At 37.0% G+C, this 209,322-nt stretch overlaps 9 protein-coding genes across 22 annotated transcripts; 2 read left to right on the plus strand and 7 right to left on the minus strand.

Moving 5' to 3' along the window:
• Window positions 1-6,949: 6,949 nt before the first annotated feature.
• On the minus strand, window positions 6,950-40,138 carry LOC105221988 (neurofibromin). 4 transcript variants are annotated; one of them, XM_011199144.4, is made up of 28 exons: window positions 39,962-40,138; window positions 39,244-39,387; window positions 38,791-39,175; window positions 38,571-38,709; window positions 38,357-38,462; window positions 37,796-38,298; window positions 37,381-37,702; window positions 36,769-37,321; window positions 36,654-36,701; window positions 36,490-36,583; window positions 35,610-36,116; window positions 34,992-35,537; window positions 33,838-33,972; window positions 33,098-33,763; window positions 32,812-33,038; window positions 32,341-32,755; window positions 32,073-32,279; window positions 30,711-30,972; window positions 29,409-30,635; window positions 28,070-28,666; window positions 27,735-28,001; window positions 27,415-27,669; window positions 27,257-27,355; window positions 25,192-25,284; window positions 22,809-23,011; window positions 22,552-22,738; window positions 22,316-22,481; window positions 6,950-12,713 (listed from the first exon to the last, which is right to left on the minus strand). In XM_011199144.4, exons 1-28 carry the CDS (start codon window positions 40,019-40,021, stop codon window positions 12,706-12,708), a joined length of 8,421 nt encoding a protein of 2,806 aa, XP_011197446.1. In that variant the 5' UTR covers window positions 40,022-40,138; the 3' UTR covers window positions 6,950-12,705. The 4 variants fall into 4 exon arrangements, 3 of the variants coding, with proteins under 3 accessions (XP_011197446.1, XP_029404469.1, XP_049303188.1); XM_029548609.2 differs by lacking the exon at window positions 6,950-12,713 and adding an exon at window positions 17,398-19,576; XM_049447231.1 differs by lacking the exons at window positions 6,950-12,713; window positions 25,192-25,284 and adding an exon at window positions 17,398-19,576.
• Window positions 40,139-44,872: 4,734 nt separating this feature from the next.
• Window positions 44,873-60,907, plus strand: LOC105221985 (serine protease inhibitor 88Ea). 2 transcript variants are annotated; one of them, XM_011199136.4, is made up of 3 exons: window positions 44,873-45,192; window positions 58,038-59,037; window positions 59,979-60,907. In XM_011199136.4, exons 2-3 carry the CDS (start codon window positions 58,060-58,062, stop codon window positions 60,267-60,269), a joined length of 1,269 nt encoding a protein of 422 aa, XP_011197438.2. In that variant the 5' UTR covers window positions 44,873-45,192; window positions 58,038-58,059; the 3' UTR covers window positions 60,270-60,907. The 2 variants fall into 2 exon arrangements, with proteins under 2 accessions (XP_011197438.2, XP_011197436.2); XM_011199134.4 differs by having other exon boundaries at window positions 44,874-45,215.
• Window positions 60,896-75,476, minus strand: LOC105221986 (transmembrane protein 165). 5 transcript variants are annotated; one of them, XM_011199141.4, is made up of 7 exons: window positions 75,345-75,475; window positions 70,894-71,250; window positions 70,372-70,809; window positions 65,804-66,431; window positions 65,595-65,707; window positions 62,022-62,198; window positions 60,896-61,953 (listed from the first exon to the last, which is right to left on the minus strand). In XM_011199141.4, exons 2-7 carry the CDS (start codon window positions 71,071-71,073, stop codon window positions 61,774-61,776), a joined length of 1,716 nt encoding a protein of 571 aa, XP_011197443.2. In that variant the 5' UTR covers window positions 71,074-71,250; window positions 75,345-75,475; the 3' UTR covers window positions 60,896-61,773. The 5 variants fall into 5 exon arrangements, with proteins under 5 accessions (XP_011197443.2, XP_049305026.1, XP_011197439.2 ...); XM_049449069.1 differs by lacking the exon at window positions 65,595-65,707 and having other exon boundaries at window positions 75,345-75,476; XM_011199137.4 differs by having other exon boundaries at window positions 65,595-66,431.
• Window positions 75,477-75,745: 269 nt separating this feature from the next.
• On the minus strand, window positions 75,746-81,907 carry LOC105221984 (insulin receptor). Its single transcript, XM_011199133.4, has 10 exons — window positions 80,827-81,907; window positions 80,447-80,749; window positions 79,432-79,675; window positions 79,219-79,363; window positions 77,537-77,745; window positions 77,284-77,470; window positions 76,901-77,117; window positions 76,730-76,826; window positions 76,507-76,669; window positions 75,746-76,431 (listed from the first exon to the last, which is right to left on the minus strand). The coding sequence occupies exons 1-10, from the start codon at window positions 81,448-81,450 to the stop codon at window positions 75,810-75,812; spliced, it is 2,811 nt and encodes a 936-aa protein (XP_011197435.2). The 5' UTR covers window positions 81,451-81,907; the 3' UTR covers window positions 75,746-75,809.
• A 5,226-nt stretch (window positions 81,908-87,133) lies between these two features.
• LOC125776176 (RNA polymerase II elongation factor Ell-like) lies at window positions 87,134-89,181 on the minus strand. The gene is made up of 3 exons (XM_049447079.1): window positions 88,874-89,181; window positions 88,463-88,713; window positions 87,134-88,366 (listed from the first exon to the last, which is right to left on the minus strand). The coding sequence occupies exons 1-3, from the start codon at window positions 89,115-89,117 to the stop codon at window positions 87,134-87,136; spliced, it is 1,728 nt and encodes a 575-aa protein (XP_049303036.1). The 5' UTR covers window positions 89,118-89,181.
• A 4,949-nt stretch (window positions 89,182-94,130) lies between these two features.
• On the plus strand, window positions 94,131-175,745 carry LOC105221983 (dipeptidase 1). Of its 4 annotated transcripts, none has more exons than XM_049449071.1 (12): window positions 94,131-94,584; window positions 99,405-99,842; window positions 110,563-111,268; window positions 141,815-141,971; window positions 142,429-142,561; window positions 146,658-146,808; window positions 152,173-152,242; window positions 155,795-155,971; window positions 158,133-158,217; window positions 161,867-161,942; window positions 163,291-163,429; window positions 171,773-175,745. In XM_049449071.1, the coding sequence occupies exons 3-12, from the start codon at window positions 111,090-111,092 to the stop codon at window positions 171,878-171,880; spliced, it is 1,275 nt and encodes a 424-aa protein (XP_049305028.1). In that variant the 5' UTR covers window positions 94,131-94,584; window positions 99,405-99,842; window positions 110,563-111,089; the 3' UTR covers window positions 171,881-175,745. The 4 variants fall into 4 exon arrangements, with proteins under 4 accessions (XP_049305028.1, XP_011197434.1, XP_049305027.1 ...); XM_011199132.4 differs by having other exon boundaries at window positions 99,405-99,824; XM_049449070.1 differs by having other exon boundaries at window positions 99,626-99,824.
• LOC125776531 (RNA polymerase II elongation factor Ell-like) lies at window positions 115,820-119,239 on the minus strand. Its single transcript, XM_049449074.1, has 2 exons — window positions 117,712-119,239; window positions 115,820-117,558 (listed from the first exon to the last, which is right to left on the minus strand). Exons 1-2 carry the CDS (start codon window positions 118,181-118,183, stop codon window positions 115,820-115,822), a joined length of 2,211 nt encoding a protein of 736 aa, XP_049305031.1. The 5' UTR covers window positions 118,184-119,239.
• Window positions 119,383-129,210, minus strand: LOC105221982 (RNA polymerase II elongation factor Ell). 2 transcript variants are annotated; one of them, XM_049449073.1, is made up of 2 exons: window positions 128,299-129,210; window positions 119,383-120,243 (listed from the first exon to the last, which is right to left on the minus strand). In XM_049449073.1, exons 1-2 carry the CDS (start codon window positions 128,885-128,887, stop codon window positions 119,690-119,692), a joined length of 1,143 nt encoding a protein of 380 aa, XP_049305030.1. In that variant the 5' UTR covers window positions 128,888-129,210; the 3' UTR covers window positions 119,383-119,689. The 2 variants fall into 2 exon arrangements, with proteins under 2 accessions (XP_049305030.1, XP_029404470.2); XM_029548610.2 differs by lacking the exon at window positions 128,299-129,210 and adding an exon at window positions 120,892-122,077 and having other exon boundaries at window positions 119,383-120,772.
• Window positions 175,746-189,647: 13,902 nt separating the features above from the next.
• LOC105222003 (uncharacterized) lies at window positions 189,648-203,446 on the minus strand. Of its 2 annotated transcripts, XM_011199159.4 has the most exons (8): window positions 202,684-203,446; window positions 199,906-200,240; window positions 198,764-199,104; window positions 198,311-198,601; window positions 197,021-197,207; window positions 196,738-196,962; window positions 194,456-194,686; window positions 189,648-189,914 (listed from the first exon to the last, which is right to left on the minus strand). In XM_011199159.4, exons 1-8 carry the CDS (start codon window positions 203,367-203,369, stop codon window positions 189,733-189,735), a joined length of 2,478 nt encoding a protein of 825 aa, XP_011197461.3. In that variant the 5' UTR covers window positions 203,370-203,446; the 3' UTR covers window positions 189,648-189,732. The 2 variants fall into 2 exon arrangements, with proteins under 2 accessions (XP_011197461.3, XP_049303386.1); XM_049447429.1 differs by lacking the exon at window positions 194,456-194,686 and having other exon boundaries at window positions 189,786-189,914.
• Between the last annotated feature and the right edge of the window lie 5,876 nt (window positions 203,447-209,322).

The following is a 209,322-nucleotide window of genomic DNA, read 5'->3' on the forward strand; positions in this document are numbered from 1 at the left end:
AGCGGCGGCTTAATCTGGGCCGACATGCAGATTCTTTCGTATTCACTATGAGATTGTTTGCGCAGAATGCGAGTGCTGGCGCTGTTGCTGGTATTTGTGCTGATGGTGGTGGTGGTTGTGGCAGGTTCTCGAAGTGCCCTTGCGTGCGCGCACAGGTTCTCATCGATATTTCAGCGCCCTGTGATTTTTTTGGTCTGTTGTTCTTACATTTTTTTTGGCGATGTTGATCAACAGCTGTTGCACCTTACCATTTGTTGTTTACTCGTCTGTTGGTTGATTGATTTTTGTTTTGATGCGCTCGTTCGCTGACCATTCACTTTGTTCAGTGATTGACCGTTGCTTAATGGCGCTTTGTGTGTGCGTAACTAAGTGCCGAAAAGCCTCGGACACTTCATTCATAAGTTGCAACATGAATGGGGTTGCAAGTTTGCTCTAGTATTAATTACATTGTATAAAATTAAGCTGTACTACGAGCGGTGATTTCGGACATATGGTTATTTTGATTTAATTTTTTCTTGTAATGACATATTTTCCCACAAAGCAATGAATGAAATTCTTTGAAACTCTAAAAAATATCTATATTTTACTTGCTATACTTGCAAAATTCGTTTTTTTTTTGTAATTCGACATAGTTTTCTTCAAAGGTGATACAGTGTCTAGAGCGAACTTCCAACTTTTCGATATCATTTTTGTAGTTTGACGATTTGTCCTTTACTTTAAAATAGGAAAAAATTCTTCTCAGCGAGCATTCTTTTGGGATCCAAGATCAGGAAATAGTCGTATAGGACCAGATCAGGAGAGTAGGGTGAAGGCGAAAGCAATTCAAAGCCTAATTATGGATTTTGCCACCATTTTCACTGACGTGGTTCATTGTCTCGGTGAAACAGCACATTCTTTTGTTTCAAAAGCGGTCGCCTTTCGGCGATATCGTCCTTCTAATGGTCCAATAAAGTTATGTAATAGTCGCTGTTGATGTGCTTCCTCTTGCAAGGTAGTCAACTAAAATTATTCCATGCGCATCCCAAAATACAGACGCCATAACTTTGCCAGCCGACTATTGAATTTTTACACGCGAGCGTATTCATCGTGTGCTGTCTACTTGGATGACTGTCGATTGGACATCGGTGTGAAATGACGGAGTCCTGTTTCATTCATTGTCACATATCGACACAAAAACTCGGGTTCATTACGCTTAAACATCTCCAAACACTGCTCCGAATCATCAACTCGTTGTTTTTGGTAAAAAGTGAGCTCGCGCGGTACCCACTTTCTTTCTCTTACCCAAATCATGTGATGTACACGTTCAGTAGATATCTTTAGAGTTCCTGCTTTCTGGAACAACTTCAATTTACGGTAATTCAAAATTTGGACTTTTTTGTAGTTTTCGTAGGTAATAACATCTTTTGAGCGTCCACTGCATTCACCGTCTTTGGTGTTTATTTCACCAGGGCTCAACTTTGCTAATCCTTGATGGTTGATTTTCTTGGGGCAATGTTCGGAAACTCGTCATCATGCCAAATTTCTGTTTCAACTGTATTTTTCCTCTTCAAAAGAAAATCTTTTATCAATACGCGAAATTCGTTTCTATCCATTTTTTTCACAATAATAAAAGTTGCTTCAGTCAAAATGATATAGTTCACAAACAAATGATCCCACAAGTACCTTTTTAAGGTTAGAGCTAACTAAAAAATCATATGGATTTAATTTTAGTAGCGCTATGTGTCTATGTGTCGGGCCGGAAGACTTTTCTATTGACCTGTTATATGTGGAAAGACACATACTCCTTTTTTGCTCTACTACCATTCACCTTTACGGCGCCACTATCACTAAGTCATTAAAAGTTTTAAAATTCAACATCTTAGTCTACCCCACAACTAACTAATGCCACCAGCTAATAAAAAAAGTACCAGATGCAAGTTGACTTAAGTTCGGTACTTTTTTGATCTTTATAGCACAGCGAAGTAAGCGGCTTGATTAGCCAAATCCAACAGATCGCGAACTTTGTCAAAAACAATATGAATTAGAGAGTTTGTATTCATTCGGCTGAAACAAAATCAGACCTACTCCTTGAGGTGTACCAAAATTCTCGACAGATAGTAGAGATTATTTTCTTAAATATAGCTTTGCATTCTCATACATATGTCTGCTCTTCTTCTTGCTAACAGCTCGTACAATACTGACTATATGGTGTTCCTAGTCCTCTGGCATGTCTGCCAATTAGAAAGTGCTCTTTTAGCACTCCAGCTGGAGTTCTATCTTCACCAATTTTAACTATCATACAAACTTCAAAGTTCTTATGAAGTATATTTATTATTTCTGAAGGATATTACAGGGTTTATCCTGAAAATAATAGGACCGACTGTATTTGGTAGAGGGCGTTCCTAGCTAACGAACGAACTGCTGGTCAGTTTTCTCCGAGCATCTGGAGAGTCAGGACAAACACGCGTTTCTGTGAGTGGTGCAAGCCAAATATACAGCGTTCGTTAGAACAGAGATACGCGATCAAATTCTGTGTGAAACTCGGTAGATCTGCGACAGAGACGTTTGGTATGATCAAGTAGGCTTAACTAGATATTGCTTTGGCAAGAAGTGGTGTGTTTTGGTGGCACCAAGCCTTTACGGAGACCGGGAAGAGGTCGCTTGTAAAAGTCCGTTCTGGAGACCTGCGACTCCGACAAACACCGACTATGTGAGACTTGTGCGCAAAGTTTTGAACTCAGACCGTCGACTTAGTATTCGTTTAATTGGCCAAATGTTAAATTTATCAAAGTCTGTGGTTTATGACATTGAGACAGAGCACTTGAATATGACGAGTAATGGATCTTTGACTTTTTTTCGTTTCCTTGCCTAAAAAGGCCGTTGAAAGGCTATTTTCGCCTTCCGTGACGCCTTCAATGCTTGGAAATTTGGCAGCGCTGCATCGCTGTAGAAGGAGTCTATTTTGAAAATCTTTAAAGAATTGTAAAGATTGGCTCAATAAACCTTTTTTAAATCGACTCAGTCCTATTACTTTCCGAACAAACCCTGTAGTCAGTTATCATCGCGCGATAACGGTTGCCATTGACGGTTACGTTCTCTCCGTCATCATTTTTGAAGAAATATGGACAGATGCATCCACCTCCCCGCAAACTACACTAAACTGTTGTTTTTTTCTAGATGAAATGGCAGCTCTTCAATCTCTTCAGGTTTCTCTTCGTCCCAAATGCGGCAATTTTGCTTGTTTACATACCCATTGAGCCAGAAATGGGCCTCACGTTGAACAAAATTCGGCTCGCAAACGTCGAATCTATTCGAAACTTTACAAGTGCCCATAGAGCGAAGCGATGTCGCTTGTGAAGGTCGAGCGGAGTGTTATCTGTCCAAAAAAGGCTATTGAAAAAATACCTATAGCACATCAGTCTCAATTTTTTCCTTCATATTTGTTGTGTGGTGTTATTAGTATCATATTGAATAATTGTTATGCCACAAATCTTTGCTTACTAATTTCCACTTAATTTGTAAAGTGTTAGCTTCCAAATAAAACAAATTCTATTTTTTTTTCATTATACTTGAGGTACACTGCTGTTTTAAAACTTGAGTTTATTTCCAACATAATTTTGGTAGTTTGTCTGTAATTTTCGCTACATTAACTTTATACCCTAGCTGTACAATATCCGTTACAGTTACGCGCATAAATTTTTACTTTTTTTTTGCATTTCTTTTGCTCTCTTTATTTGCTCAGATAATCAAGCTAAGTGTGTTTTTTTTGTTTGTTAAGCTAATCCTTTTTCATTTGTTCGTTCTTGCTAGACGAACATGTAGGTACATACATCACATCGAATCCTGCCATCAAAAGCACATAATTTACTTGCACATATACAAACACACAGACGAGCACATACATACGTACAATTTGCTGCTGCCGAACTACTTATATATAAATGCAATAAAATATATGAATACAGTTATTTTTGCCAAACTTGTGGGTGCAGACGATTTGCAGTATATATTATGTAAGCAATTAGTTAGTAAATACAAATTACTACATACATAGATGCAGACTGTTGTAGTATATTTGTATGCCGCAACACTTTCGCTGTAATCCGGCAGCATTGCCTTTTGTTTCAACACATTTTTGTTGCAATTTACATTTCTTTCCAGTTTTTATTGCAAATTATTGGTATTATTTTCATTAACACACGCACTCATATATACCAACAAACATAAATTGGGTTTATAATTTCAACATTAGTATTGAAAAATAATAAAAATTTATTTTTCGCCTTCAAAAGTGCTCAAAGAGGAACTTAGTGTGATGTATTGTTGTGTATCACTCTGACTTAACCTCACTTTTCAGTTTCTAATAACCCAGTCTACGTTGGTATGTATGTGTGCATGTGATTTTCCTTTCATTTTCCATTTCTGCATGTTTTTAGAATAAAGTTGTTGTTATAAGTAGTTCGCTGAATGCTTGCTGTAATGTTGCTGCCTCAGTAGTACAGTGTTTTTTGCTTTTGAATTAAAAACAATAAATTGGTAAACTTAATTTGCGAGGATGTGCGTTTATTTTGGTGATTTTTGAGGTTAAGAAATGCAATTATAAGGGAAAGCCTACAAGATTTTGAAATTAAAAACAAAAAATTGAGGGGGAAAAGTAAAAAAAAAAACACCGAAGGCGAAGAAATACCACACAAGCTAATAAAATTAAGTAATGAAATTTAGCTATTAAGATTTTTTATTATTTTTTTGGAAACTAGTTTCCTTTTAATTTTGAAAAATAATTCTGTGATAGCTTTTTTAGAAAATATATATTTTTTATGGCTTGAAAAATAATTCAATAATTCTGTGTTTAACGTTTTTTTGGAAAATATATTGTTGTGTTAAATAATCATTATTATATTTTTTTAGCAATAAATATTAAAAAAAAAGCAAAAGTAAAATTAAATATGATTTAAAAAAAACTTAATTTTTTATATTTTGAAAAATAATTCTATGATTAATATTTTTTTTAGAAAATATATTTGGAAAAATAATGCTATTACACAGTTTTTTTTAATAAATATTGTAAAAAACCAAAAGTAAAATTAAATATGCTTTTTTACAAAAAAAATCTTATTTTGAAATATGTATATGTTGATCAATAATTTTTTAGAAAATATATACATATTATGCTTTAACAAATATTGCGGTGTTAAATAATCATAATCACAATTTTTTATTATAAAAAACCAAAAAATAATAAAAAATAAATAAAAAGTATAAAAACATTAGAATAAATAAAGGAATATAGAAAATAAATAAAAAAAAAGTGATAAAAATGTTAAAAAATAAAGGATATAGAGAAATGTTAGAACAGTTCAGGGTTGCAAAATTTTTTGATTAAAACTTAAATCATAATTTTTTAATGCAAGTTGTTTCGTATTAAAAATTTTAAATATTATTTTTTTTCTTTCAAATCAGCGAAAGAGAAGACAGAAAAAAAATAAAAAATAATAAAAATAAAAAATAATTAATTAATAAAAAAATAAATAAATAATAAAAAAAAATAAATAATAATAATAAAATAAAATAAAAAGTATAAAACAGATTATAAATGAAAAAGTTATAAATATGCTAAAAAAATAAAGGAAATGGAAAATGGATACTAGAATAGATCAGGGTTGCAAAATTTTCGATTAAAAAAATCTTCATTAGAAATTAAATTTAAATTTTTAAATCCAAGATGTTTCGTATTAAAACTTTAAAATATGCTGTTTGATTTGAATGAAGTACAAAAACTCGAAAAAAATTTTAATTCTAAAATAAAAATATATATTTTTTTAATTCCTAATTATACGCATGTGAATAAAATTTTGCTTTTTTATTATTCAATCCGTTAGTTGAGATTACAAAAAAAAATTATTTAAAATGTTAATTAAATTATTTTTAATGCATTATTTGCAATCCTTGAGAGGATTAATAAAAAATTAATTACAAAAAAAAAAAGTTGAAATAATAGTAATAAGCAATTACACCAAATAGCAAAACAAAAAATTATATATTTCTTTTATTTAACAAAAATAATTTTTATTTTCTTTATTTCTCAGTCCGGTAGTTGAGATTACAAAAAAAATTTAAAGCAAATGTTAACTCAAATATTTTTTAATGCAAAATTAACAACCCTGGATCGCACTATCAAATTATCTAAACCTAAATATTTAAATTTATTACTCCCAACTACCGAATAAAAATAAAAAAAAAACAACAAAAAAAAAAATTAATTAAAAATAATATTATATAAAATTTAACAATCTAAATAATAAAAAATAAACAAAAAGTAGTTGAAAATTATAGGAATAAAATATTAACATTAAATAGCAAAACAAAAACGACACAAATATAAATTTCAAAAATCTCCCACCTTTCATTTAGAATATTATACATTATATACAAATATATAAAATAAAAACAAAAGAATAGATTACTATTATAACAGTAGTTTTGCGCACACCCAAATAATAAAATAATAATAATTTTTAATGCAAATTGTTATTGCGTTTTGTATTTATTCTTGCTTTTTTATATATAAACATTTTTTTTTTTATAAATTACTGAAATTCCTGCTTTCATTTTGCTTGGTTTTGATTTTGGATTTTTTTGTGAGCTGTTCGCTTAACATTGTGGTTTCATTTACAGAAATTGTTAGTTTTAGTTATTTTGCTTGCTTTGTTTTATTTTTAAGTTTTTCAGTTTTATTTTTAAAAATTTTTAGCTTTAATGTTTTCAGTTTCATTTTATGTTTTTTTTTTTTTGTTTATTTTCTAATTTCTTTAGTTTAATTTTTTTAATTTTACGTAGCTACTAAATAAAACTTTTACACACATATACATTTAAATTTAATATTTTCAGTAATACATACATACATTTATAACTATATAATGCTCTCAATAATTTTTCAACAATTTATGCTAAGATTTTTTACAAGTTTTAATTTTTGACTTATGCTAGTTTTATGTAAAAGTGGACAAAATGTTTCATTGTTTTTGTTTTAATTAATATTTCACAATAATAATTCATATAATTTAGTCGCTTGTAATTATTACAATTGAATTTGGTGTTTTTGGTGTTTTCACTTAAAGAGTTTTTGTGAATTTCTTTAATTCCATTTTACGCTTAGTGCTACACTTCTCTAACTTTGTCATTTTGCCTATATGCTGTTATAAAAAAAACGCAAAAAATATGTAAGTAAGAGCAAACGATTGCCTAATTAGATTTCGCGTAGTGTTTTCACTTACGTAAGTGTTTAAAAAACGCTGTTTTTTAATTATTTTCAAATATATTTTGTTTTAAGTACAGCGTTAACATTTTAAAAATTTTAACAAATTCAACTTATATTTTCTTAATATTATAATAATTTATACACAACAAACAGAGAGGAAGACATGCATTAAATTTACAAAAAAAATCAAAAATATTATGTATATATGTATGTATATAAATATTACTTCAAAATAAATGCATAAATAATATTGTTCAAATAAATAGCTGTTAAATACTAAATTAGTTTGACTAAAATTTTAAATCCAGGCCGCAATGAGTGTCGAGCAAAAATAATAATAATAAATAAAAAATAATAATAATAAATAAAAAATAATAATAATAAATATGAAATGCATCAATAAAATAGTCCATAAACTTTGGTTGTTCGGGGCTGCTGAATCTAGCACCACACACTCCCATCCTTTCTTTTATTTAAACAAGTAAGGAAGGGCTAGGAGAATGGAGTCTTGAGTAGAAAATAACGCAAATGAGGAAAGTTCTCTGAGCGCCATGCCAAGCTCTTGGGAGTGGATAGAAACGATTCTTTTACATATGGCTCAAACAATTCCCAACTTCTGGTCTTAGACCAAGTATTCTCTGGGTAGCCAGAAAACATTCGTTTGAAGGCGAGCTAGAGTGCAAAGGCGAATAACTTCTTACCAGGGTTGTGGGCTGGGTTTGGGACCCACCTCGCACACTTGGTGAATGTGAAGGAGCGACGGCAGGCAACTGCATGCAAAATACGACGTATGCAGTGCGCACCATATACCGAGCTTGTTTGTGGGCTGTGACACTTATAGAGCCGCTGTATGGTGGAAAGCAGCCACGACAGTCTTGTCCACAAAACTCCTCTCAATATAGCGTTGTACGATGCTTGCCTGTTTCCCTGTATGTCATACCGTTTCATCGGATGCTATGCAGGTTCTGTTAGGTTAAATCTCTCTTAACCTGATTGTCATACAGCGGGCTGTTGCATTCAGGTTAAGCAGGAGCTTGAGTGTGTCATTGCTCCGAAGTATTGGTAGGTAGGTGGTAGAGGATTGGGTGCATGTAAGTGCAGAATGCCTGATGTACACGGACATTAAGGATTTGGGTGGTATGGGGATTATTAGCTGGACGTAAAGATGTTAGCGGTGTGATCTCCACTAGTCGCAATGCCTAATGGTTAGGGTCGTTTGCGCGTGAGTTGTTTAAACGCCAAAGGCTTTTAACAGAGAATTAGGGTTAGCTTCTTATGTGAATGGTGTATGTCTGTTATGTGCGTATGGGATCAAATCCCTGGCCACCAGCCCAGAGCAGTATAGAAGCTGAACTGCTAGTAGTTTCGGCTCCGAGGTCTAACCGGAGACTTAATTCTGGTACCACCACGGGGAGTAGGAGCCTTTGGAGTATCGTGGTGGTTGTGGTTAAAACCCGAATGCGGAAAGAACTGACACTTTGTCAGTTGAATGTGAAGTTGCATTGCAACCCGGTGCCGGACCCAAAGTACGTCAGAGGTTTTAGATGGGCCTGGAACCCTACCAAGGTAGTTAGTACGTCCATTCCACACTGCCAATTGGTACTGAAAATGCCATGCAGTAAAGAAGAGTTATCTTCACATTTTCCCGAAAGCATATATCATATGTATATATTATATGTATATGTATATGTGTATGTATATTATATAAGTATATTTGTGAATGACTTAAACCTTCTTATTTTCCAATTACTTTCAACAATATTTCTTGGAGAAAGTTTCAAAACAAACATTCTTTTGTGATGCTAGATTACAACCCCGTAAATTTTGGTAGAAATTACAACAAAAAATAAAGCATATAAAAATTTTAATAAATAAAACATATAACATCGTAGACAATTAAATTGTACGATTCGTAAAAAAATTATCGCAGAAGAATTATAATCATAATTAGTATAGTTTTTAGCTAGAGAAGCTGTTCAGTTTTAGTACTAAACATTATAAATAGGTACAAGTAATACGAGTATGTGTAAGTAGATATGGTGCAGGAACTTAACGACTTAGTAAAATTTGTGACGCGAGTTAAAATTTTTTTAATGCAAATTGTGCTAATATTTTTTTTAGATTTGTTACATTGTGTAAGCACATGCAGCCAAAGAAAATGAATGCAGATATATTAATGAATTTGAGTTTCCAACTGGAAGTTGCAGCTACCTACGGCCAAAGCCTGAATTGGTGGGCAGATTATTATTGATATTGTTTATCGATAAACCTCTAGATATAGATTAGCTATTTTTATTATATTCCAAAATGATTCTTGCGAACCCATAGACTGTTTTCACAACTTATGAAAGCTACTAGAAGTTATAAAGATTGCCCCGAGGAGAGCAGAAGTATGCTGATGTGCTGGAGTATGCCGTTCAGTAACATATTGAACCTCATCCTTTCTAAATAGTTACTGCTACAATGTTTTCGTAAAAATTGTTACCCACAGCAGGTAAACTCGAGAGCTAGCGTGAACCTTTCGCAGGTTTTTGCTGGTATTGATCACATTAAACGCCCACAAATCTACGCTTAATAGTGTGATACCCTTCTGCATTTCCAGAGAATTTATTTTGACAAAAAGTGTTAAAGAAGGCGCTACAACAACAACATGCGTAGTCAGTGCGATAGTTGAGAAAAACAATTATAAAGAAACACTGTTGGCTAGAGATTAGTACAGAGCTGCCAGCAAGCATGAAATTGGGATGGTAAAAAGTTTCAGAAGTTAAAACGAATGCCAATGAAAGCACGCATTATAGCTTTTTTTGTTTGAACAATTTTTGGGACTGAATCATTATCGCTATTAACGGTTGATCCAAGTACGGGTACTTTTTTCAACAGGATAATATTCGACCAAATAGACCACGTCCAGCACGCAGTGAAGAAAATATTAGGTTGTCAAATATCACCTTCCGCTTTTTTGCTCTTTATTCAATACTTTATAAAAAGTGTTACATTGATCGGATTTAGTTCAAACATGCGCCGTTTCGTTCGTTAATCTGTTTCCATCTAAACGGATACTTCAGAATACCCCCTCGTAGAAACCCAGCTCCTTATTTGTGAAGAACTGGGACAGCCACTTTTCACAAGCCTCTTTTAAGTTCATTCTTACACGAACAAGGGCGTTCGCCATGGACAGAAACAGGTGGTAATCACTTGGCGCTATATCCGGGCTATATGGTGGATGCGATAAAACCTCCCATACGAGCTCCCGTAGCTTTTAACGAGTCATCAACGAAGTGTGAGGTCTTGCGTTGGCCTAGTGGAACACTACACCCTTCCTGTTGGGCAATTCTGGACGCTTCTGGTTGTTCGCCTGCTTCAAGCGGTCTAGTTGGTCGCAGTAGATGGTAGAATTAAGCGTCTGCCCGTATGGGAGCAGCTTATAGTGGATGATTCCCTTCCAATGCCACCAAACACACAGAAAAACCTTTCTGGCCGTCAATCCCGGCTTGGCCACTGTTTGAGACGATTCACCGGTTTTCGGCCACGACCGTTTTTGCTTGATATTGTCGTATGCGATCCATTTTTCGTCGCCAGTCACCATCCGCTTCAAAAATGGGTCGAGTTCGTTTCGTTTCAGCAGCATATCGTAGGCGTTGATTCGGCCCAGAATGTTTTTTTGCGTCAAATCATGCTTTTTTGTGTATCCAGCCTTCTGCAGATGGTTTAAAATGGTTTGGTGACTAACTCCCATCTTCTGGGCGTTGTCACGAGATGCCACATGCCGGTCTAACTCGATGTTTTCCATGATTTGATCGGTACTCGTCGTCACAGGTATTCCGCCGGCTGGCTTATCAATGGTGTCGTTTTCACCCGCTCTGAATCCTCGAAACCATTCCTCCGCAGTTCGAAGTTATAGAGTACTATCACCCAAAACACCATTAATCTCACAGAACTCTCTAGGCGTTAGTGAACTCCATTTTTACACGTCTATAACTGTTGAAAGCAATATCCAAACTAATTATGCATAGCGTCGTTTTGTAGGTTATGTCAAGACGTATAGTATTGCCAGATACGAGCTCTGCAGCGCTTTATACACAGCTGCGAAATTCAAAAGACAAAAAGGCGGAAGGGAGATATTTGACAACCTAATATAGCCGCAGCTAAAAGGTAAACGAACCTCGTGGAGAGTCGGGAGGCGCCGGTCGTATCAAAAATTTTCGAAAAATAAAAGCCAAAGAATGTTCTTTCGAATAATAGTAATTAAAAGTAGGAAACCTTGAAATGCATCACCCTTTAAAACGCTACCAGACTGAGGACCGGAACTTTTAGCCGGAAATCTTCCGACAATATTAACTTGTGGACTTGCCAAACAGTACTAGTATCTAGCAAAGGAGAGCAGGTGGGGGTGGGGTCTATTTTACTCGAGCCCCGAGTTTTTAGGTGGAACCGGTACTCTGCAAAAAACTAAAATCTCTCGCGGTTCTCGCTTTTTAGCTCTGCTCGTACTTTAACTGTCACCTCTAAACTCAGAAATTTTACAAACATGCTTTCAAATTTACAATACACTTCCAGTTGGATTTTTTTTTTGAATTTTTTGTTTACATTTTTTTCTAATTTCCTATAAAACCCGATGAATTGATGACATCTAGTTGTGCTTATGTGTTAGGTTAGTGTGCATTAGTAAGACCACATGGATGATTTTTTACACTTAAGTAATTTCAATTAGTAACTTTAAAAGCTTACAAGTTAAATGTATAACAAAAACAAAAACATAGCGTTTGATACATTCAAAGCATGACACATGACGACGCACACATACAAGCGCACTTACTACACACACAGGCACACATATTAAAATATGCTCTTCTTTCTTTTTTTTTTTAATTATTTTTGGTTAGTTATTCTTCTCACACACAGACACACACACATTTGCTGGTAAGTGTTATGCATATGCACTTGTATTGTTATTATTATTTCTGTTTGTTTTTGGTTTTTTACTTTTAGTTTGTTTTTGCTTTTACTTTTGTTGTTTTATTACAGCTAAATTCGATGCTGGTGGTTAAGTTGTTCAATTACTTCGTTTGCCGGTCAAAATCCATCTACTCTAACCCTACATTTAAGCGAAAATCAAACTTCCAACACAGATACGCACATACATATATATATATATATATATGATGTAAATGCCACTGTAGGTCCTTGTCCTTGATACACTCATACTTGTCTCAATCCCTGCTGCACATAAGTTTTGTAGAATTCTTCATTTATGTCTTCTATGTGCTCTTTCTCCGTTCTCTCACTTGTTTATCAAATTAAAATCTGGACTTACTTTGTACGCCCCTTTTCTTACATTTGTTTTGGCTGCTTAGGTTCATCCCTTTAGTTTTCAGGTTCAGGTTTTAAAAACATTTTTTGAAGAAATTTAGAAAACGAAAGACTCGCGCGAATAATGTCGGATGTCGGCCGCGTTGGCTGGTTGTTATTCATGCAGCTGAAAAGAGGTGCGAGAAGAGTTAATCATTAGTATAGAGAAAGAAAATTTAAATTTTGGACTTAAAGCTTAAAATACATAGCGTTTTATATACATACATAGCAAGCAACACATATAAACACATAGAGACACGAAAAAGAATTTTCAAGCGCACAAATTGAAAATAAAAAACTATTGAAAGGATTAATTTAAAACAAATTTGCAATGGCGTTGCCACCCTAAATATATTATTTTATAAAATTGCGTTTACCAATAGTGAACTTAATTCTTAGAGAAACTAGCAAAGAGTAGAACTCGAATCAAAGATAGGTTTTGCATTTCGACAAGCAGATTTGCAGCACAATCGATTGAGAGTCAACTCAAAATATAGCAGCAAGGCCGTGGAGAGTTCATTCGGCGTCGTTCGCAACAACTCGGACTGACGTAAAGAAGGACTTGGCGCATTTTACGCCGAGATCTTAAGTTGAAAGCGTACAAAATACAGCTTGAGCAACCACTAAAGCCGCTCGAACTTCCCAAGTGATAACGCTTCGCTCCATGAGCTCTTGAAAAGTTCCATTTCAGCTGTTTTTTGTGGGCCCGTGGAATCATCGATCTATGTACATACATATATTTCTTCAAAAATTATGCCGATGGGAACGTAACCGTCAATGGCGACTGTTATCACACCATGATAACCGCCTATTTGATGCCTGAAACTGAGTTCGCAACATTGTGTTTCAACAAGATGAAGCCATTTACCACACATCGCCTCAATCAGTGGATTTATTGAGCAAACACTTCGGTGTTAGACTTTTTCCTGTGAAGATATGTAAAGTCTAAAGTATATGAGGACAATCCCGCTTCGATTCAGGCTTTGCAGCAAAGTTACCAATAGAAATAGTTGAACGAGTCATCGAAAATTGGACTTAATGGATGGATAATCTTAGATGTAGCCGTGGTTTACATTTGAACGAAATAATCCTCAAACAGTAAATGCCAAAGAATGTTCTTTCGAATGATAATAAGTAAGTTTGTGAAAACTGATATTACAAGATCGTCATGAGACCTACCGTGAGATAGAGACAACTATACACATTGGTGGGACCAGCTTACATTCAGTATTGAACGAATCAAACAATCGCTCAAAAAAAGTGGTAGAGAGAAATGTTAAAAAGATATGATAGCAATGCTTCGAAACATGGCTATGACACCCCATACATTGACTGAAACATTTGCATTTTTGAGCACTAAAAACATCGATTTGATGAGTCCTGCGTGCAGTCCTCACTTGGCATTTTGACTTATTTTTACTTTCGTACATAAAAAATAAACTAAGAGGTCGAAGTTTCTCGACACCTGAAGAGGCGGTTGAGGCGTTCAGAACACAGGATTTGCAGATACCTCAATCAGATTGGCAAAAGTGCTTCGACAATTGGTGCAAACGCATGCAAAAGTGCAATTGAAAAAACGCCCGCATACCGCAAATTAACAGAATGATGGACAATGTTATAGCTTCAGATGAGCAATAGAAAAGAAAAGTATAGACGGTGCAGAATTTCGGATATAGTGCGCTGAAGATTGTCTCCGAGCTCCTTACGTGTTGCTGCTTGATGGGCCTAAACGTTTGATTCGAAGATCCCTCAGAGCAAATAATTTAGATGCATGATTTTGGCGGCCATTTTACTGGGCCATTTGCTAGAAATTGACAATTCGCTTGGTTTTGCACGCAATGTGTCCATGTTTAAACGTGTAATATGAGGCGGCGCAACGTGTTGTTTGAAATATATGTAACTTATCCGCCTTGATTTCATCAAACTCTGAAAAAAAAGCCAGCTAACATCGTGTAATAACGCTCGCTATTGATGGAAACGGCATTTCCTGCCTCCTGTCTTAGACCAAGTATCCTTTGAGTAGCCAAAAAACATACGCTGTCTGGGTCATGTCGTCCGTATGGATCGAAAAACTCCAGCTCTGAAAGTATTAGACGCAGTACCCGCCGGGGAAAGCAGAGGAAGAGGGAAAGCAGAGGAGAGACCTCCACTGCGTTGGAGAGATCAGGTGAAGAAGGAACTGGTTGCACTTGGTATCTCGAATTGGCGCGAAAATGCGAAAAGAAGAAACGTAAGAATGTGGTTAACTCGACTACAAGCGCGTAAGCGGGGTCTACATCATTAAAGAAGAAGAATAATTACGTTTCTTGGACTACACGAATATTTGGCTCCCTCCAATAGGGACAATTTTGAAGAAGCCATTAAGCCAGAAATGGACTATATTTGAGAAGATGGTGTTTTGATGAACGAGAATTTGTACATTTTTCGGAGAACGTGAATTTGCATAATAATCTTGTGAAAGTGAAAAGTGACATGATGAATTGGCAAACCATACTAAACACACTGGTAAAATTTGAAAAAAAAAATCAGTAAACGAACATTGCCGCCACGAGCTGTCAAAATCACCGGTTCTTGAAAAGTTCCAAGAACATCCGACATTTTCGAGCCAAGCCGAAGAGCAAACTGAAGAGATTCAAAAGCTGCTATTTCATCAAGAAAAAGCAACGTTTTGGTGTTGTTTGTGAGCCGAAGGAATTATCGACATTTAAAAAGGTAGGAAACCTCGAAATTGATCACCCTTTATATTTTAAATTTTCGATAATTATTGGCAAAATATACAAAGTACTATTATATATGTCTAAATATTTATACATATGTATATGGTATATTTTTATTTCAGGCGCATGCTAAATTATAAAAAAACTAGATTAAAAAAGAGGTGGATGCTGAGAAAAATAAAATAAATTTACAAAAACTACAACAAATGCAGCACTGCATGCAAAAAGTAGCTCAACAACTCAATATACACACTTAGCATAGAAAAAAAAAACCAAAAAGAATTTTTTGAATTGCCAACCAATATTGAAAGAAAGAGTTAAAGCATTGTATGAGTATAGAGATGTAAGTCTTTTTGTAGAGTCATAGTTGCAGTGCAAGGCAAAAGAAGCACAAATATTTAGAAGAAAAAAGTAAGAAATCTTTATAGTACAGAGGTACTGAAGAAACACTTGAATTAATTGCATTATATTTTTGGTGCCGCTTACCAAACTTATCGCCCCCGCTATCACCGCCTCACTCTCTCTCTCTCTTTTTAGTTGATTGTATGAGCGCGTGCGTGTGTGCTTTTAATTATGAAATGTCTGATTTCTATTGTAGTTTGGCATCAGCTATTTTATATTTTGGCGAGCCTCACAGTGTATCGATTCAATTTGAAAGCAAATATTTGAAAATGTTTTTATGCACGCAGCATACTCGCGATTGGCCTCTATATGGACTTAAAATTTCAACTTAACTACATGCTAAATTCTTAATATAAAAGCTAAGAAATTTAGAGATTTTTTAACTAAATTCTTAATGTAATGTTTAAGTTTTGTATTTTGCGCTAAAAAGAGCTTAATAAATTCCAGAAAATTTGCCTTAATATAATACTTCAACCGTTAAGTGGTTACATAGGTTTACGGATTTCAAAAAATCGATTTTTTTACGTTCTAATTAAATTCTACAACACCTTAAGAATATTGTCCGAAATTTTCAAGTTGATCCGAGTAATAGTTTCGGGGATACAGTTTTGAGAACTTGTGCGCTCGAGGCTACCTTGGTTAAGTGTGCCGTCTTTAAACGCGTTTTTCTCGAAACTGTTTGTTTTGAAGTCTGTTGGCAAGATTTATCGAGAACTACTCAACCGACCTTCAAGAAATTTTATAAAGGCCAACACTTAAAGGCTTGGACGAAGGGTTTTTTTCGATTTTTTGAAAAAAATTTCGCGAAATTTTAATTTTTTTGTAAAAATGGTCGGCTGAGGAATTCGGCTACGGAATTCGGCTATGGTAACAAGGGATTTACAAATTTTAAAAAATTAATCGCCGATTATTATAACGGGTGATTTTTTTGAGGTTAGGATTTTCATGCATTAGTATTTGACAGATCACGTGGGATTTCAGACATGGTGTCAAAGAGAAAGATGCTCAGTATGCTTTGACATTTCATCATGAATAGACTTACTAACGAGCAACGCTTGCAAATCATTGAATTTTATTACCAAAATCAGTGTTCGGTTCGAAATGTGTTTCGCGCGCGTGTTTTGTTCAGCGATGAGGCTCATTTCTGGTTGAATGGCTACGTAAATAAGCAAAATTGCCGCATTTGGGGTGAAGAGCAACCAGAAGCCGTTCAAGAACTGCCCATGCATCCCGAAAAATGCACTGTTTGGTGTGGTTTGTACGCTGGTGGAATCATTGGACCGTATTTTTTCAAAGATGCTGTTGGACGCAACGTTACGGTGAATGGCGATCGCTATCGTTCGATGCTAACAAACTTTTTGTTGCCAAAAATGGAAGAACTGAACTTGGTTGACATGTGGTTTCAACAAGATGGCGCTACATGCCACACAGCTCGCGATTCTATGGCCATTTTGAGGGAAAACTTCGGACAACAATTCATCTTAAGAAATGGACCCGTAAGTTGGCCACCAAGATCATGCGATTTAACGCCTTTAGACTATTTTTTGTGGGGCTACGTCAAGTCTAAAGTCTACAGAAATAAGCCAGCAACTATTCCAGCTTTGGAAGACAACATTTCCGAAGAAATTCGGGCTATTCCGGCCGAAATGCTCGAAAAAGTTGCCCAAAATTGGAAAATCACCCTATAGTATATTATTTTTTACTTATTTATTAAGCAAAATGCCTCTTTAAAAAATCAGGAAAAACGCATATTTTCTGACTTGCCAGTCGTTATACATGAGGACAAAAAAGCACTCGGAAATTGCAATTAAATGCTGAAGTTGGTAGGACTGTCCTTAGTGTTTATGCCAAATATGAACGCCATCTGTCAACCAGTTTGTTTACAGCCGCCGCTTAAGTCGATACACCCCAGTACACCTTTTAGAATGAATAAAAATATCGAAGGAAGAATTTGTCTCATATTTAGCATTTCTAACCACATTTCGTGTGCCGAAATCGTTGCGAATATTGGAAAAGGCTTGCGGTGATTCAGAATTAGCAAAAACAAAGCTTTCAAAGACGGTTGCGGGAGAAATCGTTGAAGACATGTTCTGGACTCCCGTCGACCTTTATGAACTGATGAAAATATTTAAAAAGTGAAAAATATGGAGCTTGAAAATCGGAAATCAGGAAAGTATAAGAGAGATAGCAGAAAAGTTTGACATCTCTCGCGAGTCCGTTTGAACGATTTTGGTGGATATTTTGGGTATGAAACTTGTTCTTGTTCGACTCGTCCCGATAAAGCTGATTTATTTCAAAAAGAGTACTGTAAACAGGAGACCTGTTTGGACATGCTTGATCGTGTAAATTCCGATCCCACATTCATGGATTAAGAATTTGACATACAAACATCGAATTGGAGGGAAGAAAAACGAGCCGAAACCAAAAAAACAAACTACGGCAAAATTTCTCAAAAATCTTGCTGATGCTCATTGTTTTTTTCGATATTCTTGGTTTGGTGCATCATGAATTTGTTACAGATGGACAGACGATCAATAAGGAGTTCTATTTGTGTTTGCGTGAGAACATCCGTCGATAACGGCCGGAATTGAAGAACAATTCATGGATTTTACACAATTATAATGCACGATCGCATCGAGCCACCATTGTGACCGAATTTAAAGCCGAAAACGTAATGAATACCACCGTATCCACCAGATTTGGCTCCGCGTGCTGTTTTCTTGTTCCCCAAACTGCCACTCCACTCCGTGGAATCCGCTTTCCGTCGATCGAAGAGTTAAAACAAAATTCGCTGCAGGAAATGAAAACCATTCCAAAAAGTGCTTCGAGGACTGGAAAAATCATTGGCATAAGTGTATTATAACAGGTGGGGATTACTTTGAAGGCTACAAAATAAATATTGATGAAAAATTAAATATTTTGCGTTTTATTTGCAATTTCCGAGTACTTTTTTGTCACCAGTAAATCTTGATAAAAGGGTTATGTTTGTATTGTAAATATCTTTTAGTTATTGATGGGTTTCTAAATTATAGATTTTTTATTTCTCACCTAAGCGAGTGTTCTTTAGCCGCTCGCTGCATACGCTGGAGCTTAAATTATACACTATTCCAGCAGTGGCCTTTGCGCTGTTGCTCCCCAGCAACTATTAATCTCAAATTCAACAACTATTTTAGTTAATTATTACAATTATTTTGTTAAATATATATGTATGTATATGCCATTTGGCGACAGCAAAGCAATTATCGACTACAAATTTGAACTTCTTAATTGCAAAATGAATGCAAGGCGTGAGTGTCTCGTGTGTGTGAGGGAAGTTCGTGTATTTTTTTTAATTTTGTTTTAATTTTTCTTAGCTTTGCTATGCAACCTATTTTATAGGTTATGTTATTTATGTAAGTATGTGCTAATATTAAATAAAAAAAGTGAAGCTTGTGACAATTTGTTGGCAAATTAAAAGCTGGCATTAGTTGAATTTGCCTACAAGTTTTTCATATTACAAGTATAAATTAATGCAATTTGTCTACAGATTTTCAAAATTTGCCGCGCAAAATTACCAAAAATTTAATTTTTTAGGTTAAGTTCTGATTTTCATGAAATATTTAATATTTAATGCTTTTAAGTGTGCGTAGCTTTTGAGTGAAAATATATTATTATTTTTTTAATGTTTTTTTTTGTTTTTGATTTTTGTAATTTTTTCTTCTTTGGTTTTGCCTAACTGGTGCTGCTTTTTTGGTTTTTGGTTTTTATAATAACTAATGTGCTGGGCTATCGGTAATTCGATGTTTAACGCGTGCTTTGCTGCATGAAGCGCGGCGCAGAGAACTAACACTGCCGCCAAAAGTATCATGATCTAATGATTCCGATGAGAATGCTACGGATATTGAAAGAAAAACATTGGAGGGGAAAAATTCATAAGCAATTGCAACACATTTTTATTTACTCTCTATACATATGTACATATGTATATATATGTAAATATATGAGCTAATAAGTGTGATAATGTGGCGTGAGAGTGAACGTAAGGAGTTTTATCTGTAACAGTCAGATTATCAGAAATGTGGATGTAAATACATATGTATGTAGGTACTATTTTCAGAGGACGAAAATGAGAATTGTTCAGTTCGATGAATAAATAATAAGAAAAGAAGAAGACTAACTTCAGCTGCACCAAAAGTTTCTATGCAAAAGCGAACTTTGATTGTTTAGTTTTTTGAACCGATATCGGCGGTTTCGACAAATAAGCAGTAATTTATGAAGAAAACGGCATGTACAAAGTTTCATATCGATGTCCCGAAAGCTGAGAAATGTTAAAAACATCGGGGCGAATTTAATATACCCTGCTCAAGGTATAAACATATGAATTTCACATGATAAATAGATCGAAATTAATTAAGGATTTGCACTGTGACCTGTGCTCTATTGTGGTCACAAAGTTCCAGCATTCTGAACGATTCCAGGAGCTTACTGGGCGCTTTCACTCCGCCTTACTGCCGCGAGTAACTTTTAATCCTCTTTGTAACGCCATCCCTAGGAAGAAAAGCCATTGGTGTGTCTTTCCCTAAGGCATTCATTTGTTGACGACTATCCTCCCTTTGCCAACCCCTCTGCTGCTATGAGCAGCATGGTATGCTTCGATCACTAGAAGGAGTGGTGTGAGCTCCAACATGACTTCAAGTGCTGCGGTTGGACAAGTGCAAATTGCCCCTGAAGTGCAGACGCAAGCGAGTCTTTGCAGCTTCGATAGTTGAGAACCAAAGACTGCGTTGCCTTCGATGCCTAAGCAACTGCTCTATAAGTGACAATAGGCATTATGAAAATGGTATACTGCCACGTGATGATACCTGTTTTGCAGCCTTACAGTCTCCCGGCTAGGCGTCTGTTTGTCATGAGTGCTTTGGCGGCTCTGGACAGTGTTAATTCCTCATGCAGACTGACGTGAGGTTTAGAAATCTGACCTTATTCGACACCTCCAACTCATTGCAACCAGGCGTTAGGGGCTTCAGGTTTGGAAGAGGTCTTCGTTTAGTGACTACCTCCACATAAAAAACCGAGCTTATGATAAATCGTTTTTATTTTTGATTTACACTAATGTACGATATTATTGGTTTTACTTGCATTGACAACTGTTTCAAAATTATGCCATATACAATGGATATGGAAATTTTGCGATAATGATAGAACTTTAGTGACGTTGCTCGGAAAATCATCCTTTCAGGCGATGTCAGAAGTAATGTCATTACAAAGCAAAGTAAAATATTAAACTGTATTATTTAACAGTTTACTGTTGTCATGGTAGGTAGTAACTTTCAAATTTTGATGCCTGAATTATGATAAATGCTTAGAGAGCATTTTCGAGATGATGAAAACACTCCTTAATAAAACCATAAGTAACGGATTGATATATACGATTATTTTCGCTACCTATTGTAAATAAAATTCGGTAGAGAACTCAAAACCCAACCTATATAATACTAGAAGCTTTTTTGACTCAGCTTATTAAAGCTTTCTGGGTTCAGGCACTACAACCAGATGAGTCTTTACCGTTCTTCAGCAACAAATTTTAGAAACATCTGTCAAAATGTTTTGAAATCAACGAGCAAAGTCGCTAAAAGTAATAAAAAATAATTCAATACAGGCAATAAACTTGTTGAACGACGGTTGTGTTTACGGCAGTTTAGAATTCTTTCCGCAGGCTGTCCATTGCACAAACAAAGACTTATACCACAACAGACGAGTCTACGTAACCGAAAGGAACCCGAATTTTTATGCGGCTAAGCATTTTCAACTCGACAGCATTCCTCCAAATTACTTCAGGGAGCAGAAGAGAGCATCAGTTTCAGACCCAGAACTTAATAAGCACAATTGCTTAAGATTAGTACTCTAAGGCAAGGATTTGAAATTTTCAAAACATTCTAATCAAGGTTAGTACTTTAAGTATATTTCGGTTAGTTGAAAGACATTTCAGCCAGTAATTCGTTAAAAAATTCTTTGATATAAACAGATGTACGTACTGGTGTCTCAGGTGGAACAAATATGGGTGAATTAAAAAAAAATGCATGCAATTATGAAAGTATTAAAAAAAAATATATGAAGAACATGGTTGTACAAAAAAAAATATTCGTAAGAGTTTAATGTGAGTTTAAGTTTGAAACGATGATGTATTATTAAATATTCAACACTTTTAAGGTTATGTATCCTTTTTGGATATATGACTTTTTCTATTTTTGCTAAAAAAGTCACCATACCTGGCATACGTTGTAATGTTTGGCTTTGTAATTACGTGTTAATTTTTATATTGTGTATATTTTTATGCGTGTGTGTGTGAGTACAGTTGAAAAAAAACAAGTCGCTCAACTACTAAATATTTGCCGCGCAATGCAGTGTGTCTACGACGCATTCAATACTTTAGTGTTAGAAAAAGCTTTATAACTGTGTGCACCATTACTATGGCGTTAGTATCTAACAGAACTCAACTAAGTTACGCAACGGAGAATAGAGCAAAATATTCATATGAAAAACTATGTGTTATGTGCTGACTATATGCGAAATTGCAATCAATTATTTGCGACTCCTTTGCGAAGTCTTTGAGTTGTTGTGGTGTGGCATTTACCTTTATCAGTTGGTGAACCTAAAGTAAGACTGCTGAGGCTCGAACTCAAATTGTATGGACGTGGTGATGGCGGCACCGGCACAGTCTCATCACCTGGCAGGCATGTCTCAACCATGGCCTCCAAACAGTTCACAAATAATTCCGAAGATTCGCCCATCATGGTGTACTAGTGGGTGGTAAAAGTAGTTTTTTTATAAATAACTTATTTAATAAATAATTGAAATATGCGTCTGTACCTTTGTAAAAGGACCAGCGAACCGCCAGAGACCACCAAAGCCGCAACTTTGCAGGAAATGCAGTTGTTGTTGTGAAGGATCCTCGCTGGCGAGCATATTTTGTATGATGCTTTGCACTGAATTCAGCACGACTTGGTCGTGTGAGACTGAGAGTATGTTGTTAATCTTCTGGTCCAGCAGCGAGTGTCTGTTAAAGTAAAAAAAATGGTAGGAAAAAGCATTAATAAAAGTTTATATTTATTTGCAACGCTTCTTACATAACTGGAAACACTTTGGGAAATACGACCGAACCCTCGGCCAGGTACTGATAGAGCACGCGCGTCTCATTCTCGTCTGTCGAATATTTCACTAATGTGGCCAAAACCGTTAATACTAGCGCTTGCGTGGACAAATCGGAGAGCACTTCGGGATCCAATAGCACATTGGACTCATTGGAGACAGACGAACGCGAGCCACGTTCCTGTAGAAAGTATACAGTTTTATATTGTCTTTTGTTAGTTGTGGAAGTATTTTTTGCAAATAATTAATTTTGTTTTTTCAAGATGTTAGTTGAAAATTTTGGGTAATTAGAGTGCATACTTAGTTTTATAGACATGCGAAGCAAGCAATTAGGTTCGTGCCAAACAACGGTCAAAAGAAGCAATTGAAATAATTCACAATTTAAATAATAGAGACAGCTGATATAATCTAAAAAGGAAAGGTTATAAGATGAAATCAAGATGAAAAAATTTTAGAAAATGGAAAAAAATTATTACAATTATACAAAAATTATTACAAGCTAAAAAAATTAAAAAAAAAAAAATAAATAACCTTAATTTAGACCAGTTGGCCAGTTTGTATGACAGCTATATTCTATAGTGGACAGATCTAAACAATTGGGTTCTGAGTTTTTATCAATGGCTTTGACAATAATGCATGCTATATTTTGTGAAGTTATCTGGTCAAATAAAAAAGTTTTCTATACAAGAACTTGATTTTGATTGTTCAGTTTGTATGGCGGCAATATGCTATAGTGGTCCGATCAGAACAATTTGCTCGAAGATTTTAGCGATGGCTTGGACAATAACCGATGCGAAATTTCTTGAAGATATCTTGTCAAATAAAGAAGTTTCTCCTACAAGGACTTGATTCCGATTGTTCAATTTGTATAACGGCAATATGCTATAGTGGTTCGATTTGAACAATTTGTTCAGATATTGTGGCGCTGTCTTGGAAAATAATCCAGGCCAAATTTGGTGAAGATATCTTGTCAAATAAAAAAGTTTTTCAAACAAGGACTTGATTTTCACCGACTAGTTTGTATGACAAGAACATGCTATAGTGGTCCGATCTGAATAATTTGTTCAGATATTGTGGCGCTGTCTTTGGACAATAAGCTATGTCAAATTTCATGAAGATATCTTGTCGAATGAAAAAGTTTTCTATACAAGAACTGGATTTTGATTGTTCATTTTGTATGGCTCTATATGCTATAGTGATCCAATCTGAACAATTTGCTCGAAGTTTTTATCAATGGCTTTGACAATAATGCATGCTATATTTTGTGAAGTTATCTGGTCAAATAAAAAAGTTTTCTATACAAGAACTTGATTTTGATTGTTCAGTTTGTATGGCGGCAATATGCTATAGTGGTTTGATTTGAACAATTTGTTCAGATATTGTGGCGCTGTCTTGGAAAATAATCCAGGCCAAATTTAATGAAGATAACTTATCGAATAAAAAAGTTTTCCATACAAGAACTTGATTTTCATCGGTTAGTTTGTATGACAAGAGCATGCTATAGTGGATCGATCTGAATTATTTGTTAGTATATTGTGGCGCTGTCTTGGACAATAATCCAGGCCAAATTTCATGAAGATATCTTATCAAATAAAGAAGTTTTTCATACAAGGACTTCATTTGGATCGATCAAATCAAAAAATTCAAAAATCTATTTAAAATTTATACAAAAAAAAAAAACAAATTAATTTACTTAATTTATACGACTATTATTTAAAATTATTATTTTTTAAATCATAATAAAAACTAGTGCAACAAAAATACATTAATTACGAACGCAACAAATTTGTAATTACTTCTAAATATTATACAACTTAAACCAAAAGCAAACATTTTTACTAATAAAATATCGAAATAATTAACTCCAATAATGCATATTTTACGACACATGAATTTTAAATACACAAAAAAAAATTATTAATAACTAAAACACTAAGGTTTCTAATCAATGTCTTTGAGGGTGCCAAGCGAACGACAAAGTGGAGCTAGTAAGGACAACTGTGCGCTTGGAGAAATAATAAATAAGTTTGTGTTGTCGTTTATTTTAATACTGTTATAGTTTATTTTTTTCATGCCAAATATTTATTGTGTGTGTATATGCATAGCTATGTAGGAGAGTGGCGTTTAAGACGAAATCAAGTCAAGTGCTGTACAAAGAGTGTTTGTTGTGTTGTGCTGCTCAAACATTCATTAACATTTATGGAAAATATGAATATTTTGTACAAGGAAACAGTTAATTACAACTAAAAAAAGAGCTATGTATATAGAAGAGCAGGTCTCATTTGAGTATAAGAAAAGGAGGACGAGCAATAGCTAATAGAGCTAGTAGTAAGTAAGAGAAGAGAGCACAATAGCTAATACCTGGCGTTCTTCGATAGTGCTCGTATTATTCGGTTCTTTTGTTGTTGGCACCGAAAAAGAGCGCTGTGTTTTAAACAAAACTTTGGCATTCATCTAGATGATTTTTGTTTTTTTTTTTTTGTTTGTTTATTGTATTGATAAATTTTCAAATCCATATGCATGATAGTTTTCCAAATAAAAAACACGTGTATAACCCAAATACAGGCAGCCACCATAAAGTTACGAATAGAAATCATAAATCATCAACCACAAATAAATTCCAATAGCAAGTTCAAATGCCCATCGTCAATTGGGTGGCGGGCGGTTGTGTGAGAAAGAAAGGGAGTTGCATGCAGTTGGTTGGTTGTTGTTGGTGTGTTGGTTTAAAACAGCAATTTTAAAGTTAGTCAAAACAAAAGAAACAAAAGAGAATTAATATATTTGGTAGCAATTGTTGTCAGGATATATATATTTTTTTAATTAAATTAACGAAATTAAATTGATTTTTGTTGAAATAATAAGTAACAACACGTTGAACATATCAGCAATATGTTTTGAGTACACGATTTATTACGATTATGTAATGCAAGCACCAAATTATTAGCAGGCAATAGTTTAACATGTAGTTTTTGGTATCGATTACGTAACGCATATATATTTGTCAACACAAGAATAGAGAAAATATAGAAAATAGATTTCAATAAATTACTTTACGTGATTTATACTTGCTTTAATGCAATAAATACAGAAAATTATATTACTTTTACGTCTACAAAACGGAATAATAAGCAGGATGAACGCTGGCGATTAACTGGGTTCAAAACAAGAAAATACTTTAACTTCGGCCGCGACGAAGCTATAATAATACTAAAGCTGAATTTATAGCATAAAAAGTTATAACAAAGTCTTAATTCTAATTTTGAGAGACCAGTTTGTAAGGCAGCTATAAGCTATAGTCGTCCGATCTGAACAATTTGTTCGGAGATTGTAGTGCTGCCTTGGATAATAATCTGTGCCAAATATCGTGGAGATATCTTGTCAAATAAAGAAGTTTTTCATACAAGAACTTAATTTTTTTCATTAAATTTATATGGCAGCTATATGCTATAGTGATCCGATATCAACAATTTTCGCGGAGATTGTAGCGTTGCCTTTGATAATAATATGTGCCAATATCGTAAAGATATCTTGTCAAATGAAAAAGTTGTTCATACAAGCACTTGATTCCGATCGTACAATTTGTATGGCAGCTATATGCTATAGAGGTCCGATATGAACAATTTCTTCGGAAATTTTAGCAATGGCTTGGACAACAATATGTGCCAAGTTGCGTGAAAATAATTTGTACAATTAAAAAGTTTTCCATACAAGATCTTAATTTTGATCGTTCAGTTTGTGACAGCGGTACCGACAAATGAGCAGCTCCTAGGCAAGGAAAGTATGAGTGCAAAAATTTCAAAGCCTTAAAAATTGAGGGAACTTAATCCCGTATAAACAGACCGATAGACAAGACGTTACGTGGAATCGTCGTCAGGTCAAATTCTAACACCGGTGCCCTCAATATTGTGTCTTAGATTAGCTGTTGCGACAGCTGAAACATCGATGATTTCACTTATCAGAATTGTGTATTTTCAACGTGTTTACTAAACTTTTGAAAAGTAAACTGAAATAAAAGGGATTCGCGTTCATCTTGCATTAAAAACAGTGGTCGGCCTTATTGCTGAGTGCTACCTCTCTACCTCTTTCGAGAACTCTGTGAATTTAGGCATGGCAAATATTAGTTCACACCGACTCGATGGAGTCCGGTGGATGCCGTTCCCACGCCAGTCGGGTCTACGTAACCGGAAAGGACCGGTATTTTTATCCGACCAAAAACTGTCAACTCGGCAGAATTTTATCGATACAACAACAACACCATTGAACTGGCAGAATTGTTAAGATATGTCGACCACTGTTTCGAAAAAAAAACAAAATTATTTATAATAGTAGAGTAGTAGAGTTAGTAATAGCTTAAAAAAATGTACTTAGATCGAATAAATAAGAACTGCTGAAAATAAAAGCTAATACATATACAATAGTAGCTTACCTGATGTGCGGGTCCTTTGTGATGACGCGCAAACTGTAAAGCGGACTGATCAAGCATATCCCAGGACTTTTGCCGACGTGGTAGCGACATGCCGAGCGCCTGCAAAGTACATATAACGGTATTTCATTAAATTTAAACAATAAGTGTGCGACATTTACATTTTGATTGCCATAGAAGATCGTTTCGCCATTTTCCATAATGCTCAAGTCGGTGGTCCAACGCGGTATGGCATGCTTGACGTGGCAGCGTGAGCGCACTTCCTCGGAAACGGCTACCAAAGCCGTCAAATAGGCAACGCTGTCAGGTGTCACTTCGAATTTGTCGCGATGAAAAGGTTTGGCGACGAGACTCAGCAGCGTGCCGAGTATGCGGGATGTGCGAAACACCGTTGAAGGTGTGGGATGACGAAAGCCCTAGAAGGGGGGAACAAATTTAATAAAATTGTGTCACATATCAAAGCACAACAAATAAGTCTTACTTTTAGTAAGTGACCGACGAGTGCAAAGTGGAAATTGCTGCGAAACGATAAGCCAACTGCATGATCGAGTTGCTTGAAGTGCCACTCAAGTTTTTCGCGTGTACGCATCATGACGTCGGCTATGCTCTCGTGATCGAAGCAACCCTGACGTTCCAGCGTATGCAGATTTTGTTCGAGAAACGCCAAACCGGCGTCATACAACGATACTTCGTCCAGCTGCAGCACAGAGATAGCAACCCAGAATAGGGCGCGATGTATCGGCGATTCCTACACAACAAAAACAGTAAATATATTCGCCTTTGAGGTTAAAAATAAAACTATTATTATTAACTTACAGGTCTCAGTAGGGGTTGTATGCGCGTCAGACACAATACGATCGCCTCGATTAATGTGATGTCGTTGAATGATTCCAGTGCTTTTACTAAAATGCGCAAGAGTTGTTTCACTTCCTGATCGGTTATGCTTTTACTAATGCAACCGTAAACTATGAGCGCACGCGGTTCCAACGCAGGGTTGTAACAGAAGGCGAAACTGCGCGACAACGTCGTCCATGTCTCCAACCATTGGCAATCCGGCACATCGGGCATGCAAACCGACATGATCTCCGACAGCGAATCGACCACCTCTTCCAATGAGGGCAATGTGATGCGCTCCACATCGGCTGGTAACATTTGACAGACGCGTTCATTGCCCAACCATCTGTCGGATGGATGACGATAGCTGGAGCGGAAGGCTGTTACAGCGGCCGACTTGACTTTGCTGATACCGAAGAGCGCGTAGAATTTGTATAGTGAGAACTCTTCAAGTGCCAGCCGGAGCACACGCTTTGCATTGTCTGAGAAAGTCGGTTTAGTGCAAGTAGTCAGCGAGTGTATGATGTTGACGACGAGACCGTGTATGGAGGCGCGCATTGTCACCGAACCGGAGCAGATCTAATAAAATGGGAGAGTGGAGTGTTAATTAAAGTTCAAATTAAGAATATATGTATACATGTAAGCTTAAGTGAAAGAGTTGAAGTATGATACAAACGTTTCGAAATTTGAAAGTTAGGTTATTGTTCAAGAAGGGGAAAATATAAGCCTTTAAAGTTTTAATGAATGTTAGATTATCATCGAAATTGTCTAACGGATCCAATCCCAGGAAATGTGCTATTTCGACGGGATCGAACGATGGGGATAGCGGCAGAAAACATTCCTGAAAAAATGTCGAGGAACGGTGCCAAGTTGATAATTCTTGGCCGTATCAAAATTCGGGTCCGTTCCGGTTACTTAGACCCGACAGTCGTGGGAACGTTGTTGGATGAGTGGGGTTTGCCGCGCACACAAGGAGGTGGTAAGCAATTTCAAAACAGCCGGTTCTGCATTATTGAATTTGACCCCGACTGTTATTTCGGCGATCTAACGCTGTTTAGATCGGTGAGTTTTAGGTTAAGTGCCGTGGGTTAGATCTAAAATTCTCTAATCTCACTCTATAAAAATGATCTTGTAGTCGTCAACGATCCACCGTAATCGTAAAATCATTCATTTTACTCTAGAAACAAATGAATAACCCCCAATAATTTCATCATTTTACAAATAATTCACTCACAACAACAAAAGCAAATACTGCAGTCTGGTAACAATTTCAAAAATCAACACAAAATAAAATTATGTAACGCTGTAATTAACTACTCACCAAAAACGTGATAATATGAAATAGATATGGCAAATGTGTTACGACATCGAGGCAGTTATTGAAGGACAACATGAGCAGAAAACGCGTCAGTATTGCAATATCATCCCACATCATATGCTGCTCCAGAAACTGTGTTGGATTGGTGCAGGTCTTATCCAAGACGCGGCACATGCGCGTTATTATCTTCTTCGACACCAACAGCACATTGGCCGAAGCTAGCGCCACAGCCGTGTCGGCCATAATCTCCACGTGCGGCGAACCCAAACCGTAAGTAATCGATTTGTGTAGGAAATTATCCAACACCATATCGATAAGATCGGGTATGCGACCAATGGAGCCCCAAATTTTCGCCTGCACCGATGGATACATCTCCTTCTGTTCGATTGTAAGACAAATCAATTTATCTAAAATCTGTGCGACCTTTAACTTTTTGGCATCATCGTTCGATTTGCAAAATTTCAAAAGGTTATTCAGCCACGGTGTCATATATTCCAAGCATAAATGCTTCAATTCAATTGTGCTGCGCTGGAAACCCTGTATGCATTCCTCTAGAAATTCGAGCGTCAAATGTGGTTCATTGGTGGCTAATTTCTCGCTGATGGATTTAATGAAAATTGTGTTGTTTGATGGTATACACAAACCGTGCGCCTCCAAAAGTTGACCTTCGATTTTCAAATCAAAGGAGCATGTGAGCGAGCAGAGTAAATTATAGGCAGCTAAACGCAAGGTGGGATCTGAGGTGCCTAGATTAAGTAATGCCATATTTAAAAGTGTACCGGGCACATCTTTGGGACGTATTTTCTGGTGCACCGTCACCGATTCCGGTTGACTTAACTCCCAACGATTGCGTATATGTATGATGGCCTGTACAATGGTATCACAATCGTTGTGTATAAAGCTAAGCTGACCGCTTTCATTCGTTATGGAGAGCGTAAATTGATTATCATCCACCAGACAAACTTCCTCAATCTCGGAGGCATAATAGACATCGTTGAGCAGCACTGAATGGCCCAGCACTTTGGTTTTCTCCACGGCTGTCACTTGCAATGCAGTGGGTCCGACTTTTATAGCAACTTTGGTATCTTTATGGCTAAGCTTGAGCGCATTATTGAATACCTTGAGATCTTCGTCTAGCGATAATGTGGCGCCTGGCAGTTTCTGTTGTTCAGTGTCGATGTATTCATTGAGTTTATTGGACGAATCGATGAACACTAGCTTGCGATCACTCTGTGGATTAGTTATAATAATAGTTATAAAACCAGTTATTTTTTTGGTTTTTGCAAATTTTACAAATATAAGTACCTTTATCGGCGCTAGTACGCGTTCATGGAATTTTGTATATTCACGCACCCATGAATTACAGTTGTAAATGTAAATGGTGCATAAATTGTCATAGGTAACGGTTGGCAGCACACAAAACCATTTCTGCAAGAACTCGGTGCGAAAGCGATTGTCCGAGCAAGTGTGCGTGAAGTCTATGAGCAATTCGAAAGGTGAGTGGCATAATGCTTTGAGCGTGAGTATTACATGATAGAGCAGTAAGTCGCCATTCGTTTCGCCGATTCTGAAAGAAACAAAGAAGAAAAATAATTAGTTAAAATTAAAAATTAGAGAAAACCGGCTCAATGGATCCTCCAAAAAGAAGCCAAAGCGGATGACCTACAGACTTCAGGACTAACGGTGGAGAGGGGAAACGATGTCCAAACGGACGTGGAAATCGACTCCATTCCTTCAGACGTGGGGAGTGCTAAACTCGACTAAATACATAAAAAATTGGAGAAGAGGGTTTCAGCTTTCTTAACGGTGGTTCTACGGATCCTCCTAAAAGGCGGCAGAACGGATGGCCTACAGACTTGTTGTTGTTGTAGCAGTAGAAAACATTCCTTAAGTAATTTCGAGGCATGGTATCAAGTTGACAGTCCTGGGCCGGATAAAAATCCGGGTCCGTTCCGGTTACTTAGACCCGACTGTCGTGGGAACGACTTCAGACTTCATCGACTACAGACGTCATGACTAACGGTGGAGAGTGGAAACGACGGTCAAACAGATATGGAAATCGATTCTGATATCGCAAAACCGACTGTTGTGGGAATTGCTATTGCGGCTGTTCGAAGAAAACAGTGGCGGAACTCCCACTTCTGGAAAAGACTCTGGAGGATGTGTGTATTTCAGATTAATCTCCGCAAGAGCGGCCTCCGCCAAACTTGATCTTGGAAGAGACTGAAGCTACACATCTCTTGGTTAACCTGATGAAAATGAACTTAATGATTAGACGGTAGTCCCGAGAAACGGGGTGTTTCGACGGGATCGGACCAAAGGGAAAGAGTTGCCAGATGTCTAGGGTAGGGGTGCATTTAGAGAGGTGGTTAGTGTCATGCGGAGACACATTGCACGCAGGATATATAAGATATGTCGGCGTCTATTCTGGATTAGTAGGAGTTTAAACTGCTACAGAATACAGAGAGAAGCTGCGCAATGGTCACTCTCGTTTCTCGCGCCAACTCGAGCTCTTCGTCTGCAAAGGGTAATGGTTTGACTCCAAGTACGCCATTCACTGAGAAGGAGTCATTGAATGTTGAATGGTGAAGGAGACGATAAATGTCCTGGCAATGACTGTTAACTCAGCATACAACTATAAAACTTGTGCAAGCACACACTACTCACTTGTAACGCCTGGCAATGTAGTAGAACACGGGTAGTCCCGCTTTACTTGTGCCGGCTTGATAGAAGATATTCATGGATTTTATGCTTTTGAATTCCTCCTTTTCGTGCATTTGATGTTTCACCATAACATCTTCGAAGTTATTCGATGACATGTCAATAGAGCTCCAACGCGCATACGATGAGAACATCATGCTGCAGTGCATCGAACTAAAATGGATAATAAATAAAGAATTCTTTGTTGTTTTTTTAATCGTATTTCATTATTTACTGTGAGTCCACTGGTTTATGTTCTGGCGGCCCCAAATAAGCCAGCAATGTGGCCATTTTGTCGAAAGGACGTCTGCCAACAGCTTTGTGATCACGACTGCTAGAGAGATAATCTCCAATGCGCTCCTGATGCGTCCACAGCAAACGATGCAATGCCAAAACATTGGCATCTGAGATGAAGCTCATGCTGTGCGAAGCCTGATCCACCGTCTCGCAATCCGAGGCGATTTGTACGAAAAAGTGACGACCCTGTTCAAAACGTGCGCGTAGAAAATCATTGAATGACACCATATGCTGTTCCTTAGAGAACTCAATGTGATTGGCGATGTTTTGTAAGATTTTCGACATCAACATTAGACCACGCTTCACCGAAGCCGGTACTTGGCGATTAACAATGCCGAGTTCTTGGGGTGAGACTGGAAAGCAGCGAGTAAATATTTTTACTTCCTTCTTTTTGTGGAAAAATACTCACCAATAGCTGGATTTATGAAGCGTAGAAAGATCACAGTGCCCACTGCGCCAATATTGGTTTGCAAGACGGTGGGAAAGCGTTTGCTCAACACCTGATAGAGGCAGTGACACATTGAGCGCAACTGTGAGGGGAAACGATCCACTGAATTGAGTATCGCTTCAAAGAAGACTCTGGTGAGCGATATTAGGTTCTCTTTATTGCGTTCCAAGTCTTCACCGGGCTCGAGTCTGTGCGAATGAATTTGCAGACAATCAAAATATTTACTAAATTCAACAATATTACTCACCTAGCCGGATCCACCTCATAGCTAGTGGTCTGATCATCGAGCAACGGTCGTATTAGCGGCTCAAGCAAGTTTTGCAAATAGCTTGCACCGTAAATTTTAAAGCAAAATGCCATTATTTTACTGCCAAGCGAATTGCCGCGAAAGAGTGTCGACATGCATTCGGATATTTCGACTTCGCGATAGAACATGTTCCACAAGAGCGGTGAGAGCAGATGCTTGGCATCGAACAGTGTTACCAGCACACGTGCCAATTCATCCATTTGTGAAGTGGTCACCACATTGGCCAATGCCATCGCTATAGGCAGCTCACCCTTATCACTAATCATTGTAACCAGTTGGACCAGCTGCTCGAAACGATCGGCTAGCACAGTCTCGGCTAGCGTATCGAATTCAGTGCCTTGCTTCAAGATGCGCGTAAGCACTTCCATAAAGGAGGCGCGTGTTTGTAAATCGGGATTGTAGCCAAGATCGATGGAATGCGTCAGGCCCGAGTCGATGTTGGCTCCGAGTAAATTTGACATCGCCTGTATGGTGGTAAAGCGTAACATGCCCAATCGGCCATTAACAGCCGGATGCGGTGGGAGTAGTGGTGGATTACTTAGCTCTTTCTCTGCCTCAGTGCTATCAATGCAGTCGTTGAGGAGATTCATGAACAGCGTAAAGTATCTGAAATATGTAAAAATAAAACAAGTTGTGTAAATGTATGAAGGCAATGTGGATTCTGTGTGTTTGTGTCATACTTGAGGAATAGTGCGCTCTTCGCGTCCATCAAATCGCCACGATCGGATTCCTCGGGTTGCAAAGGTAGTCCACGTAGCAAAGCGGCAACAGCTTCCATACAAGCTATATCGAGTTCACGGAATATTTCAGCGGGACTAAAAATTAGGAAAAAGAAGTATGTAACAAGAAATAAAATCGTGTTTTTTGCTTGTAGCAAAAAAAAAATCTTATGAGTTCAAGTTGTTAGTTAACCTGGCGTCTAGTTATATGCCGTAAAGTTCACTTGAATCCTTACAATTTTCAAGCCAGAAAGAGTTTACTGCACCGAACGAGATATCTTCATGAAATTCAGCATGAATTATTGTCCAAGATAACGGTACAATCTTCGAAAAAATTGTGCTGATCGGGCCACCTTAGCAAATAGCTCCCACACAAATTGATCGATCAAAATGCAGTCCTAGTATGGGAAACTTTTTTATTTGACGAGATATTTTCTCGAAACTTGGCAAGAAATATTGTCCAAGGCTATTGTACAATTTACGGAGAAGTTCCTTAGATCGGACCATTATAGCATATAGCTCCCATACAAACTGATAGATCAGAATTCAGTCCTAGTATGGAAAGCTTCTTTATTACACGAGATATCTTCATGAAATTAAGCACGAATTATTGCTCAAGGCAACGGCAAAATCTCCGAAGAAACTGTTCAGATCGGACCACCGGACAAATAGCGGCCGCACAAGCTTCGATCAAAATTTAGTCCTAGTATGGAAAACTTTTTTATTTGACGTGATATCTTCAAGAAATTCGACATGAATTATTGTCCAAGGCAACGGTACAATCTCCGAAGATATTGCCCAGATGGGAACACTATAGTCTATAACTCCCACACAAACTGATCGATCGAAATTTAGTCTTAGTATGGGAAACTTTTTTATCTGACGAGATATCTTTACGAAATTCGTCAAAAATTATTGTCCAAGCCGACTACACAATTTCCGAAGAAGTTGCTCAGATCGGACCACTATAGCATATAACTGCCATACAAACTGATCGATCAAATTTTAGTCCTAGTATGAAAAACTTTTTGTTTAATGAGATATCTTCACGAAATTCGGCACTCTATTATGCCTTGTGTTTTCCGAAATAAAGTCTCAAATTAAATGCTACTTACTTTGTTGGCGGCGGTTCGTTGGCTGTCGGTACTATTTGGTGTGAGGTGCCCATAACCCAATCGCTTAAGTACTCTACTAATTTATTGCGAAATTTCATTTCTTGGCGAAAAGCCAAATCGTCGCGACGTTTTATCATTATCTCTACCAAATTACAAACGCGCACTTTGGCGCGTATCCCTGACACAGTCATTTCGCGATGACGCATATAACGCACAATGCCCAGCATCATGCCTTCAATGCTCGTCACGCTCAGGTACTCGGAAGCAGCGACTTGCTCATTATTCGGATCTTTTACGGGTCGTGGGCTCAATATCGAAATCATTATGTGTATAATGTGGTCGATGAAGGCGGTATTGATTTCGGAGACGTTCACTTGCCCCTGTTGATCGAAAAATTTCTCGACTATCGAACGTATTTGATCGAAAACTATGGGATAGAGTTGTGGTGTCATCTCTTCCGAAATTAAATCTTTCACATTTTTCTGTATATTCGAACCGATTTTTTCATTGTTGCACACCAACAAGCGCAACAACTGACCGATGAATCTGTGTGTGGCGAGTAAGGAAAAGTGATTAAATAATTTTTTTATACGAATTTGTTCAACAACGAATACTCACTGTGACACCGGACAATATTGTAAATCTTGCTGCGGCACCGGCACTATCGTAGTCAATGATATGGTGCTGGGATGCAGTAGAGAACCACGTCCGGAACTGGTGGAACAGGAGTAGAGCGAATAGAGCGAGACAGCTGGTATTGTGGAGATCGAAGTCAAACTGCCGGACGCTGCTAAAGTGTTCTGCGATTGCGCCAAACTGGTGTGCGACTGCAGGAGATTGCTCGTCGCGGGCATACCGCTACTGGAACCAGCCGTTGCGGTATTATTTTGTAACTGCATTTGCTTCCAACGCGAAGACAAACGCTTTTGCAGACACACGCCGCCAAGTGTTAGCAGAAACCATGTCATGTTGGCCCATTCGGTGATGTGTTCCTCCAAATCATGCTCCGAACTTTGATGACTTGCGCGACGCTTGCCAACGCCACGATGGAAGAGCTCGGCTTGCACATCGTCACTTTTATATTTGGGATATGTTTGTAATACTTTGCTGGTGAGTTCCCAATTTCTACGGTGAAAAGGAAAGAATCGATAAAGGAATTTAAATAACAATGAATTCGAATGATATTTGATTTTTTGAAACAAAAATATTTGAATTAAAAAAAATATTTGAAATTTTGTAAAACAAAAAACATTTGAATTTTGTAATAAAAAATACTCAAAATTTTGTAAAAAATTTGCCTTTTTAAAAACAATTCGAATTTTGTAAAAAAAATAATTAAAAGTATTGTAAAAAATGTAAAAATTAGAAAAAAATATAGGGCATTTGTAAAAAAAAATACTACTTAAAAATAAATTTATTTATTTTTACTAAAAAATTATGGCAAAATTAATTAAAAACTAAAATTAAAAATTTAAATATCTTAAAAAAATTACAATACCTAAAGGTTTCCTCCCACGCAGTTTGTACACCATCAACACAGTGCTCGATTTTGCGCAACAAATTCATCATACGTCGTTGTAGAGCCAGACGGTCTAGAAACATTAAAAAAAATTTTAAATAAAATCGAAAAGTGTTAAAATTATATTAAACTAGTGCACTCACTGTAAGCATTGCCATGATTAGTTTCATAAAAACATATGCGCGTGTCCGCTGTAATAAGCAGAAATAATTTATTTTCATTTTTACGTATTCATAAAAACATTATTGCAACACTCACAGCTTGCCAATTGCGTCAGCTCCTGATATATTTGATAATTCGCAACAGGTAACACAGTCGCCGAATCATCGGCCGTCAACAAAATATCCGACTCTTGGCATAAGAGACCAAAGCAGGAGAGCGACGTGAGCACTGCATCCAAATCGACTGACCACAAATACATGAAGAACACCACTTCCAGTTTAATGCGCGCCTGACGACAGATCTGCAGCTCATGACCGACCAATGCGTACTTCTTGTGCCGCTGCAGATAGTCATTGCGACAACTCAGTATGCCACGCATCCATTTCAGCACATCTGTATAGTTGGCAATCTGATGTTGTATAAGTTTTTGCGAAATCGAAAATAGCACTTGCGAACTGACATCCCAAAAGCAATTCATTGGCGCCTGTGGATTCCACAATTCGATTTTATCGTATGAGTGTAAAGCTAGTAATGCCTCCATAGCTTCCTGCGCTACATCGGGCATGGTGGGTTGGTGCACGAGACTCACTAGACCATTGATGAGCTCGAGCGAGGAACTTTGCATTTCATGCGCCACTTTGCCTTGTGTCTAGAAGTAACGAGAAATATATATAATAAAAATATACTGAAAAAAATGGATGCAACTACATTTAAAAGTAACATCGGGTCAGCGTGTATAAGTCGAACCAAGAGGAGCAGCAGCATTTTGTGTGCAGGTCCCTCTTCGGAACGCGTCAAGCCTTTCTGCGTATCTTTCGATTTCAGCGTCAGTGATGTTATCATACGCAGTGGCGTGTGCGCAATATAACCCTGAGTGGCCTTATTCAAGGTATCGGTGAAGAGTGCGCGCAATTCTGCAGAACGATAGTGTACAACATTGGTTTTGGCCCACCAAGATAGTATTGGCTGATGGATGGTGCGGAAACAGTTTTTATTTTGTAGACGAAAATCCACATGTATGTGTGTTAATCTGTAGAAAACATAAGAAATTATAGAAATTTTATAAAATATGTGTATTAGGGTGAGATAAAAATAAACATAATTTTTAATTAATATTATTTACCTCAACAAAGAGCAGACAATTACAAAGTGATACGCCTGCGGCGAAGACAAATTGAGGCAGACCTTCAATGTGTCGATATTATGTGGATTTATGCGAAATAGTGAAACCCAACAGTCGATCATAAGCTCAATATCAGCATAATTGTACGCCTGACCACGCGAAAATGGCTTGACCGGATTAAAGAGCAACGCTTTCAAATCATTAATGACATACTGCACTAATTTGAAGAGCACATTATTTGAATCGTTGTTATTGACATATGTTGAGGCTTTGCATAGCTTTACACAAGCAATAGCGGCATACTCCGTGACCTGCTTTGAGGGTGAGTGTGGCCCCAAGCCACGTTTAATACCCTCAATAAATTGCTTAGCAGATTGCTCTTTATCACGTGCTGTTTGTGCAGAGTTTTGCGTTAATGACGTTTTATCTTTATCTCTGTATTTTTCTTTATCCTTCTCCTTTTCAGATTGTTGTAATTCATTGACGGTGGCTTCTAAGCAGCTCTATATTGAGAAACAATTAGTTTATGTTGTTAAATGTCGACAGAAAATGCGAACTTACGGGATTTAGTATAAGCAAAAGCATTTGTAATGGCCAGACGGTTGTCTTGTTCTTCTTATTTTCTGCTTTATATGCTTCAACAAATTCCAGCAATGTTTCCCAGCAGCTGAAAATATAACAAAAGGTTAAGTGGAAACAAGAAAAAATATTAATACCACTTTCAAGTTTACTCTGTTCTGGGTATAAAAAGGTATATTTGACCACACTTTTGTACCTTGAAATATCTTTGGTGGCAATGCCGCGTTGCAAATCCTGAAATTCATGTGGATGATATTCAATCCAGTTCCAAATGGCTTTCTCCAACGAATGCAGTAAAATCAAAGGAGGTGCCTTCTTCGATCTTGACTTGGTCACTAAATGTTAAAAAATAGTTTAAAAAGTAGTGTGAAACGTGTAGTCATCAACATAAGAAAAATTAGCAAATTATTTTTCACCTTGCAAAAGTTTGGTTAATTTATTTATGTCCATGTCAATATGTTGTATTAATTCAATGTCACAACAGTCGGGATTCTCATCTGAGCATGTGATCAACTCTTGTATGCGCGCTGATATGCGATTAAATACAGCTGAAAAATGATTTTGTGACAGTCCGAAAAGCACTCTTGACGCAATAGCTTTCAGCTGCGCTGCATTTGGATTATTATCACTCTGTACATCGATGAATTGCGAAATTTCGCGTAAGAGTAGTTTAACATTCATTGCTTCCTCAAAACGTGCCGTATCCTTTGTCTGATTAGCCAAACAACGTTCCAGAGTTGTTAATATTATGACTAGTGATTCAAAATAACAACGCTCAGCGTCGTGACGACTTTGCATAGACTGTAAAGAAAATAAAATGAAATTATTACAATGAAATTTAAAAATATGTATTAATAATAGACATTTACCGCTTCGTTAACTCGTTGCAGCATTTTGGTGAGTCCAGATATAACTAGTGAGAAGCGATAACGAGAAATTTGTATGAGACAGGCGGTCAGCTGATCCTGACTCAAGCGCGCTTGGGTGCCATGCAAGCCAATTTTATTGGGCAGCTATATTATATAATTATATGAATAAAGTAATTATAATCATTAAATATTAACCGAATAGATATACATTCATTATTTATTTACATTTCATTGATAGTGAAAATAAAATAGATACCTATGAAATTATTGGAAACCAAAATAAAAAACAATCCAATACATTAGCAAATTTCCCACAGTTTGCGTACGCATTTACTAATTCACTAGTTCAGTGTAACGTAAAATCATTCATTTGTACTGCCATTCATGCGCTGCAACTAGTGGCGTTACGATAAAATTTCCCTACTTTCACTTTTCATTTACATTGGCAATTGCAATTCATTCATAAACTTTGTACGTATAATCCAATCTCATTCATAATCACCCCCAACCACTACGGCAGCCGGTGTAAACAAAACGTAAACAAATGAATTTCCCAAAACAATAACAAACGTCAACTATTTCATTCGCACGCACTTGCTGTCGCATTCGCACAGTGGGAAATTTTTCAATCGATAGGGACATTTTCTGACAGCTTTTTTGCATAGCTATACAGGAGCCCCTGGGCGAAACCGAGTGAAAATTCAACTTTTACGCTCACCTGGTCTTCGAAACGGGCTAAAAGTGAGTTCGCCCACTCGCCTGGCTTTTGGATCGCCATTTTTATATTGTTTCCGTTCTTAATTTACACTTTTTACTGCATTTTTTATTCCAATTAGCAGAGCTACACACTTTTTGCACAGTTTTCAGCTTCACAGATTTTTACTTTGTGAACTTAGTTGCGATTGCATATGGGTATTTCACTATAATACCAGTGGCATTGCCAATTCTTATCATTTTGAATTGTTTGCCATTGAAATAGCAAATTTTCAAATATTAATATAAGTAAAGTTCTTAATTTTCTATGTTTCTCTTTGGAATAATCTAACATTTATTGCTTAATTCCCATAGTATGTGGAGTTGTGGAACAGTAGTTGCTATTATAGAAATTTGCTTATAGTAGAAATGATAAGTTGTTTCCGCAAGGATCTTAGAACTGCTTTATGCGATGGTAGTGATAAAATTCTTCAATTTGATTTTCAACTATTTGAATATAATGTTTTTTATAACCATAGACGCTGATGAACTAATTGGAATTCGCTCATACATATGTTGCATATTCTTATATGAACTGGGTTGTGGAAGCGCAACGGCCACAAGGATTAATGTCGTTATTTAATGTACTGACTGGATATTGGGACGCTTCTGAATAATTGCACAGCGTTTAGATCAAGTCAACTTTTGGCGGTACAAGTTTATGTTTTCTGAAGGTACATGCTTTTATTCCAAAATAGTAGAATATGCATATTTGGTTACAATATTTTTAGTGTTTATAACTCTTCTCTACATCAGCCAATAATAAGGGTGCTTTAATAAATGCTATGTTGGTACAAATTACTATAAATAAAAATAGTTCTTGGTTGGAAATATAAAAAAGTATAGTAATATGTATATGTATACCTACATACGTATTTAAATACGTACTTGTATTTCACTAAAGAAGTTTATTTAGAGTAATTTTTTTTCAAAGGTACTTGAATCATTACTGCATTTCTATAAAGCAAGAATATAGTTTCCATTCGCCAATCGTTTATCAAAGTATGTAGTACGATTTGCTATCGGCTACCACAGGAACCTAAGTCGGTAGTCGCCATTGCCGATTGCTATACGATAGTATGTAGAAATGTCAAAATCAAGAAACCGTTTGAACGATTTTAAATTAGAATGAAACTGATTTTTTTCACTTATTTATTATTAATTTTACGATTTTTGCCACCAATTTGAACAATCCTTCCCAATACTTTAGACAGTGGTTGACAGAAATGTAAACTGAGGCTTGCTACCTGCGTTTTCAGGTATACTATACGAGTACTTGTTGCAGTAGCCATTTACAAAGAAAAATTCTGTTATAGATATCAGGAAAATATAAACGAATCTAAGATATAATAATTTAGTCACCACAGAAATCAAAAACTTGGCATCGGAAGCATGCTAGCAAGCTGCGTCTCTTTGTTTAACTTGTAATCGCCGCCATGTGTATAATGTGAGAGGTCGTGTCAATCCATCTTCACTCAATTATTCGAAAACAGGATGACACTACTGAGAGATATTAACACAGTACTGAAGAAACTCAGAATTACATCTTTATACATATGTACATATGTATATAAAATATAAACATAAACGGCTTCCTGCATAAAATTAAATGGAATTGTGTGGTTGTCAATTCAGTATAACTATTACTTGATAGTTATTCTTGACACTTTAGATCCACGTATCGTATTTTTTCGCAGAAGTCATCCATTTCAGTTTCAGCAAGACCAATAATCTCTCTTTGTTTGTTGTGGTTGATCGGTTGTATTCATTGCGTTTTTGGCTTTAAATTCGGACATAAATGGTGGCTCGATGCGGTGGTTCATTATTATCGTATAACATTCATTAATTGTTCTTCCACAATGATGCATAAAACCACATTTTTCAGCGGCTTTCGCGGGTTTTTTTTTTTTTTTGATCTCGAAAACAATTCAGCTTTATCGGGACGATTTTAGCAAAAACGCGTTTCATACCAAAAATATCCACCTACATCATTCGAACGGACTTGCGAGAGATAACTAGCTGGTTGACAGATCGGGCTTATATTTGGCATAGTAACTAAGGACAGTCCTACCAACTTAGAGAAATACAGTTTTTTTTTTTGAAATATCATTTACCCAGGGAATTTAAATTACAATTTCCGGCTACTATTTTGTCGCAATGTATGCGTGTGAATTCTGGCCATAATTGAAGCACATGCCAACTGGACTATGCTTGAATGTGAATCCCCTGTTCGTTAATTAATATGGGCTTCGGTACGAGTATAACCATGTTGGTATGCAAATTGAAATATTTTATTGAGAATTTGCTTGATCGGAAATTGAGAAAAATCTAAATATCGACACTTTTATGATGAATGACTTGGCTGGTTAAACAAATTGGGCAAAAAGTTAATCACAATTATGAAATTATAATTACATATAAACCACAAATTTCATGACTTCACACACAATAATTGCGTAATTTTTAAATTTAAAACTTGAGTAATATTATTCAGAAACAAAGTTATTAACCCAACTCCACATGTTGTTTGCAGTCATTTTATACTAGGATAAAAAGAAACTACAAACAAAATACCGAGGTGCAAAGTTGGGTTAGATTCAAAGGATCTGCACTAAAGAGGCGACTATTTCGAGACTTTGGTTTGAGGAAATGACCGAAATAATAAAATTTTTATAATATTTTCGACTTTTAACGATGTTAAATGAGTTTCCACGAACTCCTATTTCAAACTTTTTAATATTCGAAACATACATAAATTTTTTATGAAATTTTTGATGAAAAATATTTAGAAGTAGGGCATTACGACAACATGTCCGGCAGTTCCTCGGAAAAAAATGCCTCCTCGTTGATAGCAGAACTTCTTATAGAATCATCCGAAGTTAAAAGAAAAAAATATGTGTTTTAATAAAGACTATAAACTACTTATTGGAGGAAGGAACAAACAAAAAAGTTAAAATTATATTATTGGCTGACGTTTTTGCAAAAAATGCAAATACATATTGGTAACCATTTGTCGACGCTTTTTTTAATTAGTTGTCATTGAACAGAAAAATTATTCGCTCAAGACCTTGTGAGTTATACATATCTCGGAGACCTGTGTAAACTTTTCTTAAGATCGTGATTATTCTCGAACTCTCGACGAGTCACTCGATGACGATGCGTCGATGGTTGAGAATAGGAAACAAAGAATGGAAATATGTTAATTAAAGAAAAACACCAAGTTTTGTGTTTAATATAATATTTAAAACAACGTTTGGTTCTTTATTGAATATGAAGTTATTATATATTACCTCGTTTGTGATAATGGTGATGATGGTTATGATGGCCGGTGGACGTCGTCTTGCTTCTCTCAGGTCTTCAAAAAAAGTGAAAAAGGTGACTAGCAGAATCGCTTGCTAAATCATTGAGTGAAATCTAGCGGGAGTTTTTAACAAAACTATTGCCAGTTGAGTGAAAGTTATTAACAGTTAATTGGCAATAGTTTGTTATATACTCCCTAGGGTTGGTAAAAAGAAAATAGGCACTGGCCTAAACAGATGGCTTAAGTAGTTCACGAGAAATCTTGACCACCGACCAACAGTTTCAAGAAAAACGTATTAAATAAACAAGACAAAATATCGATTTTTTAAGCTGTGAACCCATGTAACTCTTTAAGCCACTCTGAATTGTAAATTAAATGTAAAAAATCCTTGCTTTTGAGATGTTTGAGATTGTCCTGGAGATGGGCTACGGGAAACCAGAATTTTTCGAAATGAATCTCTAATTATTAAAGTACATTATATTCATTTGTTTGTAAAATAAGATGTCTCTTCGATAACCCCTTAAGACATGGACGTCTGGAACTCCAATCAGAGCAGATTTCGGTTGCAAATTTTGATGAATATAAAAGGTTCTGTTATAGTCCAATAGCTAACAGTAGAAGACCCTATGAAATATATACACAGGTATGTAACGGGTTTTTCAAAAAAGTTTTTTTTTTTAATAAAACAAAAACGGTTTGGGATAGCAATGAAATTCTTTATTCCTGTGCATTATTATGTATGGCACTCGACTTCTTTTGCATGGCCACCACGGGCACGCTTGCAGAAATCCAAACGATAAACATAATTTTCGGCGGTTTTCAGACATAAATCAGTCGATACCGCTATATTCATTTTCACGTTCAATATCGGAAAACTATAGCATATAGCTGTCATACAAACTGAATGATTAAGTATCTGTTTTTCTAGAAAAACTTTTTAATTTGACGAGATATTTTCACGAATTATGGCATGTATTTGCTCGGAAGAAATTGTTCATATCAGACATAATAAGCTATACGAAATGCGGCTGTAAAGGGTATTTAGTGTAGTCGAAGTTTTATCTTGTTCTTATTTATTTTATTTTTTAACTAAATTTATATTCATTTAATAATAATTTATACTCATTTTTAACAATAATCGATTGCGAGCTTACAGCTGTGTAATATGTTGACTGAGCGCCGGAGCACCGGCTTTCATATTCAATAACAACTATATCGTCTCATAAAATGCAAAACAACGTATCATCAAAAGTATCGAAATTGAGTTTTTTATTGTTTACAATTCATTATTGATATTATATATACATATGTAGCATACAATTTCAGCTTCCGCTGTCAGTTATAACCAATATATAACCATTTTATAACCAAAACTCGAATTTGTTTCAATATGAGTGGTTTCTAATATAACTTTTTTTCTTCGTCTGCAAACTTATGAAAAGTGATGTTACGTTATTTTGCATTTTAGGTGACGATATGTAGGTTTATTGCTCGCCATTGAAAGCTTTAAGCTCGACTCAGTAAGCGCAATATTGAAAAACTAAAGCAAACGCATCAAAGTGAGCTGTGCATTTGGTGTTCATAATTGTTAAGTTTCAGTCCGACTTGAGCGTCAGTGGAATTGAGACGTGTTTTATGCAATAAGAAAGTGAAAGTGGAAATTTACAAATATAAGTAATTGCTTGTAGTTAAAAAAAAGGTGATTAAAGCCGAGCTTGACGTGCAAACAAAAAATAATAATAATAAGAATAAATATAGAAAATAAAAGTAATTGGTTTAGCTTCTGCAACACAGAGTTGTTACAAGTGTTTTCGCCATAAGATTAATATTGTAGAAAAAACGAGAGGAGAACGACTGACCGGTTCAACGGGTCACTTATATCATCACACAGCCAAGTAAGGGAGGCAAACAAACCAAAGTAAGAAATCCAAAATCAGCCGACAGATAATGAATAAGCTATGCATGCAGGCATAAATCAGCTGCAGTTGAAATCTATTTTGAAATTATTTCAAAATTACTGTATAAAATTGTATTTTTCAATCATTTCCATGCAGTTCGTGCACTTAATTTTTCCACGCAAAAATAAAAAAGATAAATAAATAGCCTTGCTACTTGGAAGCAGTAATTGCCAATAATTCGCATTATGCGCAACAAAAATGCAAACAAATAAAATTATTTATTTATCTACTTTACGCTCTCCGTCGCGCCCACGCAATCACCTTGCGCTGGCTTGGCCGCGCGTCGCTCTGACTTTCGTGAATTTGCAGCGATTTAGGCGTTTTTGGGGAAAAACCACAAATTACTTAATATAAGTACGGGTCCTCATACATACATACATTTATATATACATGTATATGTGTATACATATGTACAAACTATTTGTTCGACGTACGCTTTACAAGCCGCTTCACTTTAAAACCCGCTGGCTGCCATATTTGTAACAATAATGAGTGTATCGTATTTGAAATGATTTTTTTAATGCCTTGTACACCTATTTTATGTAATTTTTTTAATGTTTCTTTGTTGTCAGGCTTGTGTGTGCATTTTTCATGGCTGGCATTTCCCCACATTAGCATTAAAAATGCTTTAAAAGCGGGCTCTCTTCAAGCCGCTTCTGTATTCAAAGTGGCGCTATCTCGAAACGTTTCTACACCGTGTGTCAATATAGGCGAGAAAGGTGGCTATAAAATATGAAATCACTGGTTGCAATCTAAAAATAATTCAATCTAAAAAACTGCTTCTAATTTATTTCATTTGTATGAATCTTATAATTCAGTTGAGCTTGGATTGAACTTTAAGGTTAATAAAAAATATTTGGTGATCTGAGTGCCATTCACGACCTATCAACATGTTTGCCTCACTTAATTTATGAGAAATCATTGAGTTTCTAGTACACAATCTACATAAATGAAATAAAAGCGGCTTAGTTCCACCACTAATAATCTATAAACATTAAACGGGCAGCTTTTTGCGGAGAAAAGGATGTCTGCAATATTTCTGATCGGTAACTCAAATACTGTGGACTAGCTTGCGTATTTACAAATAGGCAGACTGACCGACCGACATGGCTATATAGGCTCAGCTCATTTTAATATATACATTATAGGGTTCCTGAGCACCCCATAGGGGTGTGTTACAAACTTCATGGCAAACTTAATATTGGCTGTTCAGGGTATAAAAGTTACTCCAGAAAGCTATCTAATAGACTAGTGCAGAAACCTTTGGAAACGATAAAAAAGAAAGAAACTCATAATATATTGAAAACCATCGAAAACGAAAGCTAAAATGTCAAACATTAAAGAAAAATAATTCACGGTCGATCTGCGGTCGGTAAAAGGACCAAATAACCTCAAAAATTATAGACATTTTATTTTTAATTTTTAAAAATTTTTCCTCTCGCAAAATTGGGTGTAAACTAGCTTCTTATGTTCCAAACACACTGTAGATTTTTGTTTTAATATTTATTTTTTCTCCTTATATTTATCTAATGTCAGAAAAAACTGCTATTTTCATTCAAAAATTCCGACGTCAAAATATCATATTTTTTAAATTAAGCTTTATGTTCGTTGATCTTCTTTCTGATGGTTTAAACAATATATATGTACATACATTACTGTGAAAAATTTTCTCAGAAAATGCAAACGATACCCCCTATACTTATAAACAACAATAAAATGGCAAATCGAAAAAAATATCAAATTGAAGTGAAATTGGACACATTCATGCCTTTTTATGTAAGTTTCGATGTAAGTTTCGAAATATATAAAAAATATAGTATATTTCATCATTAGGGCCCTCATTAGCTTGAAAAACTCCAAGAAGAAGTCATTTTGGAAAGAAATACAAAAGTGGATCCGTTTATTTCAGTTTGACGACAGTTTATTACGAGTATAAAAGCATTATATGAAAAATCTAAAATTTATTTCGTTGTCTGTTGGTAGAAGGTGAATTTTAATACGGCCATATCACAACCGCTAGAACACTCAGCAGGGTTTTTGGCCTCTCCAAGAAATCTCAATTAAGTTATGGTATGTTCAGAAAAAAAGTATATTTTCTTCTAATAACGGTCGCCTAGTAATGTATTTCCATCAGAAGGAGCAGAAAAAGAAGAAGGAGCAGAGCTGCAAACGCCCTTACAGACATGTAGACTTTTGTTGACGTCCTTGAATACGATGTATCTCCACTTGATACCTTTTCTTGCAACTAGACACGAAAACTGGTGGTATTTTCATATAAAGTGGAATGCTCCTCGAAACTTTCGGTAAATCAACATCTCACTGGGAGACAAATCTTTGGTATAGTTTTGAATTTCAAAGTCATTTCTTTATACTTTGGAGTCATTTGCTTTCCTCTTAGGAAACAAAGGCACGCTACTGGATGAGTGGTGATTTTTAGCCATTCTGAAAAGTTGCTTTAACTTATGAAAATATATTTTTTTTGTAAAAACTAAGATTTTTAAAAATTTTTTGTAATTGCATTCGTTCAAACACCACAGCAAAGTTGGTCAATATTATATTTTAAGCACATACTCGTAAGTCTCCCGTTTTATAATATCAGCTTATGTTTTCGCCGAAAGGTTAAGTTGATAATGTTAATACAACTGTAAAACTTCAGTATTACTGACTGGTTTTACCTAAAGATAAATGCAATATGCAACTTTATATTACATATACATACATTAGGATGGGTCAAAAAAAACTAATGTTGTTTTTTGCAGTAAATTTCCTACAAAACTAGAAGCTTTCCGATTTATAATAACTTTTCTTTGCTATGTTATAAAATTCATAAGAAAAAACATTGTCTTTAAAATAATCGATATTTTAAACGATTAGGTCGTTTTAGACCTTCTTTAAAAAGCATTCAATTTTCTACGAAGTCTATAAAACGATTTTTTTTAAATAAGTAGGCAACAAGATACAATTTTTTTTAACTGTTCATAAGAAAATATAGAAAACCGAAAAAAATCGATTTTTAGACCCACCCTAATATGCCTACAAGATTCATACGTAGACTTGTTAATACGAGTACATTCATATGTACATAAGTACGAATGTACAAAATTTCACTTTGCAACATTCAAAAATGCATTTTGTGCTATTTTCCGGTTTTCACTTCCTTTTTGCACACATTTGTACTTGTACATATGTACATGTGTAGATATATTTATAAAAACAAAACCTCTCTGTGCGCATCTGCTCACCAGCCGCAGATCCGGCTTCGAGCCAATGAATTGACTTTATTCATGTGTTTTTGGAGGTTACGCGCACCGTAAAATGTTGTTTCAATTGTTTTGCAGCAACCGTGCAAGACAAGACCAACCATTTGTATGTAAATACGTGAGTTTGCACAAAATAAAACGTGAAAAGCTGTATGGATAAATAAATATATGTATGTATGTACTCACATTTTGTTGACACAAAAATTAGCACCACATTCAACTCGTTTAACCCGCCGGGAGCCGGATTGGGTTACATGTAGTTGTTGGAACTAGTAAAGAAAAATTTGTATAAAGTTCTTGTGTTCTTTTTATTAACAAAAGTACTTAGGTACCTAATTAGGAAAAATTGCAGCCGTTTTGAGTAACAGTTGGAATAATTTTTTTTCTACTAATCCACTTTTTAAATATTAGTCATGATATTTAAAATCAAATTTCACTCTAATTGCTTTCGTCAAACCGGCTGTTAGACTAATTATTTCCTTATTTTGAAAAATATAACATAAATATAAGCAAAGGTCTAAAAGACCCAGTGACACGAACAAAGGGTTAAATATATTTAATATTTGCTTTTTTATTATTCAGATTTTTCAGTATGAACTGAAGGCGGAACTCCAATAGAATAAATAGAAAAAAAGCGAATAAGGTGCTCTGTACTTCGTTACTCGTTATATGATATATACATACATTTTTGAAGGTGATCCATTTCTAGGTTCCCTACTTTTTTAAAGAAAAAACACAGGAACTTCAAATTTAATGAGGAATTTTTATTATCATTCAAAATAACATTTTTAGGCATTTATTTTTTTAATATTATCTTTTTCAATTATTGGCCGCGGCTACGCTTCAGATGGTCCATTCGTTAAGCCCAATTTCTCTATATAAATCCATTGGTTGACGCGATGTGTTGGAAGTGGCGCAGTCGTTTTGAAAGAAAATATCGCCGAGATCACAAGCTTCATTTTCAAGGATCAAATAGTCGGTTATTGTGCCGCGATAACGGTCGCCATTGACGGTAACGTTCTCAACGGCAATATTTTTGAAGAAATGTGGACCAATGATTCCACCAGCCCACAAACCATACTAAATGTATCTTCTAGATGAAATTGAAGTTCTTGAATCTCTTCAGGTTGCTCTTCATCCCAATGTGGAAATTTTGCTTGTTTACATACCCATTGAGTCAGAAATGAGCCTCATCACTAAACAAAATTTTGCTCGAAAACGTCGGATCTTCTTGGAACTTTTTAAGAGCCTATAGAGCGAAGCGATGTCGTTTAGGAAGGTCAAGCGGCTTGAGTATTTTGCACAAGCTGTATTTTGTATGCTTTCAATTTAAGATCTCGACGTAAATTGCGCCAAGGCGTTCCATACGTCAGTCCGCGTTGCTGCCAGCGGCGCCGAATCGATTCTCCACCGTTAGCTACGGCTGTTAATTTTTTTCACTGCGTGCTGAATGTGGTCTATTCGGTCGAATATTATCCAATAATGAATGTTGGGTCTCAAGAAGGGTGAATAGTACGCTCATTAAGCTGATTGTGTTGACCATAAGTTGAGCGAAGTGCGTGAAACAGATTCTTTGCAGAACCAGAATTATCGGAATAAAATTAAACGATTTGTAAACGATTTTCAGGCGTAAGTCTTTCCTTGATGAAATGAAAACAATACTGAACAAAAAAAAAAACATGTCATGACTTACGCGTGATCTGTCAAAAAAGGCTATTGAAGAAAGTCAGTCTACTTGGATCACCTGTCATGTCGCCTTTGTATCGATAAGTGGTCACGGGATCTTCTGAAGTAAAAGTAACCGCAATCTATTTTAGTAAAATTTATAAAATATCACAACTGTTCAACAAAGAAACCCATACTTTTGAAAACTCTATTCGAACGGACTCGGCGGTATTAACTTTTACCTTTTGCTGGAGTCCGCAGACTTTTCGATGCTGAAATTGAACTATTTCTCTTTATAATCCAGCAGTGTTACTGGCATTGACTTATAATAACATTTCTTAAAGGAGAAGCCACGTTTACTAAGGCATCGAACGGAAACCGCTTGTAATTAAACAGTTTTCGGGGTCAAAAAGTTATACTGATTGCAAATATAACTTCAAGTTTGGAATGAAATCCTCTACTATAGAAATTTGGAGTATATGGCATTATAAACAACCGATAGGTCAACCCTGCGAAGCAGATTATGCTGAAAAAATGCAGAAGCTCTTTAATACTTGCCATTTTGAATTAAACAGCAACAAGAAAAGATAATCCTGGGTAATATACCATGAAATTTTTGTTATGTATGTAGGTTTTGATAAATGCTTTTGTTGTTGGTTTATTATTTAAAAATTAATACTTTCGAAGCGCGAAAGAGCTCTTTAAGTGGAAATGTGCATACATACATACATATGGTACATAAGCAATTCATATTAAACATAAAATCCCTTATCTTTTTTTTTCAAGAAAAGTCGTATTTGCATACATACGTATATATACGATTAATTATGGTAAAAACCCGATGTTTTATGATTATTGCGAATCTTATGTAGAATGCTTTTATTTCATGCAAATTCTGATTAATTTTTTATATTGTAAGAGTGCGAGTAGTTATAAGCTATAATTTGGTATTCCACCCGATACAAGAGCTTTAGAAAAAGATTTAATATTAATTTGTTAAAATAGCTTAAGTCAATTTTAGCTTTTCCAGTAATTTCAAGCGATTTAAGCTACTTCAATATATTACCAACTGGCTCTAGATCGCAATAAGCTTGAGCGTGAAACCGGTGTCTGTATGTCTGTACATTCATAAAATATATTGAAACAGTCGCTCACGCAAATGGGAACCTTCTAATATTCTGTCAATAAAATATTTATGTTTATGATTTTAATAGCTAAAGGCACGACTAATAATTGAGGATTTCCCCATCATTAAGAAAAAACGTTGGAAACTAATTATAAACTTCTTAAATACTTCGGGATTTCCCAAGTGTGCCCACATTGAAAGGCTATCTGCGACATTAAGTGTATTTAGTTAACATAAATAGTTCACGTACAAATAAATTAATACTATATATAGGGTGTTTAAACAATTGGTTTGACTTTAAATTGACATGAAGCAGAGAATTTGTTCGTCAGATCTCCAGTTACTTATTCTTATGAAACTCTTGTTCCCATTTGTAATAGCATAGAAGTTGTTGCGAATTACGGTCTAGTTTGCGATTGATTTCGTTTTTTAAGATATTGACATTGTTAAGTATCAAGCAGAAATCCAAACCGATTTATTTCATATAACATCGATTCACACATTCGTAAGAGCTTTACAGCAGTAAGTTATACCTTTTTCATAGCGTCGAAAACTGCTAAGTACTGTATTTTTAATCAAACTTCAACTTAATTTTAATATGGACCAATTTGGTCGACAACTTTTTGCCATTTTTCCGCTAGAGACATTATTCCATCAGTGTAAAACTTTTCTGGTTTCTCGACGAAAACGTGCGACAAGTAATTTTCACAGGCTTCTCTTGAAGCCAACTTTATTATATTAAGGGAGTTCTGCATTAACCGAAACAAATGGTAGTCCGATGGTGTGAAGTCAGGGATACATGGTGGATGCATCAAAACTTCCCAGTCAAGTTCTCCCAGTTTTTGCTGAGTCATCATCGATGTGTGTGGTCTAGCGTTGTCCCTTTGTGTTGATCAGTTCTGGCCGTTTTTTTTCGGTTGCTTGCTTCAATCTCATCAGATGTTGAATGTAGAATCAATCGTTTGACCAGGCTGGAGCAGCGTGTAGTGGATGATTTCCTTCCAATCCCACGCAACACTGAGCAAAACATTTCGAGACATCTATTTAGGTTAGTTTGGTAGGCTCATCCACGCACAGACCAATTTTGGTCCTTTGCGACCATTGTTCTCTGTGTGTTTATCCTACAGTCATTTGATCGATTCTGTCGATGCATGAGTTTTCCAAAGTTGATGACGTTTTCGGAGGACAGCTCTACACCACTCTTGGCAATTGGTCCACTATCTCAGTGCCTTCAATGGCTATGTGACCAACTATCTTTATTTATGTTTACTTTGAACCTTCTTTCCCATTAAAAAGTGGGATCATGTAGTCGGTGCTTGCCAAACCGGCCTGCCGTGGTGTCAAACCCAGACTCGCTCGCGATGCCCAATTGTGGACTGTATTGAGAGTGGTGGTCTGACAGACCTACAACTTAGCTGTCAATAATTTTTCTTACAGGGTATGTTCGAGTACTCCTGCAATTACTTTGAGATCTTATTTGTTTGGACTCGTTTTCGTTAAAACAGAAATGCCAAAATAGCAATACAGCTTTTCTTACTTTCTTTGGCAATCCAATTAGTCCAACTCATTATGAAATGTACGCGCATGCTGAAACTGCTTTGGGCGCTTAATCACAGTAAAGACTGCTGTTTTCCGTCGGCTATAGTATTATAGGCCTTCATACATACATATTTTCATGTATAAATAAAGGTATTTGTCATGCCTGATGTTGCACAAGATTTGCGCATCGACAACGTTTATGTTTATGACCGATGCTCTTTGTACGGCGCTGAAGATTATACGGAGAGTGTATAATATGTGTATATATACATACATACATACTTATTATATGCCCATTATAGTAAGCGTACTACGAGTATACACAACTCGTGAATCATTGTTTGTCCAAGTAGTCACAACCCGTTTTGCCGTGGCTACTTTTACTTACAACTGTGACGTCACTAACTTTTTATTGTGAACCAGTTAACGACTTTTTCATAATTTTTTTTACTCACGAAACCATAAAAAATGTCGGCTTTATTTATTTAAATAGCAATATGTGTTGTATGCACTTTTTAAAAGGGGGAATATCGAGGTCTTGTACGTTGACTGTGACACACCGCCGGGAATTCCAGTGTAATGACGTTAGATTTGCAAAAAAAGATCTTATTTTCCCAACTTTAACTTGGGAACCATATGAATGTCTTATTTTGAAGTATGCCATCCTGCTATGCATAGCTTTAAGTTTCTAATCTCTAACGATCTGTTAGAAATTATTTTTCTTTGTGGAAAATTAATACTCATTGAAGGGCGATACTTAGTCTTCCCTTGACAGTCAAGTCTACGTAACTTGAAAAGGCTCAAATTTGTTTCGCCCAGGGATTGTCAATGCGGCAGCCTTCCTCAAAACTATTTGGGAAATGTTTCCACCATACAACCACTAAACTGGCGCTAATATTTTCCGAATCCGAGCATTTTGCTTGCTGGGTTGTTGCTGTCACTTTTTTAATGATTATCGCACGAGAAATACTTCACTTACTAAAGTCATATGTGATTGTTTATATTTCCACAACAACATTACATTATTGGCGTTGCGAAACTTTCACTTTTTATTGTTGTTGTTGTTGTTATATTTGCAATAATTATTGTAATTGCAACACTTTAATGCCGTTACGTAGCTGATCTGAAGTGAATTCGTAAACTTTTTGCTTAGATACAAGTACTAAGTCATTGCTAAAATTATTCCAGTCTCTTTCGTATGAATCACGCTTTTCCAATTTATAATGACAGTTACCCGAATTAGTCACAGCGACTCATTAAGAAAATGGGACGTAATAATCACGTGTTTGCCAAGTTTTTATCGCGCAACCCATTTAATTTTATAATTTCCGAGACGAGGTTCTTGCACTTCGTTGGCATTACAACCGCGGGTCGGTCTGTACCGTTAACATAAAGGGAGTTGCTTCTAAATTGTCTACAGATCCCAAAGTATCATCTATTGGGAATAGTTATTCTGCGCTTGATCTCCAGGCTTAGATTGTTGATGGAGTTTATGCTAGTTCCGAGATCGACAAAGTTCTTCTCTTCAAATTTATAGCTGCCAACAGTAACGTAGTTTCCAAGAGATGAGGATTCTTTGTGTGTGTGGTCTCCAGACACTTCGTTTTACACATGTTCTCTACAAGACCAACCTCTTTTACTATTTTTCTGGGCTGGAAAAAACTTGCGCTGACGGCACTGTTGTTAAGGTCTACGATGTCAATATCATCTGCGGGCCACAGTAGTCCTTGCCCTTTTTACAGTATTATCTTAAAGAAGGCGCGCTATAGCAAACTATCCGGTCTAAAACCTCGTCGGGTCGAACGGCTCCCAGAGAGTCGCCTTGTCTGAAACCTCTTTTGGTATCGAACAGCTCGGAGAGGTCCTTCCCGATCCTGACGGAGATTTTGGTCAAATTCAGACATAGCATCATAGAACAGCTCTTTTCCATGCTGTCAAAACCGACGAAGAGGTGGTGTGTGTCGATGTACTTTTCATGGGTCTTTTCCAAGATTTGGTGCATGGTGCATGTCTGGTCGGTTGTCGGAAATTTTAGGCCTAAAGCGACACTGATAAGGTCCAATCAGTTTTTTGACAGTGAGCTTTACTCTTTCACATAATACGCTCGATAGAACATTAAATGCAATGTTGAGGAGGCTTATTCCACGGTAGTTGGCGCAGATTGTGGGGTCTCCCTTTTTATGGATTGGGCAGAATAGACTTAAATTCCAAACGTCGGGCATGCTTTCCTTCGCATATATTCTACAAAGAAGCTGATCCATCGGCCCCGCCGCTTTGTTGTTCTTCAGACGGGCAATTACTATTCGAACTTCTTCATGGTCGGGCAATGGAATGTCTGGACTATGGTCATCTCCTGGGGAATCCAGTTCGTTTGCTCTTGAAGCTATGCTTTCTCTGCCATTTAGCAGGCTGGAGAAGTGTTCTCTCCATAACTTTAATATACTCTGCCGGCCAGCTTGTCATGCTCTTCGTACTCACTCATTTCGGCCTCTCTTTTTTTTTGTTGTATTTGATTGTAAAGTTTGCAAGGTACGCAGTCTGTTTTCTTCCACTGTAACAGAGCACTCCTCATTGTATCAGCTGTTATTTTGCCTTTTCCGAAAACGATTGGTTTCGTTTGTAGCTGTACGTAAGGAGTTTGAAATGCCGTCCTCTCATATCAAGTTGATGAGTGCTCTCAGAGAGCAGGAGTGGAAGTCGAGTAGAAAATAGTTCGGCTGTCTGTTATGATTGCAGCTTCTCGACGTCGAAACTTCCTTGTGTTTGTTGACATGAGTTTTTTGCTGCACAGAGGCGGGTGCGTGCCTTGGCTGCCACAAGATTATTACATATCGATGCAAAAGCTCGAATAGCCACTTTACCCAGAGCACTCTCATACCCAAATGTACACGTTCAGTAGATATGTATCTTTAGAGTGCAAGAAAGATTATGTTAATTAAGTCATATAGTAAGTTCAATAAATCAATTTTTCAATTACACTAGCAAATTAAGCCGACCAAAGCTTACAATTATTTTGAAGGTTTGGCGATTTGTCAATTATTTCTCCTTGCTCGTAAAGATAAAAAAACGATTTATTGCAGATTTACTGAAAGACAAGGTTGACAAAATGCCGTTATTGCAAAAAAAAAAAAATATTTCTGCGTTTACTTCCAGCGCAATTTACAAAATATGAAAACCCATACGCTAATTGGATTGTGGGTGCGTGCTAACCAGGTGGTCGCACTGACATTTTTTTATTTACTTCTTGTTTTCTATTGCACATTCTTCTACAGACAAACGTTAAAGCGAAAATACATTTTAATGTATGCGGGAGCGGACTTGACACATGCCGCGGCCACGAGTTTAAGACACCCAAAATATAACGATCATAATTTAGCCAGCAAAGTCACATAGACTGATCAAAATTGGTTTCTTGTTTTAGTCTACTTTTTTTTATTTTCAATATTCTTTATACTTTAATTCTTAAGATTTGGGACAATAATTTTAATACAAATGTTTCCTTTGATCGACGGATCTCTCGAGATGATGAGAGTTTATGGAAAATATTATTGTTTTTATAGTGAGTAGTAAAGTATATGTCTGGGCTGGTAAATCCGGTCGGTAAGCAAGACGTCTAATCTTCACGGTTGGCAGTAAATAGTAAGGTTCTTATATATGAGCTCAGCTAACCACGTTCTGGCTTTTGTTTCGCCGATAACGAAACAAATCATTCCATATTTCGAAATCTTTTGTAAAGCAGTGTGTACAGGTATTTTTTCAAATTTTTCATTACCTTAATTCGACCGCTACTGAGATACGAACATGTGACGGTTAGGTTAGGTTAACTAGGTGATCAAAGATCGCCCATGTACTACTATATGTCGTGCTTTGTGATGACATAGAGACGAATAACTCCTGTGTTCAAACTATAAATTAGCAAAACGCTTCCATTCCCGCCAGCTCAGTGTGATGTCTGAAAGTATGCGCCTCCAAGTGTTTAAGTCTTGACCTCCCAAACGTGGGACAGTCAAGAAGGCAGTGTTGAGTTGCTTCCACCTCATCGTCTTCCATACAGCTTCTGTAGTTGCCGTCTGGTAGGATTCCCAGCCTTACTGCTTGGACGTCAATACGACAATGGCTCGTTAAAAGCCCCACAACTAGGGAGAGGCTAGTCTTACTGAGAACAAAGAGATAATCTGAATGTTGTTCAGAGTTAAATTTTACCAGAACTTGTTGAATACTTTTGTAGACCCATATAACAAATCCACATTTATAAAATTACTTCCATGTCTAAAATAATTTCGGAGTACATTTCTTTCAAATGACAGTGAAACCTATATAATGGATGTGAATTTATGTCAAGGACTGTTTACTCAGCAGCCTCAACCGAATTATTTAAGGAATAATTTGCTTCAGTATTAGAACTCAGAGCCTTCCTAAAGGTTTTCAACAACATCTAGCCTTAGAAAGTTTTCGTAACTTATACTAGCCACTGTATAATGTTCTAAGTAACTCAGATTTCTCAAAAACAAAAAAAAATACATCTTATAGACAAAGGAACAACTTCAGGAAAGTACGAGTATAGGTAACGAAATTGTATGCCTCTTTGTTTCTACAAAGCACGACGGGTGGCCGTAATACACCCCTGTGCATGTTTCGCTTGTAAATCGTGCTTGATCACAGCCTATACAGAATCGCAGCTGCGGAATTTTGGGCCAAATGAGTCAAGTTGAAGAGCGGCCAATCACCTAGCATTCGGGTCACGTTTTGTTAGCTTGCAAGCCAGCTGATTTGTGGTGTCGCTGCCATGCTAATTTGCTTAAATGACGAAATAAATTGGAAAAATATTGAATAAATATTAGCTATGCAAATACGCTAATGCGAATGGCGGCACCCAGCCCCCCAGCAAGCGTGTGACAAAGTGATTTGGTCGCTTTTGTTTCATGCCAAAGGTGATGTCTCACCGATTTGAAATGCGGCTCGATGCCTCAACGACAAGGTCGTTTGCGCTAAAAGCGTTTACTTGTTATGGGTTTTTTTCGCTAAGCGTTGTGGGGCAAAGACTTCAGTAATCCAAATCTAGTCACTCATTAATTTAAACGATTTACGCTTTGTTGACAATTTGGATTTATTTAAGTTCCAATTTCTAAATAATAAACTTTTGTTTGCATATATTTCGACGCACTACAACAAAATTTGTCATTTCATTGCAGATACTCCGTTGGTGAAGTCACAATGTCGCGTTTAAGTTTACAAATTCTAACATTGTTCGTGTGCTGTCTGGCGGGCGTCGTCTTTGCCCAGCAACCCTGCCAAATTAGACCGGATGACAGCAATGTGCCGCGCACCGTACGTTCCGATCTGTATCGCGGCCAACAGAACTTCACTTTGTCTATGCTGCAAGCCATCAATAAGGCCACACCCAATGAGAATGTCTTCTTTTCACCGTACAGCACATATCATGCACTACTTTTGGCCTATTTCGGCTCACGCGGCCAAACCCAGGCCGAACTGACGAAGGCGCTATCGCTGGAGTGGGCAGAGAATAAGAATCACGTGCATAGGGGTTACACTTTGGAGCGTAGCAGTCGTTTGTCGCGTTCGAAGAACACGCTGCTGCAATTTTCCGCAGCCGATCGCATATTTTTCGATAAAGATGAGGCTCTAACACAATGTGTGAAGGATGCATTCCACCAGGAGTTGGCTCCGCTCGATTTCCAAACCAAGTCAGAAGAGTGCCGCGTTGAAATCAATAATTGGATTAGTAATGTGACGAGGAATGAAATAACCGATATGTTGAAGATGGGAGAGGTCGACGCACAAACCAAATTAGTGCTGGCAAATGCCGCCTATTTCAAGGGACAGTGGTCGAACAAATTCGATCCTAAAGATACCAAGAAAGACATCTTCTATACGTCAGAGAGTAAACAATCATTTGTCGATATGATGCACAAGCGTGGCACCTACAATTTAGCTTTGGACGAAAACTTGGGCGCCTACGTACTGGAAATGCCCTATGTCACTTCCAATGACAATGAGAAAGAATCGGATATCTCAATGGTCATTATTTTGCCACCGTTCCATAATTTGGATGGCGTTTTAGCTAAATTGACGCCGGACACATTGGACGATGCGCTGAAAGAGGGTATGGCTCGCGAGGTCGATGTGTCACTGCCGAAATTCGCTTTCGAACAAAACTTAGAATTGGTACCGGTAAGTGGCACTTAAATTATAACTTTTTTTGGTATAAAACATAATTGAAAGTTTTGACAGTGATATTTTCTACAGTGTGAACCTAACCATAGTTTTGCATAGGTTTAAAATTTAATGTGTCAAATATTGTAATGTAGATAGAAAGCTAAGATAAGAGAGACGAGTTTCAAGTGCTGGGTACAAATAACCAGATGATTAGTCGAACTTGTGATGAATGAAGATGATTTTTCGATGAAAATCTGGATTTGTTGCTTAGCCCAATTCACAAACATGCGGCGATTCTGGTGGTCAAGTGGCTTCAGCTCTTGTGTCAATTTGATCTTGTAAGGAAGTTGGTCAAGATCTTTTCACAAAATTCGCCAGGACGTCACAGAGATGTCCAACGCTTGAGAACGATGTGTGAGAGACTGATTCGGGTCTTCCTCAATTCATGCGCTACTTTTATAGCGTCTCTATAGAAAAACCCGATATTTAGATATAAATTGCCAGCATGACGAGCTGAGTTGATTTAGCTATGTGCGTCTGTCCGTCTGATTACATATATTCGAACTAGTTCTTCAGTTTTTGAGACATCGATCAGTAATTTTGCAATCATGCTTTTCTCTCCAAGAAGCTGCTTATATGTCGTAACCGACGACATCGGACCGTACAAACTGAAAGTCCAAATTCAAGTCCTTATATGGAAAACTTTTTTATTAGACGAGATATATTCACCAAATTTGTCATGGATTATTATTCAAGACAACGGTATAATCTCTGAAGAAATTGTTCATATCGGACCACAATAGCATATAGCTGTCATATAAACTGGCCGATCGAAATCAAGTGCTTGTGAGAAATATTTTGTTATTGTGGAAAATATTATAGCTTCGGTGCAACCGAATTAAATGTTTTTTCTGCTCAAACTTGCGATTTAACAATTTCCTTTCCTCTCTCCACAGGTACTGCGTGACATTGGCATTAATTCGCTCTTCGCAGAGGATTGTGATCTTGGCGAATTTTTCGCCAACAACTTGCGTTTCGGCGATGCCAAGCATGTGGCTAAGATAAATGTTGACGAGGAAGGTAGCACTGCCTCGGCGGCTACGGTGCTCTTCAGCTTCCGCTCGGCACGCCCGCTTGAGCCAACCAAATTCGAGTGCAATCATCCATTCCTCTTCCTCATTTACGATTACACTGCCAAGGCGATATTATTTACCGGCATCTATCGCGATCCGATGACACAGAAGTGAAGAAGTGTGCACGAATTTCGAAGTACGAAATAATACTATTTTTTTTAACAAACTACAATTAAAATAATGCAAAACAAAACAAAATATTTAATATCTTAATAATGCATATGTATCTAAAATATGTTTTTCGTTTAATTTATATGTTGCGAAAAAAGAAAAATTTTTGTGTAAATAATAATAAAAAAAATTTTAAAAATCAAAAATGAAAATAAAAAATACAAAAATAAAAATAAAATAAGCTTTTATTCATTTTCTTGTTTGCTTAAAATTTCCGATTTTATTTCATTCAGCTATTTATCGCACTTTTTTCAAATATTTATTTATTTATTTTTGTTTTTTTTTTTTTACATAATACATTTATAAATAACAGTTAGCGTTTTGGTTGGATTTTTTATATTTTTTTTCGATTTTGGTCTTCAATAACGCACAATAATCTGTCTATGCATTGTCGTTTGGTATTAGCGCTGCTTTACAAATTATTTAATATTTTAATTAAACTATTTTACTAATTTTCGTTAAGCGCGGTGAACTTAATGTATAGTATAATGTGGGTCAACAAGAAAAATGCCTCAATACATTTTTGAAATAATAGATTTTTTTTTGCAAATTATAAGCTGTTGTGGATTGATTAATATGAGAATTGTTACAATAAAAAAAAAAAATTTAGAAATTTTAATTTTATTAAAAAAAAAAAATTATAAAAAAATTAATTTTATAAAAAATAAGCTGTTGTGTATTCATAAATATGAGTGGAGATGATTATTTTCTAACTATTGTTACAGTTTAAAGGTTTTGCGAAAATATTTTTGAGGTTAGGTGCTTTTGAAACAGCTTGTACCGGCTGTGTACCGTTACAAAAGAAATATGCTGTAATAAAAATCGTGATGTCTCCAAAAATCAATATCGTATTGTCTCTATGCTCTATATATGCATTTAAAGTTTTTTTCTTGCTACCCCACATTAATATGCTTCCCTGCTTGGCTTTACATGTGTGTCTAAAATAAACAACAGCGTGCTTTAAGTAATTTGGCAAAAATTTAGTTATATTAAGTGCAACATAAACTAATTTACAAGAATTTTTCTAAAAAGTGTGGTTAGATTGAAGCGAAAATTAGCTAATGCACAAAAAGTTGAAAAAGTTTTATTGAAAACAACTAAAAATGTCATGTTTGCTTATTGCTTTTGTATTTCTTTTCATTTGTGAACGCATATTTGCACATACAAAAACTTACAAAATCGCAAAATAGCATTAAAGGCACTTTAGTTGTGAAAGTATGAAACTTGTGTAAGAACAAAATATATATTTAAGTATAAAAGAAGAGCAAAAATTTGTAAATTCCTTTTGAGCACTTTGTAAAAAATATATAATTATTTTTGTGTATACTGCTTTTTAGTTTCTAAATGTGTAATAACTGTAAATTATTTGCTATGTTGCCATCATTCTTCCATTAAACGTCGTCCATTGTCTGAGTTGCCTTTTGTTTCAATTTGCTTAAGCTGCACTTTAAATATCGTCTGGTTTCACAATCAAAGCGTATACAGCAAATCCAACAAATACAATGCCGCCAATTATGGTAACAGTGCGTACAGAAATTTTAGCGGCCACCATGCGTCCACCGATCACAGCCAGGCCGGTGCAGATGGAGTGGCCAATAATACCGCCGGTAATGACGCCGTAGACATTCTGCAATGCGCAAAGCGAAAAATAAATTATCATAGTCCAGTCCAATAAGTGAAGCAAAATGTACATACCTTGCTAGCGGCCAAAATTATGGTGGTGAGTTGCGAGCGATCGCCCCATTCGGCTAGGAAAGTCATCGTGAAGGCCTGCATCAGTATGCGCATTGTCATGTGCGTGGCGCTCTTCTTTGCATTTTTGCGCACAACACCACTTTCCGGATCCTGCACTAAGCTGGCCGAACGTTCCAGCTGGCCAAGGCAAAAATTAAACGGTAAAAAAATGGTAATGAGATAAACGTGAAGGCATCTGTTGATTATTATATTTTATTTTGGTTGTGGTGGACGATACAAGGGACAAAATAACTGTTTGTGGGAAGAAAGGTTGAAGTTGAAAGTTGTTTTTATGTTTTTTTTTTGAGGTTAGGGATAACGAAATGGTTGTGTGATGGCAAAAGGATAGATTTTAATGGTTTGTATGGAATATAAAGCATGATAACTGGAAATAATATAAACAAAAGGGTATTTATAAGTTATACAAAATCGTAAATACAGTTATATGGTTTGCAGTGAAAACGAAAGTTCAGCGTTTTTGAGGGTAATTGTAGTACAGATATTAAAAATTGAAGTAGAATTAAGTATCTACATATTTACAGAGTTATAAACTGTGTATTAAATGTTAAGAGAAAATTTCAGGCGTTCATTATAACCCTACTTTCCAAGCGACTTTTAACAAATTCTCTTTTGCCAGGTTACTTACTGAAATCCTGCTGCCAAAAGCTATTTGTCTAGCCGTTTTCACTACAATGATTGAATTCTGAATATATACAACATAACTAATTAATAGTGACTTTCTTGAAAATTGAAAACTTTATTGAAAAACTGTGAAGTTTTTGAAAATTTTTTGAAAAAATTAAATTTTTTTTGGAATAAGACTTTGTATAAAATTTTTGCGCAACGGTATTGCATTGCAGAATTTTTTTTGAATAACTGTTTTCTTGCGTTTTCAGAAATGCTTAGATTAACTGTCACTTCACTGCATTTAATGCTCATAAAATTTAGAAATGCAGAAGTGCTTTTGAATTTTACATAAGTAGTGGTTATAAAATCGGGTATGCTTTCTTTGGTTAAGTAGGCAATACCGAGTTTGAAAACTTATCGAAAACATTTGTTTTTTGTGATTATATAACTACATAGTGATTTTTTTTCTATAATATTTAACATTACAGATCTAGTAACTATATTTTACCTATGTTCGAATGAGAGTTGAGCATATTGGGAATAAGTTAGGTTATGTAATAATAACAAATCTGTAGAGATATGTTTCAGAATAAGGCTGATTTTGTATAAATGCTGTAGAGATTCACATTAAGTTCTTTTTCTGCTATTAAAGTATTATAAATAAATTAGTAAGTTTTAAAAGGGTTATATTTTTGGATTGGAAAGATTTCAGTAGCTGCGGAATATGTAGAAATCATTCGCTTAAAATGCTGAATTTTGGCATGCCTTATGAGACAACAGCAAGCTTAAGACACGATAAAATATGAAAAGAATTTTTTGTTTATTTTAATTAAAAAAAAAAAACAAGCGTAAATTACAAGAAAAATGAAATACTAATAAGTTAAGGCTATATTTTTGAATTTAAAAAATTTTCTTGAAATCTTTACGCTAAATTTTTGCATTTTATATAATTTTCTAGCAAGCACTTTCGTTTTCCTGCAAAAAAAAAAATTATTTCAACTCTATCAGGTATTTTTTAACGACTCCTATATAAAGTAAGTACAACGAGTAGCAATAACAACATTGAAAAAAACAAAAAAAATCATATGAATATCGAATAAAATAAAAACAGAAACAATAAATGCACCTAAAAAGCCGAAAACGATCACTTCATAAACAACTTAAAGCGCAGACGCGGCGCTAAATGCTTGTAACGAGTAACGGCCGACAAGTTACCGAGTAACTAATGCAGTACATAACAGAAGAAACGCACAATATTTAAGTAAACATACGGTGTTTTAGAATCGCTTTTCTTTTTTGTTTTGTTTTTGATACGGCGACGTGTTAGGTGGCATTGAGAAGAGCAACAAGTTATGGACAAAATTATTAAACTTATAAGAGTTAGCAAACATATAGTGTGTGTGTATGTGCCTGTGTATGTAGAATGGTTTTAGCAATAAATTTTTCAGAATATTTGTTTTTTTTTAACAAAATGACATTTACAAATTTCCAGCCCAAATTTTTAGGTTAGGTAAAACTGTTTTTTCTTGACCCATAACATGCATGTTCGCTTAAAAATTAATTTAATGATACCCCAAAGCGAATTATACGCGTGTTAGAGTAAATTAACACGTTTTATGAAAAATATATATTTTTTTAATATTTTTTAATTCAATTTCTTATTGATTTTTAATATTAAAATTTTATATTTTTTGTTATTTTTACTGTAATTAATTAATTATAATGTCAAAAGTAAAGTAAATGCAATGCTTTGTTGATAAACCATAAAGTTTCGACAGCATATACAATACTGAACATGTGAAACGTTTTTATGACGTCACGTTAGCGCCGCTTTGAGAGAGTATTAACATCAATTTGACATAAAAAATTAAAAAGGTAATAAAAAAACAATGATTAAAATAAAATATACATACTCATATACACATCGTCACCTAACATTCAAAATAACGTATGATCAAAAAATTCGAAATTGAGTTTTTTATTGTTTACGATCTACTACAACATAGCTTACGCTGTCAGTTATAACCAATATATAACCATTTTATAACCAAAACTGAATTTTTTTCATTATGAGTGGTTTCTATTATACCATTTTTCCTTCGCATGTTAACTTATGAAAAGTAATGTTACGTTATTTTGCATTTTAGGTGACAATATACTCATATGCATATATACAGCCTTTATAAATGCCCAAAAGTGTAGTTTAGTTCTGTATGAAGCATTTATAACTAACCGAAAGTGTGGCTTCGCTTATCAAAAATGCAGAGAAACAATTTAATTTTTTTTTATTAGCAATATAAGAACTCTATCGAATTTTTCGTATCAAAAATGTTAAAAGTTGCTATAATAAACTTTTTTGTTGTTGTATTTATCAGTACTTGAGTGTTAATATCGTTTGCAGTAGTTTGCCAATCATCAGATACTTTAATTTCAAGAGGTTAGTTTTTATTTTTGGCACCAACACAGAATAAATTATTTAATCTCTTTGTCCTTACGCCATAAAATAGTTATAGTTATACAATCACATATAATTGCAGATAACATAAAGAAAAAAAATTGAACAAAACTTCGTAAAAAAAATTAACAGAAAATATTTTCATAACCAGTGTGTAACGAGGGGAATGTGGGACGTGATTACAAACCATCAAATCAAAACAGTGCAATATGGCATACATAAACTGGTGGATGACGCTGGTAAAGTACATAAAATAATAAAATAACCACAACAATGAAATTCGTGACGATAAAATGTTGGTGATTTTTTCGAATAATCAAATAAATGTGTATAAATGAGCATTTGTGATTGTTGTGCGTGTAATTAATTCATATGGATATGGTATGGCTACGTGTTTTTGATATTTTTGTTTTTGTTTTTTTTTTAGTAATGACATTGTTAAGGATTCTAACCCGCTTCTTGCTGCCACCGAGTTGTTTCAGCTCGCCATTCGTTTCGCCAGCGCCTACACCGATCTTCGCGTTGAGATTCAGGCTATTTAAACTAGTTATACTATTACTGGTGCCTGTAATGATGTCATGCTTATTGTTGTTGTTATGCAACATAACGATAGCTGAGGCAGATGCTGAATGCACCATAACCGTTGCTTGTTTAACACTACCTGTTTTCGTTTGTTTAGCGCGTTTACCATGTATCGGTGTACCACCATGACCACTATCCACAGTTGCATTATCATCATCACCACCATCTATTATGTCAATATTATGATGATCATCAATGCCATCATCGTCGCCGCTATCATTATTCGACTTAAAATTAAGCTTATTTGGACTATTAGTAAATTCATCACAATTTGTTTGTTCAGTTTGATTCGAAAGCACGGATGCTGACAGTGCGGGACTGCTGTGGAAGTTCGTTGATTTCATGTTGTCAACAGCGGCAACACCGACACCAACACCACTAACACCATTCACACCTTTTAGGAAGATATCGTTTTCATGGCAGCTGCTGTTGTCCGAATCAGCGGCATCCTTGCTTACATCACAGCCAATTTTTTGATTATTAATATTATTATTATTGTTGTGGTTGTTGTGTTTGCGTTGTCTATGTGACATATCGGGATTTTTGCTATGCGCAACAATGACGGTGGTAGTGATGTTGCTGTCGTTGTCAATGGAGTTGTTTGCAGTGACGCCAGCGCCACGCTCCAAACACTCATCCTCCTTGTCCGAGTTGCTGTTCTTGCGCTTGGCATCAGCATCGTCGTATTTGCTGCGCTTACGCATTAACTGTGCGCATAATAAGTGATCATAATTCGAATGGGGGGAATTTTATGTTTGCAACAATTTTGCAAAGGCATTCAATGACGTCGTTTTTTTCATTTTGTTTTTGTTAAATTTTAAAAGTTATGCGAATTTCATATTTGGTTTTATTATAATTTATTATTGTTATTAGGCAAATCGTGCAAGAGTATGCATCCGAATCGTAAAAAGAGAGAGAAAAATATTAAAAGAACACATATTAAAATAATCCTTCACTTAAGGCAACTTTGAGTTTTTTCAACATAAGATTTTTTTAATAAAATGTTTGTTAGGCCTAAAGGTTCGTTAGTTGCAGATTTTTTTTTTTTTGGTTTTTTTGCTAAAATTTGCATATAAGTGAATATATTTGCTATTGACTAACGCCTGCAAAATCAAGTTAAAAATTAGAGTAAAATTGAGCATAAGGAGTATAATATACATACATACATATATGTAATTATAAATAATGCCGTTATAATGTGTAACACCTCTGCAGCTTTGCGCGCGCTAATTGAAGCTAAACGTACGTGCGATTAGTCACAAAAGTTATTTATTTACTTATGCAGTGGGACGTACCCGCGTCTTAAAAAGCAGCTGTATGAATGCCAGAATTATGTGTGAACGAAGTATTTTAATAGAACAGTGGAGTGAAGTCTTATTTTTATCGACAGGAGAAAAGCAAGTGGCTTAAGTAATAGTATAAAAATTGTATACAAAAAAGATAATTGTGGAAACAAAGATAAAACTTTAGTTCCAAAAAAATTGCTAAAACATTAATTTCTTATAAATGTTGAAAAAAAAAAATTTAAATAAAAATAAAATTTTATAAGATTAAAAAAAAATTATTTTGTATTAAAAGGTAAAAATAAAATAAAATTTTTAAAACAAAAGAAAATTTGAATTAAAAAAAATAAAAAAAAATGTGTTAAGGAAATTTATTTTTAGAACATTAACAAAAACAAAATTATATAACATAAAAGTAAGTTTTTTTATAAAAAAAGTATATAAAAAGATATAAAAATAAAAAATTGCATATAGAAAACGAAAAAAATTAATATTAATTAAATAGCAAAAAAATAAAATTTTATAAAACAAACGAAAGTTGCAGATAAAAAAATAAAACTTTAGTATATAAAAAATATATAAAATAATTAATTTTTTATGCAAATAAAAATTGATAAATAAAATGAATAAACAAAATAAATATAAAAATAAAAACTTATATTTTATAATAAAATATAAAAATTATAAAATAAAATAAATATAAAAAAAATAAAAAAATTAAAAAAAAAATATTCTTTTACAACGAAAATGTTATATGAAAAAATTTATTTTTTGTATATAAAAGCAAAAAAGGTTGTATATAAAACCAACTATTTTGAATAAAATCCATAGTTTTAAATAAAAAATATATATTTTCGTACATAAAAAATTTTGTATAAAAAATTAGTTTTTAGAAAATTTAAAAATTAAATTTTATAAGACAAAAGAAAGTTTTTTATAACAAAAATTTTATATAAAAAATTGATATGAATTAAAAATCAAAAAATAATTTAGTATATAAAAAAAAATTATAAAATAATTAATTAATAATTATAGCAATAAAAATGTTAGATACCAAAATATAAAAATTAAAATTTTTAAATAAAAAATTGGAAATAAAACAACTATAAAAATAAAACAATTATAAAAACAAAAATATTCTTTTTACACAAACATTTTATATAAAAAAAGTCATTTTTGTATATGTAAAAGCAAAAAAAAAAAAATGTATATAATAAAATAAAAAAATGTATTTAAAAATTGTTACATAAAATAAATAAAAACGAAAATTATAAAAAGAAATGTAAAAATAAAAAAATTATAAAAATAAATAATTTTTTACACAAAAACTTTATACAAAACCTAATATTTTGAATAAATAAACATATTTTAAAACAAAATAAAATAAAAATTATAGTATGTATTTAAAAAAATTTTGTATAAAGAAATGAATTTTTAGACCCTTTTTATACAAATAAAACATTTTATATAACGAAATATAAATAAAAAAATAAAAAAAAATATATATAAAAAAAAAACATATTCTTTTTACCAAAAAACTGTATATAAAAAAATAATACTTTGAATAAAAAACTTTGAAATTTCACTTTTTTGTGTGAGCGAACTTGGAAATGACTTTCCAAGTATTTATTAAACAAAGAATACATAATTTTCAATACCATTTAATAAAGTTCAGTATATCGGAAAGGTAAAAATAAACAAAATATGTATATTATAGAGGAATCCATAAGAAAATTTTAGCAGGAAATGTCTGCAATAAAGCGTAAATAACAAGCTATTTATAGAAACATCTATCATAAACGTGTGTTTTCCTTTTGGGTGCGCAGTGAGTGCCAAAAAATCGTTTGAAGAACTATACGCAGAATATTTTATTTACAACACGAGTGTAAACAACGAGTCAATGTCTGCTTAAATTATATCTCCTGCTTTCGAATGCTTGTTTTGATATTTTATGGCGCTCCACAAAAAGGGCTCAAACACCGGCTGTTATAACCCCTAAAACCATGAAAAAAATAAAAATGTCTCTCCGATATTATTCTTTAAGGCAACGATACTATCTTCTAAGAAATTGCTCAGATCGGACCAATATAGCATATAGCTCCTATATAAACTGTTCCATCAAAATTTGATATTCGTATGGAAAACTTTATTATTTGAGGAGATATCTACACGAAATTTGGCATATATTATTAGGCAAGGCATCGCTATAGTCTCCGAAAAAATTTTTCAGATCGGATTACCATAACATATAGCTGTCATACAAAGTAACCGATCAAAACTGACTTTTTGTGCGTCTTTTAATCGTAAAGGGTATTCAATTCGTTTTGCTTACTTTAAGTCATGAACAATTTTAACAAAAATTTATTTCAATAATTTTCTTTGAGTATTTCAGTATTTTTTGAGCTAGAGAGGCACTTTTAGCCACTTTAAGAGCCTGTCTTTGTTTTGGAAATCAATACTTTTAAAAAATATAATTATTGGTAAAAAAATTTAAAAATAAAAGGAATGCGCCATTGTAAGGCAGGCATAGTTTAGCCCAAAAAAATTAAAAAATAACATTTCAGTTCATTAACTAAAGCGAACACTGTTTGTAATGCGCTGTAAATTTTATATAAATATAAATAAATTGTAAATTTTAGCGAATTATTTACAAACCCTACCAGATTATGTTTATATAGTGTATATGTATGTTTGCAGTATGAAAGCTAATCAGCGCGCGTCCACAAAGTGAGTGATAATAATTTTAATTGTTTAAATAGTTTTGAGGCCCATGATGAGAGTGCACCACGATAATATTAACTTAAATTCTATGGGATAAATTATACAATTAATTGTACCCAATTTTGAAACATTCCTATGATATGCCAGAAATATGTATATAATATATACAATATATATATGAATGTATGTGTGTTTTGTTTCGCTTTTAAAATGAATGGCGTGCATGAGTGTGGGATATTTATGCGCTGTAAGATGAAGTGATCGCAGTTTCGTAAACTCGCATAGATTTTGCGCTTTAATAGGGTAGTTTTTACTTTTTTTTAAATAATTTTTCTTTTGTTTTGCATTTTCAACTGTTACTACATAAATCATAAGAAAAATACATAGAATACGTTTTGAAAGTAAATATTAAAAAAATAAAAGTGTAATAAAAAGTAGACAGTTGAAGCAGTGCATAATTAACTAAAGGGATTTATAAAAGAGAAATGATAAAGCTCAGAAGCCAGCTAAAATAAATATCAAATTCAAAGGTGTTGTGACTACACGTTTAACAAATATTCAAATTTTGAGGATATGCAAAAAAAAAACAATTGCTTTACTACTAAATGCATTTGTTGGTTGGATTGCTTATAAACAGACTTACCTCGTCCTCACGTTTACGCAAAGTCGATTGCACCTCTTCCAACTCCTCCTGCGCATCGCTGTCCTTCATGAAGTAACCTTCGTAGATCATTTTCAAACCGAATATGGCGAACAACGCCGTTGAGATATAATATGTATAAACCTTAGGAATAATGGTAGCTGCCATGCCAAACACCACCGAGAGTACGGTCATCAGCGCCAGCGCTGATATGGCGCCAGCAAAGACGATTAAGCGCGGATGGCGCATCGCCATGATGGCAGCAATGAAGAAAGTCTTATCACCTAATTCAGTAAATAATATCACTGATATCGATGCTGAGAACGCATCGATAAAGCCGGAGTTCGTTTTTGGCTCTTTGGTGGCGTCCGCTTCATTCAAATCATTTGCTGCATTTCCATTCATGGCATCTTTTACGTACTGTCTGTTATCGGGGAAAGCCTTTTTATAAAAAAAAAATTAAAGAAAAAAGAAATTTATTTATGTTTAAGAAATTTATTAATAATGGCACAATTCGTTACTCACGCTTGGTGCACTTAATGTGGCAACATTGTCGTCAATCTCCTTACGTGCCACCTCTGCCTGACATATGGTGGAGAACGTTAGCACGGCCATAAGCGCTATTAGCATTTGTAATCTGGCCGAACGTTTGAGAAAGACATTATGTTTGGTGGTTTGCCAAAAATATGACTGATTCTGCGACATATTTTGACGTGTTTGTTTTTATCAGTTTCGGGGTTAGATAAATGTGTGTGTGTGTGTATTGTAGAGGCGTAATACTCTTTCCACGTGTTATATCACAGTTCACAAATAAATTTGCTAAGATTTTCTGTACTATGATGAAGCACTGCTTCGCGTTATAAGTCTAATTGCGGCGAGCAACTGAAACGAAATGAAAAAGGTTGCAAGCGCATATTAGTATTTGGTATCGTTAAAAGAAAACATACTGTATTTTGCGTATTTAATATACATATGTATGTATAAGTTAAAACTAAAGATAAGCATAGACTTGACATGATAACGTCTGCCGTGATAGCATCAGAAGATAACTTCTTTATTGTGATAATTTATGCATGAGTTACCAGGCATTTTGGCCATGTGCTGACAATGTTATGGCACCATAAGAAGGAGGCGGTCACGTCGCTTCAAGTTAAACAATGATATTTTTATAATATGTACTCATTTATTTATTTTGTAGAGCTGAATATGTGTATATTTCAGTTGGTTGGCACGCAATTTTGTATGCTGTATGTGTTTGATAAGACTGTGTTCACACAAGGACTCTATTGTCGTCTAAACGGGTTTATGTAGGCGAGGGGACAAAGGAAACGTGCTGCTCGTGCTCGGGTGACACGCTTTGTGTATTTATTTTTTTTTTTTGTTGTAGCAATACAACCCCATTCCTGAAGTAATTTCAAGGTAAGGTGCCGAGTTGACAGTTTCGGGTAATAATCCGGGTCCTTTCCGGTTAATTAAACCCGACCCGCCGTGCGAACGGCTGTGTATTTGTTCGTAACAGGCCGCAGCTACGCAATTCGGCAGACTTTTTGACTGCAATCGTTGACCGTGACACATGCCTTATGTTATTTATTCTATAGAAATCCGTGCATTAGTGCAATGATTTTCTCTTATCGCAATTCAATGTGATATCGAAATTGTAATAGCACGCAATTAAATGAACACAAATAATGTGTAAATTAAAGCCAGGGGCATTGCCTGCACACACATATTTGCACATATTCATAAAAAACATTCTAAGTTGGGAAATAAACTCATTTAGTCTCACGAATATGTGCAAAACAAGTTAAGCACCGGCTGACTAAACACAAAACAACAACAATTGCAATACATAGAAAAGTAAATTTGCTAAAACAGGTTTCTAAAGCATTTAATTGCAGCACAACTACAAAAACGTCAAGATAAAATCTGTTATTTTTCTAAATATATTTATACAAAACGCATTAAGAGCCCTTCTAAAATAACGTGACATTTTTCTGAGTCCTATCTATGATAAATTTGCTAATTTACTTGCTACTTATACTTGGTTTGGTCGTTAAGTTATCGCTTCTAAAATTTGTTTTGCACTAAAGTGTAAAATTTTAAACTATCTGGGCGGCAGTTAATATACATATTTCGATAACTAATTCAACTTTTTGTCTTAAAGTTATTAGTCATTTAAATATTAGATTATAGTACTAAGTTAGTTATGGAGTTGAGCTATTACTGCAGTAAATTAAAAAAATTCTGTTTCGAGAAAAACGACTTTACAAATAAACGTATGCAACTGATTAAACTGAGCGCTACCATTTAAATGGTTGTAACTCAAAAATTATTTGAAATATCGATTTCAAATTTTCGTATAAACTATAAAAATATGAAAAAACCAAAATCGATTTTTTTTACTTTCACATCCCTTAATTACAAACTCTACTTTTCGACGAAATGTTGACTTTATATGACAATAATTACGAATTAATAAGGTTGTATTGAATTGTCAATTATTTTTAGCACGTGGTGCTGGTTTTATCATAAAATCATTTTTAATAGAATATATTAAGTATGTATATGGATAAGTATACATGTATATGAAAAGCGAAAGCTTAGGAATACATACACATCATCTTCTAAAATGTAAAATATCATAACATCACTTTTCATAAGTAGAGGATAAAGAAGAAAACGATATGAAATATAAACTAATTATATTAAAACAAAAGTTGCATTTTGTTTATATCTTAATCTGATAAAAGAATCTTGCAATTTTGTACATATTTATGTAACGGGTGATTTTTTTGAGGTTAGGATTTTCATGCATTAGTATTTGACAGATCACGTGGGATTTCAGACATGGTGTCAAAGAGAAAGATGCTCAGTATGCTTTGACATTTCATCATGAATAGACTTACTAACGAGCAACGCTTGCAAATCATTGAATTTTATTACCAAAATCAGTGTTCGGTTCGAAATGTGTTTCGCGCTTTACGTCCGACAAATTTTGTTCAGCGATGAGGCTCATTTCTGGTTGAATGGCTACGTAAATAAGCAAAATTGCCGCATTCGGGGTGAAGAGCAACCAGAAGCCGTTCAAGAACTGCCCATGCATCCCGAAAAATGCACTGTTTGGTGTGGTTTGTACGCTGGTGGAATCATTGGACCGTATTTTTTCAAAGATGCTGTTGGACGCAACGTTACGGTGAATGGCGATCGCTATCGTTCGATGCTAACAAACTTTTTGTTGCCAAAAATGGAAGAACTGAACTTGATTGACATGTGGTTTCAACAAGATGGCGCTACATGCCACACAGCTCGCGATTCTATGGCCATTTTGAGGGAAAACTTCGGACAACAATTCATCTCAAGAAATGGACCCGTAAGTTGGCCACCAAGATCATGCGATTTAACGCCTTTAGACTATTTTTTGTGGGGCTACGTCAAGTCTAAAGTCTACAGAAATAAGCCAGCAACTATTCCAGCTTTGGAAGACAACATTTCCGAAGAAATTCGGGCTATTCCGGCCGAAATGCTCGAAAAAGTTGCCCAAAATTGGACTTTCCGAATGGACCACCTAAGACGCAGCCGCGGTCAACATTTAAATGAAATTATCTTCAAAAAGTAAATGTCATGAACCAATCTAACGTTTCAAATAAAGAACCGATGAGATTTTGCAAATTTTATGCGTTTTTTTTTAAAAAAAAGTTATCAAGCTCTTAAAAAATCACCCTTTAATAGGATATAGTAAAACATTATCAATAACAAACTTATTTTCATTGTGCGCAACACTTACACTTGATAAGCAAAAATTGCGTAAATATTATGTTTTCCGCATTGAATTTAATAAACGTGCTTTATGATAAAAAAATATGAATAAATATGTACCCATGAGCTCTTTTTCTTTTTAAGTTTATGTTAATGTTATCGCAAATATGCTTTTATAAGTCATTGCTTTGCATATGATTTTTTTTATCATATAAGAAATTTTGTATTTACAAAATTATTTATGTTGCTGGCAAAGTAATTTAAAATGCCAATAGCACAATCTCCAGGACGATTGAATTTTTATTGCTTTTCATTATTGGCCCTAATTTTCTTATTGGAAATAAAAAAGGAAAGAAAGAATAAGATTTTTTAAAAAACTCAAAGTTTACTTTAAAATGGACTCTGCTAATTTTATCATTCCATTGTTCTAAAAAATCGTCTTTTAACAATAAGTGCTAAACAAATTAATACAAACATATATTCTAGGCAAGACACTTGCAATAAAAAATGGGTATACGTGAGATATCCACAGCACCGTGTACTTTGTGTCAACAGTTTCATAATACAATATTTGTTTTGTTAAAAATATATTCCAATTATATTGTACACCAACAGCATTTAACAAGCATACAGTTCAATTGTGCTTAAACAATTTTACGATTGATCTTGTTATTTTCCTTTTCTCTCGCTATTATTAATTTTGCTTTGCTATACTGGTAATTTATTTAATTAATATTAATAAATTTCTAAGCAGTCAATTAAACGTTGAGCGCTTTCGTTGCGAATTTCGATATTCTTCACACTTGCTTGGCTGTGCTATTTTTGAACTTATTTACATTATGGTTACATTTTCATTCTTAAACAATAAACAACCAGGCATTCAAACTAATAAATTCTTATAACACTTGGTTACACATATGTACATATCTTATGAATTTTGTGAAAAAAAAAACAGATACACATATGCTTAATTGGACAAGGTGGTCCTGCGCAAATGGTCTTCAGCTTCATTGACGTTTGCCAGCGTCACTGATGACGTACTAACTATATATTGCACATAATATACACGTTTGTGTTTTAATTTATAGTAAGATTGCATAATTTCGTTAACTTAAAACTCAATAATTATTTAGCAACACAAATTAACTTTATAATTGAACGCAGTATTTTTGAAGAAAAATCAATTATGTAGCAAACAAACTTTAAACACCTGCACTTACTTTGACACTTTTTCTCCTACTGAAAAATCGCCAATTGTAGTGTTGCCAACAACGGTCACATACGAATATTGCCATACACCAAACAACTGCAAACACTGCCTTATCTGCTGTGTATATGCATTTCGTAAACATTTGCGTGCTTTTCCAAATTTTAGTCTTGCTGGTTTAATACTTTATATATTATTTCGTTTGCTTGCTTTGCCTTTTTTGTTTGCGGAATTTTTAGTAATTTTGAGGGAACGTAATATATTAAAGCTTTTCTGTTATTTTTTGAACTGCGAAATAGACAAGGTGGCAACATATACAGATATGAGATACGGCATTATCGACGCACTGGCGGAAATTGTTAATTATTTGAGAAATTACTTCAAACCATTGACGACTAAATATTATATAAACAATTAATATTAAATTTCAATTTATTAATCACTACAATAATACAACTACAACTGCGTGAAGCTGATATTAATCAAATATTCTTAAACCCTCTAGGAACTCTTCCATACTCTTGCTAACCGTCTCTGCAAAAATACTTGTTTCTTCGCCACAACCATTCGTTAAATTCGCTACACAGGCGCGTATTGTTATGCGATACGTTTGCTCGGGATGCAGATCAGTCAATGTGTATGAGTGTATGTTACCCGGTGTTACGATACCTTTGTATATTTCCAGTGGCCGGCAATTGTTTTGTAATTGATATTGCGTCGACGCATCTGGTATCGGACACACTGGTCGACGCTTGATAATTGGAAAATCATCTGGGCCTGTATCCTGCAACTTCCGTGCTTGTTCTTCCTGTTGCTGAATTATCCAAAGAAGGCTGGCTTCACCACGTTTTCGCTGCTCTTCTTCAAGATCGTGATCATCTTTATTCATTTGTTCTTCCAGTTTATTATTATTATTATCTTTGGATTTGGCTTCACTTTCTGCTATTTTGCGTGTTACGCGTATATGTTTAGCTGCGTTATCCAGAAAAGAATTGATCGTATTTGGTGTGACTAACGATTCTCTGCCAACACAATTTGTATTTCCATTCAAGTGGTTAGTGTCGGCATTACGGCGTACACGAACATTGTTTATCCTACGACTGAAAGGTAGAAATAAAAGGAGAGAAAAAAAATATGAAATCAGCCGAACTCATAGACTTTTTCCTGCTACTTACGACACAAAAATCAAATTAGGCAAAGTTTCTTCATAAATAATTTGTTCCTTACGATAATAGTTTTCATCCGATGGTATAGGGCCACTATCCTCTGGATTTTCAAAGACACAATCACAGGACTGCGAATATTTACGCAACTCCCGATAATTACCTAGTGTCACATCTGTAAATGGAAGTAAAATATTAAAAAAATGTGATTTATTTATAAGAAAAACTGCTTTACTATCTTTCGCGATCTTTGGCTTTGCATAATTAGTTAAATTGATTATATACTTTTCGATAATGCCATTCGGATTGCGTGGTGGCCACCAGTGTAAAACCTTTATAAAATATTAAATTAAAAAACAAACTCATTATAAGTTACGGATGTTATGCTATTCGTTAATCTACGTACCATTTTGTCCATAGCAATCGCTGTGTAATAGATTCTCTTCACCGGTCCCGGTTTACTCGGTAGTGTGCGGAAATATTGTATTTTCGAATATGCATCCATGCGTATATGATAATCGGTCATCGTGAGCGTTTTGACGAAGTAAGCGTATTGTGTGTACGGTTTCAAATTCGTAATGATGTAACGGATATTTTTTGTGGGGTTCACTTTCATGTGCCAGCTGCGAAAAAGTAAGGTTATGTTTGAAATTGTTTATATATAAAATAATATTTGTAGGGTGTAAAGCGTTTACTAGTTTGAAAGCAACGAGAGAAACTTAATGAATAATTTTTGTACATAAAAATGTGAAAAATTTGAATGCATATTCTTCAAAAGCATATACGCACCTATCATGACCGCAACCATGCCTTCCGTCGTAGAGTGTTACATTTTGCACCGGCGTTTCCTTATAGTAATACACATAGCCAAGTATAATTTGTATATTGTTCAGTGTGAATGTGTCTATTTTCAGGCGCACAGCTGTAGAATTGTAATCCTCAAGTGTAACTGTTAAATTAGTTATGGGACTGTTGCCTGCAAATGAAAAAAAAAACATTAAATAGTTTAAATATTAAGGAAAAATTAAAAATATATACTTACAAATCACACGCTCGCCATTTGAGTGTGGCGACGCATTCACCGTAGTAATGGGTGCCGCGCTTTTTAAGGACTTTTGCAGTTCACGTATTTTAGACAAGCACAAGCGTGGATTTAGATGGAAGTAAATGCTGCCTTTAAGTATGGCAACATTCTGATTTGGTGCCCAAATTTCCGACAAGTGATAATTATCGACTGCAACGAGCGCATATCTTCAGAAAGTGGAAGAAAAAGGAAAAAAATTAAATAGAATACAAAACTTGAAAAATACATTAACATCGGTTGCACCGAAGCTAGAATACCCTTCAGAAATAAACAAGTTTCCATAGAAGAACTTGATTTTAGACCTGCAAAATCTAGTATTGACCAGATATTCACCATGTGCCAAAGTCTTGGAAAATACCTATGAAAGGAAGATCGACCTCTTCGTCGATTTTAAATCCGTCTTTGATAGCACGAAAGGAAACTATCTCTATGCCTATTGTCAAAATTATTACGGCTGTGTAAAGTGACGTTGAACAATACCAAAAGCTCCGTCAGAATCAGGAAGGACTTCTTCGAGCCGTTCGATGCCAAACAAGGTTTTAGATAAGGTGACTCTACTCCTGGAGAAAATAATACGAGCTGCAGGGCTTAATAGAGAAGGTACAATCTTCTAACTATAAGAGTGTACAGCTGCTGGCGTACGTCGATGATAACTGTTGACATTGACCTCAAAAATTACTCCAGACTGGATAAGGAAGCGAAGCAAATTAATGAAAAAAATCTGGTGTTGAACGAGGACAAGACGAAATATTTCCTGTCATCAAACAAACAGACGTCGCACTCGCGACTTGGCTCACACGTCACTGTTGACAGTCATAACTTTGAAGTTGTTGACAATTTCGGACCAACTTTAGACCAATTTTAGAACCAACAACAATATCAGCTTTGAAATCCAACACGGAAAAACTCTTGTTAACTTCGAATAGAGTAAGCAATTGAGAAGTAAAGTTATCTCTCGATAAACCAAGACCAAACTTTAAAAGTCACTCATCATCCTCGTCCTGTTATTTGCTGCAGAGGCATGGATGATGACAACATCTGATGAGTCGGCCTTACGACTGTTCAAGAGAAAGGTTTTGCGGAAGATTCATGGTTCTTTGCGCATTGGCAACGACGAGTACGACGAGCAGTACGAGATATACGACGATATTAACATAGTTCAGCGAATCATGAGACAGCGCCTGCCTGGCTAGGTCATGTTGTCCGGATGGAAGGAAACACTCCAGCTTGTAGGTTTCCGTTGCAGAGATCAGTTGAAGAAGGACCTGGCTGAACTTGGTATCTCGAATTGGCGCCAAAAGCGAAAAGAAGAAACGACTGGCGCGCTGTTGTTAACACGGCTATAACCATGTAAGCGGTTTCTATGCCAGTAAATAAGAAAATCTGATATCGGCGGTTCTGACAGAAGAGTAGCTTCTTAAGGAGAATAGAATTGTGGAAAATTTAAGATCGATACTTCAAAAACGCCGGAAATAGTTCGCGTGCATAAAGCCAGACATGCGGACAAACGGGTTCGTCACGTTGATCATTTAAATATAGGCTCTCCGACCTTTCCTTCAGGGCCTTACAAGCTTCGTGGAAAACTTAATTTATATACCCTGTTCAGGGTACAAAAAAAATATTGATTATAATTCGCTTACAAATCATTTACGAGCTTATCGCCGCGTATGGTGACTAAATTGCGAAGGAAGTGTAGCGTGAGCAACTGTGGTGAATTGACCACCTTCAAATAGCCAGTGATCTCGGTGATGTTTGCAAACGCGTTGTCCAAGTCGGTGATTTTGGCTGCAAGAAATGCAATGAAATAAAATTTTTTGTTTATTTTTTTTCCAAACTCCACTTTTCCAACTTACTCTTTATGTCGGTCAGTTCGATGATGAGTGAGCCATTTATTTTACTACAGCCTTGGAGGCTCTCCGCATCAGCTGCTGTGTGTATGGTATATGTTCCAGTGCATTGCAATTTGCACATTTTGTTTCCGGCTGCATCGACTGTGCTCAAATAATTTTTAGGACATTTCTCCATACAAATACGCGCTAACGGTATTGAACCCAATTGTCGGCATTTGGATGCGCTGATGCAATCGCGATCTTGATGCTGAAAAGATGTTGATATGTACTGTAAGTATATTTATGTATATGCATATTTTTTGAAAAAAAAAAAACAAGGATAAGGCTGTACCCGGAATGCACCGGCAAAGAGGTACTTAGCAACAACGACAACGACATTCGGGTAACCGGAACAGACTCAGATTTTTATCCGACCCAGTACTGTCAACTCGGCGCCATGTATTAAAATTACATCAGGAATGTTTTCTGCCGTTACAACAACAACATCAATATCACCTTGACGTCGGATGCCAGGGACTGTCAACTCGGCACGATGCCTCGAAATTACTACCCTAGGAATGTTTGCAGCCGCTTCAAAAACAACAATGTCAATGGGCTTACAACTTTGGACGTTCTAAAAACTCGATCTGTTATTCTACAGAGTTGGAAGATGTAATATGGGCTTTCCGATGAGGTACAGCTGGTATAGCTATTACACAGATCGTGGATGTCGGAACTGTCGACTATTAAATACCCTTTAGTTTAGAAAGAAACTTCTAAAGACGGTCGAAGGGAATATCAGTAAGTTTCGACCTAGTGCTACTTAACTGGATGTCAATATGACCAAATTTGATTCTGGTTGATGAAATAACTTCCAAACAAATGATGTACTGTTAGAACCTGCTAACAGTCACTTGGTCGGACTGCGATTTAGATTGAGCAGATTAGAAAGAATTGTGAACTTAGAAGTCAATGCAGTTTACAGAACTTAAAAAAGAGGTCATAAAAAAATATTAATATTAGATATGTTTCCACCTACCTGATAATAGTTCTGTGGACATTCGTCGACACATTGGCGCTCCAGATTCAGATTCGCACACAAACTGCACCGCTTGCCATCGCAATCGCTCAAACAGTTAGGATCACAACAATTACCATTGTCATCGCAACCACGTACGCCGCATTCTGCGCGACAATTGACAACATTATTCGTAGCCGGACGTTCTTGTGGTATATCGTAGCCCCAGCAATGCTTACGCAATCTATCCGGCAGTTCTTCTTCGACGAGAATTTGATTACTGGTGCGCTCACATTGCGTACAATGATTGAACAACTTATTATTCTACAACAAAAGCCAAATAAAATCAATATAAAGAAAAAGTGATTGGCTGAACCCAAATTGGAGCTATTTAGTCACACCTTATGCCAGAAATGCTGCTGTGAGCTATTGCCCAGCAACTGCACCCAATTCACAGTATCCACGTAGCAAAGTGATGGATTCGTTTCGATCCGAATATTACCGGCCTGTATGCGCAGCAGCGAGCCGAGACCCATATAGCGTAAATCGCGATTCTCATAAATGACCAATGCAAACTCGTCGAAGAGCAAACGACGGCCGCGTATGATGCGCAAATGTGGAAATATATGATGCAACGAAGGTAGACCATGCACGCGATGCACCAGTAGGTAATCGGTAATCTCCTCCACCTCAGTAAGATATTTCAGCGCACCGACATCGCTCGGTGTCAGCTGCAAAAGCGCCAACCAAACATGCCCGTGCACACGTGTGCAATTCTTTAGCAATTCAAAATCCTTTCTAGTGCGCACCTCAATGGAGTTACAGGTGCGCGGCGGCTGTGACGGTTCCGGCGGTGTATTACTTGTGAACGCGAGTGGGTTCCCAACATCGTCGGCATTCAGCGTGTCGGCGTTGACAAGGGCGCCAGCGCTGCGCTGGATTAACGCCTGCAGGATGAGCGCCAAAAGCAGCACAAACAAGGAGACGCAGCGGCGGGTTGCCGGTAAATTCACTTGGTATGCCATTGCCCGTTGGCTGACGAACGGCTGATTGCCACTGCCGGCAGCACTTAATGCATCAACAGCTGACGAACCGCCGAGCTGATGCTGTCTGGCTTCTACGGTTGTGTAGTGAGTGTTTTACTTGTCTGCTTCTATTTCTTATTTTGGTGTTGCGTTCTTCTCTACTGTTTGTCACTGTGCGAGGTAATAATTCAATTAAGCGCTTGACCTCGCTATTGAGTAATGTCAACGGCGGAATAAGAACGCCGCGCTGACGTTAAGTGAGTGATAATTACAACGCTATTGACATTTACATACATCAATTACCACAATTTCTTTAGAACTAAATTACAATATTATTTCTAATTCTTTATTTATAGTTTTTTTTTTGGTAAACGGTTAGACCGATCGTGATATGCCGTAATATCTGTTGCTTAGACTTCGAAGTGCGCGCCAAGACGAATGGAAATGAACTGTTCGAATTGGTGCGCCTAGTGTTTGACAAAAGCTTCCATCGATAGAGTTCGCTTATTGACACTTATGTATATCTATACGCATGTATGTATGCCGGTATGTCTGTATCCGAATGTAGTTCCGACACATATTCAATTAGTGCATGGAATGAAGGAATTTAATGGAAAGTCGAAGGTGATCGTTTGGCCGAAAGAGCAGAGATGCGCGTCACAAAGCAAGATAAAGGTTTGCGCAGCCAATGTGGAGAGCGCCCGAGAGGTTTCATGCTTTGACAAACACACATAATCATACATACTGTTTAGGTGTTAACATGTTGGTGAGTGGAGTCTGTTCTATCAATCCTTGAGTGTATCAATTCGCCTCAAATGCAGTACGACTCTTGAGTAAGGTGTCGTTCAATTGTTTCTGGTTTGGCAACCGGTTTGTGCATTAAACAATTCTCACTCCTTTCACTTCGTTTAATCGCAAGCTGCAGTGTTTATCTCATGCAAGATTGTCCGTAACCAAGAAAAGAACTCCAAGCGCTCTAATTTAACAAACAACTTGGACTTATCCTTAACTCAATGCGCGAAGCTTAGTTTTATTGCATTAGAGTTTAATACAGTCATGCTCATATTAATAGTATTACTTAATGAATGAAGTTATATAAAAAATATGAATTAAAACAAATAATAAAGCGTTAAAGTAGGGTTTAACCGAACATCACAAAAATATTCTCCCTGTACTTCAATACAAGATCTCGCAGTTTTTCCCATATATTCGGTAAAAGATCAGCCATATGCACTGGGGTTCATATAATTGGTGGCTGGTTTCTTGAAATATTATAGTTCGATTACGACAATTTTTGGCCGTAAGCTGAAATTTGTTGTGGACACAATTTTTGTAAAGTATAAAACTGTCCAGTTTCATGGTGTATAATAGGAATGTTTGGGTTAACTCTCATATCAAATTTGATCTCACTTGCTCAAGTAGTTCCTATGATTTAAGATTTCACAAAAAGGTGATCGGTGCCACGATCCTTGTCTAATTTTGACATCTGCTTCTATAAAGCTATAAAGCTGAGTTGTCGCATTTTTAGCAGTTTTCGACATAACCGTTATATGCAGAGTGGGCGTTGCTATTATCTTCTTGTAACTATTTTCACGGTCTATAAAGAAATGCTAAAGAAGCTTCTTCTCAGCAAATTTTGTTGTTTTAGCTTCAATATTTTGGAAGGTATGGATATTAAATCATTTAGGGACGGGGTCAAGCCAACTTTTAAACATTTTTTTGCCCACAAGTATCCCATACTACTTCGATTCCGTATCCAAAATACAGTTTTGTATCACCACCCTTTTCTGCCATTGAGAAGATGCAATTTTCATTGACTATCTGAAGAAGGATAAAATGGCAACAACACACTTATTTTGCACTCATCCAGGAAATATATCTTTTTTGGATTAAAGAGTTTGTAGCGTCCCCGGGTGAAGTGCACTATGTTAAGAAATTATTACTCTTCGCGTCTTAGGTTTGGGGTAAAAGGTTCATCCAAAAACAAATCACACTTGGATGGCTGATATCGCCATTTATTTGATATTTTCTGCGTTAGGCCAGAACGATCTTGCAGCCGTACAGGAGCTAATTGCGCTTGCTAAAGTTATGCAAAGTCCAGAGGCCCAGCGCTGGTGTGTTAGAACACAATGGAGATCCACCTTTTTTCCAACGAAATATAAACGGGACAAATCGAGCTTATCGCTTTATAGTATTTATTGATTCCGCCATGACTAAGCTCCCCGACGAGCCTGACAATAAAATAAGGATACTATTAATAGTGAGGTCAGACATTCATTAAACGACATTGAGTAGTAGGCGAACTCAAAGCTAGTATTGACACTTTGCTTTGGTGTGAACCTCATTTCTTAACCTCTCTTGGAGGTAAAAATTTGAAACGCCAGTTAGTCATTGGAAAAAGCTTTATAAGCCCTTAGAAATTTCGACTTTTTAACTTTGCGCAGCTATTTCTGAATTTGGTATTCCGTTAAAACGAATACGGCTGCGTAAGCTGATGTTGTGCAGGACCTTTCCGAGCCGGAAAGGAGGTATGAGGCAAAGCTACTCCCTGGCGATTTCTTCAATCTTTGGAGAAAATAATCCGAGCAGAGCCGAATCAATAAGGTATAATCTTTTATAAGAATGTACAGACGCTGTCGTAAGACGATGATATTGATATCATTGGCCGCAACAATCGCGCCGTCAGTTCTGCTTTCTCCAGAATGGATAAGGAAGCGAAGCAATTGGGTCTGGTAGTGAACGATGGCAAGGCGAAATATCTCCTGTCATCAAACAAAGAGTCGTTGCACTCGCAACTTGGCCCCACGTCACTGTTGGCCAACAACAATTTCAGTTTCGAAATCAAACGTAGAATAATGTACAGACAAACATTTTTTTTGAATTCACATGTTGATATAACTACTTAAGAGCTAAGCATAGGGCTTTGTATTTCATCCTTATTTTTTATTAAAATGGCTCAAATTTGCGAAGTAAGCAAGCGACTTTCAAGCTTTTGTGAGCTCGTCTAAAATTTAATAGACGTTTTTTAAAACAGATACTACTTGTAAAGAAGAAGAAGAACTTAGTAAAAGCAGTGTTGCATTTGTATTCACTTAACAAGAAACTTACAAACTTTTTTATGTTGCATTAAATAATCTTCGTCTTAAGTTAGTAAACATTACAACTTAGTTTAGATAAGTTACAGGATGTGTTGCACGCTTCAGGCGCCTGCAAAGTACAAAGTATTCAATAGCGCATTTACCTTACCCAACTTACTTGTTTAAAATGGTAATGTAAATCTTTGCATTTAATTAAAGTAGAGATTGAGAAGGGTTTCGACGAGGCTTAACCCTCTGCTTGAAGCACTTTTTAAAGTGCGCAATTAAATAGTCCAAAAGTTTTCTAACATAATAATTATTGTATGAATTAATAAGGCATTGCGTTGAGGAACATAAATTACCTTAACACACATAACTAATTATGCATTGCCAAAGAGTAAAAGCAGGGAGGGGGAACAGGGGTCAAGCAAAAACTTTTCTTTGACGAAGTGTCACTGAACACCAGCAGCAACAATAAAAACGCTAACAACACAACAACAAGAACAACAACAACAACGGCAGCAGTAACAGTAACATCTAATCCAGCGCATGGTTACAATGACGCGCGCAAACCCGACCCTCATATCCTTGCCCTTAGCCGTGCGCTGGGCGTTGTTGAGGTGCCCATTGTCTTGCCCATGCTTCGCGCGACTACAAGTGCCAAAGCCGCGGAGAATGAACCAAACAACACAAAAACAACGGCAACAACAATAACAATAACAATACCAAAAAAATGAAAATGCTTTAATTAATTGAAACTGTAACATTGGCCTCAGCTGCCACCTAACCGAAAAAAGTAGAAAAACGAAACTTTGTTTTGCGCTGTAAAAGTGTGCTGCAGCAGCTGAAGTAGTGGCAGCAGTGGTAGCAGCGGCAACGGCAACGGCAACGACATTGCCACACTTTCAATGGTGTGAAATGATGATTTACCACTATTTAAAGGCCGTGAGGCATTCATTCACCGTATGCTGGCGACACAAACCCCACACACACACACCCATTAGGGTGCATACTCAAATAGTTAACCCACTTGAATGGGCACGAGGAGTCTCTTCGAGGAATGTTAAGTACGAAAATATGCAATTTAAACGATTTCAATCAAAAAGAAATTTACCACTATTCTCGGGAAGCCGTTGAGAGCGCGCAAATTGACGCTTTAGTGTGCATGAGAGTGAAAGAACGAGAGTGCGAGAGAGCAAATATGCTAGTCAGCTGTTGAGCGCGCACATTGCGCAGGTTTGCTCAGCATGAAAGCTCTAAAGCTCTGGCGGGCGAGTTAATGATTTTGAGTAAATAAGAAAACAATTTAGGCGCTCGTGTCGATTTGTACGACTTTCTATTGTTATATTATGCTTATGGCGCTGTGTGTCAATTGAAATTGTACTTAAGCTCTAATGTTTCTGTTGGTTAACTCCTCGTTGGTTTTTACACTATTGAAGTGGCATCACGTTCTTTTTATGCACTCCTTTTAGAGAGCTAAATAATGTAGAATGTTTATTTTAATTATTTATTTATTTTCCGTTCGAAGGGAAAAATTTTACTTCCGGTGTTAAATATAAAAAACAAAAATAATAATTAAATTACAATTTACCTAAAAGGTTGATTGGTTTCTTCACAGATTTCCGTATTCGATGTACTGAAAAACCTTTTGACTGTGAGCTACGCTTAAGACGCATACCCAGTGTGAAATGTGAAGAAATAAAATAATTTATTCTCGCATATTTCCTGAGTTACGTCTTTCAATGTGGAGCCGATCAGTTCAATCAGCTTTTTTCATCAGTTTATCTTTGAGCAAGTTTTTCGCATGACTACATATTTCAACTTTGCTTGAGTGATTTCTCGGAGGTTTACAATCTGATCACTATTTTCTGAGACAAAAAAATAAAACTCAAAATATTTAATTATTCATTAATATATATTTTGTCACCTTCATAGTAATCCCCAACGATTTTTCCATTCCTCGAAGCACTTTTCATAGGCACTTTTTCGGATGACCTTCAGCTCTTTCAGCGGAGCGACAATTTCAGTTTGGGAAACAAGAAAAAATCACCTGAAGCCAAATCTGGTGCGTACGGTGGGCTGATCAATAATATTCATTGCGTTTTTGGGAAACCAGGTCCTTCTCCACTTGGTCCTTCCAACGGAGTGGAGGTCTTCCTCTTCCTCTGCTTCCCCCCGCGGGTTCCGCGTCGAATACTTTCAGAGCTGGAGCGTCCGGAAAACATAACTTAGCTCAGTTCATGTGCAATATTAAGAAACAAGAGTTAGAACAAATATAAGAGAAAAGGCATTCTATTCGAGAAACCAAAAATTTTTGTTTGAAAAAAAGAAACCATATGAGGAGAGAATAAGAATACTAGAAATTGAAATAATTAGTTACATTTGTTAATCGGAATCGTAGTTCTATACATCATATACTATATATGTATGATTTTCGTTTATCTAAGTTTTATGAATATATACATATATAATTTATCTTAAATATCAAATAAGTTTATTATACAAAAAAATATCACATTGTTTTAGGAAGTATTAAAAATTATTTTATATTTTATTTATCTATTTACATACAAACTTAAACATAAAATCTTAATAATAAATAGTCGTCAGTCATCGTCGCTGTCGCTATCCGACAGCGCAAGATCTTCAGCCAAGATATCGCTTATGTATTCTTGTTTTGTAGGCGGAAACCCATCATGTGTTGTAGCTGTCGCTCCATCTTTGTGCCATATTGTGATTTTTTTCGATGTTCCCAACACCTCTTCAATATCGGTTATGGCTTCAATCCGATCTTGTTTCAACTCATATTTTTTGGCCATTGTCATTGCGAAGTCCATCGCTATTTCCTTTGTAAGTCTGCTATCGAAGAGCATTACAAGTCGCTTAATATGTGCCAATTTTTCGTGTAAATAGAGGACACGTTGCTTACGACATAGTTCCTCTCTGCTAGTAAGGACAGAAAATGTGCTCAATATACGTTCACTGATGTTCTCGTATTCCGGGCAGTCTTCGGGCACATTAAGAATCTGTGCACCGAGTTCGCGGAAACTGTTCCATAACTCTGTGGTCTGCTGAAAGAGTGGCATATATTCCTCATGGTCTCGAGCAAACTCAGCTGCATATTGCTGGCGCTGTTCGTTGCTGGTGATTTCCGTATAATTGCTAAAGTCATATTTAAGGGGCTCGATGGTATTTGAATTAGGCTTAGTGGTCGCCGGTTGGGAGGAGGTGTGATTATCACCGGTAGATAATTCAATGCGCCTTTTCTTCGCCGGTTGTGGTTCAACGTTATCCAAATTTGCTCGCTTTGATGTGCTTTCTCTCTTTAGTGAGTTATTTTCGGCTGGATGTGGTAGAATTGTACTACTCTTTGATGATTGGCTATCGTTGGATTCAGGTGTAAGCTCAATTGAGCTGTGTGGAGCTCTCGAACTCTGTTTCGTGTGTATTTTCAACGACTGACTTTTGTTGGATTCAGGTGTAAGTACAATTGAGCTGTTTTGAGCTATCAAACTTTGTTCTTTGTGTCCTTCCAGCGACTGGCTTTCGCCGGATTCAGGTGTAAGTACAATTGAGCTGTTTGGTGCTCTCAATTTCTGTTCTTCATGTATTTTCGGCGACAGGCTTTCGTTGGATTCAAGTGTAAGTTTAATTGAACTGTTTGGAGCTCTCAAACTGTACTCCTTGCGTCTTTTCATCTGTTGCAACTCCTTCTCATTGTAGTACGGCCAATTCTCGTCGACTTCTTTCCAGATATTGGGGCGCAAACTATATACGTTACGGCTAAGCTGTGCTACATCTTTCAGCAACGACTGTTGGACGTTCACAAGGAAGTAATCCTACTCTCTTTGAAGGACCAGTCGTTCACGTAATTTACGTGACGATATATCTGGTAATTTACCGTATTCAATCTTAACTTCGGTATTGGTCTTTACTCCAGGTTGTGTCTTTTCTTTTAGGAACAGCTCTGTTCCATTGCTACGAGAGATGTTAGATTGGTTCACATTCCAAGATGGTCTCCTTCCATTGTAAATTCGCTTGAGGTGATTAGCGATGGTATTTGAATTAGGCTTAGTGATCGCCGGTTGGGAGGAGGTGTGATTATCACCGGTAGAATTTTCAATGCGCCGTTTCTTCGCCGGTTGTGGTTCAACGTTTTCCAAATTTGCTCGCTTTGATGTGTTCTCTTTAGTGAGAAATTTTCGGCTGGATGTGGTAGAATTGTACTACTCTTTGATGACTGGCTATCGTTGGATTCAGGTGTAAGTACAATTGAGCTGTGTGGAGCTCTCGAACTCTCTTCCTTGTGTATTTCCTAATTGGATTCAAGTGTAATTTAATTGAACTGTTTGGTGCTCTCAAACTGTACTCCTTGCGTCTTTTCATCTGTTGCAACTCCTTCTCATTGTAGTAAGGCCAATTCTCGTCGACTTCTTTCCAGATATTGGGGCGCAAACTATATACGTTACGGCTAAGTTGTGCTACATCTTTGAGCACATACACGACTGTTGGTCGTTCGCAAGGAAGTAATCCTTCTCTTTGAAAGATTGAGCTTATTTCTTGCCTGGTGTATGAGTTAACGGCCAACATGTGGACCAGTCGCTCACGCAGTTTACGTGACGATATATCTGGTAAGTTACCCGATTCAGTCTTAATTTCGGGTTTGGTCTTTACTCCAGTTGTTCACATTACTACGAGAGATGTTAGATTGGTTCACATTCCAAGATGCACTGATTGGATGTACTTTCCTCGTTGGTTTCCTTCCGTTGTAAATGCCTTGATATGCCATGCTGTTTTATTGCTACTGGTTTAAAATATTACGTGTTGCTCGAATGAAATCCGTTGCGGTTCTGATATGTGTTGCGCCGAAAATGTCCCTATATATGAAGCAGGTAGAAACGGTGCTGCGACCTTTTCTCGCTTTTTGTAAAAAGTTAGGTAGCCTTACTTCTTTTTGGATTTCCTACCTGCTCCCAGGTAAATTTTTGATATTGTGCTTGGGGAAGTGTATACATACAGATGTAACGAAAGCTGGTTTTACGAAAGCCTTTCCCTTTTGGGGCACGCCCAACTTTAAGACTAAAGCAGGTATTCTATTCCGATTTTTTGGAACAATACTAATAGGTTCTAGATACTTTTTCATCACAACTTTTACAAAACGTTATCAAGTCAAAAGTCTTCCGATTTATGGTTGTCAGACGCTAGAACTCAGAAGATTTTGTGAATAACCTATGTTATTTCCACCCTTTCCCGCTGCCTAATATTTTTAAATTGGAATATTGGTAGCTCTGGAATATGTTCTTTTTCATCCTGCTGAAGGCTATGCATTCGTATAGATAATGCTCCAAGGTGATCCTCTGCGCAAGTCCTGCATTTCGCCAATTTTGTTCCACTGCTTCAAGCAAGTGAGTCTTATCTTAAGCTGTTCCCGAGCGAGCTATGTCTCATACCTCACTTGAATGTATAATGGCCGGGTGTCAAGAGATTTAATAGGGAACTTTTTCGATAATACCGTCTACCACACCATTGCACACTCACTAGAGCCATTAGATCATGTAGTAAGCCCCACTTTAGGGTAATGGTTCTTCTGTAGGAGTTAAAGTCCTCTATGTGTTTTCGCAGCTTAGTTTTTTTTATCTAAGATAACTTCGATATATTGTATCCATCCTAATATTGCAATAATTTTGCTCTTTAAGAAAGGGAGATTGAACTACAAAGTTTTCGTCCTTTTAGTGATGAGAAGATTTCTGTTTTCTTCAGATTAACAGTTATACCCCACAGCCTGCGGAAATCTCCAGAGCACTCGATCGAGGTCGAGTAGGTACCGAGATATGAATGTTTACCTAAATGTGGGCAGTGTCACTCCCGTCATCAAAATTTTACAACGGTTCCTATAAAATTCCATTGAAACTTCTTCAATGTAAAATTTAATTTTATTTTATAGATTTATCGCACATTCAGTAGTTTTTAACATAACCCGATTTGGAGAGAGTGAGTGGGGTTATAAACCTAATTCTTCCATTTTCACAGGGTGGGTAGGGATGTCAATAAAATTTACCCTGTGCGGTTTTGGTTATATAGCTTGAATGGTTTAGGAGAGATATACTGTAATTTATTACAGCTCGGGGCCACGCCCACTTAAAAAGTTAATTAATTCACGTCACTGTTGACAGTCATAACTTTGAAGTTGTAGCTAATTTCGTCTATTTAGGAACCAGAACACCACCAACAATGTCAGCCTGGAAATCCAACGCAGGATTACTTTTGCCAACAGGTGCTACTTCGGACTGAGTAGGCAATTGAAAAGTAAAGTCCTCTCTCGACGAACAAAAGCCAAACTCTATAAGTCGCTCATTATTCCCGTCCTGCTATGTGGTGGAGAGGCTTGGACGAAGACTACAACTGATGAGCGAGTTTTCGAGAGAAAGGTTCTGCGAAAGATTTATGGCCCTTTGCGCATTGGCCACGGCGAATATCGCATTTGATAGAACGATGAGCTGTACGAGAAAGCTCCATCTAGTTCACTGAAAATTACACATTAATGATCAATGAATTGTGTTGAAAGACCAGAAAATACGTGCATAAAGAGATACAAGATTTACAATTGTAAGAAGAAGGTAAAATTTGGTGATGGAACTTTATATGGGTTAGAGATTTTGTGGTTTAAATGAAAGCTGTAAAGGTCACACATTACTCCTTGCATAGCACCTTCACGTATGTGACAAGTTAATTCTATTTGAAATGAAGAAGAAGTCATAAATATAAAGACGTTTAAAGGATATATTTACAAACAAGTATTTAAAATATTTATAAAAGATGGCTTCAGCAGCAAGTTAGAAGTACGAAATAGTAGAGAAAAATATTTATACAATCAACAGCCGAAAGTTAACATAATCCAAAAACAAAAACAAAAAATAGACCAAAAAATATCATACCGATTATATCACCTTTCCCGAGTATGAAATTCCTTTCGCCTCAGCATATCCTACTATGAAATAACCTTTATATGGGTTAGAGATTTTGAATCAATGTATCACATTTTCTGAATGTTAAATGTTTCGAATCCATACCTACATTGAGGGTTATGGTATATGAGATGTTTTTAGCCTGAACATTATCATGCTCCAAGTTTAAGCAAAGCTTCATAAAGTTAAGCAATATTCACAATGTGTCCTAGGTACCTAACATAAGTAGGCTGATTTCTCGAGTAAGCCCACTCGGAATGCTAAAGAAGCTTTTCAATGTTATGCCCAGAACATCTGAGGTATGAATCAAAAGACCGTCGTATATCGACAAAACGCCTAGGGCCTGCCACAAGTTGTTTGAGGTGGCTAATACCAGTTCCAGCCAGGGTTCGTAAAAGACATGTCAACCGAAATGCTTCAACGTTGGCGAACGACGCTTCCACCTTATAATTCTCCTTGCAGCTTTGACAAGCTGCGTAGACCAAAATCTTTAGCTTCACCTCAGAAGTTCCAATGGTACAGTGTTCAGTTGGGACGCCTATCATTGCGGCGTGTGAGCCTTGCTAAGAGCAAGCAGTCTATGGATCTATTACTTTCCATTCTGAATCTGAATGCGCCCGCAACCCCATAGGTGCTGGCTGCTGATCTCGCGCAGAGCCAATATATCCAGCGCGCTAATGCACGAAGACAGGGGAAGGCTGCTGGTATTTGGATATATAAGAAAAATTACCCTTCTTGGATGCTCATCGGATTTATGATTCTCAATGATTCCGCTATGGCCGGACACCCAAACAAAGGTCATGCATTCCTTGCTAACTTTGAGTTATGGATGTCTACTTCCCAGAAAGACGCCGCACTTCGGAAAAGTACACCTGTTGTTAATTTAATGGCTGCTGCTTGGAAAACCGTACAGTAGTCAAGCAATCTGAAACAAAAGTTGATTCAGAGTTGCCAACATTTCCCCTCCAACCTTCCTCTTGAGGTTTGATCCATCCGTGAAAAAGCTTACTGCGCATCTTCTACAACGAGTTATGTGAGTGAAGAAGATTCTGCTAGGAGTAGGATACTCATCGCAGTGGTCCAAGGTATCAGGGATACAGTCAAAGTCAGGGGAGATTTCGGAATGTCCCACTTTGGGTTCCTTAATGTTTCTAGTTTCCCAAAGTCTGCCGACTATGTGCATGGATGATGTATGTAGAATGGCATTAAGTGCCATCGTGAGGGTACAAGTGCCAAGCGTTGGTGTTGTACGCAGTGCACCACTGATGCCAAAGAGAACCGCTCGTTGAACACGTTTTAGCTGTTTTGCGAATGTGGCTTTACCGAGCGCCTTCTTCCAGACAAATACATCATAGAAGAGTATTGAATTAATCACGGTTTCGTAAAGCCAGAGCAGAACTTTTGATGAGCGACCGCACCGATTCCTAATAGTTCCTCTACAACCATATGAGACAAAATTTCTTCTCATTGGTCACCCATGATAGCTTTTTATCAAGAATGAGACGCAAGGATAAGTATGGGTTCTAGCTAACCGTGGAAATATAAACACTTTTGATAATAAAACTCTCAGTGACGTGGTGCAGGACTATCTGTGAATTTTCTGAATTTCGTATGTGACTGATTACGGCCTGAGTATAAAGTTCTTTTCGACTCGATAACTGCTGTTGAATCAAATTATCAAATTTCTGTGACTTCTAGAAACCGAGTGGAGTGGAACATGTATCAATTGTATTTATTGGCTGGAGCGTCGGTTCGATAGGATCAAAAGGTTGCCGAAAAAAGTTGTTTTATTTATGTTTCTCACTAAAAAACCGACTACGAAAAGTGTGCCTTCACCGGCGCTTAATCAGTCTGTGGCCCACTGTACACACCCATAATGTACATATAATATGTGCGCATTTATATGAATTACCCGTATTTCCTACCTTTCTCAACAATTTCCCAAAGCAACAGTCGTTCAAACTGCCACTTGCTGCAAGCTTCAGCTACGGCGCTCACAACAAATGAGCGCAGTACTTGCGCTCTCATACTCGCACTCCACTCATTATGGTACAATATACAATTGTTGTATAACTGTATGCATATGTGTGTGTGCGTGGACCATTGGACCAACTTTTACGCGATTTGTTTGTTTACGCCAGAACAAAAACATTGCAACCTGCCACAACAAGATTTTCTAATTAATTTCATTGCTCGTCGATATACGCTGATACCTACGGGTCACTCTCTCAAGCGCTCTCATGCGCTCCGCTTTGCTTTCGCATATACAAGAGGTATGTCGTGTTGGCACTACAGTGTTGTTTGCCTTGCAAACCTGTGCGCCACTTTATGCGCTCAAGCTTTTTTATGTAGGCGCACTCAATCTAGTTGGCATTGTTTTTGTCGCCTGTCGGCGCGCTGTTGAGCTTTCATGAGTTAACAGTCCATTGTGCTTTCACGCTTCTATGATTCGTTTGTTGTTGAGTGTAGCGGTACACACGCGCCTACATACATGTGTGTACATTATGGGGAAATGCCTGTATGACTGACTCTTATCCCGTTGTCGGCGTCGTACTCAGCGTCCTCGGCGTCCTAGTCGTCGTCGTCGTCTTTGTCGTCGTCGCCAACATCATCCTCGCTAGCGTCGGCTCGGTCAGCGACGGCTCACAAGTGTTTAGTAGGTTTTGAAACATGGAACGGCGCTGTTGCATACGCGGCAAAATCGTTGTGGCGACATAAAACGAGTAAAAGCAGGCCGATTTCGTGCGAATAAAAAATACGTCGGATAAGCATATATAATTGAAAAAACGAAAACGAACAAAACAAAAAAAGAAAAACGCACCAAACACGACCGCGACGCGAATGTGAGGAAGCAGCAGCAGCATCAAAAAGAAAACACATACGGACACACGATACGAGCACTTCGCGTATTCGCCTGTTCGTTCAACCAAAAATAGTCGTACAATTGTACTGCTTTCGAAACGTTTAACCTAATTAATTGTAGTTAGATAATATCTCTCATTAATGTGTAATTTACGCGCGGATGGTCAGCGACATACATGCATACTAAATGCCACGGCATGGCAGCATATTTAGTTTCAAATTATAAATGTGTGAGTTTATCTGGCTGTGTATGTGTGTTAGTGTGTGAAACTGAAAATATATAAAAGCGAAGTGTTAGAATCACAGGCAGTTAAACGCCTGTAAGTAGACTAATAAAATGAGAAATAAACTTAACACCGTGCCGCCCTACAGAAAACAAACAACAACTAAGCGATTTAGCACAGCAACGCGGCCGCTAAAGATGCTGTAGTTGATGTCGAGATTGAATACTATCCGCCCTGTTAGCGTTACGATACACACACACATACATGTTTTTATATATGTATGTTTGTATATGGGTTAGGCATCACTATCAGGGCATTTGTATCTAAAGCTGATTTGTTGCGAGTGTCTGTCTGTGCGCGCGACTGTATGTGGGTGTGAATTGTAACACCAAATAGTGCGGCTGCCAGACAAACAGACGACTAACGGGCAATCCAAGGCAGTGAACTACTGTTTTTAGTATCTTCGGTGTGGTGGCACAGTGGGAGTTGGCTGGCAGTAGCGGGAAATGTCGGAAGATAAAAACGAAGAAATTTAAAAAATAAAAGAAAAAGAAATATATATGTACATATATATGTATGTACTATATAATAAAATTAAGAAGAAGTAAAGTAATCAAAAATAAATAAAACGCCAGAAAAGGCGTGAAGCTATAGAGCCCTTCGTAAATAATGAAGTTTTCCGTACAAAAGCTTGATTTTAATTATGTGGTTTGTATGGCAGCTATATGCTATAGTAGACCGATTTGAACGATTTGCTCGGAGATTATAGTGCTCTATTGGAAAATAATTTGTGCTAAATTTCGTAAATATATATTGTAAAGTAAAAAAGTTTTCTTTACCAGAACTTGATTTTGATCGTTCAGTTTGTATGGGTACTATAGACTATAGTGGTCCCTTTTGAATGATTTGCTCAGATATTATAGCGCTACTATGGGTAATAATTTATGTCAAATTTCGTTAAGATATCTTTTCAAATAAAAAAGTTTTCCTTATAAGAACCTGATTTTGACTGATCAGTTTGTATGGCAGCTATAGGCTATAGTAGACCGATCTGAACAATTTGCTCGGAGATTATAGCGCTACTATGGAAAATTGTTTGTGCCAAATTTCGTAAAGATATGTTTTAAAATAAAAAAGTTTTTCTTATAGGAACCTGATTTTGACTGATCAGTTTGTATGGCAGCTATAGGCTATAGTGTTCCGATCTAAGCCAATTGCACGAATATTATAGCTGTACTATAGAAAACAATTTGTGCCAAATTTCGTAAAGATATCTTGTCAAGCAAAAAAGTTTTCCTTATAAGGACCTTCTTTTGATTGATCAGTTTATAAGGTAGCTATAAGCTATAGTCGTCTGATATGAAAAACTTTTTCGGAGATTGTACTTTTACATTCAATAATAACCTTTGTCAAATTTCATGAAGATATCACGTTAAATAAAAAAGTTTTGTATACAAGAACTTGCAGGGCAGCTTCGTGCTGAGAAGAGAGCCTGTGCAAAATTTCAGAGCGTTATCTTCAAAAACTGAGGAACTAGTTCGGGTATATACAGACAGAGAGATATACATATAACTAAGCCGACGCAGCTCATCTATATATGTATGTCTTATTATATAATTTATAGGATCTTCGACGTTTCCTTGTGGGTATTATTAACTTCGTGGCAAACTAATTACCCTGTACAGGGTATTAAAAAATATATAAAAACAAAAAAAAACTTAAAAAAAGTAAAACTAAAGCGCAAAATAAAATCTAAAACGAAAAATAGCAAAGCAAATCAAATTAAAGCAGAGGCGAAAAATATATGCTCCTGCCAGCCTAAATGAAAGAGAGAGCCATCTAAGTTGGTTATTTGATAAGACGCAAGCAGACCGGAACGCATGACTTTGTAAAAGTATGAAAGCAGCAGAGGAGCCGTTGAAATAAGACGAATAATGCTACAGCCGGTTGGCAGTTAGACACTTTGTTGAAGGTTTGTGATAGTTTCGCGTCAAGGAGGCATACACCCACTAAAGTATGTACATGCGGTTTTTTATAGTCTACCCTGTTAATTAGAAGCGAGGTTGGCGGCCTAAGGGGTTAATGACGGAACGTGAATGCAAATTAATCGAAAAGTAAAGTGTTTTACTCAGAAGCAGTTTTTTATGTAAGGTCAGAATGTAAGCGAACGTTTTCAGAGAGTGACTATAACTTTGCTAAATATTTACTGGAGCTTCTGCTGCTCGTCGGTCTAAGCGCTTTACATTTATCCAACAAATATGAAGTCCTGCAAGTTTCTAAACGTCGACGTCCGAACTACTGATAGGAGAAGCCTCTCAAGGCCATAAATACACTCAAAGTTTTGCACTTGCTTGCTATTTGCTAAAATGTTTTTGATGAAAATTAAAGTGCTAATGAAAATGAAGGCATCTGTTGCGGAATAAACAAGAAATAAGTCAATTATTGTAATAAGAAAAATTCCTAGATAACATTCGATCAAAATTGAACCGGACTGAAGTAAAAAATAAAAAAAAATCTATTTTAATAAAATCATTTTAATTCAATAAGAAATAAGACCATTGATGTTTTTAAGAAAAATTCCCAGATAACATCTGATCAAAATTGAACCGGACTGAAGTAAAAAAAAACCAAAAATAAATTTTTCACATACTTTATTAAAAATATTTGATATCGCTTTTAAAATAAGCAAGCCAAGGCTTAATCCAAATGCCATACCTTCCTTGTTATAAGTCTCGTTTGGATTTCGGCTCGTTTGCGGAGCGGTCTTCGCTAGATTGTTGGACAGTTTCGACGTTAAATCAGTAATGTTTGTTGAACGTAGGGTTCTCAGCTTGACAACGAGCATATCTTTTGCAACTACTCGGCATCGCATTTTGAAAAGTCTTCAGTATTAGTTGCTACCTACCAAAAATACTAACTACAATACTAACCAAAATGTTAACCAAAATACTATCCTAAATGGTTGAGTCTATTTATAAAAGGTGTTGTAATACTCTGCAATCCCTTTGATGTCAACACGATGGTTTTCGAGCATTGTTCGCATATTTTCGATGCGATCGTTTTTAAATGTATTTTTGACATGAGACAAATTTTCGATGACTCCACGGTTTCGACTTGAATTGCAATGGTATGGCATGTATCTTGCTATATAAATCGTCAATTTTTTCTCTTATCAAATTTCACTAGTAGTACCATTATATTTTGGATCCTGGCCTACACATCAAAAGTTTCAATTTGATTTTGGGCATTCAAGAATTCAAACATCAACTTTTTTGCCTTAAAGACATATTTTTGTATTATCTATATTTTACTCAAAATCAAAAGATATGATGCCAAAAAAGCCAAAATCACCAAGTTAGCGCAAATCAGACGCATAAGCTTTCCCAAAGTGTAATTTAGCGACGTTTCTTTTCAGGGCTGTTAGTTAGTGGAAAAAATCGAGAAATTGTTAGACAAGTCAACAATAAGTCCGATTAGTCTGGGCAGTCAGTCGAAACAAGTATGAATGCAATAAAAATGAGCCTACAGTCAAGCAATGTGACGGCTGATTAATCAAAGTTAATGAACATAAATAGTCAAGTGAATGACAAGTTAATGAGGCATGCCATACAATAAAAAACGTGTGGAGATTGAATTCAGAAAGTTAATGAATTCAAACATTTATTTAATTGATGAAAGTTCACGGTTAATATTTTTTTAACTCTATGACTTACGAAATTTATATGAAATTAAAATATTAATAAACGAGCACTTTAAATTATTTTTGAAATCCCATATTTTCTAGAAAAAATGTACCAAAATTAACGCAATATTTAATTTTAAGATTACACTAAGCCTAATTTTTCTAATTTTTATTTAATTTCATTTTTTTTTATTTTGGGACACTCTATATTGGTCTGGTGGCTAGTTTCTTATATTTTTATCATGTTGATTGTTCTTTTAACAGGATTTAGTCTTTTTTTGTAGAAAAAATATATACATTGCTTGTGTTAAATAAAAAATTTCGGAAATTCGTTGATTCCATTGTTATTTTGGAACCTTCTCATTTTAATTAAATTAGATTTTCAGTTGATTGTGTGGAATAAAAATAATAGAAATAATTTTTAGGGTTTTTTTCAAGAATGAGGTCTCATGATAGCCCTTTACATCGAATTGTTCTCCCATTAAATCCATTTATTGATGCGATGTGTGGGAAGTGGCACCATCTTGTTGAAACCGAATGTCGCCGGGATCACTCTACTGGATCAACCGTTATTTTTATTTTTTTAAGTAATACTATTCATATATTCTTATTTTTGTATTTTTTTTTAACAATTTTCATTATTTTTTATGTATTTTAAGCTTTTTTAATTACTAAAACTTTTATTTTTATTTTTTTTAATAAAAAATTTTTATTTAATTTTTTTTTTAATTTTTGCAAACTTTAGCTGATTTATTTATTTTTATGTTAGATTTTCCGTAAATTTCCATTATTCTTTTCATTTACCATACTTATTGCTCCCACTTTCCTTTATTTTCTTTTTCAAGAGGAGTTTTCCGCATTCATTTTAATTCGTTCGCTTCTTGTTATATTTTATTTGCACCAAATTGTGGTTCAGCCATCATTTTTCTCTGTCCACAGTGGCTAAAATCTATTTATCTTCCATTGAATAGTGCGTGACAGATTTATAATGAGAAATATGGATTTTCAAAAAGCTAAATAAATCATATCAAAATACAATAAATGACTACAAATATAAGTTATTTATGTGTATGTGTGCGTGTGTGTGATTGCGCTACTCGCTGTATGTATGTATGTAAAAATGTATACCGTTAACTTATTGCAGTGATGCTTGCGAGTACAAGGCGTTACTTGAGTGCGCGCAACGGGCGAATCCACAGTGCAGAACGGAAATTCTGGTGAAGTAGGCCAAATAAATATAAATATACAACTGGTATATGTATATGCAAATATGTGTGTGTGTGCCTATGCAAATGCGGGAATACTTTGCCAAGAATGAGAGTAAAAAAATATTAAAAGAAAATAAGAATAAAATATAACTTACAGTGAAAATGTATTTACGCGCGCGCAATACGGCCTTGAGCACTTAAAAAATACAAATAATATATACATACACATATATTAATACCAATGTTGGTACATGCATGTAATTGTAAATAAACAGTTATAATCTCAATGAAGGTAATGCATCTATGGAAACGTGCAACACACGTGACAAATTTACGGCAAATTGCTGATTACGAAGGTGAGCACAAGCAAACATGTAAGCAAATGTAGTCTAAGTGCACATATACATATGTACATTCTATGTTTATGTGTGGTAGATATGCAAGTAAAGTTGCTCAGCAATTCATAATTATAAGTGCGACAAAAATAATTAAAATTGCCATTGTTGCGCAGCTGGCAGGCGAGTGTTGCATGCTATGGCATTTGGCAACATTTCAGCAATACACACGCGCACACCTATATTTGTGTTGGTATGTGTGTGCGTATGCATGAGAGTGGCACCTGCACTTACCGCCTGACCAACTAACCAAACAATGTGTCCCAGACAATGCACACAAACAGACGAGCGCGTGCACGAAAGCACACACACACATACTCATATAAACTACACATATACAACTGCATATTTGCCTGCTTATAAGCATAGACAGAGACAAGAGGAGACAAACAAATTAATTGCTGGCCATACATATAAACAATAGCAGAAATGGTTGTGACTGCACACACATACATATAAACATTACACACACATACATACATATACAAATGCATTTAGGTTTTGAGACAGCCGTACTTGCATTTATAGTTGCGTTTGTGTGTGTGTGCTCTTTAGGACAATAGCATAAATTTTCACAATGGCCTGCAGCAAATGTTAATTACTCATACGCCATGTTGCGCCAACAAAAGCTAGTCAATGTAGGCGAACAGGCTTTAATGGCCAGCCGGGCGGATAGGCGGCCGAAATGCGATGGCGCAGAGCATAGCGACAACGACAGCGACAGACAACAAACCAACAGATCAACAGTAAGCGTTTGTAGCGAATGCAGCTAGTGGAATTTCTAAAGCTGGGCGTGTGTTCAAGGGGTGGAGGAGGCATTAAATTTGAGCAGCAAATCGATATGGCCGGGTGTGAGACAGCGTGTAATGCCAGCAAAAATGTGTCTGTGAAGGTGCAAGTAGTAATTGCATTGTATATGTATGTGTGTGTGTGTGTAGCTAAGCAATGTTTAGAAGCATCGAAGCAAGGAGGGAGATTGCGAGCGCGATGGCGCACTACCTTTATCAATGGATTCTAATCAATACGTCAGCGCACAAACAACGCTCGCTGAGCTCATTCAGAATACGCAATTTCGTCTGGCATAAAATGTGGGGCAAGCGTGTGTTGGTGGGCGGCAGGGCGCGCATCTAGCGCGGATAGCGCGCGGCGCGAGCTTTCGAAGCGGCGCGTGTCTGACTCTAGCGCCTGATGGACTTGCATATATGCAGCTACAGCTTTATATGCATTATGCAACAACAACAATAAGTTGATAAATTTAACCACCCACACATACAACTGAAACAGGCGCTCAAGCGCACATGTGACGTAGCAATGGCAGCCAGTCAGTCAGCAAGCTGCGGCAAAGCGCACAAGCGCCACAAAGTGGCCACCGACGCGCAGGAGGCCGTCAGCCTGCCACGCACATGCATAAAATCATATATTAACTCAAACACACATACACACACGCATATGCTTTTGCGCTATGGTGACAGCAGAAGAGTAAACAAAAATATTCCACTTCAAAGTTTGCACGTTGTTTGCAAGTGTCTGCGCTCATATGTGTGGGTGTGTGTGCGTGTGATGTACGTTTGCATGTGTGCGCTGTATTGCTTCCTCTAGCACTTCCAGTCGCTACAGCATGGTGCTTAGTTACGGCGAGTAAGCACCTACACACACACACACACAGAAGTGGAACATACATACATACAAACAGCCGCTGAGTGTAGAAGTTTTATTGTGATAAAGTTTAACCAAAAGGAAATTACATAAAAGGTTTTGTTTGCTTCCTCCTTTGCGTCGGCTGGCAGCACCACTGCCGCTAACCGTTATTATGCCCGTTCGTTGTCTTAGTGTTTTTTTCTTAGTTTGCTGTATGTTGTTTTTGTTGTTGTTGATTTCTATACACTTTTTTTGCTTGTGCGTTAGCAAGTGTAGGTGTGTGTGTGTGCGAGTGAGTGTCAGTGTCCTTTTGTGGCTAAATATTTCATAAGGAATGCAAAGAATTATTATTATATGCGCTAAAAGGACGAATGGTTGGCAAATAGAATAAGATGAAAACAAATATTATAATAATGGGGCAAAAAATTAAAAAGCAAACCGAAAAAAAAGCTTGTGACAGTGAAATTCGTAGCAAAGGCAAAGGCTGGGCAGACTGATGAGCTAGCAAGCGTTTTGCATTAGTGTTCGTAGAAACCAACATTATCTATATACAAGTATGTGTACATTAGGGTGTACATTATTCCACAAGCTGATTTTTTTGTTTGAAAACGCTGCCAGAAGCTCAGTTTTTTATCTTCAATTTAAGCCGTGCCTAAATCGTATTTCTTATATACGCTGATATTTTTTGATATTTTACATTCAATATTTCGACCTATAATATTTAGAAGACGATATTTGTTTTCAAAATTTTCTGGCCTACAAAAATGATCTACATGATTTTTTCTATAAAATCACTCCTATAAAAGTTATACACTGTTAAAGTGATGCATCAAAAGTACTGAGCATTAATACAAGTTATTGATACTGTGTTGCTCATACGTCCTGGTGTACTGTATGAATACTATACATTTGAAGAAGATATGCATTTTCATACTTCTAGCGACTTTCCAAGTGGTATCTAGGAATAAAATTTTCTAAGTACCAAGCGAAAAAAAATTTCTATTTTTTTCACCCACCCTAATATATGTATATATCCACAGCCTTAGCTTAGCAAAAATATTAAGAAAATTAAGACCGCAAAAGAAAACGTGGCAGCGATGTTTTTACAAATAAAAATTTGGGTTAAACTTTGACAGCCATGCTTTTTTGGTATTGTTACCATTCTTTTTTCTTTAATTTTGTATTTAAACTCATATTTTATTTTATTTTCTTCATTTTTGCCCGAATCCATTATCTATCCTTTTATTTTCTGCTGTCACTGTCGTTATGTACACAATTTGATAACTCACTGTCGCTATACGCCAGGCAAGACACTCGCTCGTCTGCAAACAAAATAAAGAAAATACTTCAAAAAGATAACAACAACACTAGCAACGATGAAAATAAGTTGTAATCAAAATGAAGAAATTTGAAGAAGAAAATTCGCAAAAAGACGTTGAAAAAGTTGAAATACAAATTTGTAATGTGTGGCAAATTGCGGGCGGCACCGATCGTTAGTCATTCTCGTATTCGCTAGGTACAGAAGTAAGGGGTGTTAAATATAGCCGACGTTTATACATATTAATTATGGTAAGAAATAGTGTAGATATTTGTTATATGGAAGGATATGCGAAGAGAAGACCTGGCTATATTTCCAGCTTATAGCAAGAGTAACTTACTGACAGTCTTGTTACTGTCCGTTTATATTTTATAAGTTGAACTATAGGAAATTAGTAACTTAGATTCGGTTTTCAGTAATTAGAATGAGTTGAAATCCGCTGTCATTTTCGCTGTCAAATTTTATAATTCCTAGTTGTATATTCTCGTCTAATTTTGTTAAAATATCTCATAAATTGAACCTTAATATTTGATTCAAAGGCCAACGCAAGAAACGTGTGTCTTATATTCGTTATTCGGCGGTCATGGGAAGCTGTAGATTAGTTCCTCAGTGGAAAATAGAAATGTGTTCCACTAAGATATCATCAGGCGATTTTATGAAGACATCTTTATTATTGTTCGAAACATTTATGTAGTTCAAAGTCCACCGCAAGAAATGCGTGCCTTTTAATCGGTAGCTTGAACACTAGATGATGTCAGGTTAAGTTCATTTTTGGTACCAAATTAAAATACACATAGCAAAGTGTCATCTGAACAAATTTGAATATATTTGAATACAAATCTTCATTATTGCCTTCAAATTAGTCTCTTATGAAGCTAATGCAATCACGCCAAGGCTTAAACCAATTTTCCATAAATTTGTTATAGGTAAGCCTCATCTTCAGGGCCTTTAGCGAATATCTTTAAATGGCTTTAATGGTTACATGGCGCGTTCTCAGAAGCGGAATTACAGTTTCGAAAATAGAGAAAACTTACAGGGTGCCAAATTCGATGAATACGGTGAAATAGCAATTACTGTCGTTTCGTGTTTGTCTAGAAAATCAGTGACAATCATGCTGGAGAGTGAAGTCAAATTGTCGTAGTGAAGCTTCAATTTGCCTTAAATTTTCTGTCCAAAAATATGGTCCTTTACAACGAATTGCTTCATGTAAACCCTTCATAATGGCCAAGTAAGAGTACTCACTAACCATTCGATCCTATGGAATGGATTCATGATGGGCCACAAAACGTTTATCAAAGAAAATGATGAGCATGACTTTGATTTTTGACCAATTTTCTTGTGAATTTTCGGTTTCGCCTCAGTTTGGGAGCGACGTCATAAACCAACGTTTTGTTATCATCGTCACCAGTAGCGATGCCTTTGATGAATGCTAGGCTCTCAGTTACCTGAATTCCGATTATTTTTGGCTTCGATGCTCCATATTTCGGAATTATGACTGATGCGTCGTATAAATAAATAGGAATCGAATTGGTATTATTCGGAAATAGGATGTGATTCGGGTTTGAGTTTGGTAATTTTTTAACCAGAAATTAATACTATGAGTATTAGAAAAGAAGCTTTTTAAGTTTTAAGTGCATTTACTAATAAAAATGTAATACAGTTATCAAATAGGTAGACATAGAAACTATAGGGTTCTGCCAATTTGCGAGCGGCAGTGACACATTTATGAAATCTGCTTTTTTAATTTTTCGCGAAATAATCGTAAACCGCTGAGGTGCAATGGGCGAAATCTGCATGATCACCGTCGGATTAAAGAGAGAAACAGGAATAATCCATATTCAGAAGATAACTTCAAGCTAACTGACTACTCGTGCAAAATCAGTTTTTAAGGTCGAAAAAGTGGTTGTATTAGATAGTGCCAAGTGCGCTTCTGCTCTAAACCAGCAAGTCCATGAATCTTCTATTGTATAGCCAAGAGGCAATAAGGGATGTACTCTCAGCAGGTAACTCGATTAATGTCATTTGGTTATCAGTCATATAGGAATAGGAAGAAATGAAAAGTCAGGCGAGCTGGTCCGCTCAAAAGAGAACTTGGGAACATTGTAGAGGTTAACATAGGCCCCCTATCCTTATGATTCCAACTTCAGAAAATGAGAAAAAGTGGATTCAGTGGAATGGATGTGACGCTAGAACGTTATCTATGCGCACAACCAGCCGGATGATATGGAATATAATCCGCGGCTACCGAGACATTGGCCGACTGGGGTGGAAAAACATCAATTTTTTTATCACATGATAAAGCTGCTTGATAAGACTTTATTTGGTTAACACCTGGGAGCTGAATAGGCCTTATAATGACCTACATATGTGCGCCCGCCTGCTGTTTGGCGCTCATGTGCCTCCCTTTTGAACCAACCAACGTAAGACGGTCGTCAGACGGTCGTCAGACATCGTTATATGACTTACATGGGAACCAATGGGCTTTCAATCAGACAAAAAAGCTGAAAAAAAGCAGTGCAAAACTAAATTTAGTATTTCTTCTTCTTCTTTATTGGCATAGATTACGCTTACACGGTTATAGCCGAGTTTACAACAGCGCACCAATCGTTTTTCTCTTACGCTGTTTGGCGACAACTGGAGATTCCAAGTGCAACCAGGTCCAGATCCTTCTCAACCTGGTCTTTTAAACGGTGTGGAGGTTTTCCTCATCCTCTGCTTCCCGCGGTGGTCTTTAGTCATTTGGTCTCTGGTATAATTCTAAACTATTTAGCTCGGATCAGGTTCTCATAAACAACCGGCAGAAGAACAAAGCTATTATACACAGCGTAGCATGTTGTGCGGGCTTAAAACACAAAAACAGTTATCAAAAAAATATTGCGAAAAAGTCAACAACACCAACAACATAGCAAATTGTAATCAAAATAAAGAAATTTACGCAAAAAAAAGTTTGCGAAAAATCCTAAAAAAAAAAGATTAAAAAAAACGCTAAAATAAATTTTGAGTCCAAGTCAAAGTCATAGAAGTACTCATAGCAACTGTAGTTGACTGCCGCACCGAAAGCAGGCTAAAGACACTGCAAAAAAAAGCGGAAACAACAACAACGAAAAAGGTTGCACAGCAAAGCGCTGGTGCTCAAGCAGCGTTAGGGAGCCAACAAGCAGTCAGAGGCAGCCAAGCGACCAAGCAGCCAGTGAGCCAGTGAGCCAGCCGAGTTGAAATAGGGAAATGGGCGAAATTAAGAATGCCGCAAGCGAGTTGTGGCAAACTTTTTCGCAGAGGACATACGAAGCATAGTCAAATTGGTTGGTGGTACGCCGACACAACTAACGCTGGATGCCACAGTTATGCCAGCACCAGCACCAGCAGCAGCAATAGCAGTTTTAACTCATGCCGCCCGCCTGCTGCCGCACATTTTTGGTAACCGCCAGCTATCGTGCCACCCATTTGTTGCACTTCACCCCAATCTATTACGCTTATCGTTGGTGAAAGACATTTTATATGAATATATACACACGCACATACATATATACTTTATTAGATTTATGTATATACATAGCGATATATGTATGGATGTGTGTGTATGTCAAATGTGTAAATTGCTGTCAAGTAAATATGCAGGCGTTCTCAAACATACAAACACAAATGAAAACACATGATATATATATATATGTATATATGTATTTGTATTACCTTCCATACATACATATATATGCTTATGTTCATATGTACATATATCTACGCGCTGCATGCTTTCGCAAATTCGTTGCTTGTAATTTGGAATATCAAATGCAATCGAGTGCGCAGTGGCGGCGGCGGCGAGTCCAGGCAGCGAGCAACTGCCTGTTTTGCATGGCAAGCTGCTAGCACAGTCAGCTCAGTCGGCAGCCTTCTTTTACCACCTCCCTTCACCCTCCAACTCCCGCATACACGTACAGTCTGCATGCGGCAGCCAGTCAGCTGTTGACTTCTGAGCGCTGAGACAGGCAACGCGCTGTGATATGACACTGTCTGTGGCAGTTGCTGCAGTGCGCTAGTTGCCACCGTTGGCTCACACGTGTTTGTATGTGTGTGCGTGTCACATGCAGACTGTCAGCGCGCATTTGTTTAAGGCCATTTGATACATTTGACTACTTGTACATACATATATGTATGCCTGTGTATCCGTTATGTGCCGTTAAAGGATATGCGGTTCATCGCTGGAATAGTTTATTCGAATGCATCGAGAGAATACAAAAACAACAGCGAACAGCGAGTGGCATATTTTTGTGTTTGCTACCAAATAAGCTTGTGTGTGTAAATATTGACTGAGGCGATTGCGCAGCAAAAAGTGTGTTTAATTTAGATGGGCAGCAAAACCGAAAGTTCTGGGAAAAGTAATTTTGTAGCTAAGTTGTGTAGAAAGAGTTAGGTTAGGTAGAGCAGAGCAGAAATTGAATAAAAGCTGAGCATGAACGCATACATATTTGATTGCAAGAAATCTGGAAGAAGTTTTTGCGAAGTAGTGAACGTTATCTTTATGAAAATTCTATGAAGGAGTCCTCCCTTTCTTTATGGAAAGTTCCATAGTTGATGGACAATCAATGGATACAAACAACACAAATGTAGGGGTTAAGTGAGTATAGAGTTCCAACACATTGAAGACCCACAATTATTCAGAATTAGAGGTTTTTGTCTCGACTCAATAACAAATTTTCGTGAACTACCATTGCATAGGGCACTTGCAGGAATAATTGTACTCGTATTATCGTAAGTCGTAAGACTTTGTTTGAAACACGATATTGGTTGAAAATTTGACGAAAAGTTCACGAAGAATCAATGCAGTATGCGACGGTGCATTATCGTGGTGCAAAAACCAAGAGTTGTCGGCCCATAATTCCGACCTCTTTTTACGAATAGCTTCGCGCAAACGACGCATAACACTTAAATAGTATTCCTTGTTGACAGTTTGGCCGGTCGGAAGCAATTCGGACTGCACCAAACCTCGATTATCAAAGAAAACTGAAATGTAAATGTAATTTTGATCTTTGCCCTCATTTGATGTGGCTTTTTCGGCTTCGCTTCGTCTTTGCTACGATATTCGGCCGATTGATCGTCTGTGTCCGGATCGTAAGAGAGCTCCAAGATTCATCGCTAGTAATAACATGTTTAATGTAAAGTATTGTTTCACAGACGCTTCCGCTACGTCGTTTCGTCGTCAACGCGTTCTCGATCCACCTTGAATAACTTGTACCAAGCAAAAACACTTGCTCGAGCCAGACAATTATCAATCTGACATTCTGAAATCCTCTTTCACTTCGACTACATTTCTGATAATGTGCACTACTGTGCAACGGAACATTACTCTTCATCTCCGCCGTACATACATCCAAGAGTTATGTGAGTGCCGCGGAGTCACAGTGAACTCAAAACTCGTCAAGGAGTGCTTGACTTCTAGCAGTAGTAGCCATATTAAACTTGTCTGGGTGCTTTACCACAAAGGAATAGTTGGAAATTATTTATGTCAATGAGCTTGCATATCCAAATTCTATCAGCATGGTGGTGGGAGGTGTTCCCCTGTCTTCATGCACTCGGACGATAGATTCATGGGTTTCGCGTGAGCTCAACAAGTGTTGGTAAGCAACCAGAACTTGTGGGTTGTATAAGTCTTCTGGGTCATAGTGTAACGCAAAGGTCCATTGAACTGCTGGCTCTTAGCAAGCTTCACAACGCCGGAATGATATGAGTCCTAACTAGAAACTGTCCCATTGGCACTCACGCAGTGTGGCTAAAGATTTTGTAGCACGCAAGTTATCAAAGTTGCAATTAAGAAAAATAATTGGAGACATATAGACACTTTCTTCTTCATTGTTCGGCTTTCGACAGACTGAGGTCGAAGCATCTCGATTGCCATAATATTTACGAACCCGACGAACTGGCTGAAATTGGCATTAGCCGTCTCAAAAAACTTGTGATAGGCTCCAGTCATTTTGCCGATATGTGATTGTCTTTTTGTTCCATACCTAGGTGTTCTGAGCATCACAACGGATAAACGTCTCTAGTAGTTCAAGTGGGATTTTTCTTGGCTTCACGCGAAAACAGCCTGTTTATCTAACCTAACCTATACACTCATATCTCATATGAAAGAATCATTACATACCGGTGGTATTATTGTTACTCTTGCCTGGAGTTTTTACACTTTCGCATTTATTTTTTTTTTCTCTCATCCACACACATTTCACATTTGTCCTTCATTTCCAGAGTGGTCCAAAATGTTTGGTACATATCACTTCTTGCATTAAATAATTGGTACAGGCGAGTCTTATTACCGATATTTGTCTTTGGAGCCGTAGACAAGAAAAACTGATCTCTCATTCTCTAGCATAAATTTTGTTATTTTTTCTTCACTCCATTTTCCAGAGATTCTAAAAGAGCAACAGATCAAAACTGATAATAGTCGTTAATTTAGTAGGCCCAAGTAGTTTTGGAGATTCCATTAAAACGAATCTACATTAACATTATTTTATCATGGGCTTGCTTCTTTTCTTTTTATGAGTTCCTGAGTTCTGATTATCATCTTCCACATTTTGAACTTGGGTATCAATTTTTTCAAGGAAGTTTTTCTTTTTGAGACGTGTTTCTGCCTACCAGACATTGCCAACTGCCGTTGGAAGTTTGCTATAAAATGCCAAGTTTTGATATGGCTGTCAGAAGACTGCAATCTAAAACTTTTAGGTCTCATAGCGTAACGAGGTAATCATTTCTATACGGATATGGATCCATTCCGGTTATTTGATCCACGCATTATGAAAATACTATTGCCTTCTCAGCCTTGAAATCCAAAGCAGAGTCACTCTTACAAACAAGTGCTTTGGACTGAGTAGGCAATTGAGAAGTAAAGTCCTCTCTCGACGAACAAAGATCAAGTTCCTTATCACTCCCGTCCTGCTATATGATGCGGAGGCATGGACCGTGATATCATCTGTTAAGTCGGCCTTAGGAATGTTGGAGAGAAAAGTTTTGTGGAATATTTATGGTCCATTGCGTCACGGCATTGGCAATTCCTAGTACTACAGTCGGTAACACGATGAGCATCTCGAATAGCTACGGCGACGTTAACATAGTTCCAACAGTATATTGATATTGCGTTTGTGGTTTTGACTGACCCGTGAGCAAATAGCATCTCGTTCATCACCATATTTTTAATTCTATCATAGTATGGCTCTACGTTGAAATTCTAAGTCTACTTAGAAACTACTAAGTTGTTGATATGTTTAAAGACACGCTGGAAATTGTGGCACAAATTTAATTTTAAGATAGTAATACCGCCAACAGCAGTAGAAAACAAATCACTGAGCTCGAGCTCGCTTTTCGTGGGGATTATATTTCTCACTTACTCCTCAGAATTGAAGAAGATTGCACTCAGCGATGATCTTTTATTATTTCCAAGTTTTAGGGTGTTGCATTTCAAGACAACTTTTATTGTTTTCATTATTCCGTTTCTCCTCTCAATTTTTCTTTCTCACTGCAAATGAGTGCGCATCTTAATGCTCTGAAAGTAATATCTTACAAACGAAACGCTATCAATACATACATATATGAAGGGAATTAAATCTACGAGTTGTTAGCTACTGCATTCAGAAAGATAATTCCCTTTTTCACATTTTAATGTTGCCATTTCATTTTATATCGTGTACTTGTCGCTACTCGACTCTTAAGTTGTGTCTCCTCGACTCCATGCTTACTTACGATTTTATTTATTTGCAGATAAAATGACAGTTCGGAGAACTGTGCAAAAATAAGGAAGGAAACAAAAACGGAACAACAAAAAAGTCGAAAAGTCGAAGGAAAATGCAATGAGATAAGAGGAGCAACAACGCTCCAGCGCGGCAATAAAACAGCGAGTCACTTTAGACCACCAACAACACAAACCGAGAAGACAAAGCGCACGTAGTTCTTAAGCTGAGCAGTCAAGCTAGTAAGCAGCAGTCAGTGAGCCGCCATCCAGCAGCAGCCAAGCCAGCTGTTAGTCAAGGCACTCAGCCAGCCGGTTGGTGTGTCAGTTGGTGAGCGAAAGTCATCAGTCAGCCAGCCGGAAGAGTCAGTCAGTCGTCAAAATAATAGTCAGCCGACACGTCAGAAGCACTTCAAAAGATATTGCATGTGAGGAATAACGCCGGTTGGCTCCGTTTAACAGACGACGTTGGCCGACGTGTGGAGTGTGTCGAGTGTGTAGCGAGCGTGTAAGCTTGCAGCGTCTTTCGCTCGGTCCAAAAATTCCAACATACAAGGCAATGAACTTGCTGAAGCAGCTACTTGACGGCTGTTACGTGTTGTGTGGCTTCAGTTTTTTGATTTTCCTATATTTACCACTCATGCTGGCGATGCCGGAACAAACGCGTCTGGCGAATGATTTCGATTATCGGTTGCAGCGTGCGAAACATGTGTTGCGCGAGTCGCCGCTCATTGATGGGTATGTTGCACATTCTACTACTAATGTTAACGATTTTTATCTCACAGAGCGAGAGAGAGAGAGAGACAGAGTGTAGGTTTGTTCTTCATATAATTACGTAAATTTATATATCTATATTAATTATTACATGTTTACATACAGTTATTTGTCTAGGGAAATTTTTATTTGCGTATGATTAAGACAATTTGTTCTAAGCAGTGGGTAGTAAGTGGGTTATCAAGTATACGAGGGTATGTTATAGTGTTTTAGTAATGTATTAATGTATTCTAACATTGAATTACTTATATATATTTTTCAAGTCAGTAAAAGAAAGTAAAATCTAGAGTAATGAGAACTAAATGAGATGAGCGTGGTAAAGAAATCAATTACCGTTTTTTATTAAATGAGAAAAGTTAGTTCAAATCGATTAAAAATATTTCAAAACCGAATCCTGAAGACCCATGGTCATAAGGCATCATGGCATTCTCACCATAAATTCAAGCAGATGCATTCCTTTATCAGTCAATGGCTAAGGTGAGAGCAATTTTGTAAGCTTACTATTGCAAACAGACATACCATAGACCGTCAATATTCGCGATTCTAGCTGAATGAAACTGAGAAGCTATTACTTTGTGAATCGACTGGAATCGACTTTGGCTGACCTCGAGTCAATTCTATATTTGTAGAACCAACTGTTTTTTGAATCAAATGTAATCGAATGTAACTGACATCGAAAAAACATTCATCTACAGATGATCCATTAAAACCAATTTCAGAGCTTCTATCTCACGCGCATGTTTTATGTTGAGTATTGTTAAGTTTCTAGAAAAGTTTTATTAACTTAATATTTGCCAGATAGACGGATATGGCTAATCGACTCAGCTCGTCACACTGATCATTTGTGTATATACTTTGTAAGGTCTCCGATGTCTTCTTCTCGGTATTATAAAACTTCCCTCTAGGTATCACTCACAAGTAATTATTAAACGACTATTGAAAATTTAGAGTTTTGACAAAATTGAAGATCTATTTCAAATACTCGGAGTATATTTTCGATACATACATATGTAAAAAAAATAAATAATTTTTTGAACTGCAGAAGTGAATTTAACCCCTTAAGGGATCGTAAGAATTTTCAAACAATATGAACCAATTGTTAAATGTCATGCGAGACAATTTTTCTTGAAGAATATGTACTTCATCGTTAACCTGCCAGCCAGGAAACAGTCGCTTTTAGAAAATTTTCCTTGACTTGGGATATTATATTAGGAAATATTTATATTTGGAGCAGCGCTCGCTTCTTCGAAGTGGAAAGTGCCATTGAACGAAACAAATCTGATCTCGGATCTGATAATCTAACAATGTAGTATCTAAGGAATATGGCTAAAGGGTACTATTTCCCTTTTATGCGTTCCTAAGTACATTTTAGCGCATTTAGTAACGTTAGGTCAAGCATTGTTAGGCAGCAGAGTCAGGTTTCTTTCAAATTCTGAAACATTTCCTCCGCTTGTAGTCGCTTTCAAATGGCTTGATGAGTTACTCACAATGTTGCGGCAAACTTTACTTGCGTTTGACACTGAACTTCATTGAGCAACGTTTCAAATTCACTATCTTCTTTGATGTCGCTGTCTCGTAAAGCGCTGAACTATGTCAGTGTCGTCGTATATCTCGTACATCTTTTCGTTTCATTGAGTGCTTCTGCAGAACCTTTCTCTCAAAAACTCGTAACGTCGACTCATAAGATGTTGATCGACTCATCAGATGTTGACAGTCCAAGCCTTCGCACCATATAGCAGGATGGCAAGTAGGACTTTACTTCTCGATTGCTTACTCAGTTCGAAGTAGTACCTGTTGGCAAAAATAATTTTGCTTTCGATTTCGAGATTACCATTATTGTTGGCGGTAATACTGACTCAAAGATAGACGAGATTTTCTACGATATTTCCATACAAGAAACGCCACTAATGTGGAAACGTAGCTTCTTTTTCAAATGTCTAAGTTAAGTTCTTCACGTTTTGGATGTAACAAAATCGATCACCACTAACTGCTGGAGTCATTGATTGACACACAGTGGGAACTGTGTTTGTGCACGCAAGAAAATATTTATATTAGATTTATTTTGGAGAGAAACCAGTCGAAAGTCGCTGATTTTGTATTATACGCATATATGCATGTAGCTATTTTAAAGTTAATTTCTAACCTCCAAACTTTAAGACGCTCCCTCGTACATATGTATATGCGTATTTATAAAATGTGCTAGTAAACAACCGAAACAGCACTGTATGTATGTACAAAACTTGTAATTTCTTTCGAAAAATATTTGCATTACTTGTCTGTAATTAATGTTCGCATGTCAACCAAGCAAAAAAGCAGTGATGAAATAGATTTTTCACTCAACCCATGGCAATACCCCAAATGAACCAGGGCGCATCTCTCATTTGCCGACGCGCGCCAACTGTGACTTAAGCACAACGAGAAATCCTATCTTAGCGCAATGTTTGAAAGTGTGCGTGTATATGAGTAGGTGTGTGTGTGTTTGGTTCCGCTTTGCCGTCGCTTGGCTGCCAGGCATTTGCTTGCTTCCCAGCCAGAAATAGATTACGAGTTATTAGTAAAATGTGTGTACACTAGCATTTTCGTTTTAAGTTTTTTTTGTTTTTACAAGCTCACGCACACACAGACACACTGATATTTCTTACCCATACCTTTCCACTCACATACAAGCATGTATGTAGTTGCATATGGCGTGGTGTAAGAATGTGCTTAAGTGTTTTTGTAGTTTGTGTATGTGTGTTAAATAAATGGCGCTCGGAGTCGTAAATTGATGCACCAGCTGCGGTTGAAACAGCTTTCGGGTATGTTAAACTAACGGGAAAAACTGCAAACATACAATGCGCATACATACATATAATAAAATAATAAAGAACTTGTACACACACACATGCATACACACACCTGCATACCAAATGACGATTGAACAGCGTAAAAGTTTTCCTTTCGCCATTAATTAGTTTTAAGTAGATTTATGGCGAAAAGCATTATGTAAATATCAGCATTAAAACGCTCGACAATTTTTTGCAATTATTATGTGTTTACATTACATGTGTAAGTTTGCACAGAACTAAATTTTTGGCTCATCGCGTGCGCTTTGTGGGTCAGATGAGCCACCAGTAAAAAGTGTTCGATCTTAATTGATGTTACAAACGTTGTAGACCTTATCTTTTTCGCTCTTTTGACATTTCTCTTCAGTATGGTTTGACATTTCATCATTGAAATATATACGATCCAACAAAGAGTTGAAATTATTAAAATTTACTACCGAAACTCGGTGTCGGTGATCTCAACTTTAAGAGCCAAAATCGTCGTATGTTCCTGAATTGGGCTGAACACCAGCTTGGTAATGATCCAGATTTTCATCGAAAAATCATCTTCATTGATAAGGCTCATTTCTGACTGAATGGCTTCATCAATAAGCAAAAGATGCGTTATTGGTCGGGCAGCAATCCACGCGTATTCCATGAGTCACCATTGTATCCCGAAAAAATTACGGTTTGGCAGTTTATTGGCCGGCTTCGTCAATGGGCCGTACTTCTTCCGTGGTCAATGATAACCGAATATTTTTGGCACGAATTGGATAATATTGGCTTGGGCAATATGTGGTTCTAACAGGACGGCACCATAAGCCGCACAGCGAATGTCACAATCGATTTATTGAAAACAAAGTTTGGTGAAAATGTTATCTCACGAAATGGACTGATCAATTGGCTACCTCGGCCGTGCGACTTGACGCCGTTAGACTATTTCCTGAAGGACTACGTCAAGTCTATGGTCTATGCCAACAAGGTAGCGACGATTGATGAACTTCGTACGAATATTGAACGTGCAATTGCTTCATTATGGGTCGATTTATACTTGAGAAATATCGAAAGTTGGCTTCACCGTCTGGACTTATATATTTCCCTCCCAGATTCCCAATGTTCCTTAAGTTAAGCTGAAGGCTGTGCATTCATGTAGATAATTTTCTGAAAGAAGCAATCTTAAGAGTAGGTGCCCTGTGATGACCATCGTAATAAACCTTTGCTCTCTTTTGCCTAGGAGTAGGAGCTTCTTTTGCTTGAAATACCGAAATGTAGTCATTAAGTTTGAAGCCCGCTCCTGTTTCACCCTTTGATCCGTCGGTGAATAGATTTTGCCGTTGGAACCGTCGATCACAGAACCATTGACCCAGTCTTCTATTTGCGAACCTAGTGGAAAGAGGGAGGGAACGAATAGCAATTAATTACTGTTTGAAAAATTTTGATTTCTGGCAAGAAGTCTGTTTCATCTTCACCTTCGAAACTAGACTTTTCGTTTGAGTTAAATTGTAACAACATTGTGTGAAGGATGCAACATGCCAAAGTCAATCTACAGCAACTTGTGTAAAGGAAAAAAATTTATATAGTTGGTTTTAGATTTGTATTATTATACAAAGAATATCAGATTGTTTTACGAAGTATAAATAATTATTTTATATTTTTATTTATCTATTTACATACAAACTTAAATATAAAATCTTAATCTAATAAATAGTCATCAGTCATCGTCGCTGTCGCTATCCGACAGCGCAAGGTCTTCAGCCAAAATATCGCTTATGTATTCTTGTTTTGTAGGCGGAAACCCATCATGTGTTGTAGCTGTCGCTCCATCTTTGTGCCATATTGTGATTTTTTTCGATGTTCCCAACACCTCTTCAATATCGGTTATGGCTTCAATCCGATCTTGTTTCAACTCATATTTTTTGGCCATTGTCATTGCGAAGTCCATCGCTATTTCCTTTGTAAGTCTGCTATCGAAGAGCATTACAAGTCGCTTAATATGTGCCAATTTTTCGTGTAAATAGAGGACACGTTGCTTACGACATAGTTCCTCTCTGCTAGTAAGGACAGAAAATGTGCTCAATATACGTTCACTGATGTTCTCGTATTCCGGGCAGTCTTCGGGCACATTAAGAATCTGTGCACCGAGTTCGCGGAAACTGTTCCATAACTCTGTGGTCTGCTGAAAGAGTGGCATATATTCCTCATGGTCTCGAGCAAACTCAGCTGCATATTGCTGGCGCTGTTCGTTGCTGGTGATTTCCGTATAATTGCTAAAGTCATATTTAAGGGGCTCGATGGTATTTGAATTAGGCTTAGTGGTCGCCGGTTGGGAGGAGGTGTGATTATCACCGGTAGAATTTTCAATGCGCCTTTTCTTCGCCGGTTGTGGTTCAACGTTATCCAAATTTGCTCGCTTTGATGTGCTTTCTCTCTTTAGTGAGTTATTTTCGGCTGGATGTGGTAGAATTGTACTACTCTTTGATGATTGGCTATCGTTGGATTCTGGTGTAAGCTCAATTGAGCTGTGTGGAGCTCTCGAACTCTGTTTCGTGTGTATTTTCAGCGACTGACTTTTGTTGGATTCAGGTGTAAGTACAATTGAGCTGTTTTGAGCTATCAAACTTTGTTCTTTGTGTCCTTCCAGCGACTGGCTTTCGCCGGATTCAGGTGTAAGTACAATTGAGCTGTTTTGAGCTATTAAACTTTGTTCTTTGTGTTCTTCCAGCGACTGGCTTTCGCTGGATTCAGGTGTAAGTTTAATTGAACTGTTTGGAGCTCTCAAACTCTGCTCCTTGCGTCTTTTCATCTGTTGCAACTCCTTCTCATTGTAGTACGGCCAATTCTCGTCGACTTCTTTCCAGATATTGGGGCGCAAACTATATACGTTACGGCTAAGCTGTGCCACATCCTTCAGCACATACACGACTGTTGGTCGTTCACAAGGAAGTAATCCTTCTCTTTGAAAGATTGAGTTTATTTCTTGCCTGGTGTATGAGTTAACGGCCAACATGTGGACCAGTCGCTCACGCAATTTACGTGACGATATATCTGGTAATTTACCGGATTCAGTCTTAATTTCAGTATTGGTCTTTACTCCAGTTTGTGGCTTTTCTTTTAGGAACAGCTCTGTTCCATTGCTACGAGAGATGTTAGATTGGTTCTCCATCTTCGAAGATGGTCTCCTTCCATTGTAAATTCGCTTGAGGTGATTAGCGATGGTATTTGAATTAGTCTTAGTGGTCGCCGGTTGGGAGGTGGCGTGATTATCACCGGTAGAATTTTCAATGCGCCTTTTCTTCGCCGGTTGTGGTTCAACGTTTTCCAAATTTGCTCGCTTTGATGTGCTTTCTCTCTTTAGTGAGTTATTTTCGGCTGGATGTGGTAGAATTGTACTACTCTTTGATGATTGGCTATCGTTGGATTCTGGTGTAAGCTCAATTGAGCTGTTTGGAGCTCTCGAACTCTCTTCCTTGGGTATTTTCAGCGACTGACTTTTGTTGGATTCAGGTGTAAGCTCAATTGAGCTGTGTGGAGCTTTCAAACTTTGTTCTTTGTGTCCTTCCAGCGACTGGCTTTCGCCGGATTCAGGTGTAAGTTTAATTGAACTGTTTGGAGCTCTCAAACTCTGCTCCTTGCGTCTTTTCATCTGTTGCAACTCCTTCTCATTGTAGTACGGCCAATTCTCGTCGACTTCTTTCCAGATATTGGGGCGCAAACTATATACGTTACGGCTAAGCTGTGCCACATCCTTCAGTACATACACGACTGTTGGTCGTTCGCAAGGAAGTAATCCTTCTCTTTCAAAGATTGAGTTTATTTCTTGCCTGGTGTATGAGCTAAGAGCTAACATGTGGACCAGTCGCTCACGCAATTTGCGTGACGATATATCTGGTAATTTACCCGATTCAGTCTTAATTTCGGGTTTGGTCTTTACTCCAGTTTGTGGTTTTTCTTTTACGAACAGATCTATTCCATTACTACGAGAGATGTTAGATTGGTTCACATTCCAAGATGCACTGATTGGGTGTATTTTCCTCGTTGGTTTCCTTCCGTTGTAAATTCGCTTAATAGATGCCATGTTGTTTTCTTGCTACTGGTTTAAAATATTACGTGTTGCTCGAATGAAATCCGTTGCGGTTCTGATATGTGTTGCGCCGAAAATGTCCTTATATAAGAAGCAGGTAGAAACAGTGCCGCGACCTTGCGTCGCTTTTTGTAAAAAGTTAGGTAGCCGTACTTCTTTTTGGGTTTTCTACCTGCTCCCAGGTAAATTTTTGATATTGTGCTGGGGGAAGTGTATACATACAGATGTAACGGAAGCTGGTTTTACGAAAGCCTTTCCCTTTTGGGGCACGCCCAACTTTAAGACTAAAGCACGTAATCTATTCCGATTTTTTGAAACAGTACTAATAGGTTCTAGATACTTTTTCATCTCAAGTCAACTAAAATGCTTATGGTATCCTCTGTTTTTTTTTTTTGCTAGATATTTGATCAAGCTCAATAGTTCTGCCCTTTAAGGAGGGGAGATTGATCGTCTGTCTTGTGAAGAGACAGATTTCTGTTTTTTTTGGATTAACAGTTATACCGTGGTATCCCGCAAAGTCTGCGGAGATCTCCAGAACGCCCGTTGAGGTTGAGTAGGTTTCGAGATATAAACTTTAGCTTATAGATCTACATCGTAGTTCTTCAAAGTTTCCAATGCAGTAGTCGGTAACTGGTAGTCTTTTGACGTTTGCCTTTTCCCCCAATGGCACTGCCAGTGATAAGGTTCACCTTTGAGCTTTATTCATCGCTTGACCATGACATTATCCAAATCGTCTTTGACTCTATTTATCAAGCCGGCAAAAGGATTTTCCATTTTTTTGGTTTTCAAAGTGCATACTTTTTCTGTAAGCAGAGAACTCAGTTGAAATCTATCGAACACTTCTCTAGAAAAGCGCGCTTTCAAAGCGTCGCGATTGCATTCAACAGAGACCCTGTAGTACATATTCTTTGCTAGTTTTCACATAGAAATTTTAGCGTTTTGTTTGTCGGCCGCAGATTCTTTTTTTTTCTGCGGTAACTTTCAGTCCTGCCGCCATTTTTTCGTGTCTGAATAAAGGTGTCGAAAATGTTCCTCAGTTTTTTGTCTTGATATTTGATACTTATTATGTTGGAAAACTTGAAGGATAAGCTGCGAAGAATCTTACAATCGAACAGATCACAGATGGAGCTGAATCTAGCATCTGATTCAAGTTCTCTATGGAAATGTTTTAGAAATAAATAACACAATAAAAATTTTATTTCACAATTTGCTTGTATTGTCTAGTCATTTGTATTATCCGATATGTTTTTGAAACTTAAAGGTCCTAACTTACTTGTATACAGAAATTGTATTTGTCATATTTTACTTATCACTTTTTTACGTACAAACATATAAGCTTAATCTAATTAATATTAACTCGGTCATCGTCACTGTCGCTATCCCACAGCGATAGATCGTTGGCTAAAATATCACCTATGTACTCCTGTTTTGTTGGCGGAATTTCTTCATCTGTCGTTGTTGCTGCTTCATCGTAATTTACGCTTGGAATTCCATAAGGTTCTATTGTTGACTCAACTCATTCTCATTAGCCACCGTCTTTGCGAAAACCGTCGCCGTTTTCTTCTTACCTTTCCCATCGTACGACTTTACAAGTTGCTTGATATGCTCCAATTTATCGTGTAAATAGTCACAACGCATCTGACGTCGAAGCTGCTCCACGCTGTTGAGGATTTGAAATTTGGCTAATATACGTTCATTGATGATCTCGTATTCTGGGCAGTCTTTGGGAATATCAATAATCAATCCACCAAGTTCGCGGAAACTGCTTCTTAGCTCTGTGGTCTGCTGATAGAGTGGCATATATTCTTCATAGTATCGATCAAATGCAGCTTTATATTGCTGCCGTTGTTCGTTGTTGGTGATTTCCGTATAATCACTAAAGTCATAGACAGGGGGCTCGATGACATCTATGTTATATATGTTAGTTATAGGCGATGGGGAGGTCGGCCGTAGTGAGTGCCAGCAATTATCAACGGTGGAATGTTCCATTCGTATTCTCTTCGCCGGTTGTGTCCCATCGTCGTTCACAGTTGACCGCTTTGATGAGTTGTCACCTTTTACGTGATTATTTTCGACTAGTTGTGGCGGGCTTTCTTCGGTTACAGGGGTAAGACTCTGTATCTGTATCGCTCTTAAAATTTGTTCCTTCCGTCTTTTCACTTGCTGCAACTCCTTCTCATTGTAGTAAGGCCAATTTTCGTTGACTTCTTGCCAGATAGTAAGGCGCAGACTACGTACTTTGTGACTTCCCTCTGATACATCCTTAAGCACCCTCATGGCTTTTTTTCGCTCAAATTTACATAATCCTTCCCTTTTTAGGATTGAGTGTATTTCTTTGTCGGTGTATGAGTTAAAAGCCAATAGGTGGATCAGTCGTTCTCGAAATTTACGTAATGTTATATCCCGTAATTTACAGTCTTCAATTTTAGTCTTAACTTTGGGTTTTGTCTTTACTGCTTTTTTGGACCTTTGTTTTAGGAACAGTTTTGTTCCATTGCTATGAGAGATGCTAAATTTGTCCATATTCTAATGTGCAGTGTTGGAATGTATCTTCTTAGTTGGTCCCTTACTGGTGTAATTCCACTAAAGATATAGTTAAGATAGTCATTTACTTACGAATCACGCATACGTGGTTAATAATGCAAGCAGATATGTAACGATATCTGCTTTTTGAAAGCTTTTCTTTTTCGAGTCGCGCTCACCTGCAAAACAAAGGCAATCCTTGTTTTCTAAAAAGCAGTTGTATAATCGAGTGTTTGTTACTTAGTCCGTCCCACCTTTTGTTGGACACAGAGGAGAAAAATATCAGCTGTATGGAGACTTCTTTAGCGGCAAAAAAATTGCTTATTGAAGCTTAGCCTAAAAGTATATTAATAATTACCAGCAATAATTATTCACAATGCAACTGAGTTGTAGGGTTGCCAAGTAAAATGATGCTCTATATCACCTAGAGCTAGTCGAAATATATTTAGAGTTATATATGTATATATGTATGTGTATATAGATCGGGATGACGAGACTAGCTGTAATTCGGTTGTCTGTTTTTCAGTTCCTCTCTCCGTTTGTCTGAGCAAGATTTAACAATACATATCATAATGAAATTTGGTATACGCGATCGTTGACAAATAAGAGTTCGTCGGTGTTATTGAACCACTGCCACGTCCACAAAAGGCCACTAAGCGAAAACCTATAAAGTGGCATAACCAAGTACTAAATTAAGATATAGAACTGTAATTTGGCACAAGGGAATGCAGTAGCAAGATGCACCTGTGAACTAGTTGGCTTAATGCAAGCACTTCCTAAACCACTTAAGCTACAATAACCAAATTCACTTAGAACAAATCCCTTAAGCTTCCTTGCCGACATTGTAAAACTGTATACATTCAGAAGTTAAGTTTATCTTCACACCCTATATAATGGTACTCTTAAAAAACACTAAGAGCGCGATAAATCAAAAACCAAATATGCCAGAGACATACAGTTTTACACTCGAGATGGTAAGAGGGCTTTAGTGGAGCCAGTGTGAAAAATGAAAATGTAATTTTTGGTGAAATCACATATCGCGGAATCCGCCCTATTTCTACCAAATCAGATATGTGACATTTCTTTCTTACAGTGTAAAAATGGGCGAAAGTGGACTATAACCACGCCTACTTCCCATATAAAACAATTTAAAATACTATTTGACACTTTCACTTTCCAGATTACAAATCAAGAAGCATTTAATATTACGGAGTATTCTCCTGATTTTCCAAAAAAACCTGATGAAGCAATATCCACCAAAACAAAAAGTTGTCCACGGTTTCTGCTCACCGAAGTGCCCTTTCCATTAATTCATTGATTGATGCGATGTGTGGGAAGTGACGCCGTCTAGTTGCAACCAAATGTCGCCGAAATCACGACCTTTAATTTCAAAAGTCGGTTATCATGTCGCGATAATGATCGCCATTGACGGTTCCTTTCTCAGCGGCATCAGTTTTGAAGAAGTGTGGGTCGGTGATTCAACCGGCACACAAATCACACTAAATCATTGTTTGTTTCTGAATGGCAGCTCTTGTATTTCTTCGTCCCAAATGCGGCAATTTTGCTTCTTTACATTCCTATTGCGACAGAAATGGGTCTCATCAGTGAACATAGTTTGTCTCGAAAATGCCGGATCTTCTTGGAACGTTGCAAGAGTCCATGTCCATAGAGTAAAGCGATGTCGCTTTGGAGGGTCGAGCGAATATATGGATATAAAAACCTCTTTGTTCTTCGGGCCCTTGCACATGAACTTGGCGATCCTGCGACTTTTGACGTTCTATTGTCCTACAAAAGGTTGTGTGGAAGGAGTATCCAGAATACAACAAAACATTGTTTTCAAAAATAATTACCATTATGGTTTTGAAACAAACAAAAATACTAACGAAATTTCCAAGGACAATGTAGAACTAGCGGTCGGCTACTGAACGCCTTTTTTCAACACAACGATAAAGAAGAGATTACCTGTTTGGAGGTGGGTCTGGGCACTTTCATTCTATCACAGGTAGAAGTGATCCGAAAGTATCTTAACCATGTCCTTTTGTTTCTTAATTACTTCAACATATATATTTTTAGAAGTTTTCTATTTTTGATTTTTGATTGGGTAGTCGAAAAAGTCTTTTCGCATTTCTAATAAAGCTTCAACTTATATTTTTATCTTTACAGTAATAAATAAATAAACAAATATTAACCATTTTGGTCGGCCACTTTTTCTATTTTTCCGCTGGATTATTTCATCAATGAAAGTGTATACCTAACAATATTTGGTTTTACGAAAGCTTTTCTTTTTCGGTTCACACCCACTTTCAAAACGAGAGCAGGTAATCGTTTTTCATTGTTGCTTTCTAAAAAGCCGATGAGTAGCCGACCGCCTTGCGTTGTCCTTGAAACGGTGCGGAATACGCTTTTGTGAATTTTCGTAATAAAGTTAAAAGATTTGTTAAGTCTTTCCGTGATGAAATGCCAAGCAAATACTGAACAAAAATAAGATGACAGCTTCACACAACTCACGCGTGGTCTGTCAAAAAATGTCTTTGAAATATGTCGGCTCTCTCTCTTAATCGCTCTTAAATAACGCATACACGAATACATAGATATAGAAGATAACCTCTTTTATAAGTAGGCTAATCAGAAGATGTAGTTATTTATCTACTAAATCCCTGAACTCGAATTAACATTTATCGATTTAGTTATTTAACTAAAAGAAACTAACATCTTACAGATAATATTAAAAATTGTTGTTTGTTGTTACTACGTATTATTTATTTACATATAAACTTAAACTATAAACCTAATAACTATTAACTCAGTCATCATCACTGTCGCTATCCGACAGCGCTAGATCGTTGATCAAAATATCGCCTATGTATTCCTGTTTTGTGGTCGGAATCTCTTCATCTGTCGTTGTTGTTGCTTCATCGTCATTTGCGTTTAGAATTCCATCAGGCTTCAATTGTCACTACTGCCTCCGCAACATCTGTTTTGGTTTTGAGAAGCTGTTGTCTCAACTCATACTCCTTAGCCATTGCCTTTGCGAAATCCATCACCCTTTCCTTCGTGCCTTTCTTATCGTAGAGCGTTACAAGTTGCTTGATATGCTCCAATTTATCGTGTAAATAGTCACAACGCAGCTGACGCCGAAGCTGCTCCACGCTGTTGAGGATTTGAAATTTGGCTAATATACGTTCATTGATGATCTCGTATTCTGGACAGTCTTTGGGCATATCAATAATCAATCCACCAAGTTCGTGGAAACTGCTTCTTAGCTCTGTGGTCTGCTGATAGAGTGGCATATATTCTTCATAGTATCGATCAAATGCAGCTTTATATTGCTGCCGTTGTTCGTTGTTGGTGATTTCCGTATAATCGCTAAAGTCATAGACAGGGGGCTCGATGACATCTATGTTATATATGTTAGTTATAGGCGATGGGGAGGTCGGCCGTAGTGAGTGCGTGCTTTTATCAACGGTGGAATGTTCCATTCGAATTCTCTTCGCCGGTTGCGTCTCATCGTCGTTCACTGTTGTCCGCTTTGATGAGTTGCCACCTTTTACGTGATTATTTTCGACTAGTTGTGGCGGGCTGGTACTATATGACGATGACGGGCTTTCGTTGGATTCGGGGGTAAGACTTGTATCTGTTTGGAGCTCTTAAAATTTGTTCCTTCCGTCTTTTCACTTGCTGCAACTCCTTCTCATTGTAGTACGGCCAATTCTCGTCGACTTCTTTCCAGATAGTGGGGCGCAAACTATATACTTTGTGACTAAGCTGTGATACATCCTTCAGCACATGCACGAATGTTTTTCGTTCACAAGGAAGTAATCCTTCCCTTTGTATGATTGAGTTTATTTCTTTGCCTTGTGTATGTGTTAACGGCCAATAGATGGATCAGTCGTTCTCGAAATTTACGTGACGATATATCCCGTAATTTACCCTTTTCAATTTCAGTCTTAACTTTGGGTTTTGTCTTTACTGCTTTTTTGGACCTTTTGTTTTAGGAACAGTTTTGTTCCATTGCTATGAGAGATGCTAAATTTGTCCATATTCTAATGTGCAGTGTTGGAATGTATCTTCTTAGTTGGTCCCTTACTGGTGTAATTCCACTAAAGATATAGTTAAGATAGTCATTTACTTACGAATCACGCATACGTGGTTAATAATGCAAGCAGATATGTAACGATATCTGCTTTTTGAAAGCTTTTCTTTTTCGAGTCGCGCTCACCTGCAAAACAAAGGCAATCCTTGTTTTCTAAAAAGCAGTTGCATAGTCGAGTGTTTGTTACTTAGTCCGTACCACCTTTTGTTGGACACAGAGGAGAAAAACATCAGCTGTTTGGAGACTTCTTTAGCGGCAAAAAAATTGCTTATTGAAGCTTAGCCTAAAAGTATATTAATAATTACCAGCAATAATTATTCACAATGCAACTGAGTTGTAGGGTTGCCAAGTAAAATGATGCTCTATATCACCTAGAGCTAGTCGAAATATATTTAGAGTTATATATGTATATATGTATGTGTATATAGATCGGGATGACGAGACTAGCTGTAATTCGGTTGTCTGTTTTTCAGTTCCTCTCTCCGTTTGTCTGAGCAAGATTTAACAATACATATCATAATGAAATTTGGTATACGCGATCGTTGACAAATAAGAGTTCGTCGGTGTTATTGAACCACTGCCACGTCCACAAAAGGCCACTAAGCGAAAACCTATAAAGTGGCATAACCAAGTACTAAATTAAGATATAGAACTGTAATTTGGCACAAGGGAATGCAGTAGCAAGATGCACCTGTGAACTAGTTGGCTTAATGCAAGCACTTCCTAAACCATTCAAGCTACAATAACCAAATTCACTTAGAACAAATCCCTTAAGCTTCCTTGCCGACATTGTAAAACTGTATACATTCAGAAGTTAAGTTTATCTTCACACCCTATATAATGGTACTCTTAAAAAACACTAAGAGCGCGATAAATCAAAAACCAAATATGCCAGAGACATACAGTTTTACACTCGAGATGGTAAGAGGGCTTTAGTGGAGCCAGTGTGAAAAATGAAAATGTAATTTTTGGTGAAATCACATATCGCGGAATCCGCCCTATTTCTACCAAATCAGATATGTGACATTTCTTTCTTACAGTGTAATGGGCGAAAGTGGACTATAAACCACGCCTACTTCCCATATAAAACAATTTTAAAATACTATTTGACACTTTCACTTTCCAGATTACAAATCAAGAAGCATTTAATATTACGGAGTATTCTCCGGATTTTCCAAAAAACCTGATGAAGCAATATCCACCAAAACAAAAAGTTGTCCACGGTTTCTGCTCACCGAAGTGCCCTTTCCATTAATTCATTGATTGATGCGATGTGTGGGAAGTGACGCCGTCTAGTTGCAACCAAATGTCGCCGAAATCACGACCTTTAATTTCAAAAGTCGGTTATCATGTCGCGATAATGATCGCCATTGATGGTTCCTTTCTCATCGGCATCATTTTTGAAGAAATGTGGGCCGGTGATTCAACCGGCACACAAATCACACTAAATCATTGTTTGTTTCTGAATGGCAGCTCTTGTATTTCTTCGTCCCAAATGCGGCAATTTTGCTTCTTTACATTCCTATTGCGACAGAAATGGGTCTCATCAGTGAACATAGTTTGTCTCGAAAATGCCGGATCTTCTTGGAACGTTGCAAGAGTCCATGTCCATAGAGTAAAGCGATGTCGCTTTGGAGGGTCGAGCGAATATATGGATATAAAAACCTCTTTTGTTCTTCGGGCCCTTGCACATGAACTTGGCGATCCTGCGATTTTTGACGTTCTATTGTCCTACAAAAGGTTGTGTGGAAGGAGGATCCAGAATACAACAAAACATTGTTTTCAAAAATAATTACCATTATGGTTTTGAAACAAACAAAAATACTAACGAAATTTCCAAGGACAATGTAGAACTAGCGGTCGGCTACTGAACGCCTTTTTTCAACACAACGATAAAGAAGAGATTACCTGTTTGGAGGTGGGTCTGGGCACTTTCATTCTATCACAGGTAGAAGTGATCCGAAAGTATCTTAACCATGTTCTTTTGTTTTTTAATTACTTGAACATAAATATTTTTAGAAGTTTTCCATTTTTGATTTATGATTGGGTAGCCGAAAAAATCTTTTCGCATTTCTAATAAAGCTTCAACTTATTTTTTTATCTTTATAATAATAAATAAATAAACAAATATTAACCATTTTGGTCGGCCACTTTTTGCTATTTTTCCGCTGGATTATTTCATCAATGAAAGTGTATACCTAACAATATTTGGTTTTACGAAAGCTTTTCTTTTTCGGTTCACACCCACTTTCAAAACGAGAGCAGGTAATCGTTTTTCATTGTTGCTTTCTAAAAAGCCGATGAGTAGCCGACCGCCTTGCGTTGTCCTTGAAACGGTGCGGAATATGCTTTTGTGAATTTTCGTAATAAAGTTGAATGATTTGTTTAAGCGTCTTTCCATGATGAAATGCCAAGCAAAACTGAACAAAAATAACATGATAGCTTGACATAACTCACGCGTGGTCTGTAAAAAAATGTCTTTGAAATATGTCGGCTCTCTCTCTTAATCGCTCTTAAATAACGCATACACGAATACATGGATATAGAATATAACCTCTTTCATAAGTAGGCTAATCAGAAGATGTAGTTATTTATCTACTAAATCCCTGAACTCGAATTAACATTTATCGATTTTGTTTATTTAACTAAAAGAAACTAACATCTTACAGATAATATTAAAAATTGTTGTTTGTTGTTACTACGTATTATTTATTTACATATAAACTTAAACTATAAACCTAATAACTATTAACTCAGTCATCATCACTGTCGCTATCCGACAGCGCTAGATCGTTGATCAAAATATCGCCTATGTATTCCGGTTTTGTGGTCGGAATCTCTTCATCTGTCGTTGTTGTTGCTTCATCGTCATTTGCGTTTAGAATTCCATCAGGCTTCATTGTCACTACTGCCTCCGCAACATCTGTTTTGGTTTTGAGAAGCTGTTGTCTCAACTCATACTCCTTAGCCATTGCCTTTGCGAAATCCATCACCCTTTCCTTCGTACCTCTCTTATCGTACGACGTTACAAGTTGCTTGATATGCTCCAATTTATCGTGTAAATAGTCACAACGCAGCTGACGCCGAAGCTGCTCCACGCTGTTGAGGATTTGAAATTTGGCTAATATACGTTCATTGATGATCTCGTATTCTGGACAGTCTTTGGGCATATCAATAATCAATCCACCAAGTTCGCGGAAACTGCTTCTTAGCTCTGTGGTCTGCTGATAGAGTGGCATATATTCTTCATAGTATCGATCAAATGCAGCTTTATATTGCTGCCGTTGTTCGTTGTTGGTGATTTCCGTATAATCACTAAAGTCATAGACAGGGGGCTCGATGACATCTATGTTATCTATGTTAGTTATAGGCGATGGGGAGGTCGGCCGTAGTGAGTGCGTGCATTTATCAACGGTGGAATGTTCCATTCGAATTCTCTTCGCCGGTTGCGTCTCATCGTCGTTCACAGTTGACCGCTTTGATGAGCTGCCACCTTTTACGTGATTATTTTCGACTAGTTGTGGCGGGCTGGTACTATATGACGATGACGGGCTTTCGTTGGATTCGGGGGTAAGTGCAATTGAGCTGTTTGGAGCTCTGAAACTCTGTTCCTTACGTCTTTTCAGTTGTTGCAACTCGTTCTCATTGTAGTACGGCCAATTCTCGTCGACTTCTTTCCAGATATTAGGGCGCAAACTATATACGTTGCGGCTAAGCTGTGCTACATCCTTCAGCACATGCACGAATGTTTGTCGTTCACAAGGAAGTAATCCTTCCTTTTGTATGATTGAGTTTATTTCTTGCCTTGTGTATGTGTTAACGGCCAACAGATGGACCAGTCGTTCGCGTAATTTACGTGACGATATATCCGGTAATTTACCCTTTTCAATTTCAGTCTTAACTTCGGGTTGGTTTCTTACTCCAGCAAGTGCCTTTTCTTTTAGGAACAGGTTTGTACCATTGCCATGAGAGATTGCAGATTGGTTTTTATTACAAGATGCGTTGATTGGATGTATTTTCCTCGTTGGTTTCCTTCCGTTGTAAATTCGCTTGAGATGGTTAGCGACGCCTTGATATGCCATTTTGCTATATTGCTACTGGTTTAAAATATTACGTGTTGCTCGATTAAAGTCCGTTTCGGTTTTGATATGTGTCGCAAAAAAAATGTCCTTATATAAGAAGCTAAGATTTTTGTAAAAATTCAGGTCGCCATATATCCTTCTCTGGGTTTCTACCTGTTGTGCTCTTAAATTTCCGATGCTGCCTTCGAATATCGAAAATCCAGGTAAACGCGCTTTTAGAGAAAAACATCTCTCTGTCTTCTTTGGAGCACTCAACTGAAACCACCTGTGACAAGTGAAAATTAATCAAAATACCCTTCGAACCGTCAGTAGCTCTTTTAACCTTGTAAAAATATTTATGTTCAAGTAATTAAGAAACAAAAGAACATGGTTAAGATACTTTCGGATCACTTCTACCTGTGAAAGAATGAAAGTGCCCAGACCCACCTCCAAACAAAAGCAGGTAATCTCTTCTTTATCGTTGTGTTGAAAAAAGGCGTTCAGTAGCCGACCGCTAGTTCTACATTGTCCTTGGAAATTTCGTTAGTATTTTTGTTTGTTTCAAAACCATAATGGTAATTTTTTTTGAAAACAATGTTTTGTTGTATTCTGGATCCTCCTTCTACACAACCTTTTGTAGAACAATAGAACGTCAAAAGTTTTGTTTTCATTCTAAATTAATGATTTATAAATAGTCATTGACTACCTACCCTCAAGATTTATTTGGGATGGTGAAGAATGGGGGCATAGCACAGAAGCATGCGACTCGCGGGGGGAACTCACACTATCAGATCAAAAATGGTAAATAGAGTGAGAGCCGGAATATATTGCTCGGAGTTGGATCTCAGGATCTCAGATAACCCTTCAAACTTCCGAAATACTGCAGTATCAGACTGGCGGAAGTCTGTGTGGCCAAGCAAGTGGCTGAGATAGCTAACAACTTAAAAAAAAATTAATATGTACCTCGGAAGCCAGGCGGCAAATTGCGGATGCATACATTTATATTTTGGGGTCAAAGCAACAAGAAAATTTAGGGAAACGAAATAGAAAGAACCGGAACAGGAAATATATAAGTCACTAAATATACATTGAAATTTACAGAAAGGCCTTACAGCTGGATCAGAGTGAGATGAAATGGCTTAAAGATACGCAGAATCGCCAAGATCATGTGCAAGGATCCGAAGAACAAAAGCTTTGCTTTTTATATACAAAAGACTACAAGCGGTTGTTTGAGTTATAACAATCCATTAGCATCACCTGCGAGCCGGATGGACATAACTAACGAAGAGTCATACAGAAAATGCAGGGAAGTAGGCATGAGGAAGACATTGGCACACCGCCTATGCTTTGTACAGCATTGTCGAGGTCTTAGTTATCTAACTTTGTAGTTCAATGGACTAGACGAAGTAACAGAATTTGGGATCATGTCGCTTTCAAAGTTCGCTAAAAGTGTTAACGTCCAGAATGACGAATACTTCAAGTAAAATTAAACTGATCCTACATTTGACATTATTAAGAACCAGTAGGTCTATGTGTGGCGTAACAGCCGGCCAGTATAACCTAACCTTATCCTACTCATATCATATTGTCGAAAATATATTTTCGAAATTTTCGAAAAGAGAGCAACTTTGTACAACTTCGCTATATGTATCCATTACTTCGCATAATGCCCCCTGACTTCTGCCCTAACTTCCTACACAGAACTGCGACTAACCACACAAAAGCTAAAACACATTCAAATATGTGTCGTAAAATAAAAGTTTTATGTTCGCGCTGCTGTTTGAGCAAACCATTATTGCTCAAACATCTCGTTCAAATAAAAAGAGCAAACAAAAGAGAAATTAAGAGCACCGTTTGCACATAAATCTGTTGAAACAATCACACATTTATAGCCGATATATAAAAATAAGGCATTTAAACGCCCAAAATTAGCTAATTTGCGCCTTTTATTGGCGCCGAGATAAAGTTTATGGATTTGTAAAAAGTAACCGAAGTGCCATAAAAAGTGATAAAACATTTTAAATGCGATTATTTTCAAAAAATTTACGTAGTCTTTGACAGGCTGAAAATGCAGTAGTATATACTTCTGTATTGTACTCCCACACAATGAAGCATGAGTATCTTCAAATACGAGTGTATCTTCAAGTGCCATGAGTAGTATCTGCGAAACAATGGGCGCTTAAAGCTACTAAGACCGTCATTAATAGGTCAATGGGCGGTGGAGAGGATTGCTAATGAATGAATATTTTAAAGAAGTTCCGCCTGGTACAGTTGTGTTTAGAAAAATAATAGTGTGCTGAACTAAATAGTGAATAAGATTTAAGTTTTCACTTTGTTAAAATTTGACATTGTCTTTCGATAATTAAGACATCTTCGATCAATAATGGTAGTCAGACTATTGAAACATATGCCTTTATGGCTATCTCAGTTTTATGACCCGTCAATTTTAAGCTCTTCGCCTAAAGACCACAGAACTCAGCATACGAATGAAAGTCTCTACGAATCTTCTTAGAGACAGCAAGCTAGATTTATGGTTTCTGGATCCAAAAAATTCACCAGCGTGTGTTTGTGAGTAAATTCGACATAAATAAAGGGCCGCGCTTTATAAGAGTCTAAGTAATAGAACTAAGCCATATACTGAGTTATGTAGTCGATAGACACCATCCTTGGAACCATATGAAGAAGTTTACAAAGTCTCAAATGGGTCGTACAAGGCAATAAACATTTATTAAAATATGTGTACGTGCAATACCCGTTATCTCAAAAATTTATATGAAAAAAATTTAATTTTGGAACGTCTATAGCCAGTTTGGAGTATGAATATTGGTACAAGAGAGACCTCGTTCCCAATCTGATTTAGAGCGAACCTGACTCATAAATTGTTATGATGGCCTATCGATGTTCGGGTCTCGACGCAGAAAAGTATTGTTAGTCTGACTGTAGTTGAGTTAAACTCTATAGTTGCCAAACCGATTATACAATTATATGGTATATAGTACGTTTTTGGCGATAGAAAGAGAAGGAAGAAAAAGTCAGATTAAGTTAGGTTTAGAGGTATCTCACTTTAAGAGCTTAGAATGTTGGTTCATTGTGATACTTATAAATTTCTAAATACTGGATCAAAAGATCTTTACAAATCGCCAGATTCATTGGCCCAGTGCTAGAACGACAGATGCCAATGAAGATCCAATTCGGTCTCATTTCGATGTGAGTGGGACAAGGGTGCCCGCTCTGGCCAGCTCATCGTCTTTACAGTTGCTAGTGATTGAAAGGTGACCAGGCATCCAAACTAGTCTAATGCCGGAGTAGCTTGAGTAATTTCTAGTGAAGACAGATACCACTTGACTGGCTTTGAGCGCACAGTTATTGAGTTCAACGGTAGTCTTGCCGCTCTGTTGTCCGAGGGAATGCTAATCTCTCAGAAAATAGCTGCACTTCGTAGTCTATCTCTACTGCTACTCTGTTGGCAGCCACTCTTACCTGGAAATCTTCACTAGTGACTTCTTGCCAGCCAGTGCTCATCGTTTGTGATGATAATTTCAGCGTGTCCTTGTTCAGAAGCCCTTTTTTATACCCAGCTTCTGGTCGCTTAATTTGTGAGTTATAGATCTGAAATTTTGCACACGTCCTGTTCTCTGCAAGAAGTTGCTCATTGATCGGAACTGTCAGTATCGGACTACTATAGGATATACATAGCTGCAGTACAAACTGAAAGTACAAATTTTAGCTCTTATATGGCAAACTTTTTTATTTGACGAGATATCTTCACGATATTTGGCATGAATTATTTTTCAAGATAGCGCCACAGTATCTGAACAAATTGTTCAGATCGGGAGACTATAGCATATAGCTGTCATACAAACTGTTCGATAAAAATCATGTTCTTACTTGCGGATTTTTTTATTTGAAAAAATATCTTTACGAAATTTGGCATACAATATTGTTCAAACAAATTTCTGAAAGAATTGTTCAAATTGAACCACTTTAAGATATAGCTGCCGTTTTACATGACATGTCCACGAAACTTGGTAATAATCCATATAAACGATAATGCTACAATTTCGGACCACTGTAGCAAATAGTTGCTATGGAAGTTGATCGGTAAAGATCAGTATCTTCATAGAAGATATGTGGCATGCTTCAAGTGCTCTGTTAATTCGCACTTCAGGCCATAATTGTATATTTATTATAATCGACTTTTAAATTACTATTTTCATTCATCACTGCTAATTTTCAGCATGCAGCTGTAATATAATCTTGTGCAAATACTTGTCTATACTCAAACTCAGCAGGCTATGCTGCACATAATGGGCGTTCAGCAATTTCTATATATATGTATATAATGCATAATAGAATATGCTTTCCTCGAGTATTAACCCATTTTGCATATTTTACCGTTGCTCATCGCCATAACGCTGCTCCAAGCGACACAACAAAAGCAAACTGAAAAGCGTAATTAACGAATGACACAGCCTCAAGAAGGCAATTAAGCATAGCTGTTGTGTATTTAGCATAGCAATGTGCTTGGCAATGTAAGAATTTATACAGCTATGCCGACGTATACATATGTACGTACAAATGTGTGGGCGGTTAGGTGTGTTCGTTAGTGGAAATATGCTGCTGATGAAGGTGTTGTTCGGAGCAGCTTTTAACTCTTAAAGCCAACATCTTGTGACGGGAGTGCCGTGACAATACTTCAAACGAACAGAAATGGGGGAGACTTAAAGCAACAGGCAGCTCGAGCGACATACACAGGCACATGTGTATATATGTAAGTATATGTATGGGTCTGGTTAAAAGTGCTTGTAATGGCATACGTATGTTTATAAATGCCTTAAAATGCTGAAAGCGAAGTTAAAATGTGCTCAGAGGCGCAAGCATACATACAGGCGCACATACATTCCTCTATACACATTCGAGTGCATGTTGTTGTGTGTGTGTGTGTGCATTCAAAGGACTCTATGTGCAGCAAAGCGCATGCATGCCAAATATTCATGCAAAATGGCACTCAGTGTAAAAAAAACTTTTAGTCTGTTCCTCCCGCTGCCCCTTCGTTTACTTTAACATAACATTTATACAGCGTAGCAAATATAAAAATTGAAAAAATCAAGTTTTGAGAAAAGCATTGCGCTCGCAAAGCATCTAAAAATAAAAACACATTTATCTAAAAAATAAGGTAAAAAATTCGAAAAAGGCAAAAAAGAGCAAAAAAGGAGCAAAGAAAAGTGCAAAATAGTTGCAGAAAAACTAAAAGCCGAATGATGAAGGATGAAAAACCGATCAATAAACAAATCTCTACAGATGTGCAACTTCACAACTTCTTGCATCAGCTAACGGCAACATTGAGGTTGACAACAACAACAACAATGGCAACAATGTCGCACACAGCGCACAAGCAGCGCAACCTACATTTATAGCTTTTAGGCTACCGAAGCAAAGTACCTTAGCACAGTTTTGTACATATCTACATCCAAAGGTACATAGGTATGTATTTACATGGACATATAAAAAAATAGTTTGAATGATAATGCTCTCTTGGCAGGCAGACAAGCTAAGAGCAGGGCACAGTGGTTAAAATCAAAACCAATAATCTTGGTACTTAAAGCTTATTTTATCCAAAAAGAAGGAATTGTTGCTACAGGGCCAGCTTAACCTGAACAGAGTTTGCCACGAAGTTTAGAACTATCAGCAGAAATGTCGGAGACTAAGAGCATCACGAGCTGAGTCGATTTAGACCTGTCTATCTATATAAACAAGAAGGTCGCTGAATATTTCAGATATTGTTGGCAGTATTGGACTACTATAGGATCTAGCTGCCGTACTACAAAGACATTTCCACGAAACTTGATAATAATCCATATCAACGATAATGCTACAATTTCGAACCACTATAGCAAATAGTTGCTATTCAAGTTCATCGATCAAAATCAGGATCTTCATAGAAGATATGTGGTATGCTTCAAGTGCTCTCTTAATTCGCTCTTTAGACCAAAGCTGAATTTTTGTGTTATTAGACTCTTAAATTACTATTTTTTATCAGGCCACCTTAACCTATTGGATCACGTCATTAGCTCGACAATCGCGGCTCTAGCTTCACTTTTTCTTTGTCGTTCAGCTCTTCTCTGAGCAGCTTGTTGCCAAGTGTTATTCTGACCGTTATTTCCAAATAGATTGTTGGTGCAATTTATGCTGTCTTGTAGACTTGCAAAGTCCTTAACCTCTTCAAATTCATTGTTGTCTAAAGTGACGTAGTCCCCAAGACGCCCAGCATCTTGTGTGTGTGGCTTCCAGGTACTTTCTCTTACCACTGTTCATCACATGACCAACCTCTTTCGCTGCTTTTTCTAGAATGTAAAAGATTACATATCCAAAAATCGTAATTCTTTGGGAGTTTGCTGCGTTTGTCAACGCTTGGACTGGTCAGTATCTGATGCTTTCGTGTTCCTTTAATTAGAACTAAATTTTTAAGTGGCGAGTCAAAAACCTAGCGGCACAACCCCAGCTAGGAAGGAAGGTTTCATTGATAATATTTGTAAAGCGAGCCGCTTGTTCTAAGACACTACAGTCTTGTTGAGATCTTTAAACCGATAATCTCGGATTGACCTTACCACGGAAAATTACCTTTCACCGCAAAATTACTATTATAGCAGGTATATATATATATATTGAGTATGATAGCCCAACTATGGCTGATGCCCAGGGTAACTGCCAACTCCATTTACACCTCGAGTTGTCTTTTCGGCTATATAAAGGAAAATCACATCGAAAAATTTACAGAATTTTTTGGGTTCGAAAAGCTTTACGTTAGTCAATAATGGGCTATTGGAGGCTACATTTATGGGGTGATTCCAAACTGCTTGAATCTGAGAAGCTATACTGCGATGTGAACGTCAAAGAGCCTTTGCTTTAAGAATGATGTTTGGAGACCGACATGTTATATAAGCTGAAAAGAATACTTTTTCTTCAGATTAGACTCTCTGTTCACTTTCCATGTTATTGAAACTCTAATGCCTCCATAAAGTTTGGGTCCGAAATTTTCGAATACTATAAAAATTTCGCGTTCAAAACAGCAGCAAATAATGTCTGCTTCAGTATTAATAGGTTAAAACTAAGGTTACGTTCGGACGTGCATTAGTTGTAAGAAACCGTAACCTGAGTTTGTTCCGTCATTCGCTTTTCTTTAGAATGTGTGTTACCAAGTATTTTGGAAGATATAATTCTAATATTGAACATAAAAAATTACACTTAGAACTAAAATACGACCCACTGTACCACAGCCAACGCTTGTACCGCACAGCAGAGGTGCAATTTAAGTGGCGCTGCCGCCATCGCTGCCATCGTCACATTTGATGTCTTCCGCAAATCCCCAATAAATGTCGAAATCCCCTGGAAACTTGCAACCGAAAAAGATAAATTGAGATTTTTTTCCTTATGTTATCATTTCACCTGACCACTGGCGCGGCTGACGTGTTTGAAAAGCCAAAATAAATGTCAAACTTTTTGCAGCTTTTTGAATCAGTGACCACGGTGCCGTGGTTGCCAAGCAAATCCCAGCGTGCAAGCGCAGCAACTATGCAGCTCAATCACAATTGATAAGCGGCGGAGTGTGGGAAATACTTTAAATGTATATTTATTTATATATATAGAATATGTGTAGGTATATGTAACGAGATTTTGCCATTCACCACATATGAATATGCAAAATGAAAATATATGCCATGTCACGTTATATGTACAGGCATAACCAACTGATCTGTGTAAATGCAAAAATCCATTCGCTTTCATAGTATTTACCGTTAGCTTTGCATGCAATAAACATCCTTAAGTGTAATCACATTTGTGTACAAGTATATCTCTTTAAAATTATAGCCTATATTTGGGGTGGATAAGAGCTTTACGAGCAACTGTTTAACACGCTTTGATAAGTAGCTTATGAGCTAAAAAAAGCGCTACAAGCCAATTAAGCTTTTTGGGCTTTGGGCGGCATGCTTTCGCACGATTATGGGTCATTTAAGTGTTTTGCGGTAAAAGTTTGACTTTAGGTGAATTTAAAAATATTGAAAAAATTTAATAAATATTTTACCGAAGTAGCTTTAATTCCTCTTGGACTCTTTTGTGTCTACCATACTTTGCATGAAGCATGAATCAGAAAGTAAGGGTCTACATAATTGGAAGGAATACGGATTGTTATACGGACAAGGACTGTCAACTCGGCAACATTCCCTTATAATACTTCAGGGAGGTTTTCTGCCGTGGGTCTTCTTCGTTGCTCTGCTCTGCTCCACAACAGCAATAGCGTCTTCGTTGAGCACGGTATGGCCATAGTGGCTCGAATTAGAGGCTGAGGGCTATGTGTGGCGCGAACAGAATCATTCTTGTTGTAATAAATTTCTACGAGCTGCAAACGTTGTTCTGAAATTCTTCTTCTTTATAAGCTGGGTTTACAACAGCGCGCCAGTCGTTTCTTCTTTTCGCAATTTGGCGCCAATTCGAGATACCAAGTGCAGCCACGTCCTTCTCCACCTAATCTCTCCAACGGAGTGGAGGTCTTCCTCTTTCTCTGCTTCCCTCGGTAGGCACTGCGTCGAATACTTTCAGACATGACCTAGACAGGGTGCCTCTTAATTCTATGAACTATGTCAATGTCGTCGTATATCTCGTACAGCCCATCGTTCCATCGAGTGCGGTATTTGCCGTTCCCGACCATAAATCTTGCGCAAAACCTTTCTCTCGAAAACTCGTAACGCCGACTCATCAGATCCATGCCTACTGTTTGCTCGGCTATAACGTCGTAAGCGGTGTCTACGCTAGTGAAGAAGAAGAAGAGATAAGTATAAGTATAAGTATAAGTATAAGTATAAGTATAAGTATAAGTATAAGTATAAGTATAAGTATAAGTATAAGTATAAGTATAAATATAAGTATAAATATAAGTATAAGTATAAGTATAAGTATAAGTATATATCAATCCTCGTGCATAATAGTCTAATCCTCAACTTCTTTGTCAGTGTCAGTTTACTATTTAGTTATCCTTGTGCCTCATCTGGTTTCCGCCACACATATTACACAACTGTCTATTGGCTAATTGGCAGCGAACCAACATAATGTCGCCTTGACGTTTAACATTCGCTTAGCATCACCCTTACATACATATGTATACACTCATACATACATAGAGCGTTTATTAGCTGCCCACACTGACATTGTCAAAAATGCATTTATTGACAGAAAATTGGCTAAACAAAATTGTTCCGGTTCACACGAGTATATTCAGTTTATTTAGCGCCAAGTGGCAACAAGACCAACTTGACATAGAATATGTGGCCATTAAAAAATTGGCTCAGTTTCAGCTAGTTAAAAAGATATAAAATATAGAAATAGAAAGAAAAAATTGAGAATACATTATGTAAAAGAGATGATAGGAGCACGTCAGCTTAGAACGGATGTGCGGCATGTTGGTTTGATGGCAGAATATTTGGTCAACATGGAGAAAAAGTTTATAATCGATCGAGAAATTCGTTAAACGGCAAACTAAAAGTAGTATGTTGTTAGAGTTCTTCGGCAGATTCAATGCCATACTGCATAGCTAAAGTTCTAGAGAAGCGGTTCAGAAACAATTTGAGGAATGCATCCCAAAAAATCCACAAATGAAAGGTTGTGCAGGGTTTGTAGTATGTAATCTGGGGAATCTGGCTGAGTGTTGGTCTTGATCTGTGTGACAGAAAGCTTTCGTGAGTGCCAAACAGCGAGAAGAGCATGAGAAAGGCATTGTTCGTTTTATATTTGTAGGCCTCTTGCCAAAGGTGGCATTCAGACTCTATGAAACCGCAGTGAGGCCAATTATATTTTAAGGAGTTGTTGTCTGATGGGGCAGTCGAATAAACCGTACTATTTAAGCAGCGGCTTCATCGGAATTTTGTTGTGTACTAAGGACAACATACATAAACAAAGGTACATTATGCCATTCTCCCTATAGAGATAGCTTTACGACGAAGGGCGCTTAGATGAAGACTGAGAGAAGCTTGGTATATGAGGGGCCCGACCAGGGATCCATAGACACTCTTCAATACTTCGATTGCATTCCTTACTTCATCGCCGAACCTTTTCCCGTCGGTTCCTTTTCTGATCCCTTACTGCGTGGAGTGTGTCTGCTGTCGGAAGCTCTTCATTAAGTCCAGCTTCTGGCTACCATACTATTGTAGCATATTTCAAGAAGAGGTGGCTGCCATCAAGTTAGAGGTAGACATAATGTTCCGACGTGCAGTCTCCTTCAGAGATGTGGGTATCTACCCGATAGCCAAGCGTCTATATTGAGTTTGAGCTCGCCGAATCTGCGCTCAAAACGGGCCAAGAATTGCATGACCTCATTAGTAAAAGCTTAAAGCTTCTTCCATATTAGACTGTATGAGTGCTGGGCCACAACGTATTCACGGGAAATTACATGAGCTTGCACCTTTACTCCAATTTCATTCGAATGGAAGCGAGTCAGTTTTCCAATGTCTTCTTAAGCTCTGTTGCTGAACTTGTGCGACCGCGAGACTCTTCTGGTCCTGGAATGAACCGTAAGAGGTCCTCCGAACTACTTGCACTTTGCAAAGTCAATATCGCCGCGTTTGTAGGTGTTCGGATTGGAGACTGTACAATACGTACACACGCGGTGGGGCTAAATATTAAATATTTTCTCAGACGCTCACAATGCACGAAGGCGAGTTGTAATCATCTTATGATTTTCTCCTCTACCGTCCGGGTTTTCATACTCAAATTGAAATATCTCGGTCGACACACCTTTGACTAATGAAGTGGCTAGGATCGATATTGGCTAACTTAATAAATTTGTGGTGAGCTGAAAACGTTTCTTCGACTTATGAGGTAATGCACTTGATGGAGTTTGTAGCTAACAGAAAGGATAAATATTAGTCCATGTGAGATCCACCGATTTTTGGATCAAGCCTACGACCTAACGTAACCTAACCTCGCCTGTCTTGGCTTTACGATGTTAAAAGCCCTATAGTTTCTTACTTTGCCTCACTAAACCCTAAACTCAGCAGAACGTCCAATTCTGAAACACCAAACAGAGATCTGTATGTGTTCACATATACTTAAAAAATGAAGCCATCAAGCAACCTTTAGTTCCTACGAAGTTGAGTAGCAAAATTTATTTCCACTTCAAGCAAGATGATTGAAAAACTTTTTGACTAAAATACTCGTTTATTGATATTGAGAAATAAATTGCTGACCATAGTAAATATCAATTGCCCTTGAAGTGAATTCATTCAGCAGCGATAAAAATTTATTTCGGAGTTTTTTCCTTGCTATGATAAAAACGAACGAGGATATCACAGCGGATGCAATCAATCGCTCTATTTAGTAATTTTATGATGAAAAAAATGGAAGCTGCAAATGCGAGACAAAATGCAGAATGAAATGTAGTAGGTTAAACAGCTGATTTGCAATACTAAATAAAATAGCGGATATATTGGCTTTAATCGACGATATCTTCTAGTAGAGAAGTTTTTCAAGTTTCAGCCACGAAGACAGTCGAAATATTTCGATTCCGAACATACCTTGAATACCGGCGGGGGAGTTGTGTGTGGGAAGAAGCTTTTGATGGAGGTGGTCAGTGAGCTTGTTAATGGATGGGTCAAAGCTTGGAGGAAGTTTGGAGGAGGGGTTTACTGTTAGGAGCTCTCTGTCAATTCAAGTTTCACACTTTCTGACTATTGCAGTGTTTTCCAAACCGAGCCAATGCCTAACCTTTTTTTCAATACCCCATAACCGCTATCAGTAGATTATTACTAGATAGCTGGGATTCGCGGCAGCTTGGCTAGCACTACCGCACCATCGGTACATGTGATGTCACAAAAACCGTTTGACCCAAGATCGATCGCAAGAGATTTAGGGATCCTTTGCCCTCAGTAAGGCTAACCTCTCCCTCGTTGTCGACCATTACCCTGTTAGCGTCCATGCTGTAAGGCTGGGAATCTTATCAGAGGCTATCTGTAGAAGCTGTATGGAAGAAGACGAAGTGGAAACTTCTCCACACTTCCTTCTTGTCTGTCCCGCGTTTGGAATGTCAAGGTGTACACATTTGGGAGCACTGGATACTTTTTTGAAACTTTTGAAATTATAAGTGTCTTCTGGTGAAAGCGTGGTCGGCGGCAGCCACGAATGTATATATTTATATAGTATTTTCTCCGCTTCCGTTGGAGCGTGGGGTCACTGACTTAAATGGTGTTAAATTATATTGAACATGGTTTCCGACAATCTCCCCGATTGCTTGTTGTCACCAAACAATTTTGATGAATACTGTCGAGTGGTTTTAGGAGTATAAAATCTGAAAGTACTTCGCTTATTTAGCTTCGACAGTTATGAAAATGGTTCATTGCCGCGAAAATGGCGCTCTGCTTGTTATCTGTTGTTAAGAGCCTAAAATTCTAAATTTGGTAGCGTGTGTCTTGATTCAGAAACATAGTTTTTAGGTGAGTTTGTAAATTTAATGAACAGTATTTGACGATTCCAATCGGTGGTATAAGGCATGTCATCGTAGCATCCATTTCTCTAACCCACCTTTTTTTCTTATTGCCGCTTTAAATGGTTCTTAGTGTTGTCACAATGTCTCAGTGTTTTACTCTACGTATCCTAACCTCCTCTAACCTAAAGTAAATACAAATTAAGGCTTTCAGCAAGCTAAATGAATTTACAGTTACACTCATAAATTTATATTCAATTCGAGGCTACATGCAGCTTTTCACAGTCACAGCTTTTATTATTATACACACTCACACTCACACAGTTACGTATATCTATGATATGGTTAAAAGAAATCGCCCAGCTGCCAGACAACAATGTATTTTCACACCAATCTAACCGCACATATCTTTTGTTTTCTATGCTTTTCTATTTGCAACGCCGCCGCCATCACTACCTATCTACCGCACCGCAACGCAGACACAACGATTTGGCATGGAATATACGGAAATTTTTGAAAAATCGTCTGCAAGATTTCCCATTTGCCGGCGATTTGCGTGAGGTGTTGCCATGGTCGGCGAGCGCTTGGAGTCACACCGATTTGCCGCGATTGAAAGAGGGCATGGTGTCGGCACAGGTATGTACACAAATAGCAAAAAAAACAAAACAAAAAATGCAATTCACATACACATACAGAGCCTCACATGCAGTGACTTGCCGGCATTCCACACTTTTATTCTCATATTCCGTTGCATAGTTTGCGGCGCTCAACAGGTAGCCTGGCAAAATTCGCTCGGTATTTCATAAGTTTGCCTTAACACACAAAGCTAACAAGGAGCCAGCGCTGCACAAATTTACTTTGTCGACTGATAACCAGTCGTTTTCTTGTTTTTCCTGAAATATTTTTATGCATTTTTGGCTTTTGTTTCATTCGCCGGGCTATTGGTTACCAAGCGCACATGCACACACACACACACATACACACATAAATGTAAAATTATTTGTTGCCTCTACATTGTAAATTTCTCTACATTCTTCTTCTACTTTATCTAATGCTACAACAACTGCAACGACACCAACAACAACAACAACAGTTTTGGTCGGCATATGTACCGTGCTCGTCCCAGCATATGGACGCCGTACAATTGACGCTGGAGCAAATAGACTTAATACGACGTCTGGTGAACTTGTATCCAAATCAAATGACTTTCGTCACAGATGCTTCAGGTAAGCTGCAAGTCAAATGTTTTTATATATAATACCGTTATTTAGTTATAAGTACGTATGTGTGAAAGACTGTGTACGGCAGTCAAGCGATGGGCTCACATCATCCTCTTGCGGCAGGCAGTCGTTCTGTGCAGCATTTGTGAAATAGGTTTGATTCTTTTCTTGGAAATTCTTTAAATTGTGCAAAATGAAATGTATGAAAATAATATTCTGCAAAGGAATTCAGTTACGCATAATAAAATATGCTTTTCATATTTTCGAATGACTTGCAGTGAAGAGATTATCAATTTCTAATAATTTTCTGCCAGAACGATGTATGTGTACTGTAACAGGTCAATTGAAAAGTCCTAGGCCTGTTTTTTTTTCATTTAGCATAGTTACACCCTCAAACTTTTCGATACCATTTTTGTCCTACCATTTGTCAAAACAAATCCCAGAATCGGAGATTACCTCTTCATTCGACGAAAATTTCTTCCCAACGAGCATTCTCTTGAGATCCCAGAAAAGAAAGTAGTCGCTGGGAGCCAGATGTGAAGATTAGGGTGGATGTGGAAGCAATTCGGAGCCCAATTCATGGATTTTTTCCAAAGTTTTCACTGAGTAATGACACGGTGCCCTGTCCTGGTAAAACAGCACTTTCCTTTTTTTCTTCAAATGCGGCCGTCTTTCGGCGATTTCGTCCTTCAAACGGTCCAATAACTCCATGTAATAGTCGCTGATGATGGTCTTTCTCTTTTTCAAGGTAGACAATAAAAATATTTCAATACGCATTCCAAAATACTGACGTCGTAACCTTATCGGCCCACTGTTATGTTTTCCAGGCTTTGAGCGGGTGCATCGTGTACAGTCCACTCGGATGACGTCGATTGGACTTCGAACTGAAATGATCGATCTATGTTTCATCCACTCTCACATATCGATGCAAAAACGAACGAAAATTTTATTTAATTTCAATATCTCCAAACACTGTTCCGAATCATCAACTCTTCGTCTTCGTTAAAAGTAAGCTTGCACGGAGCTTTCTCATACCACTTTGTCCAGGGCTTTCTTATACCCAAATATTCGTGAATGCTATGACGTACACGTTAAGTTAAAATTTTTAGTGTGTCTGCTATCTCGAACAGCTTAACTTTACGGTCATCCAATATAATTTTATGGACTGTTTTGATGTTTTCATCGGTAACAGCCTCTTTGGGCGTCCATTGCGTTCACTGTCTTCGGTAATCATTTCACCGCGTCTCCACTTAGCACAAATAAAGGAATATGGGTAATTTTCCGGCGGCAGTGTCCAGACACTCATCATCAAGCCTACGATAAGCTTCGCCTGTATTTTTCCCTTTAAAAATCAATACTTTATCAACCCACAAAATTGTACTTATCCTTTTTTTCACATAAACAAAAGTTGCTTGCTCAAAATGACAAATCTAACTCAAAATCATATGAATTTAATTCTAGTAACGACGGAGACTTTTCAATTGACCTGTAGTGTAGATATGTTTATGTAGAGTTTATGAAACTTAAATCCTTTGAACCGGTCGAGCAGACTTAAATACAATTATTTCTAACTATTTGTTGTTGCGCTTTCGCCTAATCTGTCTGATGGCACTGCTTTTGAAACTGCTCTTTGATCTATTTTTGATCTTATGTAAAGGTTAAAAATGACAAATAAGTTAAAAGGGACTTCAATTTTAATACAACATGAAGTTAATCAGTTTATAGGAGAAAACAGCAATGTCGTGGGTTCTAAGGGATTTATAACTACATTCGTTCTTCAAAATTTGAACGTTTAATAATGCAAAAAATACTCTATGGTTATATACAAACTATTGCTCATTTAAAGCTAAATGCCATCAAGAATGAAGTGATGAGGTGATTCCGCCATGTTTTCTCTCATAAAACTACTGCAGTATGAACGCCGATAGGCCAAAAGCCCGTCAGAACCCCTACAACTAGGGATTGGTTAGCATTACTGAGGTCAAAGATCATTGGATCTTTAACTATCGATTTTGGGCCAAAAGTATCTGGCGACAGCGCATGAATCGATAATATCCCAAATAGCCATAGTAGTAGTACACAAGAAGAGAGGGGAGCACCGTTTCATTCGCTTATTTCTGGTAGCAGGGCTAGAGTACCCTTTTCTGTCATCTCATCAGTTGCGGTATTGCTGCCATTGATAGTCATGCTTCATCCAGCCTTAAACGAAGAAATGAAGGGTAAGTGAGCCGCCCTGCTGTCGGGGTTGATACTTATTTGTCTGAAGGATGTTGCATTCCTAAGCAGTAAATCTACCGCTAGGTTAGTGGCAGCAACCTCGACTTGAAGTAATACAACAATAGTCAGGAAATCTGAAATTGAAGATGATAGTGAACGATATCACCCAGGACCGCGTTCCCCCCTAACTTTGACCCAACTGAAAAGAAGCTCTCTGCTTCCCTCTTTCAATGACTTTCACACACTTTCACTCAAAAGCTCCCTCGCAGGGTGGAGCGAAAGCCGTAACAGTTTTTATTTGAGGTTAGAGTTTCATTTTCTCGTCCTTCTGCAAATTGCCTTCTTGGTTTGGGCTATAAGACGGGTGAAGCAAAAGTTCTCAAACGCTGTTTTCTTAATAGTTTTTAAGCGATTTTGCAACTTGCAGTAGATCATTACCATGATAGAAAATTATTGCTACGTGTCTAGTCGCAAATTGTTCCATTATTCTCCATCCCTAGCTTCAATTTATAGAATTGACGTAGCCCAACAGAAAAAAGTCTAACGGCGTCAAATCGCTCAACCGAGGCAGCCAATTGACTGGCAAAATTTGGCTTTCAATAAGTCGATTGTGACATTCGCTGTGTGCCTCGTGGCGCCGTCCTGTTGGAACCACATGTTGTCCAAGTCTATATCATCCAATTCGTGCCAAAAATATTAGGTTATCATTGAGGCGTAGCGACTCCCTTTCACAGTAACGTGCCGGTCTTGATCATCGCGGAAGAAGTGCGGACCAATGACGCCGCCGGCCCATAAACTGCACCAAAGCGTAATTTTTGTAGGATAAAATGGTACTCATGGACTGGCTGTCAGACAAGTAACGCATATTTTGCTTATTAACAAAGTCATTCAGCCAGAAATTAGTCTCATCACTGAAGATGATTTTTCGATGAAAATCCAGATAATTTTCTAGTTTTTGCTCAGCCCATTTCACGAACATACGACGATTCCGGTGGCCAAGAGGCTTCAGTTCTTGTGTCAATTTGATCTTGTAAGAATGTAGGCCATGATCTTTTCGCAAAATTCGCCACCACGACGTCACAGAGATTCACAACACTTGAGAACGACGTGTGAAAGATGTAGCGCTCTTAAAGTTGAGGCCACTGACTCCGAATTTCGGTAGTAAATTTTAATAATCTTAACTCATTGTTGAATCGTACATCTTTTCATGACGAAATGGCAAACCTTACTGAAGAGAAATGTCAAAAGAGCGAGAAAAAAGGTAAGGAGTCTGCTGAATTTTGTTCCTATAGAGAGTGTCACTTAATTTCTTCACATTGTCGAGCAAGTTAGTTCTTATTTAACAATACCTTTCCGTAACTAACTTTGCGACTGTCCGTAGTATGTTCGATTCTACAGGGAAACACGACCTTTAGGAGGTTGGCAGGAGTATTTTTGGGGTTAGAAAACAGGATAGTAGTGAAAAATATTTCCCTTTGGAGATTTCGAAAGAGAGAGAGTTAGCTCTTCGCGCTAACAGTCGCCGATTATATTACCCACGTCCTTTTTTGGCAGTGCTCGTGTCAACCTTTCCTGTAACTGGCATGTGCGTAAATGCTACTTGAGTAAGCTGTTAGGAGTTCAAAAAGAGTAATAAAGCCTTATCAAACCTTAAAAAGACTATGATTTAAAATAAATCATAAAAAATGGTGTAAAAGTAAGTACATCTGTGTCCATGCAATCCCATTTAAGTATTTAATATTTGGCATTGTGTTTGTATGTATGTGTGCGTATATGCAACCATTAACTGTCACTTAAAGTATATTTAAATATTTCTTTTGACACGCTTTCACTTCCAAGTATTGCCACCATTTTATCAATATTTTTGTTTGTGTTGTACTTTCAGGAATTGAAGAGGTGCACAAAAGTGGAAAAATTGCCAGCCTGATTGGGGTGGAGGGTGGCCATTCGATTGGCACCAGCCTCAGCGTTTTACGTATGTTCTATCAGCTTGGCGCGCGCTATTTGACACTGACGCACACCTGCAATACGCCATGGTAAGCATGTGTGTGTGCATGTACATATATGTACATGTGTGTATGTAAGTGGGTATGTGCTTGCATGTTTTTATATATGTAAATAAGGATATGTTGGGTATTTTGTGGGAATTTCAGAAATCTATGCAGGCATAAAAAATATATTTGTTCACATGTCTATGGGTGTGTGTGTGAGTGGGTGCCGTCAGTTGGAAGCACACATACACACATGAATATACAAACTTGTTTCACAATGTGTAAAGCCGTTTTTTTTATTATTTTGGTTGCCCACAACGTACAAATATTCGCAATTTTTTCCATTTAATTTTTGTATTTGTATGTGTGTGTGTGTGCGCTTGAGAAGGGTCGCAAAATATGCCAAACTCTGAATGTAAAAGAAAGTGTAAGCGTATTAGATTTGAAGCGCCAATTCAATGCATAAATAGTCGAATTTGTTAGCACGTAGAGGAGTTGGGGCTATATGGAAAGTAGAAATGTGGAAAATAATAATAAAAACAAGAAAATACATTAACTTCGTTCGTACCGAAGGCTTAGAACTCTTCATAAATACAAAATGTCCCTTACAAGAAGTTGATTTAATCGACATTGAAGAAGTCGCACGGTAGGGAGTTGCCTTGTCTGAAACCTCGTTTGGTATCGAACGGCTCGGAGAGGTCATTCCCGATCCTGGCGGAGCTTTGGGTATTGCTCAACGTCAGCTTACACAGCCCTATTAGTTTTGCCGGGAGACCAAATTCAGTCATAACGGCATAAAGTTAGCTGTCAAAAGCTTCCTTAAAATCGACAAAGAAGTAGTCTGTGTCGATTCACTTTTCATGGGTCTTTTCCAAGATTTGGGGCAGAGTGAATATCTAGTCAGTAGTTGATTTCCCAGGCCTAAAGCCATAGTGACAAGTTCCAATCAGTTTGTTGACGGTGGGCTTTAATCACACAAGACGCTCGATAGAACCTTATATGAGGCAGATTCCAGAACACTTAAATTGCAATGTTGTTGTTGGATACCTAATTCCCATTAGGATTGTAAGGAGTAGATAAGTTGTCGGGGAGGGGTCCAGAAGTGAAGGATTAGCAAGTCATTGAAAGAGGGGACTGCGGGGACTCGTTGTACGTTGGACATATGTTTGATATATCACCGATGCTGGATAAGTAGGAATTTAACTTGCTACGATATCCACAACGAAGCAGGGCAAGGATTGCTTTTAAATCTCGAGCCAACTCAAACGCTTTGTCTGCAATGGGTGGTGATTTGACTCCAAGTATTCACTCAAGTCGGTAAAGGTGTTAAGGATTCCACGTTGAATAGCAGTCAGTGCATGTCTTAAGTTTGTTGCGTCCGAATTCTGGTTGGCTTATTGTTTTATGCCCTCGATGTAGTTGAGAAAGGACCACTTGATACTCCTAGGAGGAAATTCCTCTCAAAGAAAGTGACTGTAGGGAAGGGTCACAAAATAATTTTACAGGCATAATTTCAGCAAAAGCATCCCAGCAGAAAGAGTTCATTATGCTCCTTAACTGGGAGCATACGGAGCTCACTGTGCAGGGGTTCGATGGGAGACATAAAGAGGCGTCCTATTGTAGTCCGCAGTGCAGGGCTCGTACATGTTTGTAGCTTCCTCATCTGCGTTTCACTGCATCCAGTTGAGCTCATTGGGGCGGCATAGTTAAGGACCGGCCACTCGATTGCCTTGCATGTTACCAACAACGTTTCTTTGTCTTTTCCCCATGTGCTGCCGGCTATCGACTTGAGGATTTTCTTACGACTCTAATCTCGTTTTGATCGGTAAGTTTTACTTAAATTCCAATCGTCGGGTATGCTTTCGTCCAACCATATTACAAAGAAGTTGATGCATACTCCTTATCAGTTCTTTGCCGCCGTATTTGAATAGCTCAGTCGGCAATCCATTGGCCCCCGTCGCTTCGCTATGGACTACATCACATCAAACTAAAGCGAGTGATTGCCGAACATTTACGACTAGACACGAGGAAATAGTTTTCCATTATGATAACGCAGATTCTCATGTCTGCACGAATACAGTTATATACCGGATACATAAGCTCATTGAACAAAAAATGAAACCAAAACAGTTATTAATGCGAGGTAACTGATTGTTGTAGCCTCATTTTCGGTTTTCGCTTGTCAGCAAAGGAGTTTATGTAATAAAAAACGCCTTAATGCAAGCAAATTAAAATTCACTGACGTTTTACATACATATATGTATATAACGTATAATAGACATACTATATAGTCTGCTAGGTCGAGAGCGAAATAATCATAGAAAAATTAAGCCGCTAAGCCTATTACGCTGACCAACAATAATGCATACTTGATATTAAGCTTACACATTGCATACCGAATGCCTAAACAATAAACCGATTAATTGAAATAAATTTTATTGTTTCTATGATGGCTGCGAGGAGAAAGTTGAGTTTTGCTATTATGACGTCAACGATAGCTCACAAATCGTCATTTATGTATATATCAGTTTTAGCTACCTTTGTACACGCTTGATATTTTGCTTCAAGGCCTGAATCAAAGCGAGATTGTTCGCATAGACTTTATTTATTAGATATCCCCACAGGAAAAAGTCTAAAGGTATGATATCAAACGATCTTGGTGGCCAATGGACCGCCACAAAACGTGAAACTATCTGCTAATCGAAGTGTTCTCTCAATAAATCCATTAATTGATGCGATGTGGGATAAGTGCCGCCGTCTTGTTAAAACCGAATGTCGATGAGATCACGAGCTTCAATTTTAGGCATCAAATAGTCGGTTATCATGGCACGATACCGGTCGTCATTGATGGTTACTTTTTCACCGGCATCATTTTTGAAGAAATATCGACCATTGATTTCACCGGCCCACAAACTACACAAAACCGATGTTTTTTCTGGATAAAATGGCAGCTCTTATGTAAATCTTTTCAGATTGCTTTTCGTCCCAAATGCGGTACTGTTTACGTACCCATTGAGCCAGAAATGGACCGCATCGCTGAACAAAATTTGGCTGAAAAACGTCGGATCTTTTTGGAACTTTTCAAGAGTCCATAGAGCGAAACGATGCCGCTTGGGAAGGTCTAGTGTCTACAATTCTTTCACATGCTATTTTTTATACTCTATCAACTTAAGATCTCGACGCAAATGCGCCAAGTCGTTCCGTACGTCGCACCGAGGTGCTGCGAACGGCGACAGATCGACTATTCACGGTTTTCGTGTACACTCTCAGCTACGGCTGTTTATTTTATTCACTGCATGCTGAACGTGGTCTATTCGGTCTAATGTTATACAATAATGAATGCTGGGTCTCAAGATTGGTGATGATGTTGCAAATAATACGCTTAGTAGGCCGTTTATATTGACTGTAAGTTAAGCGAAGCGCGCGAAATATATTCTTTCTACGATGAAATGTCAAAATGTCCAAAATAACATGACAACTTGACGCGACTCACGCGTGATCTGTCAAAAAAAGACTATTAAAAAAGTACCTCTACTTGGTTCACCCGTTATTATTCTACTAGAGCATAAGTTTTAATGAGTCAATCGGATGGTCGTGTCTTCATTAACAACTTCACTTCGTTAACGCAGCTTTAAGGCAAGACAGACAACAATGTAACTTTCATGATGAAGTTTAGAACTTTTACTTCTCCAAGTGTCCCTGTAAAAATATTATAAAGATAACTTGCTGTATTATTAAAGCAAACTGAAGAAATATTAAGCTGCGGAGGTAATGATTTCAATATTTTCATTTCCAGTTGTCTGATTTCACATTGTTTATTGAGAGCATAACGGCCCTTAAAAATATCTTTTAAACATAATTTGCTGTGTTCGAGCCTCAAACTGCTACCTACCGCATATAGCTTAACTTCGTTCTGAAAAAAAAGGTTGAATGTGCGCATTTTCATATCTGCGGTGTCCGTCGACCTTGCTTATAATATTTCCTGTAATAAACTTGTACAAGTATATGGCGCTTACCTTGCGAACCCATTAGTCCACAGGTGGATGGATTTGAGATACTTCAAATCTTTTAATACTTTTTGAAGTACAACTTTAATTCTTTTCGGCTTGCCAAATGGAAGCATTTAAATCCATATATGTAAATACAGTGGAATGTATATATATAGAATGTATATATGTATACGCCTGTGGGTGTGTGATAAATATTATCCATAATAATATATGGCAGGCGTATGCTATGAACCTATTCAATGACACATGCATCCATGTAGATACTTAAAATTTTTTGATGAGTTCATGTGCTATGAAATTATGCTCGCACATGCACACCCAAAGGTCTTTTAAAAGGCAACCCAGTGCAGAAACGGTTACAACGACTCTCTCGTGTTGCTTAAAGGAAACCAACTTACCGGGATTGCTTGTCAGATAAGTATATTTCCAGGATGGCGAGTTGTTACTTCCGTTGTAAGAGTTGTCGAAGTGATAAACGATTTTATAGTTACTAACAAAAAAAAGAAGCAAGCATTTCCAATATAAGAAACGCCAGGTGTTTAAAATTCTGGTAATGAAGCAATGAAGAGTGCAGATAGGTTCCTGAGTTTATTACTAAGTTGCTTTTTATATTTCGGGATTAGGTTAGGTTAGGTTAATCTGGTAGGCCAATAAGCCACGCATAAACCACTTGGTCATTTATGATACCAGATGGACTTTACTTGCTAAGTCCAAGAGAAGTAGTCATCGTTTAGCCGTCTGCGGCCTCACTGTCGATAGCTCCTACAGTGTATCACATTGTGTGGACCCCGGACGCTTACAGCGTGGTCTTGTCAATGCGAGACAAGTGCACAAAAGATGCTTCATTGTTTCCCTGGTGCCCTGCGCTAGACATTTCCTGCAGTTTTCTCGATCTGTCAGCTCCATCTTGCGGGCGTGTGTCGCCATCAGACGGGTACCAGTTAGTATTCTCATAATGTTCCTACAGTCTCTTCTATCGACTTCCATTAAGAATTTCCTGTACTTCCGATCTACCGTTTTGCACCTGAATTTTGCCGCTTTGCACCCAGGTAGCTCGCAAATAACCCCCATTAAACTTGTTCGAGAGCAGTCTCAAATGTAGTGCTAACAAAATCACTCAATTGAAATAAATTTCTTCACTTCTTCTGCTAGGCTCCACTTAACTCCCTGGCATATAAGTTGCGTGTGTATGTGTGCCGGCGTTCGCTCACTCAAATTATGATGATGAGAAATCCACTTCCAGAAGTGAAGAAGTGTTCATCTTGCAGCGCGTTTTTAATGTGGATTAATGTATTTCACATTTGGCGTTTTTGCTGTCGTGTACATGTATACATACATACAAATATATGTAAATCATTGTATATATATATATATCTTTTTTATTGCTTTACCTTTGTAGGGCGGATTGCTGTAAGGTTGACGAGCCGGGAAAATATCCACATATTGGAGGACTCTCCAAATTCGGCAAGGTAAGTTATTGCGTGGCAAAGTGGAGAGCATGCGGTGTTAATTTATGCGCTTTTTGAAGAAACGGAAGGAAAACATGGATAATATAATACAGTTGCTTTTATATTTTTGTACCACTTATAATTTTAATTTCACGGCAGAATGACGAAATGTAATCAATTTGAAGCGTTGCTAAAGCTGAGGAATATTTTGTTAAAACGAATTTTAATATTTAATAAAACTCTATAAAAAAAGCATGAAAAATTTCAATTTTTTTTTATTACATATTTTTACTTCATTATAATATTTTTTTAATGTAATTTTGATGTAATTCTAAAGTCCGTGAAAATTTCCGTTAGTCTAACCATCCAAAATTCAGTATTCGCTGAAAGGTTTATAATCACTAGGTCAGCCGCAACCTTCTTTCCTTGGCTACAAGTACTTAAACGCGAAGCATAATAAAAACACCTTTACTGTATCGAGATGCCTTGCTGCTCTAATAAAACGAACTATTAGCGAATAACTCTGATCTTTATATCGCCTTTCACGCTGTTAACGAAACCAATTTCCTTAATATTACGGTGATAAGCTCAGTAGCGAAAATGTTGAATTCAATTGATTGAGCGGTCAAACAGTGTTCCATCAAACTTGAAATTTCCATTAAGAGGAGACAGAAATATATCTTTCTAACTGAATCAGTCAGTCGAAAACAAATCAGAGCTTTCCATAAATACGTGACGGACAAAGTATCATATAACAACTTAGTATCAAAGACCAACAAGCAGCTAAGTTGAGACGGCTTTACTAGAAACTCGCATAGCAAAGCCTTACTATTATACTTAAATTATGCTTAAAAGACCTGAATTTTCAATTTTACTGTAAATACTCTTCTAGATGACCTTGGTTGCACATTTTTTGAATTATGTATGAATAAAATACTTTCCGGTAAACCAAGGTTTTACTTGGTGAGTCATTTACTATGTAACGGGTGATTTTTTTGAGGTTAGGATTTTCATGCATTAGTATTTGACAGATCACGTGGGATTTCAGACATGGTGTCAAAGAGAAAGATGCTCAGTATGCTTTGACATTTCATCATGAATAGACTTACTAACGAGCAACGCTTGCAAATCATTGAATTTTATTACCAAAATCAGTGTTCGGTTCGAAATGTGTTTCGCGCTTTACGTCCGACAAATTTTGTTCAGCGATGAGGCTCATTTCTGGTTGAATGGCTACGTAAATAAGCAAAATTGCCGCATTTGGGGTGAAGAGCAACCAGAAGCCGTTCAAGAACTGCCCATGCATCCCGAAAAATGCACTGTTTGGTGTGGTTTGTACGCTGGTGGAATCATTGGACCGTATTTTTTTCAAAGATGCTGTTGGACGCAACGTTACGGTGAATGGCGATCGCTATCGTTCGATGCTAACAAACTTTTTTGTTGCCAAAAATGGAAGAACTGAACTTGGTTGACATGTGGTTTCAACAAGATGGCGCTACATGCCACACAGCTCGCGATTCTATGGCCATTTTGAGGGAAAACTTCGGACAACAATTCATCTCAAGAAATGGACCCGTAAGTTGGCCACCAAGATCATGCGATTTAACGCCTTTAGACTATTTTTTGTGGGGCTACGTCAAGTCTAAAGTCTACAGAAATAAGCCAGCAACTATTCCAGCTTTGGAAGACAACATTTCCGAAGAAATTCGGGCTATTCCGGCCGAAATGCTCGAAAAAGTTGCCCAAAATTGGACTTTCCGAATGGACCACCTAAGACGCAGCCGCGGTCAACATTTAAATGAAATTATCTTCAAAAAGTAAATGTCATGAACCAATCTAACGTTTCAAATAAAGAACCGATGAGATTTTGCAAATTTTATGCGTTTTTTTTTAAAAAAAAGTTATCAAGCTCTTAAAAAATCACCCTTTAGTAGAACAACACAGAGCCAAGTTTTTCATCTTCACGAGCATTGGCATTGTTAATACCAATTTCGAAATAATTACTTATGGTTTAGGTCTCTAAGTTTTAGGATCCTTATAAATGAAGTCTTTAGAAACTTTGTGTTTTTGAATTAAATATTATTATAGGTAACAAGTCGGCCCAAATATATTGATTTTAATTCTAGCATAAAGTCGCATCTTTCTACAAACATTCGAACTTTACGGTTATTCCGAAGATGTGGTCAATACCGCAAAGCTCGGCCGAAATAGGGTCAGAAGTTGTAAAAAGTATTTATTTTAACAGCAGATACCCTTCGCTGGTCAATGTCGAAGCTCCGAAAAAATTTCCTTTAGACGTTCAGAGTCAACTTAAAACTCGCTCTCTACTTGTTCATATGTCTTATGGCACATAAGCGTGAATAAAGGTTAAAAAATTTGAAATTAAAAGAGAGGCAGTTACAGTTTAGAGAAAAATATTTTAAAGAGGTTTTTAAGAATAGGTGATTCTTAATGTTTTCCTATGTAAAGTTTACCAGAGTATGAGTATTATCATTAACATTTGTTGCGGTTAGGTCTAAAGAGTTCACTAACGAACTCAACAACAAAATATTGATGACTGTCAGTGACATCTAAGCCACATCAAAATGGCCATAAGTGGCTTTGAATGCGCGTGTCTTTCTAAAGTAGACAAAGTGCGTTCGGCGTTTTAGCGATGAGTTAAATTATTCAACAAAGCAGTCCCATTGAATTTTGTATGCGGAATCAAATTTCTGGTGCTGAAGTATTCAAAATGTTGTAAAAAGCATTTGCTGATAATTGTTTGTCGTGAGAAACTATTATATTCAAAGAGGGTCGAGAACACGTTGGCGACGAATCTCCTCCAGGACAGCCAACAACATCAACTGATGATCAATACGTCAATAAAATAAAGGAGTTGGTTCTTCAGAATTAACATTTAACAGTCAGAGATCTTACTGGCATCTTTGGACCACTGGAGAGATCTGTGAAAACCATTTTGAAAGATCTTTTGGGTCGAAGAAATGTAAAAGAATGATTGGTTCTAAACTCGCTAAATTTTTTCGGAAAACAGCGTGGCCTTATCGTCTGTAAAACAATGCTTTCCGACCACAAGCATTTTTCAAATTAGAGGGATATAGATGGGTTTTTTCCTTTATATTAAAATAAGTTTAATATTTATAGAAAATAAAAAAAATTAAAAGTTAAACATTTTCTGACCAAATTTAGTTGCAAAAGAAAAAACAATATCAATATTGATTTTATTGAAGTATATTATACAAAAAAAGAATTTTCGTTCATTAAAATTTATTTCCGCCTTCGCCAATATTTGTTTCTTATTCGACTTTCAAATCACATAACTCATTGAAAATTCATTCCTAAGCACACATACACACACACACACACACACCTTCCATTAATTTCCTCCATTATCTGCTCGTTCTTACACAGTTTGCAACAGCGTATTTTTTCCAGCTCACCAAACCAATTTTTGTCGCTGCATTGCATTTTTTTTCGATGTGTTTGTTTGTTTTGTTTTTGCTACGCTGATTTATATTTTTGCTTACATTTCTCGTCTCTTTTCATATTTTTCGCCGACTCGTTGCTGCAACTTAGTTGGTGGTGCATGAAATGAATCGACTGGGCATGATTGTCGACCTGTCGCACGTCTCGGTGCCCACAATGTTGGACGCGTTGAGCACTTCGAAGGCGCCTGTGATATTCTCGCATTCCTCCGCGCATGCCATATGCAACAGTTCGCGCAATGTGCCAGATCATGTCCTGCAGAAAATTGTAAGTTTTTGCCATTCTTGTATTTTCGCCATTTAACACAAGTTTTTACATGCCGTTGCTGTTTTTTTTTTTGTTTTTAGTTTTTTAGTATTACTCCCCATATATCTTAGTGTTGTTTTTGTTTTTCGCAATTTTCACTACTTTTACTAGTTTGGCATTTCATTTTCATGCCATTGCATTTGAATTCATTTTGCGAGCAAGTTACGAGCAATGCGCCAGTATAACTACTCACCGGTGGGTTCTTCTCGATTGAGCCCGCAGAGGGAAAATATTTTGCGGCCGCGCACACACTTATCTAAATAAAAAAATATACCTTTAGGAGATGCGCGAAAGTACGAGTGTGGCTTGACAAGTCACTGAGTTTTTTCGGCATATTTATTGAAAATATAACTTCTTCTTTATTGGCGTTGACACGAAAAACTGGTGGAATTAACGCAGTCCAGAGCCACCAAGTCACTCATGATATGCAGACGCCTAGCCGGTAGATCCTGGAGCTGCAAGTCCGGTATCATCAGGTGGCCATATACCATGATCGTAAGGTCTATTGTCACTTATGGAGCGGTTACTGAGCATTGAATGCAACACAGTCTTCGGTCATGTATCTAGTGATCAAACAGGCAGACACACATACCAAGCTGCTTATGGCAGCTGAGGGTTTTGACAAAGCGAAGATAATGTCGTCTCAACAGATGAAGGCCTTGAGAGAAGACACACCTTGGGCCTTTTTCCAAGGGAAGAGAAGGCCACGAAGAGGGTAAACTTTACAAAGAAGCTTAGAGTTACAGGTACTCTCAGCAATAAGACGGACTGAAGTGATTCTAAGCTGGAGCTACTATCCAGACGACTGACGACTCGAAAGCATCTCCATTGAAACTATCGCAACAAGCGTATCGCTATACTCTGCGGTGATAGTGAAGAGGCACTAAAAGCGATCTCAGGCTATGAAGTCAAATCGCTATTATTGAAGGAGTGTATAGAAAAGCTGAACCGCCTATCAACTTGCAACTATGTACACCTGATCTGGGTGCCTGGGCATAAAGGGATAGCCGGCAATGAGCTGGCCGAAGAACTAGCCCGCTCTGCGGCAGCTTCCAAGATGATGGGAACGCAACCATTCATAGAGGAGAGTGTGGGGAGAGAACAGCACTGGCACCAGGAATGCGCTACGCCAAACTACTTTTAGGGGATTAGAACCTTGCAAGGTTTAGAGATATTATAAACCTCCCCCGAGACAAATTCCGTCTTCTTGTCGCCCTCAGTAAAAGGTACTTCAGTCTCAGGTATCACTTGTTCAACATGGCCATAGTCCCTTGCGCTAACTGTCGGTTTTTCGACATAGAATAGGAAACTCCAGAACACCGCATTTCTAGATTGTCCAGCAATTTGAAAAAGCGTGCTCAAGGCTCTAAGTTCCATCTAAGTGGACCGCATTGTTGTATTTAAGATGGCAACGCGGTAAGCATAAAAACTCAATGGCCTATCGCACTGTTCTTGTACGCTTGCGTACTATAAGCACACACCATACAAACATGTGCATAGATAGGTATTTTTGCGGTATAAAAACAGTAAAATATTGCATTCATGCAACCAACTTCACAGCGGAAAGTGAGCAACGCGCAACTTTACTCTCGAGTGTCCTCTTTCCCAATCAATTGGTTAGTTAGTTGACTGCTTGGCTGATGCATGGTGAGCGTAAAGCGTTGTAGGTGCATTCGTGGCATGCCACACATATATATATATATATATTCATGTATGTATGTGTGTGCGAACGTTAAATGTTGGTCGCTGCCTCAGAGGAGTATTTTAAAAAATTCGTAGCGCTTAAATTTTGTGAAGGACACACTTAACCAGTGCAGACGATTTGATCTACCCTTATCTCTGTTTGCATTGCACACACACACACATACACATAGTAAAGGTATTTGGGTATGTGTGTGTGCGTGGCTCGCAAAATGACTCTGTTGTGCCGTGGAATGCTCGGAAGTACTGGCAACTGCAGCAGGCTGCATATTTCCAACATACACACACTTACACACACCTACAAACAAAATCATATAAAGTGTTTTAAATAAATATACTATATTTACATATTGTATATATGCTTTTAGTTGCCTTGTATTTGTATGTATGCACACATTTGGTTTGTTTGGCATCCTTGCAGGCAGTCAACGGCGGTCTGGTGATGGTCGCATTCTATCCACATTTTCTTAGCTGCTCGAGTCAGGCGACACTCGAGGATGTTATTGGTATGTAAATATGAGTATCTTATACCCAATACACGTACATACAAACACACACACACACAAATTTATGCATATTTTGTAGCAGATACGCAATAAAATACCAAAGTCAATATCATATTAATATTCAGATAAAATGCAAAATCGATGCAACTGTTGTTATATGCCAAGAGCACGATGCATGCACACACACAAACACACGTATTGTTGTAAAGCGACAGAAGCCTGTGTATGCATGCCAAAAAGCCAACAAAAATAGTAAAGGAAAAATTAGAAAAATATTGTATCGCATTAAAACGACATCCAGTGGGAGTACAATAACAACAACAGCAATAAAACTAAAATTTGTACAAAACCTCAATATATTGGCTATGCAAAATTTTAATAAGCAACAAATTGCTGTGCATGTCGCATAAATTGTTTTGCACAACAGGCGCACAAACACACACTAACAAAAGCACATATACATACATACATTAGGGTGTTCTTTATTTTCAATTCTGATTTTTATATGCTGAACAAGTTATATTTGTTTTGCCACGAAGTTTCTAACACCCAAAAAGAAACTTTAGAGACACTATAAAGTATATATAAAGAATCAGTTGAGTCAATTTAGCCGTTCGTCTGTATATAACCAAACTAGTGCCTCAGTTTTTGATTTAGGTTAGGTTAGGTTAGGTAAGATGGCTGATCAAAGATCCCACGTAGACTAACAGTTAGTCCTTTGTGATGCCAATGAAATGGAACTCCCGTGTTCGGACTTAAAGATTGGCGAAGCGCTTTGTAGCCAATACAAAGTTACACAGACGCTTAACTTCAACATCCGCCAATTCGGTGGGGTGTCCAAAGGTATGCGTCCGCAAGTGTCTGAGTCTTGACCTCCCAAAAGCGGGACAGTCAAGCAGGAAGTGCTGGCTTGTTTCTACCGCATCCTCTTCTAAACAGTTTCTGCAGTCGGCATTCCCATTCTTACCGCATGTAGGCCAATAGGACAGTGGCCTGTTAAAAGACCCACTAACAATGAGAGGTTAGCCTTACTGAGGACCAAGAGTTCATTGGATCTCCGACGATCTATTCTGGGCCAGAAGGCTTTAGCAACCGCACAGGTGCCGGTGCTGGCCCAGCGTTGGACGAGCATCTGCGTGGCCCAGCTATCTAGTAGTAGACCACAATAAGAAACAGGAGCACCGATCCGTTCCCATTCTACCGATAATGATTCTAGGGTTTTTGAGTTAGTGATCTGAAATTTTGCACTCGTCTTTTTACAATCAATGAGCTGATCACTTCCCGGAGAGGCAAATATTGCATTACTATAGCATATGGCTGCCATATAAACAGAGCGCTCGGAGTAAGGTGCTTGAATATAAATCTTTTTCATTTGACAAGACATCATAACAAGATTAGAGCTTTCTTCGATTTAGCTTTTACATACATACATATACATATCTTCAATTGAGTCAAAACGTTGTCCTCGGAGTGGTTTTGTGAATTTGCTGAATAGCCAGAATTTGTACGAAGATAAATCAGGCGAATACGGTGGTTGCGGCAGGATATTGGTCGAAAATATGGCGAAGCGATCACGAATAACCAATGCGGTATGAGATGATGCATTATCGCACTTTTTTGTTCAATAAATTCAGACAGCAAAAATCGAAGACTTTACTTTTAGAGACTCACAAAACGACGAGTTACATACTAATGAATATTTTGACGTGAAATTTAGCATAGATGTCACAAGCAGTACTAGCAACTTACAGAAAAAAATCTACCAATTCGAAAAACACGCGATATACAAAAAAAAAATTTACCTTTCAATTTGATCACAGTAGTACGATGAGATTTTTTGATACTTTGCATTAAAAAGTCAATTTACAACCTTCAGAAAATAATATTTGACTGCAAAATTTTCCGCTCTACAAAAAAGGATTAAGGATTTTTTCCGTAGCATTACTAGTTTAAAAGTTATACGCGGTTAAAGTCAGATCTCAAATGTATTGAGTGTCTCACAAATGATGTGTTGCTTATACGACTGGGTGTACTAGATATGAATGTAGTTACTCATACGACTGGGTGTACTACAAATTATTGCAGTTACTCATACGACAAGGTGTTTTACATCTGAATTGAGTTGCTCATACGACAAGATGTACTACATTTGCATGCAGTTGTTCATACGTCATGGTGTACTTTTTGCATACTGTACCTTTGATGCATAAATTTAACTGCATATAAGTTGAAAAACTTGTTTTTTATAAAAAAAAACAATCATGAATACACCTTTTGAAGAAAAGTTTAAAGTACTTTCGCTTTGGAGATGAAATATTTGCTGCAAATTATCAAAAAATCGCATGTTACATAAATGGGAAAATTCTGATGATCTAAGCACGGTTTAGTAAATTGAAAATAAAGAGCTTCTTAACGTTGTATAAAACCTTTGAGGGCTATCACTGCAACTTCAGGTGGCGTTTGCAAAACAAAAAATCTGCTTTGGGAAATACAACTCACCCTAATGTTATATAAAAACATAGAACACATGCATGCACGTAACAAGCACATAAATTTTATTGCGATTTTATTGCGAGAATTAGCTAATTTGGTTAGTGGATCAGTCTATTTAATGGTTTTAAGCATTTCGGTATTTGTCTAAATTAAGCAAATATTAAATACTGATGGCATTTGTGTGCATAATTTATCGTGAATAAAAATGAAATATGTTTTTGACTAACATCCAGCATTGTTATGTCTAACCAAATATTTATTGGCATAAATCATAATTTCCAGCAGAGCAATTTAATAAATTTATTTTTAATTTCCATTATACATATGTATATGTATGTATGTATATAAAAATATGGCAACTATGATATGACAAGAAATAGTTTAAGGTTTGCCTTGTGTACACTTTTAGGATAAATTTGAAAGATTTTCATAAAGGTATTACTCGTTAAAGCACCCCACAAACTTATGACTGTTTTAAGGTAGCACAACCGTGCGTATGAGTAACCTATTGAAATCCAGTGAAAAGCTAATTAGTTATGTTTATTACACAACAATTAGTGTAGTCTACAAAAAAATGCTTACATGATTTAAATTCGGAACCCTTCAAAGTATACAAGTATATATAGAAATTATCATCCTGACGAGCTGAGTCGATTTCGCCATGTCCGTTTGTATATAAGTGAATCTGATTTGAGATATCGATCCGATCGATAATCTTTCTTACGTTCTTTTTCTTCCCTAGTTAATGCTTATTTGTCTTATTTGTCCAAACGGCCGTTATCGAACCACTATGGCAAATCGTTGTCAAGTGATCGATCAAAATCAAGATGTTGTATGGAAAATTGTTTATTAGATAAGATACCTTCATGAAATTTGGCATGGCTTATTGTCCAAAACAACGTTACAATCTCCGAACAAATTGTTCTGATCGGATTACTCTAGTATATAGCCACCAAACATAATGACCGTCTGACGTTCAACTAAAATGTTGGGCTACATGGCGTATACATAATCAATGTAGCGATTTTTATTTCAAATAGATTGTGGCTCCACTGTAATAATATTTTTCTTCTTTAGCTGATTCATCATTATTTCATAATATTTTCTTATTAATAATAATTATATTGTTTTTGTTGTTGTATCATTTCAATTTCAGTGCACATAAATCACATAAGGGAAGTTGCCGGTGTGGATCACGTCGGCATTGGTGCGGGTTACGATGGTGTTAATCTGTAAGTATTTTAATGTATTTATGTTACTGCTAACTGTTGAAGATATATATTTATATGAAGGCATAACCTAAAACGAAGTTTTACAATTAACATAAATTATATAAATTGATTTTTGGTTTAGCTTCACCATCTTTTATATAATCAATAATGTTCTCATTTACTCGTTTATACAAATTACTTTCAGTAGTGAAATTATAGGACTGACTTAGTGAGAAATAATTGATCATTAAGATCAATATACTTTTAAGTTTTCTCTCAAACGTTATATAGATACCATATAAATATATGTGGATCGGATGAAATCGGCTGTTTTACTAGCGTTAACATATAGTCCGTTGGTCGTAGCACATAGATGTAATCTTCGTAGGGAAATTACCATAATCTCACTGATTGTGGAAGGAAGCAGCCCAGATACCATCAGCACTATTTTGTCTGCATACGCTACTGCTTAGACTCTTCCTCTATTGAGAATTATTACATTCAACGCCACCAACTATAAAAGTGGAGAAGGACACATCCTGGAGCGCCTCTGCTTACGTGGCTTGTTTGTGTCGTTGAGCCATTCGATGATATAATCACTTTGTATAAAGGCTGCGATCGTGCCCTCCATCCCGCCATGTGACAGAGAATGAAGAATCCTGCCTATTTCTATATTGTTGGAGAGTTCTGTTATGTCAAGGAACGCCTGATAGTACCCGCTTAAATAAGATAGAGGGATAGATAGAAGTTGTTCTTACGAATGAGCACATTTCAAAACAAAGTCTCACCTCGTCTAATATCTTTATTAAGAGTCTTAATAGAAGAGCTCTACATGAAAGCCTTTCGAACTATTATTTTTATTATAAGTTCGTTTTCTGCGGACTTAAAGTAAATGGTGTATATAACTATTAGAGCGAATTCCACACATGCCACATTTCAAGTTCGTCCAGAGGCCAACAGGCTTCCGATCCAGCGTTGTATAGCAGGATTAACACCCATTGACTGGATACAGAACAGATTCCCTAAAGACGTTGTTGAACGCTCCAGAAATGTCCTTATATTCAACAGCCTTTTCGATTTTAAATATCAGTGAACGGAGTACAGTCTCTACTGATCTGCCCTTTGTATATACGTGCTACTCTTTGGACAAGCTTATAAGAGGCGCTTACCTTGTCCTTAAAGCTTCGAAAACGCACACTCACTAGGTCTTCCAATAAGTCCTGGGAGTTGTCCGTTTGTTCTGTGTGTAATTAATATGTTGATTTTCTTAGCTGAATTATCATAATTATGTTAAAAAATGTAAATTTTATATTAAATTATTTATTTCTTTTATCTAATCTCTTTATATATGAATGCGCACGCAACGCAGCGTACCCAAGGGACTGGAGGACGTTTCGAAATATCCACATCTGTTTGCGGCACTGCTCGAGTCCGATAAGTGGACCGAGGCGGATATAGCGAAAGTGGCGGGGAAGAACTTAATACGCGTTTTCAAAGAAGTCGAAGCGGTAAGTAAACAGTTGAAGGATGCTAAAACTGAAATAAGTCCACCCGTGCCGACCACGCCATGCAATCAAACGGTTAATTAATTCACAACTAAGCACATTAAAAATTCCAAGCAAAAAACTTAGAAAAACTTAGAAAAACAGGAAAAAGCAAAAACTTAGAAAAAAACTTTGAAAACACACAAATGCAAACTTAGAAAAAAGAGAAACTTGGAAATATAAGAGAAACTTAGAGATAAAGAGAAACTTAGAAGAAAAAAAAATTTTGAAAAAAAATAAAACTAAAACAAAAACAAAAGAAACTTAAAAATAGAAACAAAAACAGAAATAGAAATAAAAACTAAGAAAAAAACAACAAACACTTCGAAAGACAGAAATAAACGCAAAAGTAGCAAAAAATGAAAACTTAGAAATCCGAGATTCAACCGAAGAGTAATTAATCAAGTTTACGGTAAAAGCGCAAAAGCAACGCTGCCACGCAAAACACATCCCAGAAAACTAAATCAAATAACTCTAACTGTGAGTTCAGCATAATCAATATGTTTATATGTATGTGTGTGTGTGAGTAGTCGTGTGCACTTCGTTAATTATGCCAAAACAAGTGGAAAACTAATAACGGTGCAGATGCAAAATTTATGGCAAAAAACAGTTATCAGTATGCAAACAACAAGAACAAGAATAAAAAAAAAATTTAACAAAAAATAAAAATTAAAATTGAAAAAATAAAAAAAAATATAAAAAAGAATTAAAAAAAAAAATAAGAATAAAATTCAAGTTAAAGAAAAAAGCCAGCGCCGGCACTAAATTGAAGTGGAATAATTGGTTGTAGAAGCAGCAAGCAAGAAAGTCATTTAAGTCCGTCTGAAAACTGAAAGATTTCACCATGTCGTGCATATTTCCGTTGCAAGCAGAGCAAACGGCACTTTTACCCTGCGCTGCTGCAATGATTGCTTGTTGTCGTTGTTATTGCTTTACTTATTTTTGTTTTTGCTTGTTTTTCCATTACATTATTAAGTATGCAAACAGGTAGAAGAAATGTAGAGAGGCGAAAGCATAAAACCAAAGTAAAATGTAAGCTGAGATAAAATGTTTTGTTTACGTTTTTTATTTTACTTTTGCTGCCAAGTTTCTGCACTTCACTGTCCCTGTTCTTTTTCTACTTTTTTGTTTTTGCTCATCAATTACAATTTGTAGCTGGAAGAAAAGTAATGCTATGGAGCAGGACATGGGCAAATGGCATTGACGAGCGCGCTGCACACATACCTATATGTGTGTGTGTGTGTGTGTATATATGTGTGTGTCTAAGCAATGCTGGCAAGGGTCCGACATGTTGAAGTTGCTGAGGTTTAAGGCAGGAAGTTTGACCCTTTTCCACACACACACACACACTCAAGCATAATTTTATACAGGGTGACAGGAAGTAATGGCGAAATTTCATATTTATAGCGTGCTAGCGCTTAAATTGCAATCTGTGCGTTAGTGGCTGTGAGTTTTCAATGCGCTTTGTCGTTAAAAATTAGTGAGTGTTGAGGGAAGTGATGCCAAATCCATAAAAAATTATGTTGATTAACTCACTATTTTCCAAATGATACATCGATTTTTGTTGTTGCTGTTGTAGCGGAAGAACGAAAGTGTCGCAATTTCAGCCGATTGGAAGCAAGTCGGTTTTCTGTTGACCTCTTGCGTTTTTATGTTGGACTTTTGGACATCCACAGAGCTCAGCAAGCGCTTGTCAACAGCTAGAACTTGTGCGGCTGTGATATTTTTCTATCCTTCTGGACCAGCGTGTACCGTTTGAAGTCCCTCGAAGTACTGGCAAGCCACAATTGTTAGTCTACTGACTTGGCAGTACCCAATGGGTTCACACCCGATGCAGCTAAATATTCTGTCAGACGCTTTTACATCCGCAAGGAAGCCAGTCAGTTTTCCAATGTCTTCGTGCACTCTATAGTTGTACTTATAGAACTACAGTGAGCTCGGTAAGCGCAGCTCAAAAAGCAGATATTGTGCTATTGGAGACTGTACAATACGTGCACAAGTAGTGCGGCTAAATATTAAATATTCTGTCTATTAACGGCTTTTGTCAGGCTGAGATGAAAGTAACTCGGTGGACACAACTTTAGAGAATCTAGCGAAGTGACTAGAATTGCTATTGGCTGCCTTAAGAAATTTATAGTATGGTGAGCTAAAAACGTTTCTACGATCTACCAAAATCTGGTGCTCCACTTTTAAGAGTTCAAGTGTAACACAAAGGATGTATGTCTGTTCAGGTGTAATTCAACGGTTTTGAATCAAGCGTTTGACCTAACCTAAGTTAACCTGTAGTTGCAGCAAACATTTTCCAAACAATTTTGAAAATCCTCTCAATAGTCCGTGACCGAAAACGGCAACGGATAGCTTGACACTGCGACCTTTTCTGCGAAATCGGACGACCTATTTACGAAAGAAAATGTGTTGTTTATGTTCTCTTCTACTGCCTCTTTCGCCTGCAATGTATTTTAGTAGCTTCTTTGTTGCAAAAAGCTTTTATAAACCAAAAACGTCTTAGCCCTTCTTCTTCTACTAACAATCTCACTCCAAAACTAAGAGTAGCCCTAAACTAACTATAAACGGCTGGTGTAAACCCTAAAGCTGAACAGTTGAAGCTCATTGAGCCGACATTGGAAGTACATTTGCGTGATTTTGGTTTGTCAGACCATTTATTCGATATTATCAGGTTATATCGATGTAGTTGGGATATCCAGAAAGAACCGCTGGAAAAGCAGAAGTCTTTCAGGTTATTAAGAATTCCGCCAAAACATATATATCTCCTAGTTTTCGCTATATTTACGGAAAACCTGATATGATAATCTATTTCGGTAGGTTCATAACTTTTTCAAACAGTGTATGATTTTTTTAAGGTTATGGATAATGTAGATGAAATTTTAATGAAAATATTGCCTGGCTCAAATACATTGTGACAAAAAAGCACCCGGAAATTGTAGTTAAATTCTTCGGTAAATGACATTCCAAAAAAAAATATTAGGAGTGTACTTAATTACCTTCAAAGACGGATGCCTGGTTCTGGAGGACCTTTTACCTTTTCAACTGATGAAAATACCAAACAAGTGAAGGATATGGTGCTTGAAAGGCTTTAGGCAAGTGTTAGAGAGATAACAAGAAACGCGTTCTTGCTCGACTTGTTCCGATAAAGCTGATTTTTTTTTTTCAAAAAGTGTGCCGTAAGCAGGCCTCTTTGGTCATGCTTGATCGTGCGAATTCCGATTCCACATTCTTGTACCTGCAAACAAGTCAACAATCATCGGATTGGAGAAAAAAACGACCCGAAACCGAAAAAACTACGCCAAACTCGCTCAGAAATCAAAATGGTGCTCATTGTTGTTCCGACATTCGTGGTTCGGTGCATCGTGAATTTGGTTCGGATAGACAGACGATCAATAAAGAGTTCTATTTGATCGTATTGAGGCATTTGCGTGAGAACATTCTCGAACGTTAGAAATCACTTCTGACGTCTTGACCTGGAATTTACAATTGGTCTATTGGTAGTGTTGGTTCTATTGTTCCAAATAATCGAGAAGTTCCCTGTTTAGCCGTTAATCATTGTCCAATTCATTCGCAGTCGTCATTGTTGTTTAAATTCGTTGTTTCCATTGTAAAACCACAGTAACTTCAAAGGCATGGATTTTACATGATGATAATGTGCCATTCCATCGAGCCACGATTGTGACCGATTTTGAAGCGAAAAACGCAATGAATATCATCGATCAACCACCGTATTCACCACATTTGTGTCCTTGTGATTTTTTCGTGGTCTCTAACTGAAATTCGCGTTTTATTTACAATTTTCAGGTACTTTTTTGTCCCAATGTATATCTGTAATGCGACCAATTTTCTTGAACGGAAGCCACAAATTATCTTATAGATATTTTTTCCTTAATCCACTTGCGGTTTTAAGCAACGAAGTCCATGACTTGACTGTTCATAAAGTAGTCCGACTCCTACCAAGGAGTCCTACTAAGTTTTATTTTTTGGCGCCACCCTGTATTACATGTGTAGTAAATACTTACTTTAGCGGCATAGATTTATTTGTATTCAATACATATTCAACTAAGATTTCTTCAAAACAAACAGCAAATAAAGTGAAGAGTAAGTAATATGTTTTTGTTGTAGAATTTTTAAAGTGTTAGAAAAATAAACTCAACTTTGAGTAAAGTGGAACTTTGTGGCTAGTTGTGCGCACACACTTATCAAGCGTAGAGCGATATTAAAGAATATTATTTTATTGCCTGAAGAGTCTAGCAACTTGTGTCTAGAAAGATATTTTTATACCTATTTAGGGTTTACTTTCCACGAAGCTTGTAGCGCCCAGCAGAAAATGTCGGAGACAACAAAAAAAATATTAATGATATATAAATAGTATATGCTATATAGCTATAAAATGTTATATAAATGATAACCATGCGTTGTTGAGTTTATTTAGTCATGTCCGTCTGTATATACCCGAACCAGTTACAAATTTTTTGAGTTTTGATCTGAAATTTTACACTTCCGTTTCCACTTAAGAAGCTATTCATATGCCAGAACCGCGGCCATTGTGCTGCTATAACCGTTAAGAATTTTATATTTTATTTTTGAATTTTTATATTTTTGAGCTCAACAGCTTGAAGTTGACTGCTGCTGTTAATATAAAAAAGGATTTAAGGCAAGGAAAGCAAATTTAGTTTAAAAGACAAAAATTTATAAAAATGTAACTTCTTTTTAACGCGACAACAAATACTCACGCATACATATAAAATGTTTGGTAAACAATTATTAAAAAAATAAAACGAATAAACCAGTTACTTAACTAGTTACTCCACATACCAAAGCGATTGCTCTCCGTAGCTGGAAAACTTGCAAACGTATTAGAAAATAGTTTAAGTTTCCAACAGCGTTTCCAAAAATATTGAGGAAACTAATCTGTGTTAGTGAGTAATTTTTTTTTTAGAAAACTAACTGTTATTTGCAATATGCTACATATATTAATTATGTTGGTAAAACTTGGTGCTGGCTAATCTATATTAGGCAAAAAGTGTAGCCAAGCTGTTATGCACCCAATCATACAATCTTAGTATAATGTAAGTGTAAATGTTTTCGAAAATATAATCTCAAAAGTATGTATATTCCAAGTATAAAATATAAAAGTATATAATCTGTAAACTTACCACAAACAAATATGAAATATATGCATTTAATATAATATACTCCGCAATACACTTAAAAAAATGTCTTTACATTTGTACTTACGTGGGTGGGTAGCTTGCTTTAACATAAGAAACAACAAAAATTAGTTAATGTAAAATTTATATAATTGGATCGGAATTCGCACGATATGCTTGAGTCCAAGGAGGCCTGTTTACTTTTTGTAAAAATCAGCAATTCATACCCAAAATATCCACCAAAACCATTCGAATGGGTCCGCAAGATGGCATGTCTTCAATCTTTCGACCGTCTTTGAAAGCCGTCTTTGAAGGGGAATTTAATTACAATTTCCAAGTGCTTTTTGGTGTGAATACGCAAATGATACATTAAGGGTGTCCCAAAATTAACGCAAGAATGGAACAGTCTTTCAACTGTTTTGTTTTTTTTTTTTTTTGATTTATGGAATTGGACATACTCGTATGTCTTTTACACGGCTTTTCATACACATACGCAATCATTTGTCTAACTTTTCTATGATTATTCTGCATAAATCTGGCTAAGTTTCATTGATGCAACGTTGATTCTCCTGCCTTAAAGCACGAATGGTTCTGCGTTTGTTGCAATAGATCTGCGAGTTTTAAGCGTATTTTTTTGAAAATGAAATACTATTTTTGAATGGGCTAGTAAAAAAAAATATTCAAAGTATTAACTATTGCTTTTTAGACATTTTGATCACCTTTCGGGCAATTTGTGGTTAGGAGGGGACATCACTCCACCGTGGACTTTATATACTTCCATTGTAACCAGCAATGCGAACGGCTTAAAAAATCACGGGTACATCATATGATGCGATCACCAATATTCCAATAAAAGTTCGAGATATCACACTCTTGTGATCCCACCAAACACGGCACCTTGCCTTCTTATCGAATTGATCTCTTTTTGTAGGCGATGTTTATGGTTGGCCCGGATCAACCCAAAATTTTTTCCATTTAGGACTCTTAAATTAATATTTTTTTATTGCCAGTGGCAATGTAATGTGGGTTCTCAAAACTCCAAAAGCAGCTGTTTTAGCGACTAACAAACCCATCAATATATTATATATAAATATTATATAATTAAATAGAAGTATTATCTATCAGTTAGGTAAAAAATATTACAGAATAAACCAATATTTTTAGCTAGTGGTAACATAAGTATCCTTACCATTATAATAATCAATTGATCTTCTCTATTTAGATATAAGTATGGCACTCTCTGCAATATTTTAGGTATGTTCAAAAAACACAGGAATTTTCGCTTTTTTTTAATATTTATTCATTGGTTTTTACCAATCGTTCACGTCTCAATCTCGATTTGTGGGATAGCCTATAGCGTTGAGCCAGGATGGTTCTACTGAGACAATGGAGTCTTAGTTTCAACGTCACATCCATAAAACCATGGTTTGTCACCTCCTGGAACACGTTTCTGTAATTCTGTATTGTCGTTGACTTCATTTAGTGATACCTGAGCAACTTCCATTCGCCGCTGTTGTTGTTCAGAATTTAACAATTTCGGAAGAAATTTTGCTGTCATGCACTTCAGACCTTACTCACTCGAAAATGTTTCATGGCATGAGCGATTGAATATGTCAACATCATCTCTGACTCCTCTGTTTGTGATTTGTAACCATGGCTTTTACTTCTTCCTCGCGTTTTCATCGGTTATTCATGTGCTGCGGCGTCCGCGGCGCTCGTCATCTTCAACGTCTTCACGGCCATCTTGGGAAAACTTGCGGGCTGAAATATGGACAATTTTTCTTCAAACAAAAGAAAAAACAGAGGCCGCTCGTTTTTGCCTCATATTTATGCTCCAAAATTCGTTAGATCACGAAAGCATCGGATTCCCGGATTGCAGATGGGCAGAAACATTCGTCTCGAGACATCGCTATGTTGTCCCGTGGTACGTCAGGTTAAGCGGATGATCTTAACAGGGTAAACCTTTAACGTCGGTTCGTATCGGTAGACCAAACTATATCTTTTACATCGGTTAGGTTAGATTAGGTTAAAATGACTTATCCGTCAACTTAGCGGAGGGGCTTGAATTGTTATGTACAGCTCTTAGTGAAGTCAACCTGAAAAAACTTTTGTATTTGCAAATATTGTTTTATTGCCATACCTTTTATTTTATTTGGTAGTCTGAAAGTATGACATCCGAAATGTTTTAAACTTTATTCGACAAAGGTAGGATATACGAAGAGGAAGTGTTGAGATGATTCTACAACTATCTCATTTTCTTCCAAACAACTGATGCAGCTGGCCTCTGGTAAACTGTTTAATCTTACAGCAGAAGCTCTACAACCATTGCCAGGTGGACCTCGCTGAGAGCGAAGAGCTCCCTGGACCTTCTGCGATCCACCCCGAGCCAGAAGCACAGTCGACCAGCGTTTGTCGATTTGGGCGGAGGCCGAACAGTTCAGTAGTGAGCCACAGCAAGTCAAAGAAGTCCGAATGCCGCAGTGGCCAGGCACCCAAACCAGTCTGAAAATAAAATAAGTCGATCCAAGAGATATGGTGTATATTTTTGGATGTAAGTCTAATCTGAAAGTCGGTCACTGATCTGAGACGTTAGCTGACCAAACAAAAAAAGATGAAATCAGAATAAAGCAACATAAAAATGAGGAGAAACCTGGATGCGTCTTGGTGAATATATGGAAAGGAGGAGAAGTCTGGACAAATATCAAGCGGAGGCGTAATATTTGGAGAAGTTTTATAATTTAAGTAATATAATTGTTAGTAAAAAAATATTTGTTAATGTTAAGTTGTATGGCTTTGTCTAATAGCGTTACATAGAATAAGAAAACTGAAAGTTTCGGGTATGTTTTGAGAAGTAGGAACAATTGGCGTTAAACCAATCGATAGACAGAAAATCATAACCAAAATATACATACATATGTATATGTATATGTAAATGTATATATGTATGTGCATATGTAGATATATAAATCATTACCAATTCAAACAAATGCGCACATCTTGATGTTATATGTATATCCAAATAACCAAAAAAAAAAACAATCATAATAATAACTGAAATTAAACGATTTATTACCATCACACACAGTCGAATAAAACGTCAGCTATAATCATAATCTTGTTTCGGTTCTTATCTTCTATTTCACTGAAGGTACGCGATCGCATGGAGCAGAAAAAAGTTCCGCCTGTCGATCAAACGATACCACCCGAGGATATAATGGGAAGATCATACTGCCGTTATCAAGGACCACGAACGTGATTACCTTCCTAAGAGAATGTTTTAGAGAGCCAAGGCCATACGTAGTTGAAGAATGGGAGAGTGAGGAGGAGAGAATGCTAGAGTGTGGAAGAATGGAAGAGAGCATAACGCGCCACAACAACTTAACAACTTAAACAAGTAATGACTCATTAAATTAACCACATGTGTTGGCAACAAATTGTAAAACCAAACGAATTTCATAAATTCGATGTACTCGTATTTCCTTCGCTGCGCACACAAACTTACAAAAACAACAAAAACACTAAATAAAAACAAAAAAATATAAAATTGTACGAATGTTGAATTACGATTTAAATATCTACGAAGTATTAATACGTTATACGAATAACATATAAATAGCAGTAAACTACACAAAAAGCAAAAACAAGAACTAATAACGGTGAGCACAAATTACAAATTGTAGTTATGAAATAAGCGTGTAAGTATACTCGCATGTTTGTATATATAAAAACAAAAAAAAGAAAAAATTAAAAAAAACTATTTTTTCAAAAAATCTTTATCAATGTAATGTTTAAAAAATATGAGGATTAAAAAAAATGATGCGTAAATATGTATACTACTTGTAATTCAATATTTGTATGTAAATAACTTTAATTACATAAACATATACATATGTATGTACATATATATATTTAAGTAGCTTTCGTGAAAGCAGATTAAGTGCGACAATTTTACGAATTTCTGCTAGTAGTGGTAACGGTTTGCATAACGGTGCACGGTGATTACTTGAAAATATAATTTTTCATTGCACATAAATGTAACTATGTTTGTATATGCAAGAATACTGTTTTTAATTTGGGCGAAACAGATAACTGTCATGCAATTTTGACAGATTATGACATCACGTGAATAAGTATTGAAAGTAAGCAGTAAATCACACAGATAAATTCTATAGAAGTTACAAATTTTGTCCTTAAAATAATTTCTTTACATAAATATTAAAAAAAGCACAATAATTTTATACATATTTGCATTTAAATCGATTAGCGCTGGTACTGCGAAATTATCGAAATCGAATATGTGAACTCTTCGCGTAATCGATAGTGCCCAAAGTTGGAGGTGTTATCATTTAACTCGATTAGAGGTCATGCAGCAAATATATCGAAATTCAATACTCGAGGCCTTTAAATAATCGATAGTGCATAAAGTCGAAGAAATTACCAGCGGTTAGCCAGGAAAATTTCAGTTTTTTTAAACATGTGGTAAATGCATAAGAAATACGAAAGATTATTCTATTTGAAGCATTAAAATATTATCCTTAAAAATAAAAGTTAATGGGAACGAATGAAAATTATCGGCCCAAGAATGATAATTTATTGATATAAATTTATCGATAACAATCAATTTATAATTTCCAAATAGCGTTCAATGCATGACAATTTCCGATGTAAAAATATCGATTTGAATTTATCGATAACAATAAATTTATCGATGTGCGAAATAGATAAAAGTTTATCGATTACATTTTAAGCATAATAAATTTATCGATATATTAACGAAAGTTATCGTTCACAAATGGCTCCAGCAGAGAGTTCCTTGATTTTCTGGATTAAAAAAAAAGAAACTTTGTTGGCTAATATGTAGAATGTGGAGTATTCTAATATGAGGCATCGCGGATTAGAGGAAGCTTTTCAGATTAAAATTTGAAAGAAGAAGGCAACTAGAAAACAGATTATTCCATTTTAAGCATTAAAATATTATCGATAAAACTAAAAACTAATAGGGGCGAAGGAAAATTATTGGTCAAAGTATGACAATTTATTGACATAAAATTTTTGATTTGAATTTATAGATAAAAATAAATTTGTCATTGCGAAATATCGGTATAAATTCATCAATTTTATTTGGAACATCATAATTTTATCGATATGCAAACAAAAATTATCATTCAATGCATTGAAATTCTCGATATATAAGTATCAATTTAAATTTATCGATAAAATAAAACTTATCGATGTTAAATATCGATATAAATTTAAAAAAAGCATTTGGACCTTTAAAATATTATCGATAGAAATAGAAATAAAAACTCTTGAAATTATCGATTATTGCACAATGCATGGCAATTTATTGATATAAATACATTAGTTTGAATTTATGTTTAAAAAGAAATCTATCGAACTACAATATCGATATAAATTTATGGTTTTCACTTAAATATTATTCGAAAATTATCAAACAATGCGTTTCTTTTGTGCATTAAAATATTGTTGATAAAAAAACTAAAGGGACGAACGAAAATTTTCGCACAATGCATGAAACCGATATAAAAATGTGGTTTGAATTTATCGATTAAATTAAATCGATACAAAATATCAATAAAAGTATATATTTTGATTCAATTTTTAACAAGAAAATACTATCGATAAAAATGAAAACTAATGGGGACGGGCGAAATTTATCGAACAATGAGCATCAGTTTAAAATCGATTCAAATTTTCTTATAAATAAAAAATTTAACAGCTTAAAAGTATCGATAAAAGTTATCGATGAAAGTTTATCGATACAAAAATATCGATATGAATTTATCGAAATCAATTAGTCAAAAATGATACTTTGAATAAAGCTGCACTGAAAAATATTTTATTTAAATCGATAGACCTCAATTTCAAAAAAGGGTTAGTACGTGATAAATCATACTCAAATATTTAACAAATGTTATTGGTGAACATAAATTTCAGCAAGGTAATTAAAACTTGATGTTGTTTACGAAAAAAACCTGAATTTCGATTAATTCCTTTACTTTTATTTTATCAATGTGATTTCTACCTGTTGCACCAACCATACAAATTTTAAAAAGTCCATTCAAATATGCCTCAGATATTCTTTGAACAAATTTTTGCTTAAATTTTAACGTTACATAAAGCTGAAAATTAATGTAATAGCTCATATATATATATATCTGTACTTATGTATCAGCGTGCTGAACTTTCACCTCTGTGTCAATTAATTTTTATTGATTTTGCCAATTATTTTCGGTTCACAATGAAGCCAAATGTCATTATTTGGTGACACATGCGGTAATGTAACAGCATGCATACATATGTATATGTTATATATATGTATGTATAAACATTAATAAACATTATAATAAATTATGGTATTTTATTTATATTATTTTTGTTGTTTTTGCTTACCATATTTGACAAATTATCCCGCTTTCACGTCTAAAATTATTGCGCTCAACTGAAATTAATATACTAAATTTGCTGGAAATAAATTTAACCACAAGAGCAAGCAGATTAAGCGCTTACATACGTCTGTATATAATATATATACATATATATTGTACATACATATGTATAGATTGTTGGTAAATTGGCATTTAAGGCTAATTAGTGATTAATAAATTAGAAAATACAATTTAACCAAACCGTTTGCGTCAAGCGCATAAACATATGTATATACATACATACATATGCATATGTATGCATAAATCAAAAGTGATAAATATGTAATGTATAAAATAATATATAAAATTACTGAATATAAATACAATTCTTATGTACAGTTAAGCTCAAATAGCTAGTAAATATTATCTCGAGGCCACAATTACATATACAAAACTGTAAATATTATATATATAAATAGTGTTTAGCTATTACATATGTACTAGGTATTATAGCTGTATAAATGCATATGTATATGTATATGTATGTAGTAATATATATATATGTAGGTATACATAAATATATACATACTAAAAGGATTACAGGACTACTTAAACGAAAGCTATGTACTTACTTTAATATTTAACTAAATAATTAGTAATTAAGCTGCAGTTAAATACATAATCCAAATGGGCACACAAACAACAAACAACTGATTGCCATCATACATACAGGTGTCATAAATTATACCGTTTAAATACAGCATAAAATTTAGCAGGCACTAAGCCAACGATTTCTTTAGGACTTCACACAGTGCTTCTTTAAAATAAATTCAGAATGCTGGCACGACTATTGGATATCACGAAGATTTAAGCCCCGAGTTTCGAACTTTTCATCTGCTTAAGGTTTAGCTAAACCATAGAAATTTCTTTGAAGAACATTGAAGCCAATCAAGCATCCATTTGCTTCCAAAAAAAAGAAGAAGAAAATCCACAGACATTTCTCCCATTTGCTTCCATAAAACTTTGGTTTCTCACAAAATCTCACGTAGCAAAAGAATACTGAGAACCCGTGTGATATTTGTTTTAAACTGGTCACAGCTTAGATCACATCTCTCCTCTTTTTGGTTGTTGCAGTTTTAGATTTTTTTTTTAATTCAATAATATTCACTATTTCCCTTTGAATTTTAAAATAAGGCATCGCGGATTAAAATAAGCTTTTCAGATTAATTTCGAAACAAAATAATCACATAAGACTTTTGTAGTTTTGGACCCAGGTAAATCGTCCCATCAAGTTTTGATTTTCCTTGCATTGCCCTTATCCAGATCGTCGTATAATATATAGGCTTCCCAATGTTGAACACGTTTTCAGGTGACAGCCTTGGTAATCTCGTACAATATCTCATTGACATCGATGCCTATGTGACTTGGTACACAGTAGTTTGACGCTTGTTGCTGGCGACACTTATCACAGCTGCCTTGCTTCTCAGGACACTTCCGGCTGGTATGCGATATGAGGTGACTGCCTTGATTGTTGCTAGGCTATCCACGTTGATGTTAACTCTGAAGTTGTTTGCTGCTGCTTTAAAGGCTAGCTTCGTGGCTTTCGCAATAGTAAATACCATTCATTGAAACATACTGCAGTGGTTCGGCAACTTCAAAGGCTGCCTTTTGCCTAATACCGGACAGTAAATCCCTGCACTAAGACCGTCCTCTTTTTCGAGCCAACCGCATCAATGTTTAATGTATTGCGCGCCGCTAACATGATTTGACGGCAATCTTATTTTGCTATATTTACGCTGACTCTTCTTTACCAGTTGAAAAGTGGGACCATATTGTCGGTGCTTGTTGAACCCCCATTACCCACTGAGCTATGACCGAGGGTTCTATATGTAAATTCTTCTGCAGTCCCCGTCAAATTTGCTGGACACTTTACAGCGAAGATGTGAATATGTGGAAGGTTTAGTAGTAATTCAAGAGCCACCACTCGTAGAGCTCCCGATATGCATAGTGTAGCGAGCTCCTGAACCCTTTCCGGCTTTCGAAATGTAGCTTTCCTTAAGCCTGTCCACCACACTATTGGATCTAAGGATTTGGTGACCGATCCTTTACATCTTTGTTGCTGTTGTGCGGTTAATTAATAAAGTTATACCAGGACATAGTGCTAGTGGACCACTAAAACAAAGTTTTTCGAGCTCTCTCTTTCCGGAACTCCATAATCGATACGGAAATTCCTCTTCCTCCTCTTGCTGAGAAATTAATAAGAGATGAACACAGCTTGGGTTTGACAAGATGGAAATTGCCTTCATCTTCAGTTATCTTAAATTCAATAAATAGGTAGATATCTCGAGATCACTACTTCAATGTTAACGGAATTTTATAAATCATATTTTTTATTTTCTCTCTAACCTTAATTCTTTCATCTAAAACACAATTTGTTTTAGTTCAATATCCAGGGATTGAAAACTATGCTTTCAATATTTTCAACATAAATGCTTTTCGGGCCACTATCCCCTCCCGTTGTTCTATCACCTGCTCTATTCCAGCTCTCTCTTTCTGCCTAAATTTGCATATCAAAAGTTAACTGACTATCACCTCGAACATTAAATGCTATTTGGCCGTTGTTGGCTGGCCGCAATAAAATTGTTTATTTTGACAGAAGATCAAAGGATAGGAAATTGCATATTTATACTCATATCACTCTTTTAAATAACCCACAACTGCATGTGTTTACTCACACACGGATTAGAGTGTATCTTTTCGGTGCAACTATTTAGAATGAAGAATTTATTTATTTTATCTTTTATTATTTTTCAATTTTTACATTTCAGTTGGTAACGAAAAATTTACACTAAGCCATCAAGTATTGCGAAATGGTGAGCAATTTTTCGTTATTTACCTGAAACTATTTCTATTTTGGTTTGCATGTATTTGTGTGGCCGATGTTGAAATGCTCTCGTCTGTACACGCCGGTGTGAATGTTCGTTTCGTTACTCTTTTTGCAACAATTGATTGAATTTCACAAGAATTGAAGACACACTGCTGCAGGGATGCATCCACTGTTAGGTGTGTGCCCAAAAAAAATTGAAAATTTTAATAAAATTGTTTTTCAATTTACAAATAACTCCAGGTAGTGACTAAAATGGATTGTTTCGTTATTTATTTTAAATTGCTCAGAATCGTAATGATAGTGTTCTTGAATTTAGCTCTTCTTCTTCTTTATTGGCGTAGACACCGCTTATGCGGGTATAGCCGAGTTTACAACCGCACGCCAGTCGAGTCTTCTTTTCGCAATTTGGCGTCAATTCGAGATACTATCCAGGTTTTTCTCCACCTAATCTCTTCAACGGATTGGATGTCTTCCTCAGCTTCCTACGACAGGTACTGCGTCGAATGCTGTCAGAGCTGAAGCGTTTTCATCCATTAGGAAGACATGACTTAGCCAGTCAATGTCGTCGTATAACTCATACAGCTCATCGTTCCATCGACTGCGATATTCGCCGCTGCTAGTGCCCAAAAGAGCATAAATCTTCCGTAGAACCTTTCTCTCGTGAACCCGCCTGAACACCGACTCATCGTCATCAAGATGTTTCATCGTCCATGCCTATGCCCCGTATAGCAGGACGGGGATGATGCGTGACTTATAGAGTTTGGCCTTTGTTCGCCTAGAGAGGACTCGGCTTTGATGTAAAATTCATTTAAAACATTTTTCATTTGTATATTTTTTCGTCTCGTTACTTCGCAGCTAGTTTTCCGTGAGCTCCACTCTTTCGTCAAAAAAATTAGGGCTGAAGGATTAAGGGTAGAACACTAATTGTTAAGTAGTTGCATGGAGTAGGGTTAGGTGGAAACATCTAACCACTTTCTCTTCCATTGTCTAGACTTTACAAGACTAAGGCTGAAACATCTCGGCTGTTTTATCTTCGGCGAACCAGAAGACTTAGTTACAACTGACAACCGTCTCAATAAATTTGTGATAGACTCAAAGGTCTTTGTTGAATTGTAAGAGACTTATGATCTATTATATAGAGGTTTAGGTACTACAACGTATCGGTGTTCCAAGCTGTTCGAGTGTGATGCCAGTTATGAGCGATCTCTTAACCGAACCTAGCCCAGGTGCTTTTCCAATACAACGTAAGTTGTCTGTCTGGGGCCAGAAACGTATTAAGTCGGTATTGCCGTTCTCTCGTTTCCTTGTCATGTTGAGTAATAGACTGTTTGATGATTTTCTTTAAAGCTCTTAAAGCAATGCGTCGGTATTTTGACTCCATCTGATTTATTTTATTCTAAAAGCTGCGACAAAGTATTTGCGTTTGAGAAATCTACCATGCATTTCAATTGAGAAAGCATTGCTGAATGCCTTCATTTCGGCAGTTGCGAAATAATATAATTGACCTTTATAAATTGTGCGCCAGCCAAATCAACTTTGGTCTAATTTATTATTACTTTTCTTATTCTATAAAATTCCACTCAAAACAAATATTTTGATTACGATGCAATCGTTGACAGATATACATATTTATTATTAAATTTTTTTGCGAGATGTTCATCATCAACAAAATTGCTTTTTTTTGTTTAAATAACATTTTAAATAGCTTAGATGTTGCATGAATACAAACATACTGATCAGATTTTTTTACCATACCCTGTAGGGAGTTCGATAGCCTAGATAGTTTAGGGATGATATATGTATATTTGGATGTTATATTCAGCTATAAAAGTGGATCCATTCCTTTTTATTCAAGAAAGTTTACTATAAATAAAAGCTGCTTTTGAGACTTAAAACTTTGGAGTCTGACGATTTGAACAGACAGCTGGTATAAATAGCATGAACTGCCCTAATTAAATTGAGATGTTATAGCAAGCAATTATGCTACTTTAGTAGTGTCTCAATATACTTTATCAATACAAGAAACTATATTACTCTGTTGTTGCTTCAAAAACTCAATTTTAGCTTGTTAAAAAGAGCGCAAAGCTCAAATAAAGCTAGTAGTTTAGACAAGTTTTTTCAAGTCAGATTAGTATGGATGATATTTTTCAAAAGGTTTTGCATTCCGCAACAGAAACGTCAATGGAACTTTATAAGTAGAAACATATTTGAAGGTATACATTTTTTGAGTAGAGACTCGATCACAACTACAAATAAGTTTTTCTATAAATCTTAGATATTTTCTCTACTGAGTATTGAGTCTCGTCATTAATAGCGAGTCAACGTTTATGTTCATGTCTCAGAAGTGTCGAGGTTAGTGCTAAAAAAGTTCTTTTGGTGTTCACAAACCGCATGAAATGGACAATTTTTGTGGATGTGATTGCGTTTCCCCAATTACACGAGCATTTACCCACGTCAATAGTGACAATTTTGTTTGTAGACGAAGCATTAGTCAGAAATCGGTTGCAACTGAAAAGATGTTCTGTTGACGAAGCCAGAAATCGGTCGCATCTGAGTAGATGCTTTTTCGATGAAACGAGACATGAAGAAATGTCAAACCTTACCGAACACATAATTTGACAAGAACTTGTAAACAAACATGGCCGCCAAGAGCTATCAAAATGACGTCATGCTTATATATAATATTAGGCAAAGTTGTAATATTTTTTCTTGAATATCGCGAAAATATAATCCGAAATTAATGAATTTATTATTGAAAAATGGCTTGCATAATGTATCATTAACATATTATTATACAGTTTCAACTAAATATTTAATATTTAAATTATATTTTTTTTATGTTTTTTTTTTCTTTGGCACGAAGGCCGAAGTAGCCAGTTCCTTTAACTTGCTAGTCAGTCAGTAAATTTATTTACGGCTCATATTTAATAAAATAAAAAAAAATTAAAGTAAAAAAAAAAATTATTGATGCTTACCATTTCCTACAGGGTCATACAGAATGCCATTTAGATTTTTCGTACATTTAATTGAATCGAATTTGAACAATTATTTATGCTTGGTATGTTAATAGTAATTCAATGCAATTGGCAGCATGGCATGTCTGTCTATTTACTCGCAATCACGCACACACATACACCCATTTATATGTCAGTATGTATATTAAGGTGTATGACATCAGTTGTTTGTGCATCCGACATCACCTAATTCCCGCCAAATCGTATTTGTATATATAAATTTGTATGAACACACACAATTTAGGTTATAAAATAGAAATTGAGAATTTACAAAAACAGAAACAGAAACACAAACTGAAACAGAAACAAAGAAAAAATTTTAAAAATAAATCAATTCAAATATTATTACGAGGAATAGTTTAAATACGAAAATACTATGCAGACAAAGAGCATAAAATAAATAAGAAATTATTAGCAAATTCGAAATATATCTTAGTTAAATATTTAATATTTTTGAGTACTAAGCGAACAAACAAATAAATATTGTACATACAAAACTACTAAATATAAATGAGCGTACATACATACACAACAAAAACAACAAAAACATACATAGTGAGTACTGTTATACAAATTTATCGAAAAACACAGTGTAATGTATGGGGAAATTAAAAATTTATGAAAAAGTTTGAAATAAACGAAAATGCTGCTGACCTTTTCTAAAGTAAATAAGTTTCATTTCAAGCAATAAATGCGGACAAGTTGTGAATAAATGATATATGATAATAATATTATGCCTGCAATCATCAGTAAGTATGCAAGTAAGTGAGTGTGTGAGCACTTGTTTATACCCTGAACAAATATGTTTCCAGCAGCCAGAAGGAAACGTGGTATACGTGAGCAAGTCCCCTTTTGATTATCGATTTGAAATTCTGCGCACGTACTTTCCACTTCAAGTAGTAGTATATTTGTCGAAACGAACGTTATCGGACCGATAGAGGATATAGCTGCCGTACAAACTGAACGATAAAAGTCTACTTCTTGTGTGGAAAACTTTTTTTGTTGATGAGATATCTGCTTGAAATTTAGCACGAATTGTTTAGAAAGAAAGTGCTATAATCTGTGAAGAATTGGTTTTGATCGTACTATTACATGTATAGCCGCCATACAAACTGAATGATCTTTATAAAGTTTTTGTATGGAAAACTTTTTTAATAGACGAGATATCTCTACGAAATTTGGCAAGCATTATTGGAAAAAGCAATGATATAATCTGTGAAGAAATGATTCCGATCGGACTATTACTATGTATTGCTGTCATACAAACTGAACCAACAATATCAAGTTCTTGTATGAAAAACTTTTTTATTTGACGAGATATCTGCTTAAAATTTGACATGGATTATTGAAGAAAGCAGTGCTATAATCTGGGAAGAAATTGTTCCGATCGAACTATTATTGGATAAAGCTGCCATACAAACTGAAGGATCAAAATCATGTTTTGTATGGAAAATTTTATTAAATGTGAAGTTTATTACAGCTCACCCTTTTTTCGAGAAGAAAGCAACGGAATCCTGAACCTCCGTGTGGAACTTTAATCGAAACTAACTCTCCTACCTTCATTTTCCGATTCAACCGATAGCACCGCCAAGTATGTAAGAAAGTATAGTATAACTAAGAAAGTAAGTATTTACTTACGTGTCCACCGTGTGAGCCTCCAACTGAATTTCTTATGCAAGGACAACACTAAGTTGCAGCGCGTGTGTAAGTAAATTTCCATATCCCCCAAACACTTTCACCCACACACATACTCAGAGAGCAATAAGCGCTGCTGCCAACGGCCTCCAGTGGCGCATGCAAAATGCGCAAATTGTTTGAGCAAAGTCCGACCGTGGCATCAGCAGGTAAGTTAATAATAATGTACTTAAGATTGTTAAGCCATCTTAAACACACGCAAACACGCCTATACAGGCATACATATAGCAGTACGTGTTTGCCTAAATGTCCTTTTGTGTGTGTGCGCGTCATAAGTATTTTGTTGATTGCTCCGTTGCTTGGTGTCGCAATAGCACACATCAGCGCAAACATAATTATATTTGCAGTAAGTTTACTTGGAACGTCAGGTAAACAGCTTAGTGTGTGAGCTTCCAGTGCGTTTGCAACCATGGCTGGTTCATAAGAAGAAATAAAATTGTATTTGTGCAAAGTATGAGAATAAAAAGCTTCTAATATTCGTTTAAGCTTTTCAGCAGTAACACTCTCGAATAATATTTGATAAATAATTGAATTCCACAAATATCTACAGAATTCTCGCTTACTGCAGATGCACTGCTTCTGCTTTGAAACTGGGAAACTAACCGCCATTGCATAGCTTTCTTCCGATACTATTATATAATGAAGTACTTATTAGGCATTTTTTTAAACAATAAGGTAAGCTTCCTTTGATTCATATTTCATCATCTGTAGTCGATTACTTGTGCTTTGGTCCAGCAACCCTTCTTTGGGTCTTTCTAGCTAAAAAAACGTGTTAAAATGAGTTCATTTTTTGGGGCAAAACATCAACTATCCATTTGAGGTGGACCCACACTGCTCCTGCATTAAGTTTCAACAAGCGCATACTTCTAAAAGTTCGAAGCTCTGTTTGGTAGGCTGACATTTTTTACGAAAGTTTGAAAGAAGTAGATCTCACTTTCCGTGAATCTAACAAAGGTAGTATTAATGCAGGGAAAATATAGAAAATAATTTATTAGAAAAACTAAATAAAAACTTTGGTTTTTTTCGTTATAAGATTTCTGTCATTGTTGGGTAACAAAGAATTTAAAATATTCAGGTATAACCCGATTGTAATACCTAAGAACCTTGGTGTCTGCAAATGAAGATATGAACAATTAAAGACGGTTAACGGAAGGAGAAACGTCACACTTCCACTGCGTTTTATTTCCAAAAAAAACATCTCCAGTATCGCACTTGTTGTGGTAGATGCTACTAAACTCTATCGAAGCTTTTGAAACTTTTACGTATGACGTCATAGTATCAAACCAACGAGAAATCTTAATGCTTAGAATAGGTCAAAGGTATAGTTGACATTTTTAGAAACGAACTCATTGTTCTACAAAATCAAAAAAGAATTGGGGAGTATATCTATGCAAGTTTTCTACACGATACCAATAGGTTCTTAAGAATGATCCATTTCGAGGTTCCATACTTTTTTAAAGAAAAAAACACATTGGAAGGAACATTCTTTGGCATTTATTTTTTAAAGATTATCTTTTTTAAATATTGTCCGCGGTCTAGTCTCAGATAGACCATCCGTTGAGTTCAATTTTTAATGACTCGTTGGAGCATTTCTATTGGTAACTGGCGAATGATATGCGTGATGTTTTGTTCCAAGGTCTGAATCGAAGCGCGATTGTCCACATATACTTCAGAATTTATATATCTCCACAAGAAAAAGTCTAACGGTGTGTTGTCACACCATTTTGGTGGCCAATCGATCGGCTCAAAACATAAAATTATCTGCTCACCGAAGTCTTACATCAATAAATCCATTGATTGACGCGATATGTGGGTAGTGACGCCGCCTTGTTGAAACCGAATGTTTCCGAGATCACGAGCTTCAATTTCAGCCATCAAACAGTCGGTTATCATGGCGCGATAACGGTCGCCATTGACGGTTATGATCCGACCGACATCACTTTTGAAGAAATATTGACTGATGAGTCTATCGGCCCACAAACCACAGCAAACCGTTGTTTTTTTCTGAATGAAATAGCAGCTCTGAAATCTCCTCAAGTTTCTGTTTCGGAATTCGGGAATTTTGACTATCGTCGTATCTTGTTGGAACTTTTCAAGAATCCATAGAGCGAAAGAATGTCGCTTAGGAAGCGCTTTTATTGAAAAATCTCAAAACTGAGGCCACTGTCTCCGAATTTCGGTAGTAAATTTTAATTATTTCGTCTCAATGTTCCATGATGAAATAGCAAACCTTGCTGAGGAGAAATGTCGAAATAAATGGGTCTATACTTGCGATGCCGATTTCGCAGAGCAAATGTCATAAATCAGATATGATAGTTTCCACTATTTCTAGGCAATCAGAAACAACTATCTCAAATTTTTGTATTAAAGTAGTAAAAATCGACGATTTAACCACGACGATCTGTATATATGTGAACTTCAGACGTCCTTTTTTCCTCAAGCATCGCAGCCGGAACCGCCGATATCGGTCCGCTATAGCATTTAACTATTAGACACACTGAACGATCAAGATCAAATCCTTGTTTGAGAAACCGTTTTACTTGTGGTGGTATAATAATCTTCGGTACAAACGAAGTTAATGTGTTTTTCTTGTTTTTATTTGACTTCGAGCTTATTAGCCAACACATTCCAAGCAGCCATTTATATGTAGGCTCAGCGTGATGTGCTCATAAGGATATATACATTTATGGCACGTCTGTAGCTTTTCTAATATTCAATATTCCCTAATCACACACCACGTGGTGTCCAGTTAATTACATATATGTCTTTTATTAATAGTAAAACATGTTGTTGTACAACATATACTTATATATGGTATATATATGTTTGTATACATGCAGAGTCGACACACACTTGCATGCAAATGGCATTATAACAGAATAACGGTAATTGCTGTATTTCCAGAAATGTTTTCCCCTAAGTAAAATAAAGCCTTATTACTGCACGATTTTAGAATAAGATAGTAGTGATTTAACAAACTACTAAGGAGTGGAATTTCCACACGCAACTGCTGCTTTGACTCCCACAAAAGCTGAGGCCGTTGAGTGGGTGTGGAAATTGCGCTGGCGAAGGAAATGCTGTTGAGTGGTGCTTGATTTAATTGGAGTACGAAAGGAAATACATTGGAGTATCATCTTTTTTGATAGGCCACTTTATGAATATCCAAGTATGTCCAGTTTCAAATTAATAATTCAGGTAATCAAAGTAATGTTATCTTATGTGCATCACGTAATCAGCGTGGTAGTTTGTTTTGGTGGCAAGAGTTTGAAAATTAGGCATACAAAAGAAAACTTTTTTTAAGTGCCAAGGGAAAAGGGGATTACGGCGTCTATGTATAAACGACTTAAGCGTGTGACGTAAGGTGTGCGAAAGTTATAGTCAGAGGGAAATGGAAAAACTTTAAAGTTTGCCAAGTCAAATACTTTAGCTTAAAGCGCTCGATTGGTGAACCCCATACACGTTTAAAATCGACGAAGAGTTATTACATATCGATCCTCTTTTCTCCGGACTTTTTCAAGATTTGATGTGTGGTGAATATCTCATCAGTGGTTGATTTTCCAGGTCTAAAGCCGCTTTGTTCGGGTAATTGCTATTCGAACTTCTTCATGGTCGGGCAATGGAACGTCCGCTCCATCGTCATCGATGGGGAATCGGGTCGTCTTCTCCTGGCGTTGTGTGTTCACTGCCATTCAGCAGGCTATAGAAGTGTTCCCTCCATAATTTAAGTATGCTCTGGGCATCGGTGACCAGATCACCTTTGGGGGTTCTACAAGAGTATGCTCCGGTCTTGAAACCTTTTGTTAGACGCCGCATCTTTTCGTATAATTTTCCAGTATTACTCCTGCCAACCAGTTCGCCAAGCTCTTCATACTCACACATATCGGTCTTCTCGTTCTCTGCCTTTAAATGCGTCTCGGTTCCCTATTCAACTCTCGGAATCTATCTCCTAACGTACGTGTTGTGGCCGATTGTAACGTTACGAGGTTGGCACTCTGATTTCTCTCTGCAGCGACACGGCACTCCTCATCCTACCAGCTGTTCGTTTGGTTTTTCCGAAAACCAATGGTCAAAGAAAAAAACTTTCAAATAAGGCTGCTTTTGCGTCGATAAGAGATTTTCAATCATTGAAGGCGTCACAGAAGGCATTCTCCGGAAGAACCTTGAGAGCCGAGGTGCTTGCTGCTTGGAACCCCTCTATAGTCTCCAAATATTTGCTTTCATCAGCCTTTTTATGCAAGGAAACAAAAACATTCCGAGGGGCCACATCTGAGCTGTAGGCCGGCTGCGGAAGCGTTGGAATGCCGGCCTTGGTTAGGTAGCTGTTCACAAGAAAGCCGGCGTGTTGTCGTGGTGAAACTTCCAATCGGCTGCAATGTCTTATCGGACCCGATTGACCCTCCGTTTGACTCTCTTGACGACTTTCAGGTAATTCCACGTAAATTTAACGTCTGGGCAATTAAATAAATACTTATTCGGCGATCTTAGTTCAAAACTTTGAGTCACATTGTCGGTGTTGTCGAAGCTGCAGGTATTCCAGCACGATCTTCATTAGCGACCTTTTCCCGGCCCTCCAGAAAGGCCTGGTGCCATCGAAACATACCACTTCTTGCTAAGGCAACATCTGGTTAAGCCTACTTGATCATATCAAACGTGTCTGTCGCAGATTTACCGAGTTTCACACAGAATTTAATCGTGTACGAGTATTTGACAGTTGCCAGTCGAAATGTTCGAATGAGTCATCGAATATTAGACTCAATGGATGGACCATTTGAGACATTGCCGCGGCCAACATTTGAAGGAGGTAGTCCTCAAAAAATAAATGCGAAAGAATTTTCTTTTAAATGACAATAAACATTCCCCATTAAGTTTAGAAGTTCTGTGTTTTTATTTAAAAGGTTGCGAACTCCGAAATGGAGCACCCTTTACATAGAAGCACACTACCAATTGCGTATAAGTACAGTTTTCTAAATTTACATATGTTAGCAAATTAGTTTACATGTGTATTTAAAGGTGCGAGCAAGCTCCACCTGGGACCTCACAAGTAAACACAAACACAGATATACACATACGTATGTATATATATATATATAATTATAAATACCGTTTGTCATATAATCGCATATGACAGTAGACAAGCCAAAAATGGTAAGTACATTTGTTTTGCCAACTCGACAACGTAAACAACAACAACAGCAGCAGCAGCTACTATTTGCAGTACGTTTCATTTCACTTGGCTTAACCTGGCATTATCTTTATTATTGTCATGCATATTAACGTCGCTATAACGGACAGATGTGTAGATAGCTAGACAGTCAGACAGACGGAGGGAGAGTGGGCGTACGACGTCGTGGCCAATATTAGATATCCTCCGTTTTGATGGCGGACATTCCGCATTAATAGCTTCATTAATAATATATTAAGTGTCGATGCAATCGTAAAGGCAGACCAAGCAGAAGAATATGTAATAATATGTATGTATGTGTGCAAGTGTTTGTGCATATGTAGCGAGTAATATTTGCTTAGAAATCTATTTAAGTACGTACGCATTGTTGTTTTAGGCAGCTCTGAAATTTTAATTAAGCAACTGAGCGGTCATTTGTTATCATCGCCCACATGTTGACTCGTTGTCAGTTACAACAACAAAGGCAAAACTAAGAACGGTAATATAAATACCGTTTGTCATTTCGGTTAAGATACGAAAATTTACCTGAACAAATGTATTAACTGCCAGGGTTGCCATTATCTTATGGTAAATAGTGTAAAGTTTGAAAATATTCATAACTTGTGCGTGTAACGGTAAATGAGACAAGAAACGACAGTTACAAAATTATAACAAGGTGAAGCGTTATAATTATGCCAATTTTCGGTCTAGCATTTTGGCTGGAATTCCGGTTAAAGAAGGCTGAATGCTGCCTTCGAACTCCTGTTGATTGAACATACATCCAGAGCATTTAATCCAGACGCATTGAATTGCATGATCTTGGCGGCCATTTGACTGGGCTATAGACGTGAGTCATGAGTGATCGTTCGTGTCGATTTCATCTAATTCTTACTCAACAAACTGCCAAATTTTACACAAATCTGTAAAACAAAAATGCCGTTTCGAGTTGTTAACATCACGTCATCTTTAACTCCCAACGGGATCTTGGAAGGAATTCGGAGGGCACCACACCTCGAAACTGTCAACAGAACCTTAATTTGTTACGTGGTTTTTTCCGCTTCTTTTCACTTTTGTCACGATATTCAGCCGATTGATTGTCTGTTTCTGGATCGTAAGCTTAGATCCAAGGCTCATCACTAGTAGTAGTACGTTTCATGACACACTGGTAGACGGAAAGCATTGTTTCACAGATGTTAGCGCAACGCTGTTTTTCGAAAAAAATGTGTGATTTTGGAATCAATTGTGATTTCACTTTTTTAAGCCCAAATTGTCTTTCTAAATGGTATTTTGATCTTTCCGATATTCCAACGATTCAGTAAGATTTTCGTTCATCGATTTTGAAGTACGAAATCATTTATTTTATTGACGTGTTGATCTTATTGATGTTGATGGCTGTCTTGGACGTAGTCCGTCGTCAATGCGACTCTCTTTGAATAATTTTTTCCAATCAAAAACATTTACTCCAGACAAACTGTAATCATTGATGGCCTTTTCCAATATTCTTAACGTCTCGGCACAAGAAATTTGATTCCGCATATTCACTCATCGCCGAATGCAATTTCATTCATTCAGTCTCATTACTTAATTGTCAAACCTCGTATTTCAGAAAGACAAGCGTTTCCAATTGTTATTTTGATGTGACATTTGGCACAAATGTAACTGACAGTCATACTAACCTAGAAAACAAATATTTCGACTTATGTGTTCTCACGTGAAATTTGAATGAAAAAGTCTTACTATTTCTTGCCCACAGTGAACACTCTGTCTTTGCTTTCATCGCATGTAGCGCTGAAATTTTCCAAATTTATAAATGTTGCCAACATGCTGTAATTATCTAATATAGGCTAGATTTCAAGTAAAAATTTCTAAAATTTCCAACCATTGTCTGAAAATAGTGTGTATTTTTAGTATTTCGAATAATATGTCTAAATTTACACATAATAATAAGTCATTTTACAAATATTACATGAAATATAATTTTTTAGCGCGAAATGCTTGCAGCTCATTCAGTTCGGGTAGGTAATTACCACAGCTGGGGAATCCTTTTGGTGTTGGCACCATTTCGCTGGTGTTGCCCACTTGCAGAATTAAGCCCATGCCGATGGACAAATGCCATTCATAGTGGCAGTGCATTAGCCAGAATCCTGTGGAAAAATACCAAATATTAGTCATTGCGAGAGAGACTGAGTGAGGGGAGTGAAACAAAAGCAATGTTAAACATAACTGTTTTAATTTGTGGCACATGCGTGAATATTAAAATGAGTTCACCAAATATTGAGTAGAATGTAATTAGCTCGAATGCTAAAATAATATATTTTGCATTTTGAATTTAAATACGAGTTTACTTGGAGGCATATCAACTGAGTTACGAATTTGTATTCTGAATATTTTCCATTTATAAAATTTTATTTAAATGAACAATACATAATATTAGGCTTTATGATGTGAGTATATTTTAATATTAGGGTGCAACACTTAAACCAAAAAATTATTTCTTCTTCTTCTTTCTTAAAAATTTCGTCACTTTTTCTCACAGAAAACTTAGGTTTTGATGGTAATACAAAAATATATATTTTTTTCAGCCAGCTAAAGTTGGTTTCGGCTATGTTTCATGGTTCGTCAAAGATAAGACTCCCGAGATGTTTCATTTCCAGTCTTGCGAATGCTGGAGAATTGAGGAGAATGTTTCCACCTCACCCTTCTCCATCCAACTTTGACAACTTGCATCCGGGAAGATGTTTAACCTTAAAGCAACAATATTAGACAATGTTCAGTAAGAATAGGGGTTCATTGTACCAAGATGAAGCTTTATAAGAACAACTACTTCGGATAATCTTTTGCATTCTACTCTGGGTCAAAAAGTGGTACAGGAGTCTCTCCCTCTACCGTGAGATAAATGCTCACCTTTTTAAAAGAGGCTGCACAGCGTGGTAGTACGTCTAGCGCATCCTTAACAGCAACCGCTTTTGCCTGAAAAACACTACAGTGATTTAGTAGCCTGAAGCTAAGATTGACGGTGAGCTCTTTACAGAAAACTTCCCCTACAACCTACTCTTCCAACTGCGACCCGTTCGTGAAAAATCTCATTACGTCTCTGCTCCAACGACTTCTCGCCATCCACAGTGTGCAAGAGAATGCGGCAAGATCAGGCCAACCAAAGGTACTCAACGCTCGCAAAGAGACTAAAATAATCAGAGAAAAGAAGAAAGACCCAACTGTTTTAGTCCGATTTCTTCAGCAAAACCTGCAAATTAATGTTTTTCAGCGAAAAAGCGGAAAATCAGAGAAAATGTTTATTCCAACAATCACAAGATCGAGAGCCTTTCATCCGCAAAAAGAACTTGAAGACGTGATTTGGCTATATGGGAAGTAGGTTTGGTTGCAGTCCGATTTCGTCCATTTCGCACTGAGACATAGGAATGTGACAAGACTATCACGTACTAAATTTAGTCGAAATCTGTCGGCAGGGTCCCGAGATATGTGATCCCATCTAAATGTGGGCGGTGCCACGGCATCGTTGAATTTTTACAGCGGCTCGTATTAAGCTCTCTCATACCATCTTGGGCATATTTAGTTATTGACTTATCGTCCTTTTTAATCTGTTTAGAGTTGTTAGTAGTTTAAATTCCACATGGTTTATTTAATATCACTCCGTTTATTTCTCCCTTCTACCATCTATCGAATTTTTTTTCCACCGCATTTGTTTTCGTTTACACATGTGGCCACTTGTATAGTCATGCCTTCGTCGGTAAAATTATTGTCGCTGTGGACTGGTTTGTCTGTGCGTCTGTGTATAATACATATTTGTAAGAAATATTGTCAATAAAGTTTTTCGTTTTTTATTCAACGATTGTGGCAGGATTATGTTGTATGCCGCAAGTGTTTTACGATTATTATCGTCGTGAGTTAATGGCATGGAAAATTGGTTTCAATTGAAATTATATTAAGCACGTCCAACAAACTACTCTGACTCCACTTCAATCTAAGGAGCCTACGGACGTTGGCTGATTTTCATTGTGCTTCGCACACATATACATATATACACACACACACACACAAACCGCCTGGTGCAATATAGCACGAGGTCGAATAAACTGTTGTATATGTATGTATGTACTTGGATACAAAAACAATACGTATATACGAGTATATGTACACACAGAAGAAGAACATGCATATCGAAATCAAATTGTTTGGGCAATTAAAATGAAATGCACTTTCCCGAGACTAATAAAATACTAATGGATACAGGTCCATTATTTCCACGCTACGAAAGTGGCGCAATTGATGAGTCCATTTGTGTTGGTATTTATATGTTAAATAAACATCAATAACAGACAGTAGCAATAATAAAATACACAGAGTTCCAGCTAAGTAATTTCAATTAATTTCACAAAGTTAGTAGGAAATAACCCCAAGCCAATTAGACTTAGGTATAATGCTGACTTAAAGTACCCGCATAAAAGTAGAAGCTCAAAGACGAGCTGAGCACATTTTCTCATCTGCGCAACACTCACATTTACGGGCGGGTCGGCTTTGACTACCGACTTAGCGGACATCCTTAAGCTTCAAAATGAAATGACCTACAAACTTTACGCCGATTAGGGTGATGGATTGTGCTGAGAAGTTTTATGCCTCAGGGTAGTTCAGTGCATTTCTCGAAAACTATATACGGAGGTATGTTCAGGTTAGAGAGCCTCTTGATTAGCTCTCCTCACCTACAAACGGAGAGTAAGTAGCGTAAGTTACAAAGGCCTCGGATTGGCCAGTTAATGGGTTTAATTAGAAAGCAAGAAAATCAATCGTAAGTTTATAATTATCTGCCGAGGAACGACCCCTATTAGAAAGAACTTTTTAATGTCGGTTAGAATATAGATTATACCTAAACCCTTGAGCCTCATTTACACGGCGAAGATCAAAATTGATTCAGGCATAAAACGATCTTTGTTTCACATTCACACATAGCCGTATTTTCACGAATACTTCTGTAGAAATTCTGACTCAGGAATTATTCCGTTCTGCATAAATACTGTCAATAGGAATGAATAGAAGACAAGTTAACACAGAGAGCTACTAGTAATCGAATAATGTCTGCGCTTTCTAACGATGTAGACTGCAAGCGAACTGGAACTTATATTAAGAAGCATTCTCCGTCCGGCTAGCCGATAAACTCGGGAAGAGAATGCTTGTAAAGGATGTGTCCATCCATTAAAACATGGCCCATTCACTTTATGGAAGATTTTAATGAAGGATCTTGATTTGCGGAATTACAAAATCCAACACGTTTGATAAAGAGGCCCAAAACGAAAGGCCTTCGATCCCCATTTTCACAAGAAAATTTTGCAGTCACTTTTGGAGTGCTGTTCATGCACAAGACATTATTGAGAGGCCGTTACATTATTGAAAACTCATTGCTTGGTCAGCTCTACAGACAGAGAGAATCACTGATCTATATATTTTAAAAAATGGAGACGCTCATAATGTTAAAGTCAATGGGAACGACTTTTTCGTGAGCGCACTACATCTTATAGTAAACCTGTGGCGTGGACTCCGAGATCGTGCGATTTAAAAACGGTAAACTATTTTTTATGAAGTTACGTGAATTTGTTTTTCTATACAGATAATCTTGAGACGATTGAGGTCATGGAAGAGAATATTTGCCTCGTTTTTGCTAGCATACAGCACAATTGCTCGTAGAACATTGGTCCTCGCGGCTACAATGCATTCAACGCAGTCGCAGAGCGACCTGAATCGAAGCGAGATTGTCCGCATAGACTTTAGATCTAACATATCCCCACAAAAAAAAGTCTAACGGTGTGATATCACTCACTCTTGGTGGCCAATCGACCGGCCGAAAATGTGAAGTGAAGTATTCTCTCTATAAATTCATAGATTGCAGAGATATGTGAGAAGTCTTGTTGAAACCAAATGCCGCCGAGATCGCGAGCGCGGTTACTTACTCATCGGCATCCTTTGTGAAGGCCCACAAACCACGCCAAACCGATGCTTGTACTGAATGAAATGACAGCTCTTGAATCGCTTCAGGTTTCTCTTCGTTCCAAAGGCGGCGATTGAGCCAGAAATGGGGCTCATCGCTGAACAAAAGTTGGCTCGCAAACGCCGAGTCTTCTTGGAACCTTTCAAGAGCCTCTTAGAGCGAAGCGATGTCGATTGGGAAGGTTGAGCGGCCTAAGTTCTTGCACAAGCTGTATTTTGTACGCTTACCACTGAAGATCTCGACTTAAAATGTATTAAGTCGAGTTGCTGCGAACTGCGCCGAATCGACTCTCAACGGTCTTCGTATAAACTTTCAGCTACGGCTGCTATGTCTTCTTCACTGCGTTCTGGGCATAGTCTATTCAGTTTTCAATTATCGAAAAAATTGCCTCTACTTGGATCCATCGCTAAAAGAACATCTCGGCGTAACGAAAAAACAAAATGGAACTCTGAAATAGCTCTTCGTTTAGAGAAGACGATATCATAGATGAAGCATAATAATTTAACAATTCCTGAATATTATATAAAATCTTTTGAGTGCATATACGGTAGCTTCCGGTACTGTCAGCATCCACATATGAAAGTATTATTTTCACTTCCCACTCTCTCTCAGATATGAAGTTATTTCTCGATTTAAAGTCAAACAAACATAACAAACATGCTTATGTACATTGATATTGAAGCTCACCTGGATTTTCAGCTCGAAAGCGTACGACTGCATATCCGCGACTCGGTATCGATACGGTATCCTTAAATGGTGGCCTTGTGTTGTTGCTGTTATGTGCCAACAAATTGTTGTTGACTTTCAATCGTTTGGCAGTTGAAACAGACATTGGCATTCCAGCAGAATCACGTCCCAAGGCAGTAACGATAAAACGATGGCCGTGCAAATGAAATGGATGATGCAAGCGACCGACCACTACAAAGCAGTTGAGCAACGGTAACGGTGTTGGTTTATTAAAGGTGGTCCATACTGTGGTTTGTCTAGTATTTTTATGGTTTTGTAGCAAAATAGTGCGACAAATATTATAAGCGCAAATGTCTGAGTTGCAAATCAACGTTACGAAATGATAGACAAATAATTATTGTCAAACAATTGATTGATTGGAATGGCAGGTGGGTAGGGCTGACTCTTTCTCAGAAGGGTCGACTAATGCAATGCCTTTTGACTTCTCATCTCCGTCTTCCATAAAAAAATTAGGAAGATCACGGAGTACCCGGAAAAAACAGGCATGAAACTCATTATTGGGACAGATTCTAATTCTTATCGTACAGTCTAGAGTGACTCGAACAGTAATGCTAAAGGAATAAAGGAATTCGCTAAATCCATGAACCTACTCACTATAAATATTGTTAACACCCCTTCCACTCTTTGTCTACTGCTTTGGGATACCACAGTCGTATGGTACACTGACGTCTCGAAAACGTCGGATGGAATTGGTGCAGAAGTCGCACGTCCATGCACTAAAGTTTCTATATATATGGATATTCTCCAAGTATATTTCAAGCAGAGGTCTTTGCCATAAGTCGGAGCGTAGAGATAAACTTCCAACGTAACTTTGATTGACAAAGAACGTGTATCCATACTTAGCGATAGTCAAGTGGCACTTAAGCTATCTCAATCTACGAGATCAAAGCGCTACTGGTGCATGAGTATAGAGAAAGGCTCAATAGTCCTTATCTGGGTGTCCGGTCACAAAGGTATTGCTGGGATGATAAGCTCGCCCGCTCCGCAACTTCCATTTACATGGTAAGTGATGAACCCTTCATCGCGGTAGATACCACCATAAAGGAGCAGCTCCGCAAGGAAGAAGGAGCAGGCAGGGAGAGGTATGGGCAACAACTTCAAGTTGCTAAAGGGGGGTTATAACATCAACAGTTTTAAATATGTAATAAACTTCCGTAAGGACAAAGGCGAGTTATCGCATTCCGGCCACTAGAAGCTCAAGAAGCATATATGTACATAACATGGGAGCCTGAAACCCCAGAATACCTACTAATTGACTATCAGTAGATTGGGACTTATGAATATGATGGGGCTAAGTGGTCGTTATGACTTAAAAGAGGGCACAAAACACTTTAGGTGGCGGTGCAATTCTCATCCATTTATCTTATTTAACAATCCCTCCTTTATCAATAGGCGTAGGTGGAAATTCTTAGAAATAATCATATGCAAAAGAAGTGCAGAAGATTTGTATCGGATTGAAAATTCTCTTTAGAGCACTCCTTTCCCGACCACAGACACATCGACTTCAAAGTTAATTTTGGGGACCTAGACCTACCGATATATGAGAATTAGTTCAAAACAGACTGGAAAACTTATGTGAACGAACTGGGCCGCTTCAGAGGTACACTCTCAGTATCCGAACCGATAAGTACCATCTCAGATATAGACTCAGAACATACTCAGCTTTCGAAGCAGCATGCCTCCTCTGAAGGGCGGGTGGCAGCAGAGGCAAACCATGGACGAAAGGAGAACCAAAAAACCTCCTATACAGTCTTAGCGATTGATGGTTTTGAATTATCCGTTATCGGTTACTGTGAAGCTCCAATTTGATAAGGTTACTGCCAAACCGAATGTGACTTATACAAAAATTTAGAAACTTGCTCTGAGGTCATAGAAAACTTCAATGAAAACCATTTCCTGTACGAAGTCGATGAGGTGTCAAATAATTTCAAATAAAAAAAATGTTCCACATATGAACCACCCTTTATATGTAATATAAAATGTATATATAAAAAATAATATAGTACAAAAACAAAAATACGGAAATTAGGAACATATTTGGAAAGAAAATGGTTAATGTAATGCAACAACTACAACAGCACATACAAATGTACTATCATCATACCCTTGTGCATTTTGAGCTTTAGTGGGCAATTAAAAGTGAAAATTAAATACGCTGACCTTATTTTGCAGTTATAACTACATGTATGTACATATGAAGGTATAGGCCCCCAGTTACTTACATTCCGTTTCATCGACTAATATCAGTTCGACCACACTACCGTGCCGGACGAGTAGCCGATGCACACACGGACACAGGCGATTACCACGACAATGAGCCGGACGTTCAAGTTCAGTGCAAAATTGTGTATCGTTCATAGCCTCGGGTTGCGTTAGCGGTGGGTAGCTTGGAAAGACGAAACTTAAATTGTTGATAGCGCCCACAATGGTTAGATTATTCTGCAGATCTGAAAAAAGTTGATGAGAATTAACGATATGAAATGGGAGATTGTGACAAGGACGTACTCGCGAAATGATAGTAGTTGCCATTTTTGAAGATTTCACTATTTGGCACTGGAAAATTGTGAAATGCAAGGAAGAACTGGTGATCCGGTGTGGCAGTGCGCAGTATTTCGTCCTGTTCCAGTGACTCCAATTCGCTAATGCAGTGATTGTCGCTTGCGCCACAGCTGCCATTGGGGTGATTGAGGAACTGGTGAGCGGCAGATAAGTAGAAAAGGAGTGAAACGCAAAGATTAAGTAAGATATTGAATTTTATAAGCTTCTTTGTTGATAGTAGACCGCATGCGAAAAGCTATGTCAAAACTGTGAGTTTCATTGAGTTTAATAAACGTTTTTGGGTGTAAGTCGGGTACGAATCAAACTTGTAAATCTTCAAGCGGTCGCGTGACGTCGGTTCGATCGTATTCAATATACAAGTTATTTCGCTGATAATAATAAAAATACTCATCGCAGCTGGTACGACGAGAAATAGACTGCCTACCTCGTAATGTTATGATCGACCACAACACGTGCGGGATGTGATAGATACCAAGAGTTGAAGAGGGAATCGAGACGCATTTGCAGACAGCAAAATTGAGAGGCCGAAATACCTGAGTATGACGAGATTGACAAGCTGGTCGACAGGGGTAATGCCCGAAAATTCTACGAAAAGATGCGGCGACTAATAGAAGGTTTCAAGACCGGAGCATACTCTTGTAGAGGTGATCTCTTGACTGATGCTCAGATTATACTAAAATAATGGAGGGAACACTTCGCCAACCTGCTGAATTTCAGTGAAAGTATATATAACGCCAGGAGAAGGCGAATCCGATTCCCCAATCGAAGACGATGGAGCAGACGTTCCATTGCCCGACCACAAAGAAGTTCGAATAGCAGTTATCAGCCTAAAAACAAGAAGGCGACGGGGGCCGCTTTGCCGGCCGAGCTAATCAAATACAGCAGCGAAGAGGTGATAAGGAGCATGCATCAGTTTCTATACAGAGTATGGTCGGACGAAAGCATAGCTAACGATTGGAATTTATGTGTGCTCTGCCTAATCCACAAACAGGGAGACCACACAATCAGCCCCAACGACAGTGGGATAAGACTCGTCAGCATCGTATATAAGATTCTATTGAGCATATTGTGTGAAAGAATAAAACCCATCGTCACGTTAACGGTTTGGCTTTAAGCCTGGAAAATCAACAACCGACCAGATATTCACCATGCGCCAAATCTTGGAAAAGGCCCGTGAAAATACTCTCTTTCAAAATTCTACTTATGTATGTATGCCCATATAAAAAGTTTACTCACCACCCCCGAAACGTAGGTTTCATTATACAACGGCATCGGTGGTAATGGACGTTCCTCATTAGAATTTACAGTAACTTCATTGCTCATATAGCGTAGCAGCGCAAATGACTCTGTCGGCAAGATGGCACAAACACCTATACCGCGTACACGAATCCAGTAATCACCCTCAGTATTATTAGTGAATACAACGAAATCGTAACGCTCACCGGCATTTGAGATGATTGTATCGAAGGCGTACGGCTTCAAATCGTAAGAATCGGAAGCAATGATGCTCATGTTGTGACGTTCGATCTGGAAATATAATGGAATGAAATTAAATATTCTAAAGCACTGTATTAAAGAGAGAGAATATCTGAAATATTTAGCTTCAGACAGCCCAGCGGCTTCTGTACACCCGCAGAAAAAAACTTCCCCTAAACGAGAGCCTCAAAACCGACGGTAGTTATTAAATACCTGCAATTGAAACGGACACGAGTGACTAATCGAATTTATAAGTCTGAAGCGATAGCGTTTTCCCGGTAAAACGTAATAACGCATTGGTGGCACCACTGTTGGCACACGTACACCCTCTTTGGTATAATATATACCACGACCATTGATCAGCACAGAATCTGGAAATATGCCAGCTGAAGAAGGCTCTCCAGGAAAATATTGTTCGCCATATGTATGCATCCAGTCGGCTATGAGCATATAGTGTTCAGGTAAATCGAAGTCATAGGTGTCTTTGCTGAGCATGGCAGCGGGCTCATCGCGCACAATTAGGGCGCCATATTGACCATTGACCTTGTGGTGACCTGAAAGTAGAGAAAAAGTAATAAGTAATGTGGAATTGAGGAGCGTATTCCGAGTAGTTTGAATACATTATTTTTAATTCGAAAACGAGCTCTTCTACAAAACAGGATATAGAACGAATTATAATATTAATAACTGAGCGATTCCAATTTCTTGTTCGAGTAAAGAAATATATTGTACTGGGTCTTTGCAAGCGTAAAACAGACAGAAATGTTATTCGAGCTCTTCCGTCATCTTCACATACATTTTTTTCTTTACATATGAGAAAGCCTAAGTTTTATGAAAAAGCTGACCTTCTGGGGTTTTTGTGTAACACAGAAATCAGTAGTCGAATGTACAATCAGAGTTTTCGGAAATTTAGTTGATTTCATGGTTGATTCGAAGTTCCTTTGACAATGTTTTTAGTGTTTACCAACAAATTTTTCTGAGGCTTCAGTATCGAAGCTGCACTTTTTACACTTCTTCCTATAAAGAATTTAAAGTTGAGAGACTAACTTTGAGGTCGCTATCTGAAATCTCCACTGACTCTTTAAACCTCTCATACCTTCAACAAATAATAACAGGTTGATGGAAAAAACAAATATTTGCCAGTATTTTCCTGCCCTTGTGAAATGTCAAAATGTGCCTGACATATTCACCTTTTGTATTACCATTTGTAAGCATGAAAATTGCAAAATGAAAACCGGATGTAATGGTGTAAAATTGCCGCGTTGATGCAAGATAAAACTGCAGCGTTGGCTTCTACACAGTAAACTTTACATTCAAGCAGAAAAAAAGTGGGAAAACAAGAAATAAAAACTCACCTGAGTGCGAGTGGTAGAAATGCGTACCCGCTTCGGTGGCCCAAAAATGGTAACGGAACGAGTTGGCAAAATGTATGGGGCATTGTGTGACAAAGGGTACACCATCCGACCAGGGGGTCGCAACCATATGCTGACCATGCCAGTGTATAGCAGCTGCAGTACCAAGGGCTTGGTTAGCCACATCCACTATAATCAAATCGCCGCGACACACCTGAATGGCTGGACCGGGTAGTTGCCGGTTAATGCTCATTACACCCTTCTCATAACCATCGGCCAAGATGCATTGTGGTGCATAGCAATCGGCGATGATGCCGAGCGCGCAACGCCCACAAGCGCTGTGTGTGCGAGAGAAGATGTGGAGTAGAGTGTATGCGAAAAAAATATTATTATGTCGTGAAAGTGTAAAGTAGGGTGTACCGGTGGACTGAGAATAGAGGTGACAGTTGGTGCAGTAAAAGCGATTGAAATGGAAAATGTTAAATGTAGGACAGTCTAATGTTGAATGTTTAGGGTGTAAAACAAGTGCTGGGGAGCGGACTTAAATAGAATGTCGGTAAGTCGTCAGTTGAATTGCATGTTATGAGGTGGAATGGTGAAATGAAAGCTGTTGATGAGTGGAGCGAAAATGCGTTTATGATCAGCAGAGCAGAAGGCATGCAGGCGCGGTTGATAAGCCAGTGAACTGAATATAACAATATTCCTCCCAAAATGTTACTTATCAGGAGTCTCTTTCAGAAATATGAAGTCCCTCAAAGCTATGGTATTTAAACAAGCCAGTAAAGAAATCCAAACTTATCGATAGACCTCTTCGTAAATATCTTGTTATATAAATTTCCGTTAAAGGTTCTTTTAGCAAGGAATGTCAATTAGCTTTTTAGTTTCTAAATAGTAAAGAAATGAACAAAAAACACCAATTCAAGATAAATGAGAAGAAAGACGGGCTAAAAGGGCTGAGCTTTTCAATAGTACGATAGGCAAAAAACATAAACTCTACATAAAAAGAGGACAAAGCGCTCGTTTTCACCGAAGGTGAGTTTAAGGAGTATAACAAACTCCAGTTTTTACTGGAGTGCTTTCGTAGATATTATCTTTGTAGTCACCTGCTTGTAGCCGAACCGCCTCCCTGGAACATTAAGAGGCCCTTCCTCAAACTTTTCGATGACATTAAACAATAGAGCACGTTTCTCGGGCCTACCGTTGGATGACCCCGATGACAACTTATCTGAACCTTACAATTCTAACCGGGGCTAGATAACCGTTACATCAGGAACCATCCTAAATATCTGACACCCCTCACCCTATGGTCCGACCCCGTTGAAACAGCAAGTTTCCTGAACGTACCGTTGGATGACCTCGAAGACATGGTCTGAACCTTACTGTCCTAACGGGGGCTAGGTTGCTGTTACCACAACAACAAACGAAGGTGAGCTCTAGAAGTACTTTCTGATGCCTGACGTAGGTATGTATGTAATTGGCTTAGAAAAAAGGTAGATCGAACTCACGTCAGGCGGAAATCTAATACTTCTCCTTGGACGAACTTTCAGACATCAATTTTAACACGAAATCTGTATTCCATTCAAAGCTCAAATAAGAAGTTGAACATCAAAATTCGGTATGAAATGACACTGGATAAGACGGCTTTATGTTTTTGATAGAAAAAAGAAGATAGTATGTAGATAGAAAGAGTAACGTCTGTTTCGAAAGTGAAAAATTTAGTTACTTTATGCTTGGCATATCCCTCTCGAGAAAAACGGCTAGGCAATGATTTGAGGATCTCGAATATAACGAATAAGTATTGGATATTGAAACGTGCCTTCAAAAATGTATTAATATATTCGTGACTTATAATTAGCTGATATCTGTTTTAAAAAATCTAATCTAAACTTATCAAGAGGGATGAAATAATTGTTTCTTAACACGAGACCTCATATCCGATTATGTGGTAAAGGCGTTTTGAGGACGCCTGAGCAACCTATCCTCTACAAACAAGAAATCTAGTGAAATGATCAATTTACCAAGTTACGAAGAAACTAATTACCTTCAAGGAATCACTGACGTATCAAACTGTTCTCGTTTATAACTTCCTCAGTTCTGTAATTTGTTGTAGAACATTGTGGAAAGCAGTACGACGACGATTGAACCAAACCGCTACATTCCACTAGGAGTGCTACCTTAAGACCACACAACGATATCCACAGTTGTGATGAAGTTGTCGGAGTCAAAGTCAGCTTGCCAGCATTGGAGCAGTAGCAGGCGCTAAGTCAACGTCAACGGTAAGTGCTAAGGCGACAGAGACGCAACGAAATATGCAAGCGGAAACGCAATAAAATAGCAAAACAGGAAAAAAGGCGAATTAAGAAAAAGTGGAAAACACGCGGTGAAAAAAAACGAAACGTTAATATGCTTATGCCAGCATGCCAAAGCGCTTTGACGGCTGATGGTCGCACAGAGCACAGGATACAGGACTCAGGAAGTTGTTGGTTGCAAGTTGCAGGCTGCCGGAAACCAGCAGTCGGTCTGCTCTACGCGAGGATATTTTTGTGACAATCAATATTTTATTGTGCGCTCGCCGCTTCGCTGAGTGTTGGCCGAATGTACGTATGTGCTAAAAACTGGGGTTACAACGGGTCCACGTACCATATTTATAAATACGAGCGCACAGAAAAATATATTCATGTATGAATATGAACACACAAACGTTGTGGTTATTTTTATGACATTTATGTTTGTATGTATGTGTGAGTGTATGAGTTTGTTAGAGAATTTTGGCTTACGTACACCCCCATGACCTGGTAATGTTCTAGTGTAAATTTGAAATAGCAAATGCGACTGTCGCCAGCGATGCAACGACGATTGCACAGCTCGCCAGGATGTTGACTAACATTTAACGGTGTGGTGAAAGTAGGGTTGTTATTTTTGTTATTGCCACTGTTGGTATTAGGATTACTGTCAAACGTTGTGGCAGCAACAGCTGCATTTACAGCAGCTGCTGCCCCTCTGGCTGCCTCGGCTGCCCGCGTCCATGCCGCTTCGCCGACCGGATTAAATTTGCCGACTAAAGTGAAGTAATTTGCAGCATTGCTTTGACTCAATGGCGGCAGCGTGGATATTAGCGCTGAAACTGAGGCTAGAGCCAATGCTGTTGTGCGCGGTAAGCCAGCAGCTGGTTCGGACGCGGGCGCGTATGGCGTAGCGGACGCTGCAACTGTTGCCATTCTTAGCCATTGTGGGGTATTTGGAATTATTTTCCGATTTGCTGTATATGGGATTTGCGGATTTGAGGCAGTTATTGTTGTTGTAGTTGTTGTTGTTGTCGTGACAGCAATTGTTGTTGTTGCACTGGTTATTGCCGCGCTGGCATTTGTCGTTATTGCCACCGCTGCTGTTGGTGCGGCTGCAACGTCGAGTGCAGCGAGCCAAAGCAAAGTCATGGCAATGCTGTTGCCGCCTCGCGTTCGATACATTGTTTTGGGGCCAACGGCAGCAGCGATTTATTTCTCTAAACGAACGAATCGTTAAATCCGCGCACTTACTCATTCACTTTGCACCGCTCACAGTGCAGAAATAACACTAAAAGCTGTTGGGCGGCAGGCAGCGCCCTTTTAGCTGCGGATTTGCTTGTGGCATGCCTTAGCTAATGTGCTTTCGCATACAACGGTACATGCGCTGGGCAATAAAATAGTATCGTATGCAATACGTTTGTTGCCGATCTCTTGTAATAAAAGTAATTTTACGACTTTGCGGAACTTCGTGTGATAAGTTGCATGGCGTAAAGTGAGGTTAAATTTGATAGGAAATTGAGAGAGAGAGAGGTGTCAAATATTGATTCAGCGATAGAAAAGGGTTATTTTCTACTGCTTAGTAAACTTTCGCATATTTCAAGTGAAGGTTCCAAGGTGAAGTGTTCGAAAAAGGACGCCACACTTTGGTTTGTTGACTTAAATCGCAGGTAATCTAAGAAGGTTTGTGTCTTACTAGACCATTAAAGGTCGGGAGTATATTTAGGGCGTGACTCCACTTCGCAAAGGTAGTAGAGAACTCGATCAATCAAAAAAAAAAACAAAAAACGAAAAACGAGTAAGGCTATGGCTATGGCTAAATCTGGGTGTGACCTAGTAACTTGCAAAAATTAACGACGGAAAATTCCTTCAGGTGCTGGCAAAACTTTATATTAAGTTATCTGAATTTCATTTTCACCTACAATCACCAATCATATGGAGTAAAGTCAGCCGGATGTTCGAAAATCCTGATATTAGTTTGTATGCAGTATAGAGTCACCCGGAAGTTTGAAAATATTTATATTGAATATGTGAGGGCTCAACCCATTTTTGATACACGGAGATACTATTATCAGAAAAATATTCTCTCTGAATTTCTGACATAGGAATGAAGAACATGTTTTAAATGCTGTAATATGTCGAAGAAAGTCTTGCAAATGGCCAATTAAAGGCAAATCCCACGAGACCAATAAATTAATCGCTGTTCGAAGTGGAATACACATTTCGGTATGAATCGGAAGTATACAGTGGACACACAAAAAGTGACTTGTAAGGTTCCAGGTATATCTACAACAAAATACACACCATGAACTACATATTAAATTGAGAAAATATCGTACCTGAGTTACAACCAGTATCCATATATATGTCAAAGGCATCCAATGAATGGTTTTCTTCACAGTTTCTTCGCGACATAGTCATTTCTTTTCACCTGCAACAAAAGCAAAGAGGGTACTAAAATAATTTGACAGAAGAAGATATCTTCAATTCTTCAAAATTTTATGTCTTCTTTTAAACTTTACATATTAATATTTCAACATTGATTGTTACTTTTTCTCACTGTGTATGGTGTGTGACTTCGATAAATTGAGATCTTGAGCCCAATGGTAGGCAACGCTTTATCAAAGCTTCCGCTAAGTTGTTCATGTATAGTTAACAGATCAATTGAAAAGTCGCGGATTGTGAAATACTGGCAAAATTATTTTTTTTATTTAACATGGTTCCCATCTAGGGTTTGTAGCAACTCCGCAACTTCTCGATACAATTTTTGGAGTAACTTTGTCCTTTGTTTCAAAATATGCCTTAGTTTCGGCGATCACCTTGTCATTCGATGGAAATTTCTTTCCAGCGAGCATTCTTTTGAGATCTGAGTACAGAAAAAAAGTGCTGGGGCCAGATCTTGAGAATACGATGGATGCAAAGCAATTCGAAGCTCTATTTATAGATTTTTGCCACCATTTTCACTTACTTGTGTCACGGTGTCCTGTCTTTGTGTGAAACATTGCTTCCTTTTTCTTGAAATCCGGCAAATTTTCGGCGATTTCGTCTTTAAAAATGTTGCATAACGCTATGTACTATATGCTGTTATATGTTTTTTTGACCTTTTTGCAAGGTAGTCTGGTTTATTCCATGCGCAAGCCAAAAGTGAATTGTTCTATCGTGAGCTCAAGGGTTGTTGAGTAGGCGTTTTTCGTGAGTGAAACTGTCTAGATCGCGAATTGTCAAGGATTGGACTTCGAAGTGAAAAGATGGAGCTATGTTTCAACTATTGTTACATAAAAACTCGGTTTCATTACGCTTTAACATCTCCAAACACCGTTACGAATCATCAACTTCTTATTGTTTTTGGTCAAGTGAGTGAGTTCGCGCTATTCTATTAACACAGAGCTTTGTCATACGCAAATATTCGTGAAAGCTTTGATGTAAATGATCAGTTGTTATATTTTTAGAGTACCTGCTATCTCGAACAACTTCCCTTTACAGTCATCCAAAATTATTTTGTGGATTTTTTTGATGATTTCTACGGTAACAATCTCTTTTGGGCGTCCACTGCGTAGACAATCCGCCGTGATAAAGCCGAGTTTTTGCTTCAACTGTTTAAACTTCAAAAAGCAATATTTTATCAACATGCGATAGTAAATCCTTATAAATTTTTTTCAAGCAATAATAAATGTTGCTTCATTCAAAATTGGTATAAATTCGTGAACTAATGATCCGACTATCGGATTAGATGGGGTTAAGCGTTATTTTCGGAAAAGATTCCATAATTGAATGATCAATAGCTGTCGGTCTTTATATACACTACTTTGTCCCCCAGTTTTTCAGACTTCGATCTGAATTTTTAACCACGTTCTTTGCTCTCAACAAAGCTACGCATTTGTTGGAATCACATATAGCTGTCATTCAAATGGATCGATCGAAATTAAGTTCTTGTAAGGAAACTTTTTTTTTCCACAAGATTTATTCATGAAGCTTGGCTTGGATTATTTCCATAAGGCAATGTATAATGCCTGAAGCTGTCTTAGAAACTGAGCACCAAAAAATGTTTTTTGTATGGAAACTTTTTTGTTTGACAAAGATATCTTCAGGAAATTTGGCATGGATTATTGCCAAAAGCAACGGTAATACCGAACAAAACCAGTTTATAGATTATTTAATTTAAATCCATGTTAAAATATTTGTCTGTTAATTTGTAACTTCAAGCCTATACTACAAACAAAACGCCATAAGTGCTCTTATTTCAATGGCCAGCGTTTCTATATTTATGCTCCATATAGAATATTGTGCTGATCATTGTGCGCCAGTTTTAGTTTTGATAGCTTTGCAACATCGGCGGTTTGATAAGAAGATGCAAGCGTTGCATTCAAAGCATCCACACATACACACGCACAAACACTTCAAATACATACATACATGTGGTATGTATCTACGTAAACACATATGAACATTGTATAGCGAGTGGTATTCAAGTATGGGCACTGATTTGATGGCGCGGCTTATATGAAAGTGAAAAATGTGGCAAATTGAAAAAAAGCGGTTTATAAATATTCACATACAAGTGGCTTAATAAAAACGTAAGCAAACATACTTATGTATATTTGACACATATATATTTATGAATTCAAATTCAATATTTTTAAGCCTATTTGTAGTAGTGGAGTTAGTGTAAATTTCGGAGAATTTGTACGAAAATGTGTGATTGCTCATACATAATCTTCACTTGATTTAGACTAGCAAGCGATCATACAATTTTAAAGAGCTATCCACATACTTTCGTGTAATGACTTCAAGCTATCCAGATTGTTGCTTTCTGTATAGATTTTTTGGATAAGAGTGCAGAGTCAAGACTGAGCATTGGCGACCAACTACGTGACATTCTGCAAAATAAAAAAAATTCTGTTTGCTAAAATTTTAACTACGGATATCTCTTAATTATAGTATGGGCCTTCATTATTTATTCAAAAAGTTTAAGAATGAGCTTTCTGATGGCAAACAGAAATGTCTCCATATAATAAGGACGGGAGGACAAAGCCTTGAAAATATAACGACTAAACAAATGCGGATTTTCGGGCTCTTGAAGCAACACCACTTCGACAAACCAAAATCATACGGAGAAACTGGGCTTGAGACCGGAAATGTATACTGATGTGATAGAGATCTAAATGGTTTGGTTACCGCTGCTGTAGTTCTGGGCTTGAATGGATGTTAGAAGAAGTCCTTAAAGTGAGAATTATTGGAGGAGGAGCGCACTTCTTCTGTAGTAATCCATATTATGAAGATAGCTTCAAACTGACTGATTACAATTCAGTCTTACGTCTCGCGTCTCGAACACATGCTACTTCAAAGCTCCGTCAGGATCGGGAAGGACCTCTCCGAGCCGTTCGATACCGATACTTCAATATATTGCTGGAGACAATAATTTGAGCTGCAGAGCTGAATCGAGCAGGTACTATACGACGACATTGACATAGTTCAGTGTAGCTGTCTTACGCTGGCTAAGTCATGTCGTCCGAATGGATGAAAACGTTCCAGCTCTGAAAGTATTCGACGCAGTACCCGTTGAGAAGCAGAGAAAGAGGAAGACTTTTACTCCGTTGGAAAACCCAGGTGGAAAAGGGTCTGGCTACGCTTGGAATCTCCAATTGGCGCCAAATATCGAAAAAGAAGAACGACAGGCGCGTTGTTGCTAACTGGGCTATAACCGCGTATGCGGTGTCTACGCCAATAAAGAAGAGAATAATTAATTGTTGGATAGTGCTTAACTGGTTACTACTTGGAAACACAATGACCTTAATGTTAGTGGCCTAAGTGCGGTCCTCAGCGGTCTGGTGCTCTTGCGCTTCTCTTTTTCAACCAACCAGCAGAATTTCATTGATCTATAATCTCGACAAATTATGATTTCGATATGTAAGCAGGCACTTAGTTCGCCCGATTAGTTAAATGTGGTGCTTTTTAAAACCGAAATATACTATGAGGTTCCAACTCAGCCTTAGAGCGGCAAACTCTGTCAATGAAATTGGGGTTTCAATTCTAGTAAATCAGCTGGAAGTCTCACAGTTAAAACTGCCGTTTAAAACCACCAGATACTCTTATGATATATAAATATGAAGCGAAGAGTATATTGTCGATACTTTTGAGATAGTGAAATCAGCTTGCTCAAGGAGAATAATCCGAGGAGACGTAAGCTGAGGATTCGCCAATATCAAACCACCATCAATAAATACTGTATCTGTCTATTTTGGGGTTTTAGAAAGCCTGATATTTCATAGTGCTTAGCATCTCAATGGGTCCGCCAGCGTTCTATAACGGATCTTCTCTCGAAATATGCTTCCCACGCTAAGTCTCGAAGAAGCCTTGGAATTCTACTCAGCAATGCATATCAACGCATAGTCATATAAATACAAGAATCTATATTTGTATATAATTTAAAATATATACATATGTATGTATGTTTGTGACTATATTTATGTGTGTATGTAGATAAGTACAACGGTTGCTTATTGAAAACAAAAAGAATGGCAGCAGAAGAAGAATCATAAAGGCATCAACAGTTTATCTCGAAGCATGCAAAGTAAATGAGGTTGGCGGCGGGTTAAGCACGCGGCCGCATTCAAGCGAAAACTTCTGCGCACACATGCAAACGTAAACAAATACTAACACACACATGCATGGCACTACTACTGCACATATATATATATAATATATACATATGTATGTGTATGTGTGTGTGTGTGTGTTTGCTGGCTTATAACATGAAAAGTGAAATTCATTATTAGAAAAGTTGCACATTTTTTTCGTTTAAGTTAAATAAATAAATTCTCACTTGTGGTTTCTTTTTAATTCTCTCGTTCGTTCGTTCGTTCGTTCTTCCTTTATTCCGCTTTTGTTGTTTTTCTTTCGCTTTTGCACAAATGACCTACTTTCAATGCAGAAGCGGGACAAACACACCGACCACCATGCATCCAAACACACACATACATACATACAGCTGTTTCTCCGTTATAACTGCAACATTTGTTCGAATGATTCTGCGGCGCGCGGCCACTTGCCGTTCGGGGCGCGTCTCCCGTGCGCATTTGGCTGGCGTACGCGTGCAGCTGGAAAATTTCTATTGTTGTTAAAGTGTGTGAATTTGCTG

This window comes from Bactrocera dorsalis, chromosome 2 (assembly GCF_023373825.1).
Source record: "Bactrocera dorsalis isolate Fly_Bdor chromosome 2, ASM2337382v1, whole genome shotgun sequence".
Classification (NCBI taxonomy): Eukaryota; Metazoa; Arthropoda; class Insecta; order Diptera; family Tephritidae; genus Bactrocera; species Bactrocera dorsalis.

Coding starts and splice junctions, on each gene's coding strand:
- LOC125776531 (XM_049449074.1), bottom strand. CDS start 118,183: ATGGCATCTATTAAGCGAATTTACAACGGAAGGAAACCAACGAGGAAA. Junction 117,559..117,711: donor GAGTTTGAGAGCTCCAAACA/GTTCAATTAAAC, acceptor AGAGTTCGAGAG/CTCCAAACAGCTCAATTGAG.
- LOC105221985 (XM_011199136.4), top strand. CDS start 58,060: ATGTCGCGTTTAAGTTTACAAATTCTAACATTGTTCGTGTGCTGTCTG. Junction 59,038..59,978: donor AAAACTTAGAATTGGTACCG/GTAAGTGGCACT, acceptor CTCTCTCCACAG/GTACTGCGTGACATTGGCAT.
- LOC105221982 (XM_049449073.1), bottom strand. CDS start 128,887: ATGGCATATCAAGGCGTCGCTAACCATCTCAAGCGAATTTACAACGGA. Junction 120,244..128,298: donor CGAAAATAATCACGTAAAAG/GTGGCAGCTCAT, acceptor ATCACGTAAAAG/GTGACAACTCATCAAAGCGG.
- LOC105221984 (XM_011199133.4), bottom strand. CDS start 81,450: ATGGCATACCAAGTGAATTTACCGGCAACCCGCCGCTGCGTCTCCTTG. Junction 79,676..80,446: donor GTCCACAGAACTATTATCAG/GTAGGTGGAAAC, acceptor ACATCTTTTCAG/CATCAAGATCGCGATTGCAT. Junction 76,827..76,900: donor CGATTGCTATGGACAAAATG/GTACGTAGATTA, acceptor TATTTTATAAAG/GTTTTACACTGGTGGCCACC.
- LOC105221988 (XM_029548609.2), bottom strand. CDS start 40,021: ATGGCGATCCAAAAGCCAGGCGAGTGGGCGAACTCACTTTTAGCCCGT. Junction 36,702..36,768: donor GCTGACGCAATTGGCAAGCT/GTGAGTGTTGCA, acceptor TGCTTATTACAG/CGGACACGCGCATATGTTTT. Junction 33,973..34,991: donor AACGAACCGCCGCCAACAAA/GTAAGTAGCATT, acceptor CCTAATTTTTAG/TCCCGCTGAAATATTCCGTG.
- LOC105221983 (XM_049449071.1), top strand. CDS start 111,090: ATGAACTTGCTGAAGCAGCTACTTGACGGCTGTTACGTGTTGTGTGGC. Junction 158,218..161,866: donor GACACTCGAGGATGTTATTG/GTATGTAAATAT, acceptor TTTCAATTTCAG/TGCACATAAATCACATAAGG. Junction 161,943..163,290: donor GGTTACGATGGTGTTAATCT/GTAAGTATTTTA, acceptor CACGCAACGCAG/CGTACCCAAGGGACTGGAGG.
- LOC105222003 (XM_011199159.4), bottom strand. CDS start 203,369: ATGTATCGAACGCGAGGCGGCAACAGCATTGCCATGACTTTGCTTTGG. Junction 196,963..197,020: donor CAACTACTATCATTTCGCGA/GTACGTCCTTGT, acceptor AACTTTTTTCAG/ATCTGCAGAATAATCTAACC. Junction 194,687..196,737: donor ATTAGTCGATGAAACGGAAT/GTAAGTAACTGG, acceptor ACTGCTTTGTAG/TGGTCGGTCGCTTGCATCAT.
- LOC125776176 (XM_049447079.1), bottom strand. CDS start 89,117: ATGTTGGCCGTTAACTCATACACCAGGCAAGAAATAAGCTCAATCTTT. Junction 88,714..88,873: donor CAGTTTGAGAGCACCAAACA/GTTCAATTAAAT, acceptor TTCTCACTAAAG/AGAACACATCAAAGCGAGCA. Junction 88,367..88,462: donor AAGAAAAGACACAACCTGGA/GTAAAGACCAAT, acceptor CAAAGAGAGTAG/GATTACTTCCTTGTGAACGT.
- LOC105221986 (XM_011199137.4), bottom strand. CDS start 71,073: ATGTCGCAGAATCAGTCATATTTTTGGCAAACCACCAAACATAATGTC. Junction 70,810..70,893: donor CCACATTAAGTGCACCAAGC/GTGAGTAACGAA, acceptor TTTTATAAAAAG/GCTTTCCCCGATAACAGACA. Junction 66,432..70,371: donor TGCGTAAACGTGAGGACGAG/GTAAGTCTGTTT, acceptor TTATGCGCACAG/TTAATGCGTAAGCGCAGCAA.